General features: G+C 47.5%; 5 protein-coding genes, 10 long non-coding RNA genes, 1 other non-coding gene and 3 pseudogenes across 27 annotated transcripts; 14 read left to right on the top strand and 5 right to left on the bottom strand.

Annotated features, from left to right (window-relative positions):
* Window positions 1–36,455: 36,455 nt before the first annotated feature.
* Window positions 36,456–36,599, bottom strand: LOC125984250 (U5 spliceosomal RNA; annotated as a pseudogene).
* A 1,289-nt stretch (window positions 36,600–37,888) lies between these two features.
* LOC125984315 (U1 spliceosomal RNA) lies at window positions 37,889–38,052 on the bottom strand. Its single transcript, XR_007486928.1, has one exon. It is a non-coding gene; the product is annotated as a U1 spliceosomal RNA (small nuclear RNA).
* An 8,454-nt stretch (window positions 38,053–46,506) lies between these two features.
* Window positions 46,507–50,091, bottom strand: LOC137841006 (uncharacterized). Its single transcript, XR_011088284.1, has 2 exons — window positions 49,298–50,091; window positions 46,507–49,162 (listed from the first exon to the last, which is right to left on the bottom strand). It is a non-coding gene; the product is annotated as an uncharacterized lncRNA (long non-coding RNA).
* A 12,031-nt stretch (window positions 50,092–62,122) lies between these two features.
* LOC125983410 (uncharacterized) lies at window positions 62,123–71,635 on the bottom strand. 3 transcript variants are annotated; one of them, XR_011088356.1, is made up of 3 exons: window positions 68,424–70,614; window positions 66,907–68,014; window positions 63,367–66,848 (listed from the first exon to the last, which is right to left on the bottom strand). It is a non-coding gene; the product is annotated as an uncharacterized lncRNA (long non-coding RNA). The 3 variants fall into 3 exon arrangements; XR_011088355.1 differs by having other exon boundaries at window positions 69,164–69,969; XR_011088354.1 differs by having other exon boundaries at window positions 62,123–66,848; window positions 66,907–71,635.
* An 18,258-nt stretch (window positions 71,636–89,893) lies between these two features.
* On the bottom strand, window positions 89,894–232,974 carry LOC137841035 (janus kinase and microtubule-interacting protein 3-like). Of its 9 annotated transcripts, none has more exons than XM_068653385.1 (18): window positions 96,192–96,514; window positions 95,740–95,933; window positions 95,502–95,615; window positions 95,115–95,270; window positions 94,936–95,054; window positions 93,999–94,069; window positions 93,758–93,862; window positions 93,501–93,614; window positions 92,333–92,397; window positions 92,062–92,124; window positions 91,877–91,975; window positions 91,697–91,795; window positions 91,562–91,615; window positions 91,376–91,441; window positions 91,246–91,314; window positions 91,091–91,168; window positions 90,801–91,034; window positions 89,894–90,721 (listed from the first exon to the last, which is right to left on the bottom strand). In XM_068653385.1, the coding sequence occupies exons 9-18, from the start codon at window positions 92,390–92,392 to the stop codon at window positions 90,605–90,607; spliced, it is 939 nt and encodes a 312-aa protein (XP_068509486.1). In that variant the 5' UTR covers window positions 92,393–92,397; window positions 93,501–93,614; window positions 93,758–93,862; window positions 93,999–94,069; window positions 94,936–95,054; window positions 95,115–95,270; window positions 95,502–95,615; window positions 95,740–95,933; window positions 96,192–96,514; the 3' UTR covers window positions 89,894–90,604. The 9 variants fall into 9 exon arrangements, with proteins under 9 accessions (XP_068509486.1, XP_068509482.1, XP_068509489.1 ...); XM_068653381.1 differs by having other exon boundaries at window positions 89,894–90,226; window positions 90,596–90,721; window positions 94,936–95,270; window positions 96,192–96,460; XM_068653388.1 differs by having other exon boundaries at window positions 94,932–95,270; window positions 96,192–96,522.
* LOC125983417 (janus kinase and microtubule-interacting protein 3-like) lies at window positions 161,122–164,927 on the top strand (annotated as a pseudogene).
* Window positions 167,492–168,188, top strand: LOC137841022 (uncharacterized). Its single transcript, XR_011088329.1, has 3 exons — window positions 167,492–167,761; window positions 167,939–167,985; window positions 168,109–168,188. It is a non-coding gene; the product is annotated as an uncharacterized lncRNA (long non-coding RNA).
* LOC137841049 (janus kinase and microtubule-interacting protein 3-like) lies at window positions 178,101–181,916 on the top strand (annotated as a pseudogene).
* Window positions 184,649–185,182, top strand: LOC137841024 (uncharacterized). The gene is made up of 3 exons (XR_011088332.1): window positions 184,649–184,755; window positions 184,933–184,979; window positions 185,103–185,182. It is a non-coding gene; the product is annotated as an uncharacterized lncRNA (long non-coding RNA).
* On the top strand, window positions 187,038–193,612 carry LOC137841021 (uncharacterized). The gene is made up of 4 exons (XR_011088326.1): window positions 187,038–187,116; window positions 189,335–189,423; window positions 193,280–193,309; window positions 193,500–193,612. It is a non-coding gene; the product is annotated as an uncharacterized lncRNA (long non-coding RNA).
* LOC137841048 (janus kinase and microtubule-interacting protein 3-like) lies at window positions 194,329–202,516 on the top strand. Its single transcript, XM_068653447.1, has 12 exons — window positions 194,329–194,500; window positions 196,827–197,066; window positions 200,019–200,123; window positions 200,238–200,321; window positions 200,538–200,600; window positions 200,687–200,779; window positions 200,869–200,966; window positions 201,041–201,215; window positions 201,292–201,369; window positions 201,426–201,659; window positions 201,739–201,864; window positions 202,234–202,516. Exons 1-11 carry the CDS (start codon window positions 194,375–194,377, stop codon window positions 201,853–201,855), a joined length of 1,413 nt encoding a protein of 470 aa, XP_068509548.1. The 5' UTR covers window positions 194,329–194,374; the 3' UTR covers window positions 201,856–201,864; window positions 202,234–202,516.
* Window positions 203,629–204,162, top strand: LOC137841025 (uncharacterized). The gene is made up of 3 exons (XR_011088333.1): window positions 203,629–203,735; window positions 203,913–203,959; window positions 204,083–204,162. It is a non-coding gene; the product is annotated as an uncharacterized lncRNA (long non-coding RNA).
* On the top strand, window positions 206,018–212,228 carry LOC137841019 (uncharacterized). The gene is made up of 4 exons (XR_011088324.1): window positions 206,018–206,096; window positions 207,951–208,039; window positions 211,896–211,925; window positions 212,116–212,228. It is a non-coding gene; the product is annotated as an uncharacterized lncRNA (long non-coding RNA).
* LOC137841047 (janus kinase and microtubule-interacting protein 3-like) lies at window positions 212,945–221,134 on the top strand. The gene is made up of 12 exons (XM_068653446.1): window positions 212,945–213,116; window positions 215,443–215,682; window positions 218,635–218,739; window positions 218,854–218,937; window positions 219,156–219,218; window positions 219,305–219,397; window positions 219,487–219,584; window positions 219,659–219,833; window positions 219,910–219,987; window positions 220,044–220,277; window positions 220,357–220,482; window positions 220,852–221,134. The coding sequence occupies exons 1-11, from the start codon at window positions 212,991–212,993 to the stop codon at window positions 220,471–220,473; spliced, it is 1,413 nt and encodes a 470-aa protein (XP_068509547.1). The 5' UTR covers window positions 212,945–212,990; the 3' UTR covers window positions 220,474–220,482; window positions 220,852–221,134.
* Window positions 222,077–222,773, top strand: LOC137841020 (uncharacterized). The gene is made up of 3 exons (XR_011088325.1): window positions 222,077–222,346; window positions 222,524–222,570; window positions 222,694–222,773. It is a non-coding gene; the product is annotated as an uncharacterized lncRNA (long non-coding RNA).
* Window positions 232,975–237,826: 4,852 nt separating the features above from the next.
* LOC137839575 (janus kinase and microtubule-interacting protein 3-like) lies at window positions 237,827–243,248 on the top strand. Of its 2 annotated transcripts, none has more exons than XM_068653392.1 (9): window positions 237,827–238,073; window positions 238,198–239,814; window positions 239,951–240,055; window positions 240,199–240,312; window positions 242,204–242,265; window positions 242,480–242,542; window positions 242,629–242,927; window positions 243,009–243,062; window positions 243,183–243,248. In XM_068653392.1, the coding sequence occupies exons 5-7, from the start codon at window positions 242,206–242,208 to the stop codon at window positions 242,752–242,754; spliced, it is 249 nt and encodes an 82-aa protein (XP_068509493.1). In that variant the 5' UTR covers window positions 237,827–238,073; window positions 238,198–239,814; window positions 239,951–240,055; window positions 240,199–240,312; window positions 242,204–242,205; the 3' UTR covers window positions 242,755–242,927; window positions 243,009–243,062; window positions 243,183–243,248. The 2 variants fall into 2 exon arrangements, with proteins under 2 accessions (XP_068509493.1, XP_068509492.1); XM_068653391.1 differs by having other exon boundaries at window positions 242,201–242,265.
* An 80-nt stretch (window positions 243,249–243,328) lies between these two features.
* Window positions 243,329–244,636, top strand: LOC125984080 (janus kinase and microtubule-interacting protein 3-like). The gene is made up of 4 exons (XM_068653390.1): window positions 243,329–243,378; window positions 243,456–243,823; window positions 243,903–244,028; window positions 244,398–244,636. Exons 2-3 carry the CDS (start codon window positions 243,596–243,598, stop codon window positions 244,017–244,019), a joined length of 345 nt encoding a protein of 114 aa, XP_068509491.1. The 5' UTR covers window positions 243,329–243,378; window positions 243,456–243,595; the 3' UTR covers window positions 244,020–244,028; window positions 244,398–244,636.
* A 957-nt stretch (window positions 244,637–245,593) lies between these two features.
* On the top strand, window positions 245,594–251,654 carry LOC125983451 (uncharacterized). The gene is made up of 5 exons (XR_007486710.2): window positions 245,594–245,719; window positions 245,897–246,067; window positions 246,213–246,290; window positions 247,811–247,901; window positions 251,622–251,654. It is a non-coding gene; the product is annotated as an uncharacterized lncRNA (long non-coding RNA).
* A 9,760-nt stretch (window positions 251,655–261,414) lies between these two features.
* On the top strand, window positions 261,415–267,117 carry LOC137841015 (uncharacterized). The gene is made up of 4 exons (XR_011088320.1): window positions 261,415–261,539; window positions 261,717–261,887; window positions 262,033–262,110; window positions 267,013–267,117. It is a non-coding gene; the product is annotated as an uncharacterized lncRNA (long non-coding RNA).
* Window positions 267,118–288,358: the final 21,241 nt, after the last annotated feature.

Raw genomic sequence — 288,358 nt, 5'->3', positions numbered from 1 at the left:
GGACATATTTATTAAGAGAAAGCGTGGGGGCATGAGTGGACTGAATAGGAAGGCCTTGTGCTCTAGTCAAAACATATCAGGGGGTGTTTTACGACCTTGTGTAGAATGGGACAAGTTATCTTATTCATTACCGGTTGCATTCCAACATAATTATACGATAAGGATACTCTGTAAAACCCTAACAGTGTTACTTACCGTGTACGCTCTGGACGGTCCAGTTGCAAGCAGAAAATAAAAATATTTCTCTTCTTAGTCGTCGTGTTACCATCCGCTGTGTGTTTGTCAATGTCGCCATTTTCCTACTTCCTGTTGCGAGCCACGCCCACGGATTTAAATTTTGGTGGAAGTTCCGCCCATTGGCGTCGTTTTCGCGTATAGCAAATCCGATTGGTTGAGAAGGGGGCGCGGTTATGCAGCCGAGGGGTCCTGTGATCAGTGGGAGGAAAAGTGTGCACGGTCTCGTCGATTTGAAATGCTGCCTTCCGATTAGCGTTGTCAGGCCAAGTTCAGCTGCGCTCTGATTGGTCAGACTGAATTTGGGCTGAGGTAGGAGGCGGGCAAAGTGGCACTTAGGTTTTAGTTTTTGAAGGCACCTTTCACTCTTGAGGTGAGCGTGTGTTGCTCTTCTGTCACTGCCATAGTCACGAGTCTTTGGTCGAGTGGTAACGTTAGTACCTCTGGTACGAAGGAACAAGTGTTCGAGACCTGCCCTTGGGCTGTACTGTGTCAATTTTCTCTCACTTCTGCATAAAGTTTGAAACTGTTCCCCCCCCCCCCCCTGTAATTTGGCCTAGGAATGAGGGAACCTGTTCAAATTTGCCACACTACCTGAGCAGACCCCAGGAAGACAGAAAAAAAAACAGTCGATGTCCAGGATTCACCATTCTCAAAATAAGGGGGGGGGGGACATATCCTCACGGGGCCGCCATGAGGATATGTTCCCCCCCCCCCCCCCCCCCCTGTAATTTGGCCTAGGAATGAGGGAACCTGTTCAAATTTGCCACACTACCTGAACAGACCCCCAGGAAGACAGAAAAAAAGCCAGTCGATGTCCAGGACTCACCGTTCTCAAAATGGGAGGGGGGCACAAATATTCACGGCTTGACATTTTTTATAGCGTTCCTGTTACAATTTTTATCCCACCACCTTTCACTTTGCTTGGGACAAAAGGAGCCTTCAGAACTGAAATTTCTTCTCAATTATTCATTCAAATCAATTCACTCAAATCATTCTCGTTATGAAAGATTTGATTACAAAATGTGTGTGGCTTTTTCTTAAATGAACACATTTGACATTGCTATAGTGTCACCTTTTAATTATATTGTGCTGTCATTTTAAAGCAAGTTAATGAATGCAACAATATTAATTTGCTTTGAAAATACCTGAGTAATAAAATGGATGGTGTTGGATTTTGTCCACAATTTAGGGAGCGCGTTATCTGCGCCTCACGGCATAAGCCTTTGCCAATCACCTGTTATCCAATTTACTCACTGCGTGCTCGTTTGATTTCTTCAGATTTAGGAAAATGCAAAGACACTGAAGCAGAAATTAGACTTACACAGATTGGTTGAGTTCAATCACAATTCTTGTTCAAAAAGCTCTGTTTTCAGGAAAGTACAATACAGCGCTGGGCCCTTCAAGAGCGGAAAGTCTCCATTCAGAAAAGGCAAAGTCCAAGGTTCTTAGATCAGTTTTATATTCAGTAGCACATTGTGGGCCGGGATTGATGGGCGATGAGTCTTCGGGGTGGGGCAAGTTCGAAGGAGAGTCTGCTTCCATGGGAGTGGTGCTGGTTATGGGCGATTCGGTGTGTAGGTAGGGGGCTGTTGGTGTGTGTGTGTGGAGGGGGGCTGTTGTCTTCTCTCCCGTCTTTCGGCCTTGGCGATCATCTTTGGCCGAGTCTTTGGGTGGCTCCTTCTGGCACCTTCTGGTTTTATCTCCACGTGACCTTCCTGTGAACATTCTTCTCCAATCTTGGACATACACTGTCGTACCTCATTCAACCGTATCTTTTCTTTGTTAGGCAAACTATTTCCCTCTGTGCAGAGAGCGTTCAGTAGTAATCAAAAACTGGCGTCTAGCATTAGTCAAAACATAAGATACAATCAAGTACTGAACGGTCAAGACGACTCTGGCCGTGTCCATGATTCAGAGAAAAAACATCAGGCATGCATTCCACAGTTCCTTAAGGGTCATTAAGCTATTTAGGCAATATATCAAAAGTCATTTGTTATTTCAAAGTCCTCAGAAATATATCAGATCATAAAGTTATAAAAACCTTTCTCATCACCACTTATCAAAAATGTCTAGTTATGTCTTCTTTATTGATTTGGTGAGTAGGTATAATTATATGCTTAAAATGGTTCTTTTATTTATTTAATATGTGAATATACTTGTCTGCTTATGTACTTTATTCAATGAGGTTTGAGGATATCTGTTTTTGTAGCGAGGCAGGACTTTTTGTATTTCGACCTCATTCCTTCACTCCCTCTGTTGACCTCAGTTTTACTGAGGTCACCAAAATCGTTGATGCCACCAGGGTCCCTCTGATGGCACACCACGTCCCTCTGTGGAGCCGCTACAAGTCCCTCTGTGGGGCCGCCAATGAGTGAGAAAAATAAATATAGATAAAATTCATACCCAGACATTTGTAAAAGATGGAGAGTGGAAAGGCAATTAGCCTAGATGACATCCCAGTGACAGCATGGAACTATCAAGGAGAGATGGCAGGGGAGATTCTTAAAAAGCGAGAAGTTCCCCGGAAAGGTGTTGACTTCTATTTCTTATTTCAGACCACGGCGATGCGCAGAACTGTAGTAGCTACAGTGTTAAGGATCGGACAGTACAGCCAAGTGCGTGACGACGGACTTTATTGGAAGGGGATGATGGGAACAGCCGGCGCTGGAGCGGCGATCGGGCTGGAGAGGACAAACGGTTCTGCGGGGGTTTCGAATAGTCACGCGAGTCAAGTTTCTCCGGGACTGATGAGCGAAGCAGCATCAAGGGACAGACTGGCATTCGGTTCTGCGCTTGCGGCGCTGATATAGCGCTGTCCATGAACCCGTGGCAGGTGACGGTGATTCCACTGACAGGGGGGGCGTGGTCCCGTCGCAGGTGGCACCAGCACGTGACAGAACCGCCCCCCACAAGGGACGGCTCCCGACGTCCCCAGGAACCGAAAACAACAAAACAACAACAAAAAAAAAACAAAAAAACAAAAGGAAGGCAATACCCCGGGCAGCCAGGTGGATTGGTCAGCACACCGCTGAAACGTCCGACACCTCGCCAGACGCAGGCTCGACGGGCGCGGGGGCAGAAGACCCCGGTACCGGTGGGCAAGACCTCCCCGGACCCTCACCCCTGGTCCCCTCGTCCCTCCTCGGGCGCCCGCGCCAAGGACCCGGTTGGTCCGGATGACAGCGATGGAACTCCGTGATGAGCGAACGGTCGAGTATCCAGCGGCTCGGAACCCAGGAGCGGTGCGCGTCGTCATAACCCTCCCAGTCCACGAGATATTGTAGGCCCCGACCACGCCGCCGCGATCGGAGCAGGGAGCGGACAGCGTAAGCCGGGCCTCCATCGACGAGCTGGGGCGGCGGCGGCGGAACGGGCGCCGGCGCCAACGCGCTCTCATGTATGGGCCGCACACGGGACACGTGGAACGTGGGATGAACCTTCATGGAGTCTGGAAGGAGCAGACGGACTGCGGCCGGGCCAATCACCTTCTGGATAGTTTTGGAATAATTTTAAGTAAAGCTTTGGCCTGCCAGAGCTGGAGGCCTCGCCTTTACGAGTTTATCTTTTCCTTTTATCTAGGTTCTTCCTTTTATGTGATAGGGATGTCTTTTGATCCCTGTCAGCCATTTGTATCCTTCCTGTCCTTATGTTGTCTGTGTGTTTTGGTTCCCGTAAGAGTCCTTCACTAACAATGAGCGGGGCTTAATTGCATAGGTGACATGTTCTTTGTTTGATTCACAGGAACTTCATTCCTTTTATACAGATGTAGGTTTGATTCATAGATTGTAGTTTATCAGACCTGTTTTTCTTTGTTAAGGGATACATACAGTTAGAAATAGTTGCATAAAAGTTATCCCATATTTACTCAATGTTTGTTTAAGGAACTGCATACCGGTTACCTCACATTTGCTTAATGTGTGTTGAAATGTTTAGGACAAGTTACTTATTACTATTGTGTGTTAATTACCAAGTAGATAAAGTTAGCAAAGGTCTAGTTGCATTTGTTCCACAGCAAAGCGGCAATCAACGTGCGTCAGGGTATTTGTTGACCTCGAGGACAAGTCAGCCAACTGTGAAGGAAGACAGCTGCGGACGGCCTCTGCGGGGGGTCAAGAGCCAACAGCGAAGTGCTAATTCACACCACACTACATTCTTTTTCTAATCAGCGTTGCTACAGACACAATCCCCCCTCCCTTTAGTGTAGCAACGCCTCTGTAACCAGGGCAACCATAACATTAAAAAGAGGGGCACGTGGAGTAAGGACTCAGAACTGGTGGAGGTTGTAACTGAGATTGCTTGCTCTATCGTTCTCCTCGCGAGTAAACCTGTTCTGGTTGTCTTCTCCTCTTCATTCCAGCGAGTGATTTAATGTCTAATCGTATTTAGACCCAACATTTAAACGGTCCAACAAAGCGGGGCGCCAGTTTGCGGGATCCCGCTCGCAGCGGCAAATCCCGCGTCGAGAGCCACACACGCTGCCCCACTCTGTACTCCGGAGCCGGCGTCCGGTGCTTGTTCGCCTGGCGGGCGTAGCCTGAAACAGAGCGGAGAAGAGTGACCCGGCCCCTCGCCCAGGCACGATGACAACGGCGGACACAAGCCCGGGCCGACGGGCACGTCGCACCACGCTCCTGGTGGGCGAACAAGGGTGGCTGGTACCCGAAGACGCAGTGGAAAGGCGAAAGTCCCGTGGCCGAGCTGGGAAGGGAATTGTGAGCATACTCTACCCAGGGAAGCTGTTGAACCCACCCGCGCTGGTCCCCGGCGGCCATGCATCGGAGAGCCCTGCCCAGTTCCTGGTTCAGGCGCTCCGCTTGACCGTTGGACTGAGGGTGAAACCCCGAGGAGAGGCTGACCGTGGCGCCGAGGAGTCGGCAGAACTCCATCCAGAAGGTGGACGCGAATTGAGGTCCTCGGTCTGACACGATGTCTTGTGGAAGACCGTGGTGACAAAACACCTCCCGCACCATGATGGACGCCGTCTGCTTCGCAGATGGGAGCTTAGGCAGAGGGATAAAATGCGTCATCTTGCTAAAACGGTCTACCACCGTGAGGACCACCGTGGTTCCCTCTGAGGGGGGGAGGCCTGTGACAAAGTCAATTGAAAGGTGAGCCCAGGGACGCTGGGGAACCGGCAAGGGTTGAAGCAGCCCGGCCGGAGGACGAGTAGACGTCTTGTAGCGGTTACAGATTGAGCAGGCTCTGACGTAATCGCTGGTGTCCACTTGCCAGGTGGGCCACCACAAACGCTGTGCCACCACGTACCTCGTGCGTGCAGCGCCGGGATGACAGGCCAGGCGTGAGTCGTGCGCCCATTGCAGCACGGCCGATCGCAGGCCTTCAGGGACGAACAGGCGACCCTCCGGGCAGTTGCTGGGGCCGGGTTGATCGCGTGATGCGGCTTCCACTTGGCGTTCAATCTCCCATGTGAGAGCCGCCACCCGAACCGAGCTCGGGAGGATAGTGGGAGGCGGACCCTGTCCCTCCTCCCCACCAGGAAACAAACGTGACAGGGCGTCCGCCTTCGCATTACGGGAACCCGGTCTGTAGGAAAGAGAGAACTCAAACCGGTCAAAGAACAGAGCCCACCGTGCTTGTCTCGCGTTCAGTCTCTTGGCCGATCTCAGATACTCCAAGTTGCGGTGGTCGGTCCAGACAATGAACGGAGTGGTGGCGCCCTCCAGCCAATGTCGCCACTCCTCCAAAGCCAACTTGACGGCGAGGAGCTCCCGATTACCGATGTCATAGTTCCTTTCTGAGGCTGACAAACGGCGAGAAAAGAAGGCGCACGGATGGAGACGATCGTCTTGGCGGCTACGTTGAGACAACACCGCCCCGACACCCACGTCGGAGGCATCCACTTCGACCACGAACTGTCTGTCGGGATCGGGAACTCTGAGGATGGGAGCGGATGTGAACCTCCTCTTAAGCTCCTGAAATGCCTGTTCCGCCCGTTCTGTCCATTTGTATGGGGAGGCGGGGCTGGTAAGGGCGGTGAGTGGCGCGGCCAACGTGCTGTATCCACGGATAAAACGTCGATAAAAGTTTGCGAAATCTAAGAATTGTTGCAGCCGCTTGCGTGTCTTGGGAACAGGCCATGACGTGACCGCCTCCACCTTCCCAGGGTCCATTTCGATGGATCCCTCACGCACCACGTAGCCGAGGAATTTGACAGAGGAGGCGTGGAACTCGCACTTCTCTGCCTTCACGTAGAGCGAATTCTCTAGGAGGCGTCGCAGCACCGCCCGAACATGCTTGATGTGCTCAGGAAGCGAGCGGGAGAAGATGAGGATGTCATCCAAATAAACGAACACAAATGTGTCCAGCATGTCTCGTAACACGTCGTTTATCAGGGACTGGAAAACTGCTGGGGCGTTGGTGAGCCCAAACGGAACCACCAAGTACTCGTAGTGTCCGCTCGGGGTGTTGAAAGCCGTCTTCCACTCGTCTCCCTCCCGGATGCGGATCAGGTGGTAGGCGTTGCGAAGATCCAGCTTTGTGAAGATGGTGGCACCCTGAAGGCTCTCAAAGGCGGAAGAAAGAAGAGGCAGAGGGTATCGGTTCTTTACAGTGATCTCGTTTATTCCCCGGTAGTCGATACACGGGCGGAGCGTGCCCTCCTTCTTCTTCACGAAGAAAAACCCCGCTCCCGCAGGTGAAGAGGACGGCCGTATGATACCGGCTGCCAGGGACTCCCGGATGTATTCCTCCATAGCCCGGCGCTCAGGAGCGGACAGGGAGTAGATGCGTCCCTTGGGAGGGAAGGTGCCGGGCAACAGGTCGATGGCGCAATCGTAGGACCGGTGTGGAGGAAGAGAAGCGGCCCTGGCTTTACTAAAAACCTCCTTGAGTTCGTGATAAACTGCTGGGACATTGGAGATGTCGGGACTGTACCTGGGCGGGGCTCTGCCGAGTGGGCTGGTGGCCGCCTTCAGGCACACTCGATGGCAGCGGTCGCTCACTGCCGTACCACCCCCAGCCCCCAGTCCAGCACCGGGTTGTGCTGCCGCAACCAAGGGTGCCCCAGGATGAGCTGCTGTCCTGGGAGGGAAAGAAGAAAAAGCTGGATGGTCTCGTGGTGATTGCCGGAGAGCATTACCTTAACCGGTTCCGTCACGAAAGCCACCTCGCCAATCAGACGGCCATCAATGGTACGCGCGGGAATGGACGGGCTCAGCGGGAGGAAGCCGACACCCCACTGACGCGCCAGGCTAATGTCCATGATGTTCCCCTCCGCGCTGGAATCCACCAAGGCCGCCACGTTCTGGTCGCCCGCCGCAAGCTGGACACGTGCCTGTAGCGTGAGCGTGCTGGGACTGGGAGAGCCGGTGCTGGTCGAGCTCACGCGGATCCCCCCGACGCCGTGTGAGCTCCGGCCTTTTAACGGGCACCCTGCCACCCGATGGCCCCCTCCCCACAGTAAAAACACAAGCCCAGCGAGAGGCGTCGACGGTGCTCCTCCGAGGGAACCCGAGCCCCTCCCAGATCCATGGGCTCGGCGGGTGGTGTGGTTGACGGGTCCCCAGCAGACGGAGGAATGTGGCCACGCGATCGCGCCGCCGCGTCCGGATCCGCCGGTCTACTCGGGCCGCCAAGTCCATCGCGCCCTTCAGGGTTCGCGGGCGATCGTAAGACACCAGTTCGTGTTTCATATACTCGGCGAGGCCGTTTAGGAATGTGCTAACGAGCGCTGGCGCGTTCCATCCGCTGCTGCCGGCCAACGTCTGGAACTTAAGGGCGTACTCCGCGACCGATCGGCTACCTTGACGCAGCGTCGCCAGTTCCTCGGCGGCGTCTTCGGCGGCGGATCCCAGGTCGAACAGGCAGAGCAATTCCTCTGCGAAGGCGTCGAAGGAATCGCATGCCGGGGCCATCCTTTCATACTCTGCCAAACCCCATAGCCGCGCCTCGCCCGTGAGGTGGGTTAGGACGAACCCGACCTTGGCTGATTCTGACGCAAACGTGACGGGCTGGAGGCTGAACATTATGCGACAGTTGGTCACAAACGCCCTCACGTGCTTGGGATCGCCGTTGAACTTTTCGATGTTGCTGAGGCGGGGCTCCGGGACGTCCACGAGCCTCCTGGCCTCGGCAGACGGGCGGTGCGGGGGTGTCGTGACAGCCGGGGACGCAGCCACCGACAGTCTTATAAACATCCGATACGCTCGGCGGGAGCTACTTTCGGCCACTTGGCGCATGTGCACGGCCTCCCGGTTGTTCCGGGCGGCGTGTACGAGTGTGCTGGCCGCTGGAAGTCAAATGAGGCTCCGCAATCTCCTCGGCGGTGCTTATAAACAGCCGGTCCGCTAGGTGGGAGCTTATTTCGGCCATTTGGTGCGTGCGCACGGCCTCCCGGTGGAGCCGGGCGGCGTGCGCGAGTGTGATGGCCGCTGGAAGTGCAATGAGGCTCCACAATCTCCTCCGCAGTGCTTATAAACAGCCGATCCACTAGGCGGAAGCTTATTTCGGCCACTTGGCGCGTGCCCACAGCCTCCGGGTTGTTCCGGGTGGCGTGCGCGAGTGTGCTGGCCACTGGAAGTGCAATGAGGCTCCGCAATCTCCTCCGCAGTGCTTATAAACAGCCGATCCACTAGGCGGGAGCTTATTTCGGCCACTTGGCGCGTGCCCACTGCCTCCGGGTTGTTCCGGGCGGCGTGCGCGAGTGTGCTGGGCGCTGGAAGTGCAATGAGGCTCTGCGATCTCCTCCGCGGTGCTTATAAACAGCCGATCCGCTAGGCGGGACCTTATTTCGGCCACTTGGCGCGTGCGCACGGCCTCCCGGTTGTTCCGGGCGGCGTGCGCGAGTGTGCTGGCCGCTGAAAGTGGGATGAGGCTCCGCGATCTCCTCGGCGGTGCTTATAAACATCCGATACGCTCGGCGGGAGCTATTTTCGGCCACTTGGCGCATGTGCACGGCCTCCCGGTTGTTCCGGGCGGCGTGCGCGAGTGTGCTGGCCGCTGGAAGTCAAATGAGGCTCCGCGATCTCCTCCGCGGTGCTTATAAACAGCCGATCCGCTAGGCGGGAGCTTATTTCGGCCACATGGCGTATGCGCACGGCCTCCCGGTTGTCCCGGGCGGCGTGCGTGACTGTGCTGGCCGCTGGAAGTCAAATGAGGCTCCGCGATCTCCTCCGTGGTGCTTATAAACAGCAGATCCGCTCGGCGGGAGCAATTTTCGGCCACGTGGCGCGTGCACATGGCCTCCCGGTGGTGCCAGGCGGCGTGCGCGAGTGTGCTGGCCGCTGGAAGTGGAATGAGGCTCCGCGATCTCCTCCGCGGTGCTTATAAACATCCGTTACGCTCGGCGGGAGCTCTTTTCGGCCACTTGGCGCATGCGCACGGCCTCCCGGTTGTTCCGGGCGGCGTGCGCGAGTGTGCTGGCTGCTGGAAGTCAAATGAGGCTCCGCAATCTCGTCGGCGGTGCTTATAAAAAGCCGATCCGCTAGGCGGGAGCTTATTTCGGCCACTTGGCGCGTGTGCACGTCCTCTCGGTTGTTCCGGGCGGCGTGCGCGAGTGTGCTGGCCGCTGGAAGTCAAATGAGGCTCCGCAATCTCCTCGCCGGTGCTTATAAACCGCCGATCCGCTACGTGGGAGCTCATTTCGGCCACTTGGTGCGTGCGCACGGCCTCCCGGTTGTTCCGGGCGGCGTGCGCGAGTGTGCTGGCCGCTGGAAGTGCAATGAGGCTCTGCGATCTCCTCCGCGTTGCTTATAAACAGCCGATCCGCTAGGCGGGAGCTTATTTCGGCCACTTGGCGCGTGCGCACGGCCTCCTGGTAGAGTCGGGCGGTGTGCGCGAGTGTGCTGGCCGCTGGAAGTGCAATGAGGCTCCGTGATCTCCTCCGCGTTGCTTATAAACAGCCGATCCGCTAGGCGGGAGCTTATTTCGGCCACTTGGGGCGTGCGCACGGCCTCCTGGTAGAGTCGGGCGGTGTGCGCGAGTGTGCTGGCCGCTGGAAGTGCAATGAGGCTCCGTGATCTCCTCCGCGGTGCTTATAAACAGCCGATCCGCTCGGCATGGAGCTATTTTGGCCACTTGACGCGTGCGCACGGCCTCCCGGTTGTTCCGCGCGGCGTGCGCGAGTGTGCTCGCCGCTGGAAGTCAAATGAGGCTCCGCAATCTCATCGGCGGCGCTTATAAACAGCCGATCCGCTAGGCGGGAGCATATTACGGCCATCTTGGCGCGTGCGCACGGCCTCCCGGTGGAGTCGGGCGGCGTGCGCGAGTGTGCTGGCCGCTGGAAGTGCAATGACGCTCCGCGATCTCCTCCGGGGTGCTTATAAACAGCCGATCCGGTAGGCGGGAGCTTATTTCGGCCACTTGGCGCATGCGCACGGCCTCCCAGTTGTTCCGGGTGGAGTGCGCAAGTGTGCTGGCCGCTGGAAGTCGAATGAGGCTCTGCGATCTCATCCGCGGTGCTTGTAAACAGCCAATCCGCGCGGCTTGGAGCTATTTCCGGCCAGGCGGCGCGTGCGCACGGCTTCCCGGTGGTCCCGCTGTTTTCCACTGTCAGAAGGATGAAAATACAAAGTACAACGCTTGGACGTGGGTGAAGACGTCACCGGTGAGTCCTTCCTTCCTATTTATTCACCTTCTAGGTGCTAGAGGCTAAGTTATAGAAGTTAAGTGTTAGAGGCCAAGTGTTAGAGGCAACACAATACGAACAACACAACACAATACGAACAACTCAAAACAATATGAACAACACAATATGAATACGAACAACACAACACATTACGAACAACACAAAACAATACGAACAACACAACGATACTGGACTGAAAAACACGATACCGCAGTGAACAACACAATACCGCAATGAACAACACCATGCCGCACTGAACAACACCATGCCGCACTGAACAACACCATGCCGCACTGAACAACACCATGCCGCACTGAACAACACCTTGCCGCACTGAACAACACTTTGCTGCACTGAACAACACCTTGCCGCAATGAACAACACCATGCCCCACTGAACAACACCATCCCGCACTGAACAACACCATGCCGCAATGAACAACACCATGCCGCACTGAAGAACACCATGCCGCACTGAACAAAACCATGCCGCACTGAACAACACCATCCCGGACTGAACAGCACCATCCCGCACTGAACACCATCCCGCACTGAACAACACCATGCCGCACTGAACAACACCATGCCGCACTGAACAACACCATGCCGCACTGAACAACACCATGCCACACTGAACAACACCATGCCGCACTGAACAACACCATGCCGCACTGAACAACACCATGCCGCACTGAACAACACCATGCCGCCATGAACAACAGGGTGCCGCACTGAACAACACCTTGCCGCACTGAACAACACCTTGCCGCACTGAACACCTTGCCGCAATGAACAACACCATGCCGCAATGAACAACACCATGCCGCACTGAACAACACCATGCCGCAATGAACAACACCATGCCGCAATGAACAACACCATGCCGCACTGAACAACACCATGCCACACTGAACAACACCATGCCGCACTGAACAACACCATCCCGCACTAAACAACACCATCCCGCACTGAACAACACCATGCCGCACTGAACAACACCATGCCACACTGAACAACACGACGCCACACTGAACAACACGACGCCACACTGAACAACACGACGCCGCACTGAACAACACGACGCCGCACTGAACAACACGACGAGTGTGCTGGCCGCTGAAAGTGCAATGAGGCTCTGCGATCTCCTCCGCGTTGCTTATAAACAGCCGATCCGCTAGGCGGGAGCTTATTTCGGCCACTTGGGGCGTGCGCACGGCCTCCTGGTAGAGTCGGGCGGTGTGCGCGAGTGTGCTGGCCGCTGGAAGTGCAATGAGGCTCCGTGATCTCCTCCGCGGTGCTTATAAACAGCCGATCCGCTCGGCATGGAGCTATTTTGGCCACTTGACGCGTGCGCACGGCCTCCCGGTTGTTCCGCGCGGCGTGCGCGAGTGTGCTCGCCGCTGGAAGTCAAATGAGGCTCCGCAATCTCATCGGCGGCGCTTATAAACAGCCGATCCGCTAGGCGGGAGCATATTACGGCCATCTTGGCGCGTGCGCACGGCCTCCCGGTGGAGTCGGGCGGCGTGCGCGAGTGTGCTGGCCGCTGGAAGTGCAATGACGCTCCGCGATCTCCTCCGGGGTGCTTATAAACAGCCGATCCGGTAGGCGGGAGCTTATTTCGGCCACTTGGCGCATGCGCACGGCCTCCCAGTTGTTCCGGGTGGAGTGCGCAAGTGTGCTGGCCGCTGGAAGTCGAATGAGGCTCTGCGATCTCATCCGCGGTGCTTGTAAACAGCCAATCCGCGCGGCTTGGAGCTATTTCCGGCCAGGCGGCGCGTGCGCACGGCTTCCCGGTGGTCCCGCTGTTTTCCACTGTCAGAAGGATGAAAATACAAAGTACAACGCTTGGACGTGGGTGAAGACGTCACCGGTGAGTCCTTCCTTCCTATTTATTCACCTTCTAGGTGCTAGAGGCTAAGTTATAGAAGTTAAGTGTTAGAGGCCAAGTGTTAGAGGCAACACAATACGAACAACACAACACAATACGAACAACTCAAAACAGTACGAACAACAAAATATGAACAACACAACACAATACGAACAACACAACACAATACGAACAACACAACACATTACGAACAACACAAAACAATACGAACAACACAACGATACTGGACTGAAAAACACGATACCGCAGTGAACAACACAATACCGCAGTGAACAACACCATGCCGCACTGAACAACACCATGCCGCACTGAAGAACACCATGCCGCACTGAACAAAACCATGCCGCACTGAACAACACCATCCCGCACTGAACAGCACCATCCCGCACTGAACACCATCCCGCACTGAACAACACCATGCCGCACTGAACAACACCATGCCGCACTGAACAACACCATGCCGCACTGAACAACACCATGCCACACTGAACAACACCATGCCGCACTGAACAACACCATGCCGCACTGAACAACACCATGCCGCACTGAACAACACCATGGCGCACTGAACAACAGGGTGCCGCACTGAACAACACCTTGCCGCACTGAACAACACCTTGCCGCACTGAACACCTTGCCGCAATGAACAACACAATGCCGCAATGAACAACACCATGCCGCACTGAACAACACCATCCCGCACTGAACAACACCATGCCGCAATGAACAACACCATGCCGCAATGAACAACACCATGCCGCACTGAACAACACCATGCCGCACTGAACAACACCATGCCGCACTGAACAACACCATGCCGCACTGAACAACACCATGCCGCACTGAACAACAACATCCCGCACTGAACAACACCATGCCGCACTGAACAACACCATGCCGCACTGAACAACACCATGCCGCACTGAACAACACCATGCCGCACTGAACAACACCATGCCGCACTGAACAACACAATGCCGCACTGCACAACACCATGCAGCAATAAACAACACCATGCCGCACTGAACAACACCATGCCGCACTGAACAAATCCATGCCGCACTGAACAACACCATGCCGCACTGAATAAATCCATGCTGCACTGAACAATACAATGGCGCACTGAACAACACAATGGCGCACTGAACAACAAACACCATGCCGCACTGAACAACACCATGCCACACTGAACAACACCATGCCGCACTGAACAACACCATGCCACACTGAACAACACCATGCCGCACTGAACAACACCATGACACACTGAACAACACCACGCCGCACTGAACAACACCACGCCGCACTGAACAACACGACACCGCACAGAACAACACAATACCGCACAGAACAACACAATACCGCACAGAACAACACAATATCGCACAAACAGTTTTAGATAATATTACCTTGCAGTCATGTGACACGGACATGACGTCATTGGGCGGAACTCACGGCAAAATTATAATCCTTGGGCGTAGCTTGCAACAGGAAGTAGGAAAGCGGCAATGCTGGCAAACAAAACACAGCGGTTAGTAACACGACGACTAACAAGACAAATATTTTCGTTTTCAGCTTGCAAAATTTACCATCTAGAGCGTACAAGGTAATTACAACTCATTGTTTTGAAAAACACGGGTTTTTTTTAGCCCTGAAAAGCGAGGGAGTGTGGCGTTTGGGAGGAACGTCGAACTCGGCATATTCACATGCAGGGCACTCTTGAACCAGAAGAGAGCGCCACAAAAAACGGTCGTTGCCCCAAACGCGCACTAAAAAGGGTCAGAATAACAAGAGTCCAAACGGCCAGCCGGGGCCACCCGTCCATCCATTTCTTCAGGGGGGAAAAATCGGAGTCACCGGTGAGTACATTTTGCATTTACCACTGCTTTTCTGCTTCTGTCTTCAAGTGTGTGGCATCCTGCGACCAAAGATTCAGCCAACCCCAAAGCGGTTGACCTCAACATCCCACCACCATGCCTACCAGAGCAGGTGACGTGATGCTTTGGACATCCTTCCGTCTCATATGCCCAAAAGTACTCTTTGCCACATCTGCGGCAATACGGTGTCTTTTCAAAGGTGCAAATAAATCCAGCGTGGGCGGAACACGCACGTCTTCGGTTTTTCCCGCTTTGTTTGTGTGACAGCTGTTGTGAAAATTTTATACAAATGAAGTTGTATAGTACAGGTTTGGCCAAACCGCAACTCCCGAACCGCATGCGGCTCTTTGCTTGGATTCATGCGGCTCTTTTATGTTCATATCAACATTTGTGTGTGTGTGTGTGGGGGGGGGGGGGGTTGTGCGTGTTGCCTTCACTTGAGTTCAATTTGGTATTTTCGTCAAAAGCGCATGTGGTGAAATTCCGCAAAGTAGGATGGGCAAACACATTCTGTTAGGGTTTTCCAGGTTATCTTGATCCTATGATTATGTTGGAATGTAACCTGTAATAATTTAACTCGCCTGTCTTGTCTTAACAAAAGTAGTACAACAAAGTGCTAAGATCTTTTGAACTGATTGACTAGCTGCAGAGGAAGCAATCAAAGTTGTTTTGTTCACACAACATCGTGAAGGACCCCCTGCTGTGCTTTGATCAGCCAGGGGCGTCGGCCATTTGTCTACTCTGACCCCCACTCTCAACCCCCACTCTGTTTTTCTCAATAAAAATGCTCCTGCACGAGGCCTGAGTCAGACCTCCATTTCGATCATCGCTGCACGCACAGCGATGAATGGACTCTCCACCTGCAGGTGTCCAAAAGGACTTACTTGTCTCCCGTGTGGTTCTTGCAAAATAAGTTGGAGTGAGCAAATCTCTAACACATTCCAGTAAACTATTAGTGTCAATTGGGCTCTCAAAATGGCAGGGAAAAGATGCACAGCAAAACGAAAATATGTAGATGAACACAGGACGTTTTTATGAGAGTGGGAAAGCTTCTATATTTTGTTGAACGTGATGCAAACCATTCTACCTGATATGTCAGACCTCAGCGCATTTCAAAGATTCAAATCTTCAGCGCCATGCACTTCAGCTCACTCCATGCTAACATTGATAAGGGGTCGAACCCACAACATCATGCTTAAGAGGTGGACATGTATAAAAGAAAAGGATCTGCAGACAAAACAAGTGAGGCAGAATATTGAGGTTTTTCTCGCGAGGAGTGCATTCAGATTTACAGCAATCTGACTACACTAAAAATCTGTTTGCACTCTTCGCTCTTTTTATTTGGAATGCCCTACCCACAATGTGAGACTTGCCCCTAATAGGTGGGGAGAAGGCGTGGGCTTTGTCTCATTAGAGAAGAAACAAGATTCTATGTGAACCAAGAAGTCACGGACAAGATGCCATGAGAAACGAATGCAAGGACAAAATGCTACGTGAAACAAGAAGTCACAGACAAGACGCCATGAGAAAAGAATGCAAGGACAAAATGCCATGTGCAGACATCAACAAAATAGATTGAGCTATCAACAACTTTCTTGGATTCCCAGAGGTGTAGAAGGTCAGGAAGCTCCAGACAGCATCGTTTGACTTGTTGACTGGTGGACGTCTGCAAGGCGAAACAGTAAGCATTCTGTGCAATAATCTTATTAATAGGTACTCATTAGAGAACGCATGATAACATATATATATACAATTTATCTAACACTAACCAGTGCGCCATTATGTCAACGCGTAATAACTAAGTCTGCTGCTCAAAACAGCGGTTACTATATGACGTCGCTACGTCGTGGTCACGTGACGCAGACAAGACGTCAATGGGCGGAACTTCTGCCGAAATTAAAATCCGTGGGCAGAGTTAACTTGTTTAAAAGGGAGTGGGCAGAAGAAATATTTAATTTATTTAAATCTATTTTGAGTGCACACCATTATGTCAATGCATAACAACTGTAAATCTACTAAACAAAACAGCGGTTGCTATATGTCATCTGCCACGTTGTGGTCACGTGACAGACGTGACGTCGATGGGCGGAACTTCTGCCGGAATTCAAATCCGCGGGGAGAGTTAACTTGTTTAAAAGGGAGTGGGCAGAAGAATTATTTAATTTATTTAAATCTATTTGGAGTGCACAGCATTATGTCAATGCATAACAACTGTAAATCTACTAAACAAAACAGCGGTTGCTATATGACATCTGCCACGTTGTGGTCACGTGACAGACGTGACGTCGATGGGCGGAACTTCCGCCGGAATTCAAATCCGCGGGGAGAGGTTAGGGTTAGGGTTAGGGTTAGGGTTAGGATTATGTAAGGAGTTCCTCCCCTGAAGGAGAGGAGCAAAGGCACGGTCCTACCAACCACGCCCACGTCCCACAACCAGCCCCAGAGCACCCTGTCCGTCGTGGCTGCGCCAGCCATGCTGGTCAGGCCAAATTGGGCTTATTAAACAAGTATTTGTGTTGTAATTGTTGTTTGTTTTTGATTTTACTTTGCCTATCCGGTCGCCTTTTTTATATAAGTAATAAATGAGTTTCGACTTGGCATGATAGATTGACAGCTGTACTTGCGTTCAAATTAGTCGTACCTCGCACTTAATTCATCAACTCCCCTATCTGGGTGGAGCGAGAGCATCTTGCTCTGTGCGGCATCCATGCGCTCTCCTATCTGGGTAGAGCGTGGGTAAATTATAATTTTGCGTCTAAATGTTTTCCTGTCGGCGCTAGTTTGCGCTCTCTTTTATTTCCTCCGTGTTTCGGCATCTTTTGTGCCTTCCTCAGGTCTGGCACACGGGAATTGCAGCTAAATTTAGTTTTATTGCACGTGGAGCTGTTTCCTCCTTCATGGCCGCATTGAGACTGAGTTTCCTGCTTTGAGCGGTCCTTATATAGTTTCATGTCAGCAATTTGCGTTTCGTTAAGGATAATTTCCCATCTACTTATTTTAGCTTATTAACTTGTTGTTTTCGCTCTTGTGTATTTCTGTTTCTTTTCTTGCAGGCACCGATTGGGCTTGAATATGTGATCTCGGCATAGGTAAGTATAACTGTGTGTTTCCTTGTTTCAGGTTTGTATCAGGTAAGTATTGTTTTTTTGATAGTGTAAATATTTACTTCCAACCACTTTTTAGTTTATATTCAATTTTGTGTTTATGTTCAAATTTTTGACTTCTTAATTTCCAATTTTTGACTTACAGGTTGAGATTTTTTTCATATTGGGAGTCAGGGAGGGATTTGGATTAGGGTTAGGGTTGGGGTTAGGGTTAGGATTAGGGTTTGGGGTTAGGATAGGGTTAGGGTAGGATTGGTTTAGGGGACAGCGCACAGACGTAACAGGAGCTCAATGGAAACTGGAAACGTGGGGGGCAGTGGAGGTGGCACAGGCAAGTTAGGATCATGTAAGGAGTTCCTCCCCCGAAGGAGAGGAGCAAAGGCACGGTCCTACCATCCACGCCCACGTCCCACAACCAGCCCCAGAGCTGCCTGTCCGTCGTGGCTGCGCCAGCCATGCTGGTCAGGCCAAATTGGGCTTAATAAACAAGTATTTGTGTTGTAATTGTTGTTTGTTTTTGATTAGGTAAAGAGTTCCTCCCCCGAAGGAGAGGAACAAAGGCACGGTCCTACCATCCTGGCCCGCACCCCACAACCAGCTCCAGAGCATCTTGCCCGTTGCGGCCGCGCCCGCCATGCTGGCCAGGACTAATTAGGGCTTAATAAAGATCGTTTTTGACCTTGAACACGTGTTTGTGCTTATTGTATGTTTGTTTTTGATTGCACTTTACCTATCCGGTCGCCTTTGATATATAATTAATAAGTGAGTCTCGATTTGGCATGTAAGATTAACAGCTGCGCTTGCGTTCAACTAAATATTCGTACCTCGCACCTAATTCATCGACTCCCCTATCTGGGTGGAGCGAGAGCATCTTGCTCCGTGCGGCATCCATACGCTCTCCTATCTGGGCAGAGCGTGGGTAAATTACTATTTATTTCCAATTGGTTTTGTACCGGCGTCATTTTGCGCTAAATTTTGTTCATCTGTGTGGCCATCGACAACGTTTCGGCATCTTTTGTGCCTTCTTCAGGTCTGGCACACAGGATTTGCATCTAAATTTAGTTTAGTTTCATCACATGTGGAGCTGCTTCCTCCTCCACGGCCGCATCGAGACTGAGAGCTCCTGTTCCGAACGGTGCTTATGTACACTCCTCCAAGTGGGCGGAGCCAGCGATTTGCGCTTGTTTCTTTAGCATAGTAACTTGTTTTCTTGCAGGCACCGATTGGGGGTGGATTTGTGATCTCCGGAATAGGTAAGTATATTTTTGTTTTGGGTAAGTATTATGGTTTTAATTAAGGTAAGTATTTACTTTTAACTGCTTTTTTTGCTGTTTTTGTCCCAAATAATGCTTATTTGCAATTGTTTACATTCAAATTTGATAGGTATGCACATTTTTTTGTTTTAGGTGAGTATTGTGGTTTTATTTGAGGTATTTACTTTTAACTGCCTTTTGGTCTCAAATAGTGCTTATTTGCAATTATTGTTCAAATTTGTGTTTACGTTCAAATTTTGACTTGTTTATTTTCAAAATTTAACTTGCAGGTTGACGTTTTTGTCTTATCGGGAAATGGGGTCAGGTTAGGGTTAGGGTTAAGGTTAGGGTTAGGGTTAGGGTTAGGGTTAGGTTTAGGGTTAGGATTAGGGTTAGGGTTAGGGGTTAGGTTAGGATGGGGGATAGGTTAGGATTAGGGCTGGGATAGAACCAGTTTAGGGGACAGCACACAGACGTAACAGGAGATCGATGGAAACCGGAAACGTGCGGGGGGGGGCTCACTGGAGGTGGCACAGGCTAGTTAGGATTAGGTAAAGAGTTCCCCCCTCGAAGGAGAGGAACAAAGGCACGGTCCTACCATCCTGGCCCGCACCCCACAACCAGCTCCAGAGCATCCTGCCCGTTGCGGCCGCGCCCGCCATGCTGGCCAGGACTAATTAGGGCTTAATAAAGATCGTTTTTGACCTTGAACACGTTTTTGTGCTTATTGTATATTTGTTTTTGAATGCACTTTACCTATCCGGTCGCCTTTGTTATATAATTAATAAGTGAGTCTCGATTTGGCATGTAAGATTGACAGCTGCGCTTGCGTTCAACTAAATATTCATACCTCACACCTAATTCATCGACTCCCCTATCTGGGTGGAGCGAGAGCATCTTGCTCTGTGCGGCATCCATGCGCTCTCCTATCTGGGTAGAGCGTGGGTAAATTACTATTTGTTTCCAATTGGTTTTGTACCGGCGTCATTTTGCGCTAAATTTTGTTCATCTGTGTGGCCATCGACAACGTTTCGGCATCTTTTGTGCCTTCTTCAGGTCTGGCACACAGGAATTGCATCTAAATTTAGTTTAGTTTCATCACATGGGGAGCTGCTTCCTCCTCCACGGCCGCATCGAGACTGAGAGCTCCTGCTCCGAACGGTGCTTATATACACTCCTCCAAGTGGGCGGAGCCAGCAATTTGCGCTTGTTTCTTTAGCATAGTAACTTGTTTTCTTGCAGGCACCGATTGGGCGTGGATTTGTGATCTCCGGAATAGGTAAGTATATTTTTGTTTTGGGTAAGTATTATGGTTTTAATTAAGGCAAGTGTTTACTTTTAAGTGCTTTTTTTGCTTTTTTTTTCTCCCAAATAATGCTTATTTGCAATTGTTTACATTCAAATTTGATAGGTATGCACATTTTTTTTGTTTTGGGTGAGTATTGTGGTTTTATTTGAGGTAAGTATTTACTTTTAACTGCCTTTTGGTCTCAAATAGTGCTTATTTGCAATTATTGTTCAAATTTGTGTTTACGTTCAAATTTTGACTTGTTTATTTTCAAATTTTAACTTGCAGGTTGACGTTTTTGTCTTATCGGGAAATGGGGTCAGGTTAGGGTTAGGGTTAGGGTTAGGGTTAGGGTTAGGATTGGGGTTAGGGTTAGGGGTTAAGTTAGGATGGGGGATAGGTTAGTATTAGGGCTGGGATAGGACCAGTTTAGGGGACAGCACACAGACGTAACAGGAGCTCGATGGAAACCGGAAACGTGGGGGGGCGCACTGGAGGTGGCACAGGCGAGTTAGGATTAGGTAAAGAGTTCCTCCCCCGAAGGAGAGGAACAAAGGCACGGTCCTACCATCCTGGCCCGCACCCCACAACCAGCTCCAGAGCACCCTGCCCGTTGCGGCCGCACCCGCCATGCTGGCCAGGACTAATTAGGGCTTAATAAAGATCGTTTTTGACCTTGAACACGTGTTTGTGCTTATTGTATGCTTGTTTTTGATTGCACTTTACCTATCCGGTCGCCTTTGTTATATAATTAATAAGTGAGTCTCGATTTGGCATGTAAGATTGACAGCTGCGCTTGCGTTCAACTAAATATTCGTACCTCGCACCTAATTCATCGACTCCCCTATCTGGGTGGAGCGAGAGCATCTTGCTCTGTGCGGCATCCATGCGCTCTCCTATCTGGGTAGAGCGTGGGTAAATTAGTATTTGTTTCCAATTGGTTTTGTACCGGCGTCATTTTGCGCTAAATTTTGTTCATCTGTGTGGCCATCGACAACGTTTCGGCATCTTTTGTGCCTTCTTCAGGTCTGGCACACAGGAATTGCATCTAAATTTAGTTTAGTTTCATCACATGGGGAGCTGCTTCCTCCTCCACGGCCGCATCGAGACTGAGAGCTCCTGCTCCGAACGGTGCTTATGTACACTCCTCGAAGTGGGCGGAGCCAGCTATTTGCGCTTGTTTCTTTAGCATAGTAACTTGTTTTCTTGCAGGCACCGATTGGGCGTGGATTTGTGGTTCAGCACTAACCTCTCGAAAGATTTCATGACCACAGATGTCAGTGCAACAGGTCTATAGTCATTCAGACCTGTGATGGCGGGCTTCTTGGCCACTGGAACGATGGTGGAGCTCTTGAAGCACGCAGGCACCTCACACAGCTCCAGGGAACGATTGAAGATCCGTGCAAAGGTGGGCGCCAGCTGCACCTGAAGGATGTCACGGGCCCCCTGCTGGAGCCCCTCCAGTTTGCGTACCGGGCAAACAGGCTGGTGGATGATGCGGTCAACATGGGACTGCACTACATCCTGCAACACCTGGACACCCCAGGAAAGTACGCCAGGATCCTGTTTGTGGACTTCAGCTCGGCGTTCAACACCATCGCTCCTGACGTCCTCCAACAGAAGCTCATCCAGCTCGCGGTGCCTGCCTCCACCTGTCAGTGGATCACCAGCTTCCTGACCAACAGGAGACAGCGTGTGAGGCTGGGGAGCATCACATCTGACACTCTGACCACCAACACTGGAGCCCCTCAGGGGTGCATCCTCTCCCCACTGCTCTTCTCCCTCTACACCAATGATTTCTCCGCAAGTGACTCTTCTGTGAAGCTCCTGAAGTATGCAGACAACACCACTCTCATCGGACTGATCCAGAACGGTGATGAGACTGCGTACAGACAGGAGGTGGAGCGGCTGGTCCACTGGTGCAGCCAAAACCACCTGGACATGAACCCGCTCAAGACCGTGGAGATGACAGTGGACTTCAGGCGAGGCCCTTCACCACTTTCACCCCTCACTATCCGCAGTAATACTATTCTCTCATCAGACACCTTCAACTTCCTGGGAACCACAATCTCTCGGGACCTGAAATGGACCGGCCACATAGACTCTGTCCGGAAGAAGGCCCAGCAGAGGCTGTACTTCCTGAGACAGCTCAAGAAGTTCAACCTGCCGCGGGAGCTGCTGAAGACCTTCTACACTGCCATCATCCAGTCTGTCTTCTGCACCTCCATCACTGTCTGGTTTGGATCGGCCTCCAAACAAGACAAGCACAGACTGCAACGGACAGTAAGGACTGCAGAAAAGATAATTGGAATCAACCTCCCATCTATCCAAGACTTGTACCTGTCCAGGACCAGGAAACGTGCAAGTAACATCTCAACAGACCCTTCGCACCCAGGTTGCAGCCTGTTTGAACTACTCCCCTCCGGACGCCGTTATAGAGCTCTGTACACTAAAACCAGCAGACACAGAGACAGCTTCTTCCCCCAGGCTGTCGCTCTGATGAACTCACACCACTCTTAGAGTCTCAGAGTCATTACTGTGCAATAACATCCTGCTTTCCACACCTTTTTCGTTTACACTGTTTGTACTATGTGTCCTCTCTGCATCCATTGCAGCCTGGTCATCCTAGAAAAGGGACCCTCCCATCTCTGGTCTTTTCTCAAGGTTTCTCATTTCCCCTAGCTGGAGTTTTGAGTTTTTCCTTGCCCTCTTGGGAGTTTAAGATCAGGGGATGTTTGAGAATATCTTTCGTTCTTCACATGTGCTGAGTGTTGTTCTTAGTCACCTAAATGTTGAACAGAGGCTATGATTTACCGAATTCAAATTCCTTGTTTGGCACGCTCAAACATGGCGAATAAAAAACTCTTGAATCTTGAATGTTGAATTGTGGTTTTATTTGAGGTATTTACTTTTAACTGCCTTTTGGTCTCAAATAGTGCTTATTTGCAATTATTGTTCAAATTTGTGTTTACGTTCAAATTTTGACTTGTTTATTTTCAAATTTTAACTTGCAGGTTGACGTTTTTGTCTTATCGGGAAATGGGGTCAGGTTAGGGTTAGGGTTAGGTTTAGGGTTAGGATTAGGGTTAGGGTTAGGGGTTAGGTTATGATGGGGGATAGGTTAGGATTAGGGCTGGGATAGGACCAGTTTAGGGGACAGCACACAGACGTAACAGGAGCTCGATGGAAACCGGAAACGTGGGGAGGGGGTGGGGGGCGCACTGGAGGTGGCACAGGCGAGTTAGGATTAGGTAAAGAGTTCCTCCCCCGAAGGAGAGGAACAAAGGCACGGTCCTACCATCCTGGCCCGCACCCCAGGCATCCTGCCCGTTGCGGCCGCACCCGCCATGCTGGCCAGGACTAATTAGGGCTTAATAAAGATCGTTTTTGACCTTGAACACGTGTTTGTGCTTATTGTATGTTTGTTTTTGATTGCACTTTACCTATCCGGTCGCCTTTGTTATATAATTAATAAGTGAGTCTCGATTTGGCATGTAAGATTGTCAGCTGCGCTTGCGTTCAACTAAATATTCGTACCTCGCACCTATTTCATCAACTCCCCTATCTGGGTGGAGCGAGAGCATCTTGCTCTGTGCGGCATCCATGCGCTCTCCTATCTGGGTAGAGCGTGGGTAAATTACTATTTGTTTCCAATTGGTTTTGTACCGGCGTCATTTTGCGCTAAATTTTGTTCATCTGTGTGGCCATCGACAACATTTCGGCATCTTTTGTGCCTTCTTCAGGTCTGGCACACAGGAATTGCATCTAAATTTAGATTAGTTTCATCACATGGGGAGCTGCTTCCTCCTCCACGGCCGCATCGAGACTGAGAGCTCCTGCTCCGAACGGTGCTTATGTACACTCCTCGAAGTGGGCGGAGCCAGCTATTTGCGCTTGTTTCTTTAGCATAGTAACTTGTTTTCTTGCAGGCACCGATTGGGCGTGGATTTGTGATCTCCGGAATAGGTAAGTATATTTTTGTTTTGGGTAAGTATTATGGTTTTAATTAAGGTAAGTGTTTACTTTTAACTGCTTTTTTTGCTTTTTTTGTCCCAAATAATGGTTATTTGCAATTGTTTATATTCAAATTTGATAGGTATGCACATTTTTTTGTTTTGGGTGAGTATTTTGGTTTTATTTGAGGTAAGTATTTACTTTTAACTGCCTTTTGGTCTCAAATAGTGCTTATTTGTAATTATTGTTCAAATTTGTGTTTACGTTCAAATTTTGACTTGTTTATTTTCAAATTTTAACTTGCAGGTTGACGTTTTTGTCTTATCGGGAAATGGGGTCAGGTTAGGGTTAGGGTTAGGGCTAGGGTTAGGGTTAGGGTTAGTTTTAGGGTTAGGGTTAGGTTTAGGTTTAGGGTTAGGATTAGGGTTAGGGTTAGGGGTTAGGTTAGGTTGGGGGATAGGTTAGTATTAGGGCTGGGATAGGACCAGTTTAGGGGACAGCACACAGACGTAACAGGAGCTCGATGGAAACGGGAAACGTGGGGGGGGCGCACTGGAGGTGTCACAGGCGAGTTAGGATTAGGTAAAGTCAAAGTCAAAGTCAAAGTCAGCTTTATTGTCAATTTCTCCACATGCCAAAGACACACAAAGAAACCGAAATTTCGTTCCCCCCTGTCCCACGGTGACAAGACATGGCTCACAACAGACAAACAAGTGACAAGTATAACAAAAGCGTGCTGAATAAATAATGAATAAATAACACAACAATAAATAAATAAATAAGAGGAGCAGAAAAAAAAAGCAGCAAGTGCGCGTACAGCAGACATTCCCGAAAATAGCGCAACAGTGCCACACGCTACGCAGAGGGGGGTAGCGAGTTCAGGGCCCTAACAGCCTGGGGAAAGAAGCTGTTGGCAAGTCTGGTGGTGCGGGAGCGCAGGCTCCTGTACCTCTTCCCAGAGGGCAGAAGGTCAAACAAAGAGTGAGCCGGGTGACTCACATCTCTGGCAATCGAGGTTGCCTTACGGGCGAGATGGGAGGTGTAAATGTCCTTCAGGGAGGGGAGCGAAGCACCAATAATCTTACCAGCCGTATTCACTATGCGATGCAGGGCCTTCAAGTTCTGTTCAGTGCAGTTACCACCCCAGACAGCGATGCAACTGGTGATGACGCTCTCAATAGTGCCACGGTAAAATGTAGACAGGACTGCCTGAGGAGCACATGCACGCCTGAGCTTCCGTAGGAAGTACAGGCGGCGCTGAGCTTTCTTTGCCAGTGACGAGGTGTTTGCGGACCAGGAGAGGTCCTCACTGATGTGCACCCCCAGGAACTTGGTGCAGCTCACCCTCTCCACCACAGCACCATCGATGATCAACGGCAGGTGTGTTGTGTGACCCTTCCGGAAGTCAACAATGATTTCCTTGGTCTTATTAACGTTCAGCAGGAGGTTGTTGTCCCTGCACCACGTGGTCAGAAGGTCAACCTCCGACCTGTACCGAGTCTCGTCGCCCTTTGTGATGAGACCCACCAGAGTCGTGTCGTCAGCAAACTTAACTATGCGGTTGTCGCTGTAGGTCGCAGTGCAGTCATGCGTCAGCAGGGTGAAGAGTAATGGACTGAGCACGCAGCCCTGGGGGGCCCCCGTGCTCAGCGTGATGCTGGCGGAGATTTTGTCGCCAACACGCACCACCTGAGGCCTCTGACAGAGGAAGTCCAGTATCCAGTTGCAGAGGGAGGTACTGAGGCCCAGCTCGTCGAGTTTGCAGATGAGTCGCTGCGGCACAATGGTGTTGAAGGCAGAGCTGAAGTCCACAAACAGCAACCTCACATATGAGTCCTTTCTCTCCAGATGGGTGAGGGCCGAGTGGAGGGCAGAGCAGATGGCATCCTCAGAGGACCGCTTGGCACGGTACGCAAACTGGAAAGGGTCAATGGTGGGGGGGAGAACGGACTTGATGTGCTCCATGACCAGCCGCTCAAAGCACTTCATGATGATGGGCGTCAGTGCCACAGGGCGGTAGTCATTGAAGCAGGACGGTGCAGGTTTCTTCGGCACAGGAACGATGGTGGCAGCCTTGAAACACGAGGGGACGATGGCCTGCTGCAGGGAAACGTTAAAGATGTCCGTGAAGACACCCGACAGCTCCCCAGCGCAGTCCTTCAGCGCTCGACCCGGGATTTTGTCAGGGCCCGCCGCCTTACGAGTGTCAATAGCGGCAAGCACCCTCCTCACACCGTCGGCAGAGAGGCGCAGGGGCTGCTCGTGTGGGGGGGGAGTGGTCTTCAGCGGGCAAGTGCTGTTCTGGGCGTCGAAGCGAGCAAAGAAGCGGTTCAGATCGTTCAGCAGACGGACGTCGCCCTCACAGCTCCTCGGCGCGGGCTTGTAGTCCGTGATGGTCTGAATGCCCCGCCAAAGGCTACGTGCGTCCTTGCTGTCCTTGAAGTGGGTGGAGACCTTGCACAAGAACGCCTTCTTCGCTTCTTTGATGCCTCGGGACAGGTCGGCCCTCGCTGTCCTCAAGCCAGCCTCATCCCCCGCTCTGAAAGCCTTGTCTCTGGCCCTCAACAGTCTGAGGACAGCCCCCGTCAGCCACGGCTTCCAGTTCGCGCGAGTGACGACGGATTTCGAGCAAGTCACATCATCGATGCACTTCGTGATGTAAGAGGTAACAGAGTCAGTATACTCCTCTATGTCCGTCCAATCGTTGTAGGTGGCTGCCTGCTTAAACAAGTCCCAGTCAGTGGTGTCGAAGCAGTCACGAAGTGCATCGGAGGCACCCTCAGGCCACACTCGAACCTGCCTCCGAACCGGCCTGGATGCCTTTACCAATTTGTCTGTATGCGGGCAAAAGCAAAACGGTGAGATGGTCAGAAAGCCCCAGATGGGGGAGGGGGGTGGCTTTGAAAGCTCCCTTTTGCGCCGAGTAGACTAGGTCCAGGAAGCTGTCGCCACGTGTCGGAAAAGGAACATGCTGGTGAAGCCTCGGGAAAACAGACTTCAGGTTGGCATGATTGAAGTCTCCAGCGAAGATGGTGAAACCGTCAGGGTGCGCTGTTTGCTGTTCACTGACAGCCTGGTACAGTTCACCAAGCGCCGCGATCCTGTCTCCTTCGATGTTGGAAGGCGGGATGTATACCGCGACTAGCAGAATCGCGGTAAATTCCCTCGGCAGATAAAAAGGACGGCACTTAATGATCACAAACTCCACAAGCGGCGAGCAGTGCTTACATACCACCACAGAGTCCCGGCACCATTCTTCTCGGATGTAGACGCATATTCCACCTCCACGCGACTTTCCCCCTCGTACAATGGCACGGTCCGCCCGATAGCACGCTAGCCGCTCCAGGTGCACTGCAGAGTCCGGAATGTTGTCACTCAACCAGGTCTCGGTGAACACGAGCACACAGCAGTTCCGCACCGTCCGGTTCGTAGACCTCAGCAGGCGAACGTAATCCATTTTGTTGTCCAGCGATCGAACATTCGCCAGAAGAATGGAGGGCACCGCCGGTCGCGCTGGGTTGGCCGCCAGCCTGGCCCGGACGCCTCCGCGCTTGCCCCTCTTCTGCCTCCTTGCACACCGTTTCCGACGGCTCCCAACCGGGGGAGGAATAGCGGGTGAGGTCGGCGACGTTTCAGGACGTAGCAGTCCGAGCGCCTTTAATGTCGACGCTTCAAAGTCCAGAACGCCGCAAAACCCACTTCTGCCGATGTCAAGCAGAACCTGCCTGCTGTACTTGTAGCACGGACGAGACGAACACACAAGACTGTCGGACGAACACTCATTAGACGAACAAATCACCGTACCGACGGGACAGAGAGTGGCCGCTGCGTGTGCACGCGCCGCCATCTTGAAAGAGTTCCTCCCCCGAAGGAGAGGAACAAAGGCACGGTCCTACCATCCTGGCCCGCACCCCACAACCAGCTCCAGAGCATCCTACCCATTGCGGCCGCGCCCGCCATGCTGGCCAGGACTAATTAGGGCTTAATAAAGATCGTTTTTGACCTTGAACACGTGTTTGTGCTTATTATATGTTTGTTTTTGATTGCACTTTACCTATCTGGTCGCCTTTGTTATATAATTATTAAGTGAGTCTCGATTTGGCATGTAAGATTGTCAGCTGCGCTTGCGTTTAACTAAATATTCGTACCTCGCACCTAATTCATCGACTCCCCTATCTGGATGGAGCGAGAGCATCTTGCTCTGTGCGGCATCCATGCGCTCTCCTATCTGGGTCGAGCGTGGGTAAATTACTATTTGTTTCCAATTGGTTTTGTACCGGCGTCATTTTGCGCTAAATTTTGTTCATCTGTGTGGCCATCGACAACGTTACGGAATCTTTTGTGCCTTCTTCAGGTCTGGCACACAGGAATTGCATCTAAATTTAGTTTAGTTTCATCACATGGGGAGCTGCTTCCTCCTCCACGGCCGCATCGAGACTGAGAGCTCCTGCTCCGAACGGTGTTTATATACACTCCTCCAAGTGGGCGGAGCCAGCGATTTGCGCTTGTTTCTTTAGCATAGTAACTTGGTTTCTTACAGGCACCGATTGGGCGTGGATTTGTGATCTCCGGAATAGGTAAGTATATTTTTGTTTTGGGTAAGTATTATGGTTTTAATTAAGGTAAGTATTTACTTTTAACTGCTTCTTTTGCTTTTTTTGTCCCAAATAATGCTCATTTGCAATTGTTTACATTCAAATTTGATAGGTATGCACATTTTTTTTTTGTTTTGGGTGAGTATTGTTGTTTTATTTGCGGTAAGTATTTACTTTTAACTGCCTTTTGGTCTCAAATAGTGCTTATTTGCAATTATTGTTCAAATGTGTGTTTACGTTCAAATTTTGACTTATTTATTTTCAAATTTTAACTTGCAGGCTGACGTTTTTGTCTTATCGGGAAATGGGGTCAGGTTAGTGTTAGGGTTAGGGTTAGGGTTAGGGGTTAGGTTAGGATGGGGGATCGGTTAGGATTAGGGCTGGGATAGGACCAGTTTAGGGGACAGCACACAGACGTAACAGGAGCTCGATGGAAACCAGAAACGTGGGGGGGGGGCGCACTGGAGGTGGCACAGGCGAGTTAGGATTAGGTAAAGAGTTCCTCCCCCGAAGGAGAGGAACAAAGGCACGGTCCTACCATCCTGGCCCGCACCCCACAACCAGCTCCAGAGCATCCTGCCCGTTGCGGCCGCGCCCGCCATGCTGGCCAGGACTAATTAGGGCTTAATAAAGATCGTTTTTGACCTTGAAAACGTATTTGTGCTTATTGTATGTTTGTTTTTGATTGCACTTTACCTATCCGGTCGCCTTTGTTATATAATTAATAAGTGAGTCTCGATTTGGCATGTAAGATTGACAGCTGCGCTTGCGTTCAACTAAATATTCGAACCTCGCACCTAATTCATCGACTCCCCTATCTGGGTGGAGCGAGAGCATCTTGCTCTGTGCGGCATCCATGCGCTCTCCTATCTGGGTAGAGCGTGGGTAAATTACTATTTGTTTCCAATTGGTTTGTACCGGCGTCATTTTGCGCTAAATTTTGTTCATCTGTGTGGCCATCGACAACGTTTCGGCATCTTTTGTGCCTTCTTCAGGTCTGGCACACAGGAATTGCATCTCAATTTAGTTTAGTTTCATCACATGGGGAGCTGTTTCCTCCTCCACGGCCGCATCGAGACTGAGAGCTCCTGCTCCGAACGGTGTTTATATACACTCCTCCAAGTGGGCGGAGCCAGCGATTTGCGCTTGTTTCTTTAGCATAGTAACTTGTTTTCTTGCAGGCACCGATTGGGCGTGGATTTGTGATCTCTGGAATAGGTAAGTATATTTTTGTTTTGGGTAAGTATTATGGTTTTAATTAAGATAAGTATTTACTTTTAACTGTTTTTTTTTTTGCTTTTTTTTGTCCCAAATAATGCTTATTTGCAATTGTTTACATTCAAATTTGATAGGTATGCACATTTTTTTGTTTTGGGTGAGTATTGTGGTTTTATTTGAGGTAAGTATTTACTTTTAACTGCCTTTTGGTCTCAAATAGTGCTTATTTGCATTTATTGTTCAAATTTGTGTTTGCGTTCAAATTTTGACTTGTTTATTTTCAAATTTTAACCCGCAGGTTGACGTTTTTTTCTTATCGGGAAATGGGGTCAGGTTAGGGTTAGGGTTAAGGTTAGGGTTAGGGTTAGGGTTAGGGGTTAGGTTAGGATGGGGGGTAGGTTAGGATTAGGGCTGGGATAGGACCAGTTTAGGGGACAGCACACAGACGTAACAGGAGCTCGATGGAAACCGGAAACGTGGGGGGTGGCGCACTGGAGGTGGCACAGGCGAGTTAGGATTAGGTAAAGAGTTCCTCCCCCGAAGGAGAAGAACAAAGGCACGGTCCTACCATCCTGGCCCGCACCCCACAACCAGCTCCAGAGCATCCTGCCCCTTGCAGCCGCGCCCGCCATGCTGGCCAGGACTAATTAGGGCTTAATAAAGATCGTTTTTGACCTTGAACACGTGTTTGTGCTTATTGTATGTTTGTTTTTGATTGCACTTTACCTATCCGGTCGCCTTTGTTATATAATTAATAAGTGAGTCTCGATTTGGCATGTAAGATTGACAGCTGCGCTTGCGTTCAACTAAATATTCGTACCTCGCACCTAATTCATCGACTCCCCTATCTGGGTGGAGCGAGAGCATCTTGGTCTGTGCGGCATCCATGCGCTCTCCTATCTGGGTAGAGCGTGGGTAAATTACTATTTGTTTCCAATTGGTTTTGTACCAGCGTCATTTTGCGCTAAATTTTGTTCATCTGTGTGGCCATCGACAACGTTTCGGCATCTTTTGTGCCTTCTTCAGGTCTGGCACACAGGAATTGCATCTAAATTTAGTTTAGTTTCATCACATGGGGAGCTGCTTCCTCCTCCACGGCCGCATCGAGACTGAGAGCTCCTGCTCCGAACGGTGCTTATATACACTCCTCCAAGTGGGCGGAGCCAGCGATTTGCGCTTGTTTCTTTAGCATAGTAACTTGTTTTCTTGCAGGCACCGATTGGGCGTGGATTTGTGATCTCCGTAATAGGTAAGTATATTTTTGTTTTGGGTAAGTATTATGGTTTTAATTAAGGTAAGTATTTACTTTTAACTGCTTTTTTTGCTTTTTTGTCCCAAATAATGCTTATTTGCAATTGTTTACATTCAAATTTGATAGGTATGCACATTTTTTTGTTTTGGGTGAGTATTGTGGTTTTATTTGAGGTAAGTATTTACTTTTAACTGCTTTTGGTCTCAAATAGTGCTTATTTGCAATTATTGTTCAAATTTGTGTTTACGTTCAAATTTTGACTCGTTTATTTTCAAATTTTAACTTGCAGGTTGACGTTTTTGTCTTATCGGGAAATGGGGTCAGGTTAGGGTTAGGGTTAGGGTTAGGGTTACGGTGGGAGCCCCCCCTCCTAGAGGAGGGAAAGGCAAAAGCACGGTCCATCCATCCGGGATTCCAATCAGCCCCCAGCTCACGGTTCCGGCGGGCAACGCGGTGGCGTCGGCCATAGTGGACCGTCGTCAGACCCTGATCCATGGCTGTGGATCCAGAATTTGCCTTTGTCATTTATTTAATAAAGTTATTTTTTTTTAAATAAAGTTTCTTTTTTGATTTATTCTGGCCAATATGCAATGTGTGCCCTGACAACGTTTCGGCTATCTAAAGCCTTCATCAGGTCTGGCACACCTGACATCAGGTATTATATGAAAAACTATTTTTGTTTTGTAAGGTGCAACAATGTGTCTTGCTTGCAGTCCAAATTCGCACTAAAGGCCCTTTGCCTTGCGGATTCCTTTTATACCCTCAGCTCGGTTGAAGTTTTAAATCTTTTTTGTTTTTCGAAATTTCGTTTTAGAAATGTAACGTGTTTTAGCTTATATTTTCATTTTTCAATTAATTTTCATAATTAAACTAGCCTTCATATTAGGTTTGAACAAAATAATTATAATTTGGTCAACTTGGAATTGGTATTATAGAAATGTAAACATACTAATTTTGTTTTTTAATGTTTTTTAATTGTTTTTTTTCATGTTTTTTGATGTTTTTTGTTTTTCAAATAGACGTGGTCTAGGATCTCGGATTGCGGTCCAAACTACAGGTAAGTAGTACATAGGTAGGTGGATTATATATTGGGTTTTTGCAAATTTGTAATTATATTATTGAGAACATTTGGTGACTTTTGTTTATATTTTTGGTTTATTCCGTTTTGTCAATTTTTTTCTGCTTTTTTCAGGTGGGCGTGGTCCGAGGACCAGACGCGTGGTTCCAATTGGAGGTAAGTATCCAGGTAGGTATTAGATGTAAGTCGGTCTGAATAAAGTAAAACCAATTTGTCCTAATTATGTTAATTGTCCTACTTGTTGGAAGTTCTGTTCCTGGTGGGACGTAAAAAGGGACTGGGATTGGGGTAAGGGTTGGGGTTAGGGTTGGGGTTGGGGTTAGGGTTAGGTTTAGGTTTAGGGTTGGGGGTAGGGTCAGGATTGCAGTAGGAGCCCCCCTTCCTGTTGGAAGCAGGGGCAAAAGCACGGTCCATCCGTCCGGCACACCTCCCAGCGTCCAGCCCAGGGTTCTGATTGCAGTAGGAGCCCCCCTTCCTGTTGGAAGCAGGGGCAAAAGCACGGTCCATCCGTCCGGAACACCTCCCAGCGTCCAGCCCAGGGTTCTGACGAGCAAAGCGGCGGCGGCGGCCATAGTGGACCGTGGTCCAACCTTGCTACATGGCTGGAATTCGCCTTTGTTATATATGTAATAAACTTGTTTTTATCAAACAAAATTGTTTTTAATATGGTTGTTTTTAATGAAGTAGTTTTTAATAAAATTTCTTTTGTTAGATTTTGTTTGGCCAATATATAATGTATGCGTGCCTTGACAACGTTTCGGCCGCTAGGGCCTTCCTCAGGTCTGGCACACAAACAAACAAAAAATAAAATTGATGCTGAAATCTACTGTTTGTAATTGCTGCTGAGTTGTTTTCTCTTTGTTCTCTCTCCACGCACTGAGCGTCTTTTGCGCTGCGCATCCTTTTATAGTCTCTGTTTGGTTAGAGTTTCTAATTTCAAATTTTAGTTTTTGTTTCTGACTTTTTCTTTTTTGGAAATAAAATTGGTTTTAGCCTCAATGAATGTGTTCCAATTACGATTTGATATTGTGAATTATGATTTTGAATATTTTATTGTTTTGTTTTTTGTTTTGTTTTTTATTTTTGTTTTTTAATTTTTTGTTTCTCATTTTTCTTACTACAGGTATATGGATTATTCAGGTAAGTATTTACGTATATATTTTTTTGATTTTTGTCTTTTCTAATTTTTTAGGTGGGCGTGGTCCGGGGACCAGAGGCGTGGTACCAATTTGAGGTAAGTATCCAAGGTAGGTATCTAAGGTAGGTAAGTGAGTCCGAATTGATTTTAATAAATTTGTCCTAATTGTGTTAATTGAGCCTGCTTTGAACACTCTGGACTCTGAAACCAGTGATCCCAGCTCAAGTCTCGGTTGGACCTCAAACCTTTGGTCACATACGGTCATATGCAAAAGTTTCATTCGTATGTAAAATAAATTTCAAGATTTTCCTTTATAAATCATTGGCTGTTCAGATCAGCAATATCAGTTAAACATATCATATAGCGGACAGAGACAAAGATAATTGAAAAGTGAAATGAAGTTCATGGGAGTTACAGATTTGTCAAGAAGAATGGTCCAATATACCTTCAACCAGAATCCACACTCTCATTGGAAGCTTTAGGAAGTATCTCGAGCAGTGGTTCTTAACCTTGTTGGCGGTACCAAACCCCACCAGTTTCATATCAAAGTCAAAGTCAAAGTCAGCTTTATTGTCAATTTCTCCACATGCCAAAGACACACAAAGAAACCGAAATTTCGTTCCCCCCTATCCCACGGTGACAAGACATGGCCCACAACAGACAAACAAGTGAACAAGTATAACAAAAGCGTGCTGAATAAATAATGAATAAATGACAACAAATAAATAAATAAATAAGAGGAGCAAAAAAAAAAAAAGGAGCAAGTGCGCGTACAGCAGACATTCCAGAAAATAGCGCAACAGTGCCGCGAGTTCAGGGCCCTAACAGCCTGGAGAAAGAAGCTGTTGGCGAGTCTGGTGGTGCGGGAGCGCAGGCAGAACGTCAAACAAAGAGTGAGCCGGGTGACTCACATCTCTCGCAATCGAGGTTGCCTTGCGGGTGAGATGGGAGGTGTAAATGTCCTTCAGGGAGGGGAGCGAAGCACCAATAATCTTACCAGCCGTATTCACTATGCGCTGCAGGGCCTTCAAGTTCTGTTCAGTGCAGTTACCACCCCAGACAGCGATGAAACTGGTGATGACGCTCTCAATAGTGCCACGGTAAAATGTAGACAGGACTGCCTGAGGAGCACATGCACGCCTGAGCTTCCGCAGGAAGTACAAGCGGCGCTGAGCTTTCTTTGCCAGTGACGAGGTGTTTTCGGACCAGGAGAGGTCCTCACTGATGTGCACCCCCAGGAACTTGGTGCAGCTCACCCTCTCCACCACAGCACCGTCGATGATCAGCGGCAGGTGTGTTGTGTGACCCTTCCGGAAGTCAACAATCATTTCCTTGGTCTTATTGACGTTCAGCAGGAGGTTGTTGTCCCTGCACCACGTGGTCAGAAGGTCAACTTCCGACCTGTACCGAGTCTCGTCGCCCTTCGTGATGAGACCCACCAGAGTCGTGTCGTCAGCAAACTTCACTATGCGGTTGTCGCTGTAGGTCGCAGTGCAGTCATGCGTCAGCAGGGTGAAGAGCAATGGACTGAGCACGCAGCCCTGGGGGGCCCCCGTGCTCAGCGTGATGCTGGCGGAGATTTTGTCGCCAACACGCACCACCTGAGGCCTCTGACAGAGGAAGTCCAGTAGCAGTTGCAGAGGGAGGTACTGAGGCCCAGCTCGTCGAGTTTGCAGATGAGTCGCTGCGGCACAATGGTGTTGAAGGCAGAGCTGAAGTCCACAAACAGCAACCTCACATATGAGTCCTTTCTCTCCAGGTGGGTGAGGGCCGAGTGGAGAGCAGAGCAGATGGCATCCTCAGAGGACCGCTTGGCACGGTACGCAAACTGGAAAGGGTCAATGGTGGGGGGAAGAACGGACTTGATGTGCTCCATGACAAGCCGCTCAAAGCACTTCATGATGATGGGCGTCAGTGCCACGGGGCGGTAGTCATTGAAGCAGGACGGTGCAGGTTTCTTCGGCACAGGAACGATGGTGGCAGCCTTGAAACACGAAGGGACGATGGGCTGCTGCAGGGAAACGTGAAAGATGTCCGTGAAGACACCCGACAGCTCCCCAGCGCAGTCCTTCAGCGCTCGACCCGGGATGTTGTCAGGGCCCGCCGCCTTACGGGTATCAATAGCGGCAAGCGCCCTCCTCACACTGTCGGCAGAGAGGCGCAGAGGCTGCTTGTGTGGGGGGGGGAGTGGTCTTCAGCGGGCAAGTGCTGTTCTGGGCGTCGAAGCGAGCAAAGAAGCGGTTCAGATCGTTCAGCAGACGGACGTCGCCCTCACAGCTCCTCGGCGCGGGCTTGTAGTCCGTGATGGTCTGAATGCCCCGCCAAAGGCTACGTGCGTCCTTGCTGTCCTTGAAGTGGGTGGAGACCTTGCACGAGAACGCCTTCTTCGCTTCTTTGATGCCTCGGGACAGGTCGGCCCTCGCTGTCCTCAAGCCAGCCTCGTCCCCCGCTCTGAAAGCCTTGTCCCTGGCCCTCAACAGTCTGAGGACAGCCCCCGTCAGCCACGGCTTCCAGTTCGCGCGAGTGACAACGGATTTCGAGCAAGTCACATCATCGATGCACTTCGTGATGTAAGAGGTAACAGAGTCAGTATACTCCTCTATGTCCGTCCAATCGTTGTAGGTGGCTGCCTGCTTAAACAAGTCCCAGTCAGTGGTGTCGAAGCAGTCACGAAGTGCATTGGAGGCACCCTCAGGCCACACCCGAACCCGCCTCCGAACCGGCCTGGATGCCTTTACCAATTGTCTGTATGCGGGCAAAAGCAAAACGGTGAGATGGTCAGAAAGCCCCAGATGGGGGAGGGGGGTGGCTTTGAAAGCTCCCTTTTGCGCCGAGTAGACTAGGTCCAGGAAGCTGTCTCCATAATTCTCGGCATAATTTCTCTGTTTATGTGAACATGTTCACATATGTGCCGGTATGAATTATGCGAACGTATGATTGTTGCACGGAGTATGATATAGGCGGCTATCCGTTGCAAAAAGAGAAAGAATGCTCTGCTTTCACAGAGCATCAACAAATTGAGATATACTCTTATTGTTCCTCTCCACGGAAATGATATACTCTTATTGTTCCTCTCCACAGAAATCTTTAGTAAAAGGCGAAAGATTTATTCGATCTGAAGAGGAACGAGTATCTGAAAATCTGAGTCAAAACGGGCCATCCCACTGCTGGTCTCACTAAATTCACAGGCGGTCTCGCACTCAAATTGCAGCAACATACAAACAATAGAAGTTGATGGATTTACTATACTTACAAGGACTCAAGCAAAATAGAATGTTTAAACGAGTATTTTGTGTTCATTAATGTCTCACTTACTTTAAACATTGTTGGCGCACAGGATTGTAGGTATCTGATCGAACACTGACGGCGCTCGTTCTTTCAATTATATTGGGCGTCTATTTTGATTATTGAAGGTAAAAACAGTTGTATGTCTTGGTACGTGTACTTTTGGTCTGAGAGAACGGGAAATGATCCCATCCCTGTGTTTTATTTGAAAATTTGTAATTTCATAACTTTATTCAACACAAATCAGGAAACAAAATACGATCGTAATTTCTCAAATGGTTTTTCAAAGTTCAGAAATGCTCTATGTCTCGCTTGTGTCGCAAATAATTGAGGCTTTTGACGTTGCTGGCATGGTTTGGAGTGTAATTTACCTCCACTGCGTTGGTGGCGTTTGATATTTGACATTTGAAAATATTTCTGTCATTTTACTTTAGAAAGTAAAAGTTGTTCTCTAGAAATCCATACTTGTGATGTATGAGGAAAAACAATCCGGCGAATTCTTAAAAAGACAGACCTACAGCCGACAAAAAGGTTTTGACACGTTCATATCATATGACGAGTCAGGAACGTGGTAATTACATATTATTTTGCATTTACTAATTTGGTGAATACAGTTTAGCGAGCAAATGCACAGTGTTAGAGATTCGCTCACTCCAACTTATTTTGCAAGAACCACACGGGAGACGAGTAAGTCCTTTTAGACACCTGCAGGTGGAGAGTCCATTTGTCGCTGTGCGTACAGCGATGTTCGAATGGAGGTCTGACTCACGGCTCCTGCAAGAGCATTTTTATTAAGAGAAACAGGGTGGGGGTAAGAGTGGACTGAATAGAGAAAGCCCTTGACCACTAGTCAAAACATAGCAAAGGGTGTTTTACGACTTTGTGTAGGATGGGACAAGCTAGGTTATTTATCACAGGTTGCATTCCAACATAAGCATAAAGCTAATCTAGCTACGTTATTTATTACAGGCTGCATTCCAACATAATCATACGATAAGGATAATCTGGAAAACCCTGACACACAGTTCCAGAGTACAGTTAATTACATAATCAAAAGCGTTCAGTGTGTCACAGCATCGCAGACTTCAACTCCATGTGCGTACTACTGCGCTTAATTTTTGTTTTCATCAGAAAGACCAGAGGAGAGCGCGAACACAGTCCCCCACTACCAGAAATAATGCAGTTGAGATTCCCACAGTAGGGGAATTTGCAGAGGTCAGCACAACCAGAGTGCAATGGCTGAGCCTCACTTTGGGTGAACCACCTTCTTGATCATGGTGTCTCCCCTTCCAGGTAGGTATGAACTGTACAAGTTGCCGGGCCGACGTCTTTACCGCACACGCCATCTTCAGTCACGGGCTTAATTGCTAAAAACGTGTGGCACACATACACACTCAGTGGATGAAACAGGATTCGTAGAACTGTTTAAAAAGTACCTTTGGTCATTACAAAACCAAAGCATTATAAATTAAGTAAAACATAGATTAAGAGACACTATCACCATGCTTTGCTTCTTTTTCTACCCTTCATTGCCCCTACCCCCACGCCTTTGTTCACCTCCTTTGTCTTCGTCGCCATCTAGTGGTGATGGCAGCAACCATAACAAACCATAAAAAATAAAGTAAAAATAATATATCGGCAAAAACATGCCTATCATGCATTGCCTCTTTTAACCTGAGAACCCTAAAACTGTATGAATTTGTATTTATTGAAAACGTCCAACATTACCACTGAATAATATATTTTTTTTCTGAACAAGTTTTGAAAATGACAAATATATTAAATAACTATAACATAAATAGTTCACCGCCACACGGCCCCAAGCACCGGCATCGACTTCCAGGCATGTTCAGTGAGGACCTCTCCTGGTCCGCAAACACCTCGTCACTGGAAAAGAAAGCTCAGCGCCGCCTGCCGCTGATCATCGACGGTGCTGTGGTGGAGAGGGTGAGCTGCACCAAGTTCCTGGGGGTGCACATCAGTGAGGACCTCTCCTGGTCCGCAAACACCTCGTCACTGGAAAAGAAAGCTCAGCGCCGCCTGTACTTGCTCAGGCGTGCATGTGCTCCTCAGGCAGTCGTGTCTACATTCTACCGTGGCACCATTGAGAGCGTCCTCACCAGTTGCATCGCTATCTGGGGTGGTAACTGCACTGAACAGAACTTGAAGGCCCTGCAGCGCATAGTGAATACGGCTGGTAAGATTATTGGTGCTTCGCTCCCCTCCCTGAAGGACATTTACACCTCCCATCTCACCCACAAGGCAACCTCGATTGCGAGAGATGTGAGTCACCCGGCTCACTCTTTGTTTGACGTTCTGCCTGCGCTCCCGCACCACCAGACTCGCCAACAGCTTCTTACTCCAGGCTGTTAGGGCCCTGAACTTGCTACCCCCTTCTGCGTAGCGTGCGGCACTGTTGCGCTATTTTCTGGAATGTCTGCTGTACGCGCACTTGCTCCTTTTTTTTTTTTTTTGCTCCTCTTTTTTATTTATTTATTTGTTGTTATTTATTCATTATTTATTCAGCACGCTTTTGTTATACTTGTTCACTTGTTTGTCTGTTGTGGGCCATGTCTTGTCACCGTGGGATAGGGGGGAACGAAATTTCGGTTTCTTTGTCTGTCTTTGGCATGTGGAGAAATTGACAATAAAGCTGACTTTGACTTTGACTTTGATATGAAACTGGTGGGGTTTGGTACCGCCAACAAGGTTAAGAACCACTGCTCGAGATACTTCCTAAAGCTTCCAATGAGAGTGTGGATTCTGGTTGAAGGTATATTGGACCATTCTTCTTGACAAATCTGTAACTCCCATGAACTTCATTTCACTTTTCAATTATCTTTGTCTCTGTCCGCTATATGATATGTTTAACTGATATTGCTGATCTGAACAGCCAATGATTTATAAAGGAAAATCTTGAAATTTATTTTACATATGAATGAAACTTTTGCATATGACCTGTCAAACGCACCTCTTGCATTAAGGTGCCCCCGGCTTCCCGGTAACGGGTTTGTTTTAGCCGGGTTCGGAGATTCGTCCGTAATCTAACCACCCGAGTTAAATTAACTCTGTTAGGGTTTTCCAGGTTATCTTTATCGTAGGATTATGTTGGAATGTAAACTATAATGATTAAATCAATCTTGTCTTGCCCTCACAATGCAGAGTAAGATGAAGTGGTTGCTTCCTCTGCTTGATTGACCAGCTGCAGGGGAAGCAATCAAAGTTGTTCTGTTTCCCACAACAGTGTAAAACACCCCCTGCTCTGATCTTATCAGAGGCCGGGGGTACACCAAACCTGTCCACTCTCACCCCCACTCTGTTCCTCCTAATAAATATGCCCTTGCAGGAAGGAGACTTTTAGATTTCATTCCTGTAGCGAGTGATCTCTCCACCTGCAGGTGTCTAAAAGAACTTGCTTGTCTCCCGTGTGGTTCTTGCAAAATAAGTTGGAGTGAGCAAATCTCTAACGTTTTGGTGCCGAAACCCGGGATCCCTCATACCCATCATCTGGCTGACGGAGGACGACGCGCTGTACACCTTCGACGGGCCAGCGTCCATTAGCCGGACCTGGTAAAGAAAGACCTGGGAAGGAAATTCTTCGCTGGGCCAGCATCTTAGGTCTGCCTTCGTCTGACAGAGGTGGATTGACGGGACCCGGCAGTGCAACGAACCAGGGGACAAGTAAGTTAAAGGCCTGAAGTTGTGTGATTGTGTTGTTGTGAAACGCGTATAAAAAAAAAAAAAACACAGGTGCACGTGAGATTCGGCTTTGGTTTGTCCGAGCTATGAGATACGGCTTTGGTTTGTCCGAGCTATGAGATACGGCTTTGGTTTGTCCGAGCTATAAGATTCGGCTTTGGTTTGTCCGAGCTATGAGATTCGGCTTTGGTTTGTCCGAGCTATGAGATTCGGCTTTGGTTTGTCCGAGCTATGAGATACGGCTTTGGTTTGTCCGAGCCATGAGAAAAATACAAAGCGCTGGAGTTTGTGTAATTGAGAGTGTGGCTGGTAGGATAAATTGACTAAATAGCAGTTCTAGCATTGATCCACGGCAATAATACAGGCTAGTAATTTGTTGAAAGGTCAATTTAAACCTGCATTGAGGATCCTCAAAGAAATAAATAAGTAATAATAGTAATAATAATAATAATAATATTTTTTGAGACAAAGAGATTGTAAAACCTAAAAGTACTAGAATTAAGATGGGAAATAAAAACGGTAAATCTCTACCTCTTGACGGAGATGAGAAGTACATGGCGAGTAGATTTCTTAATTGTATGCAATATATGCCGAAGTGGAAGAAAAAGTATGGAGTAGAAAGGAAGTTGGGAAATCAAGTGGTAAAGAAATGCAACTTGCTTCTAGAAGATAAATAAATAAAATAAGAATGTGCTGTCCTCGTGTGCATGGGAGGGACCAGCTCATGATCGACCACAGGAAATGGCCAGCCTGTGACGAATCATTGGTGCTGGGAACTACCTTTTGCGTGCGAGAGCTCTGCATGTGTGTGTGTATATGTTAAAATGATGAACATTGGCTAAAGTTTTAGTATAAAAAAAAATTTGCTAGACTGTGGTCTATCCAATTTGCACCGCAGAACAGAAATTATTTTGAAAGATAAAAATGAGAGGAAAAAGAGAGAAATCTCTTTGCAAGCAGAAACTAATCCACACTAGTGCATGTTAAGTGTCGAGCCCACATGAGAAATTCGAAGAAAATAAAAATGACAGAACATGCTTTCAGGAATTGGAAGAAGCTAAATTGTGAATTTAAGATTTTGCAATGCTACATTTAATAGGAATAATTGATTGGTTGTGTTATAAGATTATACAAAATTCTAAATGCAAGCTAAATCTGAGAGATTGAGTTCTTCAAATTTAAAAACAAAGAAAAAATTCAGATTAATTTGCCAATTGTTTGTTTTAGTTATTTTTTTTTGAATTGGTGGATTGTTCTACCAGGAAACCTGAGTTGAAAATGATATATGAATGTTGTGTGGTGAGCTTGGATGAATTGGGACCAATGTGATAGAAAGACTCCTTTTTGGAGACTGTGTGTGAGATGCAAATGAACATTGATGAATGATAGACTGAATGAAAAGAAATTACAGGTTGAATGGTTGAAGTCGTTGGCGACTACTATGGAAAATTAGTAGAGCGACTTTGATGAAAGAGTGATTTTGAGCAGGTTGAATGTTAGAAAGAAACACGTAGCTTTTGGATTGATAATTAACTACAGAAAAAAAAACTGGAGAACCAGTAACACATGTAGAAGATGTGTGAACTGGGAAATTGAGAAGCGTTTTGGACAGAAAGTCAAATTAAATGATGATGGAATCGTATGTAGTAAAGAACGCATTCTCCCAAAAAGATTGTCAAGGTGTGAGGTATGGGCGTTGCCAAGCCTCAAAAGGAGGGAGTGAGTAGGACAGATAGTGGAAGATAGTAATAATACAACACTTTATGACAATGAATTTTCGAATACATTTGGTGTTATACTGTGGTAATTTTTTTTATTCTGGTGTAGATAGGTTAGCAACACGAGAGATTTAGAGGTTCAAAAGAAAGACAGTCAAAAGAAAACATTTTTGATTTGGACAATTGCAGGCTAACAGGAACATACGAACGATAAGAACTACGAGAGTTGCAAACAACAGATGAAGAGCAGTCCTTGGCAGATTATATGATCAGGACGCTCAAACTGTGTCAAAGACAAATTTACTGCCGCCTGATCTTTCCTCCTCACAGGTCGACAACCCCATCAATCCAGGAGACTGGGTCTACATCAAGGTCATCAAAAGAAAGAACTGGGCCAGCCCGCGGTGGGAGGGACCGTTCCAAGTTTTGCTTGCTACTCCCACGGCGGTAAAAATTTCTCAACGGCCCAGCTGGATTCACCACAGCCACTGCAAGTTGCAGAGAGTGCTGGACCCCTAATTCGGAGTGGTGGGGAAGGCTGACTACAAAGGGGCCCCATCGTTTAGGGTGAGGCGTCTCAATGTTGGTGAAGAATTCATCGATCCCCACTCCGCTAGGCGAGGGGATGTCCCGGTGTCTCTGCCATCCTAGTAGCAACGGGGCTCCATATGCCAGATGGATCCTCTGCTGCGTTGTGGTTGGAGCGTGCTATGGTCTATTGACTCATCTGAACAGACCAAATGACAATGTTGCCCGTGGTAAACGATGGTCACATGATGAGAACTTTGAAGACTGGTCATGGGACCCCAGAAACCCATACGAAACCAACACTTGGTACCGGTATGTCAGGTTCACTGTGAGAGCTCACACACGGGAGGCGTGCTATGTGTGTTCGAAACTCCCCCCTTCCTCCACGCAAGTTCGCTTGGAGGCCAGAGCAATGAATGTCACTGAAGCAAAATGTATGGCATCCATGGGAGGAGTTGGATATCAGCACCGTGCCGTCACAGTCAAAGATGCCGACCCTTACCGCCCTGGACTTGCTGACGGTGCCTGTGATCAGCTGTTCTGGACAAATCTCAATGTGACTGTTAAAGGACGGACAATACCACAAGTGGCCTACACAGAGAGACCAGCTGGAGTGAATTACACATGTTACATCCAAGGTAACAAGACCCACGTCTGCATTAACGACGACTGCCCTCCAGGAGGAAACTGGATGGGAGCTTTGGACATCACCGATGAGTGTCAAGATAAGAGAGCCATTTCAGGTGGTGAGGGCTCTCCAACCAACATGGCTACACCATCGAACGGAACATACTTCATACAGAATGGCTGGTGGCTTTGTGGTCACAAGGTTTATCCGATGCTGCCCGCCAACTGGACAGGAGTGTGTGCACCAGTGTGGGTGACAGACCACACCTACAGGATAAGACATCATCTGCTGACAGGAGCACACAACTCATCTGGACGTCGACGCAGAGCAGTTGCAATCTTTGACCCTCATGACCCTGTCTGGGGTGCGAACGTTCCAGAGGACCATAAAGTGTGGTCTGCCAGAGACAAAGTTGTCCTTGCGCTCTTCCCTCAGATTGGGGTTGGGAAACTATCGCTCTTCATCGAGACACTGAACTATCGTTTTCAATCCTTTGTGAATCTCTCGCTGCAAGTCAACGATGGACAAAATAGAGAGATTCAGGCTATTAGACTGAAGGTCTTGCAAAACAGGATGGTTCTGGACTTGTTGACGGCAGCACAAGGTGGTGTGTGCCACATCATTGGGACTTCCTGTTGCACATACATACCAGGAGAAAATGACACCCACATAAACGACGCCATGAATTCGCTGAAGAACTTACAGCAGGCCATGTCTAAAGACAAGGTCCCACATCAGTTTGATTTCTTTTCATGGCTATTCTCTGGCAACTGGTGGCAACTGCTGTTGAAATTGCTGTCTTCTGTGCTTGTTGTGCTGGTGGTGTTGTGCTCGTTTACGACCTGCGTTATCCCATGTTTGAAGTCTGCTGTGTCGAAGTTTGTGTCCTCTACTGTAGCCCAAGTTCATATACAACTTCTTAGAGATGACGGATGTGATGACGATAATGACACGTGGATTGCGTAGATGCTGCTCTGTTGGGCATGTTTTACAGAAACTTGATGATTTAACCATCGAAAATGCTTCGCAAGTGATGGATACAATGATGTACTGTTTCTGTGTTTTTATTTTTATTTTTTATTGATAGCATTCTGGTCGCCTGTGGCACAGGGGCCGTGTAAGAATTTTCCTGCTAATAACATCTGGCCAGCAGGTTTTTCGCTTACACAATAAGTTTGATCTGGGGTATTGAGGTAATGCCTCATCTTCACTGGAAAGTGTTGCTATCATTGTTTGTTGTTTTTATTTTTACTATTCTTCTTTCTTCATTATACATATATATATATGTTTTTTCTTACTTGTCTTTGTTGTTTGGGGTGACATAATCATATGATAAAACAGGAGGGAGATGTTAGGGTTTTCCAGGTTATCTTTATCGTAGGATTATGTTGGAATGTAAACTATAATGATTAAATCAATCTTGTCTTGCCCTCACAATGCAGAGTAAGATGAAGTGGTTGCTTCCTCTGCTTGATTGACCAGCTGCAGGGGAAGCAATCAAAGTTGTTCTGTTTCCCACAACAGTGTAAAACACCCCCTGCTCTGATCTTATCAGAGGCCGGGGGTACACCAAACCTGTCCACTCTCACCCCCACTCTGTTCCTCCTAATAAATATGCCCTTGCAGGAAGGAGACTTTTAGATTTCATTCCTGTAGCGAGTGATCTCTCCACCTGCAGGTGTCTAAAAGAACTTGCTTGTCTCCCGTGTGGTTCTTGCAAAATAAGTTGGAGTGAGCAAATCTCTAACAAACTCCACCGGAATCAATCTAATTTCTGTACGACGCCAATCCCTCTCAAGTCACCCGAAGCTCGAGCCGAGTAACTCAATTCGAGGCAAGACTTCGAAGTGACCGTATCGTATTGATGGCTCCCCGCTAGTGTTTGAAGTTCTTATTTTGTTACGGATATTTTTTAGATGTCTTTGTTAAGACCTCAGGGATTTGTTTGTATAGCGCACCCAAGCACTAGTTTTGCCGAAGTAAATGTTGATATGGGTCCGTACCACTTGGTCGCTCATGCAGCGAACCGACCAACTTTTTCATTCGAAAGAGAATCGAATTAATAAAAGTGTGACAATAATAGCATTTAAGAAGAAAATTAATGCACTTTATATCATTAATTCTAACTTCCTATACGTAGATCTAGCACTTAACCGTCGGAGTTCTTCACCCCACTTGATTGCTTTAAAAAAAAATAGCGACTTTCTTAAACCGAATAAAAATGTCGTGCTCTATTTAGATTTACCCAATAATTAATTTGGAAGGCAAGTCTATTTTCTGATCGTGTCCCATTTAACTTTTGACGCGGCCCGACAAATTTAGGAACTGGGCCGCGCCCGACGGACAGTTAAAATACTTTTATCCTCCACCAACTCCAATGATTTATTTTAACCGTCGTCGTTATGTTATTTAAAAAAAAAATGAATTTTCAACCGAATTTACTTTTAACGAAATCCACTCTTCCGTTAAATATTTACGAAAGTTATTTAATCCTCTAACTTGCTCGGAGTTACTTTTTACGCGGCCCGTCAAAAAAGGGGAAGCGGGCCTGAGCCTTTCAAATAGTTAAATAACTTTCCGTTCTACACAAAACCAATAATCTGATTTAAACATCCATCCATCCATCCATTTTCTGAACCGCTTAGTCCCCACGGGGGTCGCGGGCGTGCTGGAGCCTATCCCAGCCGTCATCGGGCAGTAGGCGGGGGACACCCTGAACTGGTTGCCAGCCAATCGCAGGGCACACAGAGACAGACAACCAATCGCACTCACACTCACACCTAGGGACAATTTGGAGTCTTCAATCGGCCTACCAAGCATGTTTTTGGAATGTGGGAGGAAACTGGAGTGCCCGGAGAAAACCCACGCGGGCCCGGGGAGAACATGCAAACTCCACACAGGGAGGGCCGGAGGTGGAATCGAACCCGCACCCTCCTAACTGTGAGGCGGACGTGCTACCCAGTGCGCTACCGAGCCGCCCCTGATTTAAACACTTCCTTTAATTTATTCAGACGAAACAACTTTCGAACGGATCGAAATTCACTCGTGGCTCAGATAACTACGGAAGTTATTTAAGTCTCTAACTTGTTCGGAGTTCCTTTTTACGCGGCCCGTCAAAAAGGGGAAGCGGGCCTGAGCCTTCGGTTGCATATTCAGTACAAATCCGCGCACAACGAAGTAAGTAATATACAAAACACATTTATTGTAGAAACATGGAATAGAATTACAAATCTCAATTACTCCAGAAACTGAACAATTTCACTCACTGTATCAGTGAACGTGTTAATAAAATCATTCAATCCCAGAACAATTCGATTGCAAAACACAGTTCATAAAAAAGGGAAGAGGTAAATACCAGCTGCGTGCTATTTTTGGTGGAAGCAAAGTCGAGTGATCAGTTCGATCTTGCTTCTAAAATCCAAATTAGAGAAACAGGCTGGCCACGAGGAAGCCGGCGGCCCGATGACTATTCCCCCCTCTCGCTAAAATACATAAAAACGGTCATCTTCACCTATTTCTCCTATAAAGTTGTCCAGTCCAATTTTTGGGAGTAAATCCAAGTTAATTTCAGTCCAGCGATCCTGCGTCTCACACAAAGATCTTTGGGACTTTTGGAAAAAAAATCTTGAAACTCCTCCGGGCCTCTTCACGTATGAGCGCTCTTTTGGGGGGAAAAAGCCCTGAAGCTGCTCCTGCAGGACCTTTTATAGACCTCTCCGTCCCCCCCCTCCCCTTTCTTTTCTCCTGTACTTTCCCTATAGGGTAAGACTGCCCAGTTTTCCCACGCCTATAGAAGGGACTGGCCAGCTTTCTCACGCCTATAGAGGGAACTGGGCAGTTTTCCCACGCCCATAGAGGGAACTGGCCAGTTTCCCCACGCTTGGTTATCTGTGGCCTTCAGCAGCTGTTTCCGCCCTGACCACGCAGTACTTTCCACCAAATGCACAGCTAGTGGTAAAACCTTTCACTTCCCCTTTTCTTCTCTTTCTGTTACATGAAAATAACTTTTTAAAGTTACGCTTCAATTAACTCTGAAATAAAAATCCAAACCCTTGACCTACTTTTCTAAACAATTTATGTCACGCCACTATTCTCATAGTGGCGGGTCTCTTGATCGAATTGACAAATAATATTGCTTAAAGCGGTTACAGAATACATTTTTAGCCAAGCAAAGAAATCAAAAATAAAAATCACATTTGTGCTTCTCCAAACAATTTATGTCACGCCACTATTCTCATAGTGACGGGTCTCTTGATCGAATTGACAAATAATATTGCTTTAAGCGGTTACAGAATACTTTTTTAGCCAAGCAAAGAAATCAAATATAAAAATCACATTTGTGCTTCCATGCGTGACTCACACTCTGACACCGTGCTACTCTTTTATTTCTATTTTACCATGTTTAGCTTATTGGCTCCTCTTTTGGTCTCACGTTTTGGTCTGGCGCCATCTTTTGGACAAATTTGGAATTTCAGCTCTGCCAATTTATTCCTGTGAACAATCCATATTCTACCATTTGCACCATCTCTACTCCCATGTTACATGACAGACCGTATGTGACCAAAGGTTTGAGGTCCAACCGAGACTTGAGCTGGGATCACTGGTTTCAGAGTCCAGAGTGTTCAAAGCAGGCTCAATTAACACAATTAGGACAAATTTATTAAAATCAATTCGGACTCACTTACCTTAGATACCTACCTTAGATACCTACCTTGGATACTTACCTCAAATTGGTACCACGCCTCTGGTCCCCGGACCACGCCCACCTAAAAAATTAGAAAAGACAAAAATCAAAAAAATATATACGTAAAAACTTACCTGAATAATCCACATACCTGTAGTAAGAAAAATGAGAAACAAAAAAATAAAAAACAAAAATAAAAAACAAAACAAAAAACAAAACAATAAAATATTCAAAATCATAATTCACAATATCAAATCGTAATTGGAACACATTCATTGAGGCTAAAACCAATTTTATTTCCAAAAAAGAAAAAGTCAGAAACAAAAACTAAAATTTGAAATTAGAAACTCTAACCAAACAGAGACTATAAAAGGACGCGCAGCGCAAAAGACACTCAGTGCGTGGAGAGAGAACAAAGAGAAAACAACTCAGCAGCAATTACAAACAGTAGATTTCAGCATCAATTTTATTTTTTGTTTGTTTGTGTGCCAGACCTGAGGAAGGCCCTAGCGGCCGAAACGTTGTCAAGGCACACATACATTATATATTGGCCAAACAAAATCTAACAAAAGAAATTTTATTAAAAACTACTTCATTAAAAACAACCATATTAAAAACAATTTTGTTTGATAAAAACAAGTGTATTACATATATAACAAAGGCGAATTCCAGCCATGTAGCAAGGTTGGACCACGGTCCACTATGGCCGACGCCGCCGCTTTGCTCGTCAGAACCCTGGGCTGGACGCTGGGAGGTGTGCCGGACGGATGGACCGTGCTTTTGCCCCTGCTTCCAACAGGAAGGGGGGCTCCTACTGCAATCAGAACCCTGGGCTGGACGCTGGGAGGTGTGCCGGACGGATGGACCGTGCTTTTGCCCCTGCTTCCAACAGGAAGGGGGGCTCCTACTGCAATCCTGACCCTACCCCCAACCCTAAACCTAACCCTAACCCCAACCCCAACCCTAACCCCAACCCTTACCCCAATCCCAGTCCCTTTTTACGTCCCACCAGGAACAGAACTTCCAACAAGTAGGACAATTAACATAATTAGGACAAATTGGTTTTACTTTATTCAGACCCACTTACATCTAATACCTACCTGGATACTTACCTCCAATTGGAACCACGCGTCTGGTCCCCGGACCACGCCCACCTGAAAAAAGCAGAAAAAAATTGACAAAACGGAATAAAACAAAAATATAAACAAAAGTCACCAAATGTTCTCAATAATATAATTACAAATTTGCAAAAACCCAATATATAATCCACCTACCTATGTACTACTTACCTGTAGTTTGGACCGCAATCCGAGATCCTAGACCACGTCTATTTGAAAAACAAAAAACATCAAAAAACATGAAAAAAAAAACAATTAAAAAACATTAAAAAACAAAATTAGTATGTTTACATTTCTATAATACCAATTCCAAGTTGACCAAATTATAATTATTTTGTTCAAACCTAATATGAAGGCTAGTTTAATTATGAAAATTAATTGAAAAATGAAAATATAAGCTAAAACACGTTACATTTCTAAAACGAAATTTCGAAAAACAAAAAAGATTTAAAACTTCAACCGAGCTGAGGGTATAAAAGGAATCCGCAAGGCAAAGGGCCTTTAGTGCGAATTTGGACTGCAAGCAAGACACATTGTTGCACCTTACAAAACAAAAATAGTTTTTCATATAATACCTGATGTCAGGTGTGCCAGACCTGATGAAGGCTTTAGATAGCCGAAACGTTGTCAGGGCACACACTGCATATTGGCCAGAATAAATCAAAAAAGAAACTTTATTTAAAAAAAAAATAACTTTATTAAATATATGACAAAGGCAAATTCTGGATCCACAGCCATGGATCAGGGTTGGACGACGGTCCACTATGGCCGATGCCACCGCGTTGCCCGCCGGAACCGTGAGCTGGGGGCTGATTGGAATCCCGGATGGATGGACCGTGCTTTTGCCTTTCCCTCCTCTAGGAGGGGGGGCTCCCACCGTAACCCTAACCCTAACCCTAACCCTAACCTGACCCCATTTCCCGATAAGACAAAAACGTCAACCTGCAAGTTAAAATTTGAAAATAAACGAGTCAAAATTTGAACGTAAACACAAATTTGAACAATAATTGCAAATAAGCACTATTTGAGACCAAAAGCAGTTAAAAGTAAATACTTACCTCAAATAAAACCACAATACTCACCCAAAACAAAAAAATGTGCATACCTATCAAATTTGAATGTAAACAATTGCAAATAAGCATTATTTGGGACAAAAAAGCAAAAAAAGCAGTTACAAGTAAATACTTACCTTAATTAAAACCATAATACTTACCCAAAACAAAAATATACTTACCTATTACGGAGATCACAAATCCACGCCCAATCGGTGCCTGCAAGAAAACAAGTTACTATGCTAAAGAAACAAGCGCAAATCGCTGGCTCCGCCCACTTGGAGGAGTGTATATAAGCACCGTTCGGAGCAGGAGCTCTCAGTCTCGATGCGGCCGTGGAGGAGGAAGCAGCTCCCCATGTGATGAAACTAAACTAAATTTAGATGCAATTCCTGTGTGCCAGACCTGAAGAAGGCACAAAAGATGCCGAAACGTTGTCGATGGCCACACAGATGAACAAAATCTAGCGCAAAATGACGCTGGTACAAAACCAATTGGAAACAAATAGTAATTTACCCACGCTCTACCCAGATAGGAGAGCGCATGGATGCCGCACAGAGCAAGATGCTCTCGCTCCACCCAGATAGGGGAGTCGATGAATTAGGTGCGAGGTACGAATATTTAGTTGAACGCAAGCGCAGCTGTCAATCTTACATGCCAAATCGAGACTCACTTATTAATTATATAACAAAGGCGACCGGATAGGTAAAGTGCAATCAAAAACAAACATACAATAAGCACAAACACATGTTCAAGGTCAAAAACGATCTTTATTAAGCCCTAATTAGTCCTGGCGAGCATGGCGGGTGCGGCCGCAACGGGCAGGATGCTCTGGAGCTGGTTGTGGGGTGCGGGCCAGGATGGTAGGACCGTGCCTTTGTTCCTCTCCTTCGGGGGAGGAACTCTTTACCTAATCCTAACTCGCCTGTGCCACCTCCAGTGCGCCCCCCCACGTTTCCGGTTTCCATCGAGCTCCTGTTACGTCTGTGTGCTGTCCCCTAAACTGGTCCTATCCCAGCCCTAATCCTAACCTATCCCCCATCCTAACCTAACCCCTAACCCTAACCCTAACCCTAACCCTAACCTGACCCCATTTCCCGATAAGACAAAAACGTCAACCTGCAAGTTAAAATTTGAAAATAAACAAGTCAAAATTTGAACGTAAACACAAATTTGAACAATAATTGCAAATAAGCACTATTTGAGACCAAAAGGCAGTTAAAAGTAAATACTTACTTCAAATAAAATCACAATACTCACCCAAAACAAAAAAATGTGCATACCTATCAAATTTGAATGTAAACAATTGCAAATAAGCATTATTTGGGACAAAAAAAAGCAAAACAAGCAGTTAAAAGTAAATACTTACCCAAAACAAAAATATACTTACCTAATCCGGAGATCACAAATCCACGCCCAATCGGTGCCTGCAAGAAAACAAGTTACTATGCTAAAGAAACAAGCGCAAATCGCTGGCTCCGCCCACTTGGAGGAGTGTATATAAGCACCGTTCGGAGCAGGAGCTCTCAGTCTCGATGCGGCCGTGGAGGAGGAAGCAGCTCCCCATGTGATGAAACTAAACTAAATTTAGATGCAATTCCTGTGTGCCAGACCTGAAGAAGGCACAAAAGATGCCGAAACGTTATCGATGGCCACACAGATGAACAAAATTTAGCGCAAAATGACGCCGGTACAAAACCAATTGGAAACAAATAGTAATTTACCCACGCTCTACCCAGATAGGAGAGCGCATGGATGCCGCACAGAGCAAGATGCTCTCGCTCCACCCAGATAGGGGAGTCGATGAATTAGGTGCGAGGTACGAATATTTAGTTGAACGCAAGCGCAGCTGTCAATCTTACATGCCAAATCGAGACTCACTTGTTAATTATATAACAAAGGCGACCGGATAGGTAAAGTGCAATCAAAAACAAGCATACAATAAGCACAAACACGTGTTCAAGGTCAAAAACGATCTTTATTAAGCCCTAAATAGTCCTGGCCAGCATGGCGGGTGCGGCCGCAACGGGCAGGATTCTCTGGAGCTGGTTGTGGGGTGCGGGCCAGGATGGTAGGACCGTGCCTTTGTTCCTCTCCTTCGGGGGAGGAACTCTTTACCTAATACTCACTTATTAATTATATAACAAAGGCGACCGGATAGGTAAAGTGCAATCAAAAACAAGCATACAATAAGCACAAACACGTGTTCAAGGTCAAAAACGATCTTTATTAAGCCCTAATTAGTCCTGACCAGCATGGCGGGTGCGGCCGCAACGGGCAGGATGCTCTGGAGCTGGTTGTGGGGTGCGGGCCAGGATGGTAGGACCGTGCCTTTGTTCCTCTCCTTCGGGGGAGGAACTCTTTACCTAACCCTAACCCCTAACCCTAACCCTAACCCCTAACCCTAAACCCTAACCCTAACCCAAACCCAAACCCTAACCCTAACCGTTGTCCTCTTCTGCTAGGGAGGGACATCAGTTCCCCGTCCCTGGTAGGGGTTGGACTTCACAATCCAATCCTAACCCTAGCCCTAACCCCTAACCCTAACCCCTAACCCCTAAACCCTAACCCTAACCCTAACCCGGCTCCCGCGGCACCTCCGCGGACGGTGGGGGGTGGGCCTGCCTACACAGTTAAGAAGTTGCTGGACGTGCGCCGGAAGGGCCGAGGCTGGCAATTCCTGGTGGACTGGGAGGGTTACGGGCCAGAGGAGCGGCAATGGGTGCCGCGTAGCTATATCCTGGATCCCGGGCTATTGGATGACTTTTATGCGGCTCACCCCGATGCTCCGGGTCCGTCTGGGATCCGGCCCTAGGGGGGGGGTTATGTTATGCTGTCATGTGTCGTCCGGATCACTTCCTGTTTTATTGTGTGATTTTCCTCTCGTTCCAGTCAGTGTGTCCTTCCCCTGTGCGTCCGGTCACGTGAAGCCCTGATTCCAAGTGTGTGCACCTGCGTCAATGACCAACTGTCTTCACCTGTGTTCCCCTCCTGTGTCCATATAACCCGCGTCTTTCCCCGTATCCAGTGCCAGTGCGTCTTGCCTTGTCAGAACACTAGCGATCACGAAACCCTCGAGTTCCACGTAGAAGCCTTGTTTGAGCAAACTTGATCACCGATGTTAACTTGGTTACATCGCTACCTTGTTTTTGTATTTCCCTCGGTTCGAGGCGCTTTGATTTCCCCTTTTTCTCCCTCGGTTCGAGGCGCCTTGGTTTTCCTTTTTTTCCCTCCTAGTGAGGTGTTTTTTGTTCGACTGTCAGTGGAGACAATAAAAGCCTTTTTGGACATTGAACTCTCTGCATTCGAGTCCTCTCCCTGCTCTGCGCCTGACATGGTGCCCCCCAAAATAAAAAGATGTCGGCATAACGGGTTTTTTCAACCTTGTATTCAAACACAAACACATTTGGTATATTAACACCATCAACTACAAGCCAACAAACACAAAATTAAAACATCAATGTTAGCATAACGTGTGTCGGCTGGCAATGGCATAGCAGCAATGCTGTCTGTCACTCACTCACTCACTCACTCACTCACTCGTGAAGACCAATCAGCAGCGCCAGCGAGCGTTAGATGGAGGAGGGACTTTACGAGTCAGTGACGTAACTTCCCGTTCACGAACGAGCCGGGGATTGCATTTCCCATTCACCAAAGAACGAATCTGCGAGTGAACGAATCAGTGAGTGATTTGCATTTCCAGTTCATCGCGAGAGCGGATCAGTGAGGGAACGAATCCTGACTTTCCCGTTCGCGAACGGGTCAATGAGTGAACTGCCTTCCTGTGCATCAACGGATCAGTCGGTGAACGTGTAATTAGTAATTAATTAGTCAGTCAAAAATACATGTTTGTTTTGCGTTTCAATTCATCATCATCGGCGGTCACTCGGGACGAGTATGACTGTCTTCTTCTCTGGGTCATCTACTTGTGGGTCCGCAGGTGGGCGTAGAGGCCGATCCGGGATCCACATATTTTTCTGCACTGTGGCCAGGGGAAAGTCGTGGTGGGTTGTGGTCGTGCTGGAGCCTGTTTTTGTCTTTCCTTACGGCGTTGTGGTTTGGTTTCTGCGACACGGCGGAGTTCCTTTTCGTGATGTGCTGCACCTTCTTGCACCGCTGCCCTCCAGCAGTTCCTGTTCAAGGTGATGCGCTCCCAGTCCTGAGATGTTATTTGGAATTTCTTGAGATTGGACTTGAGGTTGTCCTTGAAACGTTTCTTTTGCCCGCCCGGGGCTCGCGGACCTCTCTTCAGCTGGGAGTATAACATCTGTTTGGGGAGGCGGGTGTCAGCCATGCGGATGAGATGTCCTGTCCATCGGAGTTGGTGCTGCATTATTAAGGTGGTGATGCTCGGTATCCTGGCTTCCTCCAGAATGCTGATGTTTGTGTGTCTGTCCTCCCATTTGATCCTGAGTATTTTCCTCAAGGTTCTCTGGTGTTGTTGTTCAAGAGCTCTTAGTAGGTGCCTGCTGTAGGTTGTCCATGATTCTGCCCCATAAAGTAAGGTGGGGAGAACCACAGCTTTGTAAACCAGGAGCTTGGTGTCAACCCGGAGGTCTCTGTCTTTAAAGACTCTTTTCCGGAGTCTGGCATGCGCTCCACTGGCACAGCTCAGGCAATGCTTGACCTCAGAGTCAATGTCCGCTTTGGAGGAGAGAAGGCTGCCGAGGTAGGGGAAGTGGTGAACATATTCAAGTGCAATGTTATCCACATTTGTGATGGGCGGAGTAGATGGCTGGTTGGGTGGGGGTTGATGTAGCACCTAGGTCTTCTTGATGTTCACGGTCAGACCCAGGGCTCTGTATGCCTTAGCAAAGGAGTTCAGGATGCCCTGGAGGTCTTCTGCAGAGTGTGCTGCAATGGCATTATCGTCTGCATACTGGAGCTCCATGACCGTGGTGGTTCTGATCTTGGTTTTGGCTTTGAACCTGTTAGGGTTGAAGAGCCTGCCATCAGTTCTGTACCAAATCGGGATTCCGTGTGGTAGTTCTTCATCGATGAGGTGGAGTATGGCGGCAATGAAGACAGAGAACAGGGTGGGTGCAACGATGCATCCCTGTTTGACCCCTGTCTCTCCAGTGAAAGGCTCAGACAAGGAGCTGTTGTTGAGCACTGTGGCTGCCATTCCGTCATGTAATAATTGCAGTATTCTGACGTATTTATCCGGGCAACCATACCTCAGAAGGATGCTCCATAGGGCCTGGCGATCCACCGTGTCAAAGGCCTTTGTCAGGTCTATGAAAGTCATGAACAAAGGCTGTTTATGGTCACGGCATTTCTCCTGGAGTTGGCGTGCTGTAAAAATCATGTCTGCAGTGCCTCTAGATGGGCGAAAACCGCACTGTGCTTCTGGGAGAACTTCCTCAGACAGTGGCAGTAGGCGATTGGCAAGAGCACGAGCAAGTACTTTGCCAACTGCTGAAAGGAGCGAGATGCCCATATAGTTTCCGCAATCCGCTTTGTCCCCTTTCTTGAAAATGGTCACTATCAGAGCATCCCTGTGCTCCGAGGTGAGTTTCCCAGACCTTCAGAAAGAGGGAATGGAGGTAGAGCTGGAGCTCTGGTCCACCTTCCTTTAGGACCTCAGCTGGGATCCCATCTGGCTCAGAGGCCTTGTTGTTCTTCAGGCTCCTGATGGCATCTTGGACCTCTGCTGAAGTGGGAGGTTCACCCATGTCTTCCCTGATGGGACTCTAAGGGATGTGACTGAGGAAATCTGACTGAGTTGTGCTGTCACGGTTGAGGAGTTCCTGAAAGTGCTCTCTCCACCGGTTGTTTATGGACTCATTGTCCTTCAACAGCTCCTGCCCGTCTTTAGAGCGCAGGGGGTTTTGGCCGCGATGGCTTGGACCGTAGACAGCCTTGGTAGCATTGAAAAAGCCCCTGGTGTCACCAGAGTCTGCCAAACTCTGGATTTCCAGTGCCCTTTCTGTCTACCAGGAGTTTTTAATCTGTCTCACCCGGCTCTGGACGTCAGCCTTGGCTCTGGAGTGAGCCTGTCTCTTTGCTGTGCAGGTGATGTCATTTTGCCAGACACGAAATGTTTCCCTTTTCTTGGAGATGAGCTGTTCTATCTCTGTGTCGTTCTCATCAAACCAGTCCTGATGCTTTCTGGCCTTGTACCCGAGAGTGGCACTGCAGGTGTCGAGGATGGAAGACTTGAGCAGGCTCCAGTGTTCTTCAATGTCCTCAGGGTATTCCTGATTGGGGCTTTCTCCAAGAGAGGCCTGAGACAGCTGCAGGGCGGCAGTTTTATTCAGGGTCTCAAGGTTTAGTGTTTGCCGGCTCAGCTTCTTTTGCAGTCTCCTCTTCCTCTTGAGTCTGATGGACATTGTGGATCGTATCAGGCGGTGATCTGTCCAGCAGGCCTCTGAATCCATCATGGCTTTTGTGATGCTCACGTCGCGCTGATCCCTGGCTCTGACAATGACATCTCTCAATATAATAATCTTGTCCTCCTTGGGGATTTTTGACAATACCTCATCCAGACAGGCATTTTTTTTCCTCATCAGAAACGAGGGTAGGTGCATAAGCACTAAGAACTGTTGCCGTCTGGTTGTTTGCCAGCACCAGACGGAGGGTCATCAAGCGCTCACAGGGAGTTCAGAGAGGTGACTGATCAGTTGGTTCTTGATGGCAAAACCAACCCCATGGATCCTAGGCTCATCTGTGGCCTTTCCTTTCCAGAAGAAAGTGTATCCACCCTTTTCCTCCTTCAGATGACCTTCCTCTGCCCGTTGGGTTTCTGAAAGAGCAGCTATGTCAATCCGGCATCTTCTCAGTTCCCTGGCAATGATGGTGGTTCTCCTCTCCAGCCTATCACTGGTTACACTGTCCATTCGAGTGCTCACATTCCATGCTCCAAAATTCATGTTTGTGTTTTCGACCGCATATTGGTGATCCCTCTGAACGCGGTAATCCAGTCGGGAGGTTTGAGGCAGGCTATGTTTAGGGCACCTTTTCTAGCCCCTTCCCCATCAGGGGTGAGCAGAGTGGATCCTAAAAAGGGCTGCTCAGTCGTGGATGCAGCTACCAAAGAGCTCTTTCTGCCTCGGTCCAAGAGCCCAACAATCATCTAACATCCACCGCCTGATGTGCCAGCTTCGGACTAGGGGCTTCCAGGCTTCACAATCCTGCCCCCGTTGCTACTTACTGGTCGCCACAGGACTTTAATCCGGGATGTAAGGTGGATTCCCTGAAAAAGATGCCTGTGCGTGACTTTGTTTAAAGTGGGGAGACTGACAGACAGTCACCACACTGTCCTTGACAGATCGGGGTCAGAATCCAGTGGCAAGGAGACCAAGACGACTGGTGACCCTTTTCTGCTGCAGCCTTCATCCGCCTTCCCAGCCGTTGTGACGCCACCAAGGTGCCAGTTACCGTGTGTGGCTACGAGGAGGCGTGTGCAAGTCTTGGCAATGGAGAGGCTGTGTACCGGCTGAGGAGGCTTATACACTCGGCTCCTCTTGTCACCCCCGGAAACAGAGGGCTAGCCGGTGGCGGTAGCTGAAAGTAGAAAAGTAGCAAGCCGAGGCAGCATGCACAAACTACAGGCACTACTACTCCAATACTACTGCACTGACGCATCACATGCCCTGTGTGTTGATGGAACACACACACAGACACACAGCTTTTGGGTATGACTATTTGCACCTATCGTCTACCGTGTGCATCTGCCGCAATCTAACAAAATGGATGCGCCACACCCATGATGCATGCACTTTGCGTTACGGAGTAAGGACATTTCTGGAAAGAAACACGATGCGTAATTCATTTATTTCAGACGACACATAAACGGATAAAAACAACTTTTAAAGTGTTCTTTTATCAAAATCTTTGATTTCGGTTGGCCCCCCAAAAAAATGCACAGGCGCCATTATGAAATGTGCTTCCAAAATTATTTACCAGATGACATTATAACTGTAAGCACTGATATGTACTGACCAAGTAAAATCAGTAATATTGAATCATTGCCCAGTGTTAATTTGTAGCAGTCATGATATGCTACACACTCACAGAGGGCAACAGTTAGTACATTTTTTTTAAACTTTGGTGTGGATGAACGGGGCCTTTTGCTCCACACCAAACCCGGCTCCAGAATTTTCATCGGGGCGGAAGTGCACACCAGCCCACAGTTGTAGGAAGAGGCCAGGGCCCTGGTCTACCCCAACTCAGTGGTATCATCTCCTCAGGAGGTAGTCACAAAACTACCTGAGATGGGTGTCACTGGATGGCATAGTAACCAATTTAAGTTACCTGCACCCACAAATGCACATGTACACACATGTATTTGTGTACACTTGTGAAGACATGATGCATGTGCAATAATGTACATGCATACGCATGCAAAGCTCCCCCCCCCCCCCACACACACACACACAATATCATTGAAATCCTCTGTTTAGTACTAAGGTACCAAACGTTATTATTTTTTTGTCATCTTTAAGGTTGTGTACACAGACACAGGACACACTCATTGTCAAACACAATTATTGTAATTGGGATATCAATTTGGTCCACTTTAGATGCGTCCAATCTGCATGGTGCGCCAAGGAGGGAACCGCCTTGCGCCAATTCGGAGTTTAACACTTAAGTAAAGTAAGTAGCCATTTGTACTTCCCACTTTGCACGCATACTTATACGCATTTTTAAACTACCGCAAAATTGGCCTTTGGCGGGAGGCTAATCTAGTAGAGCTGAAGGTAGGGGGTTCCTTCCAATTCACACACCTGAGTGCCCAGGTGACCGAGTCAGGAGTAACGCTCCATTCTACAACATACACAGATGTAAAGGTTAGTAAATGGCTTCATAGCAGTGGAATTGAAAAGGTGACTAAATAACATCATCAAAGCGCCAGATTAACTTTTGGCAATGGATACTCTAAACCATAGGTGTCAAACTCAAGGCCCGGGGGCCAGATACGGCCCGCCAAATCATTTTATGTGGCCCGCAAAGACAAATTGTGCATCAACTTGTGTCAATACTATACGGAAGATACTGTATATCATATATTGACAGTCATAATGGCCCTCCGAAGGAAACTATGATTATGATGCGGCCCTCGACAAAAATGAGTTTGACACCCCTGCTCTAAACGCTTTCATTTAGGTGCACCAGCACTAAATCTAGGTGCGCCGACATTTCATTTATTATTTGTACATTTTTCAACCGATTCAACCCATTCCAAAGCATTTCCATCCTTCCAGTTTGACATTCACATCATTCAGCACAGGGTTAGGGTTAGGGTAAGGGTAGGGTTAGGGTTAAGTAGAGAGTTCCTCCCCCGAGGGAGAGGAGCAAAGGTACGGTCCTACCATCCACGCCCACGTCCCACAACCAGCCCCAGAGCACCCTGTCCATCGTGGCTGCGCCAGCCATGCTGGTCAGGCCAAATTGGGCTTAATAAACATGTATTTGCTTTGTAATTGTTGTTTGTTTTTGTGTTTGCACTTTGCCTATCCGGTCGCCTTTGTTATATATGTAATAAATGAGTCTCGACTTGGCATGATAGATTGACAGCTGCATTTGCGGTCAAATTAGTTGTACCTCGCACTTAATTCATCGACTCCCCTATCTGGGTGGAGCGAGAGCATCTTGCTCTGTGCGGCATCCATGCGCTCTCCTATCTGGGTAGAGCGTGGGTAAATTATAATTTTGCGTCTAATTGTTTTCCTATTGGCGCTAGTTTGCGCTCCCTTTTATTTCCTCCTTGTGGCCATCGACAACGTTTCGGCATCTTTTGTGCCTTCCTCAGGTCTGGCACACGGGAATTGCAGCTAAATTTAGTTTTGTTGCATGTGGGTTAGGGTTAGGGGGTTAGGGTTTAGGGTTAGGTATTTTGAGTTTATCTCGCTAAACCTTCCCCAAAGGGTCCGCCGACCCTGTCGGTTAGATAGAAGGCAACGGAAGGCACGAGCCTACGCATGTCTCACCAGTAAACCTCGCCGTACCAGGTCACATAAAATCTGGATTGGGTACGAAGGACAGCGAAGTGAGAATGCACCTCTGCCAGAACCTCCCCCGAGTAGCTGAGGCGCTACCCAGGTCTTCGGCCAGCAAGATGGAAAAAATAAGAGAAGAAAAAAAAACAACCTAAAGTCCTACCCTTGGATTACATTATGTCTATTCACTTTGAACCATTGTTTACCTCATGTCTTGTTTTTATATTCAACCAACAGTTTTCCTTAGAAGTTAGGGGTTAGGGTCAGCTAAAAAGTTCCTCCCCCGAAGGAGAGGAGCAAAGGCACGGTCCTTCTATCCTTACCTGCCCCCCATAACCGGCTCCAAAGTATCCTACCCATTGCGGACGCGCCAGCCATGTTGGCCCGGACTACTTAGGGCTTAATAAAGTTATTTTTTTTACCTTGAACTCGTGTTTGTGCTTCTTGTATGTTTGATTTTGACTGTACTTACCCGATCTGGTCACCTGAGGGAAAAAAAAAACACTAATTTAAAGTCCTACCCTTGGATTACCTTTGTCTATTCCCTTTTAACTATTTTTGAACTAATATCTCGTTTTTATATTCAACCAACCATTTTCTTTAGAGGTTAAGGTTAGGGATTAGGGTTAGGGGTTAGGTTTAGGGATTAGGGGTTAGGTTTAGGGATTAGGGGTTAGGGATTAGGGGTTAGGTTTAGGGATTAGGGGTTAGGACTAGGTCTATAAGGTTATCTCGCTACACCTTCCCCAAAGGGTCCGCCGACCCAGCCGGCCAGACAGAAGGCAGCGGAGGGCACAGGCCGACGCATGTCCCCCTCAGCAAACCCCGCCGCACCGGAGTCGCACAAACTCCGGAACGAAGGACGGCGAACGGAAAAACGGAAAAACAGCGAGACGCGAGAGAAGAAAGCCACCCCATCCCTGGACCACATCACGTCTACCACCCTTGCAGCATTCTTGACCCAATATCTTGTTTCTATACTCAACCAACCACTTTCTTCAAAAGGGATCCCATTAAGTCGACATTGTTGTTCTGGGTAATTTGAACGTCATAATTTTGTAGACACCTCATCAGTAGTGGACCTTGGGGTCACAGAGTGTTTCGGCCATTATCACCAGACACCCTCGCCCAAGGGAGGCCCCACCGGGGTCGATCAAGCCCCGGAGTGTGTCTACCTCCTCAATCGAAATCTCAGTATCTGTCTAGTCAACTGTCCAGCTTTAACGCAGACAGCATAAATCAATTGGTCAGTCTTTTAGTCCTTTTGTTGTGCTGATTTGTTCAACCATTAAACCTACGTACAAAACCTTTGTATTCCTTTGTATGGCATGCCACAAGTCTGGTAAAACAAAGTTTAGGGCTAACCTGGTATAGTTTTGGTTCGCATGCTCCCGCATATCCCATCTCAATAAAGTCTAGCATAGCGTAATACAGCATAACCTAGCCTTGACGATTAAAAAAGTTTCACCTGATATTCTCAAAGAATCGGAAGAATCTTCCATATTAACTGGAAACAAGGTCTTCCCCAGTGCCCTTCCCCCGAGTCACCGTCCTACCGCCGAGCACCTCCTCCCCAGAGCCTCAGCGAAGCAACTGACGGCTCTCGTCATACAATCACGCACCCACATCTAACTGATAAGCACCAAAAAATATATATATTGGCAAACCCTATCGGTACTGTTTAATTGGTTTAGTCGTGCAACATTTAAATGTAAATTGAATTCATAATTTAAATCCAATCATATATTTAGGAATACATTCATCTACGTAAATTGCGATCCCCCTAAGTCCCGCCCCCTGGAAACACTCGTAAACTCCTGTCAATCACCCTGGCGGCTCTTTTCTCCGTAATCCCCCTATCTTTCAAAACCTCACATCGCCCAAATAAACGATCAATATAAAATAACATTCTCCTAAATCCCCTGGTATTATTAAAGTGTGTACCCCGATCCCCTTCATTCGTAGAATTAATTTATAACATTAATACGATCGTACATTCAAGATTCAAGATTCAAGAGTTTTTTATTCGCCATGTTTGAGCGTGCCAAACAAGGAATTTGACTTCGGTAAATCACAGCCTCTGTTCAACATTTAGGTGACTAACAACAACACTCAGGACATGTGAAGAACGAAAGATATTCTCAAACACCCCCTGATCTTAAACTCCCAAGAGGGCAAGGAAAAACTCAAAACTCCAGCTAGGGGAAATGAGAAACCTTGAGAAGAGACCACAGATGGGAGGGTCCCTCTTCTAGGATGACCAGGCTGCAATGGATGCAGAGAGGACACATAGTACAAACAGTGTAGACAAAAAAGGTGTGGCAAGCGGGATGTTATTGCACAGTAATGACTCTGAGACTCTAAGAGTGGTGTGAGTTCATCAGAGCGACAGCCTGGGGGAAGAAGCTGTCTCTGTGTCTGCTGGTTTTAGTGTACAGAGCTCTATAACGGCGTCCGGAGGGGAGTAGTTCAAACAGGCTGCAACCTGGGTGCGAAGGGTCTGTTGAGATGTTACTTGCAAGTTTCCTGGTCCTGGACAGGTACAAGTCTTGGATAGATGGGAGGTTGATTCCAATTATCTTTTCTGCAGTCCTTATTGTCCGTTGCAGTCTGTGCTTGTCTTGTTTGGAGGCCGATCCAAACCAGACAGTGATGGAGGTGCAGAGGACAGACTGGATGATGGCAGTGTAGAAGGTCTTCAGCAGCTCCCGTGGCAGGTTGAACTTCTTGAGCTGTCTCAGGAAGTACAGCCTCTGCTGGGCCTTCTTCCGGACAGAGTCTATGTGGCCGGTCCATTTCAGGTCCCGAGAGATTGTGGTTCCCAGGAACTTGAAGGTGTCTGATGAGAGAATAGTATTACTGCGGATAGTGAGGGGTGAAAGTGGTGAAGGGCCTCGCCTGAAGTCCACTGTCATCTCCACGGTCTTGAGCGGGTTCAAGTCCAGGTGGTTTTGGCTGCACCAGTGACCAGCCGCTCCACCTCCTGTCTGTACGCAGTCTCATCACCGTTCTGGATCAGTCCGATGAGAGTGGTGTCGTCTGCATACTTCAGGAGCTTCACGGAAGAGTCACTTGCGGAGAAATCGTTGGTGTAGAAGAGAAGAGCAGTGGGGAGAGGACTGTTGGGTTGACAACATTTATCTGAAATCAATCTCGGAGACGGTAGGTCTTTCTTGGCTTAGCGTTTTCTCCTGCGCAGAAGGGCGCATCCCAGACACAGCAAGTGTGGCTGAGATTCGCGCTCTGCTCTGAGTTTTGCCGACCTTTTTATTGAGAAAGAAACAATTGGGCAAGTGTACATGATCGGGTAGGTTCACAGGCAGGAAATACATTCCATAGTTATATCTCATTACCACAGAACAAACTCTCATGGACGGAGCAGTATGGACGTCTCATGACTATTAGCTTAACAAAAACGTAGTCTTTAGTGGCCCTGGGAATACATCCCGGTGTCGTACTCATGACTTCAACTTAAATGAGACCTCTGTCTGCTTCAGCCATCCCATGACAATCTCATGATCTGAACATGTCTAGCTAACTATGGGGCTTATTGTATAGCGCGGCTAATGACTCCAGTCATTAGCCGGCCATATGCCCCCAAATCATTTTCACAAGGCTAGATGGTCACATACTGCGGAGAGTCTTGCACACAAAAGTAGATACATAGAATCCAATGATAAAAAGTATATCATTTCCAACATTCCCTCCTGTTTTTAACATTGGAATTCATGGGAAAACAAAACATCAACTAATAACTACATATGTGTATACATGAGTATATGCTTACACAATATAGTATAGTACCATCAAAAAGCATGAAAGTTTACATTCCAGAGTTTATCAGAACTACAGCCCTTCATCCGGCTTTGGCTATGTTCGTTATAATGGAATGTATTTTGTTCTGGATCGTCAAGAAAAATAGACAGGTAGGCGATTTACGCAAGGCGGTCCCACTCATCTTGTTCACACTGGGCCAACATGATATTCTGGACAGCAGATGCTGATGTCAACCTTTTAGTCATGTGACTAATTAAAATAATGCCGCATGTGGTCGTTTGATAAAGTAATGAAGGACATAATATTGACACAATATCACAGCATACTGCAAAGTTGAAATGCTCTTAGTTTTGCCCCCCTTGCATATGTATGTGTCTGTCGATGAATTGCTCTGGGATCACTGCCCAGGGCCTGCTGTCCATCCAAGATCTTTATGTCCACTTCACCGTCCTCAGAGTCTCTTCCCAGGCCCCGGTCAGCGTTCAGGAGTTCCCTAGTAATCGACATCTCCATAACCAGTCGTCAGCAAACAATTCTTCTCCTTTGTGGTTGTTTGGGGCACGGGGATGATTGGTGGTCGTTGTTCAATAGAACCTCCAAGCGTCCCTGCATCTACTCCTACGATCCAGAGGCCCGCGTGAACCTAAAACAAACAAACAAACAAACAAACAACAACACTCCCCCCAGGAGTTATGAATTATCTTCCTTATTTCTCATCGTGCTGTCAGTCTCGCACGATTTCTCCTGTGACTGCTGCCTGTTGAATTCTGGCACGTCCTGTTAAAGCCTCCAAAACAAGTGAATCCAAAAAAGCATTGAATGTCACAATTAAATTTTATATGTATCTACTTACGCACTCAAACGTAACTCCACCCCCCTTTAACACATTCGCCCAATGTGTCATTAGGCATTTAAAAAGGAACCGGCAAACGTCCTACCACATCATCACGTCTTGCAGCCAGTCCTGTCGAACCTTGCAGTCATCCAGGATCGTCATCCCCAAGTTCCTGAAAATTGACTGTGCACCTCACACTCGGCAATACCAACAACGGACACTTGTGCTCACAAAACTACACAGGCATCGAGTATCTACTAAATGAAAATAGACACACAATGAATCATGGCGCACGGGGATTCCGTCCTGAAAATCATCAATCATCATAAAAATCAAAAGGGTTAGGGTTAACATTTTCACGTGAATTCAACATAAACTTTCCAAGACTGCAATCGACAACCTGCAAAAGTAATACAAGTTATAAAACTGATGGAAATGATATACTTTTTATCATTGGATTCTATGTAACTACTTTTGTGTGCAAGATTCTCCGCAGAATCTGGCCTCGTGAAAATGACTTGGGGGCATATGGCAGTCATTAGCCGCACTATACAATAAGCCCCACAGTTAGCTAGACATGTGTAGATCATGAGATTGTCATGGGACGGCTGAAGCGGACAAAGGTCATGAGTACGGCACAGCAATGTATTCCCAGAGGCACTAAAGACTACATCTTTGTTGAGCTAATGGTCATGAGACGTCCATACTGCCCACTCCATAAAGAGTACTCCCTGTGTTCTGTGGTAATGGGATATAACTGTGGAATGTTGTTCTTTCTGTCTGGAAACCTATTCGACCATGTACACTTGCCCCTTTGTTTCTCTCTCAATAAAAGCACGGCAAATCTCAGAGCAGAGCGCGAATCTCAGCCACACTTGCTGTGTCCGGGATCCGCCCTTCTGCGCAGGAGAAAACGCTAAGCCAAGAAAGACCTACCGTCTCCGAGATTGATTTCTGGTAAATGTTGTCAACCCAACATTTTTGGGGGCTCGTCCGGGATTTCCTGAAAATCTGCTCGCTGATCCGAAGAGTGTTGAAGACGCCGAATCCGTGCACGGCAGAGGTCACAGGACGCCTGAAGGAAAGCCCTGGGGAACAATGTTCATCCACCAGGCCGGCGTCCGGTTCAGCACCTCTCGGCAGCGAGGATTGACGGAAACTTCAAAGGAAATCTCTCGGAGACTCGGTGAGACCTTTTTGTTGGCTGCGTGGTTGGGGTATTTTAGTCCCCAGAAAAAGGGTACCTGGGTAAGGACAGCGGAGTCCTTGTTGTGAATTCCAAGTGATAGGAATTCGGTCTACAGATGGAACTTGTAGACGGAAATACTGTGATGGACCTCATTTGAACCATTTTAAATTGACAGATTACCCTAAACTTAAATTGCAAGTCTTAACTGTTATTTCTCTCAATTATACTGTAATTTCCAGAAACTCCTCCTATTTTCAGGCCACTATCTATCTTTTGTTTTCCTAACTTTGATTTTATGCCATTCTCTCTATTACCTTTCCACCTTTCCTGATTTGAGCCTTCAATTTCTGATCTAGTTTCCAAATTTTGCCTAGTATCATCTCTATTTTGACCTCAGTATTAATGGTGTTATGCTCACTTTACAGATATTACTGAACTGTCCTGAATTTATAATTCACTGCCAGTACATCGAAGGCCATTTCTCAGCTGTTCACTTTTTCCATGTTCCTGTTAGGCTCCACTATTCGAATCTTCGAATTTTCATATAGAGTTTCTTTTAGGTTCCTGTGTGGATCATGTTTCACACAAACAGGACATGCTTAAAAAAACATTTTTTTTTCAAGAATCTAAACCAAAGGTAACTAATAGGTAACTAATAACTCATCTCCCCCCTGTTGTCACATAAGTGACACAACAGGCGTTGCCTTAAAAGTCATTTTGGCAAAACAGTTTTGTTATTGACATCGTCAATAGCACCTTATCCATTATCACACCCTTTGTTGTTTGAACTAATATCATTTTCAATCTTGTCAATCCTTCTTCTACTTTTGGTGTCCACGCGAATGTATCTTTGACTGCTAACGGCTGTCCATGAGCCACTCCTGTTAGTGGCTTAGCAATTTCAGCATAGCATGGAGCCCAAGCTCAGCTGTAATGACAAAAAAAAACATCAGTTGTTCTTCGTGGCACCTCCTGGCTTTCCTGACCTCTCGGTTCAGTGTGTTTCTGGTCTGCTTGAACAGGTCCCGGTCGCCGCTCCTGTAGGCCTCCTCCTTGACTTTGCGCAGCCTCCTAAGGTTCGGTGTAAACCAAGGTTTGTCGTTGTTGTACGTGCAGAAGGTCTTAGTCTGCACACACAGATCCTCACAAAAACTGATGTATGATGTGACAGTGTCAGTGAGTTCATGCAAGTCTGAATTTGCAGCTTCAAAAACACTCCAATCGGTGCAGTCAAAGCAGGCTCGGAGGTCCTGCCTTGACTCCAATGTCCACTTCCTGACAGTCCTCACCACAGGCTTTTAGTTTTTAGTTTCTGTCTGTAGGCAGGGATCAGATGAACTAGACAGTGGTCCGAGAGTCCTAAAGCTGCACAAGCCACAGAGTGGTATGCATCCTTAATTACGGTGTAGCAGTGGTCCAGTGTCTGTGCCCCTCTGGTGGGACACGTTATGTGCTGTCTGTATCTGGGGAGTTTGTGTGCGAGGTTCGCCCTGTTAAGATCACCCAGAACAATGATTAGTGAATTTGGTAGAAGTTTCTCCATGTCTGTCACCTGGTCAGCCAGCATCTGCGTGGCTTCACTCGCACGTGCGTGTGGTGGGATGTAAACAGCCGCCATGACGATCGAGGAGAACTCCCGTGGTGAATAGAACGGCCGGCAGTTTATGAAAAGTGTTTCTAGGAGAGGGCTGCAAAACTCTTTCAACACCATGACATCGGTACACCAACGTTCATTAATGTAGAAACAGAGACCACCTCCCTTTGATTTTCCGGAGAGCTCCGCGCTGCGATCTGCACGCGTTAGCCGAAACCCAGCTAACTCCATGGCGTGGTGGGGGGTTCGTTCGCTAAGCCACGTCTCAACAAAACACAGCGTGGCGGATCTGCTGAAGTCCGTGTTCCTTGAAGTGAGGAGCAGCAGTTCGTCCATCTTGTTCGCCAGGGAGCGGACATTCGCCAGATGAATTGACGGTGGGGCAGAACGGAACCCTCTCTGCCTCAGCTTTACGAGGGCTCCCGCTCGTTTTCCGCGTCGCCGCCGTCGCGCTAGCTTGTATAGCACCGCCGCTCCGGCTAAAATCTCCGACAAACAGTCTGAATCAGAGAGAACAGGAGAGAAAATACCAGAAGAAGACTGACCGATGTTTAACAGTGCTTCTCTAGTAAAAGTGATCCGGGATGGACAGCAGAAGACACAGAAAACACACAAAATAAGACAAAGAAACAGAGAGCGACTCACCGTGGCAGCCATCCGCGGCGCCATCAGTCGTAACCAAATCCCCGTAAGCGTATCGTAGCTAATGTTATGAGCGTTAGCTGTGTTTCCTTTATTGATATCCGGCAATTTAATATTTTCTCTTTTCGTTCTCTTTTACCTTAGCATACTCCCGCACATCCTATACCAATAAATTCCAGCATAGCGTAGTACCGCATAACGTAACTTTAGCAATTAAAAAGGGTTCACCTGTTTCTCTCAAAGAATCGGAAGAATCTTCCACCTTACCTGGAAAGAAGGTCTTCCCCAGTGCCACTCTCCTGAGTCACAGCGCCACCGCCGAACGCCACCCCCCCCCCCCACGAGCCTCAGCGAATTAACTGACGGCTCTCGTCATCCCATGACGTTCCCACATCTAACCGATAAGCCCTAAAACATTCGGTAACCCCTATGGTACCGTTTAATCGGGTTAGACGTGAAACATTTAAATGTAAATTGAATTCATCCTCTAAATCAAGACATATATTTAGAAATACATTCATCTACATAAATTGCGATCCCCCTAAGTCCCGCCCCCTGGAAACACTCGTAACTCCTGTCAATCACTCTGGCGGCTCTTTTTTCCGTAATCCCCCTATTTTACAAAACCTCACATCGCCCAAATAAACGAACAATATGGAATACCATTCTCCTAAATCCCCTGGTATTATTAAAGTGTGTACCCCGATCCCCTTCATTCGTAGAATTAATTCATAACATTAATACGATCGTACATTCGTAACCAAATCCCCGTAAGCGTATCGTAGCTAATGTTATGAGCGTTAGCTGTGTTTCCTTTATTGATATCCGGTCTCATTCATCCGGCAATTTAATATTTTCTCTTTTCGTTGTCTTTTAGCTTAGCATACTCTCACATATCCTATACCAATAAAGGCTAGCATAGCGTAGTACCGTATAACTTAGCTTTAGCGATTAAAAAGGGTTCACCTGTTTTTCTCAAAAAGAATCGGAAGAATCTTCCACATTACCTGGAAAGAAGGGCTTCCCCAGTGCCACTCTCCTGCCTCACAGCGCCACCGCCGAAAGCCAACCCTTCTTTTCTCTTTTCTTTTCTCTCCCACGAGCCTCAGCGAAGCAACTGACGGCTCTCGTCATTCAATCACGTTCCCACATCTAACTGATAAGCACTAAGACATTCTGTAAACCCTATTGGTACCGTTTAATTAGGTTAGTCGTGAAACATTTAAATGTAAATTGAATTCATCATCTAAATCAAATTATATATTTAGAAATACATTCATCTACGTAAATCGCGATCCCCCTAGGTCCCGCCCCCCGGAAATACTCGTAAACTCCTGTCAATTACTCTGCCGGCTCTTTTTTTTTCTGTAATCCCCCTATTTTCCCAAACCCTCCCCTCGTCCAAATAAAAAATTCATATGGAATAAAATTCTCCTCAACCCCCTGGTATTATTAAAGTGTGTTACCCGATTCCATTAATTCGTAGAATTAATTTATAACATTAATACGATCGTATATTTGTAACGAAATCACTATAAGCGTATCGTGGCTAATGTTATGAGCGTTAGCAACGCGGAAGTACTTTTTCATTTCTGAATTTAAAGGGTATCATTAATCCCCTAATATTCGCGTCTAGCCGAGCTCTATTCGTACCACAGCGATTTAGTGTGCCAAGGGCGCCCTCAAGCGTCCCATCACGTACTATGTTTTCCTTTTATGTGTTAGAAGAAAAATCCTTCTTTTTTTTATATTTTTCTTTTAGAGTTTGCTTAAAATCAAAAATATAATTCGATTATAGTCCCCCCTTTTTTTTGTTTTGTAATTTAATTCAATTTAATCGTAAATTTTTAGATTTGGTTGGATTAAAATTCATTCTGGAATCTCATTGCATTTAGGATCAACATAAGGTTCAGTTTAGATTAATTTTGTTGAAATTTGGTGTAATTCCTAATTAATTTAGCGTTAATGGTTAGGGTCAGAGGTCAAGGTTAGAATTAGGGTTTGGGTTAGGTTTTCATTCTGAATCTGAACTTATGTAAGTTTTATGAATTGATTAAGTGTTAGGATTTAATGTTAGAGTAGAGTCCAAATAAGGATGAAGATTAGAATTTGGTGTCCGAGTTGGGCACTTTATCTATGTTGTCAGGAAAACCAGCCAACCAGAGTTAGACTCTTTGATTAAATGGAAAGTGTCAGGTTTTTCTCCAACCTCCTTTCAGCCGTCTCCCAATCACATAAACATCCCCCACAAGAACTTAAACCAAGGAACAATTATGATATTTTCCCTAATTTCCATATATCGTTTCGGGAGGGCATTCCCTCCAAATTTTCCCCAACCGTGTAAACTCCACCACTAGAACTTCTATTTTAACCCCGATATTCCAGTGTTCTCCGTTTCCGTTGTTGCCAAATTGAGTCCTAGTGGATATTGAGTTTTCAACCTCCTGACCCATCTCATTTCCGCGTTTTCCCTATCCCTTTGTGTCCAGCCCGCACAGCTCTCCAAAATCCGTATTCTCAAGTTACGTAACCCGTGCAGGCGGAAATGGCGTACTACATGCGTGTTACGCTTCTGGTTATGTGTGATGCTGTAGCGGTGCGCATGCAGTCTGCTTCTGACATCATTTCGAGTCCGTCCCACATACATAACTCCACACAATCGACAGCTCATACAGTAGACCGCATTCCGCGTAGACAAGGCCTTACCCGTCTGTGTGAAGAAATGTTCTTTCTTCTGAGAGTCTGTTATCACTCCTATTGATCTCCTGGCTGCACGAGAGGACCCACTTTTCATTTTAGTGCTAACCAACAAATCTTTTAAATTTGGATTCCTTTTGAAGGCTGAAACCACCTTATGTTTCGCCTTCAGGTCAGTCAGCGCCGACGCTTCCAAATTCTGTTTAATTTTTCTGTGAACATTGACTGTGTAAGAGTTGTAAATCGAAATTAGAGGAAGTATCATTTTTTTAACCCGCTGAGTGTCCCCTCTTCTTCCTTTTTTCCATGTTTGTAGCTTAATCGTGCGAAGAAATGACCGAGAATAACCTCGTTGCTGTAATGACCTGAACAAGACTTTGGTCGCTTCTTCCCTATCTTCTGTGCGAGTGCAAATTCTCCCGAATCTCAAGAGTTGTGAATAAACCAAACCCCCAAACGTGTGTCTAGGGTGAAAACTCTTTTTGTGTAGTAGCGCATGAGTATCTGTGGATTTAAAAAATACTCTGACATCAAGTCCCCCTGTTGTATGAAATTCCGGTCCCTTATATGTAGTTGTGTCAAGAAAATTAATTTCCCTCTCGCTAATCTGTGCCGTCAGTTTAATTGAAGGGTGGTGGCCATTTAAGGTTTTAAGAAACACGTCAAATTCTTCCCTAGAATCTCCCCAAATTCCCCAAATATCATCTAAGAACCTCAGGTAAGCTATAGGTTTCTTAGAGCACTGTGTCAAGGCGTTCTCCTCCCATTCAGCCATATAGATATTGGCATAGGCTAGAGAGAAACGTTTCCCCATTGCTGTCCCCTTGACCTGTAAAAAATACTCATTGTCAAATTGAAAATCATTCTTAGTCAGATTGAGTTCCAGCAATGCCAAAATGTGTTCATCCGGGCGGCCCAAAATCGGATTACGTGCCAAAACATTGCGTACCGCCTCTAAACCCCTAGCAGTTTCAATATTAGTATACAAGTTTTCAACATCCATGGAAAACAACCAACAGGTCTGTGGCACGGTCAAGGTCCGTACTTTTGAAACAAAATCATTAGTATCTTTGATGTAACTCGGATGTAGAATTGACAAGGGATTCAAGTAATAATCTACTAGCTCAGCCGAGCCGTAGGATTCGCTACTACAATCTGACTCGATGGAACGTCCTGGCGGCATTTCGTAGGGCCAGGGCCACGATGCCGGGTCTTTATGAATCTTAGGGAGTAGATAAAAGTATCTCGGACGTGACGGGGATGCTCCTGTTAAATACAAGAATTGTTTTTTTAGTAATGTGGTGCTCTTTTCTCATTTGATCTAATATTGTGTGGACTAACTTTTCTGTATCCGGATAAATCGGTTTTTGGATCGAATGGTAATACTCTGTATTGCGAAGTTGTCGATGAGCCTCTCTCACGTAATTTTTTCGGTCCATAATGACCACCGCTGACCCTTTATCTGCTGGCTTAATAATCAATTCCTCTGCCGAACTTAAGTCGTCCAGGGCTCTTCTTTTGCCCTCTGTCAAATTTGGCATCTCTCTTGGGACTTCCACTTGTTTTAGGACTGCTCTGTCTTTGTGTATTAATACTTTTATCTCCCTGGGTACTTCATCATCCTTGGGCTCCCACATTGAAGCCGACTGGAATTTGGGTGGTGCTGCCGTCGTCGAAGTTCCAAAATAAGAGTCTAGTTTTAACCTTCTATGGTACTGTCGCACATGGGCCTTGGTGATCCTTCTCTGATCCTTCATCATGGTTGCGGTGGGGACGAATGTAAGCCCCTTCTCCAGAAGCTCCCTATGATCTTTCGTCAAACTAAAGGAGGTCGACAGGTTGACCACTGGATCAGCCAGGGTTATCTCCTTGAGTTAGGGGAGGCTCCTTGGCATAAAAAAGGTTTTCCACAAGTTATCTATCTATCTCTTCAGCCGTGTCCGTTGTCCAATGGATGTTGTCCGGTCCTATGGTAAACAGTCTTGATGGTAAGCGTTGAATCGAATGACCCGTTTCCTCTATTATTTCATTCAGTTCCCTAAGGTTGGCTTGGATCTCCAAAGGAAGTGATTGGGAATAATTAATTTTAGGAATGAATATTTTAGCATAAGGAAAAGTGGCCTTAGCTGCTCCCAGCAATCTGGCTATCTCCTTGGATATGAATATTGGGATGACCCTACCTCTATTGTTAAGGCCCAAGGATAAAATGACCCCTAGCACGTTGGGAGAGGTTGCAGTTCTGTTTCTGAGTAGGTGAATCCCATGGCGGATTTTAGCTCCCGGGTAACAGTCCACTTGTACTTCGCGGTCTTCGATTTTCTGCAATTTGGCCAAGTTTGAATCACCTACAATCAACCATCTTCTCTGGGGAAACAAAAACCAATTTGCCCTCTTATTCCCTTCATGTTCGTGTGTGGTGTACATCGATTGTGGTTCGGTTTGTGTGTCACGTGACTGGAAGAATATTGTTTCCAGTAATTTCGGTCGTGGTGTCTCTCTTCTCCTAATTGGTGTTTCTGACGAGTTAGGGCCAGTAGGTTCCTGGTATTTCCTCCTTATTCCTTCAATGCGCTTCATTAGAGTCTCTGTCGTCGGTTCTTCGGAAGCTGTCGAGTCCTCCTCTTGAGTCGGTGAAGGTAAGTCTTCCATCTGCTGGTCAAGGTAAGTCGTTTGAGGCGCTCCCCAATCCTCTATGTGTTGGGCATCCCTCTGTTCCCCTGAGTGGTGGGTGAGCTTCTTACTCCTCTTTCTCTTTTTCTTAGTCTCCTTAATCTTCTTAACTTCACCTTGTTGAGTGTCTTTTTTTAGGTTGGGGTTAGGGTCAGGGTCAGGGTTAGGGTTAGGGTTAGGTTTTGAGTACAGAGACCCACTCCAAAAGGAGCGAGGAGGTGCACGGACCTCCCGGTCCCAGGATCCCCTATCCTCCCTGTCCAAAAAATTGGGCGGTTGACGTGGTCCCCTCCGACCACGACTAACCACCGTCCACTCTGTCATTGTTGTTTTTTTTTAACTTATTTAATTTTGAAAATTTAATGTATTTTTAACTTTATTTATTTACCAAAGCATTTAATGTACTAATTTGCCAATGAAATCCAATTCAATCCCTTTATTTATTCACGTATTTATTGAGACCCCCAAATCAATAAAGTCCCCAATAACCCAAACCCAGTGTATTGTGCCAAAAACAACAAAAAAACTTCTTTTTAAATGAACTGAAACAAATACGACGTTTCGACCTTAATCGGTCTTCATCGGGTACTATAAAAAAAAAAAAAAATGAAAAAAATGAAGAAAACCCCCAAAAAATATATTAGTGAAAGAGTTGGCTAGTTTTTAAGAGAGCAGAGAGTTGTCGACTGTTCGAGAGACAAAAGCACAATGAACCTGTTTTTTTCTCGCCTCCTTTTATACTCTTTCATTTTTTCTTTTTTCCGGGTCCCTTTTCCTTTTTCCTTTTTTCCTTTTGATTCAGATTTTATTTTGTTGACTTGTATATCACTTTTCGCACCATAAACCACTAAATCCACTGGTCTAATTATTTTCATTCGTTCTGTTGCTTATTTTACATCAAATGTATAATTTGTGTTAATATTGTTTTATTTATTTATCTCTTTCGACTCAATCATCAATTAATATTTAATGTTACCTCTGTGTTTTTAATACTTCTGAAATTTCGTAAATGATTTTAAATTAATTAGTATTTATACATTTTAAATTTTGACGTTCTAAACTTTTATGTATTTTTAAGCTTTCTTAGTGTTTTTGAAAATTTGTAATTGTCATTTTTTTTATTTTTACATGTTATAGCGGCAGAATTATAATTTAGGCGATTGTTGATGTTAGGATTGTGTGATGTGGGTGGGGTTAGGGGTTAGGGTTAGGGGTTAGGTTTAGGGTTAGGGTTAGGATTAGGTTTGGGGTTAGGGTTAGGGTTAGGGTTAGGGTAGGGTTAGGGTTAGGATTAGGTTTGGGGTTAGGTTAGGATTATGGGTAAGGAGTAGCGATTGGGGTTAGGTTAGGATTATGGGTAAGGAGTAGGGATTGGGGTTAGGGATGGGATTGTAGTAAGGATCCAAATCAAGTGGTGTATGGTGAATCTTCAATGCTTAATGTTTAGTCCAATTGGCTCCCTAGTTCCCAATGTAAATATCCAATATCGTTCCCTCCCTTTTCTTTCTATGTCTGTCCAATTAATGTTCCTTTGTAATCCCGCCATTCTCATTGAGGCCATACCATGATCAACAACATGTTTAACTAAGGGTGTGTCCATTTCTTTCTTGTTCTTCACATTATACCGATGCTGATACATGCGTGTGGACAAATTGTTTCGTGATTCGCCAACATATTGGATCCCACATTTGTTACAAAAAATAACATAAACACAATTTCTAGATTTTGGGTTGATTCCCTGGTCAATTCCAAATACTGTTCCCATTTCTATATTTTTAATGAAATTTAGTCTCTTGAATTGAGTGTCCAACAATAAGGGTTTGTCCCACTTCAATGTTGGCAATTTTGCCCGGATCAAAATATCTGCCAGACTCTTGTTCCGCTTGTAGGCAGAAATGACCTTAGTGCCAGAAAATAACCCCAGAGCACCCTGTCCGTCGTGGCTGCGCCAGCCATGCTGATCAGGCCAAGTTGGGCTTAAGAAACATGTATTTGCTTTGTATTTGTTGTTTGTTTTTGTGTTTGCACTTTGCCTATCCAGTCGCCTTTGTTATATATGTAATAAATGAGTCTCGACTTGGCATGATAGATTGACAGCGGCATTTGCGGTCAAATTAGTCGTACCTCGCACTTAATTCATCGACTCCCCTATCTGGGTGGAGCGAGAGCATCTTGCTCTGTGCGGCATCCATGCGCTCTCCTATCTGGGTAGAGCGTGAGTAAATTATAATTTTGCACCTAATTGTTTTCCTATCGGCGCTAGTTTGCGCTCCCTTTTATTTCCTCCGTGTGGCCATCGACAACGTTTCGGCATCTTTTGTGCCTTCCTCAGGTCTGGCACACGGGAATTGCAGCTAAATTTAGTTTCGTTGCATGTGGAGCTGTTTCCTCCTTCATGGCCGCATCGAGACTGAATTTCCTGCTCCGAGCAGTCCTTATATGTGTTTCATGTCAGCAATTTGCGTTTCGTTCCGGATAATTTTCCATCTACTCATTTTAGCTTATTAACTTGTTGTTTTTGCTCTTTTCTTGCAGGTACCGATTGGGTGTGAATATGTGAACTCGGCATAGTTAAGTATAACTGTGTGTTTTTCTGTTTCAGGTTATCCAGGTAAGTATTGTTTTTTTTGATAGTGTAAATTTTTACTTTCAACCACTTTTTAGTTTATATTCAATTTCGTGTTTGTGTTCAAATTTTTGACTTCTTAATTTCCATTTTTTGACTTGCAGGTTGAAATTTTTTTCATAATGGGAGTCAGGGAGGGATTTGGATTAGGGTTAGGGTTGGGGTTAGGGTTTGGGGTTAGGTTAGGGTTAGGGTAGGATCGGTTTAGGGGACAGCGCACAGACGCAGCAGGAGCTCAATGGAAACTGGAAACGTGGGGGGGCAGTGGAGGTGGCACAGGCGAGTTAGGATTAAGAAGGGAGTTCCTCCCCCGAAGGAGAGGAGCAAAGGCACGGTCCTACCATCCACGCCCACGTCCCACATCCAGCCCCAGAGCAACCTGTCCGTCGTGGCTGCGCCAGCCATGCTGGTCAGGCCATGTTGGGCTTAATAAACATGTATTTGCTTTGTATTTGTTGTTTGTTTTTGTGTTTGCACTTTGCCTATCCGGTCGCCTTTGTTATATATGTAATAAATGAGTCTCGACTTGGCATGATAGATTGACAGCTGCATTTGCGGTCAAATTAGTCGTACCTCGCACTTAATTCATCGACTCCCCTATCTGGGTGGAGCGAGAGCATCTTGCTCTGTGCGGCATCCATCCGCTCTCCTATCTGGGTAGAGCGTGGGTAAATTATAATTTTGCGTCTAATTGTTTTCCTATCGGCGCTAGTTTGCGCTCCCTTTTATTTCCTCCGTGTGGCCATCGACAACGTTTCGGCATCTTTTGTGCCTTCCTCAGGTCTGGCACACGGGAATGGAAGCTAAATTTAGTTTTGTTGCATGTGGAGCTGTTTCCTCCTTCATGGCCGCATCGAGACTGAATTTCCTGCTCCGAGCGGTCCTTATATGTGTTTCATGTCAGCAATTTGCGTTTCGTTCCGGATAATTTTCCATCTACTCATTTTAGCTTATTAACTTGTTGTTTTTGCTCTTTTCTTGCAGGTACCGATTGGGTGTGAATATGTGAACTCGGCATAGGTAAGTATAACTGTGTGTTTTTCTGTTTCAGGTTATCCAGGTAAGTATTGTTTTTTTGATAGTGTAAACTTTTACTTTCAACCACTTTTTAGTTTATGTCAGGTGCAGAGCAGGGAGAGGATTCGAATGCAGAGACTTCAATGTCCAAAAAGGCTTTTATTGTCTCCACTGATAGTCGAACAAAAAACGCCTCAATAGGAGGGAAAAAAGGGAAAACTAAGGCGCCTCGAACCGAGGGAGAAAAAGGGGAAATCAAAGCACCTCGAACCGAGGGAAATACAAAAACAAGATAGCGATGTAACCAAGTTAACATCGGGGATCAAAGTCGCTCAAACAAGGCTTGTACGTGGAACTCGAGGGTTTCGTGATCGCTAGTGTTCTTACAAGGCAAGACGCACTGGCACTGGATACTGGGAAAGACGCGGGTTATATGGACACAGGAGGGGAACACAGGTGAAGACAGTTGGTCATTGACGCAGGTGCACACACTTGGAATCAGGGGTTCACGTGACCGGACGCACAGGGGAAGGACACACCGACTGGAACGAGAGGAAAATCACACAATAAAACAGGAAGTGATCCGGACGACACATGACAGCATGACATAACCCCCCCCCCTCTAGGGCCGGATCCCAGACGGACCCGGAGCATCGGGGTGAGCCGCGTAAAAGTCATCTAGTAGCCCGGGATCCAGGATATAGCTACGCGGCACCCATTGCCGCTCCTCTGGCCCGTAACCCTCCCAGTCCACCAGGAACTGCCAGCCCCGGCCCTTCCGGCGCACGTCCAGCAACTTCTTAACTGTGTAGGTAGGCCCACCCCCCACCGTCCGCGTAGGCGGGGGTGCCGCGGGAGCCGGCACCATCCCACTCTCCCTAACCGGCTTGACCTTCCCGACGTGGAAGGTGGGATGCACCGCAAGGGACCGAGGCAGACGGAGTCGCACAGCCGCTGGACCGACGACCTTGGAGATCGGAAACGGCCCTACAAAACGGGGGGCCAGCTTCCTGGAGCCCACCTGGAGGGGAAGGTCCCGGGCGGACAGCCAGACCCGCTGGCCGGGCCGGTAGACAGGTGCCGGACGACGTCTCCGGTCAGCCATCCTCTTCACCCTGTCGCCCTGGCGGACCAGTATGGCCCTTGCCGCTGCCCAGATGCGCCGACAGCGTCTCACCACGGCGCACGCCGAGGTAACTGACACCTCCGGCTCGCTGTCGGGGAAGAGCAGGGGCTGGTATCCAAAGACGCACATGAAGGGGGACATCCCGGTCACCGTGATGGGAAGGGAGTTATGGGCGTACTCTACCCAGGTCAAGTTTTGACTCCACGACGAGGGGTTCTGGGTTACCAAACAGCGGAGGCCCATTTCCAGCTGTTGGTTAATGCGTTCTGCTTGGCCGTTCGCTTCCGGGTGGTAGCCCGAAGTGAGGCTCACGGTGGCCCCTATAAGCTTGCAGAAAGCCCTCCAAAAGCGGAACACGAACTGGGGGCCCCTATCTGACACGACGTCCGAGGAAATCCATGAATCCTGCAGACGTGGTCCATGAGAACTACTGCCGTACGTTTGGCCGAAGGTAATTTGGGCAGGGCAATGAAGTGGGCCATCTTGGAGAACCTATCCACGACGGTGAGTATCGTCGTCTTACCGCTAGACACCGGCAGTCCCGTGACAAAATCCACAGAGATGTCGGCCCATGGTCGAGAGGGAATGGAGAGAGGCTGCAGCAACCCCACCCGGAGTGTTCTTACTCCGCGCACAGATGGAACAGGCTGCAACATACTCCCGGACGTCCGCCCCCATGGAGGGCCACCAGAATCTTTGTTGGATGACGTGCAGGGTTCTTCGCACGCCCGGGTGACACGTGAGCCGGGAGGTGTGCGCCCAGTGGATCACTTGGGATCGTAGTTGGGGCGGAACAAACAGTCTATTCTCGGGACTTCCCCTAGGGGGTGGATCATCGTGGTTTGCCCGCTTCACCAAGTCCTCTATGGGCCAGGTTACGGCTCCCACCACGCAGTGAGGGGGGAGAATGGGCTCTGGCTCTGTGGACACCGGGTCTGGGCTGTAGATGCGTGACAGCGCATCAGGTTTGGTGTTCTTGGCCCCCGGTCTGTAAGACAACGTGAAATGGAAACGGTTAAAGAAGAGGGACCAACAAGCCTGGCGGGAGTTCAATCGCTTGGCCTCCTTGATATATTGCAGGTTCTTGTGATCGGTCCAAACCAGAAAGGGGTGTTGGGCTCCCTCCAGCCAGTGTCTCCATTCTTCAAGAGCCTTTTTGAATTTGCTAACAATTCCCGATCTCCGACGTCATAGTTCTGCTCCGCGGGGGTCAGCCGTCGGGACAAAAAGGCGCATGGATGGAGCTTGTTGTCGACCTGGGATCTCTGAGACAGGATGGCGCCGATTCCCTGACTGGAGGCATCAACCTCCACCACGAACTGACGAGATGGGTCGGGCAAGGTAAGGATTGGAGCGGTGGTGAACCGCCTCTTCAGCTCCTGGAAGGCGGCTTCAGCCTCCGCCGTCCAGCGAAACGGAACTGTCGGGGAGGTGAGAGCGTGCAGGGGAGCCTCGGTGGCGCTGAAGCCTCGTATGAATCGTCTATAAAAGTTAGCAAATCCCAGAAATTGCTGCACTCTTTTGCGGCTATCCGGTACCGGCCATTGGGTCACCGCGCTTACTTTGGCTGGGTCCATCTGGACCTTCCCTGGGGCTATGATGAAGCCAAGGAACGATATCGTTTCTGCATGGAACTCGCTCTTTTCGGCCTTTACATAAAGTCGATGGTCCAGGAGCCGTTGCAGGACCGACTTAACATGACTCTCATGGGTCCTCAAATCTGGTGAATAAATTAAGATGTCATCCAAGTAAACGAAAACAAAGTGGTCTAAGAAATCACTCAGAACGTCATTGATCATGGCCTGGAAGACCGCGGGGGCATTGGTGAGGCCGAACGGCATTACCCGGTATTCAAAGTGTCCCCGGGGGGTGTTGAAGCCCGTCTTCCACTCATCACCTTCCCGAATGCGCACGAGGTGATACGCGTTACGCAAATCTAACTTGGTGAATACCCGAGCCTGCTGCAACTGATCAAACACGGCCGACATGAGTGGGAGGGGGTACCGATTCTTTATAGTGATCTGGTTGAGGGGACTGTAATCTATGCAGGGGCGCAGGGTTCCGTCTTTCTTCCCCACAAAGAAAAACCCGGCCCCTGCAGGCGATGATGACGGCGTGATCAGACCCGCTTTAAGTGACGCGTCAATATAGTCATTTAAGGCCTTCTTTTCGGGGCCCGAAAGGGAATAAAGTCTCCCCTTGGGGATCGAAGCACCGAGCAATAGGTCTATGGCGCAGTCGTAGGGACGGTGGGGTGGTAAGGAGCTCGCCTTGGCTTTGCTAAATACCTCCGCAAGTTGATGGTAGCATTTGGGTACTTGGTTTAGATCCGGAGCTCTGAACTCTGGTTCAGGAGACGCAAAGTCCGAGGGAGAAGTGCATGGGGACTCGATCGAAGGGTTCGGTTTGACACACGATACTTGGCACTGGGATGCCCACCCCTTTATCTCCCCTGACTCCCAGTTTATTGCAGGGTTGTGGTGTTTTAGCCACGGATAACCGAGGATAAGTTTTTAATCAACGCAATAATTTACAACCGTTGACCAGTCGAAATAATCGTCGAAATTTGGCATCTGTGGCTGGAAGCAGACGCCGAGTTCGACGTTCCTCCCAAACGCCACACTCCCTCGCTTTTCAGGGCTACACAAAAAAACATATTTTTCAAAACAACGAGTTGTAATTACCTTGTACGCTCTAGACGGTCAAGTTGCAAGCTGAAAACAAAAATATTTGTCTTGTTAGTTGTCGTGTTACTAACCGCTGTGTCTTGTTTGCAAGCATTGCCGCTTTCCTACTTCCTGTTGCAAGTCACGCCCACGGATTATAATTTTGCCGTGAGTTCCGCCTATTGACATCATGTCCGCGTCACATGACTGCGACATAATATTATCTAAAACTGTTTGTGCGGTATTGTGTTGTTTTGTGCGGTATTGTGTTATTCTGTGCGGCGTCGTGTTGTTCTGTGCGGCGTCGTGTTGTTCAGTGCGGCGTCATGTTGTTCAGTATGGCATGGTGTAGTTCAGTGCAGCATGGTGTTGTTCAGTGCGGCATGGTGTTGTTCAGTCCGGCATGGTGTTGTTAAGTGCGGCATGGTGTTGTTCAGTGCGGCATGGTGTAGTTCAGTGCGGCATGGTGTTGTTCAGTGCGGCATGGTGCTCTTCAGTGCGGCATGGTGTTGTTCAGTGCGGCATGGTGTTGTTAAGTGCGGCATGGTGTAGTTCAGTGCGGCATGGTGTTGTTCAGTGCGGCATGGTGTTGTTCAGTGCGGCATGGTGTTGTTCAGTGCGGGATGGTGTTGTTCAGTGCGGCATGGTGTTGTTCAGTGCGGCATGGTGTTGTTCAGTGCGGCATGGTGTTGTTTAGTGCGGCATGGTGGTGTTCAGTGCGGCATGGTGGTGTTCAGTGCGGCATGGTGTTGTTCAGTGCGGCATGGTGTTGTTCAGTGCGGCATGGTGTTGTTCAGTGCGGGATGGTGTTGTTCAGTGCGGCATGGTGTTGTTCAGTGCAGGATGGTGTTGTTCAGTGCGGGATAGTGTTGTTCAGTGCAGGATGGTGTTGTTCAGTGCGGCATGGTGTTGTTCAAAGCGGCATGGTGTTGTTCAGTGCGGGATGGTGTTGTTCAGTGCGGGATGGTGTTGTTCAGTGCGGCATAATGTTGCTCAGTGCGGCATAATGTTGTTCAGTGCGGCATGGTGTTGTTCAGTGCGGCATGGTGTTGTTCAGTGCGGCATAATAATGTTCAGTGCGGCATGGTGTCGTTCAGTGCGGCATGGTGTTGTTCAGTGCGGGATGGTGTTGTTCAGTGCGGCATAATGTTGCTCAGTGCGGCATAATGTTGTTCAGTGCGGCATGGTGTTGTTCAGTGCGGCATGGTGTTGTTCAGTGCGGCATAATAATGTTCAGTGCGGCATGGTGTCGTTCAGTGCGGCATGGTGTCGTTCAGTGCGGCATGGTGCTGTTCAGTGCGGCATGGTGTTGTTAAGTGCGGGATGGTGTAGTTCAGTGCGGCATGGTGTTGTTCAGTGCGGCATGGTGTTGTTCAGTGCGGCATGGTGTTGTTCAGTGCTGGATGGTGTTGTTCAGTGCGGCATGGTGTTGTTCAGTGCGGCATGGTGTTGTTCAGTGCAGCATGGTGTTGTTCAGTGCGGCATGGTGGTGTTCAGTGCGGCATGGTGTTGTTCAGTGCGGCATGGTGTTGTTCAGTGCGGCATGGTGTCGTTCAGTGCGGCATGGTGTCGTTCAGTGCGGGATGGTGTTGTTCAGTGCGACATGGTGTTGTTCAGTGCGGCATGGTGTTGTTCAGTGCGGCATGGTGTTGTTCAGTGCGGCATGGTGTTGTTCAGTGCGGCATGGTGTTGTTCAGTGCGGGATGGTGTTGTTCAGTGCGGCATGGTGTTGTTCAGTGCAGCATGGTGTTGTTCAGTGCGGCATGGTGTTGTTCAGTGCGGCATGGTGTTGTTCAGTGCGGCATGGTGTTGTTCAGTGCGGCATAATGTTGTTCAGTGCGGCATGGTGTTGTTCAGTGCAGGATGGTGTTGTTCAGTGCGGGATGGTGTTGTTCAGTGCAGGATGGTGTTGTTCAGTGCGGCATGGTGTTGTTCAAAGCGGCATGGTGTTGTTCAGTGCGGGATGGTGTTGTTCAGTGCGGCATAATGTTGCTTAGTGCGGCATAATGTTGTTCAGTGCGGCATGGTGTTGTTCAGTGCGGCATGGTGTTGTTCAGTGCGGCATAATAATGTTCAGTGCGGCATAATGTTGTTCAGTGCGGCATAATGTTGTTCAGTGCGGCATGGTGTTGTTCAGTGCGGCATGGTGTTGTTCAGTGCTGGATGGTGTTGTGCAGTGCGGGATGGTGTTGTTCAGTGCGGCATGGTGTTGTTCAGTGCGGCGTCATGTTGTTCAGTACGGCATGTTGTAGTTCAGTGCGGCATGGTGTTGTTCAGTGCGGCATGGTGTTGTTCAGTGCGGCATGGTGTTGTTCAGTGCGGCATGGTGTTGTTCAGTGTGGCATAATGTTGTTCAGTGCGGCATGGTGTTGTTCAGTGCGGGATGGTGTTGTTCAGTGCGGGATGGTGTTGTTCAGTGCAGGATGGTGTTGTTCAGTGCGGCATAATGTTGTTCAGTGCGGCATTGTGTTGTTCGGTGCGGCATGGTGTTGTTCAGTGCGGCATAATGTTGTTCAGTGCGGCATAATGTTGTTCAGTGCGGCATGGTGTTGTTCATTGCGGCATGGTGTTGTTCAGTGCGGCATGGTGTTGTTCAGTGCGGCATGGTGTTGTTCAGTGCGGCATGGTGTTGTTCAGTGCGGTATGGTGTTGTTCAGTGCGGCATGGTGTTGTTCAGTGGGGCATGGTGTTGTTCAGTGCGTCATAGTGTTGTTTAGTGCGGGATGGTGTTGTTCAGTGCGGCATGGTGTTTTTCAGTGCGGCATGGTGTTGTACAGTGCGGAATGGTGTTGTTCAGTGCGGCATGGTGTTGTTCAGTGCGGGATGGTGTTGTTCAGTGCGGCATGGTGTTGTTCAGTGCGGCATGGTGTTGTTTAGTGCGGCATGGTGTTGTTCAGTGCGGGATGGTGTTGTTTAGTGCGGGATCGTGTTGTTCAGTGCGGCATGGTGTTGTTCAGTGCGGGATGGTGTTGTTCAGTGCGGCATAATGTTGTTCAGTGCGGCATAATGTTGTTCAGTGCGGCATGGTGTTGTTCATTGCGGGATGGTTTTGTTCAGTGCAGGATGGTGTTGTTCAGTGCGGCATGGTGTTGTTCAATGCGGCATGGTGTTGTTCAGTGCGGGATGGTGTCGTTTAGTGCGGCATGGTGTTTTTCAGTGCGGCATAATGTTGTTCAGTGCGGCATGGTGTTGTTCAGTGCGGCATGGTGTTGTTCAGTGCGGCATAATGTTGTTCAGTGCGGCATAATGTTGTTCAGTGCGGGATGGTGTTGTTCAGTGCGGCATGGTGTTGTTCAGTGCGGCATGGTGTTGTTCAGTGCGGCATGGTGTTGTTCAGTGCGGGATGGTGTCTTTCAGTGCGGCATGGTGTCGTTCACTGCGGCATGGTGTCGTTCAGTGCGGCATGGTGTCGTTCAGTGCGGCATGGTGTCGTTCAGTGCGGCATGGTGTCGTTCATTGCGGGATGGTGTCGTTCATTGCGGGATGGTGTTGTTCAGTGCGGCATGGTGTTGTTCAGTGCGGCATAGTGTTGTTCAGTGCGGCATGGTGTTGTTCAGTGCGGCATGGTGTTGTTCAGTGCGGCATGGTGTTGTTCAGTGCGGCATGGTGTTGTTCAGTGCGGCATGGTGTTGTTCAGTGCGGCATGGTGTTGTTTAGTGCGGGATGGTGTTGTTCAGTGCAGGATGGTGTTGTTCAGTGCGGCATAATGTTGTTCGGTGCGGCATTGTGTTGTTCGGTGCGGCATGGTGTTGTTCAGTGCGGCATAATGTTGTTCAGTGCGGCATAGTGTTGTTCAGTGCGGCATGGTGTTGTTCATTGCGGCATGGTGTTGTTCAGTGCGGCATGGTGTTGTTCAGTGCGGCATGGTGTTGTTCAGTGCGGCATGGTGTTGTTCAGTGCGGTATGGTGTTGTTTAGTGCGGCATGGTGTTGTTCAGTGCGGCATAATGTTGTTCAGTGCGGCATAATGTTGTTCAGTGCGGCATGGTGTTGTTCAGTGCGGCGTGGTGTTGTTCAGTGCGGCATGGTGTTGTTCAGTGCGGCATGGTGTTGTTCAGTGCGGCATGGTGTTGTTCAGTGCGGCATGGTGTTGTTCAGTGCGGCATGGTGTTGTTCAGTGCGGGATGGTGTTGTTCAGTGCGGGATGGTGTTGTTCAGTGCGGGATGGTGTTGTTCAGTGCGGCATGGTGTTGTTCAGTGCGGCATGGTGTTGTTCAGTGCGGCATGGTGTTGTTCAGTGCGGCATAATGTTGTTCAGTGCGGCATGGTGTTGTTCAGTGCGGCATAATGTTGTTCAGTGCGGCATAATGTTGTTCAGTGCGGTATAATGTTGTTCAGTGCGGCATAATGTTGTTCAGTGCTGCATGGTGTTGTTCAGTGCGGGATGGTGTTGTTCAGTGCGGCATGGTGTTGTTCAGTGCGGCATGGTGTTGTTCAGTGCGGCATGGTGTTGTTCAGTGCGGCATGGTGTTGTTCAGTGCGGCATGGTGTTGTTCAGTGCGGCATGGTGTTGTTCAGTGCGGCATGGTGTTGTTCAGTGCGGCATGGTGTTGTTCAGTGCGGCATGGTGTTGTTCAGTGCGGCATGGTGTTGTTCAGTGCGGCATGGTGTTGTTCAGTGCGGCATGGTGTTGTTCAGTGCGGCATGGTGTCGTTCAGTGCGGCATGGTGTCGTTCAGTGCGGCATGGTGTCGTTCATTGCGGGATGGTGTCGTTCATTGCGGGATGGTGTTGTTCAGTGCGGCATGGTGTTGTTCAGTGCGGCATGGTGTTGTTCAGTGCGGCATGGTGTTGTTCAGTGCGGCATGGTGTTGTTCAGTGCGGCATGGTGTTGTTCAGTGCGGCATGGTGTTGTTCAGTGCGGCATGGTGTTGTTCAGTGCGGCATGGTGTAGTTCAGTGCGGCATGGTGTAGTTCAGTGCGGCATGGTGTTGTTCAGTGCGGGATGGTGTTGTTCAGTGCGGGATGGTGTTGTTCAGTGCGGCATGGTGTTGTTCAGTGCGGCATGGTGTTGTTCAGTGCGGCATGGTGTTGTTCAGTGCGGCATGGTGTTGTTCAGTGCGGCATGGTGTTGTTCAGTTCGGCATGGTGTTGTTCAGTGCGGCATGGTGTTGTTCAGTGCGGCATGGTGTTGTTCGGTGCGGCATGGTGTTGTTCGGTGCGGGATGGTGTTGTTCGGTGCGGGATGGTGTTCAGTGCGGCATGGTGTTGTTCAGTGCGGCATGGTGTTGTTCAGTGCGGCATGGCGTTGTTCAGTGCGGCATGGTGTTGTTCAGTGCGGCATGGTGTTGTTCAGTGCGGCATGGTGTTGTTCAGTGCGGCATGGTGTTGTTCAGTGCGGCATGGTGTTGTTCAGTGCGGCATGGTGTTGTTCAGTGCGGCATGGTGTTGTTCGGTGCGGCATGGTGTTGTTCGGTGCGGCATGGTGTTGTTCAGTGCGGCATGGTGTTGTTCAGTGCGGTATCGTGTTGTTCAGTGCGGTATCGTGTTGTTCAGTGCGGTATCGTGTTGTTCAGTGCGGTATCGTTGTGTTGTTCGTATTGTGTTGTGTTGTTCGTAATGTGTTGTGTTGTTCGTATTGTGTTGTGTTGTTCGTATTGTGTTGTTGGTATTGTGTTGTGTTGTTCGTATTTTGTTGTGTTGTTCATATTGTGTTGAGTTGTTCATATTGTGTTGAGTCGTTCGTATTGTGTTGTGTTGTTCGTATTGTGTTGCCTCTAACACTTAGCTTCTAACACTTAGCCTCTAGCACCTAGAAGGTAAATAAATAGGAAGGAAGGACTCACCGGTGATGTCGTCGCCCACGTCCAAGCGTTGTACTTTGTATTTTCATCCTTCTGACAGTGGAAAACATATAGCCAACAAACACCGTGGAACCTAAACGAATGAAAGAAAACTATCATTTGGCCACAACCAACATTCACAGATACAACACAATGTGACGTGCGGGGTTGAGGTTAAAGGTTGAGTGAAGGGCCCTCGTTTTAAACTACTTTTTTGAGTGGGAACAAAACGTATTTAATTTATTTATTGGGAAGTAGTAAGACTTATTAAATTTATTTAATCTACTTTTCTTCCCAGGCAAAATTTGATGTGCCGCAATTCCAAATTTCCAAAGTGAATGAAGGAATGAAATCCTTTAAATTATGATTTTGTATAAATACTAGGCATAAACACAAAATATACGGCACAAAATGGGCAGACTTTACTTGTTTGAAAAGGACTGGTTACAAGACAGACTTTTTTAATTTATTTAATGGGAAGAAGACTTATTTAGTTTAATTGATCTATTTTTGTTCCCTGGCAAAATTCGATTTGCTGCAATTCCAAATTTCCAAAGTGAATGAAGGAACGAAGTCGTTTAAATTATGATTTTGTATAAATACTAGGCATAGACACAAAATCTACGGCACAAAACGGGCAGACTTTACTTGTTTGAAGAGGACTGGTTACAAGACAGACTTTTCTGATTTATTTAATGGGAAGAAGACTTATTTAGTTTATTTAATCTTTTTGTTGCCTGGCAAAATTGGATTTGCTGAAATTGTATTTTGCCAAATCTTGACTTGAGACCTGATAGGAAGTATTAAACGCTCAGTTAAATCGATACAAGTTGGTAATAAGAGCGAGTAATGTTGGTTGAAGCGACGAATGAAGGTTAAAAGCAATTTAAATTATGACTTTGTATAAATACTAGATATTAACAGAACATCTACTGCGCAAAATGGGCAGAGTTTACTTGTTTGAGAAGGAGTGGCTTATTTAAGACTAAGATTTATTTAATCTGTTTGTTCCCTGGCAAAATTGGATGTGATGCAATTCCAAATTTCACCACATGATGGTGCCAAATTTTGACTTCATAGGACATATTCAACACTTAGTTCAAGGTAATCAGATTTGTTTATAATTCTAATGGCCTTTTCAAAACTATTCTGGATTACTACTTTGGATCTATTCTACATTACTTGTACATTACTCTGTAACAGATTAGGCAGTATAATCACATATGTTAACTTGAGAGTGCCCACACTCAATCTACTTATCGTGATGTGTTAAATCAATTACTGTTAGACATTATTTGTCTGATAATCTACCAAATCTTTGAATTGAAGAATTTGTGATTTAATTAATAGCTTGTTGTTATGTTCAGGGTAATCAGACTTGTATATAATTCTAATGGCCTTCTTTTGAAAACTATTCTGAATTACAACTTTGGATCTTATATTACTTTGCAACAATATACTCGGTGACAGATTAGGCAGTATAATCACATATGTTAACTTCAGTGCCCACACTGTATTTATTTATGGTTATTTGTTAAATCAAGTACTGTTAGACATGAAATAGGAAGTGTTTAACATAAATGTTATGGCTACTCACCATTGTAGCTCGCTCCTGGTCAATGATACGAGCCTCTTCTTGCAGTGGAAAACTTGCAGCCAACAAACACCGTGGAACTTAAAGGAATGAAATTAAACATTAACATTTCGCCTGGACCAATATTCACACGTACAACGCAACGCGGCTACACTTCTGCTAGCGCCTCAGCTACACGTTGCTATTACAAACGTAAATCTCTTTAAACACAATGAGTGTTACTTACCGTGTGCGCTGTAGACGGTCCAGTTGCAAGCAGAAAATAAAGATATTTCTGTTGATATTCGTCGTTGCTCAGTGGCTCACGGCCATCGCGCCAACAGATTTGAATTTTGGTGGAAGTTCAGCCAATTACGTCATATCCGCGGCACATGACTGCGACGTAATACCCGCTTATCTGAAACGGCAGTTAAAAGTAGAGTTACATCAAGTTTTCTTTTTTAATCAACGCAATCATTTACAACCGTTGACCAGAAAGAATCGTCGAAATTCGACGTTCCCCCCAAACGCCACACTCACTCGCTTTTCAGGGCAACAAAAGTACTTCTTTTTAAAAACGATTAGTTGTACTTACCGTGTACGCTCTGGACGGTCCAGTTGCAAGCAGAAAATAAAAATATTTCTCTTGTTAGTCGTATGTTACCATCCGCTGTGTCTTTGTCAACATCGCCATTTTCCTACTTCCTGTTGCGAGCCACGCCCACGGATTTAAATTTTGGCGGAAGTTCCGCCCATTGGCGTAGTTTTCGCGTATAGCAAATCCGATTGGTTGGGAAGGGGGCGCGGTTATGCAGCCGAGGGGTCCTGTGATCGGTGGGATGTAAAGTAGGCGTCGACGTCACGTCCGCGTCACGTGACCACGACGTGGCAGACGTCATATAGCAACCGCTGTTTTGTTTAGTAGACTTACAGTTGTTATGCATTGACATAATGGCGCACACTCCAAATAGATTTAAATAAATTAAATAATTCTTCTGCCCACTCCCTTTTAAACAAGTTAACTCTCCCCGCGGATTTGAATTCCGGCGGAAGTTCTGCCCATCACGTGACGTCTGTCACGTGACCACACGCGGCAGATGTCATATAGCAACCGCTGTTTTGTTTAGTAGATTTACAGTTGTTATGCGTTGACATAATGGCGCACTGGTTAGCATGTCCACCTCTTAAGCATGATGTTGCGGGTTCGACGCCTGATCAATGTTAGCATGGAGTGAGCTGAAGTGCATGGCGCTGAAGATTTGAATCTTTGAAATGCGCTGAGGTCTGACGTATCAGGCAGAATGGTTTGCCATCACGTTCAACAAAAAATAGAAACTTTCCCACTCTGATAAAAACGTCCTGTGTTCATCTACATATTTTCGTTTTGCTGTGCATCTTTTCCCTGCCATTTCGAGAGCCCAATTGACACTAATAGTTTACTGGAATGTGTTTGCCCATCCTACTTTGTGGAATTTCACCACATGCGCTTTTGACGAAAATACTAAATTGAACTCAAGTGAAGCCAACACGCACAACCCCCCCCCCCACACACACACACACCTACACACACACACACAAATGTTGATATGAACATAAAAGAGCCGCATGCGGTTCGGGAGTTGCGGCTTGGCCAAACCTGTACTATACAACTTTATTTGTGTAAAATTTTCACAACAGCTGTCACACAAACAAAGCGGGAAAAACCGAAGACGTGCGTGTTCCGCCCACGCTGGATTTATTTGCACCTTTGAAAAGACACCGTATTGCCGCAGATGTGGCAAAGAGTACTTTTGGGCATCTGAGACGGAAGGATGTCCAAAGCATCACGTCACCTGCTCTGGTAGGAATGGTGGTGGGACGTTGAGGTCAACCGCTTTGGGGTTGGCTGAATCTTTGGTCGCAGGATGCCACACACTTGAAGACAGAAGCAGAAAAGCAGAGCTAAATGCAAAATGTACTCACCGGTGACTCCAATTTTTTCCCCCCCTGAAGAAATGGATGGACGGGTGGCCCCGGCTGGCCGGTGGGACTCTTGTTATTCTGACCCTTTTTAGTGCGCGTTTGGGGCAACAACCGTTTTTTGTGGCGCTCTCTTCTGGTTCAAGAGTGCCCTGCATGTGAATTTGCCTTTCCTGCCTTCTGATTGGATGAGCGCCGGTGTGACGCGGTGCCTCTGTCACCGTGGCGGGGGGTATACGTCGGCATCGGAGCGTCTGCCAACGTCTGAGACCGGCTGGCAGTGTATCGGAGGTGTCGAGTGCGGTGCCGCTGGAGCTCACTCACCAGCTGGTGTTAGGGCCACAGAATGAAGGCCAAGGAGAAGACTAGAAAGAGAAACAGAAACTTCTCCTCCAATTGTTTGATTTGTCTCTTCTGAGCTTCGATGAATTCTTTCAGCTCTTTGTTCCTCTAGGACGGACAAATGGAAAGTAGCCTTCAAAAGCCAGTAAGCGTGCAAGTAAGTGCCGGGCTGGCTTTGGGCCCTTACCTGTTGCGCGCTGTGCAGCAGATCCATTCTCTCTTGGAGGATGCAAGCGTCGCGCTCCCTCAACTCCCACATCAGGGCTCGCTTCCATTGGTCCACGGCGCTCCTAAGCTCTTGTCTCTGATCCGCCGTCAGCACGTCATTCACGCCAGCGTGGCTGGCTTTTTCGCCGTCCGTGGCGGGGCAGTCCCGCTGCGGTAGCGCCTCGTACAACATGGCCTCCAGCTCCATGATCCTCTGGGCCGCAATCCTCGTCCATCAGTAGTCCGGCGGGAGATTTGAGGGCGGCTTACCTTATGAGCCTGGTCCATGGAACGCTTCCTGAAGTCCAACTCTTCATCCAGGTAGCCCTTCTGGTTGCAGAACATATCCTAGCACAGCTCAAGGTCAGAATTGTTGGGGCACATTGCCCCGAGTTCCCCTTGGCTGATGTCGCGTGTCTGTCTACCTTCTCACTTTCAATGTCCAACATCTTCTGTTGAAGTGCTGACTTGGTCACTTTGATGTATTCTAACCACTGAGGAAAGGCTGCTGTCACATAAGCAGAATGCGAGAGCGTGCGTGGACGTGCGCGTTACCTTCTCGGCTAGGGTGGGAAGGGTCCTGGCGTGAATCACGACCACCTGCTCCTCGTTGGTGAGATTCTGCAAGAGCCCAAAGGCACAGCGTCAACAAGGTTCTTTCAGCGCAAAGCCTTCCAAAAGTCACATTTGAGCCGCCGAGTCTCGTGGAGTGCGAACATAAGGAGTTCGACATACACTTACGGCGTTATCGCCCAGGATGTCCAGCTTCTTCATCAGATCACTGATGACGATGTCCTGGGGAAAGGCGCAAGGAGCCATGTAAGGTGTTCTGGGACCTCAGGTTAAGGTTAGGGTTGCGAGGGACGCCTTACGTACGCTCACGCCGTCGGCCTCGCAGTAGATCTGCAAAGGGCTGAGGCCGTCTGGGAAACGGACTTGCAGAAACTTCAAGACGGAGGAGCGCCACTCCCTCTCCTGAAAGGCAGAGGCATGCATCCGTCCGTCCGTCCGTCCGTCACATCTCTGGCCTCAACACGCTTGTGCGAGTCTTCCCACCTCCAGCTCCAGGATGCGGAACTCAAGCAGTTCGTTTTGGTCTCGGATATCCTGGATGTGCTCTTTCAGACGCGCTTCTTCCGCCTCCATCCGCCTGACCTGAAAAGACAGTCAGACCTCATCTGCGGGGCTTCCGGACGGGTGTGACGCCAAGCGACTCCGCCCAGCGCCTTTCTTTCCGTCACCTTTTCGGCCAACTGCTGATTGCTCTGATGCAGCAGCTGCTTCTCCTCCACCCACTTGACATTCTAGAAGAGACAAACGCGTGGACAGCTTTGGAATGTTGTGTCATTTTCATCCACAAATTCTTTGGTTGACTGGAAAATGACATTTGCTTTTCTCCACATTTTCCCAGCCACGTTCATAGGGGGTTGGTCCAGTAATGCCAGACGAATGAGTGACTGAAGAATGTAGCTATTTTGTCTGAGAAAAAGGTGTGCTCATTGATAAGCTTACCTGTCCTTGTTGCTTCAGCGCTGACTCCAGATCTGCTACTCTGCTTTGATAGTGACCCATTTCTACTGTCATGTAACATGGGGGGAAGAGATGGTGCAAATGGTAAAATATGGATTGTTCACAGGAATAAATTGGCAGAGCTGAAATTCCAAATTTGTCCAAAAGATGGCGCCAGACCAAAACATGAGACCAAAAAAGGGGCCAAAATAAGCTAAGCAAGTTAAAATAGAAATAAAACAGGAACACGGTGTCGGATTGTGAGTCACGCATGGACGCACAAATGTGATTTTTACTTTTTGATTTCTTTGCTTGGCTAAAAATGTATTCTGTAACAGCTTAAAGCAATATTGTTAGTCAATTCGATCAAGGGACCCGTCACTATGAGAATAGTGGCGTGACATAAATTGTTTGGAGAAGCACAAATGTGATTTTTACTTCTTGATTTCTTTGCTTGGCTAAAAATTGATTCCCTCTTTCATGAACTGTGTTTTGCAATCGAATTGTTCTGGGATTGAATGATTTTATTAACACGGGTATCAGTGGGTGAAATTGTTCGGTTTCTGGAGTGATTAAGATTTGTAATTCTATTTCATGTTTCTTCAATAAATGTGTTGTGTATATTCATCTACTTTGTTGTGCGCTGATTTGTACTGAATGTACAATCGATGGTTCGGGGTTGATTTGACAATTTGATTAATGTGCGGGGGGTTATTATGGTATAACATAGGACCGTAATAAATAAAAGTAACATCAGACAATTTTAGAGAATTGAATAACTTTCGTAGTTATTTGAGACACGAGTGAATTTCAATCCGTTTGAAAGTTTGCTTCGTCTGAATAAATTAACGGAAGTGTTTGAATCGGATTATCGGTTTGGTGTAGAACTGAAAGTAATTTAATTATTTGAAGGGCGCAGGCCCGTTTCCCCTTTTGACGGGCCGCGTAAAAAGTAACTCCGAACATGTTAGAGAATTAAATAACTTTCGTAGATATTTAAGGGAAGAGTGATTATTGAAAGAGGTGCGTTTGACACTACCATCAGCTTTTCTCTGGTCTGAAAGGAGGAGGAGGGAGGCTCCTCCTCCTCCTTTCAGACCAGAGAACACCCGAGGCTGGGTGAGAACGGGGAGGCTGCGACCCGGCCGGGGGTTGCGGGAAGGGGCGCCACCTTGATCTCCTTCTCGGCGTCGTAGTCCCCTCCGCTGGTCTGGGCTAGCAGAGCGTAGGCTCGTTGCAGCGCTTGATATTCTTGCGTCAGCTGGCGGTAGCGAAGCTCCGCCTCCTCATGCACACACCAATGCAACACAGCACTAGTACCAGAATCAGTCAGACCGGCGACAAAGCACCCGCGACGCAAAGACGAGTCCGATTCCAGGCTGAAGAGGAATGTTTGGCGCCAATACGCTGGCAGAAATGGCGGGCTACCTCTTCGGGTTCCGTGTCGGGGGTTCTGTCGGTGTGAAAAGACAAGGACGATCCGTCCGAGTCCACCAACACGTCTTCGTCGTAGCCGTAAAATGTTTCGATGACCTGCGGGCGCGGAAGCAAACATCTCTCTGAACAAACTGAAGCGACACCTCACGATGAATCGACGAGAGGAACGATAGCGAGAAAAAGGCCATTTCATCTTGCGCAACACCAAGCAGCCGCAAACAAACAGACTCACCTTGCAGGACCTCACGCTTTGTTCCTCCTCAGAGATTCTCGACGTCGGTATCGTAGCAGCAAATCTCTCTCCTGTCGACACAAATAATCCGCCTTTGAGATTCTTTGGATGCAAAGGGAACGAACGGCTCCGGCGCAGAAACAAACGCGACTCACGATGACATTTCTGACATGAGCTCCTGTCTCCAGAGCCTGAAAAACCCGTCACCGGCGATGATTGGAGGGACGCTCGTCTTTTCCAAAAGTGACAACTACAGGGTGTGTCAGGGTTTTCCAGATTATCTTTATCGTATGATTATGTTGCTTTGACTTTGACTGCAACCTGTAATAAATAATATTATTTATCCCTTATTTATCCCTATCGCTTATCCCTTCCTACACAAAGTCGTAAAACATCCCTTGCTATGTTTTGACTAGAGGTCAAGGGCTTTCTCTATTCAATCCACTCTTACACCCACCCTGTTTCTCTTAATAAAAATGCTCGTGCGGGAGCCGAGAGTCAGACTTCATTCGTACAACGGATGGACTCTCCACCTGCAGGTGTCCAAAAGAACTTACTTGTCTCCCGTGTGGTTCTTGCAAAATAAGTTGGAGCGAGCGCAACTCTAACAGGGTGCATTTTGCCACTAGCTGCCTACGGACAATGACGTCGCGCTCGCGGCTCATGGTTGACGGGCTGAGCAGCCGGGCGAGTCCGTCGTTTTCAGCGCACAGCGAGTGGCAAAGGCGCTGACAAAACGGGAGCTTTGAGCTGCTGAAAACGGCAAAACAAGTCTAAAGCGTGTTCAAACGCGTGCGCACAATGCTCCTGCTTGAAAGGTCGGAGTTTAAGGGGCCAATTTTTTGGATGGCGGCCGCCGGCCAAGCTTTGGACGGAAAAGGTTTCCTGGCGACAGCGAGCGAGCGCGGCGCTGCCGTACGTGCACCGAGTCACCTGCCTGAAGACCTTGGACAAGTCGTCGATGATGTGCCGCTGCTCCACAACTTGAAGGAACTACATTTCACCGTCCTGCTGGCCGCAACCGCGCTCCAGGTCATTGAGCGAACTAGGCCTTCTCTGTGGAACACAAATGCAGTGGACTCTGTTGGCACGCCGCCGTTGTCCGCGTCGACTTACCAAGCTTGCCATCTCCTCGTTCTCCTGGGTGACAAAGCGCACTTTGTTTTCAAGGCGACACAGCACCAGTGAGAGTTCTTCATTCTTCCTGCTCAGGCGTTTGTTTTTGTACAGGAGTGGCAGAAACTGGCTTTCTGTTTCTCTCAGTCGCTTAAGCTGCAAGCATGAAGTGCGGGATGCGAAAGACGCACAACACGCGGGCCAGAACGTATCCATTCCTTTTGCATCGGTTTGAACGGAATCGTGGCTTTGGCTCCCAATAAAAGACATCTACCAGGCAACCGACTCGCCGCGCCGCTCAACTAATAAGCAAGCGCAATGGGTGCCTTGCTGGATGGCGCGCATCAAACGTAGCGCAAACCTTCAAGCGTGCCGTCAATAAATTACCAGTTCATTGCGCTCTTCAGAAAGCAGGGCGTTTCGATCCTCCAGTTTCCTGATGACTGCGCTGAGCTCAGCGATTTTCAGATGAAACCTTCGCGTGTCCCGATCCTCCTGAGACTGAAAACGCCCCGCAACACACACACACAACCACTCGTTCAAAGTTCAAAACTGTTTTTGTGCTACCTTCCTCCAGCAACGAACTAAGTCATGCGTACTGCAAGTGTGTGATGAGGTGGCTTACGCTATGAAGAGGATTGCTAGTAGCGCCGTTGACCCCACTTCCAGGGTAGTTTAGGCCCGCCCTTTGGGAATCCCTCAGGGCAGCGATCTGCTGCTCGGCAGCCTGAGTCTGCAGCTGAAGGCGGTGGACGTGGCCGGCCCCAGGGATTTATCCAAAACACTAACCACTCTGTCTTTCAGCTTGATCTCATCCATCTGGATGTACAAACGGGGAGCGCTCAGGCAGGCGGGCAAACTCATTTGCCAGAATTGTGACAAAAACAAAGAGAGCAACCGGCCAATTTTTATCTTGAATCGACTAGAACACCATTGCTGTGACAAAAGCGAAGCGAGCAACCGGACGTTTTCTTCTTGTGAAATAGAATAGAATAGAATGCCTTAGGTGTCATTGCACTGCAGGTATACAACGAAATTGGGAACATAGCCACGCACCGCGCATCTGATCAGTCCTACCAGTCGGCGGATCTCCCTCTCGCAGTCTCTCTTGGTTCGGCTCAGCTCCTCCCGATGCTGGTGATGAGCCGATCGGAGCTCGGCCGCTCGGGACTGCCAGGCCTGCTGGGCCGCTGCCAGGGCTTCTTCCGCGCTCCTGGTGGAGGCGACACCGCTCGGTCTCCCGACACCGCCGCGTCTCCTCCACTTCCGCCAGCAAAGCGCCCCCGCTCCTCACCTGAGCAGACATTGCGCCACATCGGGCCGTTGAGACCGCAACGGAGCGCCGCGACGCTTACTGAGGACAAGCTACACAATACGGTAGCGGCCGCATCGGAGCCCGACGTGGCGTGCGGATAGTCAGACACGGATTGAGCGGATCACCTTGTCCATGGAGCCGTCCCTCAGGCTGAGGACCAAGGCATTCAGTCGCTGGATCTCTCCATCTTTGATTTTGATCACTCTCATCAGCTCCATTTCATGCTGCCGCAGTAATGTTTCCCTGGTAACGGCTAACTCTTTCTGCTTCTCCTCATGGAGTTTGCTTTTGAGTTCCGTCATGGCGGCGGTGGCACGGTGGTGCTCCGCCCGCAGGTCCTGACTTCTCTCTCTCTCCAGACAGCTGACCTGACATGACTTAGACAAACTTTATTGTCATCTTGTCTGCACATGGTGCATACAAAACGAAATTTCGTTGCACACGGCTTACAACAAAGTAGTGATATTGCAGTTGAATAGAAGTAACATATCCTATGAAAATATATATATACATATACTGTATATATATATATATTACAAATAAGTATAAAGTGCAGCAGTGCTAATTATGCAATAGTGCAAGTAGGCAAAACAGTATTCAAGAGTGTGCAGAGGAATGCTAAACCATGTATTAAACTTCTATTTAAAGGGTTTACACAAGTTCAGTAAAGTTGGTAGTGCGAGATAGTGCAAGATAGAGGTCCGTAGTGTCATAAAGTACAGTTCTGTGAATGTGTGATGCAGAGTTCAGTTTAGAGCTCAACAGTTCTAATGTTCAACAGTCTGATGACAGCAGGGAAAAAGCTGTTGCAGAACCTGGTGGACCTGCAGCGGATTGTGCGAAACCTCTTCCCAGAGGGCAGCAGGGAGAACAGTCCATGGTGGGGGTGTGATGGGTCATTGATGATGTTACGGGCACGGGACATGCAGCGCTGAGATGAAATGTCCTGAATGGAGGGAAGAGGAGCCCCTATGATCCTCTCTGCTGTCCTCACCACTCTCCTCACGTTCTTCCAATCGGAGGCGGTGCAGCCTCCACACCACACAGAGAGTCAGCTTGTCAGAATGCTCTCTATGGTGCTCCTGTAGAACGTCCTCATGATGGGTGGGGGCAGGTGGGCTCTCCTCATCCTCCGCAGGAAGTACAAGCGCTTCTGTGCCCTCTTGATCAGTGCCGTAGTGTTCATAGTCCAGGTGAGGTCTTCTGTGATGTGGACCCCCAGGAATTTGGTGCTGCTGACCACCTCCACAGCTGAGCTGTTGATGATCAGTGGAGCGTGGTGAGGCTGGTTTTTCCTGAAGTCGACGATGATCTCCTTCATCTTCTCCACATTCAGGATCAGGCTGTTGTCTCTGCACCAGCCCACCAGCTGCTCCACCTCCTCTCTGTAGTCCAGGTCGTTGTTGTCTCTGATGAGCCCCACCACCGTTGTGTCGTCTGCGAACTTCACGATGTGATTGGTGGTGAACCTGGGGACGCAGTCGTGTGTCATCAGGGTGAACAGCAGGGGGCTCAGGACGCAGCCCTGAGGGGAGCCTGTGCTGAGGGTGATGACATCAGAGGTGTTCTGTCCGACCCGGACTGACTGAGGTCTGTTGGTGAGGAAGTCTAGCAGCCAGTTGCGAAGGGGGGTGTTGAAGCCCAGGTGTTCCAATTTTCCTACTAGATGCTGTGGGATGATGGTGTTAAACGCTGAGCTGAAGTCCAGGAACAGCATCCGAACATGGGTGTTCTTCTCCTCCAGGTGAGCCAGGCTCAGGTGAAGAACGGAGGAGATGGCGTCCTGAGTGGAGCGGTTTTGCCGGTCGGCAAACTGGAACGGGTCAAATAATGGGGGGAGTCTGGAAACGATGTGATCTTTAAGCAGCCTTTCGAAGCACTTCATCATGACCGGAGTCAGTGCAACAGGCCGGTAATCATTAAGTGAGGTGATTTGAGGTTTCTTCGGCACCGGAATGATGGAGGCAGTCTTAAAGCACGCTGGCACTGTGGCTTGGCCCAGCGAGGTGTTAAAAATGTCTGTGATGACCCCAGCCAGCTGACTTGCACATTCCCTGAACACACGCCCAAGAATGTTGTCGGGGCCAGGGGCCTTACGGGGGTTGACTCTCCTCAGGGTCTTCAACACATCGGCGGAGTCAAGGCAGAGTACCTCCTCTTCCTGATGGGGGACAGTTTTAACTGCTGGAGTGCCGTTTAGTGCCTCGAACCTCCCAAAGAAGTTATTTAGACCATTTAGAAAGTCAGCATCAACTTCACCCACCGGGTGGGGAGGGTGAGTTGTAGTCTGTAATCGCCCGTATGCCTTGCCACATACTCCTGGTGTTGTTGGCGTCGTGGAAACGATCCTGAATTTTTCGACTGTGGTCTCGCTTCGCTACCCTGATGGCACGGTTCAAGTTGGCTCTCGCTGTCCTCAGTGTCTCCTTGTCGCCAGACTTGAAGGCAGAGTTCCGCGCTCGTAGCGTTTGACGTACCTCCTCAGTCATCCAGGGTCGTTGGTTGCCCCGGGTGATGATATTCTTAGTGGTGCTGACGTCCTCGGTGCATTTGTTGACGTAGGCTGACACAGTCATGGCACACGCATGTCAAATCTACATCGGGGAAACTGGGAGGGAGGGAGGGAGGGAGGGCGGGAGGGAGGCAAGCAGGGAGGCAGGCAGGCAGGGAGGCAGGCAGGGAGGCAGGCAGGGAAGCAGGCAGGGAGGAAGGCAGTGTCTGTCTGTTGAGGTTTTCACCTTGTTCTTCTCCTGCTGAAGTTCTAACTGGACGTCCATCAGTTTGGCTCTCAGCTCGTCATTGGCGGCCTGAAAGGCGTCCGTTCGCTCCGCCTTGACCCGCCCTGCCGGAGCTCGTTTGGACATCTCTTACTCGAGTCTCGCCCGGTCGTCAGTCAGAGATCACAACATTTGTACCTGGAGAGCACAAACGCAGCGCTGTTTTCCACTGGCTTCGGACTCAACTTCAATCGGTACCGTAACGTACAACATCATAAACATAGATCTAGCTTGACTTATTCATTGAATAAATGCATTTGGTTCTTCAAAACTGCATCACGCAACATAGCGTGACCGAGACGGCCGTTATCCACCTGCGTGAAGTTATTTGGTGAAATGAATGAGATGTTTAAGACACCATCGTTCTGTCTCTATGTAGATGAAGGGAAATAATCGATTGCTGAAGGTCCAAAGGTGTTGTGATAAACAAATAAACATATTAGTGACATATTTGTGATAAACATATTAGGCAGGATAATCACATATGTTAACTTGACTGCCCACACTGTATTTATTTATGGTTATTTGTTAAATCGAGTACTGTTAGACATGAAACAGGAAGTGTTTAACATAAATGGACGACGAAAGGGGTACTCACCATTGTAGCTCCTGCTGGTCAATGATACGAGCCTCTTCTTGCAGTGGAAAACATACAGCCAACAAACACCGTGGAACCTAAAGGAAGGAAATTAAACATTAACATTTAGCCTCAACCAACATTGACAGATACAACGCAACGCAAACTACACAAACGTAAATCTTTTTAAACACAATGAGTTGTACTTACCGTGTACGCTCTAGACGGTCCACTTGCAAGCAGAAAACAAAGATATTTCTGTTGATAATCGTCGTGTTTGTATCCGTTGTCTCGCTCAAGGCCATTGCGCCCACAGATTTGAATTTTGGCGAGAGTTCAGCCTATTGACGTCATTTCCGCGGTGTAATACCCGCATATCTGAAACGGCAAAGTTAAGACTAGAGTTAAATAAAGTTTTTAATCAACGCAATAATTTACAAACGTTGACCAGTCGAAATAATCGTCGAAATTTGGCGTCTGTGGCTGGAAGCAGACGCCGAGTTCGACGTTCCTCCCAAATGCCACACTGCCTCGCTTTTCAGGCCAACAAAAAAAAAACATATTTTTCAAAACAATGAGTTGTAATTACCTTGTACGCTCTAGACGGTCAAGTTGCAAGCTGAAAACAAAAATATTTGTCTTGTTAGTCGTCGTGTTACTAACCGCTGTGTCTTGTTTGCCAGCATTGCCGCTTTCCTACTTCCTGTTGCAAGCCACGCCCACGGATTATAATTTTGCCATGAGTTCCGCCTATTGACGTCATGTCCGCGTCGCATGACTGCGACGTAATATTATCTAAAACTGTTTGTGCGGCATGGTGTTGTTCTGTGCGGTATTGTGTTATTCTGTGCGGCGTCGTGTTGTTCTGTGCGGCGTAGTGTTGTTCAGTGCGGCGTCGTGTTGTTCAGTGCGGCATGTTGTTGTTCAGTGCGGCATGTTGTTGTTCAGTGCGGCATGTTGTTGTTCAGTGCGGCATGGTGTTGTTCAGTGCGGCATGGTGTTGTTCAGTGCGGCATGGTGTTGTTAAGTGCGGCATGGTGTTGTTCAGTGCGGCATGGTGTTGTTCAGTGCGGCATGGTGTTGTTCAGTGCGGGATGGTGTTGTTCAGTGCGGCATGGTGTTGTTCAGTGCGGCATGGTGTTGTTCAGTGCGGCATGGTGTTGTTCAGTGCGGCATAATATTGTTCAGTGCGGCGTAATGTTGTTCAGTGGGGCATGGTGTTGTTCAGTGCGGCATGGTGTTGTTCAGTGCGACATGATGTTGTTCAGTGCGGCATGTTGTTGTTCAGTGCGGCATGTTGTTGTTCAGTGCGGCATGTTGTTGTTCAGTGCGGCATGGTGTTGTTCAGTGCGGCATGGTGTTGTTCAGTGCGGCATGGTGTTGTTAAGTGCGGCATGGTGTTGTTCAGTGCGGCATGGTGTTGTTCAGTGCGGCATGGTGTTGTTCAGTGCGGGATGGTGTTGTTCAGTGCGGCATGGTGTTGTTCAGTGCGGCATGGTGTTGTTCAGTGCGGCATGGTGTTGTTCAGTGCGGCATAATATTGTTCAGTGCGGCGTAATGTTGTTCAGTGGGGCATGGTGTTGTTCAGTGCGGCATGGTGTTGTTCAGTGCGACATGATGTTGTTCAGTGCGGCATAATGTTGTTCAGTGCGGCATAATGTTGTTCAGTGCGGCATAATGTTGTTCAGTGCGGCATAATGTTGTTCAGTGCGGGATGGTGTTGTTCAGTGCGGCATGGTGTTGTTCAGTGCGGCATGGTGTTGTTCAGTGCGGCATGGTGTTGTTCAGTGCGGCATGGTGTTGTTCAGTGCGGCATGGTGTTGTTCAGTGCGGGATGGTGTTGTTCAGTGCGGCATGGTGTTGTTCAGTGCGGCATGGTGTTGTTCAGTGCGGCATGGTGTTGTTCAGTGCGGCATGGTGTTGTTCAGTGCGGCATGGTGTTGTTCAGTGCGGCATGGTGTTGTTAAGTGCGGCATGGTGTTCAGTGCGGCATAATGTTGTTCAGTGCGGCATAATGTTGTTCAGTGCGGCATGGTGTTGTTCAGTGCGGCATAATGTTGTTCAGTGCAGCATAATGTTGTTCAGTGCGGCATGGTGTTGTTCAGTGCGGCATAATGTTGTTCAGTGGGGCATAATGTTGTTCAGTGCGGCATGGTGTTGGTCAGTGCGGGATGGTGTTGTTCAGTGCGGCATGGTGTTGTTCAGTGCGGCATGGTGTTGTTCAGTGCGGCATGGTGTTGTTAAGTGCGGCATGGTGTTCAGTGCGGCATAATGTTGTTCAGTGCGGCATAATGTTGTTCAGTGCGGCATGGTGTTGTTCAGTGCGGCATAATGTTGTTCAGTGCAGCATAATGTTGTTCAGTGCGGCATGGTGTTGTTCAGTGCGGCATAATGTTGTTCAGTGGGGCATAATGTTGTTCAGTGCGGCATGGTGTTGGTCAGTGCGGGATGGTGTTGTTCAGTGCGGCATGGTGTTGTTCAGTGCGGCATGGTGTTGTTCAGTGCGGCATGGTGTTGTTCAGTGGGGCATTGTGTTGTTCAGTGCGGCATGGTGTTGTTCAGTGCGGCATGGTGTTGTTCAGTGCGGCATGGTGTAGTTCAGTGCGGCATGGTGTTGTTCAGTGCGGCATGGTGTAGTTCAGTGCGGCATGGTGTTGTTCAATGCGGGATGGTGTTGTTCAGTGCGGCATGGTGTTGTTCAGTGCGGCATGGTGTTGTTCAGTGCGGCATGGTGTTGTTCAGTGCGACATGATGTTGTTCAGTGCGGCATAATGTTGTTCAGTGCGGCATAATGTTGTTCAGTGCGGCATAATGTTGTTCAGTGCGGCATGGTGTTGTTTAGTGCGGGATGGTGTTGTTCAGTGCGGCATGGTGTTGTTCAGTGCGGCATGGTGTTGTTCAGTGCGGCATGGTGTTGTTCAGTGCGGCATGGTGTTGTTCAGTGCGGCATGGTGTTGTTCAGTGCGGCATGGTGTTGTTCAGTGCGGCGTCGTGTTGTTCAGTGCGGCGTCGTGTTGTTCAGTGCAGCATGGTGTTGTTCAGTGCGGAATGGTGTTGTTCAGTGCGGCATGGTGTTGTTCAGTGCGGCATGGTGTTGTTAAGTGCGGCATGGTGTTGTTCAGTGCGGCATGGTGTTGTTCAGTGCGGCATGGTGTTGTTCAGTGCGGCATGGTGTTGTTCAGTGCGGCATGGTGCTGTTCAGTGCGGCATGGTGCTGTTCAGTGCGGCATGGTGTAGTTCAGTGCGGCATGGTGTTGTTCAGTGCGGGATGGTGTTGTTCAGTGCGGCATGGTGTTGTTCAGTGCGGCATGGTGTTGTTCAGTGCGGCATGGTGTTGTTCAGTGCGGCATGGTGTTGTTCAGTGCGGGATGGTGTTGTTCAGTGCGGGATGGTGTTGTTCAGTGCGGCATGGTGTTCAGTGCGGCATAATGTTGTTCAGTGCGGCATAATGTTGTTCAGTGCGGCATGGTGTTGTTCAGTGCGGCATAATGTTGTTCAGTGCGGCATAATGTTGTTCAGTGCGGTATAATGTTGTTCAGTGCTGCATGGTGTTGTTCAGTGCTGCATGGTGTTGTTCAGTGCGGGATGGTGTTGTTCAGTGCGGCATGGTGTTGTTCAGTGCGGCATGGTGTTGTTCAGTGCGGCATGGTGTTGTTCAGTGCGGCATGGTGTTGTTCAGTGCGGCATGGTGTTGTTCAGTGCGGCATGGTGTTGTTCAGTGCGGCATGGTGTTGTTCAGTGCGGCATGGTGTTGTTCAGTGCGGCATGGTGTAGTTCAGTGCGGCATGGTGTTGTTCAGTGCGGCATGGTGTAGTTCAGTGCGGCATGGTGTTGTTCAGTGCGGGATGGTGTTGTTCAGTGCGGCATGGTGTTGTTCAGTGCGGCATGGTGTTGTTCAGTGCGACATGATGTTGTTCAGTGCGGCATAATGTTGTTCAGTGCGGCATAATGTTGTTCAGTGCGGCATAATGTTGTTCAGTGCGGCATGGTGTTGTTTAGTGTGGGATGGTGTTGTTCAGTGCGGCATGGTGTTGTTCAGTGCGGCATGGTGTTGTTCAGTGCGGCATGGTGTTGTTCAGTGCGGCATGGTGTTGTTCAGTGCGGCATGGTGTTGTTCAGTGCGGCATGGTGTTGTTCAGTGCGGGATGGTGTTGTTCAGTGCGGCATGGTGTTCGGTGCGGCATAATGTTGTTCAGTGCGGCATAATGTTGTTCAGTGCGGCATGGTGTTGTCCAGTGCGGCATAATGTTGTTCAGTGCGGCATAATGTTGTTCAGTGCGGTATATTGTTGTTCAGTGGGGCATAATGTTGTTCAGTGCGGCATGGTGTTGTTCAGTGCGGGATGGTGTTGTTCAGTGCGGCATGGTGTTGTTCAGTGCGGCATGGTGTTGTTCAGTGCGGCATGGTGTTGTTCAGTGCGGCATGGTGTTGTTCAGTGCGGCATTGTGTTGTTCAGTGCGGCATGGTGTTGTTCAGTGCGGCATGGTGTAGTTCAGTGCGGCATGGTGTAGTTCAGTGCGGCATGGTGTTGTTCAGTGCGGCATGGTGTTGTTCAGTGCGGGATGGTGTTGTTCAGTGCGGGATGGTGTTGTTCAGTGCGGGATGGTGTTGTTCAGTGCGGGATGGTGTTATTCAGTTTGGCATGGTGTTGTTCAGTGCGGCATGGTGTTGTTCAGTGCGGCATGGTGTTGTTCAGTGCGGCATGGTGTTGTTCAGTGCGGCATGGTGTTGTTCAGTGCGGCGTCGTGTTGTTCAGTGCAGCATGGTGTTGTTCAGTGCGGAATGGTGTTGTTCAGTGCGGCATGGTGTTGTTCAGTGCGGCATGGTGTTGTTAAGTGCGGCATGGTTTTGTTCAGTGCGGCGTAATGTTGTTCAGTGGGGCATGGTGTTGTTCAGTGCGGCATGGTGTTGTTCAGTGCGGCATGGTGTTGTTCAGTGCGGCATGGTGTTGTTCAGTGCGGCATGGTGCTGTTCAGTGCGGCATGGTGCTGTTCAGTGCGGCATGGTGTTGTTCAGTGCGGCATGGTGTTGTTCAGTGCGGCATGGTGTTGTTCAGTGCGGCATGGTGTTGTTCAGTGCGGCATGGTGTTGTTCAGTGCGGCATGGTGTTTTTCAGTGCGGCATAATGTTGTTTAGTGCGGCATAATGTTGTTCAGTGCGGCATAATGTTGTTCAGTGCGGCATAATGTTGTTCAGTGCGGCATAATGTTGTTCAGTGCGGCATAATGTTGTTCAGTGCGGGATGGTGTTGTTCAGTGCGGCATGGTGTTGTTCAGTGCGGCATGGTGTTGTTCAGTGCGGCATGGTGTTGTTCAGTGCGGCATGGTGTTGTTCAGTGCGGCATGGTGTTGTTCAGTGCGGCATGGTGTTGTTCAGTGCGGCATGGTGTTGTTCAGTGCGGGATGGTGTTGTTCAGTGCGGGATGGTGTTGTTCAGTGCGGGATGGTGTTGTTCAGTGCGGGATGGTGTTGTTCAGTGCGGCATGGTGTTGTTCAGTGCGGCATGGTGTTGTTCGGCATGGTGTTGTTCAGTGCGGCATGGATTTGTTCAGTGCGGCATGGTGTTGTTCAGTGCGGGATGGTGTTCATTGCGGGATGGTGTTGTTCAGTGCGGCATGGTGTTGTTCAGTGCGGCATGGTGTTGTTCAGTGCGGCATGGTGTTGTTCAGTGCGGCATAATGTTGTTCAGTGCGGCATAGTGTTGTTCAGTGCGGCATGGTGTTGTTCAGTGCGGCATGGTGTTGTTCAGTGCGGCATGGTGTTGTTCAGTGCGGCATGGTGTTGTTCAGTGCGGCATGGTGTTGTTCAGTGCGGCATGGTGTTGTTCAGTGCGGCATGGTGTTGTTCAGTGCGGCATGGTGTTGTTCAGTGTGGCATGGTGTTGTTCAGTGCGGCATGGTGTTGTTCAGTGCGGCATGGTGTTGTTCAGTGCGGCATGGTGTTGTTCAGTGCGGCATGGTGTTGTTCAGTGCGGCATGGTGTTGTTCAGTGCGGCATGGTGTTCAGTGCGGCATGGTGTTCAGTGCGGCATAATGTTGTTCAGTGCGGCATAATGTTGTTCAGTGCGGCATGGTGTTGTTCAGTGCGGCATAATGTTGTTCAGTGCGGTATATTGTTTTTCAGTGCGGTATATTGTTGTTCAGTGGGGCATAATGTTGTTCAGTGCGGCATGGTGTTGTTCAGTGCGGGATGGTGTTGTTCAGTGCGGCATGGTGTTGTTCAGTGCGGCATGGTGTTGTTCAGTGCGGCATGGTGTTGTTCAGTGCGGCATGGTGTTGTTCAGTGCGGCATGGTGTTGTTCAGTGCGGCATGGTGTAGTTCAGTGCGGCATGGTGTAGTTCAGTGCGGCATGGTGTAGTTCAGTGCGGCATGGTGTTGTTCAGTGCGGGATGGTGTTGTTCAGTGCGGCATGGTGTTGTTTAGTGCGACATGGTGTTGTTCAGTGCGACATGATGTTGTTCAGTGCGGCATAATGTTGTTCAGTGCGGCATAATGTTGTTCAGTGCGGCATAATGTTGTTCAGTGCGGCATGGTGTTGTTCAGTGCGGGATGGTGTTGTTCAGTGCGGCATGGTGTTGTTCAGTGCGGCATGGTGTTGTTCAGTGCGGCATGGTGTTGTTCAGTGCGGCATGGTGTTGTTCAGTGCGGCATGGTGTTGTTCAGTGCGGCATGGTGTTGTTCAGTGCGGCATGGTGTTGTTCAGTGCGGCATGGTGTTGTTCAGTGCGGCATGGTGTTGTTCAGTGCGGCGTCGTGTTGTTCAGTGCGGCGTCGTGTTGTTCAGTGCAGCATGGTGTTGTTCAGTGCGGAATGGTGTTGTTCAGTGCGGCATGGTGTTGTTCAGTGCGGCATGGTGTTGTTAAGTGCGGCATGGTGTTGTTCAGTGCGGCGTAATGTTGTTCAGTGGGGCATGGTGTTGTTCAGTGCGGCATGGTGTTGTTCAGTGCGGCATGGTGTTGTTCAGTGCGGCATGGTGTTGTTCAGTGCGGCATGGTGCTGTTCAGTGCGGCATGGTGTTGTTCAGTGCGGCATGGTGTTGTTCAGTGCGGCATGGTGTTGTTCAGTGCGGCATGGTGTTGTTCAGTGCGGGATGGTGTTGTTCAGTGCGGCATGGTGTTGTTCAGTGCGGCATGGTGTTTTTCAGTGCGGCATAATGTTGTTCAGTGCGGCATAATGTTGTTCAGTGCGGCATAATGTTGTTCAGTGCGGCATAATGTTGTTCAGTGCGGCATAATGTTGTTCAGTGCGGGATGGTGTTGTTCAGTGCGGCATGGTGTTGTTCAGTGCGGCATGGTGTTGTTCAGTGCGGCATGGTGTTGTTCAGTGCGGCATGGTGTTGTTCAGTGCGGCATGGTGTTGTTCAGTGCGGCATGGTGTTGTTCAGTGCGGCATGGTGTTGTTCAGTGCGGGATGGTGTTGTTCAGTGCGGGATGGTGTTGTTCAGTGCGGCATAATGTTGTTCAGTGCGGCATGGTGTTGTTCAGTGCGGCATAATGTTGTTCAGTGCGGCATAATGTTGTTCAGTGCGGTATAATGTTGTTCAGTGCTGCATGGTGTTGTTCAGTGCTGCATGGTGTTGTTCAGTGCGGGATGGTGTTGTTCAGTGCGGCATGGTGTTGTTCAGTGCGGCATGGTGTTGTTCAGTGCGGCATGGTGTTGTTCAGTGCGGCATGGTGTTGTTCAGTGCGGCATGGTGTTGTTCAGTGCGGCATGGTGTTGTTCAGTGCGGCATGGTGTTGTTCAGTGCGGCATGGTGTAGTTCAGTGCGGCGTGGTGTTGTTCAGTGCGGCATGGTGTAGTTCAGTGCGGCATGGTGTTGTTCAGTGCGGGATGGTGTTGTTCAGTGCGGCATGGTGTTGTTCAGTGCGGCATGGTGTTGTTTAGTGCGACATGATGTTGTTCAGTGCGGCATAATGTTGTTCAGTGCGGCATAATGTTGTTCAGTGCGGCATGGTGTTGTTCAGTGCGGCATGGTGTTGTTTAGTGCGGGATGGTGTTGTTCAGTGCGGCATGGTGTTGTTCAGTGCGGCATGGTGTTGTTCAGTGCGGCATGGTGTTGTTCAGTGCGGCATGGTGTTGTTCAGTCCGGCATGGTGTTGTTCAGTGCGGCATGGTGTTGTTCAGTGCGGGATGGTGTTGTTCAGTGCGGCATGGTGTTCAGTGCGGCATAATGTTGTTCAGTGCGGCATAATGTTGTTCAGTGCGGCATGGTGTTGTTCAGTGCGGCATAATGTTGTTCAGTGCGGCATAATGTTGTTCAGTGCGGCATAATGTTGTTCAGTGCGGTATATTGTTGTTCAGTGGGGCATAATGTTGTTCAGTGCGGCATGGTGTAGTTCAGTGCGGCATGGTGTAGTTCAGTGCGGCATGGTGTTGTTCAGTGCGGAATGGTGTTGTTCAGTGCGGGATGGTGTTGTTCAGTGCGGGATGGTGTTGTTCAGTGCGGGATGGTGTTGTTCAGTGCGGGATGGTGTTGTTCAGTTTGGCATGGTGTTGTTCAGTGCGGCATGGTGTTGTTCAGTGCGGCATGGTGTTGTTCAGTGCGGGATGGTGTTGTTCAGTGCGGGATGGTGTTGTTCAGTGCGGGATGGTGTTGTTCAGTGCGGGATGGTGTTGTTCAGTGCGGCATGGTGTTGTTCAGTGCGGCATGGTGTTGTTCGGCATGGTGTTGTTCAGTGCGGCATGGTGTTGTTCAGTGCGGCATGGTGTTGTTCAGTGCGGGATGGTGTTCAGTGTGGGATGGTGTTGTTCAGTGCGGGACGGTGTTGTTCAGTGCGGCATGGTGTTGTTCAGTGCGGCATGGTGTTGTTCAGTGCGGCATAATGTTGTTTAGTGCGGCATAGTGTTGTTCAGTGCGGCATGGTGTTGTTCAGTGCGGCATGGTGTTGTTCAGTGCGGCATGGTGTTGTTCAGTGCGGCATGGTGTTGTTCAGTGCGGCATGGTGTTGTTCAGTGCGGCATGGTGTTGTTCAGTGCGGCATGGTGTTGTTCAGTGCGGCATGGTGTTGTTCAGTGCGGCATGGTGTTGTTCAGTGCGGCGTCGTGTTGTTCAGTGCAGCATGGTGTTGTTCAGTGCGGAATGGTGTTGTTCAGTGCGGCATGGTGTTGTTCAGTGCGTCATGGTGTTAAGTGCGGCATGGTGTTGTTCAGTGCGGCGTAATGTTGTTCAGTGCGGCGTAATGTTGTTCAGTGGGGCATGGTGTTGTTCAGTGCGGCATGGTGCTGTTCAGTGCGGCATGGTGTTGTTCAGTGCGGCATGGTGCTGTTCAGTGCGGCATGGTGCTGTTCAGTGCGGCATGGTGTTGTTCAGTGCGGCATGGTGTTGTTCAGTGCGGCATGGTGTTGTTCAGTGCGGCATGGTGTTGTTCAGTGCGGCATGGTGTTGTTCAGTGCGGCATGGTGTTGTTCAGTGCGGCATGGTGTTGTTCAGTGCGGCATGGTGTTGTTCAGTGCGGCATGGTGTTGTTCAGTGCGGCATGGTGTTTTTCAGTGCGGCATAATGTTGTTCAGTGCGGCATAATGTTGTTCAGTGCGGCATAATGTTGTTCAGTGCGGCATAATGTTGTTCAGTGCGGCATAATGTTGTTCAGTGCGGGATGGTGTTGTTCAGTGCGGCATGGTGTTGTTCAGTGCGGCATGGTGTTGTTCAGTGCGGCATGGTGTTGTTCAGTGCGGCATGGTGTTGTTCAGTGCGGCATGGTGTTGTTCAGTGCGGCATGGTGTTGTTCAGTGCGGGATGGTGTTGTTCAGTGCGGGATGGTGTTGTTCAGTGCGGCATGGTGTTCAGTGCGGCATAATGTTGTTCAGTGCGGCATAATGTTGTTCAGTGCGGCATAATGTTGTTCAGTGCGGCATGGTGTTGTTCAGTGCGGCATAATGTTGTTCAGTGCGGCATAATGTTGTTCAGTGCGGCACCTAGCACCTAGAAGGTAAATAAATAGGAAGGAAGGACTCACCGGTGACGTCGTCGCCCACGTCCAAGCGTTGTACTTTGTATTTTCATCCTTCTGACAGTGGAAAACATATAGCCAACAAACACCGTGGAACCTAAACGAATGAAAGAAAACTATCATTTGGCCACAACCAACATTCACAGATACAACACAATGTGACGTGCGGTGTTGAGGTTAAAGGTTGAGTGAAGGGCCCTCGTTTTAAACTACTTTTTTGAAAAGGAGTGGGAACAAGTAAGACGTATTTAATTTATTTATTGGGAAGTAGTAAGACTTATTAAATTTATTTAATCTACTTTTCTTCCCAGGCAAAATTTGATGTGCTGCAATTCCAAATTTCCAAAGTGAATGAAGGAATGAAATCCTTTAAATTATGATTTTGTATAAATACTAGGCATAAACACAAAATCTACGGCACAAAATGGGCAGACTTTACTTGTTTGAAAAGGACTGGTTACAAGACAGACTTTTTTAATTTATTTAATGGGAAGAAGACTTATTTAGTTTAATTGATCTATTTTTGTTCCCTGGCAAAATTCGATTTGCTGCAATTCCAAATTTCCAAAGTGAATGAAGGAATGAAGTCGTTTAAATTATGATTTTGTATAAATACTAGGCATAGACACAAAATCTACGGCACAAAACGGGCAGACTTTACTTGTTTGAAGAGGACTGGTTGCAAGACAGACTTTTCTGATTTATTTAATGGGAAGAAGACTTATTTAGTTTATTTAATCTCTTTTTGTTGCCTGGCAAAATTGGATTTGCTGAAATTGTATTTTGCCAAATCTTGACTTGAGACTTGATAGGAAGTATTAAACGCTCAGTTAAATCGATACAAGTTGGTAATAAGAGCGAGTAATGTTGGTTGAAGCGATGAATGAAGGTTAAAAGCAATTTAAATTATGACTTTGTATAAATACTAGATATTAACAGAACATCTACTGCGCAAAATGGGCAGAGTTTACTTGTTTGAGAAGGAGTGGCTTATTTAAGTCTAAGATTTATTTAATCTGTTTGTTCCCAGGCAAAATTGGATGTGATGCAATTCCAAATTTCACCACATGATGGTGCCAAATTTTGACTTCATAGGACATATTCAACACTTAACTATTATGTTCAAGGTAATCAGATTTGTTTATTATTCTAATGGCCTTTTCAAAACTATTCTGGATTACTACTTTGGATCTATTCTACATTACTTGGCAACAACATACTCTGTAACAGATTAGGCAGTATAATCACATATGTTAACTTGAGAGTGCCCACACTCAATCTACTTATCGTGATGTGTTAAATCAATTACTGTTAGGCATTATTATTCTGATAATCTACCAAATCTTTGAATTGAAGAATTTGTGATTTAATTAATAGCTTGTTGTTATGTTCAGGGTAATCAGACTTGTATATAATTCTAATGGCCTTCTTTTGAAAACTATTCTGAATTACAACTTTGGATCTTATATTACTTTGCAACAATATACTCGGTGACAGATTAGGCAGTATAATCACATATGTTAACTTCAGTGCCCACACTGTATTTATTTATGGTTATTTGTTAAATCAAGTACTGTTAGACATGAAATAGGAAGTGTTTAACATAAATGTTATGGCTACTCACCGTTGTAGCTCGCTCCTGGTCAATGATACGAGCCTTTTCTTGCAGTGGAAAACTTGCAGCCAACAAACACCGTGGAACCTAAAGGAATGAAATTAAACATTAACATTTCGCCTGGACCAATATTCACACGTACAACGCAACGCGGCTACACTTCTGCTAGCGCCTCAGCTACACGTTGCTATTACAAACGTAAATCTCTTTAAACACAATGAGTGTTACTTACCGTGTACGCTGTAGGCGGTCCAGTTGCAAGCAGAAAATAAAGATATTTCTGTTGATATTCGTCGTTGCTCAGTGGCTCACGGCCATCGCGCCAACAGATTTGAATTTTGGTGGAAGTTCAGCCAATTACGTCATATCCGCGGCACATGACTGCGACGTAATACCCGCTTATCTGAAACGGCAGTTAAAAGTAGAGTTACATCAAGTTTTCTTTTTTAATCAACGCAATCATTTACAACCGTTGACCAGAAAGAATCGTCGAAATTCGACGTTCCCCCCAAACGCCACACTCACTCGCTTTTCAGGGCAACAAAAGTACTTTAAAAACGATTAGTTGTACTTACCGTGTACGCTCTGGACGGCCCAGTTGCAAGCAGAAAATAAAAATATTTCTCTTGTTAGTCGTATGTTACCATCCGCTGTGTCTTTGTCAACATCGCCATTTTCCTACTTCCTGTTGCGAGCCACGCCCACGGATTTAAATTTTGGCGGAAGTTCCGCCCATTGGCGTAGTTTTCGCGTATAGCAAATCCGATTGGTTGGGAAGGGGGCGCGGTTATGCAGCCGAGGGGTCCTGTGATCGGTGGGATGTAAAGTAGGCGTCGACGTCACGTCCGCGTCACGTCCGCGTCACGTGACCACGACGTGGCAGACGTCATATAGCAACCGCTGTTTTGTTTAGTAGACTTACAGTTGTTATGCATTGACATAATGGCGCACACTCCAAATAGATTTAAATAAATTAAATAATTCTTCTGCCCACTCCCTTTTAAACAAGTTAACTCTCCCCGCGGATTTGAATTCCGGCGGAAGTTCTTACAGTTGTTATGCGTTGACATAATGGCGCACTGGTTAGCATGTCCACCTCTTAAGCATGATGTTGCGGGTTCGACGCCTGATCGATGTTAGCATGGAGTGAGCTGAAGTGCATGGCGCTGAAGATTTGAATCTTTGAAATGCGCTGAGGTCTGACGTATCAGGCAGAATGGTTTGCCATCACGTTCAACAAAAAATAGAAACTTTCCCACTCTGATAAAAACGTCCTGTGTTCATCTACATATTTTCGTTTTGCTGTTGTCATGTAACATGGGGGTAGAGATGGTCCAAAGGGTAGAATATGGATTGTTCACAGGGATAAATTGACAGAGCTGAAATTCCAAATTTGTCCAAAAGATGGCGCCAGACCAAAACATGAGACCAAAAGAGGGGCCAGAATAAGCTAGACCAGTTAAAATAGAAAAGAGGAACACGGTGTCAGAGTGTAAGTCACGCATGGAGGCACAAATGAAAGTTTTATTATGTGTTTTTTATTTTTTGATTTCTTTGCTTGGCTAAAAATGTATTCTGTAACCGCTTTAAGCAATATTATTTGTCAATTCGATCAAGGGACCCGTCACTGAGAATAGTGGCGTGACATAAATTGTTTGGAGAAGCACAAATGAAATGTTTATTATGTGATTTTAATTTTTTGATTTTTTTGCTTGGCTAAAAATGTACTCTGTAACCGCTTTAAGCAATATTATTTGTCAATTCGATCAAGGGACCCGTCACTGAGAATAGTGGCGTGACATAAATTGTTTGGAGAAGCACAAATGAAATGTTTATTATGTGATTTTAATTTTTTGATTTTTTTGCTTGGCTAAAAATGTACTCTGTAACCGCTTTAAAGCAATATTATTTGTCAATTCGATCAATTCATGTAACAGAAAGTAGGTCAAAGGTGAAAAGGGGAAGTGAAAGGTTTTACCACTAGCTGTGCATTTGGTGGAAAGTACTGCGTGGTCAGGGCGGAAACAGCTGCTAAAGGCCACAGAAAACAAAGCGTGGGAATGCTGGCCAGTCCCTCCATAGGCGTGGGAATGCTGGCCAGTCCCTTCTATAGGCGTGGGAGAACTGGGCAGTCTTACCCTATAGGGAAAGTACAGGAGGAAAGAAAGGGGAGGGGGGGAGACGGAGAGGTCTATAAAAGGTCCTGCTGGAGTAGCTTCAGGGCTTTTTTCCCCCAAAAGAGCGCTTATACGTGAAGAGGCCCGGAGGAGTTTCAAGATTTTTTCCAAAGTCCCGAAGATCTTTGTGTGAGACGCAGGATCGCTGGACTGAAATTAACTTGGATTTACTCCCAAAAATTGGACTGGACAACTTTATAGGAGAAATAGGTGAGAGGGATTTATATTTTTTATGTATTTTAGCGAGAGGGGGGAATAGCCATCGGGCCGCCGGATTCCTCGTGGCTAGCCTGTTTCTTTAATTTGGATTTTAGAAGCAAGATCGAACTGATCACTCGACTTTGCTTTCACCAAAAATAGCACGCAGCTGGTAATTACCGCTTCCCTTTTTTATGAACTGTGTTTTGCAATCGAATTGTTCTGGGATTGAATGATTTTATTAACACGGGTATCAGTGAGTGAAATTGTTCAGTTTCTGGGGTAATTGAGATTTGTAATTCTATTCCATGTTTCTTCAATAAATGTGTTTTGTATATTACTTACTTCGTTGTACGCGGATTTGTACTGAATATGCAACCGATGGTTTGGGGCCGATTTAAATAAAATAAATCAACGGAAGTGTTTAAATCGGATTATTATTTTGTGTAGAACGGAAAGTTATTTGACTATTTGAAAGGCTCAGGCTCGCTTCCCCTTTTTTGACGGCGGAAGTGTCTAAATCGGATTATTATTTTGTGTAGAACGAAAAGTTATTTAACTATTTGAAAGGCTCAGGCCCGCTTCCCCTTTTCGACGGGCCGCGTAAAAAGTAACTCTGAGCCAGTTGGAGAATTAAATAACTTTCGTAAATATTCAAAGGAGGAGTGGATTTCGTTAGAAGTGAATTGTTGGAAATTTACTTCTTCTAAATAAATTAACGACGACGGTTGAAATAAATCAGTGGAGTTGGAGGAGAATAAAAATATTTCGATTGTCCGTCGGGCGCGGCTCAGTTCCCCTTTTCGACGGGCCGCGTAAAAAGTAACTCTGAGCCAGTTGGAGAATTAAATAACTTTCGTAAATATTCAAAGTAGGAGTGGATTTCGTTAGAAGTGAATTGTTGGAAATTTACTTCTTCTAAATAAATTAACGACGACGGTTGAAATAAATCAGTGGAGTTGGAGGAGAATAAAAATATTTCGATTGTCCGTCGGGCGCGGCTCAGTTCCCCTTTTCGACGGGCCGCGTAAAAAGTAACTCTGAGCCAGTTGGAGAATTAAATAACCTTCGTAAATATTTAAGGGAGGAGTGGATTTCGTTAGAAGTGAATTGTTGGAAATTTACTTCTTCTAAATAAATTAACGACGACGGTTGAAATAAATCAGTGGAGTTGGAGGAGAATAAAAATATTTCGATTGTCCGTCGGGCGCGGCTCAGTTCCCCTTTTCGACGGGCCGCGTAAAAAGTAACTCTGAGCAAGTTAGAGAATTAAATATTTTCGTAAATATTTAACGGAAGAGTTGAGTTCGTTGAAAGTGAATTCGGTTGAGAATTTACTTCCCTTAAATAACATAACGACGATGATTAAAATAAATCAGTGAAGTTGGTGGAGGATAAAAATATTTCGATTGTCCGTCGGGCGCGGCCCAGTTCCCCTTTAGTTGTCGGGCCGCGTCAAAAGTTAAATAGGACACGATCAAAAAATAGACTTGCCTTCCAAATTAATTATTGGGCAAATCTAAAGACAGCACGACATTTTTATTCGGTTTAAGAAAGTCGCTATTCTCTTCGAAGCAATTAAGTGGGGTGAAGAACTCCGACGGTCAAGTGCTAGATCTACGTATACGAAGTTAGAATTAATAATATAAAGGGCATTAATTTTCTTCTTAAATGCTATTATTGTCACACTTTTATTAATTCGATTCTCTTTCGAATAAAAAAGTTGGTCGGCTCGCTGCATGAGCGACCAAGTGGAACGGACCCATATCAACATTTACTTCGGCAAAACTAGTGCTTGGGTGCGCTATACAAACGAATCCCTGAGGTCTTAACAAAGACATCTAAAAAATATCCGTAACGAATAAGAACTTCAAACATTAGCGGGGAGCCATCAATACGATGCGGTCACTTCGAAGTCCTGCCTCGAATTGAGTTACTCGGCACGCGCTTCGGGTGACTTGAGAGGGATTGGCGTCGTACAGAAATTAGATTGATTCCGGAGGAGTTAATTTAACTCGGGTGGTTAGATTACGGACGAATCTCCGAACCCGGCTAAAACAAACCCGTTACTGGGAAGCCGGGGGCACCTGATTGCAAGAGGTGCGTTTGACATTTTGGCGCCCAACGAGTAGGAGGGGGGTTGTGAGTAAAAGTTTAGGAGAAAAAAAAAAAATACAAATGAGACAATAGAAGAACATTTGTTTTTTTTTGTTTTGCTCACAGCTCCAAAACGAACCTGTGTGGAGTTTTTCAGTTTTTTCTTCCCAGAAACTGTCCTAATTCCGCTCACTGATACAAACAAATGTCAGAACGGCCTTGAGTGACATAAGTACAGTCTCTTTAAGGAATAGAGTTTCCTAGAAAAGAACCTTATTAGCACGGGAGGATTAGAACTGTATTGTGTCATAGTAAACGGTGACCGTTGCCCCTCAGCACATTACTTTAAGCATGAGTAAGGAGGAGTTCCTTCACAGCTTGTACTTGTATGGGGTGCTGAAAGTAATGTTTGTAGTATACGCAGAGTATGCAGCAGAACTTGCAAAAGCCAGAGGGGCCGGTACATGGGCACGGATATTGGGTATAAATACAGAAAATGAACCAGTCGACGAGGAGCCTGCAAATGTTTTAGATTTCATGCCAAAACCAAAGCCGAGGAGGAGGCAGATAGTTAGGAGACCGACAGAAGAGAGGGCTTTTTATTTTGAAAGATAAAAAAGAAAGAAAAGTAGGCTTTTCTCCTCTCTTCTTTTTCCCTTTTTCCTTCTTAATTTCATTTTATAATATATACTAATTTCCCCCTTACAAGATTTTTTTTGCTGAACACCTGTGTGGATTACAAGATTTTCTTGTTTCCGGACACTTGTGTGGATTACAAATTTTTTGTTCCCGGACACCTGTGTGGATTACAAATTTTTTTGTTCCCGGACACCTGTGTGGATTACAAGATTTTCTTGTTTCCGGACACTTGTGTGGATTACACATTTTTTTGTTCCCGGACACTTGTGTGGATTACAAATTTTTTTGTTCCCGGACACTTGTGTGGATTACAAAGATTTTTGTTCCCGGACACCTGTGTGGATTACAAATTTTCTTGTTTCCGGACACCTGTGTGGATTACAAATTTTTTTGTTCCCGGACGCATCAGAGGATTACAGATTTTTGTCCGCTGAACTCACAAAAGGATTTTTTTTTTTTTTTTTTTTTCCTCCCCTTCTTTCCGCCCTTTCCCTTTTTCCGCTTGTTGAGGACGACAGTTGAAGCTCACCAGGAGTAGTAAACGTACATACTCTCCAGACAGTCAAAAATCGGCCACAACGATTCTTCTGAGGCTTATATGGTTCATGACCCTTAACTGTTGGCGACCCGCTGTGACTTACAGGTTCCCAAGAATTGAAGGGCTGAGGGGCTTCGGGCTGATGATTAGTCGTCATTTCCTGTTCGCTACAATAACATTTGAATTAGAATTTGCTGTTGAATGTACCCTTGTTAGGATTTCCTGTCAGTAGAAAAACCTGGTGGGAAAAAGAAAGAAAAAAAAAAAACGTGCATCCCGCCGTTGAGAGCATCAATAAGTGAGGCAAGAGTTCTCATATTGGTGTTCTGAGTAGAGGCGACGCAAAAGGCGCCGCTGAGTAACTAAGAGCTGTATCGTCCCTGTCCCGAGTGCACACGGAAAGGCTTCGAAAGAAGACAGCTCGACCCTACAACTGAAAAAACTGCTATTCATTAAAGAGATGGCTAGCGGTGGAAGAGGACTGGACCTCGAACCTGGTAATCCTATGGAAGGAACCAGAAAGGAGGGGTCTAATCCAGACCCTCTGAGACGACATGAGGAACCAGCATGTGTAATATTGTATGGAGGAGGCTTGGAGAAGTGGCCTCAGAAATGGACTGAGTACATAGTGGGATCTAACCCGTCGATAGAGGCGGAATGCCTCTCAACGCGAATGGAAGAAGCCATCGAGAAAGATGGAAGATTTTTTGCCGAGCAGCCAGGAGAAGATGGACTAACAATAATAGTGTCAGCCCACCCTGAAAGGGGCTACACTCGAAGAGAAGCACCTGACTGGTGTGAATGGGGGGCAAAAATGGTGGAGGAATGTAATATGAGAAAAATAATAAGTACAAGTACAGATTTGGACTCAATAGTGAAAATGCTGACCAACGAATCTGGCATCCAGAGCGAGCTTGCAACTCCATTACCTGGAGAAGTGCAGGCAGTGCCTCGCTATTACGAGTGCATGCAGCACCTGGCGAGGATGAGAAGTATTTTGGAGAAAAGAACTGATCAGCCGGTATTCTCCAGTGAAGACGAAGAGGAAGTGCCTAAAGAGGAAGAAGGGTTGGGCACGAGCAAGGACACAGAGGAGCTATGGGAGACCAAGGACACCAGGCGCGAAGGCGCCTTTGCACCAAAGCTCAATCCCCTTATTAGAAAAGACCCCCTACCGTCTTTACCGGAAGAATCAACCAAGAAAGTGATTGTGGGCAACGGAGTGCTGATGTGCCAGTTTGTCGGAGATATTTGGTCACTGACAGGAGACGCCCTCATTGTTTTCACCAACGACAAATTCCGTGCCTGGAACCAGACTTTTGATTCACGGATGAGGTTGATGGCCGGTGAAAAATATATTGAGGACCTACAAGATGCAAGACGGCAGATGGAACATGTCCCGGAGGATCTTACCTTCATCTTCACAAGTGGGGGAAGATCAAAATATCACATGATAATACATGCCGTCGTGCAGAAGTGGAGTGCGGACCTGGACCAGCAGGATTACCTGAAGATGATGACAAAAATTCTGGAGAGAGCGGTGGATGCTGCCATCGAGAGGGGGGCCAGAAGAATAGTTACGGAAGTAAATGGCGTTAGATCTGGACGGATGTCATGGAAAATTGCGGAAACAGCAATTGCAGGAGCTTATAAACTGCAGATATCCACCCCGATCACAGCAGTGGAAGGGCTGGAGTTGGTGTTGGCAATATCAGCCTCTCAAAGAAGAGAAAGGGAATTGGTAGCCCTGGAAGCCACATATGACCAAGCGCTACAGGTGGCTCGTAAAGAGCAGAAGATGGAACAGCAAACAAAACGTAAGGTGACAGTCCTGCCTCATCCATCAGCCAAAACAATTCGAACAGAAGAAGAAAAAGGGGCAGCCTCAAGTGCTACCCCAGAATTGCAAAAGAGGACCGTACGGTCCAGGACACCATCCCCAACTACAGGGGATGAGGACGAAACCGTGACCCACAAAATCAACCCAGAGATAACTAAACCGGGGGGGCCGGATCCGGCACCAACTGAGGTCCCGGCTCCCGAGAAACCACCTCAGGAAAGAGGGAGAAGAATTGAAAGGGAGAGGAGAGTGGTTTTAAGATCAAACCGAGAAGTGGCTGGTACCTCTTACCGAGCACGCCTGACGTCTACTCCCAAAAATAGACCCTCCACGGTTCAGGGCCCACGTCAACAATTAGAATCAAGGAACACCGGAGTTGGGGCCACTGACCATGCTCATACATCCCACGAGGAAGAGGGTAATAATGATGGAGAGGGAGAAGACAGGGAGGCGGCCACCTCGAGTGATGACGTGGTCTCCGAAGAGGAAAATCAGGCTTCGGTGATGTCGGCAGTAGGCCCTCCTGATCCTAATGACCCCCCACCGAGAGTTGTGCTAGGAGCAACCCGGAAAGGATTCAAGAAGCAACAGCCGGTGTTAAGCATCTTCCAGGCTTCGGAAAGGCTGGCAAGGGAGGTTCAATTAGGATGGGTGGAAACCAAGGATGGAAGGAAAACCTATATCCCAGAAGTTAGGCAGAAAGAATACCCCTTCCCACCAGCCTGGTGGGAAAAAATAGAAGGAAATATAGACGTCCCGGTGAAGCTAACTTACAGGGAGGCGATGAATGTGTTAAACACACCAGCCTACCACACCCTAGTAAGTTACACAGATTTGACAAAAAATTTTAGGGAAGGCTTTGTGACCGTAATGTATGACGTATTGTTGCGGAGGATGAAGCAGGGTGTGTATGATGCCGCTCAAGCAGAACTAAGAGCGTGTGAAGATTTGGACACACACGCTGTTAATCCCGCAATGTCCACACAAACCAACATAATTGGAAACTTCACCCAACAAGCTCAGCCGAGCACCACACAACTGGGAGCGACTTATCTGGAAAATACAGGGATGCCCGGAAATGACCTGGAAAGAGAGACACGAGCCTTTAAAACTTTAAAAGGAATGGTACGCGTAAAGTACCAAAAAGAAAGCGTCAAAGAATATTTATTGGCAACTTGGCCAGTAATCAAAGACGGTCCGGGCGGAGAGTTGTCAAAGAAGTTGTGGCTGCAATATATTACAGCCGAGCCCATTGGAAGGGATGAGACAGCCCAGGAAGCCTACCAGAGGTGGGTGGATGATGAAGAAGATGACGAAGATGCACATATAACCAGAGCTAAAGAAGCATTAAAACAGGGTCTCACCTTGCTGAATGTGTGGCATAAGTTGAAACAAGTGATAAGCCCAAACAGATACGTGCGAGTATTGAGAGCAGTTACCGAGGACAAGGACACCACTTTTGTGAAGCTGGGTGCGGAGGCAACTCTGGCACGAATCGAAGAATCCATAAAGAAATGGGACAGAGTAACAAAACACTACATGGAGAGACAAAAGCCGAATCCATCGGGCAGCACTCGCACTCGCACAGAAGATACACAAGCAAGTCGGAAACCACCACCACAGCCAACTTATGGGAAGGGGCAAAAATTTAATGATAATCAGAGACAAAACACCCGAGAGAATCCCAAACCCCCTTATGGTAAAGTGAATTCAACTGGTTATGTGGCAAAAGATGTGTATGACAAAATGTCACCAGAAGAAAGAAAGGCCCTGGCAGAGGCTCGCAAGGCTGCGGCCCCTGCTGGGCCCAGAAAATAAGTGAAAAAGAGGCGCGGGTCACCCTGTCAGGCGTGTACAGAGAGGGAGACAATCTCTACACTGATATTGATGGAGCTCCATATTTAGTAGATACCGGAGCCGAGGTGTCGATGACCCGCAAAGCCTTGAAAGTGATAGGACACCTAACTGTTATGATGGCAGATGGATCAGTGACCAGCATGCCAATTGGAGTCTGGAAAAGAATCGTTTGGGTGAAAGGGCCCCACAATTTACTGACATTAAGAGACGCCGAAGATCTGAAAAAACCAGCACATCAGCGTCAGCCAGTAAAAGCAAGGTTGGAAAATATTAAAGCAAAAACAGTCCGAGTGGGTCCAACTAAAACCATGCCACTGAATGAGTGGTACAAACCTGTGGATGTGGACTCCGTCCGGATCCAATTGGTCCAAAACAGCGACCTGTCTCCAGATGGGAAGCAGAAACTGACCGCCATATTGGAAAGGGCAGCTGTGGCGTATTTCAAGAACGACTGTGGTGACCTTGGATCAAAATACATCCACACAATTGAAGGAGGAGTGCATCCACCGGTGAGACAATATCCCTTGAATCCCGAAGCAGTGGCTGAAATGGAAACAATCGTGAAGGAACTTCTACAGCTTGGCATCATTCGGGAAGAATCAAATCCAGTGACCAACAGCCCGATTCAGGCAGTGAAAAAACCAGAGGCGTCCGGGGGAGGATGGAGGCCAGTTATCAACTTTAAAGCTCTTAACCGCCGGACGGTGGCTAATCGAGCTAGCCTCATAAATCCCCAGGCATCCCTAAAGACGCTAAGAGTGAAGAAATACAAATCATGCATTGATTTAGCAAACGGGTTCTTTTCACTACGACTGGCCAAAACATCACAAGGAAAAACAGCATTCACGCATAAAGGGAAATCATACGTGTGGCAAAGATTGCCACAAGGATACAAAAACTCCCCAAATGTGTTTCAATCAGCGGTTTTACAAGTTTTGAGTGGTTTGGATGTTACGGTGTACATCGATGATGTGTTTGTTTCAAATGACGAAGAGGAAGAACATTTGGACTTGCTGCAGAAAGTGGTGGAACGAGTCTCCGCTGCCGGCCTCAAGCTGAATCTCAAGAAATGCCAACTAGCTCGATTCCAAGTGGATTACTTGGGATTCCAAGTGACTGAGAACCTAGGAATCTCAGAAGGATTTCGACAGAAAATTGAACAGATTTTGCCCCCGAGATCAGAAACAGAGTTGCAGCGAATACTTGGACTGTGCAATTATGTGCGGGATCATATTCCTCACTATCAGAAACATGCAAGGCCACTGTACGGCCGCTTGAAGAAAACACCGGAGGGCCAAAAACCAACAAAGTGGCAGTGGTCAGACAAAGACAATGAGAACTTGAATAATTTGAAACAGGCCGTCCGAGAAGCCGTGCGGCTTGAGCCACGAAGTTTGACAGTAAGACTGGTCGCAAAGGTGCAGTGCGAAGAAAATGATGCAATGGTGTCGGTCAGCAACGAAGGTGCCGGTTTGGTGGCCTTGTGGACCTACACCCTGTCCAGCGTCGAGAAAAAATTCCCCCAGGAGGAGAAAGAACTTGCAGTGTTGGCAAGGTACTGGAGTAATTTAAAAGACCTGGCCCAGGGACAAGGTATCAAAGTCCAGACCGGAAGTAACGTGCATCGTTTTCTAAGAAAGACTACAATCGAGAGCACTAAAGCGACCAACATCCGATGGGGCAGATGGGAAGACATCCTACTAGACCCCGACTTAGAAATTGGACCAAATACAACCTCCACAAAGAAGCCGATACCCAAAAAGAATATGGATGAAGAGAAGCCCTATGAATGGACTCTTTACACCGATGGGTCAAAAAAGGAAGGAGAGCAGAATGCCCACTGGGGGTTTATTCTGAAGCAGAATGGAGTGGAGCGTTGCCGCCGCAAAGGAAAGACACCCGGCAGCGCGCAAGCAGGAGAGGCCACGGCAGTGCTGGAAGGACTGTTAGAAGCAGAAAAAAATCACGCTGGACGCGTAAGACTTATAACTGACAGTCATTATTGCGCGCAAGCTCTCAAATTCGATCTAGCCATTTGGGAAGAGAATGGCTTTGAGGGCGCGAAAGGAAAACTAGTGGCCCACTATGAAGTGTGGAAAAAAATAGCCGAGTTACGGCTAAATTTGAGTCTGGATGTGGTTCACCAGAAATCTCATGTAAAAGAAGGAGCTCATTGGAGAGGGAATAACGAAGTTGATCGATATGTCCAGGGAAGAAGAATAATAGTTGTAGGAGCAGAAAAATGGGACAAGACCCCTCGCACCACAAACACACCGGTGTTTTGCTCATGACGAGAGACTGTATTCGAATCTCCCCGATCGACAGTGCGCATACGAGATGTACAAAGGCCTCGGGGCATCGCCTGTACAAGTTTAGTCTCCCCAATCGACAGTGCGCATATGCGATGTACAAAGGCCTCGGGGCATCGCCTGTGCAAGTTGAATCTCCCCAATCGACAGTGCGCATGTGTGATGTACAAAGGCCTCGGTACATCGTATAGGCACTACCATGGCAACACCCAAGAGGAACCGATCCAACCTCTATACGACATACACCACGTGCATGCGGAATACGCGGCACAACATAGCAGAGTATGCCCGAAGAAAAGGATTGGAGACCACTATTAACGGTCGGGATATGACAAAGTCCGAGATGTGCGCCATGCTGTTTACGGATCGGGTACCGCGACAACGGGTGAGCATAGACAATGCCGTAAGGACTCACAGTCTGGGGCAATTGCAGAACATGTGCACGGAAAAGGGCATCCCTTACCTGAATGAGCGAGGCATGCCCCTGACTAAGCACGCGTCGTGTGAGATGTTGTTTCACCCGGCCGAACGCACGCTCCAAGAGACAGTTCAGCCTAATGAAAACGACTGCACCATGAGTCACCCACTCCACGATGAGGCTGTGGATCGCGTCCTGGTAAAATACAACACTACTCAACTCCAGTTTATGTGCAGCGATCCGGATATTGTGATCATGGACAGGGGCAGAGCCGTTGACAAAGCGGCCATAGTGGCCAGACTCTTGGGCTCACCGCAGACCAGTATCGTTACATCAGCCTCGCATCGGCCCGCGGTGGCCAGCACCAGCAGCAGCAGCAGCAGCAGCAGCAGCAGCAGCAGCAGCAGCAGCAGCAGCAGCAGCAGCAGCAGCAGCAGCAGCAGCAGCAGCAGCAGCAGCGTCCAACGTATTCCAAGTATGCGTGAGTGCATGAGTTCAAGTTCAAGTTCAAGTTTACTTTATTGTCAAAAATCCTATGTAACAGGGTTACCACAGAAGTTTGAAATTGCGTTTGACCAGTCTCCAATGTGCAGTTTAACTAAAAACATTTAAATAAGACATTGACATAAATCTCTTTCTTTCTCACACACACATACACACAACACACACACACACACACAGCTAACTTACTCATACTGAATTTACAATTTCTTTCTCTGACATATTCATTCACAACATAAACATAGACAATGCACACTTACACATTGCAGTCATTCAAACACTAACATGCTGATAAACATGTGCAGTACTATACAATAAAATACTCTCTCACACATTCACACACACGCACACACACGGTGTGTAATAAGAGTATTGACAATACAGACCCACACACACACACACACATACATACACAGCAGCAGAAGTACAATCAGTGGTCATAGAAGTAAAGTGAAAAAGTGTATAACTGTATATAAGGTGCAAGAGTAAAGTGCCAAGTGGCATGGTGACTTTGGAATGTTCAAGTGGTTTTCCTCAGTGTGTTCATGAGTCTGATGGCTTGAGGAAAGAAGCTGTTACTCAGTCTGCTTGTGCGGGACCGCAGGTTGCGGTACCGCTTCCCTGATGGTAGAAGGGAGAACAGTCTGTGTGCAGGATGAGTAGTGTCTTTGATGATGTTCATTGCCCTCTTGGTACAGTGTGAAGTGTACAGTTCCTGAATGGCTGGAAGGGGTGACCTGATGATCTTTTCTGCTGTCCTCACCACCCTCTGCACCGCCTTTTTGTCTGCAGCTAGGCAGCTGCCATGCCAAAGAGAGACGCTGCTGGTCAGGATGCTCTCAATAGCACCTCTGTAGAAGGTGGTGAGAGCAGAGGTGGGGAGGTCGGCTCTTCTCATCCTTCTCAGGAAGCGGAGTCGTGTCTGTGCCTTCTTGACCAGCGCAGTGATGTTGGTAGTCCATGAGAGGTCATCAGTGATGTGCACTCCCAGGAACTTTGTGCTTTTCACAGACTCTACTGCACTGCCGTTGATGATGAGTGGGATGTGTGTTGGTTGTTTCTTTCTGAAGTCCACAGTGATTTCTTTCGTTTTGTTTACGTTGAGAAGCAGATTGTTCCTATCACACCAGGTGATGAGTTGCTGTACCTCCTCTCTGTATGCTGAGTCATCGTTGTCTTTGATGAGGCCCACCACTGTTGTGTCATCTGCAAATTTGATGATGTGATTCGTTTCAAATCTGGCAGAGCAGTCGTGGGTCATCAGCGTGAACAGCAGGGGGGATAGCACACATCCTTGCGGCACCCCAGTGTTTATGACGGTGGTCGCTGAGGAGTTGTTTCCGACTCTGACTGTCTGCGGTCTGTTCGTTAGAAAGTCCAGCAGCCAGTTGCACAGTGAAGTGCTGACGCCTATTGTACTCAGCTTATTCACCAGATGTTGGGGGATGACTGTGTTGAACGCAGAGCTGAAGTCAATGAACAGCATCCGCGCGTGACTGTTTTTGTTCTCCAGATGAGCCAGGCAGAGGTGGAGTGCTGTTGCTATGGCGTCATCAGTGGAGCGCTTGGGGCGGTAGGCAAATTGGTATGGGTCCAGAGTAGTGGGGAGGGTGGATGTTAAGTGGGCCTTCACCAGTCTCTCAAAGCACTTCATCATGATGGAAGTGAGTGCTATGGGTCTGTAGTCATTCAGTGATGATGCTGGTGACTTCTTGGGTAGTGGTACGATGGTGGTAGCTTTGAAAATTGCTGGTATGATGGCTTGGTTCAGAGAGGTGTTGTAGATGTCTGTGAGGACGTCAGTGAGTAAGTCTGCACAGTCTCTGAGCACGCGCCCGGGTATGTTGTCTGGATCTGCAGCTTTCCTGGGGTTCACCTTGAGTAGGGTCCTCTTCACGTCCGCTGGGTCCAGTTGAAGTGTTGTGCTGTCTGGGTGTACTGGGGTTTTTGTGGGTGTTGTGGTGTTGTTTTCTTCAAACCGGCTGAAGAAGGTGTTGAGAGAGTTGAGGAAGTCTATGTTGTCCTCACACGGTGGGGGGGATGGTTTGTAGTCTGTGACTGACTGGATGCCTTGCCACAGGCATCTTGGGTTTTTTGTGTCTGTGAAGTGTGAGTTGATTTTTTGACCATATGCACGCTTGGCTACTCTCACACCCCGGTGCAAGTTGGCCCTAGCAGTCTTGAGGGCCTCCTTGTCCCCAGACTTGAAAGCAGCATTGCGTGCCCTCAGGAGCTCACGTACCTCCCTGGTGAACCAGGGTTTTTCATTTGCTCTCACTGTAATGTCTTTGGTGACGGTTACATCTTCCATGCACTTCGTTATGTATCCAGTTACAGAGTCTGTGTATTCGGTGAGGTTGACGTCCTGGTTGGTGGTGGCCGCCTCCCTGAAGACAGACCAGTCTGTGCGTTCAAAACAGTCCTGTAGAGCTGCTGTGGAGCCCTCTGGCCAGGCCCTGATCTGCTTCACAGTTGGTTTGCTTCTCGTCAACAGAGGTCTGTAGGCTGGAATTAGCATAACAGAGAGATGGTCTGATGAACCCAGGTGGGGGTGGGGAACCGCTCTGAAGGCCTGTCTGATGTTTGTGTAGACTTGGTCAAGTGTGTTTTCTCCCCTTGTTGCAAAGTTCACACACTTGTGGAAGTGTGGCATTACTGTTTTCAATTTGGCCTGGTTGAAATCGCCAGCGATTATGCAGACCAAATCCGGGTGTGTGTTCTGTAGTGTACTCACAGACTTGTACAGTATGGAGAGTGCGTCCTTTGTGTTAGCGCTGGGGGGGACGTAAACAGCTGTGATGTTGACGGTATTGAATTCACGCGGTAGGTAGAATGGACGGCAGTTGAGGGTTAAAAACTCAATGTTCTCTGAGCAGTGACTTGTAGTAACTACAGCGTTTGTACACCAGTTGTTGTTAATGTAAATGCACACACCACCTCCTCGAGATTTACCCGTGCTGGCGTGGTTTCTGTCCGCGCGGAAAGTTGTAAACCCATCCAATTTAATGGCGCTGTCCGGAACGTTGTTGTGAAGCCACGTCTCTGTGAGGATGATCGCGTTGCATTCTCTCACCTTTCGTTCTGTAGTTAAGTCCAGCTTGAGATAGTCCATTTTATTTTCCAACGACCGGACGTTTGAAAGGAGAATAGATGGAAGTGCTGTTTTGTGAGGGTTTCTCTTCAGTCGGTGTGTGATGCCGGCTCGGGAACCTCGCCTTCTCCTCCGGCGTGTGCTCAGACTCCACCGCCGCTTCAGCTGCTTCCAGTGTCGGCTGGTGGGGGAGGGGGAGCCCGCTGCCTCGGAGGTTCCTTTGTCTCGGGACGTTATTCCAAGAACGCGAAGAGTTTCGCGATCCATTGCAAAGTTAACTCCGGATATATCCTTTGTGCAGTTGTTGCTTCTAAGTCCCAATAGTGTACTTCTGTCGTATGCGATTCTCGGAGACGATTTGGACGGTACATTTAACACAAAACACACATTTTTTCTCACATGAGAACGATGTCTATGAGACAAGTGCGCCCGTACACCCACGCAGAGCTGTGCAAGAAGCTAACGGGCAGTTCTCCCACCATCACGGTACCCGAAACGGGACTGGTGGTGGACCCGGCGCCCGCAAACAGTCTAGTGTACATTAAGATGCCCCACACTATGCTGCATAACACAGTTTGCGCAGCCCACGGTGTCACGTACAGCTTTGTGGCCGTGCAAGACTCTGTTCCGGGCACTTACAAGCCTGTGGATCCGGAGCGTTATGTCGTCTGTCACACCCCTCCGAAGGACATTGCAGTGCAGCTGTCGCCCATCGACGGTTGGGGCCCGGACATCAAGTGGACACTGTTTGTGTCGCTGTCCGCGTACAGCACCACAAACACACCGGTGTTTTGCTCATGACGAGAGACTGTATTCGAATCTCCCCGATCGACAGTGCGCATACGAGATGTACAAAGGCCTCGGGGCATCGCCTGTACAAGTTGAGTCTCCCCAATCGAGTCCTAACGGCATTGTCTATGCTCACCCGTTGTTGCGGTACCCGATCCGTAAACAGCATGGCGCACATCTCGGACTTTGTCATATCCCGACCGTTAATAGTGGTCTCCAATCCTTTTCTTCGGGCATACTCCGCTATGTCGTGCCGCGTATTCCGCATGCACGTGGTGTATGTCTTATAGAGGTTGGATCGGCTCCTCTTGTTGCCATGGTAGTGCCTATACGATGTAGCGAGGCCTTTGTACATCACACATGCGCACTGTCGATTGGGGAGATTCAACTTGTACAGGCGATGCCCCAAGGCCTTTGTACATCGCATATGCGCACTGTCGATTGGGGAGACTCAACTTGTACAGGCGATGCCCCGAGGCCTTTGTACATCTCGTATGCGCACTGTCGATCGGGGAGATTCGAATACAGTCTCTCGTCATGAGCAAAACACCGGTGTGTTTGTGGTGCTGTACGCGGACAGCGACACAAACAGTGTCCACTTGATGTCCGGGCCCCAACCGTCGATGGGCGACAGCTGCACTGCAATGTCCTTCGGAGGGGTGTGACAGACGACATAGTGCTCCGGATCCACAGGCTTGTAAGTGCCCGGAACAGAGTCTTGCACGGCCACAAAGCTGTACGTGACACCGTGGGCTGCGCGAACTGTGTTATGCAGCATAGGCATCTTAATGTACACTAGACTGTTTGCGGGCGCCGGGTCCACCACCAGTCCCGTTTCGGGTACCGGGAGAACTGCCCGTTAGCTTTTTGCACAGCTCTGCGTGGGTGTACGGGCGCCCGGTATCTTCATTTCTCACATCGATGTTACGTTCTTTGCACATGGCGACCACTTGTCTCATAGACATCGTTCTCATGCACTCACGCATACTTGGAATACGTTGGACGCTGCTGCTGCTGCTGCTGCTGCTGCTGCTGCTGCTGCTGCTGCTGCTGCTGCTGCTGCTGCTGCTGCTGCTGCTGCTGCTGCTGCTGCTGCTGCTGCTGCTGCTGCTGCTGGTGCTGGCCACCGCGGGCCGATGCGAGGCTGATGTAACGGTAGTGGTCTGCGGTGAGCCCGAGAGTCTGGCCACTATGGCCGCTTTGTCAACGGCTCTGCCCCTGTCCATGATCACAATATCCGGATCGCTGCACATAAACTGGAGTTGAGTAGTGTTGTATTTTACCAGGACGCGATCCACAGCCTCATCGTGGAGTGGGTGACTCATGGTGCAGCCGTTTTCATTAGGCTGAACTGTCTCTTGGAGCGTGCGTTCGGCCGGGTGAAACAACATCTCACACAACGCGTGATTAGTCAGGGTGGTGGGCCCCAGGCCGCTCACAGTCTACGAGGAGTATGTTCTCGCGAGCGAGGGCTGCCGCTGTGATATCTTTGGCGCCATTATGGCCGTGTGGATACACATGGGTCCCGCGTCAGACACTTTGCTCTCTTTTGCTCAGTACCTATGTGATCGCTATCTCACGAGAAGGCTACCAGTACCAGCACAATAGTCACGGTCCCAATTATCAAGGGTATCAGCATGGACATGGGCTGAATTGGAGGCGCAGGCACAGGCGCCGGCACTGGTGCTGGCGCTGGCGCCGGAGGTGGAGGTGGGGGTGGGGACGGGGGTGTTGGTGGAGGTGGGGGCAGCGGCTTGGGCCCGTGGCCGTCAAAGTTGCAGTTGATAATGTTCTTTACGTCTTCGATGGTTACAGCACCAGTATCCACCATCTGATGGGCAACTTCACATACATTTGCCGGGCACGTGGGCTTGCGCACCGCACTAGGCAGCAGCTGGTTGACGGAGTCTGCGCATGGGGCATACCAACAACCGTCGTTAAACACCTTCATGGCTTTGACTTTTGCGTAGGCGGGATCGCGTGTCCGCATGGCGCACTTGCAGTCCGCCGAGGTTGGGTTGCGCACGCAGTAGCCCTGGATGAAGGCATCATTGTTGGGCGGGTGTAGGTTGTTGTACCATTTGCTGCACCAGTTTGAACCGGGACCAGTTATCTTAGATGTGATGGTACCATCAGCGGTGCGTGTGGCCACGCTACAGTAGTTTGTGTTGAGTGTGAGCATTGAAGTGGCATTGTCACTACGAGAGCCAAACAGGTCAGTGGAGCGACTCAATTGATTCTCTGTGTCTACATACTCCATCTTGTACGTGAGTGCAAGCTGGGGGGCCCTTCCATGGAACTGTGCACCTATCACAGGGTTGATGCCCTTTGAGCTCAGGCCAATCTGGCCGTCCCTGGTGCTGGCTGCCATGCACGTGGGCTGGGAAGTGCAGAAGCCGCTGCAGCACGAGGCTTGCCCCAATTCCCAGTCGCGCACCCGGTTGTGCATGGGACACTCCCTACGTCCTGTAAATGCGCTGCACCAGCCGCATGCGCACGGCGCGTCGGTGGGCACGGCTGCACCATCGCGGTCTATCTGAGTGCGAAACAGGGTTACAGTTGACGCCATCTTTTAAAGACCCGACACGCTTTAAAATAGCAGTCATGAAAACAGTTTTAGTTACACTGGGTTTTATTATGCTGATTGTATGGTGTTACATCATGTGGTCCAACCAGCGTACGCTCATAAGGTACGTAGAGAACAGCAAAAACAAAGCTAGAGAGGACGACATAGAGGGGTGCGATGACTGCACCGCCTAGGACATCACACCCCTGTCAAGGAACGACTGGCCATGGGTCATCGTTTGTTTATTGACTCTGCATGCCGCCAGCATGGGAGGCTCCTTGTAAATGTGCACAGCGGCTGTAGCGGGGTTGGCATTGGCCGAAGCGTGGACCTGTGCCTCCACAGTGAAGGTGTGCGCCATGACATGTGAATACGCCCTCTGCGCCACCACGTCGGTGGGTGTGGCAGTGCGACTCACACTAACGCTCTCCAACTGGCTAATGGCCTTCTGCACGGTGGTAGGCCTATACAACTGCCTCTTGGCTACGATGCCCGGGGGCGCATAGGCGCCATCAACCGACACACGCTCCTGTATGTAGTGTCCTACGCCCAGTGTGGGCCTGTGGAATCTGCGACTCGCCATGTCAGGCACCCCGTACACGTGAGTGTCGGCGAACGGTACAATACGACTGCCGGGCCCCACCGACTCTGGCACTAGAGGCATGCCCCCGGTGATAGCCTGACGTGAGTACAGCTGCTTGTCGCTTGCCTCGTGTCCTTCCGTCTGCTGGTGAGAGATGTCTGTGAACTTGACACCGTCGATAAAGGGCTTGTTGCCGTGGGACGTGACATTAATGGAGCCGCGTACCGGGGAACGGCCCAGCACTACAGCGTGGGCACCGCCTGGGTCTATGGGACTCCTTGCCACGAGCGCCAAGGTCACATCGGGCATAGCCACAGTGTGCACCGACGATGCGGCATAGTTGGGGTGTTTGAGAGAGACGTAATCATTGTTGGCTACGCGCCAGGCTTCTTTGGCCACATCCACAAAAACCCGCTGCGTCTTTAGAGTTGAGGTGGGCCTGGGCCGGGGGCCCCTTGTCACCTTGGGGATCCTGGGTGTTTCGTGCCTGAAAGGAGTGGCTTATTCAAAACTAAGATTTATTTAATTTGTTTGTTCCCAGGCAAAATTGGATGTGATGCAATTCCAAATTTCACCACATGACGGTGCCCAATTTCGACTTCATAGGACATATTAAACACTTAGCTTGTTATTATGTTCAAGGTAATCAGATTTGTTTATTATTCTAATGGCCTCTTCAAAACTATTCTGGATTACTACTTTGGATCTATTCTACATTACTTGGCAACAACATACTCTGTAACAGATTAGGCAGTATAATCATATATGTTAACTTGAGAGTGCCCACACTCAATCTACTTATCGTGATGTGTTAAATCAATTACTGTTAGACATTATTTGTCTGATAATCTACCAAATCTTTGAATTGAAGAATTTGTGATTTAATTAATAGCTTGTTGTTATGTTCAGGGTAATCAGACTTGTATATAATTCTAATGGCCTTCTTTTGAAAACTATTCTGAATTACAACTTTGGATCTTATATTACTTTGCAACAATCTACTCGGTGACAGATTAGGCAGTATAATCACATATGTTAAATTCAGTGCCCACACTGTATTTATTAATGGTTATTTGTTAAATCAAGTACTGTTAGACATGAAATAGGAAGTGTTTAACATAAATGTTATGGCTACTCACCATTGTAGCTCGCTCCTGGTCAATGATACGAACCTCTTCTTGCAGTGGAAAACTTGCAGCCAACAAACACCGTGGAACCTAAAGGAATGAAATTAAACATTAACATTTCGCCTCGACCAATTTTCACACGTACAACGCAACGCGGCTACACTTCTGCTATTACAAACGTAAATCTCCTTAAACACAATGAGTGTTATGTCAAACGCACCTCTTGCAATCAGGTGCCCCCGGCTTCCCAGTAACGGGTTCGTTTTAGCCGGGTTCGGAGATTCGTCCGTAATCTAACCACCCGAGTTAAATTAACTCCTCCGGAATCAATCTAATTTCTGTACGACGCCAATCCCTCTCAAGTCACCCGAAGCGCGTGCCGAGTAACTCAATTCGAGGCAGGACTTCGAAGTGACCGCATCGTATTGATGGCTCCCCGCTAATGTTTGAAGTTCTTATTCGTTACGGATATTTTTTAGATGTCTTTGTTAAGACCTCAGGGATTCGTTTGTATAGCGCACCCAAGCACTAGTTTTGCCGAAGTAAATGTTGATATGGGTCCGTTCCACTTGGTCGCTCATGCAGCGAGCCGACCAACTTTTTTTTATTCGAAAGAGAATCGAATTAATAAAAGTGTGACAATAATAGCATTTAAGAAGAAAATTAATGCCCCTTATATTATTAATTCTAACTTCGTATACGTAGATCTAGCACTTGACCGTCGGAGTTCTTCACCCCACTTAATTGCTTCGAAGAGAATAGCGACTTTCTTACCGAATAAAAATGTCGTGCTGTCTTTAGATTTGCCCAATAATTAATTTGGAAGGCAAGTCTATTTTTTGATCGTGTCCTATTTAACTTTTGACGCGGCCCGACAAAAGGGGAACTGGGCCGCGCCCGACGGACAATCGAAATATTTTTATCCTCCACCAACTTCACTGATTTATTTTAATCATCGTCTTTATGTTATTTAAAGGAAGTAAATTCTCAACCGAATTCACTTTCAACGAACTCAACTCTTCCGTTAAATATTTACGAAAGTTATTTAATTCTCTAACTTGCTCAGAGTTACTTTTTACGCGGCCCGTCAAAAAAGGGGAACTGAGCCGCGCCCGACGGACAATCGAAATATTTTTATTCTCCTCCAACTCCACTGATTTATTTCAACCGTCGTCGTTAATTTATTTAGAAGAAGTAAATTTCCAACAATTCACTTCTAACGAAATCCACTCCTCCTTTAAATATTTACGAAAGTTATTTAATTCTCTAACTTGCTCAGAGTTACTTTTTACGCGGCCCGTCAAAAAGGGGAACTGAGCCGCGCCCGATGGACAATCGAAATATTTTTATTCTCCTCCAACTCCACTGATTTATTTCAACCGTCGTCGTTAATTTATTTAGAAGAAGTAAATTTCCAACAATTCACTTCTAACGAAATCCACTCCTCCTTTAAATATTTACGAAAGTTATTTAATTCTCCAACTGGCTCAGAGTTACTTTTTACGCGGCCCGTCGAAAAGGGGAAGCGGGCCTGAGCCTTTCAAATAGTTAAACAACTTTTCGTTCTACACAAAATAATAATCCGATTTAAACACTTCCGTTGATTTATTTTATTTAAATCGGCCCCAAACCATCGGTTGCATATTCAGTACAAATCCGCGTACAACGAAGTAAGTAATATACAAAACACATTTATTGAAGAAACATGGAATAGAATTACAAATCTCAATTACCCCAGAAACTGAACAATTTCACTCACTGATACCCGTGTTAATAAAATCATTCAATCCCAGAACAATTCGATTGCAAAACACAGTTCATAAAAAAAGGGAAGCGGTGATTACCAGCTGCGTGCTATTTTTGGTGAAAGCAAAGTCGAGTGATCAGTTCGATCTTGCTTCTAAATCCAAATTAAAGAAACAGGCTGGCCACGAGGAATCCGGCGGCCCGATGACTATTCCCCCCTCTCGCTAAAATACATAAAAAATATAAATCCCTCTCACCTATTTCTCCTATAAAGTTGTCCAGTCCAATTTTTGGGAGTAAATCCAAGTTAATTTCAGTCCAGCGATCCTGCGTCTCACACAAAGATCTTCGGGACTTTGGAAAAAATCTTGAAACTCCTCCGGGCCTCTTCACGTATAAGCGCTCTTTTGGGGAAAAAAGCCCTGAAGCTACTCCAGCAGGACCTTTTATAGACCTCTCCGTCTCCCCCCCTCCCCTTTCTCTTCTCCTGTACTTTCCCTATAGGGTAAGACTGCCCAGTATAGAAGGGACTGGCCAGCACTCCCACGCCTATGGAGGGACTGGCCAGCATTCCCACGCTTTGTTTTCTGTGGCCTTTAGCAGCTGTTTCCGCCCTGACCACGCAGTACTTTCCACCAAATGCACAGCTAGTGGTAAAACCTTTCACTTCCCCTTTTCACCTTTGACCTACTTTCTGTTACATGAATTGATCGAATTGACAAATAATATTGCTTTAAAGCGGTTACAGAGTACATTTTTAGCCAAGCAAAAAAAATCAAAAAATTAAAATCACATAATAAACATTTCATTTGTGCTTCTCCAAACAATTTATGTCACGCCACTATTTTCAGTGACGGGTCCCTTGATCGAATTGACAAATAATATTGCTTAAAGCGGTTACAGAGTACATTTTTAGCCAAGCAAAAAAATCAAAAAATTAAAATCACATAATAACATTTCATTTGTGCTTCTCCAAACAATTTATGTCACGCCACTATTCTCAGTGACGGGTCCCTTGATCGAATTGACAAATAATATTGCTTAAAGCGGTTACAGAATACATTTTTAGCCAAGCAAAGAAATCAAAAAATAAAAAACACATAATAAAAATTTCATTTGTGCCTCCATGCGTGACTTACACTCTGACACCGTGTTCCTCTTTTCTATTTTAACTGGTCTAGCTTATTCTGGCCTCTCTTTTGGTCTCATGTTTTGGTCTGGCGCCATCTTTTGGACAAATTTGGAAATATCAGCTCTGTCAATTTATCCCTGTGAACAATCCATATTCTACCATTTGGACCATCTCTACCCCCATGTTACATGACACCACCTCCTTGGATTGAAAAACAGGTATAAATTTTCTCTGCTCACTCCCTCCCCCGCTACGAGTTAAGCAGTCATGTCGTCGTCTCCGTCTGAGATACTCACAACCTCAGCGGTTGTTGAAGTAGGGCAGGCCGCCGCCATATCACCTTGTCTGGCGATCTCTGCGAGGGCGTTGATCAGGCGCGACAACCGACCAGCAGCGTTGTCGTCGTCAGCGTGGTCCTCCACCGCGAGGGCTCTCAGCACCGGTGGCGTTGAATCCCCTGTGGCCACACTCTCGACATCTGCTTCCTCATCCTCAGCCCCGAGGTCGCTCTCGCGTTCTCTGTCTTGAGCCCCATCGTCGTCCTCAGACCCAGAAGGAGCTGCATCCACATCCAGCGGGCTTATCAGCCGTACGGGGCTGGTGGGCGAGTCGAGGGGAGGACCATCACCGTAGCCAGGCCCTCCATACATACGGCTGTCGTCTGAATCCCGACGCCTCATGGAACCCTCGCCTGGCTCTCTGTACCGTCCTCCTCCCCGACGCGCAGGCCGGACAAGCCCCACCGGGGCCTCGCTGGGTATCACCATAGGTCGGTGTGCTCCATATTCCGCGTTCGGGTGGGTGTAAAAGTCAGCCGGGAGAAAGCGATGAGGAGCGCTCACCGCCAGACAGCGCCCACATTGCCAATGCGAAGTGACGCATCGAGTGCCGTTCCGTTGACGCCAGGTCAGGTGAATCAAAGGCCAGATGGTGCCGTGGGTTCTTCCTGCTCCTTGCGTGAGAACCGTACATGCTGTTAGGGGCCCTCGAGTTGTCTCGAGCAGAGTCGCGGTGATCATCAACTCCGCACATCCTTCCCATCCGAGATGGTCCAAGCTGGACTGCTCTCCCTCTTTTACATACAGACCGTCAGGGACCAGCCAAGTCAAACTAAAGCCGGCCTGATAACAACAGCTTCCCACATAAGATCTCCCGATCACCCAGGCCAATTTCATATGGCTCATTCCGCACAGGATGCATTTAGGTGCATCCCCAAACCAGTGTACAGTCTGTAAAACATGGAAGCACAAATTTTAACATTCTTCATCAAACAATCACCCCTCTGCCAGCCCCTTGGTATACAATAGGGGGGCTTCTCTGCGGCCGTCCTCCCGCCTCTCGGGGCGGGAGGGGAAAAAAAACAGAGTATGTAAAAAACCAGGTTATCATTGCCAATTGGTCCACCACTTCGACCCAAAGTAACACAGACAATGACCCCCATATCACGCACCAGAGTACGAGTTTGGCCGTACGCCATCTCCACGCGACAGAGGTGCGTGCATGCTGGTCAAGTCCGGCTACCATCTTTATAACATACATGGCCATTCCTATCACCAATATCGCTTCCAATATGACAACCCCAAAAACGACATAATAAACAAAAATTGACACCACTTCCAAAACACTCCACAAAATAAGCAATACAATTTCGGCGATACCTCTGGGTGTATCAGGGTCAACATACATTCGGCCATGCATGTAGACTACAAAAAGACCCAAACCCATCGTGTGTCTTGTGTATAAAAATCTCAAAATCAAAACCTTGAATATTGATATGACCAAAATTACGGGGCGAGTGAGTTGTTGCAAATCCCAAGACCCAGAACAGCAGTAGGCTGTCCAGATACTGAATAAAACCCAATATTGAACTTCGTTACTCACTCTCATCGCTCCTGGCCTCCCCCTTGGATCTAAAAACCCACTTGAGCTGTTTGTTGCCATTATTAGTTTTAGTTCTTTTTTTTTTTTTCTCTCTCTCTTGTAGTCCCTGTCTCTGAGCTGTCAGGCTCGAATGCCCGACGGCTGGCCGACTTCTCCTTTTAATACGACGTTCCGACCACCCCTCTTGCGGGCCGTCATTTGCCTAACTAGAGACACCCCTCTTTCGCGTGGGTCGAATAAAATCTTCTTAATGCTTCCTTTTATGGCAATGCACAGAGTCGTTGCTATCCCTATCAATGCAAACCCTACTAGCACCCACGCCCAGATTGGCCCCAGTACCACTTCCAACGCACCAGTGATCACGTCCCCAAAGGCCTCAACCGCGGCACTTGTTGCTGACTGCAGCGCCGCCCCTATCTTCTCATACCAAGTGCAATCATGAATATTGTCTCCATGACCACATTTTATCCACTGCTCTGACGGGGAGAAACATGTTCCATTATTGAAAATTCTATTGGGGCCAACCCAATCAAAACCTATAAACTGCCGCCCCTCACACAGACTCTTTCGGAACGCACGCCCCTCAGCAATCTGCATCAGCGCAGGCAGCCGATAGGGGATAGACACTGGCTTGCCTAAATTTAGCAATCCTTCATTTTGTACCCAGGTACTACAAGGCACCCGGTCTCTAGCGGGCTGCCGCCTCCACCTGTTTTGTGGCGAGACGTACTCCCACAAAGCCCCTTCTACACTTCTGTATCTCTCATCTTGATATTTATCTAAACAATATTCTTTCCAATTAGGCAGTGTAACACATTGTTCACGAGCTAAGGCAATCAAACATTTTGTTTTCTCAGTGTTACAAGTCATCGCCCAGGGCCGAGGATTCACATAGATATATGGGGAATATATTCCCGTGGGCTTGATATCAGTCTCTTTTGAATATACTGTTGACATAAATTGGTATTGAACCCAGTAATTTGTTGTTACGTTTAAACAGGGTATAACCCATTGCTTCATCTCATACCCGTTAAATCCCCACCATGTCTTGGCGGGGTCCCGAACGTTTATCTCAGACCATGCCTGTAAAATTCCTTTCACTGTTTTGTTTACTAAGAGACTGGCACAGTTGTGAACCCACCTGGTGCCCAAGACGGATCGCTTGATCTCATCCAGGTCACATCTTGGTGACTTCCCAACTGTCCAATCCCTCCCATGCAATCCAACATAAATTTTGCCCACTACACATTGGTCAATTTTATCAAATTCTCCCGGAGTTACCGTCAACAAATCGGCAGGAGTGGGTAACCGTTGAACCCATAAGTGCCTTGCCGATGGGTACAACCGGTGTCTGCCCTGGTCACTGCTGGGCACAGCGATCTGTCTCTGTACCTGCCATAACCATGGAAATGAACTATTTAGCCAAAATTCAAAATCCACTGGTTCCTTATTTGGGTTGAACTTCCTCCCTCCCCTTGTTGACACTGCGACAGGGGACTTCATCTTTTGGAATTTATAGGCCCACATTATCACATGATAATTATTCTCACAAAATTGTCCCACATTAAAGTAACACGCATTTAGCCTACTAAAAACTCTCTGACAGTCCCAAAATACTGGCTTCTGGCTGTCGGACAGGCTTCTCGGCACCCGGTTAAGGCGACGCTTACTTGAATAATCCTGAGTTTTTTCACAAACCAAATCTAAACAACTCCAGCACGGCTCCCATCCGGGATAAGTGCCACGGCACGTGGAGTTTTTCATTGGGGCCGGGAATGAAAATTCATCCGGCCTTTTCCCACTCTTTTCCCAATACCCTCCTTTTGATTCGGGCAACGGGACACACGAGGCATTGCTATACCATTCCGCATGCTCCTCGCCCACTTTTAAAATCCAATTTCTTTTAACAATTTTCTCTTCACGTTTGTTCTTGCAAATCAAGCTTATCGTTAGATTAGCAAAGTTTTCTGGCGCTTTGAAGTACCTCATATCACAAGCACTGATGTTACTTATTTTTTGCCCTGTCCAATTCACGAGACCCAAATGATCGGGAAAGTGAGTTACTTCACTCACTATTTCCCTTTTTGTCTTATATCGTCTTTTCTCCTCGTCTCCTGCGCGCGGAATTGCTCCTGGTTCCAGTGGCAAGGCTATCATCTTCTCTCGTCGTCGCAGCACCGATGTCCAATATTGTCTGGTAGCGATGTCTGGTGCTATGGATGTATTCCATTTCACGGTGACGCTTCCAAAGTCCACTGCCCAACAGGTTTGATTGAAGAGCTTCGTTCCATCGTACTCGATATGGATCATCTCCATCGGATCATAGCGGGCCGCGCTCTTCCAAAGTGTGAAGCTGAGTAGGATGCCTGTCAAAATGACTGACAGTATTATAGCTGTCAGCCAATCCGTCATCAGGGTCTTCTTCCATGATATCGCTGGCTGAGGAAAAATAGATGGTCTCCATTCAATTGTGTTCCAATCCATTGGAGGGTTGTCGGGTAAATTCGGTGGTTCGTCGCAAAAAGGCGAAGTGCTGGGAATCTCATACCCGCCGTCTGCACATAAAGTTATTCTTCGCCTTTCAAAATTTGGCTCTGGATTCCTGCTCACGGGAACTGCATTCGCGTAGAGTGGCTCCAGAGCTATCCATTCCCGGTTTGCATAAATCTCTTGTTCCTCTTGGGCAAAAAACGGATTCCTCCCGTTTTTCCCATCGTTGTCTGTGGAAGCCCTGGTCCCGGGGCTCAGCCTACCCGCTGGTTCCACCGGGTTGCAGCCAGCGGGATCATCCGTGTAGCCTGGGGGGGTCATTGGTGACTCCCCACTCTCCAGGCTCATTGTTCTCTTTCTCTTGACTCCGCGCGGGAAGTTCATGGTTGGTCACTTCTCAGGGCTGAATGAAGATCTGGTTCTTCTCTCCTGGCTTTATAGGGATCTTCCAGCCCCTCCTCCTTCCCTGGCTCCTCCCTTGTGCCAAGGAAAACGTCCACCTCCTTGGCCAAGGTGGTCACTCCTTCCGCTGTCCCCGTCTGGTTTTCTTTCTATTATTGGTTATGTACAGTCCATTAATGATACATCGTTATCATACTTTTATATACACATGTATACATACACAATTACATGCCTATTCATTTACATATACACGTATGTACACATTCTTCTCTTTTTTTTTTTTTTTTTTTTCAGTTGTCTCCCCCCTGGGAATCTGGCCGCCTCCACAGCTTAACCAACCCCTCCACTGCGGCTCGACCCCTTTTTTTCTTTTGAGGGTCTGTCTCTTTAGACCGCAGTGTATAGTAGGAGGCCGCTTGAGCCAACGTTCCTAGCGGCCTATCAGAGGTGGACGGCCCTGGTTCCCCCGGCCTGGTGTCTACCGCATCTTCTGCCATGTTGCTCTCTTGGCCACCGGCTTGTTTTCTGGTTTCGGAGGCTTTGCGCTTCATTTCTGCCAGCACTGGACATGTCTTAAGGGTGCGGTGACGCTCCGGACCCCATCTGGTGTTTCCTTTTCCATCACATCCCGGCGTGGGACACACCTCGAGGCTCCCCACATATATCGGACAAGCTCTAAATGAGCGGTGGTAAGTTGCCCCTGGTCGTGTGCTACCGCTTCCGTCGCAGCCAGGAGTAGAGCAATTTGCCGGATACAACTTCGTCCAATCAAAAGGGGTCCAGTCCGGTAGAATCTTCCCGGGTCGGTCACTTACGCCACCACCTTCCGCCTTTGGAAACAGGTTTTCCTTCTGGACTCCTGTCTCTGGCGGGAGAGAAGTTGTTGGATTTTCCACTTGGACTCCTACTTCTAGCGGGAGAGAAGTGGTTGGATTTTCCACTTGGACTCCTACTTCTGGCGGGAGAGAAGTGGTTGGATTTTCTTCCGTCACCAACGATTGGAACATGCTTCCTCCAGCTGGACATCCCTGTGTCCACTCCTGGCTGGGACCTTTATCCCATTCTCTTGCTTCCGACCGGTCAAGGTCATCTGTCTCCTTGGCCTTTCTTTGAGATTCTATCGCCGCTACTGTGCCGTGCTCCTTTCTTGTTTGTATTTGTTCACTAAGAACATTCCGTATCTGGGACCCGGCGTTTCTTATGGCTACAACTTGGCTAAGCCTTTTGGCCTCCAATTTGATTCCCAGTGAATATATTCCTTCGTAAGGAATGATGGCCATTTTCACTGTAATCCTTACCAGTGCTGCTTCACCCTCATTCACTATAAGGACTGATCCAACTTTATTCCCAGGGGCAAAACAGTATATTCCTTTTTTTGTCACATACTGGAAGTCCTTGTTACACATGTCCAAAATACTTCGATAGCAGTACATGTTGCTCACAGTCGGGCTTGTTTCCGCAGGGGCTGCCTCCACTTTGACCAATGGTGCGTCCTTGCACGCCAACAACTGGGCTACAGCCCGAGCCCAAGTCATGGGCCTCCAAGGTCCCTCAAGCAGGTCCCCAAGGACTGCGGTTCCTCCTGCGGAAAGAACCGACTCACGAGCAAACAAGGCCATTTCGTCGGCCTCTTCTGTATAACTGTCGGGGGCAGGCCGGCCGACTGGCCTTGGCCAAGGCCAACAATGGCCCAAGGCCAGATAAAGGTTCTTCATGGCCTGATTATTATCATATGCCGGCCAAGATGCTCCTCCCAACACTGGATAGAGGGTCGCCAGGGGGGTCATTGCCCTGGTGATTTGCCATCCCTCTGCTTCTCCGACTTTCAATAATTTTCCTCTTGCCATGTGTTCTAAACACATGGGGCAATATTCCAGCTCATCGCCGTCCCAAATACACGTGCACGAGCTAATTTGTCGAGCCCGTACATCCGTAGTTGGTCCGATCTCCCACTGTGAAAAGAACACCATTCGTGTCAAAATGGTAATTCGACACTGGTGGCATACCATGGCATCTAACACTTTGACTGGAAGCTTGTCCTCATTCCTCTGGGCAAATTCCAGTTCTCTTACATCGGTGGTCAGTACCGGTGGCATCATGAAGCCTACTCCCGACCACATAGTAGGCAACAGGTTGGGTGTCAAACAAATGACACACGCTTCGTCGACCCATGTCCAGTGAAAATGTTCTGGTCCACCGGGTGTGCTACCCCGCTTGGCCAATCTCACCAGATTTAGGGCCCTTCCGGTTTGGATCCCATTTGGCGTTCTTCTTACGATGACCGCACCTTTGTGTGCGGCCATGCGCACGAAGGCCGGGATTATTCTGTAGTCCGTTGCCATATGTTATTTAAATTACTTCTTGGCTTGAATCGGGTCAGCCGATAACGGCTTCAGCTGTTCAACTCCTTGGATACCTTTCTTCTTTAGTCGTACTGTGTTCCTGTCCAAGACTTCACTAACGATGTCCGAGCAGTCGTACTTGGCCTTCACTGCTGTGTTGCTGTTCAGGTCCCTTGACTTGATCCACACCTTCTGTCCAACGCTGAACCGACACTTCTCTTTATCCTGGGACGGGCTGTCTTGGGTTCTGCCCACTTCCTGGGACACAAAGAGTCGTTGATTGAGTTCTTCGGACGGGGAGGGCCGGCTGCTCCTACTCCTCCCGTTCAGGTCTGCAACCAAATCAAGTAGTTTAGTACTCCACTCTTTCCCGTTTGCATTTTTTCCCAACCAGGTTTTGACTAGGCCAATACTTCTTTCGGCCACTCCGTTTGCCTGTGGTGTGTAGGGAGGCGAATAGACTCTGACTATTCCCCACCTACGACACCATTCGTCTACCTGGGCGTTTTTGAAATGAGTTCCATTGTCTGTTCTCAACTCTTTTGGGATTCCTAGCCACATGCACCCATCTTCTAGTGTCTTGATCACACTGTTTGCATTGGCTTTTCTCACTGCTTTCAGCCCGACGTGTCCTGACATCGAGTCTACCAGCACAACCAGGTATTTTTCACCCTTTGCGCCACTTATTCCCATGGGGCCAGCTACGTCCATACAAACCGAGCCCCACGGCACAGTACTCCTGATCGTCAATCCGTCCGTGCGTCGTCCTCTTCGCCCTGCGTTGTATTTGTTGCACGGATTACAATCCCGCAGAACCGCACGAATCATTCGGTCAGGGACCCAGAGTTCCAGCTTCTCTAACTCTTTCCGCGTAGGCAGTGGACCCGCGTGGCCTAGTGCTTCATGCACTGCCGACACGACTTGCCTCACGCTCTTGTCTGGGACCACTTTTCCGCGAGGGGTCTTGTCCCATTTTTCTGCTCCTACAACTATTATTCTTCTTTCCTGGACATATCGATCAACTTCGTTATTCCCTCTCCAATGAGCTCCTTCTTTTACATGAGATTTCTGGTGAACCACATCCAGACTCAAATTTAGCCGTAACTCGGCTATTTTTTTCCACACTTCATAGTGGGCCACTAGTTTTCCTTTCGCGCCCTCAAAGCCATTCTCTTCCCAAATGGCTAGATCGAATTTGAGAGCTTGCGCGCAATAATGACTGTCAGTTATAAGTCTTACGCGTCCAGCGTGATTTTTTTCTGCTTCTAACAGTCCTTCCAGCACTGCCGTGGCCTCTCCTGCTTGCGCGCTGCCGGGTGTCTTTCCTTTGCGGCGGCAACGCTCCACTCCATTCTGCTTCAGAATAAACCCCCAGTGGGCATTCTGCTCTCCTTCCTTTTTTGACCCATCGGTGTAAAGAGTCCATTCATAGGGCTTCTCTTCATCCATACTCTTTTTGGGTATCGGCTTCTTTGTGGAGGTTGTATTTGGTCCAATTTCCAAGTCGGGGTCTAGTAGGATGTCTTCCCATCTGCCCCATCGGATGTTGGTCGCTTTAGTGCTCTCGATTGTAGTCTTTCTTAGAAAACGATGCACGTTACTTCCGGTCTGGACTTTGATACCTTGTCCCTGGGCCAGGTCTTTTAAATTACTCCAGTACCTCGCCAACACTGCAAGTTCTTTCTCCTCCTGGGGGAATTTTTTCTCGACGCTGGACAGGGTGTAGGTCCACAAGGCCACCAAACCGGCACCTTCGTTGCTGACCGACACCATTGCATCATTTTCTTCGCACTGCACCTTTGCGACCAGTCTTACTGTCAAACTTCGTGGCTCAAGCCGCACGGCTTCTCGGACGGCCTGTTTCAAATTATTCAAGTTCTCATTGTCTTTGTCTGACCACTGCCACTTTGTTGGTTTTTGGCCCTCCGGTGTTTTCTTCAAGCGGCCGTACAGCGGCCTTGCATGTTTCTGATAGTGAGGAATATGATCCCGCGCATAATTGCACAGTCCAAGTATTCGCTGCAACTCTGTTTCTGATCTCGGGGGCGAAATCTGTTCAATTTTCTGTCGAAATCCTTCTGAGATTCCTAGGTTCTCAGTCACTTGGAATCCCAAGTAATCCACTTGGAATCGAGCTAGTTGGCATTTCTTGAGATTCAGCTTGAGGCCGGCAGCGGAGACTCGTTCCACCACTTTCTGCAGCAAGTCCAAATGTTCTTCCTCTTCGTCATTTGAAACAAACACATCATCGATGTACACCGTAACATCCAAACCACTCAAAACTTGTAAAACCGCTGATTGAAACACATTTGGGGAGTTTTTGTATCCTTGTGGCAATCTTTGCCACACGTATGATTTCCCTTTATGCGTGAATGCTGTTTTTCCTTGTGATGTTTTGGCCAGTCGTAGTGAAAAGAACCCGTTTGCTAAATCAATGCATGATTTGTATTTCTTCACTCTTAGCGTCTTTAGGGATGCCTGGGGATTTATGAGGCTCGCTCGATTAGCCACCGTCCGGCGGTTAAGAGCTTTAAAGTTGATAACTGGCCTCCATCCTCCCCCGGACGCCTCTGGTTTTTTCACTGCCTGAATCGGGCTGTTGGTCACTGGATTTGATTCTTCCCGAATGATGCCAAGCTGTAGAAGTTCCTTCACGATTGTTTCCATTTCAGCCACTGCTTCGGGATTCAAGGGATATTGTCTCACCGGTGGATGCACTCCTCCTTCAATTGTGTGGATGTATTTTGATCCAAGGTCACCACAGTCGTTCTTGAAATACGCCACAGCTGCCCTTTCCAATATGGCGGTCAGTTTCTGCTTCCCATCTGGAGACAGGTCGCTGTTTTGGACCAATTGGATCCGGACGGAGTCCACATCCACAGGTTTGTACCACTCATTCAGTGGCATGGTTTTAGTTGGACCCACTCGGACTGTTTTTGCTTTAATATTTTCCAACCTTGCTTTTACTGGCTGACGCTGATGTGCCGGTTTTTTCAGATCTTCGGCGTCTCTTAATGTCAGTAAATTGTGGGGCCCTTTCACCCAAACGATTCTTTTCCAGACTCCAATTGGCATGCTGGTCACTGATCCATCTGCCATCATAACAGTTAGGTGTCCTATCACTTTCAAGGCTTTGCGGGTCATCGACACCTCAGCTCCGGTATCTACTAAATATGGAGCTCCATCAATATCAGTGTAGAGATTGTCTCCCTCTCTGTACACGCCTGACAGGGTGACCCGCGCCTCTTTTTCACTTATTTTCTGGGCCCAGCAGGGGCCGCAGCCTTGCGAGCCTCTGCCAGGGCCTTTCTTTCTTCTGGTGACATTTTGTCATACACATCTTTTGCCACATAACCAGTTGAATTCACTTTACCATAAGGGGGTTTGGGATTCTCTCGGGTGTTTTGTCTCTGATTATCATTAAATTTTTGCCCCTTCCCATAAGTTGGCTGTGGTGGTGGTTTCCGACTTGCTTGTGTATCTTCTGTGCGAGTGCGAGTGCTGCCCGATGGATTCGGCTTTTGTCTCTCCATGTAGTGTTTTGTTACTCTGTCCCATTTCTTTATGGATTCTTCGATTCGTGCCAGAGTTGCCTCCGCACCCAGCTTCACAAAAGTGGTGTCCTTGTCCTCGGTAACTGCTCTCAGTACTCGCACGTATCTGTTTGGGCTTATCACTTGTTTCAACTTATGCCACACATTCAGCAAGGTGAGACCCTGTTTTAATGCTTCTTTAGCTCTGGTTATATGTGCATCTTCGTCATCTTCTTCATCATCCACCCACCTCTGGTAGGCTTCCTGGGCTGTCTCATCCCTTCCAATGGGCTCGGCTGTAATATATTGCAGCCACAACTTCTTTGACAACTCTCCGCCCGGACCGTCTTTGATTACTGGCCAAGTTGCCAATAAATATTCTTTGACGCTTTCTTTTTGGTACTTTACGCGTACCATTCCTTTTAAAGTTTTAAAGGCCCGTGTCTCTCTTTCCAGGTCATTTCCGGGCATCCCTGTATTTTCCAGATAAGTCGCTCCCAGTTGTGTGGTGCTCGGCTGAGCTTGTTGGGTGAAGTTTCCAATTATGTTGGTTTGTGTGGACATTGCGGGATTAACAGCGTGTGTGTCCAACTCTTCACACGCTCTTAGTTCTGCTTGAACACTAGAACTGTTGAGCTCTAAACTGAACTCTGCATCACACATTCACAGAACTGTACTTTATGACACTACGGACCTCTATCTTGCACTATCTCGCACTACCAACTTTACTGAACTTGTATAAACCCTTTAAATAGAAGTTTAATACATGGTTTAGCATTCCTCTGCACACTCTTGAATACTGTTTTGCCTACTTGCACTATTGCATAATTATCACTGCTGCACTTTATACTTATTTTTAATATATATATATATATATATATATATATATATATATATATATATATATATATATATATATATATATATATATATATATATATATATATATATATAGTATATGTATATATATATATTTTCATAGGATATGTTACTTCTATTCAACTGCAATATCACTACTTTGTTGTAAGACGTATGCAACGGAATTTCGTTTTGTATGCACCATGTGCAGACAAGATGACAATAAAGTTTGTCTAAGTCTAAGTCATGTCAGGTCAGCTGTCTGGAGAGAGAGAGAAGTCAGGACCTGCGGGCGGAGCACCACCGTGCCACCGCCGCCATGACGGAACTCAAAAGCAAACTCCATGAGGAGAAGCAGAAAGAGTTAGCCATTACCAGGGAGACATTACTGCGGCAGCATGAAATGGAGCTGATGAGAGTGATCAAAATCAAAGATGGAGAGATCCAGCGACTGAATGCCTTGGTCCTCAGCCTGAGGGACGGCTCCATGGACAAGGTGATCCGCTCTATCCGTGTCTGACTATCCGCACGCCACGTCGGGCTTCGATGCGGCCGCTACCGTATTGTGTAGCTTGTCCCCAGTAAGCGTCGCGGCGCTCCGTTGCGGTCTCAACGGCCCGGTGTGGCGCAATGTCTGCTCAGGTGAGGAGGGGGGGCGCTTTGCTGGCGGAGGTGGAGGAGACGCGGCGGTGTCGGGAGACCGAGCGGTGTCGCCTCCACCAGGAGCGCGGAAGAAGCCCTGGCAGCGGCCCAGCAGGCCTGGCAGTCCCGAGCGGCCGAGCTCCGATCGGCTCATCACCAGCATCGGGAGGAGCTGAGCCGAACCAAGAGAGACTGCGAGAGGGAGATCCGCCGACTGGTAGGACTGATCAGATGCGCGGTGCGTGGCTATGTTCCCAATTTCGTTGTATACCTGCAGTGCAATGACACCTAAGGCATTCTATTCTATTCTATTTCACAAGAAGAAAATGTCCGGTTGCTCGCTTCGCTTTTGTCACAGCAAAGGTGTTCTAGTCGATTCAAGAAAAAAATTGGCCGGTTGCTCTCTTTGTTTTTGTCACAATTCTGGCAAATGAGTTTGCCCGCCTGCCTGAGCGCTCCCCGTTTGTACATCCAGACGGATGAGATCAAGCTGAAAGACAGAGCGGTTAGTGTTTTGGATGAAGCCCTGGGGCCGGCCACGTCCACCGCCTTCAGCTGCAGACTCAGGCTGCCGAGCAGCAGATCGCTGCCCTGAGGGATTCCCAAAGGGCGGGCCTAAACTACCCTGGAAGTGGGGTCAACGCCGCTACTAGCAATCCTCTTCATTGTGTAAGCCACCTCATCACACACTTGCAGTACGCATGACTTAGTTCGTTGCTGGAGGAAGGTAGCACAAAAACAGTTTTGAACTTTGAACGAGTGCTTGTGTGTGTGTGTTGCGGGGCGTTTTCAGTCTCAGGAGGATCGGGACACGCGACGGTTTCATCTGAAAATCGCTGAGCTCAGCGCAGTCATCAGGAAACTGGAGGATCGAAACGCCCTGCTTTCTGAAGAGCGCAATGAACTGGTAATTTATTGACGGCACGCTTGAAGGTTTGCGCTACGTTTGATGCGCGCCATCCAGCGAGGCACCCATTGCGCTTGCTTATTAGTTGAGCGGCGCGGCGAGTCGGTTGCCTGGTAGATGTCTTTTATTGGGAGCCAAAGCCACGATTCCGTTCAAACCGATGCAAAAGAAATGGATACGTTCTGGCCCGCGTGTTGTGCGTCTTTCACATCCCGCACTTCATGCTTGCAGCTAAAGCGACTGAGAGAAACAGAAAGCCAGTTTCTGCCACTCCTGTACAAAAACAAACGCCTGAGCAGGAAGAATGAAGAACTCTCGCTGGTGCTGTGTCGCCTTGAAAACAAAGTGCGCTTTGTCACCCAGGAGAACGAGGAGATGGCAAGCTTGGTAAGTCGACGCGGACAACGGCGGCGTGCCAACAGAGTCCACTGCATTTGTGTTCCACAGAGAAGGCCTAGTTCGCTCAATGACCTGGACCGCGGTTGCGGCCAGCAGGACGGTGAAATGGAGTTCCTTCAAGTTGTGGAGCAGCGGCACATCATCGACGACTTGTCCAAGGTCTTCAGGCAGGCGACTCGGTGCACGTACGGCAGCGCCGCGCTCGCTCGCTGTCGCCAGGAAACCTTTTCCGTCCAAAGCTTGGCCGGCGGCCGCCATCCAAAAAATTGGCCCCTTAAATTCCGACCTTTCAAGCAGGAGCATTGTGCGCACGCGTTTGAACACGCTTTAGACTTGTTTTGCCGTTTTCAGCAGCTCAAAGCTCCCGTTTTGTCAGCGCCTTTGCCACTCGCTGTGCGCTGAAAACGACGGACTTGCCCGGCTGCTCAGCCCGTCAACCATGAGCCGCGAGCGCGACGTCATTGTCCGTAGGCAGCTAGTGGCAAAATGCACCCTGTTAGAGTTGCGCTCGCTCCAACTTATTTTGCAAGAACCACACGGGAGACAAGTAAGTTCTTTTGGACACCTGCAGGTGGAGAGTCCATCCGTTGTACGAATGAAGTCTGACTCTCGGCTCCTGCACGAGCATTTTAATTAAGAGAAACAGGGTGGGTGTAAGAGTGGATTGAATAGAGGAAGCCCTTGACCTCTAGTCAAAACATAGCAAGGGGTGTTTTACGACTTTGTGTAGGAAGGGATAAGCGATAGGGATAAATAAGGGATAAATAATATTATTTATTACAGGTCGCAGTCAAAGTCAAAGCAACACAATGATACGATAAAGATAATCTGGAAAACCCTGACACACCCTGTAGTTGTCACTTTTGGAAAAGACGAGCGTCCCTCCAATCATCGCCGGTGACGTGTTTTTCAGGCTCTGGAGACAGGAGCTCATGTCAGAAATGTCATTGTGAGTCGCGTTTGTTTCTGCGCCGGAGCCGTTCGTTCCCTTTGCATCCAAAGAATCTCAAAGGCGGATTATTTGTGTCGACAGGAGAGAGATTTGCTGCTACGATACCGACGTCGAGAATCTCTGAGGAGGAACAAAGCGTGAGGTCCTGCAAGGTGAGTCTGTTTGTTTGCGGCTGCTTGGTGTTGCGCAAGATGAAATGGCCTTTTTCTCGCTATCGTTCCTCTCGTCGATTCATCGTGAGGTGTCGCTTCAGTTTGTTCAGAGAGATGTTTGCTTCCGCGCCCGCAGGTCATCGAAACATTTTACGGCTACGACGAAGACGTGTTGGTGGACCCGGACGGATCGTCCTTGTCTTTTCACACCGACAGAAACCCCGACACGGAACCCGAAGAGGTAGCCCGCCATTTCTGCCAGCGTATTGGCACCAAACATTCCTCTTCAGCCTGGAATCGGACTCGTCTTTGCGTCGCGGGTGCTTTGTCGCCGGTCTGACTGATTCTGGTACTAGTGCTGTGTTGCATTGGTGTGTGCATGAAGAGGCGGAGCTTCGCTACCGCCAGCTGACGCAAGAATATCAAGCGCTGCAACGAGCCTACGCTCTGCTAGCCCAGACCAGCGAAGGGGACTACGACGCCGAGAAGGAGATCAAGGTGGCGCCCCTTCCCGCAACCCCCGGCCGGGTCGCAGCCTCCCCGTTCTCACCCAGCCTCGGGTGTTCTCTGGTCTGAAAGGAGGAGGAGGAGCCTCCCTCCCATGTAAAACATGGAAGCACAAATTTTAACATTCTTCATCAAACAATCACCCCTCTGCCAGCCCCTTGGTATACAATAGGGGGGCTTCTCTGCGGCCGTCCTCCCGCCTCTCGGGGCGGGAGGGGAAAAAAAACAGAGTATGTAAAAAACCAGGTTATCATTGCCAATTGGTCCACCACTTCGACCCAAAGTAACACAGACAATGACCCCCATATCACGCACCAGAGTACGAGTTTGGCCGTACGCCATCTCCACGCGACAGAGGTGCGTGCATGCTGGTCAAGTCCGGCTACCATCTTTATAACATACATGGCCATTCCTATCACCAATATCGCTTCCAATATGACAACCCCAAAAACGACATAATAAACAAAAATTGACACCACTTCCAAAACACTCCACAAAATAAGCAATACAATTTCGGCGATACCTCTGGGTGTATCAGGGTCAACATACATTCGGCCATGCATGTAGACTACAAAAAGACCCAAACCCATCGTGTGTCTTGTGTATAAAAATCTCAAAATCAAAACCTTGAATATTGATATGACCAAAATTACGGGGCGAGTGAGTTGTTGCAAATCCCAAGACCCAGAACAGCAGTAGGCTGTCCAGATACTGAATAAAACCCAATATTGAACTTCGTTACTCACTCTCATCGCTCCTGGCCTCCCCCTTGGATCTAAAAACCCACTTGAGCTGTTTGTTGCCATTATTAGTTTTAGTTCTTTTTTTTTTTTTCTCTCTCTCTTGTAGTCCCTGTCTCTGAGCTGTCAGGCTCGAATGCCCGACGGCTGGCCGACTTCTCCTTTTAATACGACGTTCCGACCACCCCTCTTGCGGGCCGTCATTTGCCTAACTAGAGACACCCCTCTTTCGCGTGGGTCGAATAAAATCTTCTTAATGCTTCCTTTTATGGCAATGCACAGAGTCGTTGCTATCCCTATCAATGCAAACCCTACTAGCACCCACGCCCAGATTGGCCCCAGTACCACTTCCAACGCACCAGTGATCACGTCCCCAAAGGCCTCAACCGCGGCACTTGTTGCTGACTGCAGCGCCGCCCCTATCTTCTCATACCAAGTGCAATCATGAATATTGTCTCCATGACCACATTTTATCCACTGCTCTGACGGGGAGAAACATGTTCCATTATTGAAAATTCTATTGGGGCCAACCCAATCAAAACCTATAAACTGCCGCCCCTCACACAGACTCTTTCGGAACGCACGCCCCTCAGCAATCTGCATCAGCGCAGGCAGCCGATAGGGGATAGACACTGGCTTGCCTAAATTTAGCAATCCTTCATTTTGTACCCAGGTACTACAAGGCACCCGGTCTCTAGCGGGCTGCCGCCTCCACCTGTTTTGTGGCGAGACGTACTCCCACAAAGCCCCTTCTACACTTCTGTATCTCTCATCTTGATATTTATCTAAACAATATTCTTTCCAATTAGGCAGTGTAACACATTGTTCACGAGCTAAGGCAATCAAACATTTTGTTTTCTCAGTGTTACAAGTCATCGCCCAGGGCCGAGGATTCACATAGATATATGGGGAATATATTCCCGTGGGCTTGATATCAGTCTCTTTTGAATATACTGTTGACATAAATTGGTATTGAACCCAGTAATTTGTTGTTACGTTTAAACAGGGTATAACCCATTGCTTCATCTCATACCCGTTAAATCCCCACCATGTCTTGGCGGGGTCCCGAACGTTTATCTCAGACCATGCCTGTAAAATTCCTTTCACTGTTTTGTTTACTAAGAGACTGGCACAGTTGTGAACCCACCTGGTGCCCAAGACGGATCGCTTGATCTCATCCAGGTCACATCTTGGTGACTTCCCAACTGTCCAATCCCTCCCATGCAATCCAACATAAATTTTGCCCACTACACATTGGTCAATTTTATCAAATTCTCCCGGAGTTACCGTCAACAAATCGGCAGGAGTGGGTAACCGTTGAACCCATAAGTGCCTTGCCGATGGGTACAACCGGTGTCTGCCCTGGTCACTGCTGGGCACAGCGATCTGTCTCTGTACCTGCCATAACCATGGAAATGAACTATTTAGCCAAAATTCAAAATCCACTGGTTCCTTATTTGGGTTGAACTTCCTCCCTCCCCTTGTTGACACTGCGACAGGGGACTTCATCTTTTGGAATTTATAGGCCCACATTATCACATGATAATTATTCTCACAAAATTGTCCCACATTAAAGTAACACGCATTTAGCCTACTAAAAACTCTCTGACAGTCCCAAAATACTGGCTTCTGGCTGTCGGACAGGCTTCTCGGCACCCGGTTAAGGCGACGCTTACTTGAATAATCCTGAGTTTTTTCACAAACCAAATCTAAACAACTCCAGCACGGCTCCCATCCGGGATAAGTGCCACGGCACGTGGAGTTTTTCATTGGGGCCGGGAATGAAAATTCATCCGGCCTTTTCCCACTCTTTTCCCAATACCCTCCTTTTGATTCGGGCAACGGGACACACGAGGCATTGCTATACCATTCCGCATGCTCCTCGCCCACTTTTAAAATCCAATTTCTTTTAACAATTTTCTCTTCACGTTTGTTCTTGCAAATCAAGCTTATCGTTAGATTAGCAAAGTTTTCTGGCGCTTTGAAGTACCTCATATCACAAGCACTGATGTTACTTATTTTTTGCCCTGTCCAATTCACGAGACCCAAATGATCGGGAAAGTGAGTTACTTCACTCACTATTTCCCTTTTTGTCTTATATCGTCTTTTCTCCTCGTCTCCTGCGCGCGGAATTGCTCCTGGTTCCAGTGGCAAGGCTATCATCTTCTCTCGTCGTCGCAGCACCGATGTCCAATATTGTCTGGTAGCGATGTCTGGTGCTATGGATGTATTCCATTTCACGGTGACGCTTCCAAAGTCCACTGCCCAACAGGTTTGATTGAAGAGCTTCGTTCCATCGTACTCGATATGGATCATCTCCATCGGATCATAGCGGGCCGCGCTCTTCCAAAGTGTGAAGCTGAGTAGGATGCCTGTCAAAATGACTGACAGTATTATAGCTGTCAGCCAATCCGTCATCAGGGTCTTCTTCCATGATATCGCTGGCTGAGGAAAAATAGATGGTCTCCATTCAATTGTGTTCCAATCCATTGGAGGGTTGTCGGGTAAATTCGGTGGTTCGTCGCAAAAAGGCGAAGTGCTGGGAATCTCATACCCGCCGTCTGCACATAAAGTTATTCTTCGCCTTTCAAAATTTGGCTCTGGATTCCTGCTCACGGGAACTGCATTCGCGTAGAGTGGCTCCAGAGCTATCCATTCCCGGTTTGCATAAATCTCTTGTTCCTCTTGGGCAAAAAACGGATTCCTCCCGTTTTTCCCATCGTTGTCTGTGGAAGCCCTGGTCCCGGGGCTCAGCCTACCCGCTGGTTCCACCGGGTTGCAGCCAGCGGGATCATCCGTGTAGCCTGGGGGGGTCATTGGTGACTCCCCACTCTCCAGGCTCATTGTTCTCTTTCTCTTGACTCCGCGCGGGAAGTTCATGGTTGGTCACTTCTCAGGGCTGAATGAAGATCTGGTTCTTCTCTCCTGGCTTTATAGGGATCTTCCAGCCCCTCCTCCTTCCCTGGCTCCTCCCTTGTGCCAAGGAAAACGTCCACCTCCTTGGCCAAGGTGGTCACTCCTTCCGCTGTCCCCGTCTGGTTTTCTTTCTATTATTGGTTATGTACAGTCCATTAATGATACATCGTTATCATACTTTTATATACACATGTATACATACACAATTACATGCCTATTCATTTACATATACACGTATGTACACATTCTTCTCTTTTTTTTTTTTTTTTTTTTCAGTTGTCTCCCCCCTGGGAATCTGGCCGCCTCCACAGCTTAACCAACCCCTCCACTGCGGCTCGACCCCTTTTTTTCTTTTGAGGGTCTGTCTCTTTAGACCGCAGTGTATAGTAGGAGGCCGCTTGAGCCAACGTTCCTAGCGGCCTATCAGAGGTGGACGGCCCTGGTTCCCCCGGCCTGGTGTCTACCGCATCTTCTGCCATGTTGCTCTCTTGGCCACCGGCTTGTTTTCTGGTTTCGGAGGCTTTGCGCTTCATTTCTGCCAGCACTGGACATGTCTTAAGGGTGCGGTGACGCTCCGGACCCCATCTGGTGTTTCCTTTTCCATCACATCCCGGCGTGGGACACACCTCGAGGCTCCCCACATATATCGGACAAGCTCTAAATGAGCGGTGGTAAGTTGCCCCTGGTCGTGTGCTACCGCTTCCGTCGCAGCCAGGAGTAGAGCAATTTGCCGGATACAACTTCGTCCAATCAAAAGGGGTCCAGTCCGGTAGAATCTTCCCGGGTCGGTCACTTACGCCACCACCTTCCGCCTTTGGAAACAGGTTTTCCTTCTGGACTCCTGTCTCTGGCGGGAGAGAAGTTGTTGGATTTTCCACTTGGACTCCTACTTCTAGCGGGAGAGAAGTGGTTGGATTTTCCACTTGGACTCCTACTTCTGGCGGGAGAGAAGTGGTTGGATTTTCTTCCGTCACCAACGATTGGAACATGCTTCCTCCAGCTGGACATCCCTGTGTCCACTCCTGGCTGGGACCTTTATCCCATTCTCTTGCTTCCGACCGGTCAAGGTCATCTGTCTCCTTGGCCTTTCTTTGAGATTCTATCGCCGCTACTGTGCCGTGCTCCTTTCTTGTTTGTATTTGTTCACTAAGAACATTCCGTATCTGGGACCCGGCGTTTCTTATGGCTACAACTTGGCTAAGCCTTTTGGCCTCCAATTTGATTCCCAGTGAATATATTCCTTCGTAAGGAATGATGGCCATTTTCACTGTAATCCTTACCAGTGCTGCTTCACCCTCATTCACTATAAGGACTGATCCAACTTTATTCCCAGGGGCAAAACAGTATATTCCTTTTTTTGTCACATACTGGAAGTCCTTGTTACACATGTCCAAAATACTTCGATAGCAGTACATGTTGCTCACAGTCGGGCTTGTTTCCGCAGGGGCTGCCTCCACTTTGACCAATGGTGCGTCCTTGCACGCCAACAACTGGGCTACAGCCCGAGCCCAAGTCATGGGCCTCCAAGGTCCCTCAAGCAGGTCCCCAAGGACTGCGGTTCCTCCTGCGGAAAGAACCGACTCACGAGCAAACAAGGCCATTTCGTCGGCCTCTTCTGTATAACTGTCGGGGGCAGGCCGGCCGACTGGCCTTGGCCAAGGCCAACAATGGCCCAAGGCCAGATAAAGGTTCTTCATGGCCTGATTATTATCATATGCCGGCCAAGATGCTCCTCCCAACACTGGATAGAGGGTCGCCAGGGGGGTCATTGCCCTGGTGATTTGCCATCCCTCTGCTTCTCCGACTTTCAATAATTTTCCTCTTGCCATGTGTTCTAAACACATGGGGCAATATTCCAGCTCATCGCCGTCCCAAATACACGTGCACGAGCTAATTTGTCGAGCCCGTACATCCGTAGTTGGTCCGATCTCCCACTGTGAAAAGAACACCATTCGTGTCAAAATGGTAATTCGACACTGGTGGCATACCATGGCATCTAACACTTTGACTGGAAGCTTGTCCTCATTCCTCTGGGCAAATTCCAGTTCTCTTACATCGGTGGTCAGTACCGGTGGCATCATGAAGCCTACTCCCGACCACATAGTAGGCAACAGGTTGGGTGTCAAACAAATGACACACGCTTCGTCGACCCATGTCCAGTGAAAATGTTCTGGTCCACCGGGTGTGCTACCCCGCTTGGCCAATCTCACCAGATTTAGGGCCCTTCCGGTTTGGATCCCATTTGGCGTTCTTCTTACGATGACCGCACCTTTGTGTGCGGCCATGCGCACGAAGGCCGGGATTATTCTGTAGTCCGTTGCCATATGTTATTTAAATTACTTCTTGGCTTGAATCGGGTCAGCCGATAACGGCTTCAGCTGTTCAACTCCTTGGATACCTTTCTTCTTTAGTCGTACTGTGTTCCTGTCCAAGACTTCACTAACGATGTCCGAGCAGTCGTACTTGGCCTTCACTGCTGTGTTGCTGTTCAGGTCCCTTGACTTGATCCACACCTTCTGTCCAACGCTGAACCGACACTTCTCTTTATCCTGGGACGGGCTGTCTTGGGTTCTGCCCACTTCCTGGGACACAAAGAGTCGTTGATTGAGTTCTTCGGACGGGGAGGGCCGGCTGCTCCTACTCCTCCCGTTCAGGTCTGCAACCAAATCAAGTAGTTTAGTACTCCACTCTTTCCCGTTTGCATTTTTTCCCAACCAGGTTTTGACTAGGCCAATACTTCTTTCGGCCACTCCGTTTGCCTGTGGTGTGTAGGGAGGCGAATAGACTCTGACTATTCCCCACCTACGACACCATTCGTCTACCTGGGCGTTTTTGAAATGAGTTCCATTGTCTGTTCTCAACTCTTTTGGGATTCCTAGCCACATGCACCCATCTTCTAGTGTCTTGATCACACTGTTTGCATTGGCTTTTCTCACTGCTTTCAGCCCGACGTGTCCTGACATCGAGTCTACCAGCACAACCAGGTATTTTTCACCCTTTGCGCCACTTATTCCCATGGGGCCAGCTACGTCCATACAAACCGAGCCCCACGGCACAGTACTCCTGATCGTCAATCCGTCCGTGCGTCGTCCTCTTCGCCCTGCGTTGTATTTGTTGCACGGATTACAATCCCGCAGAACCGCACGAATCATTCGGTCAGGGACCCAGAGTTCCAGCTTCTCTAACTCTTTCCGCGTAGGCAGTGGACCCGCGTGGCCTAGTGCTTCATGCACTGCCGACACGACTTGCCTCACGCTCTTGTCTGGGACCACTTTTCCGCGAGGGGTCTTGTCCCATTTTTCTGCTCCTACAACTATTATTCTTCTTTCCTGGACATATCGATCAACTTCGTTATTCCCTCTCCAATGAGCTCCTTCTTTTACATGAGATTTCTGGTGAACCACATCCAGACTCAAATTTAGCCGTAACTCGGCTATTTTTTTCCACACTTCATAGTGGGCCACTAGTTTTCCTTTCGCGCCCTCAAAGCCATTCTCTTCCCAAATGGCTAGATCGAATTTGAGAGCTTGCGCGCAATAATGACTGTCAGTTATAAGTCTTACGCGTCCAGCGTGATTTTTTTCTGCTTCTAACAGTCCTTCCAGCACTGCCGTGGCCTCTCCTGCTTGCGCGCTGCCGGGTGTCTTTCCTTTGCGGCGGCAACGCTCCACTCCATTCTGCTTCAGAATAAACCCCCAGTGGGCATTCTGCTCTCCTTCCTTTTTTGACCCATCGGTGTAAAGAGTCCATTCATAGGGCTTCTCTTCATCCATACTCTTTTTGGGTATCGGCTTCTTTGTGGAGGTTGTATTTGGTCCAATTTCCAAGTCGGGGTCTAGTAGGATGTCTTCCCATCTGCCCCATCGGATGTTGGTCGCTTTAGTGCTCTCGATTGTAGTCTTTCTTAGAAAACGATGCACGTTACTTCCGGTCTGGACTTTGATACCTTGTCCCTGGGCCAGGTCTTTTAAATTACTCCAGTACCTCGCCAACACTGCAAGTTCTTTCTCCTCCTGGGGGAATTTTTTCTCGACGCTGGACAGGGTGTAGGTCCACAAGGCCACCAAACCGGCACCTTCGTTGCTGACCGACACCATTGCATCATTTTCTTCGCACTGCACCTTTGCGACCAGTCTTACTGTCAAACTTCGTGGCTCAAGCCGCACGGCTTCTCGGACGGCCTGTTTCAAATTATTCAAGTTCTCATTGTCTTTGTCTGACCACTGCCACTTTGTTGGTTTTTGGCCCTCCGGTGTTTTCTTCAAGCGGCCGTACAGCGGCCTTGCATGTTTCTGATAGTGAGGAATATGATCCCGCGCATAATTGCACAGTCCAAGTATTCGCTGCAACTCTGTTTCTGATCTCGGGGGCGAAATCTGTTCAATTTTCTGTCGAAATCCTTCTGAGATTCCTAGGTTCTCAGTCACTTGGAATCCCAAGTAATCCACTTGGAATCGAGCTAGTTGGCATTTCTTGAGATTCAGCTTGAGGCCGGCAGCGGAGACTCGTTCCACCACTTTCTGCAGCAAGTCCAAATGTTCTTCCTCTTCGTCATTTGAAACAAACACATCATCGATGTACACCGTAACATCCAAACCACTCAAAACTTGTAAAACCGCTGATTGAAACACATTTGGGGAGTTTTTGTATCCTTGTGGCAATCTTTGCCACACGTATGATTTCCCTTTATGCGTGAATGCTGTTTTTCCTTGTGATGTTTTGGCCAGTCGTAGTGAAAAGAACCCGTTTGCTAAATCAATGCATGATTTGTATTTCTTCACTCTTAGCGTCTTTAGGGATGCCTGGGGATTTATGAGGCTCGCTCGATTAGCCACCGTCCGGCGGTTAAGAGCTTTAAAGTTGATAACTGGCCTCCATCCTCCCCCGGACGCCTCTGGTTTTTTCACTGCCTGAATCGGGCTGTTGGTCACTGGATTTGATTCTTCCCGAATGATGCCAAGCTGTAGAAGTTCCTTCACGATTGTTTCCATTTCAGCCACTGCTTCGGGATTCAAGGGATATTGTCTCACCGGTGGATGCACTCCTCCTTCAATTGTGTGGATGTATTTTGATCCAAGGTCACCACAGTCGTTCTTGAAATACGCCACAGCTGCCCTTTCCAATATGGCGGTCAGTTTCTGCTTCCCATCTGGAGACAGGTCGCTGTTTTGGACCAATTGGATCCGGACGGAGTCCACATCCACAGGTTTGTACCACTCATTCAGTGGCATGGTTTTAGTTGGACCCACTCGGACTGTTTTTGCTTTAATATTTTCCAACCTTGCTTTTACTGGCTGACGCTGATGTGCCGGTTTTTTCAGATCTTCGGCGTCTCTTAATGTCAGTAAATTGTGGGGCCCTTTCACCCAAACGATTCTTTTCCAGACTCCAATTGGCATGCTGGTCACTGATCCATCTGCCATCATAACAGTTAGGTGTCCTATCACTTTCAAGGCTTTGCGGGTCATCGACACCTCAGCTCCGGTATCTACTAAATATGGAGCTCCATCAATATCAGTGTAGAGATTGTCTCCCTCTCTGTACACGCCTGACAGGGTGACCCGCGCCTCTTTTTCACTTATTTTCTGGGCCCAGCAGGGGCCGCAGCCTTGCGAGCCTCTGCCAGGGCCTTTCTTTCTTCTGGTGACATTTTGTCATACACATCTTTTGCCACATAACCAGTTGAATTCACTTTACCATAAGGGGGTTTGGGATTCTCTCGGGTGTTTTGTCTCTGATTATCATTAAATTTTTGCCCCTTCCCATAAGTTGGCTGTGGTGGTGGTTTCCGACTTGCTTGTGTATCTTCTGTGCGAGTGCGAGTGCTGCCCGATGGATTCGGCTTTTGTCTCTCCATGTAGTGTTTTGTTACTCTGTCCCATTTCTTTATGGATTCTTCGATTCGTGCCAGAGTTGCCTCCGCACCCAGCTTCACAAAAGTGGTGTCCTTGTCCTCGGTAACTGCTCTCAGTACTCGCACGTATCTGTTTGGGCTTATCACTTGTTTCAACTTATGCCACACATTCAGCAAGGTGAGACCCTGTTTTAATGCTTCTTTAGCTCTGGTTATATGTGCATCTTCGTCATCTTCTTCATCATCCACCCACCTCTGGTAGGCTTCCTGGGCTGTCTCATCCCTTCCAATGGGCTCGGCTGTAATATATTGCAGCCACAACTTCTTTGACAACTCTCCGCCCGGACCGTCTTTGATTACTGGCCAAGTTGCCAATAAATATTCTTTGACGCTTTCTTTTTGGTACTTTACGCGTACCATTCCTTTTAAAGTTTTAAAGGCCCGTGTCTCTCTTTCCAGGTCATTTCCGGGCATCCCTGTATTTTCCAGATAAGTCGCTCCCAGTTGTGTGGTGCTCGGCTGAGCTTGTTGGGTGAAGTTTCCAATTATGTTGGTTTGTGTGGACATTGCGGGATTAACAGCGTGTGTGTCCAACTCTTCACACGCTCTTAGTTCTGCTTGAACACTAGAACTGTTGAGCTCTAAACTGAACTCTGCATCACACATTCACAGAACTGTACTTTATGACACTACGGACCTCTATCTTGCACTATCTCGCACTACCAACTTTACTGAACTTGTATAAACCCTTTAAATAGAAGTTTAATACATGGTTTAGCATTCCTCTGCACACTCTTGAATACTGTTTTGCCTACTTGCACTATTGCATAATTATCACTGCTGCACTTTATACTTATTTTTAATATATATATATATATATATATATATATATATATATATATATATATATATATATATATATATATATATATATATATATATATATATATATATAGTATATGTATATATATATATTTTCATAGGATATGTTACTTCTATTCAACTGCAATATCACTACTTTGTTGTAAGACGTATGCAACGGAATTTCGTTTTGTATGCACCATGTGCAGACAAGATGACAATAAAGTTTGTCTAAGTCTAAGTCATGTCAGGTCAGCTGTCTGGAGAGAGAGAGAAGTCAGGACCTGCGGGCGGAGCACCACCGTGCCACCGCCGCCATGACGGAACTCAAAAGCAAACTCCATGAGGAGAAGCAGAAAGAGTTAGCCATTACCAGGGAGACATTACTGCGGCAGCATGAAATGGAGCTGATGAGAGTGATCAAAATCAAAGATGGAGAGATCCAGCGACTGAATGCCTTGGTCCTCAGCCTGAGGGACGGCTCCATGGACAAGGTGATCCGCTCTATCCGTGTCTGACTATCCGCACGCCACGTCGGGCTTCGATGCGGCCGCTACCGTATTGTGTAGCTTGTCCCCAGTAAGCGTCGCGGCGCTCCGTTGCGGTCTCAACGGCCCGGTGTGGCGCAATGTCTGCTCAGGTGAGGAGGGGGGGCGCTTTGCTGGCGGAGGTGGAGGAGACGCGGCGGTGTCGGGAGACCGAGCGGTGTCGCCTCCACCAGGAGCGCGGAAGAAGCCCTGGCAGCGGCCCAGCAGGCCTGGCAGTCCCGAGCGGCCGAGCTCCGATCGGCTCATCACCAGCATCGGGAGGAGCTGAGCCGAACCAAGAGAGACTGCGAGAGGGAGATCCGCCGACTGGTAGGACTGATCAGATGCGCGGTGCGTGGCTATGTTCCCAATTTCGTTGTATACCTGCAGTGCAATGACACCTAAGGCATTCTATTCTATTCTATTTCACAAGAAGAAAATGTCCGGTTGCTCGCTTCGCTTTTGTCACAGCAAAGGTGTTCTAGTCGATTCAAGAAAAAAATTGGCCGGTTGCTCTCTTTGTTTTTGTCACAATTCTGGCAAATGAGTTTGCCCGCCTGCCTGAGCGCTCCCCGTTTGTACATCCAGACGGATGAGATCAAGCTGAAAGACAGAGCGGTTAGTGTTTTGGATGAAGCCCTGGGGCCGGCCACGTCCACCGCCTTCAGCTGCAGACTCAGGCTGCCGAGCAGCAGATCGCTGCCCTGAGGGATTCCCAAAGGGCGGGCCTAAACTACCCTGGAAGTGGGGTCAACGCCGCTACTAGCAATCCTCTTCATTGTGTAAGCCACCTCATCACACACTTGCAGTACGCATGACTTAGTTCGTTGCTGGAGGAAGGTAGCACAAAAACAGTTTTGAACTTTGAACGAGTGCTTGTGTGTGTGTGTTGCGGGGCGTTTTCAGTCTCAGGAGGATCGGGACACGCGACGGTTTCATCTGAAAATCGCTGAGCTCAGCGCAGTCATCAGGAAACTGGAGGATCGAAACGCCCTGCTTTCTGAAGAGCGCAATGAACTGGTAATTTATTGACGGCACGCTTGAAGGTTTGCGCTACGTTTGATGCGCGCCATCCAGCGAGGCACCCATTGCGCTTGCTTATTAGTTGAGCGGCGCGGCGAGTCGGTTGCCTGGTAGATGTCTTTTATTGGGAGCCAAAGCCACGATTCCGTTCAAACCGATGCAAAAGAAATGGATACGTTCTGGCCCGCGTGTTGTGCGTCTTTCACATCCCGCACTTCATGCTTGCAGCTAAAGCGACTGAGAGAAACAGAAAGCCAGTTTCTGCCACTCCTGTACAAAAACAAACGCCTGAGCAGGAAGAATGAAGAACTCTCGCTGGTGCTGTGTCGCCTTGAAAACAAAGTGCGCTTTGTCACCCAGGAGAACGAGGAGATGGCAAGCTTGGTAAGTCGACGCGGACAACGGCGGCGTGCCAACAGAGTCCACTGCATTTGTGTTCCACAGAGAAGGCCTAGTTCGCTCAATGACCTGGACCGCGGTTGCGGCCAGCAGGACGGTGAAATGGAGTTCCTTCAAGTTGTGGAGCAGCGGCACATCATCGACGACTTGTCCAAGGTCTTCAGGCAGGCGACTCGGTGCACGTACGGCAGCGCCGCGCTCGCTCGCTGTCGCCAGGAAACCTTTTCCGTCCAAAGCTTGGCCGGCGGCCGCCATCCAAAAAATTGGCCCCTTAAATTCCGACCTTTCAAGCAGGAGCATTGTGCGCACGCGTTTGAACACGCTTTAGACTTGTTTTGCCGTTTTCAGCAGCTCAAAGCTCCCGTTTTGTCAGCGCCTTTGCCACTCGCTGTGCGCTGAAAACGACGGACTTGCCCGGCTGCTCAGCCCGTCAACCATGAGCCGCGAGCGCGACGTCATTGTCCGTAGGCAGCTAGTGGCAAAATGCACCCTGTTAGAGTTGCGCTCGCTCCAACTTATTTTGCAAGAACCACACGGGAGACAAGTAAGTTCTTTTGGACACCTGCAGGTGGAGAGTCCATCCGTTGTACGAATGAAGTCTGACTCTCGGCTCCTGCACGAGCATTTTAATTAAGAGAAACAGGGTGGGTGTAAGAGTGGATTGAATAGAGGAAGCCCTTGACCTCTAGTCAAAACATAGCAAGGGGTGTTTTACGACTTTGTGTAGGAAGGGATAAGCGATAGGGATAAATAAGGGATAAATAATATTATTTATTACAGGTCGCAGTCAAAGTCAAAGCAACACAATGATACGATAAAGATAATCTGGAAAACCCTGACACACCCTGTAGTTGTCACTTTTGGAAAAGACGAGCGTCCCTCCAATCATCGCCGGTGACGTGTTTTTCAGGCTCTGGAGACAGGAGCTCATGTCAGAAATGTCATTGTGAGTCGCGTTTGTTTCTGCGCCGGAGCCGTTCGTTCCCTTTGCATCCAAAGAATCTCAAAGGCGGATTATTTGTGTCGACAGGAGAGAGATTTGCTGCTACGATACCGACGTCGAGAATCTCTGAGGAGGAACAAAGCGTGAGGTCCTGCAAGGTGAGTCTGTTTGTTTGCGGCTGCTTGGTGTTGCGCAAGATGAAATGGCCTTTTTCTCGCTATCGTTCCTCTCGTCGATTCATCGTGAGGTGTCGCTTCAGTTTGTTCAGAGAGATGTTTGCTTCCGCGCCCGCAGGTCATCGAAACATTTTACGGCTACGACGAAGACGTGTTGGTGGACCCGGACGGATCGTCCTTGTCTTTTCACACCGACAGAAACCCCGACACGGAACCCGAAGAGGTAGCCCGCCATTTCTGCCAGCGTATTGGCACCAAACATTCCTCTTCAGCCTGGAATCGGACTCGTCTTTGCGTCGCGGGTGCTTTGTCGCCGGTCTGACTGATTCTGGTACTAGTGCTGTGTTGCATTGGTGTGTGCATGAAGAGGCGGAGCTTCGCTACCGCCAGCTGACGCAAGAATATCAAGCGCTGCAACGAGCCTACGCTCTGCTAGCCCAGACCAGCGAAGGGGACTACGACGCCGAGAAGGAGATCAAGGTGGCGCCCCTTCCCGCAACCCCCGGCCGGGTCGCAGCCTCCCCGTTCTCACCCAGCCTCGGGTGTTCTCTGGTCTGAAAGGAGGAGGAGGAGCCTCCCTCCTCCTCCTTTCAGACCAGAGAAAAGCTGATGGTAGAAATGGGTCACTATCAAAGCAGAGTAGCAGATCTGGAGTCAGCGCTGAAGCAACAAGGACAGGTAAGCTCATCAATGAGCACACCTTTTTCTCAGACAAAATAGCTACATTCTTCAGTCACTCATCCGTCTGGCATTACTGGACCAACCCCACCCCCCCCCCCCCCCCCGAACGTGGCTGGGAAAATGCGGAGAAAAGCAAATGTCATTTTCCAGTCAACCAAAGAATTTGTGGATGAAAATGACACAACATTCCAAAGCTGTCCACGCGTTTGTCTCTTCTAGAATGTCAAGTGGGTGGAGGAGAAGCAGCTGCTGCGTCAGAGCAATCAGCAGTTGGCCGAAAAGGTGACGGAAAGAAAGGCGCTGGGCGGAGTCGCTTGGCGTCACACCTGTCGGGAAGCCCCGCAGATGAGGTCTGACTGTCTTTTCAGGTCAGGCGGATGGAGGCGGAAGAAGCGCGTCTGAAAGAGCACATCCAGGATATCCGAGACCAAAACGAACTGCTTGAGTTCCGCATCCTGGAGCTGGAGGTGGGAAGACTCGCACAAGCGTGTTGAGGCCAGAGATGTGACGGACGGACGGACGGACGGACGGACGGACGGATGCATGCCTCTGCCTTTCAGGAGAGGGAGTGGCGCTCCCCCGTCTTGAAGTTTCTGCAAGTCCGTTTCCCAGACGGCCTCAGCCCTTTGCAGATCTACTGCGAGGCCGAGGGCGTGAGCGTACGTAAGGCGTCCCTTGCAACCCTAACCTTAACCCGAGGTCCCAGAACACCTTACATTGCTCCTTGCGCCTTTCCCCCGGACATCGTCATCAGTGATCTGATGAAGAAGCTGGACATCCTGGGCTATAACGCCGTAAGTGTATGTCGAACTCCTTATGTTCGCACTCCACGAGACTCGGCGGCTCAAATGTGACTTTTGGAAGGCTTTGCGCTGAAAGAAGCTTGTTGACGCTGTGCCTTTGGGCTCTTGCAGAATCTCACCAACGAGGAGCAGGTGGTCGTGATTCACGCCAGGACCCTTCTCACCCTAGCCGAGAAGGTAACGCGCACGTCCACGCACGCTCTCGCATTCTGCTTATGTGACAGCAGCCTTTCCTCAGTGGTTAGAATACATCAAAGTGACCAAGTCAGCACTTCAACAGAAGATGTTGGACATTGAAAGTGAGAAGGTAGACAGACACGCGACATCAGCCAAGGGGAACTCCGGCAATGTGCCCCAACAATTCTGACCTTGAGCTGTGCTAGGATATGTTCTGCAAGCAGAAGGGCTACCTGGATGAAGAGTTGGACTTCAGGAAGTGTTCCATGGACCAGGCTCATAAGGTAAGCCGCCCTCAAATCTCCCGCCGGACCACTGATGGACGAGGATTGCGGCCCAGAGGATCCTGGAGCTGGAGGCCATGTTGTACGAGGCGCTACCGCAGCGGGACTGCCCCGCCACGGACGGCGAAAAAGCCAGCCACGCTGGCGTGAATGACGTGCTGACGGCGGATCAGAGAGAAGAGCTTAGGAGCGCCGTGGACCAATGGAAGCGAGCCCTGATGTGCGAGTTGAGGGAGCGCGACGCTTGCATCCTCCAAGAGAGAATGGATCTGCTGCACAGCGCGCAACAGGTAAGGGCCCAAAGCCAGCGCGGCACTTACTTGCACGCTTACTGGCTTTTGAATGCCACTTTCCATTTGTCCGTCCTAGAGGAACAAAGAGCTGAAAGAATTCATCGAAGCTCAGAAGAGACAAATCAAACAATTGGAGGAGAAGTTTCTGTTTCTCTTTCTATTCTTCTCCTTGGCCTTCATTCTGTGGCCCTAACACCAGCTGGTGAGTGAGCTCCAGCGGCACCGCACTCGACACCTCCGATACACTGCCAGCCGGTCTCAGACGTTGGCAGACGCTCCGATGCCAACGTATACCCCCCGCCACGGTGACAGAGGCACCGCGTCACACCGGCGCTCATCCAATCAGAAGGCAGGAAAAGCAAATTCACATGCAGGGCACTTTTGAACCAGAAGAGAGCGCCACAAAAAACGGTTGTTGCCCCAAACGCGCACTAAAAAGGGTCAGAATAACAAGAGTCCCACTGGCCAGCCGGGGCCACCCGTCCAGCTGTTTCTTCAGGGGGGAAAAAAATTGGAGTCACCGGTGAGTACATTTTGCATTTAGCTCTGCTTTTCTGCTTCTGTCTTCAAGTGTGTGGCATCCTGCGATCAAAGATTCAGCCAACCCCAAAGCGGTTGACCTCAACGTCCCACCACCATGCCTACCAGAGCAGGTGACGTGATGCTTTGGACATCCTTCCGTCTCAGATGCCCAAAAGTACTCTTTGCCACATCTGCGGCAATACGGTGTCTTTTCAAAGGTGCAAATAAATCCAGCGTGGGCGGAACACGCACGTCTTCGGTTTTTCCCGCTTTGTTTGTGTGACAGCTGTTGTGAAAATTTTATACAAATAAAGTTGTATAGTACAGGTTTGGCCAAGCCGCAACTCCCGAACCGCATGCGGCTCTTTTATGTTCATATCAACATTTGTGTGTGTGTGTGTGTGTGGGGGGGGGGTTGTGCGTGTTGGCTTCACTTGAGTTCAATTTGGTATTTTGGTCAAAAGCGCATGTGGTGAAATTCCACAAAGTAGGATGGGCAAACACATTTCTTTAAACTATGAGTGTCAATTGGGCTCTCGAAATGGCAGGGAAAAGATGCACAGCAAAACGAAAATACGTAGATGAACACAGGACGTTTTAATCAGAGTGGGAAAGTTTCTATTTTTTGTTGAACGTGATGGCAAACCATTCTGCCTGATATGTCAGACCTCAGCGCATTTCAAAGATTCAAATCTTCAGCGCCATGCACTTCAGCTCACTCCATGCTAACATTGATCAGGCGTCGAACCCGCAACATCATGCTTAAGAGGTGGCCATGCTAACCAGTGCGCCATTATGTCAACGCATAATAACTGTAAGTGTACTGATCAAAACAGCGGTTACTATATGACGTCGCTACGTCGTGGTCACGTGACGCAGACAAGACGTCAATGGACGTGGGCAGAGTTAACTTGTTTAAAAGGGAGTGGGCAGAAGAAATATTTAATTTATTTAAATCTATTTTGAGTGCACACCATTATGCCAATGCATAACAACTGTAAATCTACTAAACAAAACAGCGGTTGCTATATGACATCTGCCACGTCGTGGTCACGTGACATACGTGACGTCGATGGGCGTAACTTTCGCCGGAATTCAAATCCGCGGGGAGAGTTAACTTGTTTAAAAGAGAGTGGGCAGAAGAATTATTTAATTTATTTAAATCTATTTGGTGTGTGCGCCATTATGTCAATGCATAACAACTGTAAGTCTACTAAACAAAACAGCGGTTGCTATATGACGTCTGCCACGTCGTGGTCACGTGACGCGGACGTGACGTCGACGCCTACTTTACATCCCACCGATCACAGGACCCCTCGGCTGCATAACCGTGCCCCCTTCCCAACCAATCGGATTTGCTATACGCGAAAACGACGCCAATGGAAAGAGCTTCCGCCCAAATTTAAATCCGTGGGCGTGGCTCGCAGCAGGAAGTAGGAAAACGGCGGCGATGTTGACAAAGACACAGCGGATGGTAACATACGACTAACAAGAGAAATATTTTTATTTTCTGCTTGCAACTGGACCGTCCAGAGCGTACACGGTAAGTACAACTCATCGTTTTTAAAAAGAAGTACTTTTGTTGCCCTGAAAAGCGAGTGAGCGTGGCGTTTGTGGGGGACGTCGAATTTCGACGATTCTTTCTGGTCAACGGTTGTAAATGATTGTGTTGATTAAAAAAGAAAACTTGATGTAACTCTACTTTTAACTGCCGTTTCAGATAGATTTGGAATTGCATCACATCCAATTTTGCCTAGAGCGTACACGGTAAGTAACACTCATTGTGTTTAAGGAGATTTACGTTTGTAATAGCAGAAGTGTAGCCGCGTTGCGTTGTACGTGTGAAAATTGGTCGAGGCGAAATGTTAATGTTTAATTTCATTCCTTTAGGTTCCACGGTGTTTGTTGGCTGCAAGTTTTCCACTGCAAGAAGAGGCTCGTATCATTGACCAGGAGCGAGCTACAATGGTGAGTAGCCATAACATTTATGTTAAACACTTCCTATTTCATGTCTAACAGTACTTGATTTAACAAATAACCATAAATAAATACAGTGTGGGCACTGAAGTTAACATATGTGATTATACTGCCTAATCTGTCACCGAGTAGATTGTTGCAAAGTAATATAAGATCCAAAGTTGTAATTCAGAATAGTTTTCAAAAGAAGGCCATTAGAATTATATACAAGTCTGATTACCCTGAACAAGCTATTAATTAAATCACAAATTCTTCAATTCAAAGATTTGGTAGATTATCAGACAAATAATGTCTAACAGTAATTGATTTAACACATCACGATAAGTAGATTGAGTGTGGGCACTCTCAAGTTAACATATGTGATTATACTGCCTAATCTGTTACAGAGTATGTTGTTGCCAAGTAATGTAGAATAGATCCAAAGTAGTAATCCAGAATAGTTTTGAAGAGGCCATTAGAATGATAAACAAATCTGATTACCTTGAACATAATAACAAGCTAAGTGTTTAATATGTCCTATGAAGTCAAAATTGGGCACCATCATGTGGTGAAATTTGGAATTGCATCACATCCAATTTTGCCTGGGAACAAACAGATTACATAAATCTTAGTTTTGAATAAACCACTCCTTCTCAAACAAGTAAACTCTGCCCATTTTGCGCAGTAGATGTTCTGTTAATATCTAGTATTTATACAAAGTCATAATTTAAATTGCTTTCAACCTTCATTCATCGGTTCAACCAACATTACTCGCTCTTATTACCAACTTGTATTGATTTAACTAAGCGTTTAATACTTCCTATCAGGTCTCAAATCGAGATTTGGCAAAATACAATTTCAGCAAATCCAATTTTGCCAGGGAACAAAAATAGATTAAATAAACTAAATAAGTCCTCTTCCCATTAAATAAATCAGAAAAGTCTGTCTTGTAACCAGTCCTCTTCAAACAAGTAAAGTCTGCCCATTTTGTGCCGTAGATTTTGTGTCTATGCCTAGTATTTAAACAAAATCATAATTTAAACGACTTCTTTCCTTCATTCACTTTGGAAATTTGGAATTGCAGCAAATCGAATTTTGCCAGGGAACAAAAATAGATCAATTAAACTAAATAAGTCTTTTTCCCATTAAATAAATTAAAAAAGTCTGTCTTGTAACCAGTCCTTTTCAAACAAGTAAAGTCTGCCCATTTTGTGCCGTCGATTTTGTGTTAATGCCTAGTATTTATACAAAATCATAATTTAAAGGACTTCATTCCTTCATTCACTTTGGAAATTTGGAATTGCAGCACATCAAATTTTGCCTGGGAAGAAAAGTAGATTAAATAAATTAAATAAGTCTTACTACTTCCCATTAAATAAATTAAATACGTCTTACTTGTTCCCACTCCTTTTCAAAACAGTAGTTTAAAACGAGGGCCCTTCACTCAACCTTTAACCCTATTTATTCACCTTCTAGGCTAAGTGTTAAAGGCTAAGTGTTAAAGGCTAAGTGTTAAAGGCTAAGTGTTAAAGGCTAAGTGTTAAAGGCTAAGTGTTAAAGGCTAAGTGTTAAAGGCTAAGTGTTAGAGGCTAGGCGCCAGAGGCTAGGCGCCAGAGGCGAGTTTTTGTGGGCTGAAGTTTTAGTGGGGTTAGTGTGAATACAATCCAAAAGAATACAACATAATACAATACAATAGAATATAATACATAGATTAAATTCAAAAGCTCTTACTACTTCCCATTAAATAAATTAAATACGTCTTACTTGTTCCCAATCCTTTTCAAAAAAGTAGTTTAAAACGAGGGCCCTTCACTCAACCTTTAACCTCAACCCCGCACGTCACATTGTGTTGTATCTGTGAATGTTGGTTGTGGCCAACTGATAGTTTTCTTTCATTCGTTTAGGTTCCACAGTGTTTTTTTTGGCTATGTTTTCCACTTTCAGAAGGATGAAAATACAAAGTACAACGCTTGGACGTGGGCGAAGACGTCACCGGTGAGTCCTTCCTTCCTATTTATTTACCTTCTAGATGCTAGAGGCTAAGTGTTAGAGGCTAAGTGTTAGAGGCTAAGTGTTAAAGGCAACACAATACGAACAACACAACACAATACGAACAACTCAAAACAATATGAACAACACAATATGAACAACACAACACAATACGAACAACACAACACAATACGAACAACACAACACAATACGAACAACACAACACAATACGAACAACACAACACATTACGAACAACACAACACAATACGAACAACACAACGATACTGCACTGAACAACACGATACCGCACTGAGAAACACGATACCGCACTGAACAACACGATACCGCACTGAACAACACCATGCCGCACTGAACACCATGCCACACTGAACAACACCATCCCGCACTGAACAACACCATGCCGCACTGAACAACACCATCCCGCACTGAACAACACCATGCCGCACTGAACAACACCATGCCGCATTGAACAACACCATGCCGCACTGAACAACACCATCCTGCACTGAACAACACCATCCCGCACTGAACAACACCATGCCGCATTGAACAACACCATCCTGCACTGAACAACACCATCCCGCACTGAACAACACCATGCCGCACTGAACAACATTATGCCGCACTGAACAACATTATGCCTCACTGAACATTATGCCGCACTGAACAACACCATGCCGCACTGAACAACACCATGCCGCACTGAACAACACCATGCCGCACTGAAAGACACCATGCCGCACTGAACAACACCATGCCGCACTGAACAACACCATGCCGCACTGAACAACACCATGCCGCACTGAACAACATTATGCCGCACTGAACAACACCATGCCGCACTGAACAACACCATCCTGCACTGAACAACACCATTCCGCATTGAACACCATGCCGCACTGAACAACACCATCCCGCACTGAACAACACCATCCCGCACTGAACAACATTATGCCGCACTGAACAACATTATGCCGCACTGAACAACACCATGCCGCACTGAACAACACCATGCCGCACTGAACAACACCATGCCGCACTGAACAACATTATAACGCACTGAACAACACCATCCCGCACTGAACAACACCATCCCGCACTGAACAACACCATGCCGCACTAAACAACATTATGCCGCACTGAACAACATTATGCGAAATGAACAACACCATGCCGCACTGAACAACACCATGCCGCACTGAACAACACCATGCCGCACTGAACAACACCATGCCGCACTGAACAACACCATGCCGCACTGAACAACACGATCCCGCATTGAACACCATCCCGCACTGAACAACACCATGCCGCACTGAACAACACCATGCCGCACTGAACAACACCATGCCGCACTGAACAACACCATGCCGCACTGAACAACACCATTCCGCACTGAACAACACCATGCCGCACTGAACAACATTATGCTGCACTGAACAACACCATGCCGCACTGAACAACAACATGCCGCACTGAAAAACATTATGCCGCACTGAACAACACCATGCCGCACTGAACAACACCATACCGCACTGAACAACACCATCCCGAACTGAACAACACCATGCCGCATTGAACAACACCATGCCGCACTGAACAACACTATCCTGCACTGAACAACACCATCCCGCACTGAACAACACCATGCCGCACTGAACAACACCATGCCGCACTGAACAACACCATGCCGCAATGAACAACACCATCCCGCACTGAACAACATTATGCCGCACTGAACAACATTATGCCGCACTGAACAACATTATGCCGCACTGAACAACATTATGCCGCACTGAACAACATTATGCCGCACTGAACAACATTATGCCGCACTGAACAACACCATGCCGCACTGAACAACACCATGCCGCACTGAACAACACCATGCCGCACTGAACAACACCATGCCGCACTGAACAACACGATCCCGCATTGAACAACACCATGCCGCACTGAACAACACCATCCTGCACTGAACAACACCATCCCGCACTGAACAACACCATGCCGCACTGAACAACATTATGGCGCACTGAACAACATTATGCCGCACTGAACAACACCATGCCGCACTGAACAACACCATGCCGCACTGAACAACACCATGCCGCACTGAACAACACCATCCCGCACTGAACAACACCATGCCGCACTGAGCAACACCATGCCGCACTGAACAACACCATCCCGCACTGAACAACACCATGCCGCACTGAACAACACCATTCCGCACTGAACAACACCATGCCGCACTGAACAACATTACGCTGCACTGAACAACACCATGCCGCACTGAACAACACCATGCCGCACTGAACAACACCATGCCGCATTGAACAACACCATGCCGCATTGAACAACACCATGCCGCACTGAACAACACCATCCTGCACTGAACAACACCATGCCGCATTGAACAACACCATGCCGCACTGAACAACACCATCCCGCACTGAACAACACCATCCCGCATTGAACAACACCATCCTGCACTGAACAACACCATGCCGCACTGAACAACACCATGCGGCACTGAACAACACCATGCCGCACTGAACAACACCATGCCGCACTGAACAACACCATCCTGCACTGAACAACACCATCCCGCACTGAACAACACCATGCCGCATTGAACAACACCATCCTGCACTGAACAACACCATCCTGCACCGAACAACACCATGCCGCACTGAACAACACCATGCCGCACTGAACAACACCATGCCGCACTGAACAACACCATGCCGCACTGAACAACATTATGCCGCACTGAACAACATTATGTCGCACTGAACAACACCATGCCGCACTGAACAACACCATGCTGCACTGAACAACATTATGCCGCACTGAAAAACACCATGCCGCACTGAACAACACCATCCCGCACTGAACAACACCATGCCGCATTGAACAACACCATGCCGCACTGAACAACACCATGCTGCACTGAACAACACCATGCTGCACTGAACAACATGATCCTGCATTGAACAACACCATGCCGCACTGAACAACACCATCCTGCACTGAACAACACCATCCTGCACTGAACAACACCACCCCGTACTGAACAACACGATCCCGCATTGAACAACACCATCCCACACTGAACAACACCATGCCGCACTGAACAACACCATTCCGCACTGAACAACACCATGCCGCACTGAACAACACCATGCCGCACTGAACAACACCATGCCGCACTGAACAACACCATGCCGCATTGAACAACACCATGCCGCACTGAACAACACCATCCTGCACTGAACAACACCATCCCGCACTGAACAACACCATGCCGCATTGAACAACACCATGCCGCACTGAACAACACCATCCTGCACTGAACAACACCATCCCGCACTGAACAACACCATGCCGCACTGAACAACATTATGGCTTACTGAACAACATTATGCCGCACTGAACAACACCATGCCGCACTGAACAACACCATGCCGCACTGAACAACACCATGCCGCACTGAACAACATTATGCCGCACTGAACAACATTATGCCGCACTGAACAACACCATGCCGCACTGAACAACACCATGCCGCACTGAACAACACGACGTCGCACTGAACAACACGACGCCGCACAGAACAACACGACGCCGCACAGAATAACACAATACCGCACAGAACAACACAATACCGCACAAACAGTTTTAGATAATATTACGTCGCAGTCATGTGACGCGGACATGACGTCAATAGGCGGAACTCACGGCAAAATTATAATCCGTGGGCGTGGCTTGCAACAGGAAGTAGGAAAGCGGCAATTCTGGCAAACAAGACACAGCGGTTAGTAACACGATGACTTACAAGGCAAATATTTTTGTTTTCAGCTTGCAACTTGACCGTCTAGAGCGTACAAGGTAATTACAACTGTTTTTTTTTAGCCCTGAAAAGCGAGGGAGTGTGGCGTTTGGGAGGAATGTCGAACTCGGCGTCTGCTTCCAGCCACAGACGCCAAATTTCGACGATTATTTCGACTGGTCAACGGTTGTAAATTATTGCGTTGACTAAAAACTTTATTTAACTCTACTCTTAACTTTGCCGTTTCAGATATGCGGGTATTACACCGCGGAAATTACGTCAATAGGCTGAACTCTCGCCAAAATTCAAATCTGTGGGCGCAATGGCCTTGAGCGAGACACCGGATACAAACACGACGATTATCAACAGAAATATCTTTATTTTCTGCTTGCAAGTGGACCGTCTAGAGCGTACACGGTAAGTACAACTCATTGTGTTTAAAAAGATTTACGTTTGTGTAGTTTGCGTTGCGTTGTATCTGTGAATGTTGGTTTAGGCTAAATGTTAATGTTTAATTTCATTCCTTTAGGTTCCACGGTGTTTGTTGGCTGTATGTTTTCCACTGCAAGAAGAGGCTCGTATCATTGACCAGCAGGAGCTACAATGGTGAGTACCCCTTTCGTCTTCCATTTATGTTAAACACTTCCTATTTCATGTCTAACAGTACTCGATTTAACAAATAACCATAAATAAATACAGTGTGGGCAGTCACGTTAACATATGTGATTATCCTGCCTAATATGTTTATCACAAATATGTCACTAATCACTAATATGTTTATTTGTTTATCACAACACCTTTGGACCTTCAGCAATCGATTATTTCCCTTCATCTACATAGAGACAGAACGATGGTGTCTTAAACATCTCATTCATTTCACCAAATAACTTCACGCAGGTGGATAACGGCCGTCTCGGTCACGCTATGTTGCGTGATGCAGTTTTGAAGAACCAAATGCATTTATTCAATGAATAAGTCAAGCTAGTTCTATGTTTATGATGTTGTAAGTTACGGTACCGATTGAAGTTGAGTTCGAAGCCAGTGGAAAACAGCGCTGCGTTTGTGCTCTCCAGGTACAAATGTTGTGATCTCTGACTGACGACCGGGCGAGACTCGAGTAAGAGATGTCCAAACGAGCTCCGGCAGGGCGGGCCAAGGCGGAGCGAACGGACGCCCTTCAGGCCGCCAATGACGAGCTGAGAACCAAACTGATGGACGTCCAGTTAGAACTTCAGCAGGAGAAGAACAAGGTGAAAACCTCAACAGACAGACACTGCCTGCCTCCCTGCCTGCCTCCCTGCCTGCCTCCCTGCCTGCCTCCCTCCCTCCCTCCCACTTTTCCCGATGTAGATTAGACATGCGTGTGCCATGACTGTGTCAGCCTACATCAACAAATGCACCGAGGACGTCAGCACCACTAAGAATATCATCACCCGGGGCAACCAACGACCCTGGATGACTGAGGAGGTACGTCAAACGCTACGAGCGCGGAACTCTGCCTTCAAGTCTGGCGACAAGGAGACACTGAGGACAGCGAGAGCCAACTTGAACCGTGCCATCAGAATAGCGAAGCGAGACCGCAGTCGAAAATTTCAGGATCGTTTCCACGACGTCAAAAACATCAGGAGTATGTGGCAAGGCATACGGGCGATTACAGACGACAACTCACCCTCCCCCCCCTGGTGGGTGTAGTTGATGCTGACTTTCTAAATGGTCTAAATAACTTCTTTGGGAGGTTCGAGGCACTAAACGGCACTCCAGCAGTTAAAACTGTCCCCCATCAGGAAGAGGAGGTACTCTGCCTTGACTCCGCCGATGTGTTGAAGAACCTGAGGAGAGTCAACCCCTGTAAGGCCCCTGGCCCGGACAACATTCCTGGGCGTGTGTTCAGGGAATGTGCAAGTCATCTGGCTGGGGTCATCACAGACATTTTTAACACCTCGCTGGGCCAAGCCACAGTGCCGGCGTGCTTTAAGACTGCCTCCATCATTCCGGTGCCGAAGAAACCTCAAATCACCTCATTTAATGATTACCGGCCTGTTGCACTGACTCCGGTTATGATGAAGTGCTTCGAAAGGCTGCTTAAAGGTCACATCGTTTCCAGACTCCCCCTATTATTTGACCCGTTCCAGTTTGCCGACCGGCAAAACCGCTCCACTCAGGAAGCCATCTCCTCCGTTCTTCACCTGAGCCTGGCTCACCTGGAGGAGAAGAACACCCATGTGCGGAGGTTGTTCCTGGACTTCAGCTCAGCGTTTAACACCATCATCCCACAGCATCTGGTAGGAAAATTGGAACACCTGGGCTTCAACACCCCCCTTCGCAACTGGCTGCTAGACTTCCTCACCAACAGACCTCAGTCAGTCCGGGTCGGACAGAACACCTCTGATGTCATCACCCTCAGCACAGGCTCCCTTCAGGGCTGCGTCCTGAGCCCCCTGCTGTGCACCCTGATGACACACGACTGCGTCCTCAGGTTCACCACCAATCACATCGTGAAGTCAGCAGACGACACAACGGTGGTGGGGCTCATCAGAGACAACAACGACCTGGACTACAGAGAGGAGGTGGAGCAGCTGGTGGGCTGGTGCAGAGAAAACAGCCTGATCCTGAATGAGGAGAAGATGAAGGAGATCATCGTCGACTTCAGGAAAAAACAGCCTCACCACGCTCCACTGATCATCAACAGCTCAGCTGTGGAGGTGGTCAGCAGCACCAAATTCCTGGGGGTCCACATCACAGAAGACCTCACCTGGACTATGAACACTACGGCACTGGTCAAGAGGGCACAGAAGCGCTTGTACTTCCTGCGGAGGATGAGGAGAGCCCACCTGCCCCCACCCATCATGAGGACGTTCTACAGGAGCACCATAGAGAGCATTCTGACAAGCTGTCTCTCTGTGTGGTGTGGAGGCTGCACCGCCTCCGATTGGAAGAACGTGAGGAGAGTGGTGAGGACAGCAGAGAGGATCATAGGGGCTCCTCTTCCCTCCATTCAGGACATTTCATCTCAGCGCTGCATGTCCCGTGCCCGTAACATCATCAATGACCCATCACACCCCCACCATGGACTGTTCTCCCTGCTGCCCTCTGGGAAGAGGTTTGCAGCATCCGCTGCAGGTCCACCAGGTTCTGCAACAGCTTTTTCCCTGCTGTCATCAGACTGTTGAACACTAGAACTGTTGAGCTCTAAACTGAACTCTGCATCACACATTCACAGAACTGTACTTTATGACACTACGGACCTCTATCTCGCACTACCAACTTTACTGAACTTGTATAAACCCTTTAAATAGAAGTTTAATACATGGTTTAGCATTCCTCTGCACACTCTTGAATACTGTTTTGCCTACTTGCACTATTGCATAATTATCACTGCTGCACTTTATACTTATTTTTAATATATATATATATATATATATATATATATATATATAGTATATGTATATATATATATTTTCATAGGATATGTTACTTCTATTCAACTGCAATATCACTACTTTGTTGTAAGACGTATGCAACGGAATTTCGTTTTGTATGCACCATGTGCAGACAAGATGACAATAAAGTTTGTCTAAGTCTAAGTCTAAGTCATGTCAGGTCAGCTGTCTGGAGAGAGAGAGAAGTCAGGACCTGCGGGCGGAGCACCACCGTGCCACCGCCGCCATGACGGAACTCAAAAGCAAACTCCATGAGGAGAAGCAGAAAGAGTTAGCCATTACCAGGGAGACATTACTGCGGCAGCATGAAATGGAGCTGATGAGAGTGATCAAAATCAAAGATGGAGAGATCCAGCGACTGAATGCCTTGGTCCTCAGCCTGAGGGACGGCTCCATGGACAAGGTGATCCGCTCTATCCGTGTCTGACTATCCGCACGCCACGTCGGGCTTCGATGCGGCCGCTACCGTATTGTGTAGCTTGTCCCCAGTAAGCGTCGCGGCGCTCCGTTGCGGTCTCAACGGCCCGGTGTGGCGCAATGTCTGCTCAGGTGAGGAGGGGGGGCGCTTTGCTGGCGGAGGTGGAGGAGACGCGGCGGTGTCGGGAGACCGAGCGGTGTCGCCTCCACCAGGAGCGCGGAAGAAGCCCTGGCAGCGGCCCAGCAGGCCTGGCAGTCCCGAGCGGCCGAGCTCCGATCGGCTCATCACCAGCATCGGGAGGAGCTGAGCCGAACCAAGAGAGACTGCGAGAGGGAGATCCGCCGACTGGTAGGACTGATCAGATGCGCGGTGCGTGGCTATGTTCCCAATTTCGTTGTATACCTGCAGTGCAATGACACCTAAGGCATTCTATTCTATTCTATTTCACAAGAAGAAAATGTCCGGTTGCTCGCTTCGCTTTTGTCACAGCAAAGGTGTTCTAGTCGATTCAAGAAAAAAATTGGCCGGTTGCTCTCTTTGTTTTTGTCACAATTCTGGCAAATGAGTTTGCCCGCCTGCCTGAGCGCTCCCCGTTTGTACATCCAGACGGATGAGATCAAGCTGAAAGACAGAGCGGTTAGTGTTTTGGATGAAGCCCTGGGGCCGGCCACGTCCACCGCCTTCAGCTGCAGACTCAGGCTGCCGAGCAGCAGATCGCTGCCCTGAGGGATTCCCAAAGGGCGGGCCTAAACTACCCTGGAAGTGGGGTCAACGCCGCTACTAGCAATCCTCTTCATTGCGTAAGCCACCTCATCACACACTTGCAGTACGCATGACTTAGTTCGTTGCTGGAGGAAGGTTGCACAAAAACAGTTTTGAACTTTGAACGAGTGCTTGTGTGTGTGTGTTGCGGGGCGTTTTCAGTCTCAGGAGGATCGGGACACGCGACGGTTTCATCTGAAAATCGCTGAGCTCAGCGCAGTCATCAGGAAACTGGAGGATCGAAACGCCCTGCTTTCTGAAGAGCGCAATGAACTGGTAATTTATTGACGGCACGCTTGAAGGTTTGCGCTACGTTTGATGCGCGCCATCCAGCGAGGCACCCATTGCGCTTGCTTATTAGTTGAGCGGCGCGGCGAGTCGGTTGCCTGGTAGATGTCTTTTATTGGGAGCCAAAGCCACGATTCCGTTCAAACCGATGCAAAAGGAATGGATACGTTCTGGCCCGCGTGTTGTGCGTCTTTCACATCCCGCACTTCATGCTTGCAGCTAAAGCGACTGAGAGAAACAGAAAGCCAGTTTCTGCCACTCCTGTACAAAAACAAACGCCTGAGCAGGAAGAATGAAGAACTCTCGCTGGTGCTGTGTCGCCTTGAAAACAAAGTGCGCTTTGTCACCCAGGAGAACGAGGAGATGGCAAGCTTGGTAAGTCGACGCGGACAACGGCGGCGTGCCAACAGAGTCCACTGCATTTGTGTTCCACAGAGAAGGCCTAGTTCGCTCAATGACCTGGACCGCGGTTGCGGCCAGCAGGACGGTGAAATGGAGTTCCTTCAAGTTGTGGAGCAGCGGCACATCATCGACGACTTGTCCAAGGTCTTCAGGCAGGCGACTCGGTGCACGTACGGCAGCGCCGCGCTCGCTCGCTGTCGCCAGGAAACCTTTTCCGTCCAAAGCTTGGCCGGCGGCCGCCATCCAAAAAATTGGCCCCTTAAATTCCGACCTTTCAAGCAGGAGCATTGTGCGCACGCGTTTGAACACGCTTTAGACTTGTTTTGCCGTTTTCAGCAGCTCAAAGCTCCCGTTTTGTCAGCGCCTTTGCCACTCGCTGTGCGCTGAAAACGACGGACTTGCCCGGCTGCTCAGCCCGTCAACCATGAGCCGCGAGCGCGACGTCATTGTCCGTAGGCAGCTAGTGGCAAAATGCACCCTGTTAGAGTTGCGCTCGCTCCAACTTATTTTGCAAGAACCACACGGGAGACAAGTAAGTTCTTTTGGACACCTGCAGGTGGAGAGTCCATCCGTTGTACGAATGAAGTCTGACTCTCGGCTCCTGCACGAGCATTTTAATTAAGAGAAACAGGGTGGGTGTAAGAGTGGATTGAATAGAGGAAGCCCTTGACCTCTAGTCAAAACATAGCAAGGGGTGTTTTACGACTTTGTGTAGGAAGGGATAAGCGATAGGGATAAATAAGGGATAAATAATATTATTTATTACAGGTCGCAGTCAAAGTCAAAGCAACACAATGATACGATAAAGATAATCTGGAAAACCCTGACACACCCTGTAGTTGTCACTTTTGGAAAAGACGAGCGTCCCTCCAATCATCGCCGGTGACGTGTTTTTCAGGCTCTGGAGACAGGAGCTCATGTCAGAAATGTCATTGTGAGTCGCGTTTGTTTCTGCGCCGGAGCCGTTCGTTCCCTTTGCATCCAAAGAATCTCAAAGGCGGATTATTTGTGTCGACAGGAGAGAGATTTGCTGCTACGATACCGACGTCGAGAATCTCTGAGGAGGAACAAAGCGTGAGGTCCTGCAAGGTGAGTCTGTTTGTTTGCGGCTGCTTGGTGTTGCGCAAGATGAAATGGCCTTTTTCTCGCTATCGTTCCTCTCGTCGATTCATCGTGAGGTGTCGCTTCAGTTTGTTCAGAGAGATGTTTGCTTCCGCGCCCGCAGGTCATCGAAACATTTTACGGCTACGACGAAGACGTGTTGGTGGACCCGGACGGATCGTCCTTGTCTTTTCACACCGACAGAACCCCCGACACGGAACCCGAAGAGGTAGCCCGCCATTTCTGCCAGCGTATTGGCACCAAACATTCCTCTTCAGCCTGGAATCGGACTCGTCTTTGCGTCGCGGGTGCTTTGTCGCCGGTCTGACTGATTCTGGTACTAGTGCTGTGTTGCATTGGTGTGTGCATGAAGAGGCGGAGCTTCGCTACCGCCAGCTGACGCAAGAATATCAAGCGCTGCAACGAGCCTACGCTCTGCTAGCCCAGACCAGCGAAGGGGACTACGACGCCGAGAAGGAGATCAAGGTGGCGCCCCTTCCCGCAACCCCCGGCCGGGTCGCAGCCTCCCCGTTCTCACCCAGCCTCGGGTGTTCTCTGGTCTGAAAGGAGGAGGAGGAGCCTCCCTCCTCCTCCTTTCAGACCAGAGAAAAGCTGATGGTAGAAATGGGTCACTATCAAAGCAGAGTAGCAGATCTGGAGTCAGCGCTGAAGCAACAAGGACAGGTAAGCTCATCAATGAGCACACCTTTTTCTCAGACAAAATAGCTACATTCTTCAGTCACTCATCCGTCTGGCATTACTGGACCAACCCCCCCCCCCCCCCCCCCCCAACGTGGCTCGGAAAATGCGGAGAAAAGCAAATGTCATTTTCCAGTCAACCAAAGAATTTGTGGATGAAAATGACACAACATTCCAAAGCTGTCCACGCGTTTGTCTCTTCTAGAATGTCAAGTGGGTGGAGGAGAAGCAGCTGCTGCGTCAGAGCAATCAGCAGTTGGCCGAAAAGGTGACGGAAAGAAAGGCGCTGGGCGGAGTCGCTTGGCGTCACACCTGTCGGGAAGCCCCGCAGATGAGGTCTGACTGTCTTTTCAGGTCAGGCGGATGGAGGCGGAAGAAGCGCGTCTGAAAGAGCACATCCAGGATATCCGAGACCAAAACGAACTGCTTGAGTTCCGCATCCTGGAGCTGGAGGTGGGAAGACTCGCACAAGCGTGTTGAGGCCAGAGATGTGACGGACGGACGGACGGACGGACGGACGGACGGACGGACGGACGGATGCATGCCTCTGCCTTTCAGGAGAGGGAGTGGCGCTCCCCCGTCTTGAAGTTTCTGCAAGTCCGTTTCCCAGACGGCCTCAGCCCTTTGCAGATCTACTGCGAGGCCGAGGGCGTGAGCGTACGTAAGGCGTCCCTTGCAACCCTAACCTTAACCCGAGGTCCCAGAACACCTTACATTGCTCCTTGCGCCTTTCCCCCGGACATCGTCATCAGTGATCTGATGAAGAAGCTGGACATCCTGGGCTATAACGCCGTAAGTGTATGTCGAACTCCTTATGTTCGCACTCCACGAGACTCGGCGGCTCAAATGTGACTTTTGGAAGGCTTTGCGCTGAAAGAAGCTTGTTGACGCTGTGCCTTTGGGCTCTTGCAGAATCTCACCAACGAGGAGCAGGTGGTCGTGATTCACGCCAGGACCCTTCTCACCCTAGCCGAGAAGGTAACGCGCACGTCCACGCACGCTCTCGCATTCTGCTTATGTGACAGCAGCCTTTCCTCAGTGGTTAGAATACATCAAAGTGACCAAGTCAGCACTTCAACAGAAGATGTTGGACATTGAAAGTGAGAAGGTAGACAGACACGCGACATCAGCCAAGGGGAACTCCGGCAATGTGCCCCAACAATTCTGACCTTGAGCTGTGCTAGGATATGTTCTGCAAGCAGAAGGGCTACCTGGATGAAGAGTTGGACTTCAGGAAGTGTTCCATGGACCAGGCTCATAAGGTAAGCCGCCCTCAAATCTCCCGCCGGACCACTGATGGACGAGGATTGCGGCCCAGAGGATCCTGGAGCTGGAGGCCATGTTGTACGAGGCGCTACCGCAGCGGGACTGCCCCGCCACGGACGGCGAAAAAGCCAGCCACGCTGGCGTGAATGACGTGCTGACGGCGGATCAGAGAGAAGAGCTTAGGAGCGCCGTGGACCAATGGAAGCGAGCCCTGATGTGCGAGTTGAGGGAGCGCGACGCTTGCATCCTCCAAGAGAGAATGGATCTGCTGCACAGCGCGCAACAGGTAAGGGCCCAAAGCCAGCCCGGCACTTACTTGCACGCTTACTGGCTTTTGAATGCCACTTTCCATTTGTCCGTCCTAGAGGAACAAAGAGCTGAAAGAATTCATCGAAGCTCAGAAGAGACAAATCAAACAATTGGAGGAGAAGTTTCTGTTCTCTTTCTATTCTTCTCCTTGGCCTTCATTCTGTGGCCCTAACATCAGCTGGTGAGTGAGCTCCAGCGGCACCGCACTCGACACCTCCGATACACTGCCAGCCGGTCTCAGACGTTGGCAGACGCTCCGATGCCAACGTATACCCCCCGCCACGGTGACAGAGGCACCGCGTCACACCGGCGCTCATCCAATCAGAAGGCAGGAAAAGCAAATTCACATGCAGGGCACTTTTGAACCAGAAGAGAGCGCCACAAAAAACGGTTGTTGCCCCAAACGCGCACTAAAAAGGGTCAGAATAACAAGAGTCCCACTGGCCAGCCGGGGCCACCCGTCCAGCTGTTTCTTCAGGGGGGAAAGAAATTGGAGTCACCGGTGAGTACATTTTGCATTTAGCTCTGCTTTTCTGCTTCTGTCTTCAAGTGTGTGGCATCCTGCGATCAAAGATTCAGCCAACCCCAAAGCGGTTGACCTCAACGTCCCACCACCATGCCTACCAGAGCAGGTGACGTGATGCTTTGGACATCCTTCCGTCTCAGATGCCCAAAAGTACTCTTTGCCACATCTGCGGCAATACGGTGTCTTTTCAAAGGTGCAAATAAATCCAGCGTGGGCGGAACACGCACGTCTTCGGTTTTTCCCGCTTTGTTTGTGTGACAGCTGTTGTGAAAATTTTATACAAATAAAGTTGTATAGTACAGGTTTGGCCAAGCCGCAACTCCCGAACCGCATGCGGCTCTTTTATGTTCATATCAACATTTGTGTGTGTGTGTGTGTGTGTGTGGGGGGGGGGGGTTGTGCATGTTGGCTTCACTTGAGTTCAATTTGGTATTTTGGTCAAAAGCGCATGTGGTGAAATTCCACAAAGTAGGATGGGCAAACACATTTCTTTAAACTATGAGTGTCAATTGGGCTCTCGAAATGGCAGGGAAAAGATGCACAGCAAAACGAAAATACGTAGATGAACACAGGACGTTTTAATCAGAGTGGGAAAGTTTCTATTTTTTGTTGAACGTGATGGCAAACCATTCTGCCTGATATGTCAGACCTCAGCGCATTTCAAAGATTCAAATCTTCAGCGCCATGCACTTCAGCTCACTCCATGCTAACATTGATCAGGCGTCGAACCCGCAACATCATGCTTAAGAGGTGGCCATGCTAACCAGTGCGCCATTATGTCAACGCATAATAACTGTAAGTCTACTGATCAAAACAGCGGTTACTATATGACGTCGCTACGTCGTGGTCACGTGACGCAGACAAGACGTCAATGGACGTGGGCAGAGTTAACTTGTTTAAAAGGGAGTGGGCAGAAGAAATATTTAATTTATTTAAATCTATTTTGAGTGCACACCATTATGCCAATGCATAACAACTGTAAATCTACTAAACAAAACAGCGGTTGCTATATGACATCTGCCACGTCGTGGTCACGTGACATACGTGACGTCGATGGGCGTAACTTTCGCCGGAATTCAAATCCGCGGGGAGAGTTAACTTGTTTAAAAGAGAGTGGGCAGAAGAATTATTTAATTTATTTAAATCTATTTGGTGTGTGCGCCATTATGTCAATGCATAACAACTGTAAGTCTACTAAACAAAACAGCGGTTGCTATATGACGTCTGCCACGTCGTGGTCACGTGACGCGGACGTGACGTCGACGCCTACTTTACATCCCACCGATCACAGGACCCCTCGGCTGCATAACCGTGCCCCCTTCCCAACCAATCGCATTTGCTATACGCGAAAACGACGCCAATGGAAAGAGCTTCCGCCCAAATTTAAATCCGTGGGCGTGGCTCGCAGCAGGAAGTAGGAAAACGGCGGCGATGTTGACAAAGACACAGCGGATGGTAACATACGACTAACAAGAGAAATATTTTTATTTTCTGCTTGCAACTGGACCGTCCAGAGCGTACACGGTAAGTACAACTCATCGTTTTTAAAAAGAAGTACTTTTGTTGCCCTGAAAAGCGAGTGAGCGTGGCGTTTGTGGGGGACGTCGAATTTCGACGATTCTTTCTGGTCAACGGTTGTAAATGATTGTGTTGATTAAAAAAGAAAACTTGATGTAACTCTACTTTTAACTGCCGTTTCAGATAGATTTGGAATTGCATCACATCCAATTTTGCCTAGAGCGTACACGGTAAGTAACACTCATTGTGTTTAAGGAGATTTACGTTTGTAATAGCAGAAGTGTAGCCGCGTTGCGTTGTACGTGTGAAAATTGGTCGAGGCGAAATGTTAATGTTTAATTTCATTCCTTTAGGTTCCACGGTGTTTGTTGGCTGCAAGTTTTCCACTGCAAGAAGAGGCTCGTATCATTGACCAGGAGCGAGCTACAATGGTGAGTAGCCATAACATTTATGTTAAACACTTCCTATTTCATGTCTAACAGTACTTGATTTAACAAATAACCATAAATAAATACAGTGTGGGCACTGAAGTTAACATATGTGATTATACTGCCTAATCTGTCACCGAGTAGATTGTTGCAAAGTAATATAAGATCCAAAGTTGTAATTCAGAATAGTTTTCAAAAGAAGGCCATTAGAATTATATACAAGTCTGATTACCCTGAACAAGCTATTAATTAAATCACAAATTCTTCAATTCAAAGATTTGGTAGATTATCAGACAAATAATGTCTAACAGTAATTGATTTAACACATCACGATAAGTAGATTGAGTGTGGGCACTCTCAAGTTAACATATGTGATTATACTGCCTAATCTGTTACAGAGTATGTTGTTGCCAAGTAATGTAGAATAGATCCAAAGTAGTAATCCAGAATAGTTTTGAAGAGGCCATTAGAATGATAAACAAATCTGATTACCTTGAACATAATAACAAGCTAAGTGTTTAATATGTCCTATGAAGTCAAAATTGGGCACCATCATGTGGTGAAATTTGGAATTGCATCACATCCAATTTTGCCTGGGAACAAACAGATTACATAAATCTTAGTTTTGAATAAACCACTCCTTCTCAAACAAGTAAACTCTGCCCATTTTGCGCAGTAGATGTTCTGTTAATATCTAGTATTTATACAAAGTCATAATTTAAATTGCTTTCAACCTTCATTCATCGGTTCAACCAACATTACTCGCTCTTATTACCAACTTGTATTGATTTAACTAAGCGTTTAATACTTCCTATCAGGTCTCAAATCGAGATTTGGCAAAATACAATTTCAGCAAATCCAATTTTGCCAGGGAACAAAAATAGATTAAATAAACTAAATAAGTCCTCTTCCCATTAAATAAATCAGAAAAGTCTGTCTTGTAACCAGTCCTCTTCAAACAAGTAAAGTCTGCCCATTTTGTGCCGTAGATTTTGTGTCTATGCCTAGTATTTAAACAAAATCATAATTTAAACGACTTCTTTCCTTCATTCACTTTGGAAATTTGGAATTGCAGCAAATCGAATTTTGCCAGGGAACAAAAATAGATCAATTAAACTAAATAAGTCTTCTTCCCATTAAATAAATTAAAAAAGTCTGTCTTGTAACCAGTCCTTTTCAAACAAGTAAAGTCTGCCCATTTTGTGCCGTCGATTTTGTGTTTATGCCTAGTATTTATACAAAATCATAATTTAAAGGACTTCATTCCTTCATTCACTTTGGAAATTTGGCATTGCAGCACATCAAATTTTGCCTGGGAAGAAAAGTAGATTAAATAAATTTAATAAGTCTTACTACTTCCCATTAAATAAATTAAATACGTCTTACTTGTTTCCACTCCTTTTCAAAACAGTAGTTTAAAATGAGGGCCCTTCACTCAATCTTTAACCTCAACCCCGCACGTTGTGTTGTATCTGTGAATGTTGGTTGTGGCCAAATGATAGTTTTCTTTCATTCGTTTAGGTTCCAAGAAAACTTGATGTAACTCTACTTTTAACTGCCGTTTCAGATAAGCGGGTATTACGTCGCAGTCATGTGCCGCGGATATGACGTAATTGCCGGAACCTCCGCCAAAATTCAAATCTGTTGGCGCGATGGCCGTGAGCCACTGAGCAGCGACGATTATCAACAGAAATATCTTTATTTTCTGCTTGCAACTGGACCGTCTAGAGCGTACACGGTAAGTAACACTCATTGTGTTTAAGGAGATTTACGTTTGTAATAGCAGAAGTGTAGCCGCGTTGCGTTGTACGTGTGAAAATTGGTCGAGGCGAAATGTTAATGTTTAATTTCATTCCTTTAGGTTCCACGGTGTTTGTTGGCTGCAAGTTTTCCACTGCAAGAAGAGGCTCGTATCATTGACCAGGAGCGAGCTACAATGGTGAGTAGCCATTACATTTATGTTAAACACTTCCTATTTCATGTCTAACAGTACTTGATTTAACAAATAACCATAAATAAATACAGTGTGGGCACTGAAGTTAACATATGTGATTATACTGCCTAATCTGTCACCGAGTAGATTGTTGCAAAGTAATATAAGATCCAAAGTTGTAATTCAGAATAGTTTTCAAAAGAAGGCCATTAGAATTATATACAAGTCTGATTACCCTGAACATAACAACAAGCTATTAATTAAATCACAAATTCTTCAATTCAAAGATTTGGTAGATTATCAGACAAATAATGTCTAACAGTAATTGATTTAACACATCACGATAAGTAGATTGAGTGTGGGCACTCTCAAGTTAACATATATGATTATACTGCCTAATCTGTTACAGAGTATGTTGTTGCCAAGTAATGTAGAATAGATCCAAAGTAGTAATCCAGAATAGTTTTGAAGAGGCCATTAGAATAATAAACAAATCTGATTACCTTGAACATAATAACAAGCTAAGTGTTTAATATGTCCTATGAAGTCGAAATTGGGCACCGTCATGTGGTGAAATTTGGAATTGCATCACATCCAATTTTGCCTGGGAACAAACAGATTAAATAAATCTTAGTTTTGAATAAGCCACTCCTTCTCAAACAAGTAAACTCTGCCCATTTCGCGCAGTAGATGTTCTGTTAATATCTAGTATTTATACAAAGTCATAATTTAAATTGCTTTCAACCTTCATTCATCGGTTCAACCAACATTACTCGCTCTTACTACCAACTTGTATTGATTTAACTAAGCGTTTAATACTTCCTATCAGGTCTCAAGGCAAGATTTGGCAAAATACAGTTTCAGCAAATCCAATTTTGCCAGGGAACAAAAATAGATTAAATAAACTAAATAAGTCTTCTTCCCAATAAATAAATCAGAAAAGTCTGTCTTGTAACCAGTCCTCTTCAAACAAGTAAAGTCTGCCCATTTTGTGCCGTAGATTTTGTGTCCATGCCTAGTATTTAAACAAAATCATAATTTAAACGACTTCTTGCCTTCATTCACTTTGGAAATTTGGAATTGCAGCAAATCGAATTTTGCCAGGGAACAAAAATAGATCAATTAAACTAAGTCTTCTTCCCATCCATCCATCCATTTTCTGAACCGCTTAGTCCCCACGGGGGTCGCGGGCGTGCTGGAGCCTATCCCAGCCGTCATCGGGCAGTAGGCGGGGGACACCCTGAACTGGTTGCCAGCCAATCGCAGGGCACACAGAGACAGACAACCAATCGCACTCACACTCACACCTAGGGACAATTTGGAGTCTTCAATCAGCCTACCAAGCATGTTTTTGGAATGTGGGAGGAAACCGGAGTGCCCGGAGAAAACCCACGCGGGCCCGGGGAGAACATGCAAACTCCACACAGGGAGGGCCGGAGGTGGAATCGAACCCGCACCCTCCTAACTGTGAGGCGGACGTGCTACCCAGTGCGCCACCGAGCCGCCCAAGTCTTCTTCCCATTAAATAAATTAAAAAAGTCTGTCTTGTAACCAGTCCTTTTCAAACAAGTAAAGTCTGCCCATTTTGTGCCGTCGATTTTGTGTTAATGCCTAGTATTTATACAAAATCATAATTTAAAGGACTTCATTCCTTCATTCACTTTGGAAATTTGGAATTGCAGCACATCAAATTTTGCCTGGGAAGAAAAGTAGATTAAATAAATTTAATAAGTCTTACTACTTCCCATTAAATAAATTAAATACGTCTTACTTGTTCCCACTCCTTTTCAAAACAGTAGTTTAAAACGAGGGCCCTTCACTCAACCTTTAACCCTATTTATTCACCTTCTAGGCTAAGTGTTAAAGGCTAAGTGTTAAAGGCTAAGTGTTAAAGGCTAAGTGTTAGAGGCTAAGTGCCAGAGGCTAGGCGCCAGAGGCGAGTTTTTGTGGGCTGAAGTTTTAGTGGGGTTAGTGTGAATACAATCCAAAAGAATACAACAGAATACAATACAATAGAATATAATACATAGATTAAATTCAATAGCTCTTACTACTTCCCATTAAATAAATTAAATACGTCTTACTTGTTCCCAATCCTTTTCAAAAAAGTAGTTTAAAACGAGGGCCCTTCACTCAACCTTTAACCTCAACCCCGCACGTCACATTGTGTTGTATCTGTGAATGTTGGTTGTGGCCAAATGATAGTTTTCTTTCATTCGTTTAGGTTCCACGGTGTTTGTTGGCTATGTTTTCCACTGTCAGAAGGATGAAAATACAAAGTACAACGCTTGGACGTGGGCGAAGACGTCACCGGTGAGTCCTTCCTTCCTATTTATTTACCTTCTAGATGCTAGAGGCTAAGTGTTAGAGGCTAAGTGTTAGAGGCTAAGTGTTAGAGGCTAAGTGTTAAAGGCAACACAATACGAACAACACAACACAATACGAACAACTCAACACAATATGAACAACACAATATGAACAACACAACACAATACGAACAACACAACACAATACGAACAACACAACACAATACGAACAACACAACACATTACGAACAACACAACACAATACGAACAACACAACGATACTGCACTGAACAACACGATACCGCACTGAGAAACACGATACCGCACTGAACAACACGATACCGCACTGAACAACACCATGCCGCACTGAACACCATGCCACACTGAACAACACCATCCCGCACTGAACAACACCATGCCGCACTAAACAACACCATGCCGCACTGAACAACACCATGCCTCACTGAACGACACCATGCCGCACTGAAAGACACCATGCCGCACTGAACGACACCATGCCGCACTGAAAGACACCATGCCGCACTGAACAACACCATCCTGCACTGAACAACACCATCCCGCACTGAACAACACCATGCCGCACTGAACAACATTATTCCGCACTGAACAACATTATGCCGCACTGAACATTATGCCGCACTGAACAACACCATGCCGCACTGAACAACACCATGCCGCACTGAACAACACCATGCCGCACTGAACAACACCATGCCGCACTGAACAACATTATGCCGCACTGAACAACACCATGCCGCACTGAACAACACCATCCTGCACTGAACAACACCATTCCGCATTGAACACCATGCCGCACTGAACAACACCATCCCGCACTGAACAACACCATCCCGCACTGAACAACATTATGCCGCACTGAACAACATTATGCCGCACTGAACAACACCATGCCGCACTGAACAACACCATGCCGCACTGAACAACACCATGCCGCACTGAACAACATTATAACGCACTGAACAACACCATCCCGCACTGAACAACACCATGCCGCACTAAACAACATTATGCCGCACTGAACAACATTATGCCGAAATGAACAACACCATGCCGCACTAAACAACACCATGCCGCACTGAACAACACCATGCCGCACTGAACAACACCATGCCGCACTGAACAACACGATCCCGCATTGAACACCATCCCGCACTGAACAACACCATGCCGCACTGAACAACACCATGCCGCACTGAACAACACCATGCCGCACTGAACAACACCATGCCGCACTGAACAACACCATGCCGCACTGAACAACACCATGCCGCACTGAACAACACCATTCCGCACTGAACAACACCATGCCGCACTGAACAACATTATGCTGCACTGAACAACACCATGCCGCACTGAACAACAACATGCCGCACTGAAAAACATTATGCCGCACTGAACAACACCATGCCGCACTGAACAACACCATCCCGAACTGAACAACACCATGCCGCATTGAACAACACCATGCCGCACTGAACAACACCATCCTGCACTGAACAACACCATCCTGCACTGAACAACACCATCCCGCACTGAACAACACCATGCCGCACTGAACAACACCATGCCGCACTGAACAACACCATGCCGCAATGAACAACACCATCCCGCACTGAACAACATTATGCCGCACTGAACAACATTATGCCGCACTGAACAACATTATGCCGCACTGAACAACATTATGCCGCACTGAACAACATTATGCCGCACTGAACAACATTATGCCGCACTGAACAACATTATGCCGCACTGAACAACACCATGCCGCACTGAACAACACCATGCCGCACTGAACAACACCATGCCGCACTGAACAACACCATGCCGCACTGAACAACAGGATCCCGCATTGAACAACACCATGCCGCACTGAACAACACCATCCTGCACTGAACAACACCATCCCGCACTGAACAACACCATGCCGCACTGAACAACATTATGGCGCACTGAACAACATTATGCCGCACTGAACAACACCATGCCGCACTGAACAACACCATGCCGCACTGAACAACACCATGCCGCACTGAACAACACCATCCCGCACTGAACAACACCATGCCGCACTGAGCAACACCATGCCGCACTGAACAACACCATCCCGCACTGAACAACACCATGCCGCACTGAACAACACCATTCCGCACTGAACAACACCATGCCGCACTGAACAACATTACGCTGCACTGAACAACACCATGCCGCACTGAACAACACCATGCCGCACTGAACAACACCATGCCGCATTGAACAACACCATGCCGCATTGAACAACACCATGCCGCACTGAACAACACCATCCTGCACTGAACAACACCATGCCGCATTGAACAACACCATGCCGCACTGAACAACACCATCCTGCACTGAACAACACCATCCCGCACTGAACAACACCATCCCGCATTGAACAACACCATCCTGCACTGAACAACACCATGCCGCACTGAACAACACCATGCCTCACTGAACAACACCATGCCGCACTGAACAACACCATTCCGCACTGAACAACACCATCCTGCACTGAACAACACCATCCCGCACTGAACAACACCATGCCGCACTGAACAACATTATGGCGCACTGAACAACATTATGCCGCACTGAACAACACCATGCCGCACTGAACAACACCATGCCGCACTGAACAACACCATGCCACACTGAACAACACCATGCCGCACTGAACAACATTATGCCGCACTGAACAACATTATGTCGCACTGAACAACACCATGCCGCACTGAACAACACCATGCTGCACTGAACAACATTATGCCGCACTGAAAAACACCATGCCGCACTGAACAACACCATCCCGCACTGAACAACACCATGCCGCATTGAACAACACCATGCCGCACTGAACAACACCATGCTGCACTGAACAACACCATGCTGCACTGAACAACACGATCCTGCATTGAACAACACCATGCCGCACTGAACAACACCATCCTGCACTGAACAACACCATCCTGCACTGAACAACACCACCCCGTACTGAACAACACGATCCCGCATTGAACAACACCATCCCACACTGAACAACACCATGCCGCACTGAACAACACCATTCCGCACTGAACAACACCATGCCGCACTGAACAACACCATGCCGCACTGAACAACACCATGCCGCACTGAACAACACCATGCCGCATTGAACAACACCATGCCGCACTGAACAACACCATCCTGCACTGAACAACACCATCCCGCACTGAACAACACCATGCCGCATTGAACAACACCATGCCGCACTGAACAACACCATCCTGCACTGAACAACACCATCCCGCACTGAACAACACCATGCCGCACTGAACAACATTATGGCCTACTGAACAACATTATGCCGCACTGAACAACACCATGCCGCACTGAACAACACCATGCCGCACTGAACAACACCATGCCGCACTGAACAACATTATGCCGCACTGAACAACATTATGCCGCACTGAACAACACCATGCCGCACTGAACAACACCATGCCGCACTGAACAACACCATGCCGCACTGAACAACACGACGTCGCACTGAACAACACGACGCCGCACAGAACAACACGACGCCGCACAGAATAACACAATACCGCACAGAACAACACAATACCGCACAAACAGTTTTAGATAATATTACGTCGCAGTCATGTGACGCGGACATGACGTCAATAGGCGGAACTCACGGCAAAATTATAATCCGTGGGCGTGGCTTGCAACAGGAAGTAGGAAAGCGGCAATTCTGGCAAACAAGACACAGCGGTTAGTAACACGATGACTTACAAGGCAAATATTTTTGTTTTCAGCTTGCAACTTGACCGTCTAGAGCGTACAAGGTAATTACAACTGTTTTTTTTTAGCCCTGAAAAGCGAGGGAGTGTGGCGTTTGGGAGGAATGTCGAACTCGGCGTCTGCTTCCAGCCACAGACGCCAAATTTAGACGATTATTTCGACTGGTCAACGGTTGTAAATTATTGCGTTGACTAAAAACTTTATTTAACTCTACTCTTAACTTTGCCGTTTCAGATATGCGGGTATTACACCGCGGAAATGACGTCAATAGGCTGAACTCTCGCCAAAATTCAAATCTGTGGGCGCAATGGCCTTGAGCGAGACACCGGATACAAACACGACGATTATCAACAGAAATATCTTTATTTTCTGCTTGCAAGTGGACCGTCTAGAGCGTACACGGTAAGTACAACTCATTGTGTTTAAAAAGATTTACGTTTATGTAGTTTGCGTTGCGTTGTATCTGTGAATGTTGGTTTAGGCTAAATGTTAATGTTTAATTTCATTCCTTTAGGTTCCACGGTGTTTGTTGGCTGTATGTTTTCCACTGCAAGAAGAGGCTCGTATCATTGACCAGCAGGAGCTACAATGGTGAGTACCCCTTTCGTCTTCCATTTATGTTAAACACTTCCTATTTCATGTCTAACAGTACTCGATTTAACAAATAACCATAAATAAATACAGTGTGGGCAGTCACGTTAACATATGTGATTATCCTGCCTAATATGTTTATCACAAATATGTCACTTATCACTAATATGTTTATTTGTTTATCACAACACCTTTGGACCTTCAGCAATCGATTATTTCCCTTCATCTACATAGAGACAGAACGATGGTGTCTTAAACATCTCATTCATTTCACCAAATAACTTCACGCAGGTGGATAACGGCCGTCTCGGTCACGCTATGTTGCGTGATGCAGTTTTGAAGAACCAAATGCATTTATTCAATGAATAAGTCAAGCTAGTTCTATGTTTATGATGTTGTAAGTTACGGTACCGATTGAAGTTGAGTTCGAAGCCAGTGGAAAACAGCGCTGCGTTTGTGCTCTCCAGGTACAAATGTTGTGATCTCTGACTGACGACCGGGCGAGACTCGAGTAAGAGATGTCCAAACGAGCTCCGGCAGGGCGGGCCAAGGCGGAGCGAACGGACGCCCTTCAGGCCGCCAATGACGAGCTGAGAACCAAACTGATGGACGTCCAGTTAGAACTTCAGCAGGAGAAGAACAAGGTGAAAACCTCAACAGACAGACACTGCCTGCCTCCCTGCCTGCCTCCCTGCCTGCCTCCCTGCCTGCCTCCCTCCCTCCCTCCCACTTTTCCCGATGTAGATTAGACATGCGTGTGCCATGACTGTGTCAGCCTACATCAACAAATGCACCGAGGACGTCAGCACCACTAAGAATATCATCACCCGGGGCAACCAACGACCCTGGATGACTGAGGAGGTACGTCAAACGCTACGAGCGCGGAACTCTGCCTTCGAGTCTGGCGACAAGGAGACACTGAGGACAGCGAGAGCCAACTTGAACCGTGCCATCAGGATAGCGAAGCGAGACCGCAGTCGAAAATTTCAGGATCGTTTCCACGACGTCAAAAACATCAGGAGTATGTGGCAAGGCATACGGGCGATTACAGACGACAACTCACCCTCCCCCCCCCCCGGTGGGTGTAGTTGATGCTGACTTTCTAAATGGTCTAAATAACTTCTTTGGGAGGTTCGAGGCACTAAACGGCACTCCAGCAGTTAAAACTGTCCCCCATCAGGAAGAGGAGGTACTCTGCCTTGACTCCGCCGATGTGTTGAAGACCCTGAGGAGAGTCAACCCCTGTAAGGCCCCTGGCCCGGACAACATTCCTGGGCGTGTGTTCAGGGAATGTGCAAGTCATCTGGCTGGGGTCATCACAGACATTTTTAACACCTCGCTGGGCCAAGCCACAGTGCCGGCGTGCTTTAAGACTGCCTCCATCATTCCGGTGCCGAAGAAACCTCAAATCACCTCATTTAATGATTACCGGCCTGTTGCACTGACTCCGGTTATGATGAAGTGCTTCGAAAGGCTGCTTAAAGGTCACATCGTTTCCAGACTCCCCCTATTATTTGACCCGTTCCAGTTTGCCGACCGGCAAAACCGCTCCACTCAGGAAGCCATCTCCTCCGTTCTTCACCTGAGCCTGGCTCACCTGGAGGAGAAGAACACCCATGTGCGGAGGCTGTTCCTGGACTTCAGCTCAGCGTTTAACACCATCATCCCACAGCATCTGGTAGGAAAATTGGAACACCTGGGCTTCAACACCCCCCTTCGCAACTGGCTGCTAGACTTCCTCACCAACAGACCTCAGTCAGTCCGGGTCGGACAGAACACCTCTGATGTCATCACCCTCAGCACAGGCTCCCTTCAGGGCTGCGTCCTGAGCCCCCTGCTGTGCACCCTGATGACACACGACTGCGTCCTCAGGTTCACCACCAATCACATCGTGAAGTCAGCAGACGACACAACGGTGGTGGGGCTCATCAGAGACAACAACGACCTGGACTACAGAGAGGAGGTGGAGCAGCTGGTGGGCTGGTGCAGAGAAAACAGCCTGATCCTGAATGAGGAGAAGATGAAGGAGATCATCGTCGACTTCAGGAAAAAACAGCCTCACCACGCTCCACTGATCATCAACAGCTCAGCTGTGGAGGTGGTCAGCAGCACCAAATTCCTGGGGGTCCACATCACAGAAGACCTCACCTGGACTATGAACACTACGGCACTGGTCAAGAGGGCACAGAAGCGCTTGTACTTCCTGCGGAGGATGAGGAGAGCCCACCTGCCCCCACCCATCATGAGGACGTTCTACAGGAGCACCATAGAGAGCATTCTGACAAGCTGTCTCTCTGTGTGGTGTGGAGGCTGCACCGCCTCCGATTGGAAGAACGTGAGGAGAGTGGTGAGGACAGCAGAGAGGATCATAGGGGCTCCTCTTCCCTCCATTCAGGACATTTCATCTCAGCGCTGCATGTCCCGTGCCCGTAACATCATCAATGACCCATCACACCCCCACCATGGACTGTTCTCCCTGCTGCCCTCTGGGAAGAGGTTTGCAGCATCCGCTGCAGGTCCACCAGGTTCTGCAACAGCTTTTTCCCTGCTGTCATCAGACTGTTGAACACTAGAACTGTTGAGCTCTAAACTGAACTCTGCATCACACATTCACAGAACTGTACTTTATGACACTACGGACCTCTATCTTGCACTATCTCGCACTACCAACTTTACTGAACTTGTATAAACCCTTTAAATAGAAGTTTAATACATGGTTTAGCATTCCTCTGCACACTCTTGAATACTGTTTTGCCTACTTGCACTATTGCATAATTATCACTGCTGCACTTTATACTTATTTTTAATATATATAGTATATGTATTTATATATTTTCATAGGATATGTTACTTCTATTCAACTGCAATATCACTACTTTGTTGTAAGACGTATGCAACGGAATTTCGTTTTGTATGCACCATGTGCAGACAAGATGACAATAAAGTTTGTCTAAGTCTAAGTCATGTCAGGTCAGCTGTCTGGAGAGAGAGAGAAGTCAGGACCTGCGGGCGGAGCACCACCGTGCCACCGCCGCCATGACGGAACTCAAAAGCAAACTCCATGAGGAGAAGCAGAAAGAGTTAGCCATTACCAGGGAGACATTACTGCGGCAGCATGAAATGGAGCTGATGAGAGTGATCAAAATCAAAGATGGAGAGATCCAGCGACTGAATGCCTTGGTCCTCAGCCTGAGGGACGGCTCCATGGACAAGGTGATCCGCTCTATCCGTGTCTGACTATCCGCACGCCACGTCGGGCTTCGATGCGGCCGCTACCGTATTGTGTAGCTTGTCCCCAGTAAGCGTCGCGGCGCTCCGTTGCGGTCTCAACGGCCCGGTGTGGCGCAATGTCTGCTCAGGTGAGGAGGGGGGGCGCTTTGCTGGCGGAGGTGGAGGAGACGCGGCGGTGTCGGGAGACCGAGCGGTGTCGCCTCCACCAGGAGCGCGGAAGAAGCCCTGGCAGCGGCCCAGCAGGCCTGGCAGTCCCGAGCGGCCGAGCTCCGATCGGCTCATCACCAGCATCGGGAGGAGCTGAGCCGAACCAAGAGAGACTGCGAGAGGGAGATCCGCCGACTGGTAGGACTGATCAGATGCGCGGTGCGTGGCTATGTTCCCAATTTCGTTGTATACCTGCAGTGCAATGACACCTAAGGCATTCTATTCTATTCTATTTCACAAGAAGAAAATGTCCGGTTGCTCGCTTCGCTTTTGTCACAGCAAAGGTGTTCTAGTCGATTCAAGAAAAAAATTGGCCGGTTGCTCTCTTTGTTTTTGTCACAATTCTGGCAAATGAGTTTGCCCGCCTGCCTGAGCGCTCCCCGTTTGTACATCCAGACGGATGAGATCAAGCTGAAAGACAGAGCGGTTAGTGTTTTGGATGAAGCCCTGGGGCCGGCCACGTCCACCGCCTTCAGCTGCAGACTCAGGCTGCCGAGCAGCAGATCGCTGCCCTGAGGGATTCCCAAAGGGCGGGCCTAAACTACCCTGGAAGTGGGGTCAACGCCGCTACTAGCAATCCTCTTCATTGCGTAAGCCACCTCATCACACACTTGCAGTACGCATGACTTAGTTCGTTGCTGGAGGAAGGTAGCACAAAAACAGTTTTGAACTTTGAACGAGTGCTTGTGTGTGTGTGTTGCGGGGCGTTTTCAGTCTCAGGAGGATCGGGACACGCGACGGTTTCATCTGAAAATCGCTGAGCTCAGCGCAGTCATCAGGAAACTGGAGGATCGAAACACCCTGCTTTCTGAAGAGCGCAATGAACTGGTAATTTATTGACGGCACGCTTGAAGGTTTGCGCTACGTTTGATGCGCGCCATCCAGCGAGGCACCCATTGCGCTTGCTTATTAGTTGAGCGGCGCGGCGAGTCGGTTGCCTGGTAGATGTCTTTTATTGGGAGCCAAAGCCACGATTCCGTTCAAACCGATGCAAAAGGAATGGATACGTTCTGGCCCGCGTGTTGTGCGTCTTTCACATCCCGCACTTCATGCTTGCAGCTAAAGCGACTGAGAGAAACAGAAAGCCAGTTTCTGCCACTCCTGTACAAAAACAAACGCCTGAGCAGGAAGAATGAAGAACTCTCGCTGGTGCTGTGTCGCCTTGAAAACAAAGTGCGCTTTGTCACCCAGGAGAACGAGGAGATGGCAAGCTTGGTAAGTCGACGCGGACAACGGCGGCGTGCCAACAGAGTCCACTGCATTTGTGTTCCACAGAGAAGGCCTAGTTCGCTCAATGACCTGGACCGCGGTTGCGGCCAGCAGGACGGTGAAATGGAGTTCCTTCAAGTTGTGGAGCAGCGGCACATCATCGACGACTTGTCCAAGGTCTTCAGGCAGGCGACTCGGTGCACGTACGGCAGCGCCGCGCTCGCTCGCTGTCGCCAGGAAACCTTTTCCGTCCAAAGCTTGGCCGGCGGCCGCCATCCAAAAAATTGGCCCCTTAAATTCCGACCTTTCAAGCAGGAGCATTGTGCGCACGCGTTTGAACACGCTTTAGACTTGTTTTGCCGTTTTCAGCAGCTCAAAGCTCCCGTTTTGTCAGCGCCTTTGCCACTCGCTGTGCGCTGAAAACGACGAACTTGCCCGGCTGCTCAGCCCGTCAACCATGAGCCGCGAGCGCGACGTCATTGTCCGTAGGCAGCTAGTGGCAAAATGCACCCTGTTAGAGTTGCGCTCGCTCCAACTTATTTTGCAAGAACCACACGGGAGACAAGTAAGTTCTTTTGGACACCTGCAGGTGGAGAGTCCATCCGTTGTACGAATGAAGTCTGACTCTCGGCTCCTGCACGAGCATTTTAATTAAGAGAAACAGGGTGGGTGTAAGAGTGGATTGAATAGAGGAAGCCCTTGACCTCTAGTCAAAACATAGCAAGGGGTGTTTTACGACTTTGTGTAGGAAGGGATAAGCGATAGGGATAAATAAGGGATAAATAATATTATTTATTACAGGTCGCAGTCAAAGTCAAAGCAACACAATGATACGATAAAGATAATCTGGAAAACCCTGACACACCCTGTAGTTGTCACTTTTGGAAAAGACGAGCGTCCCTCCAATCATCGCCGGTGACGTGTTTTTCAGGCTCTGGAGACAGGAGCTCATGTCAGAAATGTCATTGTGAGTCGCGTTTGTTTCTGCGCCGGAGCCGTTCGTTCCCTTTGCATCCAAAGAATCTCAAAGGCGGATTATTTGTGTCGACAGGAGAGAGATTTGCTGCTACGATACCGACGTCGAGAATCTCTGAGGAGGAACAAAGCGTGAGGTCCTGCAAGGTGAGTCTGTTTGTTTGCGGCTGCTTGGTGTTGCGCAAGATGAAATGGCCTTTTTCTCGCTATCGTTCCTCTCGTCGATTCATCGTGAGGTGTCGCTTCAGTTTGTTCAGAGAGATGTTTGCTTCCGCGCCCGCAGGTCATCGAAACATTTTACGGCTACGACGAAGACGTGTTGGTGGACCCGGACGGATCGTCCTTGTCTTTTCACACCGACAGAACCCCCGACACGGAACCCGAAGAGGTAGCCCGCCATTTCTGCCAGCGTATTGGCACCAAACATTCCTCTTCAGCCTGGAATCGGACTCGTCTTTGCGTCGCGGGTGCTTTGTCGCCGGTCTGACTGATTCTGGTACTAGTGCTGTGTTGCATTGGTGTGTGCATGAAGAGGCGGAGCTTCGCTACCGCCAGCTGACGCAAGAATATCAAGCGCTGCAACGAGCCTACGCTCTGCTAGCCCAGACCAGCGAAGGGGACTACGACGCCGAGAAGGAGATCAAGGTGGCGCCCCTTCCCGCAACCCCCGGCCGGGTCGCAGCCTCCCCGTTCTCACCCAGCCTCGGGTGTTCTCTGGTCTGAAAGGAGGAGGAGGAGCCTCCCTCCTCCTCCTTTCAGACCAGAGAAAAGCTGATGGTAGAAATGGGTCACTATCAAAGCAGAGTAGCAGATCTGGAGTCAGCGCTGAAGCAACAAGGACAGGTAAGCTCATCAATGAGCACACCTTTTTCTCAGACAAAATAGCTACATTCTTCAGTCACTCATCCGTCTGGCATTACTGGACCAACCCCCCCCCCCCCCCCGAACGTGGCTGGGAAAATGCGGAGAAAAGCAAATGTCATTTTCCAGTCAACCAAAGAATTTGTGGATGAAAATGACACAACATTCCAAAGCTGTCCACGCGTTTGTCTCTTCTAGAATGTCAAGTGGGTGGAGGAGAAGCAGCTGCTGCGTCAGAGCAATCAGCAGTTGGCCGAAAAGGTGACGGAAAGAAAGGCGCTGGGCGGAGTCGCTTGGCGTCACACCCGTCGGGAAGCCCCGCAGATGAGGTCTGACTGTCTTTTCAGGTCAGGCGGATGGAGGCGGAAGAAGCGCGTCTGAAAGAGCACATCCAGGATATCCGAGACCAAAACGAACTGCTTGAGTTCCGCATCCTGGAGGTGGGAAGACTCGCACAAGCGTGTTGAGGCCAGAGATGTGACGGACGGACGGACGGACGGACGGACGGATGCATGCCTCTGCCTTTCAGGAGAGGGAGTGGCGCTCCCCCGTCTTGAAGTTTCTGCAAGTCCGTTTCCCAGACGGCCTCAGCCCTTTCCAGATCTACTGCGAGGCCGAGGGCGTGAGCGTACGTAAGGCGTCCCTCGCAACCCTAACCTTAACCCGAGGTCCCAGAACATTGCTCCTTGCGCCTTTCCCCCGGACATCGTCATCAGTGATCTGATGAAGAAGCTGGACATCCTGGGCTATAACGCACGTCCACGCACGCTCTCGCATTCTGCTTATGTGACAGCAGCCTTTCCTCAGTGGTTAGAATACATCAAAGTGACCAAGTCAGCACTTCAACAGAAGATGTTGGACATTGAAAGTGAGAAGGTAGACAGACACGCGACATCAGCCAAGGGGAACTCCGGCAATGTGCCCCAACAATTCTGACCTTGAGCTGTGCTAGGATATGTTCTGCAAGCAGAAGGGCTACCTGGATGAAGAGTTGGACTTCAGGAAGTGTTCCATGGACCAGGCTCATAAGGTAAGCCGCCCTCAAATCTCCCGCCGGACCACTGATGGACGAGGATTGCGGCCCAGAGGATCCTGGAGCTGGAGGCCATGTTGTACGAGGCGCTACCGCAGCGGGACTGCCCCGCCACGGACGGCGAAAAAGCCAGCCACGCTGGCGTGAATGACGTGCTGACGGCGGATCAGAGAGAAGAGCTTAGGAGCGCCGTGGACCAATGGAAGCGAGCCCTGATGTGCGAGTTGAGGGAGCGCGACGCTTGCATCCTCCAAGAGAGAATGGATCTGCTGCACAGCGCGCAACAGGTAAGGGCCCAAAGCCAGCCCGGCACTTACTTGCACGCTTACTGGCTTTTGAATGCCACTTTCCATTTGTCCGTCCTAGAGGAACAAAGAGCTGAAAGAATTCATCGAAGCTCAGAAGAGACAAATCAAACAATTGGAGGAGAAGTTTCTGTTTCTCTTTCTATTCTTCTCCTTGGCCTTCATTCTGTGGCCCTAACACCAGCTGGTGAGTGAGCTCCAGCGGCACCGCACTCGACACCTCCGATACACTGCCAGCCGGTCTCAGACGTTGGCAGACGCTCCGATGCCAACGTATACCCCCCGCCACGGTGACAGAGGCACCGCGTCACACCGGCGCTCATCCAATCAGAAGGCAGGAAAAGCAAATTCACATGCAGGGCACTTTTGAACCAGAAGAGAGCGCCACAAAAAACGGTTGTTGCCCCAAACGCGCACTAAAAAGGGTCAGAATAACAAGAGTCCCACTGGCCAGCCGGGGCCACCCGTCCAGCTGTTTCTTCAGGGGGAAAAAAAATTGGAGTCACCGGTGAGTACATTTTGCATTTAGCTCTGCTTTTCTGCTTCTGTCTTCAAGTGTGTGGCATCCTGCGATCAAAGATTCAGCCAACCCCAAAGCGGTTGACCTCAACGTCCCACCACCATGCCTACCAGAGCAGGTGACGTGATGCTTTGGACATCCTTCCGTCTCAGATGCCCAAAAGTACTCTTTGCCACATCTGCGGCAATACGGTGTCTTTTCAAAGGTGCAAATAAATCCAGCGTGGGCGGAACACGCACGTCTTCGGTTTTTCCCGCTTTGTTTGTGTGACAGCTGTTGTGAAAATTTTATACAAATAAAGTTGTATAGTACAGGTTTGGCCAAGCCGCAACTCCCGAACCGCATGCGGCTCTTTTATGTTCATATCAACATTTGTGTGTGTGTGTGGGGGGGGGGGGGGGGGGGGGGGGTTGTGCATGTTGGCTTCACTTGAGTTCAATTTGGTATTTTGGTCAAAAGCGCATGTGGTGAAATTCCACAAAGTAGGATGGGCAAACACATTTCTTTAAACTATGAGTGTCAATTGGGCTCTCGAAATGGCAGGGAAAAGATGCACAGCAAAACGAAAATACGTAGATGAACACAGGACGTTTTAATCAGAGTGGGAAAGTTTCTATTTTTTGTTGAACGTGATGGCAAACCATTCTGCCTGATATGTCAGACCTCAGCGCATTTCAAAGATTCAAATCTTCAGCGCCATGCACTTCAGCTCACTCCATGCTAACATTGATCAGGCGTCGAACCCGCAACATCATGCTTAAGAGGTGGCCATGCTAACCAGTGCGCCATTATGTCAACGCATAATAACTGTAAGTCTACTGATCAAAACAGCGGTTACTATATGACGTCGCTACGTCGTGGTCACGTGACGCAGACAAGACGTCAATGGACGTGGGCAGAGTTAACTTGTTTAAAAGGGAGTGGGCAGAAGAAATATTTAATTTATTTAAATCTATTTTGAGTGCACACCATTATGCCAATGCATAACAACTGTAAATCTACTAAACAAAACAGCGGTTGCTATATGACATCTGCCACGTCGTGGTCACGTGACATACGTGACGTCGATGGGCGTAACTTTCGCCGGAATTCAAATCCGCGGGGAGAGTTAACTTGTTTAAAAGAGAGTGGGCAGAAGAATTATTTAATTTATTTAAATCTATTTGGTGTGTGCGCCATTATGTCAATGCATAACAACTGTAAGTCTACTAAACAAAACAGCGGTTGCTATATGACGTCTGCCACGTCGTGGTCACGTGACGCGGACGTGACGTCGACGCCTACTTTACATCCCACCGATCACAGGACCCCTCGGCTGCATAACCGTGCCCCCTTCCCAACCAATCGCATTTGCTATACGCGAAAACGACGCCAATGGAAAGAGCTTCCGCCCAAATTTAAATCCGTGGGCGTGGCTCGCAGCAGGAAGTAGGAAAACGGCGGCGATGTTGACAAAGACACAGCGGATGGTAACATACGACTAACAAGAGAAATATTTTTATTTTCTGCTTGCAACTGGACCGTCCAGAGCGTACACGGTAAGTACAACTCATCGTTTTTAAAAAGAAGTACTTTTGTTGCCCTGAAAAGCGAGTGAGCGTGGCGTTTGTGGGGGACGTCGAATTTCGACGATTCTTTCTGGTCAACGGTTGTAAATGATTGTGTTGATTAAAAAAGAAAACTTGATGTAACTCTACTTTTAACTGCCGTTTCAGATAGATTTGGAATTGCATCACATCCAATTTTGCCTAGAGCGTACACGGTAAGTAACACTCATTGTGTTTAAGGAGATTTACGTTTGTAATAGCAGAAGTGTAGCCGCGTTGCGTTGTACGTGTGAAAATTGGTCGAGGCGAAATGTTAATGTTTAATTTCATTCCTTTAGGTTCCACGGTGTTTGTTGGCTGCAAGTTTTCCACTGCAAGAAGAGGCTCGTATCATTGACCAGGAGCGAGCTACAATGGTGAGTAGCCATAACATTTATGTTAAACACTTCCTATTTCATGTCTAACAGTACTTGATTTAACAAATAACCATAAATAAATACAGTGTGGGCACTGAAGTTAACATATGTGATTATACTGCCTAATCTGTCACCGAGTAGATTGTTGCAAAGTAATATAAGATCCAAAGTTGTAATTCAGAATAGTTTTCAAAAGAAGGCCATTAGAATTATATACAAGTCTGATTACCCTGAACAAGCTATTAATTAAATCACAAATTCTTCAATTCAAAGATTTGGTAGATTATCAGACAAATAATGTCTAACAGTAATTGATTTAACACATCACGATAAGTAGATTGAGTGTGGGCACTCTCAAGTTAACATATGTGATTATACTGCCTAATCTGTTACAGAGTATGTTGTTGCCAAGTAATGTAGAATAGATCCAAAGTAGTAATCCAGAATAGTTTTGAAGAGGCCATTAGAATGATAAACAAATCTGATTACCTTGAACATAATAACAAGCTAAGTGTTTAATATGTCCTATGAAGTCAAAATTGGGCACCATCATGTGGTGAAATTTGGAATTGCATCACATCCAATTTTGCCTGGGAACAAACAGATTACATAAATCTTAGTTTTGAATAAACCACTCCTTCTCAAACAAGTAAACTCTGCCCATTTTGCGCAGTAGATGTTCTGTTAATATCTAGTATTTATACAAAGTCATAATTTAAATTGCTTTCAACCTTCATTCATCGGTTCAACCAACATTACTCGCTCTTATTACCAACTTGTATTGATTTAACTAAGCGTTTAATACTTCCTATCAGGTCTCAAATCGAGATTTGGCAAAATACAATTTCAGCAAATCCAATTTTGCCAGGGAACAAAAATAGATTAAATAAACTAAATAAGTCCTCTTCCCATTAAATAAATCAGAAAAGTCTGTCTTGTAACCAGTCCTCTTCAAACAAGTAAAGTCTGCCCATTTTGTGCCGTAGATTTTGTGTCTATGCCTAGTATTTAAACAAAATCATAATTTAAACGACTTCTTTCCTTCATTCACTTTGGAAATTTGGAATTGCAGCAAATCGAATTTTGCCAGGGAACAAAAATAGATCAATTAAACTAAATAAGTCTTCTTCCCATTAAATAAATTAAAAAAGTCTGTCTTGTAACCAGTCCTTTTCAAACAAGTAAAGTCTGCCCATTTTGTGCCGTCGATTTTGTGTTTATGCCTAGTATTTATACAAAATCATAATTTAAAGGACTTCATTCCTTCATTCACTTTGGAAATTTGGCATTGCAGCACATCAAATTTTGCCTGGGAAGAAAAGTAGATTAAATAAATTTAATAAGTCTTACTACTTCCCATTAAATAAATTAAATACGTCTTACTTGTTTCCACTCCTTTTCAAAACAGTAGTTTAAAATGAGGGCCCTTCACTCAATCTTTAACCTCAACCCCGCACGTTGTGTTGTATCTGTGAATGTTGGTTGTGGCCAAATGATAGTTTTCTTTCATTCGTTTAGGTTCCAAGAAAACTTGATGTAACTCTACTTTTAACTGCCGTTTCAGATAAGCGGGTATTACGTCGCAGTCATGTGCCGCGGATATGACGTAATTGCCGGAACCTCCGCCAAAATTCAAATCTGTTGGCGCGATGGCCGTGAGCCACTGAGCAGCGACGATTATCAACAGAAATATCTTTATTTTCTGCTTGCAACTGGACCGTCTAGAGCGTACACGGTAAGTAACACTCATTGTGTTTAAGGAGATTTACGTTTGTAATAGCAGAAGTGTAGCCGCGTTGCGTTGTACGTGTGAAAATTGGTCGAGGCGAAATGTTAATGTTTAATTTCATTCCTTTAGGTTCCACGGTGTTTGTTGGCTGCAAGTTTTCCACTGCAAGAAGAGGCTCGTATCATTGACCAGGAGCGAGCTACAATGGTGAGTAGCCATTACATTTATGTTAAACACTTCCTATTTCATGTCTAACAGTACTTGATTTAACAAATAACCATAAATAAATACAGTGTGGGCACTGAAGTTAACATATGTGATTATACTGCCTAATCTGTCACCGAGTAGATTGTTGCAAAGTAATATAAGATCCAAAGTTGTAATTCAGAATAGTTTTCAAAAGAAGGCCATTAGAATTATATACAAGTCTGATTACCCTGAACATAACAACAAGCTATTAATTAAATCACAAATTCTTCAATTCAAAGATTTGGTAGATTATCAGACAAATAATGTCTAACAGTAATTGATTTAACACATCACGATAAGTAGATTGAGTGTGGGCACTCTCAAGTTAACATATATGATTATACTGCCTAATCTGTTACAGAGTATGTTGTTGCCAAGTAATGTAGAATAGATCCAAAGTAGTAATCCAGAATAGTTTTGAAGAGGCCATTAGAATAATAAACAAATCTGATTACCTTGAACATAATAACAAGCTAAGTGTTTAATATGTCCTATGAAGTCGAAATTGGGCACCGTCATGTGGTGAAATTTGGAATTGCATCACATCCAATTTTGCCTGGGAACAAACAGATTAAATAAATCTTAGTTTTGAATAAGCCACTCCTTCTCAAACAAGTAAACTCTGCCCATTTCGCGCAGTAGATGTTCTGTTAATATCTAGTATTTATACAAAGTCATAATTTAAATTGCTTTCAACCTTCATTCATCGGTTCAACCAACATTACTCGCTCTTACTACCAACTTGTATTGATTTAACTAAGCGTTTAATACTTCCTATCAGGTCTCAAGGCAAGATTTGGCAAAATACAGTTTCAGCAAATCCAATTTTGCCAGGGAACAAAAATAGATTAAATAAACTAAATAAGTCTTCTTCCCAATAAATAAATCAGAAAAGTCTGTCTTGTAACCAGTCCTCTTCAAACAAGTAAAGTCTGCCCATTTTGTGCCGTAGATTTTGTGTCCATGCCTAGTATTTAAACAAAATCATAATTTAAACGACTTCTTGCCTTCATTCACTTTGGAAATTTGGAATTGCAGCAAATCGAATTTTGCCAGGGAACAAAAATAGATCAATTAAACTAAGTCTTCTTCCCATTAAATAAATTAAAAAAGTCTGTCTTGTAACCAGTCCTTTTCAAACAAGTAAAGTCTGCCCATTTTGTGCCGTCGATTTTGTGTTAATGCCTAGTATTTATACAAAATCATAATTTAAAGGACTTCATTCCTTCATTCACTTTGGAAATTTGGAATTGCAGCACATCAAATTTTGCCTGGGAAGAAAAGTAGATTAAATAAATTTAATAAGTCTTACTACTTCCCATTAAATAAATTAAATACGTCTTACTTGTTCCCACTCCTTTTCAAAACAGTAGTTTAAAACGAGGGCCCTTCACTCAACCTTTAACCCTATTTATTCACCTTCTAGGCTAAGTGTTAAAGGCTAAGTGTTAAAGGCTAAGTGTTAAAGGCTAAGTGTTAAAGGCTAAGTGTTAGAGGCTAAGTGCCAGAGGCTAGGCGCCAGAGGCGAGTTTTTGTGGGCTGAAGTTTTAGTGGGGTTAGTGTGAATACAATCCAAAAGAATACAACAGAATACAATACAATAGAATATAATACATAGATTAAATTCAATAGCTCTTACTACTTCCCATTAAATAAATTAAATACGTCTTACTTGTTCCCAATCCTTTTCAAAAAAGTAGTTTAAAACGAGGGCCCTTCACTCAACCTTTAACCTCAACCCCGCACGTCACATTGTGTTGTATCTGTGAATGTTGGTTGTGGCCAAATGATAGTTTTCTTTCATTCGTTTAGGTTCCACGGTGTTTGTTGGCTATGTTTTCCACTGTCAGAAGGATGAAAATACAAAGTACAACGCTTGGACGTGGGCGAAGACGTCACCGGTGAGTCCTTCCTTCCTATTTATTTACCTTCTAGATGCTAGAGGCTAAGTGTTAGAGGCTAAGTGTTAGAGGCTAAGTGTTAGAGGCTAAGTGTTAAAGGCAACACAATACGAACAACACAACACAATACGAACAACTCAACACAATATGAACAACACAATATGAACAACACAACACAATACGAACAACACAACACAATACGAACAACACAACACAATACGAACAACACAACACATTACGAACAACACAACACAATACGAACAACACAACGATACTGCACTGAACAACACGATACCGCACTGAGAAACACGATACCGCACTGAACAACACGATACCGCACTGAACAACACCATGCCGCACTGAACACCATGCCACACTGAACAACACCATCCCGCACTGAACAACACCATGCCGCACTAAACAACACCATGCCGCACTGAACAACACCATGCCTCACTGAACGACACCATGCCGCACTGAAAGACACCATGCCGCACTGAACGACACCATGCCGCACTGAAAGACACCATGCCGCACTGAACAACACCATCCTGCACTGAACAACACCATCCCGCACTGAACAACACCATGCCGCACTGAACAACATTATTCCGCACTGAACAACATTATGCCGCACTGAACATTATGCCGCACTGAACAACACCATGCCGCACTGAACAACACCATGCCGCACTGAACAACACCATGCCGCACTGAACAACACCATGCCGCACTGAACAACATTATGCCGCACTGAACAACACCATGCCGCACTGAACAACACCATCCTGCACTGAACAACACCATTCCGCATTGAACACCATGCCGCACTGAACAACACCATCCCGCACTGAACAACACCATCCCGCACTGAACAACATTATGCCGCACTGAACAACATTATGCCGCACTGAACAACACCATGCCGCACTGAACAACACCATGCCGCACTGAACAACACCATGCCGCACTGAACAACATTATAACGCACTGAACAACACCATCCCGCACTGAACAACACCATGCCGCACTAAACAACATTATGCCGCACTGAACAACATTATGCCGAAATGAACAACACCATGCCGCACTAAACAACACCATGCCGCACTGAACAACACCATGCCGCACTGAACAACACCATGCCGCACTGAACAACACGATCCCGCATTGAACACCATCCCGCACTGAACAACACCATGCCGCACTGAACAACACCATGCCGCACTGAACAACACCATGCCGCACTGAACAACACCATGCCGCACTGAACAACACCATGCCGCACTGAACAACACCATGCCGCACTGAACAACACCATTCCGCACTGAACAACACCATGCCGCACTGAACAACATTATGCTGCACTGAACAACACCATGCCGCACTGAACAACAACATGCCGCACTGAAAAACATTATGCCGCACTGAACAACACCATGCCGCACTGAACAACACCATCCCGAACTGAACAACACCATGCCGCATTGAACAACACCATGCCGCACTGAACAACACCATCCTGCACTGAACAACACCATCCTGCACTGAACAACACCATCCCGCACTGAACAACACCATGCCGCACTGAACAACACCATGCCGCACTGAACAACACCATGCCGCAATGAACAACACCATCCCGCACTGAACAACATTATGCCGCACTGAACAACATTATGCCGCACTGAACAACATTATGCCGCACTGAACAACATTATGCCGCACTGAACAACATTATGCCGCACTGAACAACATTATGCCGCACTGAACAACATTATGCCGCACTGAACAACACCATGCCGCACTGAACAACACCATGCCGCACTGAACAACACCATGCCGCACTGAACAACACCATGCCGCACTGAACAACAGGATCCCGCATTGAACAACACCATGCCGCACTGAACAACACCATCCTGCACTGAACAACACCATCCCGCACTGAACAACACCATGCCGCACTGAACAACATTATGGCGCACTGAACAACATTATGCCGCACTGAACAACACCATGCCGCACTGAACAACACCATGCCGCACTGAACAACACCATGCCGCACTGAACAACACCATCCCGCACTGAACAACACCATGCCGCACTGAGCAACACCATGCCGCACTGAACAACACCATCCCGCACTGAACAACACCATGCCGCACTGAACAACACCATTCCGCACTGAACAACACCATGCCGCACTGAACAACATTACGCTGCACTGAACAACACCATGCCGCACTGAACAACACCATGCCGCACTGAACAACACCATGCCGCATTGAACAACACCATGCCGCATTGAACAACACCATGCCGCACTGAACAACACCATCCTGCACTGAACAACACCATGCCGCATTGAACAACACCATGCCGCACTGAACAACACCATCCTGCACTGAACAACACCATCCCGCACTGAACAACACCATCCCGCATTGAACAACACCATCCTGCACTGAACAACACCATGCCGCACTGAACAACACCATGCCTCACTGAACAACACCATGCCGCACTGAACAACACCATTCCGCACTGAACAACACCATCCTGCACTGAACAACACCATCCCGCACTGAACAACACCATGCCGCACTGAACAACATTATGGCGCACTGAACAACATTATGCCGCACTGAACAACACCATGCCGCACTGAACAACACCATGCCGCACTGAACAACACCATGCCACACTGAACAACACCATGCCGCACTGAACAACATTATGCCGCACTGAACAACATTATGTCGCACTGAACAACACCATGCCGCACTGAACAACACCATGCTGCACTGAACAACATTATGCCGCACTGAAAAACACCATGCCGCACTGAACAACACCATCCCGCACTGAACAACACCATGCCGCATTGAACAACACCATGCCGCACTGAACAACACCATGCTGCACTGAACAACACCATGCTGCACTGAACAACACGATCCTGCATTGAACAACACCATGCCGCACTGAACAACACCATCCTGCACTGAACAACACCATCCTGCACTGAACAACACCACCCCGTACTGAACAACACGATCCCGCTTTGAACAACACCATCCCACACTGAACAACACCATGCCGCACTGAACAACACCATTCCGCACTGAACAACACCATGCCGCACTGAACAACACCATGCCGCACTGAACAACACCATGCCGCACTGAACAACACCATGCCGCATTGAACAACACCATGCCGCACTGAACAACACCATCCTGCACTGAACAACACCATCCCGCACTGAACAACACCATGCCGCATTGAACAACACCATGCCGCACTGAACAACACCATCCTGCACTGAACAACACCATCCCGCACTGAACAACACCATGCCGCACTGAACAACATTATGGCCTACTGAACAACATTATGCCGCACTGAACAACACCATGCCGCACTGAACAACACCATGCCGCACTGAACAACACCATGCCGCACTGAACAACATTATGCCGCACTGAACAACATTATGCCGCACTGAACAACACCATGCCGCACTGAACAACACCATGCCGCACTGAACAACACCATGCCGCACTGAACAACACGACGTCGCACTGAACAACACGACGCCGCACAGAACAACACGACGCCGCACAGAATAACACAATACCGCACAGAACAACACAATACCGCACAAACAGTTTTAGATAATATTACGTCGCAGTCATGTGACGCGGACATGACGTCAATAGGCGGAACTCACGGCAAAATTATAATCCGTGGGCGTGGCTTGCAACAGGAAGTAGGAAAGCGGCAATTCTGGCAAACAAGACACAGCGGTTAGTAACACGATGACTTACAAGGCAAATATTTTTGTTTTCAGCTTGCAACTTGACCGTCTAGAGCGTACAAGGTAATTACAACTGTTTTTTTTTAGCCCTGAAAAGCGAGGGAGTGTGGCGTTTGGGAGGAATGTCGAACTCGGCGTCTGCTTCCAGCCACAGACGCCAAATTTAGACGATTATTTCGACTGGTCAACGGTTGTAAATTATTGCGTTGACTAAAAACTTTATTTAACTCTACTCTTAACTTTGCCGTTTCAGATATGCGGGTATTACACCGCGGAAATGACGTCAATAGGCTGAACTCTCGCCAAAATTCAAATCTGTGGGCGCAATGGCCTTGAGCGAGACACCGGATACAAACACGACGATTATCAACAGAAATATCTTTATTTTCTGCTTGCAAGTGGACCGTCTAGAGCGTACACGGTAAGTACAACTCATTGTGTTTAAAAAGATTTACGTTTATGTAGTTTGCGTTGCGTTGTATCTGTGAATGTTGGTTTAGGCTAAATGTTAATGTTTAATTTCATTCCTTTAGGTTCCACGGTGTTTGTTGGCTGTATGTTTTCCACTGCAAGAAGAGGCTCGTATCATTGACCAGCAGGAGCTACAATGGTGAGTACCCCTTTCGTCTTCCATTTATGTTAAACACTTCCTATTTCATGTCTAACAGTACTCGATTTAACAAATAACCATAAATAAATACAGTGTGGGCAGTCACGTTAACATATGTGATTATCCTGCCTAATATGTTTATCACAAATATGTCACTTATCACTAATATGTTTATTTGTTTATCACAACACCTTTGGACCTTCAGCAATCGATTATTTCCCTTCATCTACATAGAGACAGAACGATGGTGTCTTAAACATCTCATTCATTTCACCAAATAACTTCACGCAGGTGGATAACGGCCGTCTCGGTCACGCTATGTTGCGTGATGCAGTTTTGAAGAACCAAATGCATTTATTCAATGAATAAGTCAAGCTAGTTCTATGTTTATGATGTTGTAAGTTACGGTACCGATTGAAGTTGAGTTCGAAGCCAGTGGAAAACAGCGCTGCGTTTGTGCTCTCCAGGTACAAATGTTGTGATCTCTGACTGACGACCGGGCGAGACTCGAGTAAGAGATGTCCAAACGAGCTCCGGCAGGGCGGGCCAAGGCGGAGCGAACGGACGCCCTTCAGGCCGCCAATGACGAGCTGAGAACCAAACTGATGGACGTCCAGTTAGAACTTCAGCAGGAGAAGAACAAGGTGAAAACCTCAACAGACAGACACTGCCTGCCTCCCTGCCTGCCTCCCTGCCTGCCTCCCTGCCTGCCTCCCTCCCTCCCTCCCACTTTTCCCGATGTAGATTAGACATGCGTGTGCCATGACTGTGTCAGCCTACATCAACAAATGCACCGAGGACGTCAGCACCACTAAGAATATCATCACCCGGGGCAACCAACGACCCTGGATGACTGAGGAGGTACGTCAAACGCTACGAGCGCGGAACTCTGCCTTCAAGTCTGGCGACAAGGAGACACTGAGGACAGCGAGAGCCAACTTGAACCGTGCCATCAGGATAGCGAAGCGAGACCGCAGTCGAAAATTTCAGGATCGTTTCCACGACGTCAAAAACATCAGGAGTATGTGGCAAGGCATACGGGCGATTACAGACGACAACTCACCCTCCCCCCCCCCCGGTGGGTGTAGTTGATGCTGACTTTCTAAATGGTCTAAATAACTTCTTTGGGAGGTTCGAGGCACTAAACGGCACTCCAGCAGTTAAAACTGTCCCCCATCAGGAAGAGGAGGTACTCTGCCTTGACTCCGCCGATGTGTTGAAGACCCTGAGGAGAGTCAACCCCTGTAAGGCCCCTGGCCCGGACAACATTCCTGGGCGTGTGTTCAGGGAATGTGCAAGTCATCTGGCTGGGGTCATCACAGACATTTTTAACACCTCGCTGGGCCAAGCCACAGTGCCGGCGTGCTTTAAGACTGCCTCCATCATTCCGGTGCCGAAGAAACCTCAAATCACCTCATTTAATGATTACCGGCCTGTTGCACTGACTCCGGTTATGATGAAGTGCTTCGAAAGGCTGCTTAAAGGTCACATCGTTTCCAGACTCCCCCTATTATTTGACCCGTTCCAGTTTGCCGACCGGCAAAACCGCTCCACTCAGGAAGCCATCTCCTCCGTTCTTCACCTGAGCCTGGCTCACCTGGAGGAGAAGAACACCCATGTGCGGAGGCTGTTCCTGGACTTCAGCTCAGCGTTTAACACCATCATCCCACAGCATCTGGTAGGAAAATTGGAACACCTGGGCTTCAACACCCCCCTTCGCAACTGGCTGCTAGACTTCCTCACCAACAGACCTCAGTCAGTCCGGGTCGGACAGAACACCTCTGATGTCATCACCCTCAGCACAGGCTCCCTTCAGGGCTGCGTCCTGAGCCCCCTGCTGTGCACCCTGATGACACACGACTGCGTCCTCAGGTTCACCACCAATCACATCGTGAAGTCAGCAGACGACACAACGGTGGTGGGGCTCATCAGAGACAACAACGACCTGGACTACAGAGAGGAGGTGGAGCAGCTGGTGGGCTGGTGCAGAGAAAACAGCCTGATCCTGAATGAGGAGAAGATGAAGGAGATCATCGTCGACTTCAGGAAAAAACAGCCTCACCACGCTCCACTGATCATCAACAGCTCAGCTGTGGAGGTGGTCAGCAGCACCAAATTCCTGGGGGTCCACATCACAGAAGACCTCACCTGGACTATGAACACTACGGCACTGGTCAAGAGGGCACAGAAGCGCTTGTACTTCCTGCGGAGGATGAGGAGAGCCCACCTGCCCCCACCCATCATGAGGACGTTCTACAGGAGCACCATAGAGAGCATTCTGACAAGCTGTCTCTCTGTGTGGTGTGGAGGCTGCACCGCCTCCGATTGGAAGAACGTGAGGAGAGTGGTGAGGACAGCAGAGAGGATCATAGGGGCTCCTCTTCCCTCCATTCAGGACATTTCATCTCAGCGCTGCATGTCCCGTGCCCGTAACATCATCAATGACCCATCACACCCCCACCATGGACTGTTCTCCCTGCTGCCCTCTGGGAAGAGGTTTGCAGCATCCGCTGCAGGTCCACCAGGTTCTGCAACAGCTTTTTCCCTGCTGTCATCAGACTGTTGAACACTAGAACTGTTGAGCTCTAAACTGAACTCTGCATCACACATTCACAGAACTGTACTTTATGACACTACGGACCTCTATCTTGCACTATCTCGCACTACCAACTTTACTGAACTTGTATAAACCCTTTAAATAGAAGTTTAATACATGGTTTAGCATTCCTCTGCACACTCTTGAATACTGTTTTGCCTACTTGCACTATTGCATAATTATCACTGCTGCACTTTATACTTATTTTTAATATATATAGTATATGTATATATATATTTTCATAGGATATGTTACTTCTATTCAACTGCAATATCACTACTTTGTTGTAAGACGTATGCAACGGAATTTCGTTTTGTATGCACCATGTGCAGACAAGATGACAATAAAGTTTGTCTAAGTCTAAGTCATGTCAGGTCAGCTGTCTGGAGAGAGAGAGAAGTCAGGACCTGCGGGCGGAGCACCACCGTGCCACCGCCGCCATGACGGAACTCAAAAGCAAACTCCATGAGGAGAAGCAGAAAGAGTTAGCCATTACCAGGGAGACATTACTGCGGCAGCATGAAATGGAGCTGATGAGAGTGATCAAAATCAAAGATGGAGAGATCCAGCGACTGAATGCCTTGGTCCTCAGCCTGAGGGACGGCTCCATGGACAAGGTGATCCGCTCTATCCGTGTCTGACTATCCGCACGCCACGTCGGGCTTCGATGCGGCCGCTACCGTATTGTGTAGCTTGTCCCCAGTAAGCGTCGCGGCGCTCCGTTGCGGTCTCAACGGCCCGGTGTGGCGCAATGTCTGCTCAGGTGAGGAGGGGGGGCGCTTTGCTGGCGGAGGTGGAGGAGACGCGGCGGTGTCGGGAGACCGAGCGGTGTCGCCTCCACCAGGAGCGCGGAAGAAGCCCTGGCAGCGGCCCAGCAGGCCTGGCAGTCCCGAGCGGCCGAGCTCCGATCGGCTCATCACCAGCATCGGGAGGAGCTGAGCCGAACCAAGAGAGACTGCGAGAGGGAGATCCGCCGACTGGTAGGACTGATCAGATGCGCGGTGCGTGGCTATGTTCCCAATTTCGTTGTATACCTGCAGTGCAATGACACCTAAGGCATTCTATTCTATTCTATTTCACAAGAAGAAAATGTCCGGTTGCTCGCTTCGCTTTTGTCACAGCAAAGGTGTTCTAGTCGATTCAAGAAAAAAATTGGCCGGTTGCTCTCTTTGTTTTTGTCACAATTCTGGCAAATGAGTTTGCCCGCCTGCCTGAGCGCTCCCCGTTTGTACATCCAGACGGATGAGATCAAGCTGAAAGACAGAGCGGTTAGTGTTTTGGATGAAGCCCTGGGGCCGGCCACGTCCACCGCCTTCAGCTGCAGACTCAGGCTGCCGAGCAGCAGATCGCTGCCCTGAGGGATTCCCAAAGGGCGGGCCTAAACTACCCGGGAAGTGGGGTCAACGCCGCTACTAGCAATCCTCTTCATTGCGTAAGCCACCTCATCACACACTTGCAGTACGCATGACTTAGTTCGTTGCTGGAGGAAGGTAGCACAAAAACAGTTTTGAACTTTGAACGAGTGCTTGTGTGTGTGTGTTGCGGGGCGTTTTCAGTCTCAGGAGGATCGGGACACGCGACGGTTTCATCTGAAAATCGCTGAGCTCAGCGCAGTCATCAGGAAACTGGAGGATCGAAACACCCTGCTTTCTGAAGAGCGCAATGAACTGGTAATTTATTGACGGCACGCTTGAATGTTTGCGCTACGTTTGATGCGCGCCATCCAGCGAGGCACCCATTGCGCTTGCTTATTAGTTGAGCGGCGCGGCGAGTCGGTTGCCTGGTAGATGTCTTTTATTGGGAGCCAAAGCCACGATTCCGTTCAAACCGATGCAAAAGGAATGGATACGTTCTGGCCCGCGTGTTGTGCGTCTTTCACATCCCGCACTTCATGCTTGCAGCTAAAGCGACTGAGAGAAACAGAAAGCCAGTTTCTGCCACTCCTGTACAAAAACAAACGCCTGAGCAGGAAGAATGAAGAACTCTCGCTGGTGCTGTGTCGCCTTGAAAACAAAGTGCGCTTTGTCACCCAGGAGAACGAGGAGATGGCAAGCTTGGTAAGTCGACGCGGACAACGGCGGCGTGCCAACAGAGTCCACTGCATTTGTGTTCCACAGAGAAGGCCTAGTTCGCTCAATGACCTGGACCGCGGTTGCGGCCAGCAGGACGGTGAAATGGAGTTCCTTCAAGTTGTGGAGCAGCGGCACATCATCGACGACTTGTCCAAGGTCTTCAGGCAGGCGACTCGGTGCACGTACGGCAGCGCCGCGCTCGCTCGCTGTCGCCAGGAAACCTTTTCCGTCCAAAGCTTGGCCGGCGGCCGCCATCCAAAAAATTGGCCCCTTAAATTCCGACCTTTCAAGCAGGAGCATTGTGCGCACGCGTTTGAACACGCTTTAGACTTGTTTTGCCGTTTTCAGCAGCTCAAAGCTCCCGTTTTGTCAGCGCCTTTGCCACTCGCTGTGCGCTGAAAACGACGAACTTGCCCGGCTGCTCAGCCCGTCAACCATGAGCCGCGAGCGCGACGTCATTGTCCGTAGGCAGCTAGTGGCAAAATGCACCCTGTTAGAGTTGCGCTCGCTCCAACTTATTTTGCAAGAACCACACGGGAGACAAGTAAGTTCTTTTGGACACCTGCAGGTGGAGAGTCCATCCGTTGTACGAATGAAGTCTGACTCTCGGCTCCTGCACGAGCATTTTAATTAAGAGAAACAGGGTGGGTGTAAGAGTGGATTGAATAGAGGAAGCCCTTGACCTCTAGTCAAAACATAGCAAGGGGTGTTTTACGACTTTGTGTAGGAAGGGATAAGCGATAGGGATAAATAAGGGATAAATAATATTATTTATTACAGGTCGCAGTCAAAGTCAAAGCAACACAATGATACGATAAAGATAATCTGGAAAACCCTGACACACCCTGTAGTTGTCACTTTTGGAAAAGACGAGCGTCCCTCCAATCATCGCCGGTGACGTGTTTTTCAGGCTCTGGAGACAGGAGCTCATGTCAGAAATGTCATTGTGAGTCGCGTTTGTTTCTGCGCCGGAGCCGTTCGTTCCCTTTGCATCCAAAGAATCTCAAAGGCGGATTATTTGTGTCGACAGGAGAGAGATTTGCTGCTACGATACCGACGTCGAGAATCTCTGAGGAGGAACAAAGCGTGAGGTCCTGCAAGGTGAGTCTGTTTGTTTGCGGCTGCTTGGTGTTGCGCAAGATGAAATGGCCTTTTTCTCGCTATCGTTCCTCTCGTCGATTCATCGTGAGGTGTCGCTTCAGTTTGTTCAGAGAGATGTTTGCTTCCGCGCCCGCAGGTCATCGAAACATTTTACGGCTACGACGAAGACGTGTTGGTGGACCCGGACGGATCGTCCTTGTCTTTTCACACCGACAGAACCCCCGACACGGAACCCGAAGAGGTAGCCCGCCATTTCTGCCAGCGTATTGGCACCAAACATTCCTCTTCAGCCTGGAATCGGACTCGTCTTTGCGTCGCGGGTGCTTTGTCGCCGGTCTGACTGATTCTGGTACTAGTGCTGTGTTGCATTGGTGTGTGCATGAAGAGGCGGAGCTTCGCTACCGCCAGCTGACGCAAGAATATCAAGCGCTGCAACGAGCCTACGCTCTGCTAGCCCAGACCAGCGAAGGGGACTACGACGCCGAGAAGGAGATCAAGGTGGCGCCCCTTCCCGCAACCCCCGGCCGGGTCGCAGCCTCCCCGTTCTCACCCAGCCTCGGGTGTTCTCTGGTCTGAAAGGAGGAGGAGGAGCCTCCCTCCTCCTCCTTTCAGACCAGAGAAAAGCTGATGGTAGAAATGGGTCACTATCAAAGCAGAGTAGCAGATCTGGAGTCAGCGCTGAAGCAACAAGGACAGGTAAGCTCATCAATGAGCACACCTTTTTCTCAGACAAAATAGCTACATTCTTCAGTCACTCATCCGTCTGGCATTACTGGACCAACCCCCCCCCCCCCCCCCCGAACGTGGCTGGGAAAATGCGGAGAAAAGCAAATGTCATTTTCCAGTCAACCAAAGAATTTGTGGATGAAAATGACACAACATTCCAAAGCTGTCCACGCGTTTGTCTCTTCTAGAATGTCAAGTGGGTGGAGGAGAAGCAGCTGCTGCGTCAGAGCAATCAGCAGTTGGCCGAAAAGGTGACGGAAAGAAAGGCGCTGGGCGGAGTCGCTTGGCGTCACACCCGTCGGGAAGCCCCGCAGATGAGGTCTGACTGTCTTTTCAGGTCAGGCGGATGGAGGCGGAAGAAGCGCGTCTGAAAGAGCACATCCAGGATATCCGAGACCAAAACGAACTGCTTGAGTTCCGCATCCTGGAGGTGGGAAGACTCGCACAAGCGTGTTGAGGCCAGAGATGTGACGGACGGACGGACGGACGGACGGACGGATGCATGCCTCTGCCTTTCAGGAGAGGGAGTGGCGCTCCCCCGTCTTGAAGTTTCTGCAAGTCCGTTTCCCAGACGGCCTCAGCCCTTTCCAGATCTACTGCGAGGCCGAGGGCGTGAGCGTACGTAAGGCGTCCCTCGCAACCCTAACCTTAACCCGAGGTCCCAGAACATTGCTCCTTGCGCCTTTCCCCCGGACATCGTCATCAGTGATCTGATGAAGAAGCTGGACATCCTGGGCTATAACGCACGTCCACGCACGCTCTCGCATTCTGCTTATGTGACAGCAGCCTTTCCTCAGTGGTTAGAATACATCAAAGTGACCAAGTCAGCACTTCAACAGAAGATGTTGGACATTGAAAGTGAGAAGGTAGACAGACACGCGACATCAGCCAAGGGGAACTCCGGCAATGTGCCCCAACAATTCTGACCTTGAGCTGTGCTAGGATATGTTCTGCAAGCAGAAGGGCTACCTGGATGAAGAGTTGGACTTCAGGAAGTGTTCCATGGACCAGGCTCATAAGGTAAGCCGCCCTCAAATCTCCCGCCGGACCACTGATGGACGAGGATTGCGGCCCAGAGGATCCTGGAGCTGGAGGCCATGTTGTACGAGGCGCTACCGCAGCGGGACTGCCCCGCCACGGACGGCGAAAAAGCCAGCCACGCTGGCGTGAATGACGTGCTGACGGCGGATCAGAGAGAAGAGCTTAGGAGCGCCGTGGACCAATGGAAGCGAGCCCTGATGTGCGAGTTGAGGGAGCGCGACGCTTGCATCCTCCAAGAGAGAATGGATCTGCTGCACAGCGCGCAACAGGTAAGGGCCCAAAGCCAGCCCGGCACTTACTTGCACGCTTACTGGCTTTTGAATGCCACTTTCCATTTGTCCGTCCTAGAGGAACAAAGAGCTGAAAGAATTCATCGAAGCTCAGAAGAGACAAATCAAACAATTGGAGGAGAAGTTTCTGTTTCTCTTTCTATTCTTCTCCTTGGCCTTCATTCTGTGGCCCTAACACCAGCTGGTGAGTGAGCTCCAGCGGCACCGCACTCGACACCTCCGATACACTGCCAGCCGGTCTCAGACGTTGGCAGACGCTCCGATGCCAACGTATACCCCCCGCCACGGTGACAGAGGCACCGCGTCACACCGGCGCTCATCCAATCAGAAGGCAGGAAAAGCAAATTCACATGCAGGGCACTTTTGAACCAGAAGAGAGCGCCACAAAAAACGGTTGTTGCCCCAAACGCGCACTAAAAAGGGTCAGAATAACAAGAGTCCCACTGGCCAGCCGGGGCCACCCGTCCAGCTGTTTCTTCAGGGGGAAAAAAAATTGGAGTCACCGGTGAGTACATTTTGCATTTAGCTCTGCTTTTCTGCTTCTGTCTTCAAGTGTGTGGCATCCTGCGATCAAAGATTCAGCCAACCCCAAAGCGGTTGACCTCAACGTCCCACCACCATGCCTACCAGAGCAGGTGACGTGATGCTTTGGACATCCTTCCGTCTCAGATGCCCAAAAGTACTCTTTGCCACATCTGCGGCAATACGGTGTCTTTTCAAAGGTGCAAATAAATCCAGCGTGGGCGGAACACGCACGTCTTCGGTTTTTCCCGCTTTGTTTGTGTGACAGCTGTTGTGAAAATTTTATACAAATAAAGTTGTATAGTACAGGTTTGGCCAAGCCGCAACTCCCGAACCGCATGCGGCTCTTTTATGTTCATATCAACATTTGTGTGTGTGTGTGTGTGTGGGGGGGGGGGGGGGTTGTGCGTGTTGGCTTCACTTGAGTTCAATTTGGTATTTTGGTCAAAAGCGCATGTGGTGAAATTCCACAAAGTAGGATGGGCAAACACATTTCTTTAAACTATGAGTGTCAATTGGGCTCTCGAAATGGCAGGGAAAAGATGCACAGCAAAACGAAAATACGTAGATGAACACAGGACGTTTTAATCAGAGTAGGAAAGTTTCTATTTTTTGTTGAACGTGATGGCAAACCATTCTGCCTGATATGTCAGACCTCAGCGCATTTCAAAGATTCAAATCTTCAGCGCCATGCACTTCAGCTCACTCCATGCTAACATTGATCAGGCGTCGAACCCGCAACATCATGCTTAAGAGGTGGCCATGCTAACCAGTGCGCCATTATGTCAACGCATAATAACTGTAAGTCTACTGATCAAAACAGCGGTTACTATATGACGTCGCTACGTCGTGGTCACGTGACGCAGACAAGACGTCAATGGACGTGGGCAGAGTTAACTTGTTTAAAAGGGAGTGGGCAGAAGAAATATTTTATTTAAATCTATTTTGAGTGCACACCATTATGCCAATGCATAACAACTGTAAATCTACTAAACAAAACAGCGGTTGCTATATGACATCTGCCACGTCGTGGTCACGTGACATACGTGACGTCGATGGGCGTAACTTTCGCCGGAATTCAAATCCGCGGGGAGAGTTAACTTGTTTAAAAGAGAGTGGGCAGAAGAATTATTTAATTTATTTAAATCTATTTGGTGTGTGCGCCATTATGTCAATGCATAACAACTGTAAGTCTACTAAACAAAACAGCGGTTGCTATATGACGTCTGCCACGTCGTGGTCACGTGACGCGGACGTGACGTCGACGCCTACTTTACATCCCACCGATCACAGGACCCCTCGGCTGCATAACCGTGCCCCCTTCCCAACCAATCGGATTTGCTATACGCGAAAACGACGCCAATGGAAAGAGCTTCCGCCCAAATTTAAATCCGTGGGCGTGGCTCGCAGCAGGAAGTAGGAAAACGGCGGCGATGTTGACAAAGACACAGCGGATGGTAACATACGACTAACAAGAGAAATATTTTTATTTTCTGCTTGCAACTGGACCGTCCAGAGCGTACACGGTAAGTACAACTCATCGTTTTTAAAAAGAAGTACTTTTGTTGCCCTGAAAAGCGAGTGAGCGTGGCGTTTGTGGGGGACGTCGAATTTCGACGATTCTTTCTGGTCAACGGTTGTAAATGATTGTGTTGATTAAAAAAGAAAACTTGATGTAACTCTACTTTTAACTGCCGTTTCAGATAGATTTGGAATTGCATCACATCCAATTTTGCCTAGAGCGTACACGGTAAGTAACACTCATTGTGTTTAAGGAGATTTACGTTTGTAATAGCAGAAGTGTAGCCGCGTTGCGTTGTACGTGTGAAAATTGGTCGAGGCGAAATGTTAATGTTTAATTTCATTCCTTTAGGTTCCACGGTGTTTGTTGGCTGCAAGTTTTCCACTGCAAGAAGAGGCTCGTATCATTGACCAGGAGCGAGCTACAATGGTGAGTAGCCATAACATTTATGTTAAACACTTCCTATTTCATGTCTAACAGTACTTGATTTAACAAATAACCATAAATAAATACAGTGTGGGCACTGAAGTTAACATATGTGATTATACTGCCTAATCTGTCACCGAGTAGATTGTTGCAAAGTAATATAAGATCCAAAGTTGTAATTCAGAATAGTTTTCAAAAGAAGGCCATTAGAATTATATACAAGTCTGATTACCCTGAACAAGCTATTAATTAAATCACAAATTCTTCAATTCAAAGATTTGGTAGATTATCAGACAAATAATGTCTAACAGTAATTGATTTAACACATCACGATAAGTAGATTGAGTGTGGGCACTCTCAAGTTAACATATGTGATTATACTGCCTAATCTGTTACAGAGTATGTTGTTGCCAAGTAATGTAGAATAGATCCAAAGTAGTAATCCAGAATAGTTTTGAAGAGGCCATTAGAATGATAAACAAATCTGATTACCTTGAACATAATAACAAGCTAAGTGTTTAATATGTCCTATGAAGTCAAAATTGGGCACCATCATGTGGTGAAATTTGGAATTGCATCACATCCAATTTTGCCTGGGAACAAACAGATTACATAAATCTTAGTTTTGAATAAACCACTCCTTCTCAAACAAGTAAACTCTGCCCATTTTGCGCAGTAGATGTTCTGTTAATATCTAGTATTTATACAAAGTCATAATTTAAATTGCTTTCAACCTTCATTCATCGGTTCAACCAACATTACTCGCTCTTATTACCAACTTGTATTGATTTAACTAAGCGTTTAATACTTCCTATCAGGTCTCAAATCGAGATTTGGCAAAATACAATTTCAGCAAATCCAATTTTGCCAGGGAACAAAAATAGATTAAATAAACTAAATAAGTCCTCTTCCCATTAAATAAATCAGAAAAGTCTGTCTTGTAACCAGTCCTCTTCAAACAAGTAAAGTCTGCCCATTTTGTGCCGTAGATTTTGTGTCTATGCCTAGTATTTAAACAAAATCATAATTTAAACGACTTCTTTCCTTCATTCACTTTGGAAATTTGGAATTGCAGCAAATCGAATTTTGCCAGGGAACAAAAATAGATCAATTAAACTAAATAAGTCTTCTTCCCATTAAATAAATTAAAAAAGTCTGTCTTGTAACCAGTCCTTTTCAAACAAGTAAAGTCTGCCCATTTTGTGCCGTCGATTTTGTGTTTATGCCTAGTATTTATACAAAATCATAATTTAAAGGACTTCATTCCTTCATTCACTTTGGAAATTTGGAATTGCAGCACATCAAATTTTGCCTGGGAAGAAAAGTAGATTAAATAAATTTAATAAGTCTTACTACTTCCCATTAAATAAATTAAATACGTCTTACTTGTTTCCACTCCTTTTCAAAACAGTAGTTTAAAACGAGGGCCCTTCACTCAATCTTTAACCTCAACCCCGCACGTTGTGTTGTATCTGTGAATGTTGGTTGTGGCCAAATGATAGTTTTCTTTCATTCGTTTAGGTTCCAAGAAAACTTGATGTAACTCTACTTTTAACTGCCGTTTCAGATAAGCGGGTATTACGTCGCAGTCATGTGCCGCGGATATGACGTAATTGCCGGAACCTCCGCCAAAATTCAAATCTGTTGGCGCGATGGCCGTGAGCCACTGAGCAGCGACGATTATCAACAGAAATATCTTTATTTTCTGCTTGCAACTGGACCGTCTAGAGCGTACACGGTAAGTAACACTCATTGTGTTTAAGGAGATTTACGTTTGTAATAGCAGAAGTGTAGCCGCGTTGCGTTGTACGTGTGAAAATTGGTCGAGGCGAAATGTTAATGTTTAATTTCATTCCTTTAGGTTCCACGGTGTTTGTTGGCTGCAAGTTTTCCACTGCAAGAAGAGGCTCGTATCATTGACCAGGAGCGAGCTACAATGGTGAGTAGCCATTACATTTATGTTAAACACTTCCTATTTCATGTCTAACAGTACTTGATTTAACAAATAACCATAAATAAATACAGTGTGGGCACTGAAGTTAACATATGTGATTATACTGCCTAATCTGTCACCGAGTAGATTGTTGCAAAGTAATATAAGATCCAAAGTTGTAATTCAGAATAGTTTTCAAAAGAAGGCCATTAGAATTATATACAAGTCTGATTACCCTGAACATAACAACAAGCTATTAATTAAATCACAAATTCTTCAATTCAAAGATTTGGTAGATTATCAGACAAATAATGTCTAACAGTAATTGATTTAACACATCACGATAAGTAGATTGAGTGTGGGCACTCTCAAGTTAACATATATGATTATACTGCCTAATCTGTTACAGAGTATGTTGTTGCCAAGTAATGTAGAATAGATCCAAAGTAGTAATCCAGAATAGTTTTGAAGAGGCCATTAGAATAATAAACAAATCTGATTACCTTGAACATAATAACAAGCTAAGTGTTTAATATGTCCTATGAAGTCGAAATTGGGCACCGTCATGTGGTGAAATTTGGAATTGCATCACATCCAATTTTGCCTGGGAACAAACAGATTAAATAAATCTTAGTTTTGAATAAGCCACTCCTTCTCAAACAAGTAAACTCTGCCCATTTCGCGCAGTAGATGTTCTGTTAATATCTAGTATTTATACAAAGTCATAATTTAAATTGCTTTCAACCTTCATTCATCGGTTCAACCAACATTACTCGCTCTTACTACCAACTTGTATTGATTTAACTAAGCGTTTAATACTTCCTATCAGGTCTCAAGGCAAGATTTGGCAAAATACAGTTTCAGCAAATCCAATTTTGCCAGGGAACAAAAATAGATTAAATAAACTAAATAAGTCTTCTTCCCAATAAATAAATCAGAAAAGTCTGTCTTGTAACCAGTCCTCTTCAAACAAGTAAAGTCTGCCCATTTTGTGCCGTAGATTTTGTGTCCATGCCTAGTATTTAAACAAAATCATAATTTAAACGATTTCTTGCCTTCATTCACTTTGGAAATTTGGAATTGCAGCAAATCGAATTTTGCCAGGGAACAAAAATAGATCAATTAAACTAAATAAGTCTTCTTCCCATTAAATAAATTAAAAAAGTCTGTCTTGTAACCAGTCCTTTTCAAACAAGTAAAGTCTGCCCATTTTGTGCCGTCGATTTTGTGTTAATGCCTAGTATTTATACAAAATCATAATTTAAAGGACTTCATTCCTTCATTCACTTTGGAAATTTGGAATTGCAGCACATCAAATTTTGCCTGGGAAGAAAAGTAGATTAAATAAATTTAATAAGTCTTACTACTTCCCATTAAATAAATTAAATACGTCTTACTTGTTCCCACTCCTTTTCAAAACAGTAGTTTAAAACGAGGGCCCTTCACTCAACCTTTAACCCTATTTATTCACCTTCTAGGCTAAGTGTTAAAGGCTAAGTGTTAAAGGCTAAGTGTTAAAGGCTAAGTGTTAAAGGCTAAGTGTTAAAGGCTAAGTGTTAAAGGCTAAGTGTTAAAGGCTAAGTGTTAGAGGCTAAGTGCCAGAGGCTAGGCGCCAGAGGCGAGTTTTTGTGGGCTGAAGTTTTAGTGGGGTTAGTGTGAATACAATCCAAAAGAATACAACAGAATACAATACAATAGCATAGCATTTAAAAGGGAGTGGGCAGAAGAATTATTTAATTTATTTAAATCTATTTGGAGTGTGCGCCATTATGTCAATGCATAACAACTGTAAGTCTACTAAACAAAACAGCGGTTGCTATATGACGTCTGCCACGTCGTGGTCACGTGACGCGGACGTGACGTCGACGCCTACTTTACATCCCACCGATCACAGGACCCCTCGGCTGCATAACGGCGCCCCCTTCCCAACCAATCGGATTTGCTATACGCGAAAACTACGCCAATGGGCGGAACTTCCGCCAAAATTTAAATCCGTGGGCGTGGCTCGCAACAGGAAGTAGGAAAATGGCGATGTTGACAAAGACACAGCGGATGGTAACATACGACTAACAAGAGAAATATTTTTATTTTCTGTTTGCAACTGGACCGTCCAGAGCGTACACGGTAAGTACAACTAATCGTTTTTAAAAAGAAGTACTTTTGTTGCCCTGAAAAGCGAGTGAGTGTGGCGTTTGGGGGGAACGTCGAATTTCGACGATTCTTTCTGGTCAACGGTTGTAAATGATTGCGTTGATTAAAAAAGAAAACTTGATGTAACTCTACTTTTAACTGCCGTTTCAGATAAGCGGGTATTACGTCGCAGTCATGTGCCGCGGATATGACGTAATTGGCTGAACTTCCACCAAAATTCAAATCTGTTGGCGCGATGGCCGTGAGCCACTGAGCAACGACGAATATCAACAGAAATATCTTTATTTTCTGCTTGCAACTGGACCGTCTACAGCGTACACGGTAAGTAACACTCATTGTGTTTAAAGAGATTTACGTTTGTAATAGCAACGTGTAGCTGAGGCGCTAGCAGAAGTGTAGCCGCGTTGCGTTGTACGTGTGAATATTGGTCCAGGCGAAATGTTAATGTTTAATTTCATTCCTTTAGGTTCCACGGTGTTTGTTGGCTGCAAGTTTTCCACTGCAAGAAGAGGCTCGTATCATTGACCAGGAGCGAGCTACAATGGTGAGTAGCCATAACATTTATGTTAAACACTTCCTATTTCATGTCTAACGGTACTTGATTTAACAAATAACCATAAATAAATACAGTGTGGGCACTGAAGTTAACATATGTGATTATACTGCCTAATCTGTCACCGAGTATATTGTTGCAAAGTAATATAAGATCCAAAGTTGTAATTCAGAATAGTTTTCAAAAGAAGGCCATTAGAATTATATACAAGTCTGATTACCCTGAACATAACAACAAGCTATTAATTAAATCACAAATTCTTCAATTCAAAGATTTGGTAGATTATCAGAATAATAATGTCTAACAGTAATTGATTTAACACATCACGATAAGTAGATTGAGTGTGGGCACTCTCAAGTTAACATATGTGATTATCCTGCCTAATCTGTTACAGAGTATGTTGTTGCCAAGTAATGTAGAATAGATCCAAAGTAGTAATCCAGAATAGTTTTGAAAAGGCCATTAGAATAATAAACAAATCTGATTACCTTGAACTAAGTGTTGAATATGTCCTATGAAGTCAAAATTTGGCACCATCATGTGGTGAAATTTGGAATTGCATCACATCCAATTTTGCCTGGTAACAAACAGATTAAATAAATCTTAGTCTTAAATAAGCCACTCCTTCTCAAACAAGTAAACTCTGCCCATTTTGCGCAGTAGATGTTCTGTTAATATCTAGTATTTATACAAAGTCATAATTTAAATTGCTTTTAACCTTCATTCATCGCTTCAACCAACATTACTCGCTCTTATTACCAACTTGTATCGATTTAACTGAGCGTTTAATACTTCCTATCAGGTCTGAAGTCAAGATTTGGCAAAATACAATTTCAGCAAATCCAATTTTGCCAGGCAACAAAAATAAATTAAATAAACTAAATAAGTCTTCTTCCCATTAAATAAATCAGAAAAGTCTGTCTTGTAACCAGTCCTCTTCAAACAAGTAAAGTCTGCCCGTTTTGTGCCGTAGATTTTGTGTCTATGCCTAGTATTTATACAAAATCATAATTTAAACGACTTCATTCCTTCATTCACTTTGGAAATTTGGAATTGCAGCAAATCGAATTTTGCCAGGGAACAAAAATAGATCAATTAAACTAAATAGTGTCTTCTTCCCATTAAATAAATTAAAAAAGTCTGTCTTGTAACCAGTCCTTTTCAAACAAGTAAAGTCTGCCCATTTTGTGCCGTAGATTTTGTGTTTATGCCTAGTATTTATACAAAATCATAATTTAAAAGATTTCATTCCTTCATTCACTTTGGAAATTTGGAATTGCAGCACATCAAATTTTGCCTGGGAAGAAAAGTAGATTAAATAAATTTAATAAGTCTTACTACTTCCCAATAAATAAATTAAATACGTCTTACTTGTTCCCACTCCTTTTCAAAAAAGTAGTTTAAAACGAGGGCCCTTCACTCAACCTTTAACCTCAACCCCGCACGTCACATTGTGTTGTATCTGTGAATGTTGGTTGTGGCCAAATGATAGTTTTCTTTCATTCGTTTAGGTTCCACGGTGTTTGTTGGCTATATGTTTTCCACTGTCAGAAGGATGAAAATACAAAGTACAACGCTTGGACGTGGGCGACGACGTCACCGGTGAGTCCTTCCTTCCTATTTATTTACCTTCTAGGTGCTAGAGGCTAAGTGTTAGAAGCTAAGTGTTAGAGGCAACACAATACGAACAACACAACACAATACGAACAACTCAACACAATATGAACAACTCAACACAATATGAACAACACAACAAAATACGAACAACACAACACAATACCAACAACACAATACAAACAACACAACACATTACGAACAACACAACACAATACGAACAACACAACGATACCGCACTGAACAACACGATACCGCACTGAACAACACGATACCGCACTGAACAACACGATACCGCACTGAACAACACGATACCGCACTGAACAACACGATACCGCACTGAACAACACGATACCGCACTGAACAACACGATACCGCACTGAACAACACGATACCGCACCGAACAACACCATGCCGCACCGAACAACACCATGCCGCACCGAACAACACCATGCCGCACCGAACAACACCATGCCGCACTGAACAACACCATGCCGCACTGAACAACACCATGCCGCACTGAACAACACCATGCCGCACTGAACAACACCATGCCGCACTGAACAACACCATGCGGCACTGAACAACATTATGCCGCACTGAACAACACCATGCCGCACTGAACAACACCATGCCGCACCGGACAACACCATCCCGCACTGAACAACACCATGCCGCACTGAACAACACCATGCCGCACTGAACAACACCATGCCGCACTGAACAACACCATGCCGCACTGAACAACACCATGCCGCACTGAACAACACCATGCCGCACTGAACAACACCATCCCGCACTGAACAACATCATCCCGCACTGAACAACACCATGCCGCACTGAACTACACCATGCCGCACTGAACAACACCATGCCGCACTGAACAACACCATGCCGCACTGAACAACACCATGCAGCACTGAACAACATTATGCCGCACTGAACAACATTATACCGCACTGAACAACATTATGCCGCACTGAACAACATTATGCCGCACTGAACAACATTATGCCGCACTGAACAACATTATGCCGCACTGAAAAACACCATGCCGCACTGAACAACACCATGCCGCACTGAACAACACCATGCCGCACTGAACAACACCATGCCGCACTGAACAACACCATGCCGCACTGAACAACACCATGGCGCACTGAACAGCACCATGCCGCACTGAACAACACCATGCCGCACTGAACAACACCATGCCGCACTGAACAACACCATGCCGCACTGAACAACACCATGCCGCACTGAACAACACCATGCCCCACTGAACAACATTACGCCGCACTGAACAACACCATGCCGCACTTAACAACACCATGCCGCACTGAACAACACCATGCCGCACTGAACAACACCATTCCGCACTGAACAACACCATGCTGCGCTGAACAACACGACGCCGCACTGAACAACACCATGCCGCACTGAACAACACCATGCCGCACTGAACAACACCATGCCGCACTGAACAACACCATGCCGCACTGAACAACACCATGCCGCATTGAACAACACCATCCCGCACTGAACAACACCATGCCGCACTGAACAACACCATGCCGCACTGAACAACACCATGCCGCACTGAACAACACCATGCCGCACTGAACAACACCATGCCGCACTGAACAACACCATGCCGCACTGAACAACACTACGCCGCACTGAACAACATTATGCCGCACTGAACAACACCATGCCGCACTGAACAACACCATGCCGCACTGAACAACACCATCCCGCACTGAACAACACCATCCCGCACTGAACACCATCCCGCACTGAACAACACCATGCCGCACTGAACAACACCATGCCGCACTGAACAACACCATGCCGAACAACACCATGCCACACTGAACAACACCATGCCGCACTGAACAACACCATCCCGCACTGAACAACACCATCCCGCACTGAACAACACCATCCCACACTGAACAACACCATGCCGCACTGAACAACACCATGCCGCACTGAACAACACCATGCCGCACTGAACAACACCATGCCAAACTGAACAACACCATGCCAAACTGAACAACACCATCCCGCACTGAACAACACCATCCCGCACTGAATAACACCATCCCGCACTGAACAACACCATGCCGCACTGAACTACACCATGCCGCACTGAACTACACCATGCCGCACTGAACAACACCATGCCGCACTGAACAACACCATGCCGCACTGAACAACACAATGCCGCACTGAACAACACAATGCCGCACTGAACAACACCATGCCGCACTGAACAACACCATGCCGCACTGAACAACACCATGCCGCACTGAACAACACCATCCCGCACTGAACAACACCATGCCGCACTGAACAACATTATGCCCCACTGAACAACATTATGCCGCACTGAACAACATTATGCCGCACTGAACAACATTATCCCGCACTGAACAACACCATGCCGAACTGAACAACATTATGCCGCACTGAACAACACCATGCCGCACTGAACAACACCATGCCGCACTGAACAACACCATGCCGCACTGAACAACACCATGCCGCACTGAACAACACCATGCCGCACTGAACAACACCATCCCGCACTAAACAACACCATGCCGCACTGAACAACATTATGCCGCACTGAACAACATTATGCCGCACTGAACAACATTATGCCGCACTGAACAACATCATGCCGCACTGAACAACATCATGCCGCACTGAACAACACCATGCCGCACTGAACAACACCATGCCGCACTGAACAACACCATGCCCCACTGAACAACATTACGCCACACTGAACAATATTATGCCGCACTGAACAACACCATGCCGCACTGAACAACACCATGCCGCACTGAACAACACCATGCCGCACTGAACAACACCATGCCGCACTGAACAACACCATGCCGCACTGAACAACACCATGCCGCACTGAACAACACCATCCCGCACTGAACAACACCATGCCGCACTGAACAACACCATGCCGCACTGAACAACACCATGCCGCACTGAACAACACCATGCCGCACTTAACAACACCATGCCGCACTGAACAACACCATGCCGCACTGAACAACAACATGCCGCACTGAACAACAACATGCCGCACTGAACAACACGACGCCGCACTGAACAACACTACGCCGCACAGAACAACACGACGCCGCACAGAATAACACAATACCGCACAGAACAACACCATGCCGCACAAACAGTTTTAGATAATATTACGTCGCAGTCATGCGACGCGGACATGACGTCAATAGGCGGAACTCACGGCAAAATTATAATCCGTGGGCGTGGCTTGCAACAGAAAGTAGGAAAGCGGCAATGCTGGCAAACAAGACACAGCGGTTAGTAACACGACGACTAACAAGACAAATATTTTTGTTTTCAGCTTGCAACTTGACCGTCTAGAGCGTACAAGGTAATTACAACTCATTGTTTTGAAAAATATGTTTTTTTGTAGCCCTGAAGAGCGAGGGAGTGTGGCATTTGGGAGGAACGTCGAACTCGGCGTCTGCTTCCAGCCACAGACGCCAAATTTCGACGATTATTTCGACTGGTCAACGTTTGTAAATTATTGCGTTGATTAAAAACTTTATTTAACTCTACTCTTAACTTTGCCGTTTCAGATATGCGGGTATTACACCGCGGAAATGACGTCAATAGGCTGAACTCTCGCCAAAATTCAAATCTGTGGGCGCAATGGCCTTGAGCGAGACAACGGATACAAACACGACGATTATCAACAAAAATATCTTTATTTTCTGCTTGCAAGTGGACCGTCTAGAGCAGGGGTCTCAAACTCAATTTACCTGGGGGCCGCTGGAGGTAGAGTCTGGGTGAGGCTGGGCCGCATCAAATCGTAATCCACAAAAGTAATCCATAAAAAAGGTCCTGATCCAATCTTCTCAATTTGAACAAATTAACAGTCAGAACATGCAGAACATGAAGAACAGGAACAGTTCTTCAGAACATAGGCTTCATTTCTACTTCCTCCTACTCCTTGCTGCCAGAGACTTGGCAACACTTCCTCTCACACAGCTGAGCCACATTTGGCTTGAGGGAAGAGGCAACTGAGACCCTCAGTATGGCTTTAAGATGCTCATCTTTAATTCTGGACCTGTACTTTGACTTATTGAAGTTCATTGTGGAGAAGAGCTTTTCACACAGATAGGTGCTGCCAAAAAGGCACATGGTCCGCTTGAACATACTGGAAAGCTCAGGGAAGCTGGGGGGCAGTTCTCTCAAAAATTGTCCAAGCTCCACTGTTCTTCCACTCACTTCCCTGAACTTGGCTTTGAGTTCAGTATTGCACTGCAGGTCAATTAGCTCCATCTGCAGAACAGGGGGGGGCATCCTCAACATCAAAGGAGAAGGGGTCAGCAAAAATGTTAAAAGCGGCTCTGTGTGTCTTGAAGTCTGCAAACCTGTGATCAAATTCTTCTTGTAGCTTCCCAATGGTATCAGCATACTTCTCACCACTGAATGCTGTGCCTGAATCCATTTCCAGCTTTTGCTATCATTTCACTCACAACATAGCTAGCTTTCACAGCCGCTTCGTTCTCTTTGCTTGTTTTTTTGAAAAAAACGTGTTGCCTCAGTAGGGATTATTTAAGTTTGGCGACCCGATCCTCTCGCTCATCTCCCAGGTATTTTGCATACTCCTCAGCATGTTTAGTTGAGTAATGACGTCTGATGTTAAACTCTTTGTTAACAGCAACTTTACCCATGCATATTAGACAGGTTGCGACGTTCCTGTGCTCAACAAAAAAATATTCCGCCTCTCACTTCTCCTGAAATTGCCTGTGCTCATCCGCAACTTTTCTCTTCACGGCAGGTTTTGAAACAGACATGACGGGGGCTGACAAACAATGTACAATGTGACAAGATATTTCCCTCCACTCGCTCACTCAAACATGTCAAAGTGCTAATTCGCCAATTAGCCAATTGCTAATTCGCCCAGTTGTCACGAGCCTGAGCTACGGGAGCCCATACGTGTCAAAAAAAGTAAAACGGCCAGATGCATGTGCGAAAAGAAATTCGCGGGCCGCACTAACACACAGCTTAGATGTCACGCAGGGGGCCGCAAAATATTGTCCCGAGGGCCGCAATTGGCACGCGGGCCATGAGTTTGAGACCCCTGGTCTAGAGCGTACACGGTAAGTACAACTCATTGTGTTTAGAAAGATTTACGTTTGTGTAGTTTGCGTTGCGTTGTATCTGTGAATGTTGGTTGAGGCTAAATGTTAATGTTTAATTTCCTTCCTTTAGGTTCCACGGTGTTTGTTGGCTGTATGTTTTCCACTGCAAGAAGAGGCTCGTATCATTGACCAGCAGGAGCTACAATGGTGAGTACCCCTTTCGTCGTCCATTTATGTTAAACACTTCCTATTTCATGTCTAACAGTACTCGATTTAACAAATAACCATAAATAAATACAGTGTGGGCAGTCAAGTTAACATATGTGATTATCCTGCCTAATGTGTTTATCACAAATATGTCACTAATCACTAATATGTTTATTTGTTTATCACAACACCTTTGGACCTTCAGCAATCGATTATTTCCCTTCATCTACATAGAGACAGAACGATGGTGTCTTAAACATCTCATTCATTTCACCAAATAACTTCACGCAGGTGGATAACGGCCGTCTCGGTCACGCTATGTTGCGTGATGCAGTTTTGAAGAACCAAATGCATTTATTCAATGAATAAGTCAAGCTAGATCTATGTTTATGATGTTGTACGTTACGGTACCGATTGAAGTTGAGTCCGAAGCCAGTGGAAAACAGCGCTGCGTTTGTGCTCTCCAGGTACAAATGTTGTGATCTCTGACTGACGACCGGGCGAGACTCGAGTAAGAGATGTCCAAACGAGCTCCGGCAGGGCGGGTCAAGGCGGAGCGAACGGACGCCTTTCAGGCCGCCAATGACGAGCTGAGAGCCAAACTGATGGACGTCCAGTTAGAACTTCAGCAGGAGAAGAACAAGGTGAAAACCTCAACAGACAGACACTGCCTTCCTCCCTGCCTGCTTCCCTGCCTGCCTCCCTGCCTGCCTCCCTGCCTGCCTGCCTCCCTGCTTGCCTGCCTCCCTCCCGCCCTCCCTCCCTCCCAGTTTCCCCGATGTAGATTTGACATGCGTGTGCCATGACTGTGTCAGCCTACGTCAACAAATGCACCGAGGACGTCAGCACCACTAAGAATATCATCAGCCGATGTGTTGAAGACCCTGAGGAGAGTCAACCCCCGTAAGGCCCCTGGCCCCGACAACATTCCTGGGCGTGTGTTCAGGGAATGTGCAAGTCAGCTGGCTGGGGTCATCACAGACATTTTTAACACCTCGCTAGGCCAAGCCACAGTGCCTGCGTGCTTTAAGACTGCCTCCATCATTCCGGTGCCGAAGAAACCTCAAATCACCTCATTTAATGATTACCGGCCTGTTGCACTGACTCCGGTTATGATGAAGTGCTTCGAAAGGCTGCTTAAAGATCACATCGTTTCCAGACTCCCCCCATTATTTGACCCGTTCCAGTTTGCCGACCGGCAAAACCGCTCCACTCAGGACGCCATCTCCTCCGTTCTTCACCTGAGCCTGGCTCACCTGGAGGAGAAGAACACCCATGTTCGGATGCTGTTCCTGGACTTCAGCTCAGCGTTAAACACCATCATCCCACAGCATCTAGTAGGAAAATTGGAACACCTGGGCTTCAACACCCCCCTTCGCAACTGGCTGCTAGACTTCCTCACCAACAGACCTCAGTCAGTCCGGGTCGGACAGAACACCTCTGATGTCATCACCCTCAGCACAGGCTCCCCTCAGGGCTGCGTCCTGAGCCCCCTGCTGTTCACCCTGATGACACACGACTGCGTCCCCAGGTTCACCACCAATCACATCGTGAAGTTCGCAGACGACACAACAGTGGTGGGGCTCATCAGAGACAACAACGACCTGGACTACAGAGAGGAGGTGGAGCAGCTGGTGGGCTGGTGCAGAGACAACAGCCTGATCCTGAATGTGGAGAAGATGAAGGAGATCATCGTCGACTTCAGGAAAAACCAGCCTCACCACGCTCCACTGATCATCAACAGCTCAGCTGTGGAGGTGGTCAGCAGCACCAAATTCCTGGGGGTCCACATCACAGAAGACCTCACCTGGACTATGAACACTACGGCACTGATCAAGAGGGCACAGAAGCGCTTGTACTTCCTGCGGAGGATGAGGAGAGCCCACCTGCCCCCACCCATCATGAGGACGTTCTACAGGAGCACCATAGAGAGCATTCTGACAAGCTGACTCTCTGTGTGGTGTGGAGGCTGCACCGCCTCCGATTGGAAGAACGTGAGGAGAGTGGTGAGGACAGCAGAGAGGATCATAGGGGCTCCTCTTCCCTCCATTCAGGACATTTCATCTCAGCGCTGCATGTCCCGTGCCCGTAACATCATCAATGACCCATCACACCCCCACCATGGACTGTTCTCCCTGCTGCCCTCTGGGAAGAGGTTTCGCACAATCCGCTGCAGGTCCACCAGGTTCTGCAACAGCTTTTTCCCTGCTGTCATCAGACTGTTGAACATTAGAACTGTTGAACTCTAAACTGAACTCTGCATCACACATTCACAGAACTGTACTTTATGACACTACGGACCTCTATCTGGCACTATCTCGCACTACCAACTTTACTGAACTTGTGTAAACCCTTTAAATAGAAGTTTAATACATGGTTTAGCATTCCTCTGCACACTCTTGAATACTGTTTTGCCTACTTGCACTATTGCATAATTAGCACTGCTGCACTTTATACTTATTTGTAATATATATATACAGTATATGTATATATATATTTTCATAGGATATGTTACTTCTATTCAACTGCAATATCACTACTTTGTTGTAAGCCGTGTGCAACGAAATTTCGTTTTGTATGCACCATGTGCAGACAAGATGACAATAAAGTTTGTCTAAGTCTAAGTCATGTCAGGTCAGCTGTCTGGAGAGAGAGAGAAGTCAGGACCTGCGGGCGGAGCACCACCGTGCCACCGCCGCCATGACGGAACTCAAAAGCAAACTCCATGAGGAGAAGCAGAAAGAGTTAGCCGTTACCAGGGAGACATTACTGCGGCAGCATGAAATGGAGCTGATGAGAGTGATCAAAATCAAAGATGGAGAGATCCAGCGAGTGAATGCCTTGGTCCTCAGCCTGAGGGACGGCTCCATGGACAAGGTGATCCGCTCAATCCGTGTCTGACTCTCCGCACGCCACGTCGGGCTCCGATGCGGCCGCTACCGTATTGTGTAGCTTGTCCCCAGTAAGCATCGCGGCGCTCCGTTGCGGTCTCAACGGCACGATGTGGCGCAATGTCTGCTCAGGTGAGGAGCGGGGGCGCTTTGCTGGCGGAAGTGGAGGAGACGCGGCGGTGTCGGGAGACCGAGCGGTGTCGCCTCCACCAGGAGCGCGGAAGAAGCCCTGGCAGCGGCCCAGCAGGCCTGGCAGTCCCGAGCGGCCGAGCTCCGATCGGCTCATCACCAGCATCGGGAGGAGCTGAGCCGAACCAAGAGAGACTGCGAGAGGGAGATCCGCCGACTGGTAGGACTGATCAGATGCGCGGTGCGTGGCTATGTTCCCAATTTCGTTGTATACCTGCAGTGCAATGACACCTAAGGCATTCTATTCTATTCTATTCTATTTCACAAGAAGAAAACGTCCGGTTGCTCGCTTCGCTTTTGTCACAGCAATGGTGTTCTAGTCGATTCAAGATAAAAATTGGCCGGTTGCTCTCTTTGTTTTTGTCACAATTCTGGCAAATGAGTTTGCCCGCCTGCCTGAGCGCTCCCCGTTTGTACATCCAGATGGATGAGATCAAGCTGAAAGACAGAGCGGTTAGTGTTTTGGATAAATCCCTGGGGCCGGCCACGTCAACCGCCTTCAGCTGCAGACTCAGGCTGCCGAGCAGCAGATCGCTGCCCTGAGGGATTCCCAAAGGGCGGGCCTAAACTACCCTGGAAGTGGGGTCAACGGCGCTACTAGCAATCCTCCTCATAGCGTAAGCCACCTCATCACACACTTGCAGTACGCATGACTTAGTTCGTTGCTGGAGGAAGGTAGCACAAAAACAGTTTTGAACTTTGAACGAGTGGTTGTGTGTGTGTGTTGCGGGGCGTTTTCAGTCTCAGGAGGATCGGGACACGCGAAGGTTTCATCTGAAAATCGCTGAGCTCAGCGCAGTCATCAGGAAACTGGAGGATCGAAACGCCCTGCTTTCTGAAGAGCGCAATGAACTGGTAATTTATTGACGGCACGCTTGAAGGTTTGCGCTACGTTTGATGCGCGCCATCCAGCGAGGCACCCATTGCGCTTGCTTATTAGTTGAGCGGCGCGGCGAGTCGGTTGCCCGGTAGATGTCTTTTATTGGGAGCCAAAGCCACGATTCCGTTCAAACCGATGCAAAAGGAATGGATACGTTCTGGCCCGCGTGTTGTGCGTCTTTCGCATCCCGCACTTCATGCTTGCAGCTTAAGCGACTGAGAGAAACAGAAAGCCAGTTTCTGCCACTCCTGTACAAAAACAAACGCCTGAGCAGGAAGAATGAAGAACTCTTGCTGGTGCTGTGTCGCCTTGAAAACAAAGTGCGCTTTGTCACCCAGGAGAACGAGGAGATGGCAAGCTTGGTAAGTCGACGCGGACAACGGCGGCGTGCCAACAGAGTCCACTGCATTTGTGTTCCACAGAGAAGGCCTAGTTCGCTCAATGACCTGGAGCGCGGTTGCGGCCAGCAGGACGGTGAAATGGAGTTCCTTCAAGTTGTGGAGCAGCGGCACATCATCGACGACTTGTCCAAGGTCTTCAGGCAGGCGACTCGGTGCACGTACGGCAGCGCCGCGCTCGCTCGCTGTCGCCAGGAAACCTTTTCCGTCCAAAGCTTGGCCGGCTGCCGCCATCCAAAAAATTGGCCCCTTAAATTCCGACCTTTCAAGCAGGAGCATTGTGCGCACGCGTTTGAACACGCTTTAGACTTGTTTTGCCGTTTTCAGCAGCTCAAAGCTCCCGTTTTGTCAGCGCCTTTGCCACTCGCTGTGCGCTGAAAACGACGGACTCGCCCGGCTGCTCAGCCCGTCAACCATGAGCCGCGAGCGCGACGTCATTGTCCGTAGGCAGCTAGTGGCAAAATGCACCCTGTTAGAGTTGCGCTCGCTCCAACTTATTTTGCAAGAACTACACGGGAGACAAGTAAGTTCTTTTGGACACCTGCAGGTGGAGAGTCCATCCGTTGTACGAATGAAGTCTGACTCTCGGCTCCTGCACGAGCATTTTTATTAAGAGAAACAGGGTGGGTGTAAGAGTGGATTGAATAGAGAAAGCCCTTGACCTCTAGTCAAAACATAGCAAGGGATGTTTTACGACTTTGTGTAGGAAGGGATAAGCGATAGGGATAAATACGGGATAAATAATATTATTTATTACAGGTTGCAGTCAAAGTCAAAGCAACATAATTATACGATAAAGATAATCTGGAAAACCCTGACACACCCTGTAGTTGTCACTTTTGGAAAAGACTAGCGTCCCTCCAATCATCGCCGGTGACGGGTTTTTCAGGCTCTGGAGACAGGAGCTCATGTCAGAAATGTCATCGTGAGTCGCGTTTGTTTCTGCGCCGGAGCCGTTCGTTCCCTTTGCATCCAAAGAATCTCAAAGGCGGATTATTTGTGTCGACAGGAGAGAGATTTGCTGCTACGATACCGACGTCGAGAATCTCTGAGGAGGAACAAAGCGTGAGGTCCTGCAAGGTGAGTCTGTTTGTTTGCGGCTGCTTGGTGTTGCGCAAGATGAAATGGCCTTTTTCTCGCTATCGTTCCTCTCGTCAATTCATCGTGAGGTGTCGCTTCAGTTTGTTCAGAGAGATGTTTGCTTCCGCGCCCGCAGGTCATCGAAACATTTTACGGCTACGACGAAGACGTGTTGGTGGACTCGGACGGATCGTCCTTGTCTTTTCACACCGACAGAACCCCCGACACGGAACCCGAAGAGGTAGCCCGCCATTTCTGCCAGCGTATTGGCGCCAAACATTCCTCTTCAGCCTGGAATCGGACTCGTCTTTGCGTCGCGGGTGCTTTGTCGCCGGTCTGACTGATTCTGGTACTAGTGCTGTGTTGCATTGGTGTGTGCATGAGGAGGCGGAGCTTCGCTACCGCCAGCTGACGCAAGAATATCAAGCGCTGCAACGAGCCTACGCTCTGCTAGCCCAGACCAGCGGAGGGGACTACGACGCCGAGAAGGAGATCAAGGTGGCGCCCCTTCCCGCAACCCCCGGCCGGGTCGCAGCCTCCCCGTTCTCACCCAGCCTCGGGTGTTCTCTGGTCTGAAAGGAGGAGGAGGAGCCTCCCTCCTCCTCCTTTCAGACCAGAGAAAAGCTGATGGTAGTGTCAAACGCACCTCTTTCAATAAGGTGCCCCCGGCTTCCCGGTAACGGGTTTGTCTTAGCCGGGTTCGGAGATTCGTCCGTAATCTAACCACCCGAGTTAAATTAACTCCACCGGAATCAATCTAATTTCTGTACGACGCCAATCCCTCTCAAGTCACCCTAAGCTCGAGCCGAGTAACTCAATTCGAGGCAAGACTTCGAAGTGACCGCATCGTATTGATGGCTCCCCGCTAATGTTTGAAGTTCTTATTATGTTACGGATATTTTTAGATGTCTTTGTTAAGACCTCAGGGATTCGTTTGTATAGCGCACCCTAGCTCTAGTTTTGCCGAAGTAAATGTTGATATGGGTCCGTTCTACTTGGTCGCTCAAGCAGCGAGCCGACCAACTTGTTTATTCGAAAGAGAATCGAATTAATAAAAGTGTGACAATAATAGCATTTAAGGAGAAAATTAATGCACTTTACGTTATTAATTCTAACTTCTTATATGTAGATCTAGCACTTAACTGTCGGAGTGCTTCACCCCACTTGATTGCTTAAAAAGAATAACAACTTTCTTAAAACGAATAAAAATGTCTTACTCTATTTAGATTTGCCCAGTAATTAATTTGGAAGGCAAGTCTATTTTTCGATCGTGTCCTGTTTAACTTTTGACGCGGCCCGACAAAATTAAGAACTGGGCCACGCCCGACGGACAATCGAAATACTTTTATCCTTCACCAACTCAAATAATCTATTTTAACCATCGTCGTTATTTTATTTAGAGGAAGTACATTTTCAAACGAATTCACTTTTGACAAAATTCACTCTTCCCTTAAATATCTACGAAAGTTATTTAATTCTCTAACATGTTCGGAGTTACTTTTTACGCGGCCCGTCAAAAGGGGAAACGGGCCTGCGCCCTTCAAATAATTAAATTACTTTCAGTTCTACACCAAACCAATAATCCGATTCAAACACTTCCGTTAATTTATTCAGACGAAGCAAACTTTCAAACGGATTGAAATTCACTCGTGTCTCAAATAACTACGAAAGTTATTCAATTCTCTAAAATTGTCTGATGTTACTTTTATTTATTACGGTCCTATGTTATACCATAATAACCCCCCGCACATTAATCAAATTGTCAAATCAACCCCGAACCATCGATTGTACATTCAGTACAAATCAGCGCACAACAAAGTAGATGAATATACACAACACATTTAATGAAGAAACATGAAATAGAATTACAAATCTTAATCACTCCAGAAACCGAACAATTTCACCCACTGATACCCGTGTTAATAAAATCATTCAATCCCAGAACAATTCGATTGCAAAACACAGTTCATGAAAGAGGGAATCAATTTTTAGCCAAGCTAAGAAATCAAGAAGTAAAAATCACATTTGTGCTTCTCCAAACAATTTATGTCACGCCACTATTCTCATAGTGACGGACGGGTCCCTTGATCGAATTGACTAACAATATTGCTTTAAGCTGTTACAGAATACATTTTTAGCCAAGCAAAGAAATCAAAAAGTAAAAATCACATTTGTGCGTCCATGCGTGACTCACAATCCGACACCGTGTTCCTGTTTTATTTCTATTTTAACTTGCTTAGCTTATTTTGGCCCCTTTTTTGGTCTCATGTTTTGGTCTGGCGCCATCTTTTGGACAAATTTGGAATTTCAGCTCTGCCAATTTATTCCTGTGAACAATCCATATTTTACCATTTGCACCATCTCTTCCCCCCATGTTACATGACAGTAGAAATGGGTCACTATCAAAGCAGAGTAGCAGATCTGGAGTCAGCGCTGAAGCAACAAGGACAGGTAAGCTTATCAATGAGCACACCTTTTTCTCAGACAAAATAGCTACATTCTTCAGTCACTCATTCGTCTGGCATTACTGGACCAACCCCCCCCCCCCCTGAACGTGGCTGGGAAAATGCGGAGAAAAGCAAATGTCATTTTCCAGTCAACCAAAGAATTTGTGGATGAAAATGACACAACATTCCAAAGCTGTCCACGCGTTTGTCTCTTCTAGAATGTCAAGTGGGTGGAGGAGAAGCAGCTGCTGCGTCAGAGCAATCAGCAGTTGGCCGAAAAGGTGACGGAAAGAAAGGCGCTGGGCGGAGTCGCTTGGCGTCACACCCGTCCGGAAGCCCCGCAGATGAGGTCTGACTGTCTTTTCAGGTCAGGCGGATGGAGGCGGAAGAAGCGCGTCTGAAAGAGCACATCCAGGATATCCGAGACCAAAACGAACTGCTTGAGTTCCGCATCCTGGAGCTGGAGGTGGGAAGACTCGCACAAGCGTGTTGAGGCCAGAGATGTGACGGACGGACGGACGAACGGACGGACGGACGGATGCACGGATGCATGCCTCTGCCTTTCAGGAGAGGGAGTGGCGCTCCCCCGTCTTAAAGTTTCTGCAAGTCCGTTTCCCAGACGGCCTCAGCCCTTTGCAGATCTACTGCGAGGCCGACGGCGTGAGCGTACGTAAGGCGTCCCTCGCAACCCTAACCTTAACCTGAGGTCCCAGAACACCTTACATTGCTCCTTGCGCCTTTCCCCAGGACATCGTCATCAGTGATCTGATGAAGAACCTGGACATCCTGGGCGATAACGCCGTAAGTGTATGTCGAACTCCTTATGTTCGCACTCCACGAGACTCGGCGGCTCAAATGTGACTTTTGGAAGGCTTTGCGCTGAAAGAACCTTGTTGACGCTGTGCCTTTGGGCTCTTGCAGAATCTCACCAACGAGGAGCAGGTGGTCGTGATTCACGCCAGGACCCTTCCCACCCTAGCCGAGAAGGTAACGCGCACGTCCACGCACGCTCTCGCATTCTGCTTATGTGACAGCAGCCTTTCCTCAGTGGTTAGAATACATCAAAGTGACCAAGTCAGCACTTCAACAGAAGATGTTGGACATTGAAAGTGAGAAGGTAGACAGACACGCGACATCAGCCAAGGGGAACTCGGGGCAATGTGCCCCAACAATTCTGACCTTGAGCTGTGCTAGGATATGTTCTGCAACCAGAAGGGCTACCTGGATGAAGAGTTGGACTTCAGGAAGCGTTCCATGGACCAGGCTCATAAGGTAAGCCGCCCTCAAATCTCCCGCCGGACCACTGATGGACGAGGATTGCGGCCCAGAGGATCATGGAGCTGGAGGCCATGTTGTACGAGGCGCTACCGCAGCGGGACTGCCCCGCCACGGACGGCGAAAAAGCCAGCCACGCTGGCGTGAATGACGTGCTGACGGCGGATCAGAGACAAGAGCTTAGGAGCGCCGTGGACCAATGGAAGCGAGCCCTGATGTGGGAGTTGAGGGAGCGCGACGCTTGCATCCTCCAAGAGAGAATGGATCTGCTGCACAGCGCGCAACAGGTAAGGGCCCAAAGCCAGCCCGGCACTTACTTGCACGCTTACTGGCTTTTGAAGGCTACTTTCCATTTGTCCGTCCTAGAGGAACAAAGAGCTGAAAGAATTCATCGAAGCTCAGAAGAGACAAATCAAACAATTGGAGGAGAAGTTTCTGTTTCTCTTTCTAGTCTTCTCCTTGGCCTTCATTCTGTGGCCCTAACACCAGCTGGTGAGTGAGCTCCAGCGGCACCGCACTCGACACCTCCGATACACTGCCAGCCGGTCTCAGACGTTGGCAGACGCTCCGATGCCGACGTATACCCCCCGCCACGGTGACAGAGGCACCGCGTCACACCGGCGCTCATCCAATCAGAAGGCAGGAAAGGCAAATTCACATGCAGGGCACTCTTGAACCAGAAGAGAGCGCCACAAAAAACGGTTGTTGCCCCAAACGCGCACTAAAAAGGGTCAGAATAACAAGAGTCCCACCGGCCAGCCGGGGCCACCCGTCCATCCATTTCTTCAGGGGGGGAAAAAATTGTAGTCACCGGTGAGTACATTTTGCATTTAGCTCTGCTTTTCTGCTTCTGTCTTCAAGTGTGTGGCATCCTGCGACCAAAGATTCAGCCAACCCCAAAGCGGTTGACCTCAACGTCCCACCACCATTCCTACCAGAGCAGGTGACGTGATGCTTTGGACATCCTTCCGTCTCAGATGCCCAAAAGTACTCTTTGCCACATCTGCGGCAATACGGTGTCTTTTCAAAGGTGCAAATAAATCCAGCGTGGGCGGAACACGCACGTCTTCGGTTTTTCCCGCTTTGTTTGTGTGACAGCTGTTGTGAAAATATTACACAAATAAAGTTGTATAGTACAGGTTTGGCCAAGCCGCAACTCCCGAACCGCATGCGGCTCTTTTATGTTCATATCAACATTTGTGTGTGTGTGTGTGTGTGTGTGTGTGTGTGGGGGGGGGGGGGGTCGTGCGTGTTGGCTTCACTTGAGTTCAATTTAGTATTTTCGTCAAAAGCGCATGTGGTGAAATTCCACAAAGTAGGATGGGCAAACACATTCCAGTAAACTATTAGTGTCAATTGGGCTCTCGAAATGGCAGGGAAAAGATGCACAGCAAAACGAAAATATGTAGATGAACACAGGACGTTTTTATCAGAGTGGGAAAGTTTCTATTTTTTGTTGAACGTGATGGCAAACCATTCTGCCTGATACGTCAGACCTCAGCGCATTTCAAAGATTCAAATCTTTAGCGCCATGCACTTCAGCTCACTCCATGGTAACATTGATCAGGCGTCGAACCCGCAACATCATGCTTAAGAGGTGGACATGCTAACCAGTGCGCCATTATGTCAACGCATAACAACTGTAAATCTACTAAACAAAACAGCGGTTGCTATATGACATCTGCCGCGTGTGGTCACGTGACAGACGTCACGTGATGGGCAGAACTTCCGCCGGAATTCAAATCCGCGGGGAGAGTTAACTTGTTTAAAAGGGAGTGGGCAGAAGAATTATTTAATTTATTTAAATCTATTTGGAGTGTGCGCCATTATGTCAATGCATAACAACTGTAAGTCTACTAAACAAAACAGCGGTTGCTATATGACGTCTGCCACGTCGTGGTCACGTGACGCGGACGTGACGTCGACGCCTACTTTACATCCCACCGATCACAGGACCCCTCGGCTGCATAACCGCGCCCCCTTCCCAACCAATCGGATTTGCTATACGCGAAAACTACGCCAATGGGCGGAAATTCCGCCAAAATTTAAATCCGTGGGCGTGGCTCGCAACAGGAAGTAGGAAAATGGCGATGTTGACAAAGACACAGCGGATGGTAACATACGACTAACAAGAGAAATATTTTTATTTTCTGCTTGCAACTGGACCGTCCAGAGCGTACACGGTAAGTACAACTAATCGTTTTTAAAAAGAAGTACTTTTGTTGCCCTGAAAAGCGAGTGAGTGTGGCGTTTGGGGGGAACGTCGAATTTCGACGATTCTTTCTGGTCAACGGTTGTAAATGATTGCGTTGATTAAAAAAGAAAACTTGATGTAACTCTACTTTTAACTGCCGTTTCAGATAAGCGGGTATTACGTCGCAGTCATGTGCCACGGATATGACGTAATTGGCTGAACTTCCACCAAAATTCAAATCTGTTGGCGCGATGGCCGTGAGCCACTGAGCAACGACGAATATCAACAGAAATATCTTTATTTTCTGCTTGCAACTGGACCGTCTACAGCGTACACGGTAAGTAACACTCATTGTGTTTAAAGAGATTTACGTTTGTAATAGCAACGTGTAGCTGAGGCGCTAGCAGAAGTGTAGCCGCGTTGCGTTGTACGTGTGAATATTGGTCCAGGCGAAATGTTAATGTTTAATTTCATTCCTTTAGGTTCCACGGTGTTTGTTGGCTGCAAGTTTTCCACTGCAAGAAGAGGCTCGTATCATTGACCAGGAGCGAGCTACAATGGTGAGTAGCCATAACATTTATGTTAAACACTTCCTATTTCATGTCTAACAGTACTTGATTTAACAAATAACCATAAATAAATACAGTGTGGGCACTGAAGTTAACATATGTGATTATACTGCCTAATCTGTCACCGAGTATATTGTTGCAAAGTAATATAAGATCCAAAGTTGTAATTCAGAATAGTTTTCAAAAGAAGGCCATTAGAATTATATACAAGTCTGATTACCCTGAACATAACAACAAGCTATTAATTAAATCACAAATTCTTCAATTCAAAGATTCGGTAGATTATCAGAATAATAATGTCTTACAGTAATTGATTTAACACATCACGATAAGTAGATTGAGTGTGGGCACTCTCAAGTTAACATATGTGATTATACTGCCTAATCTGTTACAGAGTATGTTGTTGCCAAGTAATGTAGAATAGATCCAAAGTAGTAATCCAGAATAGTTTTGAAAAGGCCATTAGAATAATAAACAAATCTGATTACCTTGAACTAAGTGTTGAATATGTCCTATGAAGTCAAAATTTGGCACCATCATGTGGTGAAATTTGGAATTGCATCACATCCAATTTTGCCTGGTAACAAACAGATTAAATAAATCTTAGTCTTAAATAAGCCACTCCTTCTCAAACAAGTAAACTCTGCCCATTTTGCGCAGTAGATGTTCTGTTAATATCTAGTATTTATACAAAGTCATAATTTAAATTGCTTTTAACCTTCATTCATCGCTTCAACCAACATTACTCGCTCTTATTACCAACTTGTATCGATTTAACTGAGCGTTTAATACTTCCTATCAGGTCTGAAGTCAAGATTTGGCAAAATACAATTTCAGCAAATCCAATTTTGCCAGGCAACAAAAAGAGATTAAATAAACTAAATAAGTCTTCTTCCCATTAAATAAATCAGAAAAGTCTGTCTTGTAACCAGTCCTCTTCAAACAAGTAAAGTCTGCCCGTTTTGTGCCGTAGATTTTGTGTCTATGCCTAGTATTTATACAAAATCATAATTTAAACGACTTCATTCCTTCATTCACTTTGGAAATTTGGAATTGCAGCAAATCGAATTTTGCCAGGGAACAAAAATAGATCAATTAAACTAAATAAGTCTTCTTCCCATTAAATAAATTAAAAAAAGTCTGTCTTGTAACCAGTCCTTTTCAAACAAGTAAAGTCTGCCCATTTTGTGCCGTAGATTTTGTGTTTATGCCTAGTATTTATACAAAATCATAATTTAAAAGATTTCATTCCTTCATTCACTTTGGAAATTTGGAATTGCAGCACATCAAATTTTGCCTGGGAAGAAAAGTAGATTAAATAAATTTAATAAGTCTTACTACTTCCCAATAAATAAATTAAATACGTCTTACTTGTTCCCACTCCTTTTCAAAAAAGTAGTTTAAAACGAGGGCCCTTCACTCAACCTTTAACCTCAACCCCGCACGTCACATTGTGTTGTATCTGTGAATGTTGGTTGTGGCCAAATGATAGTTTTCTTTCATTCGTTTAGGTTCCACGGTGTTTGTTGGCTATATGTTTTCCACTGTCAGAAGGATGAAAATACAAAGTACAACGCTTGGACGTGGGCGACGACGTCACCGGTGAGTCCTTCCTTCCTATTTATTTACCTTCTAGGTGCTAGAGGCTAAGTGTTAGAAGCTAAGTGTTAGAGGCAACACAATACGAACAACACAACACAATACGAACAACTCAACACAATATGAACAACTCAACACAATATGAACAACACAACAAAATACGAACAACACAACACAATACCAACAACACAATACGAACAACACAACACATTACGAACAACACAACACAATACGAACAACACAACGATACCGCACTGAACAACACGATACCGCACTGAACAACACGATACCGCACTGAACAACACGATATCGCACTGAACAACACGATACCGCACTGAACAACACGATACCGCACTGAACAACACGATACCGCACTGAACAACACCATGCCGCACCGAACAACACCATGCCGCACCGAACAACACCATGCCGCACCGAACAACACCATGCCGCACTGAACAACACCATGCCGCACTGAACAACACCATGCCGCACTGAACAACACCATGCCGCACTGAACAACACCATGCCGCACTGAACAACATTATGCCGCACTGAACAACACCATGCCACACTGAACAACACCATGCCGCACTGAACAACACCATCCCGCACCGAACAACACCATCCCGCACTGAACAACACCATGCCGCACTGAACAACACCATGCCGCACTGAACAACACCATGCCGCACTGAACAACACCATGCCGCACTGAACAACACCATGCCGCACTGAACAACACCATGCCGCACTGAACAACACCATGCCGCACTGAACAACACCATGCCGCACTGAACAACACCATCCCGCACTGAACAACACCATCCCGCACTGAACAACACCATGCCGCACTGAACTACACCATGCCGCACTGAACAACACCATGCCGCACTGAACAACACCATGCCGCACTGAACAACACCATGCCGCACTGAACAACACAATGCCGCACTGAACAACACCATGCCGCACTGAACAACACCATGCCGCACTGAACAACACCATGCCGCTCTGAACAACACCATGCCGCACTGAACACCATCCCGCACTGAACAACACCATGCAGCACTGAACAACATTATGCCGCACTGAACAACATTATACCTCACTGAACAACATTATACCGCACTGAACAACATTATGCCGCACTGAACAACATTATGCCGCACTGAACAACACCATGCCGCACTGAACAACATTATGCCGCACTGAACAACATTATGCCACACTGAACAACACCATGCCGCACTGAACAACACCATGCCGCACTGAACAACACCATCCCGCACTAAACAACACCATGCCGCACTGAACAACATTATGCCGCACTGAACAACATTATGCCGCACTGAACAACATTATGCCGCACTGAACAACATTATGCCGCACTGAACAACACCATGCCGCACTGAACAACATTATGCCGCACTGAACAACATTATGCCACACTGAACACCATGCCGCACTGAACAACACCATCCCGCACTGAACAACACCATCCCGCACTGAACAACACCATGCCGCACTGAACAACACCATGCCGCACTGAACAACATTATGCCGCACTGAACAACACCATGCCGCACTGAACAACACGACGCCGCACTGAACAACACCATGCCGCACTGAACAACACCATGCCGCACTGAACAACACCATGCCGCACTGAACAACACCATGCCGCACTGAACAACACCATGCCGCACTGAACAACACCATGCCGCACTGAACAACACCATCCCACACTGAACAACACCATGCCGCACTGAACAACACCATGCCGCACTGAACAACACCATGCCGCACTGAACAACACCATGCCGCACTGAACAACACCATGCCGCACTGAACAACACCATGCCGCACTGAACAACACCATGCCGCACTGAACAACACCATGCCGCACTGAACAACACCATGCCGCACTGAACAACATTATGCCGCACTGAACAACACCATGCCGCACTGAACAACATTATGCCGCACTGAACAACACCATGCCGCACTGAACAACACCATGCCGCACTGAACAACACCATCCCGCACTGAACAACACCATCCCGCACTGAACACCATCCCGCACTGAACAACACCATCCCGCACTGAACAACACCATGCCGCACTGAACAACACCATGCCGCACTGAACAACACCATGCCGCACTGAACAACACCATGCCGAACAACACCATGCCGCACTGAACAACACCATGCCGCACTGAACAACACCATCCCGCACTGAACAACACCATCCCGCATTGAACAACACCATCCCGCACTGAACAACACCATGCCGCACTGAACAACACCATGCCGCACTGAACAACACCATGCCGCACTGAACAACACCATGCCAAACTGAAAAACACCATCCCGCACTGAACAACACCATCCCGCACTGAACAACACCATCCCGCACTGAACAACACCATCCCGCACTGAACAACACCATGCCGCACTGAACAACACCATGCCGCACTGAACAACACCATGCTGCACTGAACAACACCATGCCGCACTGAACAACACCATGCCGCACTGAACAACACCATGCCGCACTGAACAACACCATGCCGCACTGAACAACACAATGCCGCACTGAACAACACCATGCCGCACTGAACAACACCATGCCGCACTGAACAACACCATGCCGCACTGAACAACACCATCCCGCACTGAACAACACCATGCCGCACTGAACAACACTATGCCCCACTGAACAACATTATACCGCACTGAACAACATTATGCCGCACTGAACAACATTATGCCGCACTGAACAACACCATGCCGCACTGAACAACATTATGCCGCACTGAACAACATTATGCCGCACTGAACACCATGCCGCACTGAACAACACCATCCCGCACTGAACAACACCATGCCGCACTGAACAACACCATGCCGCACTGAACAACACCATGCCGCACTGAACAACACCATGCCGCACTGAACAACACCATGCCGCACTGAACAACACCATCCCGCACTAAACAACACCATGCCGCACTGAACAACATTATGCCGCACTGAACAACATTATGCCGCACTGAACAACATTATGCCGCACTGAACAACATTATGCCGCACTGAACAACATTATGCCGCACTGAACAACATCATGTCGCACTGAACAACACCATGCCGCACTGAACAACACCATGCCGCACTGAACAACACCATGCCCCACTGAACAACATTACGCCGCACTGAACAATATTATGCCGCACTGAACAACACCATGCCGCACTGAACAACACCATGCCGCACTGAACAACACCATGCCGCACTGAACAACACCATGCCGCACTGAACAACACCATGCCGCACTGAACAACACCATCCCGCACTGAACAACACCATGCCGCACTGAACAACACCATGCCGCACTGAACAACACCATGCCGCACTTAACAACACCATGCCGCACTGAACAACACCATGCCGCACTGAACAACAACATGCCGCACTGAACAACAACATGCCGCACTGAACAACACGACGCCGCACTGAACAACACTACGCCGCACAGAACAACACGACGCCGCACAGAATAACACAATACCGCACAGAACAACACCATGCCGCACAAACAGTTTTAGATAATATTACGTCGCAGTCATGCGACGCGGACATGACGTCAATAGGCGGAACTCACGGCAAAATTAGCGGTTAGTAACACGACGACTAACAAGACAAATATTTTTGTTTTCAGCTTGCAACTTGACCGTCTAGAGCGTACTAGGTAATTACAACTCATTGTTTTGAAAAATATGTTTTTTTGTAGCCCTGAAAAGCGAGGGAGTGTGGCATTTGGGAGGAACGTCGAACTCGGCGTCTGCTTCCAGCCACAGACGCCAAATTTCGACGATTATTTCGACTGGTCAACGTTTGTAAATTATTGCGTTGATTAAAAACTTTATTTAACTCTACTCTTAACTTTGCCGTTTCAGATATGCGGGTATTACACCGCGGAAATGACGTCAATAGGCTGAACTCTCGCCAAAATTCAAATCTGTGGGCGCAATGGCCTTGAGCGAGACAACGGATACAAACACGACGATTATCAACAGAAATATCTTTATTTTCTGCTTGCAAGTGGACCGTCTAGAGCGTACACGGTAAGTACAACTCATTGTGTTTAAAAAGATTTACGTTTGTGTAGTTTGCGTTGCGTTGTATCTGTGAATGTTGGTTGAGGCTAAATGTTAATGTTTAATTTCCTTCCTTTAGGTTCTACGGTGTTTGTTGGCTGTATGTTTTCCACTGCAAGAAGAGGCTCGTATCATTGACCAGCAGGAGCTACAATGGTGAGTACCCCTTTCGTCGTCCATTTATGTTAAACACTTCCTATTTCATGTCTAACAGTACCCGATTTAACAAATAACCATAAATAAATACAGTGTGGGCAGTCAAGTTAACATATGTGATTATCCTGCCTAATATGTTTATCACAAATATGTCACTACTCACTAATATGTTTATTTGTTTATCACAACACCTTTGGACCTTCAGCAATCGATTATTTCCCTTCATCTACATAGAGACAGAACGATGGTGTCTTAAACATCTCATTCATTTCACCAAATAACTTCACGCAGGTGGATAACGGCCGTCTCGGTCACGCTATGTTACGTGATGCAGTTTTGAAGAACCAAATGCATTTATTCAATGAATAAGTCAAGCTAGATCTATGTTTATGATGTTGTACGTTACGGTACCGATTGAAGTTGAGTCCGAAGCCAGCGGAAAACAGCGCTGCGTTTGTGCTCTCCAGGTACAAATGTTGTGATCTCTGACTGACGACCGGGCGAGACTCGAGTAAGAGATGTCCAAACGAGCTCCGGCAGGGCGGGTCAAGGCGGAGCGAACGGACGCCTTTCAGGCCGCCAATGACGAGCTGAGAGCCAAACTGATGGACGTCCAGTTAGAACTTCAGCAGGAGAAGAACAAGGTGAAAACCTCAACAGACAGACACTGCCTTCCTCCCTGCCTGCTTCCCTGCCTGCCTCCCTGCCTGCCTCCCTGCCTGCCTGCCTCCCTGCTTGCCTCCCTCCCTCCCTCCCTCCCTCCCAGTTTCCCCGATGTAGATTTGACATGCGTGTGCCATGACTGTGTCAGCCTACGTCAACAAATGCACCCAGGACGTCAGCACCACTAAGAATATCATCACCCGGGGCAACCAACGACCCTGGATGACTGAGGAGGTACGTCAAACGCTACGAGCGCGGAACTCTGCCTTCAAGTCTGGCGACAAGGAGACACTGAGGACAGCGAGAGCCAACTTGAACCGTGCCATCAGGGTAGCGAAGCGAGACCACAGTCGAAAAATTCAGGATCGTTTCCACGACGCCAACAACACCAGGAGTATGTGGCAAGGCATAGGGGCGATTACAGACTACAACTCACCCTCCCCCCCCGGTGGGTGAAGTTGATGCTGACTTTCTAAATGGTCTAAATAACTTCTTTGGGAGGTTCGAGGCACTAAACGGCACTCCAGCAGTTAAAACTGTCCCCCATCAGGAAGAGGAGGTACTCTGCCTTGACTCCGCCGATGTGTTGAAGACCCTGAGGAGAGTCAACCCCCGTAAGGCCCCTGGCCCCGACAACATTCCTGGGCGTGTGTTCAGGGAATGTGCAAGTCAGCTGGCTGGGGTCATCACAGACATTTTTAACACCTCGCTGGGCCAAGCCACAGTGCCAGCGTGCTTTAAGACTGCCTCCATCATTCCGGTGCCGAAGAAACCTCAAATCACCTCATTTAATGATTACCGGCCTGTTGCACTGACTCCGGTCATGATGAAGTGCTTCGAAAGGCTGCTTAAAGATCACATCGTTTCCAGACTCCCCCCATTATTTGACCCGTTCCAGTTTGCCGACCGGCAAAACCGCTCCACTCAGGACGCCATCTCCTCCGTTCTTCACCTGAGCCTGGCTCACCTGGAGGAGAAGAACACCCATGCTGTTCCTGGACTTCAGCTCAGCGTTTAACACCACCATCCCACCGCATCTAGTAGGAAAATTGGAACACCTGGGCTTCAACACCCCCCTTCGCAACTGGCTGCTAGACTTCCTCACCAACAGACCTCAGTCAGTCCGGGTCGGACAGAACACCTCTGATGTCATCACCCTCAGCACAGGCTCCCCTCAGGGCTGCGTCCTGAGCCCCCTGCTGTTCACCCTGATGACACACGACTGCGTCCCCAGGTTCACCACCAATCACATCGTGAAGTTCGCAGACGACACAACGGTGGTGGGGCTCATCAGAGACAACAACGACCTGGACTACAGAGAGGAGGTGGAGCAGCTGGTGGGCTGGTGCAGAGACAACAGCCTGATCCTGAATGTGGAGAAGATGAAGGAGATCATCGTCGACTTCAGGAAAAACCAGCCTCACCACGCTCCACTGATCATCAACAGCTCAGCTGTGGAGGTGGTCAGCAGCACCAAATTCCTGGGGGTCCACATCACAGAAGACCTCACCTGGACTATGAACACTACGGCACTGGTCAAGAGGGCACAGAAGCGCTTGTACTTCCTGCGGAGGATGAGGAGAGCCCACCTGCCCCCACCCATCATGAGGACGTTCTACAGGAGCACCATAGAGAGCATTCTGACAAGCTGACTCTCTGTGTGGTGTGGAGGCTGCACCGCCTCCGATTGGAAGAACGTGAGGAGAGTGGTGAGGACAGCAGAGAGGATCATAGGGGCTCCTCTTCCCTCCATTCAGGACATTTCATCTCAGCGCTGCATGTCCCATCCCCGTAACATCATCAATGACCCATCACACCCCCACCATGGACTGTTCTCCCTGCTGCCCTCTGGGAAGAGGTTTCACACAATCCGCTGCAGGTCCACCAGGTTCTGCAACAGCTTTTTCCCTGCTGTCATCAGACTGTTGAACACTAGAATTGTTGAGCTCTAAACTGAACTCTGCATCACACATTCACAGAACTGTACTTTATGACACTACGGACCTCTATCTTGCACTATCTCGCACTACCAACTTTACTGAACTTGTGTAAACCCTTTAAATAGAAGTTTAATACATGGTTTAGCATTCCTCTGCACACTCTTGAATACTGTTTTGCCTACTTGCACTATTGCATAATTAGCACTGCAAGTTTGTCTAAGTCTAAGTCATGTCAGGTCAGCTGTCTGGAGAGAGAGAGAAGTCAGGACCTGCGGGCGGAGCACCACCGTGCCACCGCCGCCATGACGGAACTCAAAAGCAAACTCCATGAGGAGAAGCAGAAAGAGTTAGCCGTTACCAGGGAGACATTACTGCGGCAGCATGAAATGGAGCTGATGAGAGTGATCAAAATCAAAGATGGAGAGATCCAGCGACTGAATGCCTTGGTCCTCAGCCTGAGGGACGGCTCCATGGACAAGGTGATCCGCTCAATCCGTGTCTGACTATCCGCACGCCACGTCGGGCTCCGATGCGGCCGCTACCGTATTGTGTAGCTTGTCCCCAGTAAGCGTCGCGGCGCTCCGTTGCGGTCTCAACGGCCCGGTGTGGCGCAATGTCTGCTCAGGTGAGGAGCGGGGGCGCTTTGCTGGCGGAGGTGGAGGAGACGCGACGGTGTCGGGAGACCGAGTGGTGTCGCCTCCACCAGGAGCGCGGAAGAAGCCCTGGCAGCGGCCCAGCAGGCCTGGCAGTCCCGAGCGGCCGAGCTCCGATCGGCTCATCACCAGCATCGGGAGGAGCTGAGCCGAACCAAGAGAGACTGCGAGAGGGAGATCCGCCGACTGGTAGGACTGATCAGATGCGCGGTGCGTGGCTATGTTCCCAATTTCGTTGTATACCTGCAGTGCAATGACACCTAAGGCATTCTATTCTATTCTATTTCACAAGAAGAAAACGTCCGGTTGCTCGCTTCGCTTTTGTCACAGCAATGGTGTTCTAGTCGATTCAAGATAAAAATTGGCCGGTTGCTCTCTTTGTTTTTGTCACAATTCTGGCAAATGAGTTTGCCCGCCTGCCTGAGCGCTCCCCGTTTGTACATCCAGATGGATGAGATCAAGCTGAAAGACAGAGCGGTTAGTGTTTTGGATAAAGCCCTGGGGCCGGCCACGTCCACCGCCTTCAGCTGCAGACTCAGGCTGCCGAGCAGCAGATCGCTGCCCTGAGGGATTCCCAAAGGGCGGGCCTAAACTACCCTGGAAGTGGGGTCAACGGCGCTACTAGCAATCCTCTTCATAGCGTAAGCCACCTCATCACACACTTGCAGTACGCATGACTTAGTTCGTTGCTGGAGGAAGGTAGCACAAAAACAGTTTTGAACTTTGAACGAGTGGTTGTGTGTGTGTGTTGCGGGGCGTTTTCAGTCTCAGGAGGATCGGGACACGCGAAGGTTTCATCTGAAAATCGCTGAGCTCAGCGCAGTCATCAGGAAACTGGAGGATCGAAACGCCCTGCTTTCTGAAGAGCGCAGTGAACTGGTAATTTATTGACGGCACGCTTGAAGGTTTGCGCTACGTTTGATGCGCGCCATCCAGCGAGGCACCCATTGCGCTTGCTTATTAGTTGAGCGGCGCGGCGAGTCGGTTGCCTGGTAGATGTCTTTTATTGGGAGCCAAAGCCACGATTCCGTTCAAACCGATGCAAAAGGAATGGATACGTTCTGGCCCGCGTGTTGTGCGTCTTTCACATCCCGCACTTCATGCTTGCAGCTTAAGCGACTGAGAGAAACAGAAAGGCAGTTTCTGCCACTCCTGTACAAAAACAAACGCCTGAGCAGGAAGAATGAAGAACTCTCGCTGGTGCTGTGTCGCCTTGAAAACAAAGTGCGCTTTGTCACCCAGGAGAACGAGGAGATGGCAAGCTTGGTAAGTCGACGCGGACAACGGCGGCGTGCCAACAGAGTCCACTGCATTTGTGTTCCACAGAGAAGGCCTAGTTCGCTCAATGACCTGGACCGCGGTTGCGGCCAGCAGGACGGTGAAATGGAGTTCCTTCAAGTTGTGGAGCAGCGGCACATCATCGACGACTTGTCCAAGGTCTTCAGGCAGGCAACTCAGTGCACGTACGGCAGCGCCGCGCTCGCTCGCTGTCGCCAGGAAACCTTTTCCGTCCAAAAAATTGGCCCCTTAAATTCCGACCTTTCAAGCAGGAGCATTGTGCGCACGCGTTTGAACACGCCTTAGACTTGTTTTGCCATTTTCAGCAGCTCAAAGCTCCCGTTTTGTCAGCGCCTTTGCCACTCGCTGTGCGCTGAAAACGACGGACTCGCCCGGCTGCTCAGCCCGTCAACCATGAGCCGCGAGCGCGACGTCATTGTCCGTAGGCAGCTAGTGGCAAAATGCACCCTGTTAGAGTTGCGCTCGCTCCAACTTATTTTGCAAGAACCACACGGGAGACAAGTAAGTTCTTTTGGACACCTGCAGGTGGAGAGTCCATCCGTTGTACGAATGAAGTCTGACTCTCGGCTCCTGCACGAGCATTTTTATTAAGAGAAACAGGGTGGGTGTAAGAGTGGATTGAATAGAGAAAGCCCTTGACCTCTAGTCAAAACATAGCAAGGGATGTTTTACGACTTTGTGTAGGAAGGGATAAGCGATAGGGATAAATAAGGGATAAATAATATTATTTATTACAGGTTGCAGTCAAAGTCAAAGCAACATAATTATACGATAAAGATAATCTGGAAAACCCTGACACACCCTGTAGTTGTCACTTTTGGAAAAGACTAGCGTCCCTCCAATCATCGCCGGTGATGGGTTTTTCAGGCTCTGGAGACAGGAGCTCATGTCAGAAATGTCATCGTGAGTCGCGTTTGTTTCTGCGCCGGAGCCGTTCGTTCCCTTTGCATCCAAAGAATCTCAAAGGCGGATTATTTGTGTCGACAGGAGAGAGATTTGCTGCTACGATACCGACGTCGAGAATCTCTGAGGAGGAACAAAGCGTGAGGTCCTGCAAGGTGAGTCTGTTTGTTTGCGGCTGCTTGGTGTTGCGCAAGATGAAATGGCCTTTTTCTCGCTATCGTTCCTCTCGTCGATTCATCGTGAGGTGTCGCTTCAGTTTGTTCAGAGAGATGTTTGCTTCCGCGCCCGCAGGTCATCGAAACATTTTACGGCTACGACGAAGACGGGTTGGTGGACTCGGACGGATCGTCCTTGTCTTTTCACACCGACAGAACCCCCGACACGGAACCCGAAGAGGTAGCCCGCCATTTCTGCCAGCGTATTGGCGCCAAACATTCCTCTTCAGCCTGGAATCGGACTCGTCTTTGCGTCGCGGGTGCTTTGTCGCCGGTCTGACTGATTCTGGTACTAGTGCTGTGTTGCATTGGTGTGTGCATGAGGAGGCGGAGCTTCGCTACCGCCAGCTGACGCAAGAATATCAAGCGCTGCAACGAGCCTACGCTCTGCTAGCCCAGACCAGCGGAGGGGACTACGACGCCGAGAAGGAGATCAAGGTGGCGCCCCTTCCCGCAACCCCCGGCCGGGTCGCAGCCTCCCCGTTCTCACCCAGCCTCGGGTGTTCTCTGGTCTGAAAGGAGGAGGAGGAGCCTCCCTCCTCCTCCTTTCAGACCAGAGAAAAGCTGATGGTAGTGTCAAACGCACCTCTTTCAATAAGGTGCCCCCGGCTTCCCGGTAACGGGTTTGTCTTAGCCGGGTTCGGAGATTCGTCCGTAATCTAACCACCCGAGTTAAATTAACTCCACCGGAATCAATCTAATTTCTGTACGACGCCAATCCCTCTCAAGTCACCCTAAGCTCGAGCCGAGTAACTCAATTCGAGGCAAGACTTCGAAGTGACCGCATCGTATTGATGGCTCCCCGCTAATGTTTGAAGTTCTTATTATGTTACGGATATTTTTAGATGTCTTTGTTAAGACCTCAGGGATTCGTTTGTATAGCGCACCCTAGCACTAGTTTTGCCGAAGTAAATGTTGATATGGGTCCGTTCTACTTGGTCGCTCAAGCAGCGAGCCGACCAACTTGTTTATTCGAAAGAGAATCGAATTAATAAAAGTGTGACAATAATAGCATTTAAGGAGAAAATTAATGCACTTTACGTTATTAATTCTAACTTCTTATATGTAGATCTAGCACTTAACTGTCGGAGTGCTTCACCCCACTTGATTGCTTAAAAAGAATAACAACTTTCTTAAAACGAATAAAAATGTCTTACTCTATTTAGATTTGCCCAGTAATTAATTTGGAAGGCAAGTCTATTTTTCGATCGTGTCCTGTTTAACTTTTGACGCGGCCCGACAAAATTAAGAACTGGGCCGCGCCCGACGGACAATCGAAATACTTTTATCCTTCACCAACTCAAATAATCTATTTTAACCATCGTCGTTATTTTATTTAGAGGAAGTAAATTTTCAAACAAATTCACTTTTGACGAAATTCACTCTTCCCTTAAATATCTACGAAAGTTATTTAATTCTCTAACATGTTCGGAGTTACTTTTTACGCGGCCCGTCAAAAGGGGAAACGGGCCTGCGCCCTTCAAATAATTAAATTACTTTCAGTTCTACACCAAACCAATAATCCGATTCAAACACTTCCGTTAATTTATTCAGACGAAGCAAACTTTCAAACGGATTGAAATTCACTCGTGCCTCAAATAACTACGAAAGTTATTCAATTCTCTAAAATTGTCTGATGTTACTTTTATTTATTACGGTCCTATGTTATACCATAATAACCCCCCGCACATTAATCAAATTGTCAAATCAACCCCGAACCATCGATTGTACATTCAGTACAAATCAGCGCACAACAAAGTAGATGAATATACACAACACATTTATTGAAGAAACATGAAATAGAATTACAAATCTTAATCACTCCAGAAACCGAACAATTTCACCCACTGATACCCGTGTTAATAAAATCATTCAATCCCAGAACAATTCGATTGCAAAACACAGTTCATGAAAGAGGGAATCAATTTTTAGCCAAGCAAAGAAATCAAGAAGTAAAAATCACATTTGTGCTTCTCCAAACAATTTGTCACGCCACTATTCTCATAGTGACGGACGGGTCCCTTGATCGAATTGACTAACAATATTGCTTTAAGCTGTTACAGAATACATTTTTAGCCAAGCAAAGAAATCAAAAAGTAAAAATCACATTTGTGCGTCCATGCGTGACTCACAATCCGACACCGTGTTCCTGTTTTATTTCTATTTTAACTTGCTTAGCTTATTTTGGCCCCTTTTTTGGTCTCATGTTTTGGTCTGGCGCCATCTTTTGGACAAATTTGGAATTTCAGCTCTGCCAATTTATTCCTGTGAACAATCCATATTTTACCATTTGCACCATCTCTTCCCCCCATGTTACATGACAGTAGAAATGGGTCACTATCAAAGCAGAGTAGCAGATCTGGAGTCAGCGCAGAAGCAACAAGGACAGGTAAGCTTATCAATGAGCACACCTTTTTCTCAGACAAAATAGCTACATTCTTCAGTCACTCGTTCGTCTGGCATTACTGGACCAACCCCCCCCCACCCCCCCCCCCCCCCGAACGTGGCTGGGAAAATCGGCTTTTTCCCGCTTTGTTTGTGTGACAGCTGTTGTGAAAATTTTACACAAATAAAGTTGTATAGTACAGGTTTGGCCAAGCCGCAACTCCCGAACCGCATGCGGCTCTTTTATGTTCATATCAACATTTGTGTGTGTGTGTGTAGGTGTGTGTGTGTGTGTGTGTGGGGGGGGGGGGGGGGGGGGGGGGGGTCGTGCGTGTTGGCTTCACTTGAGTTCAATTTAGTATTTTCGTCAAAAGCGCATGTGGTGAAATTCCACAAAGTAGGATGGGCAAACACATTCCAGTAAACTATTAGTGTCAATTGGGCTCTCGAAATGGCAGGGAAAAGATGCACAGCAAAACGAAAATATGTAGATGAACACAGGACGTTTTTATCAGAGTGGGAAAGTTTCTATTTTTTGTTGAACGTGATGGCAAACCATTCTGCCTGATACGTCAGACCTCAGCGCATTTCAAAGATTCAAATCTTCAGCGCCATGCACTTCAGCTCACTCCATGCTAACATTGATCAGGCGTCGAACCCGCAACATCATGCTTAAGAGGTGGACATGCTAACCAGTGCGCCATTATGTCAACGCATAACAACTGTAAATCTACTAAACAAAACAGCGGTTGCTATATGACATCTGCCGCGTGTGGTCACGTGACAGACGTCACGTGATGGGCAGAACTTCCGCCGGAATTCAAATCCGCGGGGAGAGTTAACTTGTTTAAAAGGGAGTGGGCAGAAGAATTATTTAATTTATTTAAATCTATTTGGAGTGTGCGCCATTATGTCAATGCATAACAACTGTAAGTCTACTAAACAAAACAGCGGTTGCTATATGACGTCTGCCACGTCGTGGTCACGTGACGCGGACGTGACGTCGACGCCTACTTTACATCCCACCGATCACAGGACCCCTCGGCTGCATAACCGCGCCCCCTTCCCAACCAATCGGATTTGCTATACGCGAAAACTACGCCAATGGGCGGAACTTCCGCCAAAATTTAAATCCGTGGGCGTGGCTCGCAACAGGAAGTAGGAAAATGGCGATGTTGACAAAGACACAGCGGATGGTAACATACGACTAACAAGAGAAATATTTTTATTTTCTGCTTGCAACTGGACCGTCCAGAGCGTACACGGTAAGTACAACTAATCGTTTTTAAAAAGAAGTACTTTTGTTGCCCTGAAAAGCGAGTGAGTGTGGCGTTTGGGGGGAACGTCGAATTTCGACGATTCTTTCTGGTCAACGGTTGTAAATGATTGCGTTGATTAAAAAAGAAAACTTGATGTAACTCTACTTTTAACTGCCGTTTCAGATAAGCGGGTATTACGTCGCAGTCATGTGCCGCGGATATGACGTAATTGGCTGAACTTCCACCAAAATTCAAATCTGTTGGCGCGATGGCCGTGAGCCACTGAGCAACGACGAATATCAACAGAAATATCTTTATTTTCTGCTTGCAACTGGACCGTCTACAGCGTACACGGTAAGTAACACTCATTGTGTTTAAAGAGATTTACGTTTGTAATAGCAACGTGTAGCTGAGGCGCTAGCAGAAGTGTAGCCGCGTTGCGTTGTACGTGTGAATATTGGTCCAGGCGAAATGTTAATGTTTAATTTCATTCCTTTAGGTTCCACGGTGTTTGTTGGCTGCAAGTTTTCCACTGCAAGAAGAGGCTCGTATCATTGACCAGGAGCGAGCTACAATGGTGAGTAGCCATAACATTTATGTTAAACACTTCCTATTTCATGTCTAACAGTACTTGATTTAACAAATAACCATAAATAAATACAGTGTGGGCACTGAAGTTAACATATGTGATTATACTGCCTAATCTGTCACCGAGTATATTGTTGCAAAGTAATATAAGATCCAAAGTTGTAATTCAGAATAGTTTTCAAAAGAAGGCCATTAGAATTATATACAAGTCTGATTACCCTGAACATAACAACAAGCTATTAATTAAATCACAAATTCTTCACCCCTCCGCGAGTCGTCACCTTATCGTGGTGGAGGGGTTTGCGCGCCCCTATGATCCTAGGAGCCATGTTGTCGGGGGCTTCATGCCCCTGGTAGGGTCACCCATGGCAAACGGGTCCTAGGTGAGGGGCCAGACAAAGCACGGCTCACAAGCCCCTTATGATGAGTGATATAAATGGACTTAGTTTTCCCTCGCCCGGACGCGGGTCACCGGGGCCTCCCTCTGGAGCCAGGCCTGGAGGCGGGGCTCGAAGGCGAGCGTCTGGTGGCCGGGCCTTCGCCCATGGGGCCCGGCCGGGCATAGCCCGAAATGGAAACGTGGGTCCCCCTTCCCATGGGCTCACCACCTGTGGGAGGGGCCGAAGGGGTCGGGTGCAATGTGAGCTGGGCGGCAGCCCAAGGCGGGGACCTTGGCGGTCTGATCCCCGGCTGCAGAAGCTGGCTCTTGGGACATGGAATGTCACCTCTCTGGCTGGAAAGGAGCCCGAGCTGGTGTGTGAGGCAGAAAGATTCCGACTAGATATAGTCGGACTAGCCTCCACACACAGTTTGGGTTCCGGTACAAGCCCTCTCGAGAGGGGCTGGACTCTCTTCCACTCTGGAGTTGCCCACGGTGAGAGGCGTCGAGCAGGTGTGGGTATACTTATTGCCCCCCGGCTGGGCGCCTGCACATTGGGGTTCACCCCGGTGAACGAGAGGGTAGCCTCCCTCCGCCTTCGGGTGGGGGGACGGGTCCTGACTGTTGTTTGTGTCTATGCACCAAACAGCAGCTCAGAGTACCCACCCTTCTTGGGGTCCCTGGAGGAAGTGCTGGAGAGCGCTCCTTCTGGGGACTCTATCGTTCTACTGGGTGACTTCAATGCTCACGTGGGCAATGACAGTGAGACCTGGAAGGGCGTGATTGGGAGGAACGGCCCCCCTGATCTGAACCCGAGCGGTGTTCTATTGTTGGACTTCTGTGCTCGACACGGATTTTCAATAATGAACACCATGTTCAAACATAAGGGTGTCCATGTGTGCACTTGGCACCAGGACACCCTAGGCCGCAGTTCGATGATCGACTTTGTAGTCGTGTCATCGGATTTGCGGCCGCATGTTTTGGACACTCGGGTGAAGAGAGGGGCGGAGCTGTCAACTGATCACCACCTGGTGGTGGGTTGGCTCCGATGGTGGGGGAAGATGCCGGTCCGACCTGGCAGACCCAAACGCTCTGTGAGGGTCTGCTGGGAACGTCTGGCAGAATCTCCTGTCAGGAAGAGCTTCAACTCCCACCTCCGGCAGAGCTTTTCCCACGTCCCGGGGGAGGCGGGGGACATTGAGTCTGAGTGAACCATGTTCCGCGCCTCCATTGTTGAGGCGGCCGACCGGAGCTGTGGCCGTAAGGTCGTTGGTGCCTGTCGTGGCGGCAACCCCCGAACCCGCTGGTGGACACCGGCGGTAAGGAATGCCGTCAAGCTGAAGAAGGAGTCCTATCGGGCCGTTTTGGCCTGCGGGACTCCGGAGGCAGCTGACAGGTACCGGATGGCCAAGCGGAACGCGGCTTCGGCGGTTGCTGAGGCAAAAACCCGGGCGTGGGAGGAGTTCGGTGAGGCCATGGAGAATGACTTTCGGACGGCTTTGAGGAAATTCTGGTCCACCATCCGGCGTCTCAGGAGGGGGAAGCAGTGCAACGTCAACACTGTTTACAGTGGGGATGGCGTGCTGCTGACCTCGACTCGGGACGTCGTGAGTCGGTGGGGAGAATACTTCGAAGACCTCCTCAATTCCACCTACACGCCTTCCATTGAGGAAGCAGGGCCTAGAGACTCTGAGGCGGATTCTCCAATCTCTGGGGTCGAAGTCACTGAGGTAGTTAAAAAACTCCTCGGTGGCAAGGCCCCGGGGGTGGATGAGATCCGCCCGGAGTTCTTAAAGGCTCTGGATGTTGTGGGGCTGTCATGGCTGACACGCCTCTACAACGTTGCGTGGACATCGGGGACAGTGCCTCTGGATTGGCAGACTGGGGTGGTGGTTCCCCTCTTTAAGAAGGGGGACCGGAGGGTGTGTTCCAATTACAGGGGAATCACACTCCTCAGCCTCCCTGGTAAGGTCTATTCAGGGGTGCTGGAGAGGAGGGTCCGTCGGGAGGTCGAACCTCGGATTCAGGAGGAGCAGTGTGGCTTTCGTCCTGGCCGTGGAACAGTGGACCAGCTCTACACCCTCGGCAGGATCCTCGAGGGTGCATGGGAGTTTGCCCAACCAGTCCACATGTGTTTTGTGGACTTGGAGAAGGCGTTCGACCGTGTCCCTCGGGAGGTTCTGTGGAGGGTGCTTCGGGAGTACGGGGTGCCGAGCCAACTGATAAGGGCGGTTCGGTCCCTGTATCACCGATGCCAGAGTCTGGTCCGCATTTCCGGCAGTAAGTCGGATTCGTTCCCAGTGAGGGTTGGACTCCGCCAAGGCTGCCCTTTGTCACCGATTCTGTTCATAATATTTATGGACAGAATTTCTAGGCGCAGCCGAGGCGTTGAGGGGGTCCGGTTTGGGGACCTCAGCATCGCGTCTCTGCTTTTTGCAGATGACGTGGTGCTGTTGGCTTCTTCAGGCCGTGATCTCCAGCTCTCGCTGGAACGGTTCGCAGCCGAGTGCGAAGCGGTCGGGATGAGGGTCAGCACCTCCAAATCTGAGTCCATGGTCCTCGATCGGAAAAGGGTGGAATGCCCTCTCCGGATCGGGGATGAGATCCTGCCCCAAGTGGAGGAGTTCAAGTATCTTGGAGTCTTGTTCACGAGTGAGGGGAGGATGGAGCGTGAGATCGACAGGCGGATCGGTGCAGCGTCGGCAGTAATGCGTTCCTGTACCGGTCCGTTGTGGTGAAGAGAGAGCTGAGCCAAAAGGCAAAGCTCTCAATTTACCGGTCGATTTACGCTCCTACCCTCACCTATGGTCACGAGCTATGGGTCGTGACCGAAAGAACGAGATCTCGGATACAAGCGGCCGAAATGAGTTTTCTCCGCAGGATGTCCGGGCTCTCCCTTAGAGATAGGGTGAGAAGCTCGGTCATCCGGGAGAGACTCGGAGTAGAGTCACTACTCCTCCACGTTGAGAGGAGCCAGATGAGGTGGCTCGGGCATCTTATCAGGATGCCTCCTGGACGCCTCCCTGGGGAGGTGTTCCGGGCATGTCCCACCGGTAGGAGACCCCGGGGACGACCCAGGACGCGCTGGAGAGACTATGTCTCTCAGCTGGCCTGGGAACGCCTTGGGATCCCCCGGGATGAGCTGGATGAAGTGGCTGGGGAGAGGGAAGTCTGGGAGTCCCTCCTGAAGCTGTTGCCCCCGCGACCCGACCCCGGATAAGCGGAAGAAGATGGATGGATGGATGGACAAATTCTTCAATTCAAAGATTTGGTAGATTATCAGAATAATAATGTCTAACAGTAATTGATTTAACACATCACGATAAGTAGATTGAGTGTGGGCACTCTCAAGTTAACATATGTGATTATACTGCCTAATCTGTTACAGAGTATGTTGTTGCCAAGTAATGTAGAATAGATCCAAAGTAGTAATCCAGAATAGTTTTGAAAAGGCCATTAGAATAATAAACAAATCTGATTACCTTGAACATAATAGTTAAGTGTTGAATATGTCCTATGAAGTCAAAATTGGGCACCATCATGTGGTGAAATTTGGAATTGCATCACATCCAATTTTGCCTGGGAACAAACAGATTAAATAAATCTTAGTCTTAAATAAGCCACTCCTTCTCAAACAAGTAAACTCTGCCCATTTTGTGCAGTAGATGTTCTGTTAATATCTAGTATTTATACAAAGTCATAATTTAAATTGCTTTCAACCTTAATTCATCGCTTCAACCAACATTACTCGCTCTTATTACCAACTTGTATCGATTTAACTAAGCGTTTAATACTTCCTATCAGGTCTCAAGTCAAGATTTGGCAAAATACAATTTCAGCAAATCCAATTTTGCCAGGCAACAAAAAGAGATTAAATAAACTAAATAAGTCTTCTTCCCATTAAATAAATCAGAAAAGTCTGTCTTGTAACCAGTCCTCTTCAAACAAGTAAAGTCTGCCCGTTTTGTGCCGTAGATTTTGTGTCTATGCCTAGTATTTGTACAAAATCATAATTTAAACGACTTCATTCCTTCATTCACTTTGGAAATTTGGAATTGCAGCAAATCGAATTTTGCCAGGGAACAAAAATAGATCAATTAAACTAAATAAGTCTTCTTCCCATTAAATAAATTAAAAAAGTCTGTCTTGTAACCAGTCCTTTTCAAACAAGTAAAGTCTGCCCATTTTGTGCCGTAGATTTTGTGTTTATGCCTAGTATTTATACAAAATAATAATTTAAGGAATTTCATTCCTTCATTCACTTTGGAAATTTGGAATTGCAGCACATCAAATTTTGCCTGGGAAGAAAAGTAGATTAAATAAATTTAATAAGTCTTACTACTTCCCAATAAATAAATTAAATACGTCTTACTTGTTCCCACTCCTTTTCAAAAAAGTAGTTTAAAACGAGGGCCATTTACTCAACCTTTAACCTCAACCCCGCACGTCACATTGTGTTGTATCTGTGAATGTTGGTTGTGGCCAAATGATAGTTTTCTTTCATTCGTTTAGGTTCCACGGTGTTTGTTGGCTATGTTTTCCACTGTCAGAAGGATGAAAATACAAAGTACAACGCTTGGACGTGGGCGACGACGTCACCGGTGAGTCCTTCCTTCCTATTTATTTACCTTCTAGGTGCTAGAGGCTAAGTGTTAGAAGCTAAGTGTTAGAGGCAACACAATACGAACAACACAACACAATACGAACAACTCAACACAATATGAACAACTCACCCTCCCCCCCCGGTGGGTGAAGTTGATGCTGACTTTCTAAATGGTCTAAATAACTTCTTTGGGAGGTTCAAGGCACTAAACGGCACTCCAGCAGTTAAAACTGTCCCCCATCAGGAAGAGGAGGTACTCTGCCTTGATGTGTTGAAGACCCTGAGGAGAGTCAACCCCCGTAAGGCCCCTGGCCCCGACAACATTCCTGGGCGTGTGTTCAGGGAATGTGCAAGTCAGCTGGCTGGGGTCATCACAGACATTTTTAACACCTCGCTGGGCCAAGCCACAGTGCCAGCGTGCTTTAAGACTGCCTCCATCATTCCGGTGCCGAAGAAACCTCAAATCACCTCATTTAATGATTACCGGCCTGTTGCACTGACTCCGGTCATGATGAAGTGCTTCGAAAGGCTGCTTAAAGATCACATCGTTTCCAGACTCCCCCCATTATTTGACCCGTTCCAGTTTGCCGACCGGCAAAACCGCTCCACTCAGGACGCCATCTCCTCCGTTCTTCACCTGAGCCTGGCTCACCTGGAGCAGAAGAACACCCATGCTGTTCCTGGACTTCAGCTCAGCGTTTAACACCACCATCCCACAGCATCTAGTAGGAAAATTGGAACACCTGGGCTTCAACACCCCCCTTCGCAACTGGCTGCTAGACTTCCTCACCAACAGACCTCAGTCAGTCCGGGTCGGACAGAACACCTCTGATGTCATCACCCTCAGCACAGGCTCCCCTCAGGGCTGCGTCCTGAGCCCCCTGCTGTTCACCCTGATGACACACGACTGCGTCCCCAGGTTCACCACCAATCACATCGTGAAGTTCGCAGACGACACAACGGTGGTGGGGCTCATCAGAGACAACAACGACCTGGACTACAGAGAGGAGGTGGAGCAGCTGGTGGGCTGGTGCAGAGACAACAGCCTGATCCTGAATGTGGAGAAGATGAAGGAGATCATCGTCGACTTCAGGAAAAACCAGCCTCACCACGCTCCACTGATCATCAACAGCTCAGCTGTGGAGGTGGTCAGCAGCACCAAATTCCTGGGGGTCCACATCACAGAAGACCTCACCTGGACTATGAACACTACGGCACTGGTCAAAAGGGCACAGAAGCGCTTGTACTTCCTGCGGAGGATGAGGAGAGCCCACCTGCCCCCACCCATCATGAGGACGTTCTACAGGAGCACCATAGAGAGCATTCTGACAAGCTGACTCTCTGTGTGGTGTGGAGGCTGCACCGCCTCCGATTGGAAGAACATGAGGAGAGTGGTGAGGACAGCAGAGAGGATCATAGGGGCTCCTCTTCCCTCCATTCAGGACATTTCATCTCAGCGCTGCATGTCCCATCCCCGTAACATCATCAATGACCCATCACACCCCCACCATGGACTGTTCTCCCTGCTGCCCTCTGGGAAGAGGTTTCACACAATCCGCTGCAGGTCCACCAGGTTCTGCAACAGCTTTTTCCCTGCTGTCATCAGACTGTTGAACACTAGAACTGTTGAGCTCTAAACTGAACTCTGCATCACACATTCACAGAACTGTACTTTATGACACTACGGACCTCTATCTTGCACTATCTCGCACTACCAACTTTACTGAACTTGTGTAAACCCTTTAAATAGAAGTTTAATACATGGTTTAGCATTCCTCTGCACACTCTTGAATACTGTTTTGCCTACTTGCACTATTGCATAATTAGCACTGCAAGTTTGTCTAAGTCTAAGTCATGTCAGGTCAGCTGTCTGGAGAGAGAGAGAAGTCAGGACCTGCGGGCGGAGCACCACCGTGCCACCGCCGCCATGACGGAACTCAAAAGCAAACTCCATGAGGAGAAGCAGAAAGAGTTAGCCGTTACCAGGGAGACATTACTGCGGCAGCATGAAATGGAGCTGATGAGAGTGATCAAAATCAAAGATGGAGAGATCCAGCGACTGAATGCCTTGGTCCTCAGCCTGAGGGACGGCTCCATGGACAAGGTGATCCGCTCAATCCGTGTCTGACTATCCGCACGCCACGTCGGGCTCCGATGCGGCCGCTACCGTATTGTGTAGCTTGTCCCCAGTAAGCGTCGCGGCGCTCCGTTGCGGTCTCAACGGCCCGGTGTGGCGCAATGTCTGCTCAGGTGAGGAGCGGGGGCGCTTTGCTGGCGGAGGTGGAGGAGACGCGGCGGTGTCGGGAGACCGAGCGGTGTCGCCTCCACCAGGAGCGCGGAAGAAGCCCTGGCAGCGGCCCAGCAGGCCTGGCAGTCCCGAGCGGCCGAGCTCCGATCGGCTCATCACCAGCATCGGGAGGAGCTGAGCCGAACCAAGAGAGACTGCGAGAGGGAGATCCGCCGACTGGTAGGACTGATCAGATGCGCGGTGCGTGGCTATGTTCCCAATTTCGTTGTATACCTGCAGTGCAATGACACCTAAGGCATTCTATTCTATTCTATTTCACAAGAAGAAAACGTCCGGTTGCTCGCTTCGCTTTTGTCACAGCAATGGTGTTCTAGTCGATTCAAGATAAAAATTGGCCGGTTGCTCTCTTTGTTTTTGTCACAATTCTGGCAAATGAGTTTGCCCGCCTGCCTGAGCGCTCCCCGTTTGTTCATCCAGATGGATGAGATCAAGCTGAAAGACAGAGCGGTTAGTGTTTTGGATAAAGCCCTGGGGCCGGCCACGTCCACCGCCTTCAGCTGCAGACTCAGGCTGCCGAGCAGCAGATCGCTGCCCTGAGGGATTCCCAAAGGGCGGGCCTAAACTACCCTGGAAGTGGGGTCAACGGCGCTACTAGCAATCCTCTTCATAGCGTAAGCCACCTCATCACACACTTGCAGTACGCATGACTTAGTTCGTTGCTGGAGGAAGGTAGCACAAAAACAGTTTTGAACTTTGAACGAGTGGTTGTGTGTGTGTGTTGCGGTGCGTTTTCAGTCTCAGGAGGATCGGGACACGCGAAGGTTTCATCTGAAAATCGCTGAGCTCAGCGCAGTCATCAGGAAACTGGAGGATCGAAACGCCCTGCTTTCTGAAGAGCGCAGTGAACTGGTAATTTATTGACGGCACGCTTGAAGGTTTGCGCTACGTTTGATGCGCGCCATCCAGCGAGGCACCCATTGCGCTTGCTTATTAGTTGAGCGGCGCGGCGAGTCGGTTGCCTGGTAGATGTCTTTTATTGGGAGCCAAAGCCACGATTCCGTTCAAACCGATGCAAAAGGAATGGATACGTTCTGGCCCGCGTGTTGTGCGTCTTTCACATCCCGCACTTCATGCTTGCAGCTTAAGCGACTGAGAGAAACAGAAAGGCAGTTTCTGCCACTCCTGTACAGAAACAAACGCCTGAGCAGGAAGAATGAAGAACTCTCGCTGGTGCTGTGTCGCCTTGAAAACAAAGTGCGCTTTGTCACCCAGGAGAACGAGGAGATGGCAAGCTTGGTAAGTCGACGCGGACAACGGCGGCGTGCCAACAGAGTCCACTGCATTTGTGTTCCACAGAGAAGGCCTAGTTCGCTCAATGACCTGGACCGCGGTTGCGGCCAGCAGGACGGTGAAATGGAATTCCTTCAAGTTGTGGAGCAGCGGCACATCATCGACGACTTGTCCAAGGTCTTCAGGCAGGCAACTCGGTGCACGTACGGCAGCGCCGCGCTCGCTCGCTGTCGCCAGGAAACCTTTTCCGTCCAAAAAATTGGCCCCTTAAATTCCGACCTTTCAAGCAGGAGCATTGTGCGCACGCGTTTGAACACGCCTTAGACTTGTTTTGCCATTTTCAGCAGCTCAAAGCTCCCGTTTTGTCAGCGCCTTTGCCACTCGCTGTGCGCTGAAAACGACGGACTCGCCCGGCTGCTCAGCCCGTCAACAATGAGCCGCGAGCGCGACGTCATTTGATGATGGGTTCGAGGCCTGATCAATGTTAGCCATGGAGTGAGCTGAAGTGCATGGCGCTGAAGATTTGAATCTTTGAAATGCGCTGAGGTCTGACATATCAGGCAGAATAGTTTGCCATCACGTTCAACAAAAAATAGAAACTTTCCCACTCTGATAAAAACGTCCTGTGTTCATCTACATATTGCCGTTTTGCTGTGCATCTATTCCCTGCCATTTCGAGAGCCCAATTGACACTAATAGTTTACTGGAATGTGTTTGCCCATCCTACTTTATGGAATTTCACCACATGCGCTTTTGACCAAAATACCAAATTGAACTCAAGTGAAGCCAACACGCACAACCCCCCCCCCCCCCCCACACACACACACACACAAATGTTGATATGAACATAAAAGGGCCGCATGAATCCAAGCAAAGAGCCGCATGCGGTTCAGGAATTGCGGCTTGGCCAAACCTGTACTATACAACTTTATTTGTATAAAATTTTCACAACAGCTGTCACACAAACAAAGCGGGAAAAAACGAAGACGTGCGTGTTCCGCCCACGCTGGATTTATTTGCACCTTTGAAAAGACACTGTATTGCCGCAGATGTGGCAAAGAGTACTTTTGGGCATCTGAGACGGAAGGATGTCCAAAGCATCACGTCACCTGCTCTGGTCGGCATGGTGGTGGGACGTTGAGGTCAACCGCTTTGGGGTTGGCTGAATCTTTGGTCGCAGGATGCCACACACTTGAAGACAGAAGCAGAAAAGCAGAGCTAAATGCAAAATGCCGTGCCAACCAACTGGAGCTCAACATCTCCAAGACCAAGGAGCTGGTCATAGACTTTGGGAGGAACAGGCCTAAGCCTAGGCCCGTACTGTTGGAGGGGGCGGAGGTGGAGGCTGTGGACTCCTACAAGTACCTTGGGGTGTGGCTGGATAAGAAACTGGACTGGTCAACTCACACCAACCACCTTCACAGGAAGACACAGAGCAGGATTTACTTCCCGAGGAGACTACGTTCTTTTAACATCTGCAACAAACTCTTGGAGATGTTCTACCAGTCTGTGGTTGCCAGTGTCCTGTTTTACACCGTGGTGTGCTGGGGCAGCAGCACATCCAAGAAGGACACCTCCAGACTGGACAAACTGGTCAGGCGAGCCGGCTCTCTGATCGGCAAGAAGCTGGACTCATTGGAGACGGTGGCAGAGGCAAGGACACTGAAAAAACTGTTGGACATTATAGACAATGTCAGTCACCCTCTGCACACTGTCATCACTATTCAGAGGAGCCGGATCAGTGGGAGACTGCTCCTCCCCAATTGTAGGACAAGCAGACTGAAGAACTCCTTTGTCCCCCAAACCATCAAGCTATTCAACTCCTCACTGGGGGGGAGGAGGTGACATGGACATGAACAGGGACATGGAGATGCTTGTAACAACTGTACGTCGATATACAATGTGCAATATTATGGCAACTACTGTGTAGTGTTTTTACCTCCCTCAATTTTCTTGCCTAGTTTATCTTTTTGCCTCTTTTACATTTCATTGCTAACTCTTGCACTGTGTGTATTTCTGCATCTTCTGTATATCTTGATCTCTTGTGTTTTTCTTGTGTATTTTGTATTTTACTGCTACTGGACACAGAATTTCCCTGAAGGAGTAATCCCAAGGGATTAATAAAGTTGAGTCTAAGTCTAAGTCTAAGTCTAAAATGTACTCACCGGTGACTCCAATTTTTTTCCCCCCTGAAGAAATGGATGGACGGGTGGCCCCGGCTGGCCGGTGGGACTCTTGTTATTCTGACCCTTTTTAGTGCGCGTTTGGGGCAACAACCGTTTTTTTGTGGCGCTCTCTTCTGGTTCAAGAGTACCCTGCATGTGAATTTGCCTTTCCTGCCTTCTGATTGGATGAGCGCCGGTGTGACGCGGTGCCTCTGTCACCGTGGCGGGGGGTATACGTCGGCATCGGAGCGTCTGCCAACGTCTGAGACCGGCTGGCAGTGTATCGGAGGTGTCGAGTGCGGTGCCGCTGGAGCTCACTCACCAGCTTGTGTTAGGGCCACAGAATGAAGGCCAAGGAGAAGAATAGAAAGAGAAACTTCTCCTCCAATTGTTTGATTTGTCTCTTCTGAGCTTCGATGAATTCTTTCAGCTCTTTGTTCCTCTAGGACGGACAAATGGAAAGTGGCCTTCAAAAGCCAGTAAGCGTGCAAGTAAGTGCCGGGCTGGCTTTGGACCCTTACCTGTTGCGCGCTGTGCAGCAGATCCATTCTATCTTGGAGGATGCAAGCGTCGCGCTCCCTCAACTCGCACATCAGGGCTCGCTTCCATTGGTCCACGGCGCTCCTAAGCTCTTCTCTCTGATCCGCCGTCAGCACGTCATTCACGCCAGCGTGGCTGGCTTTTTCGCCGTCCGTGGCGGGGCAGTCCCGCTGCGGTCTTCTTTGGGGGAAAAAGCCTCTTAGCTGCTCCCGCAGGACTTTTTATAGGCTTGTCTGGTACCTATATCCTCTCTATAGGGTAAGACCGCCTAGTTTCCCACGCCTTATAGATTTTGGTCAGTTTTCCCACGCTGTATAGGGTTTGGACAATTTTCCCACGCTCGTACACCTGCTGTCCTTCAGCAGATGTTTCCGCCTTGACCATGCATTACTTTCCACCAATGTACAGCTAGCCCCTGGTAAAGCCTTTCACTTCCCCTTTTCTTCACTTCCTGTTTCATGAAAATAATTGTTAGATAAATTGTATATATATGTTATCATGCGTTCCCTAATGAGTACTTATTAATAAAATTATTGCGCAGAATGCTTGCTGTTTCTTCTTGCAGACATCACCTAGTCCACAACAAGTCAAACGATGCTGGCTGGAGCTTCCTGACCTTCTACACATCTGGGAATCCAAGAAAGTTGTTGATGTCTGCACATGTCATTTTGTCTATGCACTCTTTTCACATGACTACTTTGTTTCCCATAACATTTTATCCTTGCGACTTCTAGTTTCACATAGAATCTCGTTTCTTCTCTCATGAGACAAAGCCCACGCTTTCCCCCCCACCTATCAGGGGCTAGTCTCACATTGTAGGTAGGGCATTCCTGAATAAAAAGAGAGGAGTGTAAACAAGACCTTTAGTGTATTTTGGATTGCTGTAAGTCTGGATGCACTCCTCGCGAGAAAAGATCAACATTCTGTCTCACTGGTTTTGTCTGCTGATCCTTTTGCTGAATCTGAACCTAACAGATTTTTGGGGGCTCGTCCGGGATCTCAATAGGACTATTTCTGGTTCCGGCCGACTTTTCGACGCAGGACAAGTCCTTGGCCAAGGCATATAGATAGAGAAACCCTTTTCACGGGGCTGTCTCGATCAGTCGGTTGGACGCCGGAGTGGTTGACGAGATCATCCGAGGAGAAGGCCCAGCAGACTGTGAGTACGAATCTTGATTCTGTTGAAGTAATGAAAGTGCAGTGACAAGAGGTCACTTAAAACCTTGACAATTCTAGACCCTATCAAGTGCAATTAGAAACAGTAAATTCCGCTGGGATGATGGAGTCCCCTGACTGATGAGTCAGTTAAATTCCATGGGAAAGCGGACCCATCTGTTTTCTAGAGAAGTACAGGTAATTTGGAGCAGTTAAATTCCGCTGAGGTGTCGTGGGCCTCCTAATTAACCTTCCTAATGTGTTAGTGTTAGCTTTCTGCTGCCATCTGTGGTGTTTTCTTAACTCTGGTTTAGCTGGTTTGGCTTCTTTATCCGTGAAAAGATAGGTTTTATATCGGCTTTGGGGAAAAAGCAAAAATAGGGTTTTTCTTACACAGTAGGAAGGTTAAAGAGTTTAGATTTTGTTAAGTTCCACGGGAGGGCGGACTCCCCTGCTTGCCTGTGAGACGATAAGGATGCGCATTGTGTGTGTGTGTGTGTGTGTGTGTGTGTGTGTGTGTGTATGGTTTGACTGAGAGTGATCTCATTTGAGCTCTCCTTTATGTAACAGTGGTTTTGTGTAAAAGCAGAGGAAAGGAGACTTACCACTCATTGAATATTTTACCACTGTCCGGTGAATAAAGTTGGCTTTAGGACACTGTAGGTGCCATTCGAATTGCCAACTCCGAAATTTAGAGAAATAAACCATGGGAAAATCAAATAGCAAACAAAAGCCGCTACCCCGACATGAATTGAAATGCAAGGGGTCGGCACCGACAATATAAAATATCTTGACAAATGCATATTTTGGACAGAGGGGATTGCATTATGTGACGTGGCGGTGGTGAGGCTCTCCGCACTTCAGTTGCTCCCCCCACCCTTGTTATCAGCTGGGAAGATTGTCATGTCTATGTTGTGGGCCCGTGTATTTGTTTCTGTGTATGTTTGTCTTTGTGTATCAGTTCGTTATAAAGGTTGGAATTGCGTTAAATTGGTGCACAAAAGCGGTGTGCTAGACAATGGTTTATCAGATTTGCATTGTTAAATGTAAAAATTAGAAATGATAGAATAATCTGAGGGTTGTGGTCAGAAACTCGTCCAACGAGGAGAGTGCCCAGCCCTCATAAAAATGTGAGAGTAGGAGAGAACATACATTGTAGTATTGGATAAAATTAAATTATTGATTCGTTATGACATAAGACTATACAGGGACACATGTAAGGACAAGTCAAAGATTTGAATCACTTAGAGTTAAAAACAACATTGCAAGGGGGGCACTTTTTATCAACAGAACACCAAGTAAAGTATTAAGTAGTGGGCATTCGTGATTGGGATTGAATTAAGGATAAAATTAGGTCAATGATTAGAAATCAATGGTGCTCTACACAAAAAGGCTTAGATTTTAATGGGGAAATATTTGGAGTACTGACCCCCTCTCTGCACGTTGTTGGTTTACATAGGTCATGTTTAGTCTATTTTAGTCTAGTTTATTTGCTTTTGATTGTGGTTTGGGTTTATTTTGTTTATTGTTAAGGTGTTCTTGTTATTCTCTTATCCTCTGCATTACAAATGTCTTCTTGATGCAGATAGGTTAGCAGGCTGGGACTTTAGTGAGGAGATAATTTGTCGATTGATGGGGGTTAGTAATTGTCCAAATTCTAGTCACATGTTTTGCAACAACATTATATTTAATTTCCAGGCCATTATTTAGTATGATATGACGGTGTCTAGCTAAGTAGACTGTTCTATCGAAAAATGTGAGAGTGAAGGAGGAGGTTTGATTTGTAATCTGACATTTGGGTCCCATTTTGAAGAGCATAGATTGTTTTTGTTTGTTTATTTTTAAGATATGTTTAACAGTTTATCTCGGTGCAGTAAGGATATAGAAATTTTGCAAGACTTAAAATTAAAAAATTAAAAAGCAAAATTGCATTCTCATTTTCCCAGATGTGAGGGAAATTGAAAGATAAGGACGACGAAGAAAAGATAAAAAAGAACTTGCTGTTGCACAGACAGGAAGATGATGACACAGTGTCAGCGCGAGCTCGCTTAAGAACCGCAGCTGAGAATGTGATGAGTGAAGATGAGAAAAATGATCAAATTACAAAGACAGATGTTGTGGCACGGCAAAGCGAACCATCCTTTCCGTCTTTGTACCCCAAATTAAACAACTCATTGCTTCCTATAATTTGAGAGGTGATGAAGTACAACAGGTTTTCATGGCATCCTTAACCAAACATTGGGCAAGCGTTAAAGGCACCTGGAGTCCTTTTGATCTCCAGGGCCGTCCGTTGGAATATAATGGGGTGCCATTACAAATACAAATTGACCAACTATTGCAGGATAAAAATAAAATTTCAACGTAGAGCAAGTTACACAGACATTGGCCGGACTAAACAAAAACAAGATAAGTTGTTTGAAGACTTTAGACACAGACCAGAAAGAGTGTTCAACTGATGTCTATGATCAACAACTCCAAAATGCTCTACATGCAAATTTGCGACCAGTATTATGTCGACAACGAATAAATTCGACAATTTTTTTCCCTATAAAATGGTGCCGTTTGGGTTTGAAGTACATAGTCGCTTCAAAGGAGGAAAAGCATGATTTAAGATACGCGATTGATCAATGAGAAGGCCCTTGTGCCAGGGGTGTCAAACTCATTTGTTCGCGGGCCGAGGTTTAGTCATGGCTTCTTTTGGAGGGCTAGTATGACTGTCATACCCGAGTAGATGTGTGAGCGCCTCATATTGTGGGAGCTGCGGAATGAGCTGACGAGTACCTCGCTTTCAAATCAGACAAGTAAAAACTGGTCTAATATTTGAAATTTAACATATTACTAAAAGTGAAGATAATTTGCAATTCAAGTGATGGCACATGTATATGAAGCACAATTTGACACCTGTGCCTTATACAAAGGTAAAGTTGGATTGGAATTTGATGAAACGGATATGGACATCCACATATTCCATTAGAGTTTAAATTGCTTGCAATGTAATTGCGATTTAATTAACACCTGTGAGATTGATTGATTGATTGATTGGTTGATTGGTTGATTGATTGATTGAGTAAGTGAGTGAGCGAGCGAGCGAGCGAGCGAGCGAGCGAGTGAGCGAGTGAGCGAGTGAGCGAGTGAGCGAGTGAGTGAGTGAGTGACTTTTCTGTCGCCTGCACGTCATCTTTCCTGCATGGCTACGTTGCTGTCTCAGCCACATCTGACCGTTGAAAGATGCACGACACTCAATCCTGCCACTCTCATTCCCCTTCCTGGCGATGGCGAATTCCATGATTGTGTCGATGCTGCCCAACAAATTGCAAAGGCTCGGCCTGATTTGGAAGATACGCCTCTGCCAGATGGTCATGTGTTTTTTGTTGATGGGTCTTCTAAGAAAAATGAATCTGGTGTGACCCTTACTGGGTATGCCATTGTTACTGCCGACATGGTTTTGGAGGCTGCTAAACTGCCATCCAATATGTCTGCACAGGCCGCTGAGCTCATTGTTTTGACTGGGGCCTGCAAATTGTTTGTAAACAAATCCGTCACTATCTGGACTGATAGTCAGTATGCTTTTGCTACAGTACACGTGTTTGCTCAGCAGTGGAGCAACCGTGGCATGATAACTTCTGCAGGGAAGCCCGTCGCCTATTCCACATTACTGACTCAATTTTTGGACGCTGTCCAGCTACCTTTAAAGGTAGCGGTTTGCAAGTGTGCTGCTCACACTGCGTGCTCTGATCCTGTTTCTCTCGGTAATGCTTTTGCTGACAAATCCGCGAAGGCCGCTGCGAAGGCCTGCTCCGTGTCCTCTCGTCTCTCACAGCTCATGATTCGATGTCACACATCTCCCCTGATGTGTTGCTTGACATGTAGTCTCAGAGCCCCTCCCAGGAACGGTTCTCTTGGGGTAACGGGGTGCAATTAAAAACACTGTTGGTCTTTTTGTGTGACCTTTGGGCAAACCTGTCTTGCCTCGTAACTTGTTCAAATGGGCTGCTATTTCGAGTCATGGGGTCACCCATGTCTCGACGGGGGGTATGGTGAAACAAGTTGAGGCTATTTATACAACATACGGCTTTGCAGCTTTTTCAAAACAATTTTGCAGAGCGTGTTTGATCTGTGCTAAACATAACCCACAAGGCAATTTAAGACCTCAGAGAGGCAAATTCCCGACTCCATTGTATCCGGTTCAGACAATACATATGGATTATATCCAATTACATAAATGTGAAGGGAAAGAATATTGTTTGGTCATAATAGACGCATTTTCTAAATGGGTAGAAACATTTCCTACCAAACATGCTGATGCACTCACAGTGGCAAAAGCCTTATGCAAAGACATCATTCCAAGATACGGTATTCCAGAAAAATTTACAGGAACAATGGTCCACATTTTGTAAATCAAATAGTGCATAACATTGGGAGAATGTTTCACATAAATTTAAAGAACCATTGTTCCTATCGTCCACAATCAGTTGTTGAGAGATCTAACGCGACTATAAAAAACAGATTAAAGAAGAAACCAAACGACCATGGACTCAGTGCTTAGACCTGGTCAAAATGTACATAAATATTACAAGTACAACAGGGCTAACTCCCTATGAAACAATGTTTGGAAGGCCTTACAGGCTTCCTCAGTTCAAGAACACATGGGAGATCCCCGAGGAAGCCACGTTAGCTGATTACATGAGAAAAATGTTGGAACGTCAAAAGAATCTAACCAATAACACTGATGATGAACCCATTTCTCCGCAGGAAGACCCCGAAGTGGTACCGGGAGACTGGGTCTTGATCAAGAGTATCAAGAGGAAGAATTGGCATTCACCCAAGTGGGAAGGTCCTTTTTTGGTACTACTCACGACACCTAATGCTTTGAAAATAGCCGAACGCAACACGTGGATTCATTTATCTCATTGTAAAAAGGTGATCTCTGCAGACCCAACCTAAAGTACGGAAGGTGAGCAAAGTCTGGTAATAGTGCCTGATCCTGGTGCCAAGATCCAGGGTTGACACAAAAGCTAGCAGAAGCCAATTTCCAAGACACCAACCCGAAGCTCAGGGTGTTGACTCTGAGGAGATCCAAAAACATGAGCATTAGAGAGTCATTTGGTGAGTGCTTTAATCAGGCTGTGGCCTGCGCTATCTGCCATGTGTTTTTGGTTGCTTTTGCTGGTTTGTGTTACCATTGTGTTTTTTTCGGGGGTTATTTTATTTGGAGGGATAGAGTACCATGAGCCTCGAACATTCTTCTCTCAGGCGACTGCCTACGCTAATTCTAATTGATATGGCTCATGGGGGAAAATTGCTAGACATAAGCGCGACACTAAATCCCCTTTTGATCAGGTTGTTTGTATTCCAGGAACCGTCTGCGTTCCAACTTGCGTACCATGGCTTTTGTCTTGGACTTACAATAAGTCATTAATGTTTACTGTGGCTCCTAATACATCTTCTTCTATTATTTTACCTATGAAAAGTTTGAAAGGGTTTCGTAATGGTCGCCCCACTACTGGAGATAAATGGCTCGGGTATTGGTGGTATTTAACTGGCCACCCAGTTAACACCGGCTGGGGCACCCTTGTCACCACACAAATGCGAGGGTATTGGCCCTCTGGTTCCAGTGACGAGGCTGTGTTCTTTGCTAAACGAGTGACTTTGATAAATCGGGGCACAAGCCTCGTTTTGACTCTTACACTCCCTGATGGTCAAATTCGTCCTCCAAATGCCACCTTGTTTAACACTTCTTGTTGGGGTTTTCAACTGTGGGCTTGGTCCTCTGGAATCGATCCTCGCTTTCCTATTGCTATTTGCCTTAATGAAACAATGTCGATCGCTGACCGTCCCGTTACAAATGATTACACCCTGTCAGCAGGAGCAAAAATCACAAGTATGCTCCTCACTGATGTAGACAGCTATTTTGTAGCCTCCACAGGGATAAGCGGTCAAACCAACAACTGGCTTCTTATGGCTGAGCAGGCCGCGAAGATGGCTAACACCAGTTGCATTGCATGCATGGGTCCAAGACCTCTTTTTGAAAATCATACCTGCAAATATAGTTCCTAAGTGTGCTGTTGTTTTAATGTTAAACTCATCCGTTTCACCCACTCATGATTGTTTTAAATGGGATAAGGTTTACCCTGTTGCCTCTATGACAAAATATAAACCCCTTTTTTCGTCCGATGTAGCTGAGGGTAATTTTACATGTATTAGATTACCTGGTACCGGTGAGAAGCTCACTGCCCCTTTTTTGCCCATTGCTCGTAGTGATGTTTGGTTTTGGTGTAATAGTAACAAACTTTATGATAGGTTGCCTTACGACAGCTCCGGAATTTGCGCTTTGGTAACCCTATTGCTACCTGTTCATTTGATACCGATGTCGTCTTATGATCTAACATCTGTTGCTAAGTCCGTGGTTCCCGTATTCTGGCCGAGAACGAAACGAAACGCCGAATGGCGGGGCGCGGCTAATCCAACTTACATTGACGCCATTGGTGTTCCTAGAGGAGTACCGGATGAGTATAAGCTGGTGAATCAGATAGCAGCTGGTTTTGAATCCGCCCTGTGTTGGTGGGGTACTATTAACAAAAATGTTGACAGGATTAACTACGTCCATTACAACGTGCAGAGGCTTGGAAACTGGTCCGAGGCGGGTTTCAGGGCGGTCCACTCCCAACTGGCCGCTACTTCCCTCATGGCTTTCCAGAATCGAATGGCCCTTGACATGCTACTCTCAAAGGAGGGCGGTGTCTGCGCCATGTTCGGTGAGCAATGTTGCACGTTTATTCCGAATAATACTGCAGCCGGCGGAAGCCTGTCCCAGGCCCTTGAGGGCCTGCGGACCTTGAACGGGAAGATGAAGGAGCACAGTGGGGTGAACACTGAGGTTTGGACCGACTGGTTGAACGTGTTCGGAAAGTACCGCACCCTGGTTTCCTCTGCCCTGGTCTCCCTAGCCGTTTTCTCTGCCGTTTTGACCTTGTGTGGATGTTGTTGCATCCCTTGTCTCCGATCCCTAATTAACAGACTAATTACAACTGCTATCTCTCCACCAGCTGAGACTTTCCCGTTGCTCCAAAGGGATGACCTTTCGATCGACGCGGGTTCCTTCTCTAGTGACTACCCGGTCGACGACTCTATTGTGGTAAACCTGTCCGGTTTGTTTCTTGACCCTAGCTTTGCCGATTATGACTCAGTTTCCTCCCGTGTGTAAGTTAGTTCTTGCGAAATGTGATCCCTCGGCTGAAAATCTTTTTGAAGTGGCCATATGGGTGATGAGTTGTTTACTTTACTTTGTTTATTTATTTCGAACATTTAAAGAAATACAAGAAAGAAAGTAACAATACTGAAAATAATAACTCCATAGTACAATAGAGAAGAAAGAAAAGAAAAAAAAAACATTGCGTTATAAATTTTCACTTTATCATAAAAAATCTTATTTGTTCAAAAGGGAGTAGAAGGAAGCCTAGGCTTATCTAGCTCTACCCCTTGTAACCACGTTTGCTTGATTCCGTCAAGATTTGTCCATTTTCAGATTTGTTAAAGATATACATATATATATATATATATACATATACACACACATACATACATACATATAGATATTATACATACACACACTTATACATACATACACCTCCTTTAAATAAATACAAAAGCAGTTTAAACACCTCACAGCATGCTACGGTATCCCATCAGTATTTTGCCTTTATACATTTTTTTAAACTGAGGTAATGAACTACAATTCTTTAGTTCGTCACTGCTGGCGTTCCATAATTCCACACCTTTAACTGTTATACAATGCAACTTTAAAGTTGTTCTCACCAAATCTCTTTTAAACATAAGTGTTCCTCTTAAATCATAGGTACTTTCCCTCCACTCAAACAACCTCTGGATACTGTTTGGTAATTGATTATTTTTTATTTTGTACATGAGTTGGATGGTTTTAAAATCGACTAGATCATTGTATTTCAGTGCATTCAGTTTTACAAAAAGAGGGTTAGATGGTTCTCTGTAATCAACATTATTTACAAGTCGTATAGCTTTTTTTTGTAGAATGTAGATTGGATCTGTGTTTGTTTTGTATGTGTTGCCCCACACCTCCACACAGTACATAATGTATGGGAGTATGAAGGAGCAGTACAAGGAATATAATGATGTTTGGTTTATAAGATCTTTTACTTTATACAATACTGCCAGTGATTTTGAGATCTTTGATTTGATATACGTTATATGTGGTTTCCAACTTAATTTTTTATCTATTAGCACTCCAAGAAATTTTACTTCATTCACTCTTTCTATTTCTATATTATTTATTGTAAGAATTTTGTCTGTGTTTGTCGGACGGTTTCCAAATATAATATACCTTGTTTTACTTAAATTCAATGTAAGTTTATTTGTGTCAAACCAACTCTGTAATTTTTCCATTTCAATACCCACAATATCCAGTAGTTGGTCCAGGTCGTCCCCACTACAGAGCAGATTCGTGTCATCTGCAAAAACTACGGCCTTGAGTAATCTGGAGACCTTGCACATATCATTAACATACAAAATAAATAACAAGGGGCCTAATATTGAGCCCTGAGGAACCCCACACTTTACCTGCTTTAACTTTGATTTGAAGTCCATTAATTGCACATATTGATTCCTGTTTGATAAATAACTGTTTAACCAAGTGAGTGGCATACCTTGTATGCCATATCTCTCAAGTTTTGTTAACAGTATTTTATGATTTACAGTATCAAAAGCTTTCTTAAGATCTAAGAAGACACCTACAGCATATCGTTTATTTTCAATAGCTGTTGTTATTTCAGCTACGAAATCTAACAAAGCCATTGTGGTGGTTCTATTTTTCCGAAATCCATACTGTTGGTCACACAGAATATTTTGTTTTGTGATGAAATCATCAAGCCTTTTATAAAATATTTTTCTAGTATTTTGGAGAATTGTGGGAGTAAAGATATTGGCCTGTAATTTGAGAATATGTGTTTGTCCCCAGCTTTATATATCGGAATAATTTTAGCTGTTTTCATTTCACTCGGAAAAAAACCATTTGTCAGTGATTGGTTGCAAATATGTGTTAGGGGTTTCACCACACTTTCAATAATATTTTTAACAAGTGACATATCTATTCCATTACAATCAGTTGACTTTTTACCTTTAAATCCTCTAACAATTTCTATTATTTCCGTCTCATCCGTTCCCCTTAGAACCATACTTTTGGCTATGGGTACATCCTTAATTAGGTCACTTGTACTCCCTTTTTTTGGTACTTCTTCCGCCAAAGTAGGCCCAATACCAACATAGTAATCATTAAACTCCTCTGCAATCATTGCAAGTTCATTTATAGTTATATTGTTACTGTTTACAAAGTAAGAAGGATATCCTGGCTTTCCAGTTCTGTTTTTAATAATTTCATTTAACACTTTCCATGTTGTTATTGTGTTACTCTTGTTTTCCTCCAGTTTCTTGCTATAGTAGTTCCTTTTACTGTTTCTCATTATTTTGATCAATTTGTTTTTATAGGTCTTATATTTCAATTCAGCTTCTTTTGTTCTTATCTTTAGGAAATTTTTGTATAACAGGTTTTTTTTCTTGCAGGCGTTTAAGATTCCCTTTGTCAGCCATGGTTTTTCCACTGAGTTGTGTTTGACCACTTTCCTTACAAGAGGACAGTTTTTATCATAAAGTTCAGATATAATGGCCATGAATGTGTTGTAGGCTTCATTTACATCACCCACATATACCTTTTTCCAGTCTTGTTTTAGAAGATCATTTTTGAATGAGTTAATTGAATTACCAGAGTTCATTCTACACATTTTAAAAGCTATAGCATCCTTTTTTCCCCTTGTACAGTTCTGGATCACCGCAAACACTGGCAGATGGTCACTTGAATCATTTATTATCAGTCCAGTTTTTACTTTCTTTTCAATCACATTTGTAAATATATTATCAATTATAGTGGCACTGTGAGATGTGATTCTAGTCGGACGAGTTATTGCAGGGTAAAGACTCATACTGTACATTAAGTTAATGAATTCTGTTATTGGAGTCAGCTGAAGTGGGTTCAGTAGATCTATATTATAATCACCACAGACATAGACCATTTTCGTATTGATTTTTCTTTCATACATTCTTGATAATAGTTCACTAAATGCCTCAATACTTGAACCTGGACATCTGTATACACAGCTTACCAAAATGTTTTTTGATGATTCCATTTCTATTTCAACAGTAATACATTCCATGAGATTATCTATTGCTTGAGACATATTTCTTACTATCTTACACTTACAGTTTTTGTCTATGAATAGAGCAACCCCTCCGCATCTTTTTCCCATCCTATTTAATGTATAACTCTCATACCCCTCTATGTCAATCTTTTCAGCCTGATCTTCCTTTAACCAGGTTTCAGATATTGCAATAACAGTAAACGGATTATTCATATCTTTTAAACATTGTTTGATCTTAGAGATGTTTGCTTTCAAGCTCCTACTATTAAAATGTATAATTGACATTGCCCTATTTGTTGCTACATTCTCGCTAAATTGCTCTACAGTATAGTATTTACAGTTTGTTTGATTGTAGTTGATAAAGAAGTTATTCACAGGATCAATATTGTTCTCTATATCAAATCCCTTATGATCAGTGTAATCAAATGTTTTCAAATCAAGTTCTTCATTTTCAGCTATTAGTGCTTGTTTGTTAAACAGACCAGTTGGAAAGGAAAGGCATTTGTCAGTACTGTTCATGATAGGTTGATAAGTTCACCAGGTTTTTTACCTTCCATGATATAAAAGTATCACAACATGAGGTTCTAAGTAATGATGTACAGGTTACTGATCTCCTTCATACCGCTTAAGTTGCTCTATGGCACTAATGCAGAAACCATGAGAACTCTCTGCTGCTCCAACAGGTTTGATGAATACCTTACAACCTGCAGTCCAAGTGGACTGTATTTTACCGTTTTTCTTAAGAGCTCTTGCTTTTTTAGCTATTTCACCATTTTTCTTGGTGAGGTGTTCATTCATGTATATGTTCGTGCCTTTTAATTTCCTACCTTGTTTGAGTAGATTTATCTTACTTTTCCTATTTGTAAAGCGGACAATTATAGGTGGTATCTTGCTATCTAGACTCCTCGTTGGCAGAGTGTGGCATGCCTCAATATTGATAGTGTCAATGATGATGTCTTTGCTGTGGAGGAAAGATTTTACCTGCTCCTCGGTTGTCTCCTCATGTTCAGGATAGTCCTCTGAAGCAAGGCCTTTCACAGCCTGCTGGTAGCTTCGTGGTTTAATCTTTAAACCTGTGATGATGACATCGCTCATTCTGGAATACTGCTCCAAGTTGTCTAATCTATTTTCCAGGGTGACTATTTTCTTATTTTGTTCAGTATTTAATTGTTTGAGCCGCTTCACCTCTCCCATCAGCTCTGTAATAATGGCCTGTTGCTTCATTATGGTTTCAAGAGTTGAAGACATCACTTCCATTGATAGCTTCAGTTCCTCCATGTCCTTCTGGAGCAATTTCATGGCCATCCTGACTATCTAGAATAGTTGTTCTCCGGGAACTTATGATAAAACAGGGGGGAATTGTTAGATAAATTGTATATATATGTTATCATGCGTTCCCTAATGAGTACTTATTAATAAAGTTATTGCGCAGAATGCTTGCTGTTTCTTCTTTGTCAAACGCACCTCTTGCAATCAGGTGCCCCAGGCTTCCCAGTAACGGGTTTATTTTAGCCGGGTTCGGAGATTCGTCCGTAATCTAACCACCCGAGTTAAATTAACTCCTCCGGAATCAATCTAATTTCTGTACGACGCCAATCCCTCTCAAGTCACCCGAAGCGCGTGCCGAGTAACTCAATTCGAGGCAGGACTTCGAAGTGACCGCATCGTATTGATGGCTCCCCGCTAATGTTTGAAGTTCTTATTCGTTACGGATATTTTTTAGATGTCTTTGTTAAGACCTCAGGGATTCGTTTGTATAGCGCACCCAAGCACTAGTTTTGCCGAAGTAAATGTTAATATGGGTCCGTTCCACTTGGTCGCTCATGCAGCGAGCCGACCAACTTTTTTATTCGAAAGAGAATCGAATTAATAAAAGTGTGACAATAATAGCATTTAAGAAGAAAATTAATGCACCCCATATGATTAATTCTAACTTCGTATACGTAGATCTAGCACTTGACTGTCGGAGTTCTTCACCCCACTTAATTGCTTTGAAAAGAATAGCGACTCTCTTAAACCGAATAAAAATGTCGTGCTGTATTTAGATTTGCCCAATAATTAATTTGGAAGGCAAGTCTATTTTTTGATCGTGTCCTATTTAACTTTTGACGCGGCCCGACAAAAAGGGGAACTGGGCCGCGTCCGACGGACAATCGAAATACTTTTATCCTCCACCAACTTCACTGATTTATTTTAATCATCGTCGTTATGTTATTTAAAGGAAGTAAATTCTCAACCGAATTCACTTTCAACGAACTCAACTCTTCCGTTAAATATTTGCGAAAGTTATTTAAGTCTCTAACTTGCTCAGTTACTTTTTACGCGGCCCGTCAAAAAGGGGAACTGGGCCGCGCCCGACGGACAATCGAAATACTTTTATCCTCCACCAACTTCACTGATTTATTTTAATCATCGTCGTTATTTTATTTAGAAGAAGTAAATTTCCAACAATTCACTTTTAACGAAATCCACTCTTCCCTTAAATATTTGCGAAAGTTATTTAATTCTCCAACTTCCTCGGAGTTACTTTTTCCGCGACCCGTCAAAAAAGGGGAAGCGGGCCTGAGCCTTTCAAATAGTTAAATAACTTTCCGTTCTACACAAAACCAATAATCTGATTTAAACACTTCCTTTAATTTTATTCAGACGAAACAACTTTCGAACAAATCGAAATTCACTCGTGGCTCAGATAACTACGGAAGTTATTTAAGTCTCTAACTTGATCGGAGTTCCTTTTTACGCGGCCCGTCTAAAAGGGGAAGCGGGCCTGAGCCTTCGGTTGCATATTTAGTACAAATCCGCGCACAACGAAGTAAGTAATATACAAAACACATTTATTGAAGAAACATGAAATAGAATTACAAATCTCAATTACTCCAGAAACTGAACAATTTCACTCACTGATACCCGTGTTAATAAAATCATTCAATCCCAGAACAATTCGATTGCAAAACACAGTTCATAAAAAAGGGAAGAGGTAAATACCAGTTGCGTGCTATTTTTGGTGGAAGCAAAGTCGAGTGATCAGTTCGATCTTGCTTCTAAAATCCAAATTAGAGAAACAGGCTGGCCACGAGGAAGCCGGCGGCCCGATGACTATTCCCCCCTCTCGCTAAAATACATAAAAACGGTCATCCTCACCAATTTCTCGTTTAAAGTTGTCCAGTCCAATTTTTAGGAGTAAATCCAAGTTAATTTCAGTCCAGTGATCCTGCGTCTCACACAAAGATCTTTGGGACTTTGGAAAAAATCTTGAAACTCCTCCGGGCCTCTTCACGTATCAGAGCTCTTTTGGGGGGAAAAGCCCTGAAGCTTCTCCAGCAGGACCTTTTATAGACCTCTCCGTCCCCCCCCTCCCCTTTCTTTTCTCCGGTACTTTCCCTATAGGGTAAGACTGCCCAGTTCCCACGCTTATAGCAGGGAACAGGCCAGTTTCCCACGCCCCATAGGGGGAACTGGCCTGCCTCCCCACGCCTTGTTATCTGTGGCCTTCAGCCGCTGTTTCCGCCCTGACCACGCAGTACTTTCCACCAAATGCACAGCTAGTGGTAAAACCTTTCACTTCCCCTTTTCACCTTTGACCTACTTTCTGTTACATGAATTGATCGAATTGACAAATAATATTGCTTTAAAG

The sequence above is a fragment of the Syngnathus scovelli genome, chromosome 16 (genome assembly GCF_024217435.2).
Source record: "Syngnathus scovelli strain Florida chromosome 16, RoL_Ssco_1.2, whole genome shotgun sequence".
NCBI classification, from domain to species: Eukaryota; Metazoa; Chordata; class Actinopteri; order Syngnathiformes; family Syngnathidae; genus Syngnathus; species Syngnathus scovelli.
Note: the sequence above shows the minus strand (reverse complement) of the source record. Positions and strands in the feature narration are given on the sequence as shown.

Coding starts and splice junctions, on each gene's coding strand:
- LOC137841035 (XM_068653389.1), bottom strand. CDS start 92,392: ATGGGTCACTATCAAAGCAGAGTAGCAGATCTGGAGTCAGCGCTGAAG. Junction 91,442..91,561: donor ACATCCTGGGCGATAACGCC/GTAAGTGTATGT, acceptor GGGCTCTTGCAG/AATCTCACCAACGAGGAGCA. Junction 91,035..91,090: donor CCATGGACCAGGCTCATAAG/GTAAGCCGCCCT, acceptor ATTGCGGCCCAG/AGGATCATGGAGCTGGAGGC.
- LOC137841048 (XM_068653447.1), top strand. CDS start 194,375: ATGTCCAAACGAGCTCCGGCAGGGCGGGCCAAGGCGGAGCGAACGGAC. Junction 197,067..200,018: donor TGAGGGACGGCTCCATGGAC/AAGGTGATCCGC, acceptor GAAGAGGCGGAG/CTTCGCTACCGCCAGCTGAC. Junction 201,660..201,738: donor TGCTGCACAGCGCGCAACAG/GTAAGGGCCCAA, acceptor TGTCCGTCCTAG/AGGAACAAAGAGCTGAAAGA.
- LOC137841047 (XM_068653446.1), top strand. CDS start 212,991: ATGTCCAAACGAGCTCCGGCAGGGCGGGCCAAGGCGGAGCGAACGGAC. Junction 219,988..220,043: donor CCATGGACCAGGCTCATAAG/GTAAGCCGCCCT, acceptor ATTGCGGCCCAG/AGGATCCTGGAGCTGGAGGC. Junction 220,278..220,356: donor TGCTGCACAGCGCGCAACAG/GTAAGGGCCCAA, acceptor TGTCCGTCCTAG/AGGAACAAAGAGCTGAAAGA.
- LOC137839575 (XM_068653392.1), top strand. CDS start 242,206: ATGGGTCACTATCAAAGCAGAGTAGCAGATCTGGAGTCAGCGCTGAAG. Junction 242,266..242,479: donor CGCTGAAGCAACAAGGACAG/GTAAGCTTATCA, acceptor TGTCTCTTCTAG/AATGTCAAGTGGGTGGAGGA. Junction 242,543..242,628: donor ATCAGCAGTTGGCCGAAAAG/GTGACGGAAAGA, acceptor CTGTCTTTTCAG/GTCAGGCGGATGGAGGCGGA.
- LOC125984080 (XM_068653390.1), top strand. CDS start 243,596: ATGGAGCTGGAGGCCATGTTGTACGAGGCGCTACCGCAGCGGGACTGC. Junction 243,824..243,902: donor TGCTGCACAGCGCGCAACAG/GTAAGGGCCCAA, acceptor TGTCCGTCCTAG/AGGAACAAAGAGCTGAAAGA.